The sequence below is a fragment of the Bos indicus genome, chromosome 17, assembly GCF_029378745.1.
Source record: "Bos indicus isolate NIAB-ARS_2022 breed Sahiwal x Tharparkar chromosome 17, NIAB-ARS_B.indTharparkar_mat_pri_1.0, whole genome shotgun sequence".
In the NCBI taxonomy this organism is placed as follows: domain Eukaryota; kingdom Metazoa; phylum Chordata; class Mammalia; order Artiodactyla; family Bovidae; genus Bos; species Bos indicus.
This window is the reverse complement of record NC_091776.1, coordinates 29,821,198-30,054,299: the sequence shown is the minus strand read 5'-3', so window position 1 is coordinate 30,054,299 and position 233,102 is coordinate 29,821,198. Positions and strand designations below refer to the sequence as shown.

Genomic DNA, 233,102 nt, shown 5'->3' with positions numbered 1-233,102 from the left:
CCTGGGGAGCAGCAGCAGGCTTTTCTGACTTCTGAAAATAACTTATGTTTCCTGTGACCAGAGATGGTTCCTTTAAACTTCTTTTGGCACCTTAAAGAGACATTCTTGCTTGGAGTGTGATTCGGGAAGTTCCCCCTTTAAATTTCTTTCTAAGTGCTTTAAATTACCATAAAAGAGAATGAAGTCTTTAATTTTCCAGATCTTTGCAGATAAAATGCCCATCATTTCTTGAATTTGTGATGGATTTCACAAAGGATTTTGAAGTCAATGCAGTGAGAAAATTTTAAATTTTTCAAGCTAGGAATAATGATAAATGAAATTACTTTAGAAAGAATATGTCAGCAGCATACAATATACAAAGAAACTCAGGCTGAAAAACCAGTTGAGTCAAGTGAGCCGCCAAGAAAAGGAAGGTAGCATCAGACATGGTACCAGTAGGACTTGCCAACTAGTTTTATGAGGTCACCAAAAGATTAACAAAATTCCTGCTCTGGAATGCTTCTGGCCAAAATATTTGGCTTTTTACTAGTGACAAGTACTATTAAAAGTGTTACAACACACTTGGGATAATAAATTTAAAAATGCAAACTAAAGTTCAAAAAAGCCAGTAACTCATCTCACATTTTATAGATGTGTTTAAAGACTGCAAGTCCTGCAGAGTACGAGATGATAAAATGGAAGCTTCCTTCCTTTAGTAGAAACCATCAAACAAGTTGTAAAGAGGAATTCAGAATACATTTCTTTATTAATAATAATAGGACGTTTTTTGCCTCTTTCACACATTCCCTCATTAGTGTGGAGTTTTCCAGCAGTTACATACATGTTGGGCACTATTGCAGCAAACGGAATGCAAAAGCAGCTGTGTAAATCAGGCTTTTATTAAGCCAGACATTTAAAAAGCCTTAAAAAAATATAAAACAAGGCTGTTCTCACTACATTTTTTGTTGGCAAAATAATTGTTCTTTAATATAAAAATGTTACTTATGTAGGGGTTTACTGTTATTTTAAATGAGATTTTTTAAATTTTCTGTTACAATTTCTGAAATAATATATAACATAAAAACAGAAGCTTCTTTGCAGCCTTCTACATGAAGAGTGAAAAGGTATCCTAAAATCAGCTTGTGAACCGCTGTTCTAGAACACGTTCCCAACTCTGCACATTAAAATTACCTGGGGAATTCAAATTCAAGCACAGACAGCCGGGCACAAACCCGTGTCTTCCTCCACCCCCTAACAACACCTCTAATTTGTGCATTCGTCTGACTGAACACCACTGCTCTAGATAGAATTACCAAATTAAATAAAATACAGGAGAGAGAAATGTGTTGAATTATGTTATGGGGGTACAGTCAGTAAAACCAGACACTGACACAGTGACTAGACAGAAGACCCCTGCTACATTTAAAGGAGAAGATTTTAAAGCGATTTCTAATAGAAAGTGCAAGGGTTACTCTAGGAACCAAAACTAAACTTGGTTAGTCCTACACGGTTGATTTTGCTGCTCTGTCGTGTTTGGGCTACTAAATCTCTTTTTACAGGCCTGGCTCTCCCGGATCCCTTCCCATATGAGAACTCACAGCCTCCCAGTCCTGTCCGCCGCTGCAAGCGCAGCCAAGCACCTCTACTTGCGTAGACAGTACCGCGCTGAAGAGCCACGTGTTGGGAGTCACGTGACCGGCTCCACTGGCTGGAGGCGGTTGGAGGCACCTGCGCAGCTCCCCGCCCCTGGCGCGACCTTCTCCCAGCGTCCTGAGCGCGGCTTTCCCGCCAGGACTACGCTGAAGCGGTTTTCGGCTTCGTCCTCGCGTGTCTCCGGCTCTTATTTTGAGCTTCTGCTACCCGTTTTTACGTCAGTTGTTCCACCATGCAGCGTGAACCTCCGAAGAGGAAGCAAGAGAAGAAGGTGGAAAAGCGGCTTTTTGACGCCACATCCTTCGGGAAGGACCTGCTGGCAGGCGGGGTGGCGGCGGCTGTGTCCAAGACGACGGTGGCGCCCATCGAGCGTGTGAAGCTGCTGCTGCAGGTCCAGGCGTCGTCCAAGCAGATCAGCCCTGAGGCGCAGTACAAAGGCATCGTGGACTGCCTGGTGCGGATTCCCCGTGAGCAGGGTGCGTATGCTCCAACCTTCCCTCCGCGCAGGGTCAGCTTCTGGGAAGAGGGAGTGGGTGAGCCAGGAGGGGACGCTGCGCGGGCACCAGGGCCGTGTGTGTCGGGAGTTGATTTCTGTGCCTGGGATAATACAATTTCTTAACCAGTCTATGAGGCTCTGCTTTCCCAGGGTCAAGAAGGCCTACACGTGAGCAGTCCTTGGGCAGGAGGGATCACCACCTTCTCTTTCCTCTACATTTCTCCTTCCTAGTAGGCCTTGCACCCCAGTGCGCCTCTACCTGGCTCAAGAGGGAAATGGTTGACCTCCCAGGATTGGGGGAGATGCCATTAGGCACTTGGCTGTATGTTAATAAGTGCTTTAAGGTTCTGAAATATTTGCTGAAATAACATGTTTAAGACAAGTATGCCAAATGGAGAAGGCAATGACACCCCACTCCAGTACTTTTGCCTAGAAAATCCCATGGGCGGAGGAGCCTGGTAGGCTGCAGTCCATGGGGTCGCTAGAGTCGGACACGACTGAGAGACTTCACTTTCACTTTTCACTTTCCTGCATTGGAGAAGGAAATGGCAACCCACTCCAGTGTTCTTGCCTGGAGAATCCCAGGGACGGGAAGCCTGGTTGGCTGCCATCTATGGGGTCGCACAGAGTCGGACATGACTAAAGCGACGCAGCAGCAGCAGCAGCATGCCAAATAGAGAAGCACTGGGGCCTCTCTAGTACGTATTCAGTGAAAAGAGCTTGTTTGTTCTCAGGAACTACTGAAGACTGACTGGGGTTGAAGCTTAACAGGCACTCACGTCTACACATGTTTTAGGAAGATGCCAAAAAACCTCAGTGGTGCGTGCGTGCTTAGTTGTGTCCGACTCTTCGCTACTCCGTGGACTGTAGCCCTGCCCGGTGCCTCTGTCCATGGGATTCTCCAGGCAAGAATACTGGAGTGGGTTGCCATTTCGTTCTAGAGGGGATCTTCCCCACCAGGGATCGAAGGTGTCTCCTGCATTGGCAGGCGGATTCTTTGCCACTGTGCCTCATGGGAACCTCAGTCTAAACAAACTATTTTAATGCAGTATTTTTAGAAATCAAAATTAATGAGAAAAATCTATGGTGAGCAATGTAAAAACTCTAAGTAGAGACAGGATCAGTTTTCTTTTTTTGCATCAGGCTCTGTTTTTATGTAAAATTTTGATATTTTGGTTCATTGTGGAGTTTTTCCCGTTAATATTGAAATGATTTTAAGGAATAATGAAAATGCCTTGTTAATCATTCATTGCCCTCACCTTGCAGACTGGCTTCTAAGTTAGCTAAGTGAATAGAGGATAAATTGATCAGAAACTTTGAGCTGTATAGTGTAGTATTAGTCGCTCACTCCTGTCCAACTTTTTGTGACCCTGTGGACTGTAGCCCGACAGGCTCCTCTATCCATGGGATTCTCCAGGCAAGAATATCATTCCATTCTCCAGGGGATCTTCCTGAACCAGGGTCTCCTGCATTGCAGGCAGATTCTTTACCATCTGAGCCTCCCATATATAGTTGGATTCAATTGAAACATCTATAAGAATTTTAAAAAGGGAAATAGGCCTATTTGTTGTATATTCTGAACAAGATGTGAAGTGGGTTCAACTCAAGTGCAGGCCTTTCTTTCACTCCTAAGTCTAAGATAGGTTACGTTTCCTCTTATAAAAAAAGGATTCCTGGGAATTCCCTGGTGGTTCAGTGGTTAGGACTCCAGGCTTCCACTTCAGGGGGACACAAGTTCGATCTCTGGTGGGGGAACTAAGACCCTGCAAGCAGAGTATTTAGGGTTGAGGATATAGACTCTTAAGGCATAATCTATACTGTGGATATAGTGTGCCCTGTCTGGGAGCTTAATTTAGATCTTTCATAGTTAATGGCTCACATCTTTTCACTTCCATTTATTTTATCAGAGCAAGCTTCCCATTTCTCTTCAGAGAAGTAGGAGCCTCTTTATTATTTACTAATATGCTTTAAATATTTAGTGAGGTAAAGTTAAATATTCTGGAAAGATTGTGCTGACCAATGCTAAATCATTTTATATTTTAAATGTTTTTTGTAATATTTAAACCTAAATATGTTAAATATGAAGCTTCTCTGGTGGCTCAGCAGTAAAGAATCCGCCTGCAGTGCAAGAGACTTGGTTGGGTCCCTGGATCTACAAAATCCCCTGGAGGAGGGCATGGCAACACACTCCAGTATTCTTGCCTGGAAAATCCCATGGACAGAGGAGCCTCTCGGGCTACAGTCCATCAGTTCAGTTCAGTTCAGTCACTCAGTTGTGTCTGACTCTTTGTGACCCCATGAACCACAGCACGCCAGGCTTCTCTGTCCATCACCAACTCCCAGAGCCTACCCAAGCCCATGTGCATTGAGTCGGTGATGCCATCCAACCATCTCATCCTCTATCATCCCCTTCTCTTCCTGCCCTCAATCTTTCCTAGCATCAGGGTCCTATCAAATGAGTCAGCTCTTCACATCAGGTGGCCAGAGTATTGGAGATTCAGCTTCAACATCAGTCCTTTGGGTTGCAAAAATAGGACACCTCTGAAGACTGAGTACATGCACACACACATTCAATATGGCTCTTGTAAATTGAGACCATTCTGAATAGTATTATGGCTCCAGCTTTCTTTAAGCAGAATTTTAAGAAAATGTTTCCTAGTACATACAAAGCCTTGTTATCAATACACATGGTATATCCTATGTTAAAAGATTAGTAATTCACAACAGGGATAATATTGCCATCTAGGGGCATTTGGGGAAACTTGTGAGGAATTTTTTGTTTAGCACAAAGAGGGGAGTAATCCTTAAATGCAGTGATATGAAAGGCAAAATCCAGGACTGCTAAACATCATGCTGCCCCTGTACATGGTCAGTCCTGTACAACAAAGACATATCCTGCAATGGAATAACTCAGATCTCCCACTGGATGTTCTTATGGCACTCAAACCTGTTTTTGATTATTTACTTATCAACGTAAACTGTCCAGGGCATGATTTTAGTACACACTAATTTCAGTAATGCAGCTGTCGTGTAAGTAGAGGAAAGACCGTACTTTGTTTTGCTCAGAATTTTACTGAGAGGTGTTCATCATTGTGGAAACTCATGTTAACAGCTCTGTGTGTCATATTTGATCACCACTTACATCATCTTCATTTTTAAATATTGAATTATGATTGTATAGATATACTAATTATTAAGTCCTTTTTTTAAAATGTCAGTGTGTATCTTAAACACAACAGATTCATTACTATTATGTCTCTGATGTGATCACACCTCACCAATTTACTAATTAAAAATACATATTATAAACTCTTATTTCCTCTTTGTATGTAGCAAAGAAGGCATTATATTGACTTTTCTTGAGCTAGTGAAGAGGTTATTGTCTTTGTATTCTATTTATAGGTAGTAAAGGAAGCATTGTAAAATATTTATTATGTATGGAAAACTGGAACCTGGTGGGGTTCAGAATCACTGTGCTAGATCATTCTGGAACTTTACTAGGCAGTCAGATTCTAAGGCTTTTGTTTTCTGGAATTTACTTTCTGTCTTGTGAAAATCAAGGTACATCGCCATCTCAGCGTTCTGAAGTTTCTCTTGTTTTCCATATTCTAGTTTTACTGATAACTTTTCCTTTCTTTAGGCAATATGAAATGAGGATAAGAGACAGTGAACTCAGAAGGCAAAACTAGGTGCTCTCTCACTATCTTCTTACCTTACGTCTTTCTTTACACCTCAAGGAGACATCTCTTCATTCTTGTTCTGAACATAGCTTTAAATATCTCTTTGGGTGTCTTTGATACTTTTTAGTATCAAAGGGTTTAACCTGACTAATGCTGTTTTTAAAGATTTATTCTTTAGTTGGTTTTATGACTTTCCAACTTTGTATGTATACTTTTATTATTTAGTACTGTTCAAACCTTCATTATACAAATAATGCATGTTTCTTATAGAAAATTACAAAATATAGAGAAACCAAAAGTTTAAAAAAAAACTGCTAATATTACCACAGTTAACATTTTAGTGTCTTGAGAGTGATTCTTTTTCACTGAGTAAGCTATGTATCAGTAAATATATTTTAATTAATATAAACTTCTATTTAGTATATTGTAACATAGGTTTTCAAGGATATTATAAGTCTCAGTTTTTAAGAGCCCAACAGAACTCTTCTCTTTCAGGTATTTCTGGACATGAGTTCATCAGCTGTTTTTAATATGAACTTTTCCAAACATATTTTTCTGAAGGCTAAAGCAGTGAGGTTTTTAAATCTTGAAGATGATATTTGGGGGTATTAAAATATTAGGTTTCAGTTCAGTTCAGTCACTCAGTCATGTCCGACTCCTTGCGACCCCATGAATCGCAGCACACCAGGCCTCCCTGTCCATCACCAACTCCCAGAGTTCACTCAGACTCACATCCATCGAGTCGCTGATGCCATCCAGCCATCTCATCCTCTGTTGTCCCCTTCTCCTCCTGCCCCCAATCCCTCCCAGCATCAGAGTCTTTTCCAGTGAGTCAACTCTTCGCATGAGGTGGCCAAAGTACTGGAGTTTCAGCTTTAGCATCATTCCTTCCAAAGAAATCCCAGGGCTGATCTCCTTCAGAATGGACTGGTTGGATCTCCTTAAGTATATGCTTTATGTAAATAAAATAGGAAAATAAACTTTACTGATATTTATTAAATGACTTGGCTCTGGTACCTATGATTGGCCAAGTGTCAGTTATATATCACAGGACACTAAGGCATCCTGAAAAAAGAGTAAGAGTAACACAGGGGAAAAGGGATGACTGGAGCCCTTGCTCAATTACTGTATAATAAATATAGTTTATGTTGGCTCTGTTAAATGGATTTATAGAGATAAGACTATTTGAATATTTGAAATTGTCAAGACTATTTGAAATATAGATTCACATTATTTTTAAGAATGAACCTCATTCTAAGGGTGCCTTGAGATAATAGCAGATGATAGCATGAAAACATCATAATTAGCAAGATACTTGAAAGTACTGTGTTTTAACTAGTAAAATAAACGCTCAGTTGTGTCCTAATATCTTAAAGTTTGACCTAACCACCCTATCTAAATAGTCCTTCCTCATTCTCCTTCTGCATATTACTGTTTTTTTTTCTGGACACCTAACATTTATTTCTTCATTGTCTGTCTTTGTAATGTAAGTTCCATAAGACCAAGAACTTTATTCCCAGTGCTGTCCCTAGCAGGTCTGCTCTGTGAGTGTGTGTGTTAGTCGCTCAGTCGTATCCGACTCTTTACAACCCCATGGACAGTAGCCTGCTAGGCTACTCTGTACATGGGATTCTTCAGGCAAGAACACTAGAGTGAGTTGCCATTCCTTTCTCCAGGGGATCTTCCCGACCCAGGGATCAAACCTGGGTCTCCTGCATTGCAGGCAGATTCTTTACCATATGAGATACCAGAGAAGCCCCTGCTATGTACTTGGTATCACATAAAAGGTTTTTAAATGAAGAATCCTTTTTTTTTGTATAGTTATTGAGTATAGTTGATTTACAGTATCGTGTGAATGAAGAAGCTTTATCTCATTCTTTCATTTCTCTTTTGGATGTGTTTTACAGATGCACATAACAGGATGGTATAGTGGCAAAGGTACATAATTTGCTTTTTTAAGTATGTACGTATTTGAGAATCATTGATTGCATTTTTTTAACTAATAGGCAGACTGTCTAAGTATGTTGGAGTGTACAAGTCTCAAATATACATACACTTGACCCTTGAGCACCATGGGTTTGAATTGTGTGGATTTTTTTTTTTTTCAGTAGTAAATACTACAGTACTACATGATCCCCGGTTGGTTGACTTCATGGTTGCAGAATCGTGGATGTGGAGAAACTACATATAGGGGAGGCAGACTACAAGTTATACTTGGATTTTTGACTGCGTGGGTCATCAGCGCCCCTAACTCTCACATTGTTTAAAGGTCAACTGTATACCCAAACATGCCTAGCATTTCCATTCTTGACTTGTAAGTTGACCAGTAACTGACCTGGTAACTTTTCCCCATTTTCCCCTAAGTTTTATATTAATTCTTAATTACTTTCTCAGAATTAAGTTCCAAGGAGGTTTTTTTATCATCTTTAAATTTTGAAGAGATTATTTTTACTAAGCAATTAAGTAAAAAAAAAAAAAAGGCAACACACCTTAGATGTTCTGCTGTTAGAGGAGAAATATACCACAATCCCCATGTTTTTCTGTATCAATTTTGTGATTATATATTTGGAAACTGTCCTTTAATCTGCATGACTGCTGCTGCTGCTGCTAAGTCGCTTCAGTTGTGTCTGACTCTGTGCGACCCCATAGACGGCAGCCCACCAGGCTCCCCTGTCCCTGGGGTTCTCCAGGCAAAAACACTGGAGTGGGTTGCCATTTCCTTCTCCAATGCATGAAAGTGAAAAGTGAAAGTGAAGTCACTCAGTCGTGTCCAACTCTTAGCGACCCCATGGACTGCAGCCCACCAGGCTCCTCCATCCATGGGATTTTCCAGGCAAGAGTACTGGAGTGGGGTGCCATTGCCTTCTCCGAGAATCTTAATGAGTAGAAAATGAAATACTACTACATTTCCATCACTCTTGCTTTTCCTTTGTTTTATTCTGATCAAAAAATACTACTGTTTTTATTCAAAGTGGATTTTCCCCTAGAGGCAATAGAGATGTAATAGTTCTAGATCTGTAGTCAGATAGATGTAGAAAGATCTGGAATTAGGAAAGACTGGGAATCCCAGTCTTTTCCTTACCTTGTAACCTTGAACAACTTTAATTTAACTCTCTCAACTTCAATTTCCTCAGTTCTGTACTGGTTATAATAGTATTGTATGTTTGTGAAAGTTGCTCACTCATGTCCAACTCTTTGTGACCCAGTGGATAGTAGCCCACTAGGCTCCTCTGTCCATGGAATTCTCCAGGCCAGAGTATTGGAGGGGGTAGCTGTTCCCTTTTCCAATGGATCTTCCCAACCCAGGCATTGAACCCAGGTCTCCTGCATTGCAGGTGGATTCTTTACCATCTGAGCCACCAGGGAAGCCCAATAATTTTATTACCTACCTCATATGGTAGTTTTGATGGTTAAACAGGATAATCCCTGTAATAAAACAGACCACAAACAGTAAAGGCTGGAGAGAGTGTGGAGAGTAGGGAACCCTCCTTCACTCTTGGTGGGAATGTAAATTGGTACAGTGGCTGTGGAGAATAGTCCAGAGGTTCCTCTAAAAATAGAGCCACCATATGGCCCTGAAATCCCACTCCTGGACATATATCTGGAGAAAAGCATGGTCTGGGACTTCCCTGATGATCAGTGGATGGGAATCTGTCTGCCACTGCAGGGGACATGAGTTTGATCCCTGATTTGGGAAGACTGCACATGCCGCAGAGCAACAAAGCCCATGCACCACAACTACCGAGCCCGCCTGCCGCAACTGCTGAAGCCTAGAGCCAGTGCTCCGCAACGAGAGAACCTACCGCAATGAGAACTGCACTCCGCAATGAGGAGTAGGCCCCACTTGCCACAACTAGAGAAAGTGCATATACAGTAATGAAAACCCAGTGCAACCAAGAAATAAATAAATAAAGCACACACGCACCCCAGTGTTCACTGCAGTACTGTTTACAGCATCCAAGACACGGAAGTAGCCTAAATGTCCATCAACAGAGGAATGGATGCAGATGTGATACAGAAATACAATGGAATATTACTCAGCCATTAAAAAGAAGGAAATAATGCCATTTGCAGGATCAGTGATGCACCTAGAGCTGTCATAATGAATGAAATAAGTCAGTCAGAGGGGGGGAAAACCATATGATATCCCTTATATGCAAAATCTAAAAAGAATTTATACAAATAAGTTTACTGACAAAATAGATACAGATTCACAGACTTAGAGAATGAACCTGTAGTTGCCAGGGGCAGAGAATAGTGGAAAGGCATAGTTAGGGAGTTTGGGATGGACTTGTAAACACTGTTATGTTTAAAATGGATAACCAACAAGGACCTACTGTATAGCACAGGGAACTCAAGTGACAGCCTCGTTAGGAGGGAAATTTGGGGTAGGAATGGATACATAAATGTGTGTAGCTGACTCCCTTTGCTGTCCACCTAAAACTATCACTACATTGTTAATCAACTATACTCCAATATCAAATAAAAAGTTAGAAAAAAAAGAGTGCTATAAAATATTCTACCTTGTGTCTGTTGCATGGTTAGTGCTTAATACATTTTAACTCTAATCATTGTGAATACATTCCTGAATTTACAAATGTTCATTCCTCATCATCATTTGTAAATGAATGTACTTGGGATAAATTTGTTTTACATATAAAGTAGATTTTTGTAATCTTATCTAAAGAACCTACATGGTACATAGTGTACCTAGAGTATAGTTTAATAAAATGCTGAAACCTAGCCTCCCAAAATTATATTTCTATAGAAAATGTATTCAGAATTCCACTTTGAAGTTCCTCCTCTTTGTACTCTTACTAAGGACATTGGCACTCCTAAAAGCCTGGTACATCAGTGAGTTGAAAAAAAGGGAATAAGAGTAAGGTTTTGCAGCATGATAATGTGGAAAAGGGCTAAAGGAAGGGTTTTTAACCTGATACCTGTAGCTTCAGGGAATCCACGAATCAGTAGTAACCATGCAATAGTATTTTGTGTGTGAGAGAAATATTTTTTCAGACATAACTCATTAAAAGCTGCCAGTTTTCCTGTTATTCTTCTAGAGGTTTATTTGTTTCTAGAATTTCATCGAGATGTTGACAGTTGTTTTGTTGAATCCTCTAGGTTGTTTCACGCAAATACAATTTTGCTAAAAGGAATACATTCTGTCAACAATACCAAACCATCTCAGTCATAAATCTGGCACTCTGTCATGGTTCCTGTTAATCTGCAGATGTCTGTCATCAGAATTTTCTCTTTATATTCAATTCGTTGCTGCTGCTAAGTCGCTTCAGTCATGTCCGACTCTGTGCGACCCCATGGACTGCAGCCTACCAGGCTCCTCCGTCCATGGGATTTTCCAGGCAAGAGTATTGGAGTGGGTTGCCATTGCCTTCTCCAATTCAATACGTTAGCCAAAGTTAAAAGCTTTTTACTACTTATTTGTGATACTCTTTTGTGAAATAGATATTAATTCAGTACTGTAATTATAATCGGACTTCCCTGGTGGCTCAGACAGTAGAGAATCTACTTGCAGTGTGGGAGACCCAGATTTGATCCCTGAGTCCAGAAGATCCCTGGGAAAAGGGAATGGTTACCCACCCCAGTATTTTTGCCTAGAGAATTCCATGGACAGAGGAACCTTGCAGGCTACAGTCCGTGGGATTACAAAGTGTCAGAAACGACAGAGAAATGAACACTTTCACACTTTTCATAATCATATTATATAACAGCTCACAATCTGAAACCTGTAATATCTCAATACCATCTAAATCAACCATTTCCAAAATGACTATTAATAAATAAGAGCCATGTATAAAATGGGAATTCCAATACATTTTTTATACACAACGCTTTTTAAGCTCAGTTTATTAGTTTTTTAAAAAACAAGTGATGATTTTTAATTTAAATCCCATTTGACTGCATTGGCCATTCTCCAGCCAACATGTTCTTTTTTTTACTTTTAAGATCGACTCTATCCTCAGCCAGTAATCTGTTATTGTGTTACTGTAACACAGGTGTAGAAAATAAAATCTTATTCTTCAGTATCATTTACAGTCATATTTTACTTTCAGTGTTTCTCTTCCGCAAGTCTGCAGAAAATACAAATGCTTAACTATGTTGTTAAATGTTGTTAACTATGAAGAACTTAGAAATCACTAAAAATACCTCTGAAAATTAGATTCATCAATCTCCCTCAGGAATTCAATGTGGCTGTAACTAGCAAGCAATATTCTTTTATAATTTGCTTACATTTCTCATGTTTTAAGATTTTTATTTTGCTTCCATTAAAGAAAACGTTGACCTTTCTTAGGTACAAAAGATATTTGCATGATTAAGGAAAGTATTGTAGTTAAGGGACTGAATTATTGAGCCAGATTGCTTGAGTTTAAATTCCAGGTGTACAATTTTCCGACCTAAGTGATACTGGGCAAGTTATTTAACTAACTTGTTTATGCCTTAGAAGTTGTTTTTAATGCATTTCTTCATATATAAAATGGAGAGATTAATATTACCTACCTCATGGGTGATTATGAGGATTAAATGAATAAAAAACAGTTCCTAGAAATTAGTATTTTTTTTAATATTGCCTCAAACATTTTTACAATAATCATTTTCCATTTTTTTAAAAAATAGACTTTTATTTACTTACCATACTTTAATCATTTTCAAACTTTTCTAGGATTTGCTTCTCCAGAAACTCAAAGCTTCAGTAGAGCTTTGGAGACAGACATAAAACTTGATTCTAAATCCTGATTATAGTTTTTAAATTTATAAAAGTTTCAGTTTGTGCATGTATGAAATGGGTACTATAAGAGAACATGTATCATAATCTTAGTGTGATGATTAAATTAAATGTACAAGTATAGCCTTTGCCAGTGCCTGGTACACATTGAGTGCTCAGGAAGTTGTGGCTGTTATCATTACATGTTAAATGCCCTAGTAATTTATGCCTGCAACTGAATGCCAGGTAACTGAATCAGCTGTGAGGACTGAAAAGATTATGTCTTGGCCATTAATATACATCTTAATTGTCTCTATACAGCTGCTTTACATTCACCTTGGGATTCACTAATACTCAATTTTACTTCCCACAAAGTATACTTATTTATTTAATAAATAAATATCTTTCTGTGTATTTATCTGATCCAACTTTCAGTTTCTGAGCACTGGGCGCAGTCAACTGAGATTATCTTCATTCAAATTTTTATCTTTAGGAGACTGTTTATGGGTATTCTTTTCTCCAAGCTGGGACTAGAGCTATCTTAAGAGTAGCAGGGTTCAACCATCTGTAAATACAACTATGGGTCCTGGAGGGATCGCCTGTTGTATTCTGGGGCAGCTAAAGGATTATAAAGGCAGCTCTGACTTATCAGGTAACACAGTGACTGAATTATAAAGTTTGGTCATTTAGTCCATGGAGATTTGAATTGGGAAGATTATTAACCTTGAAAGTTTCCTCCTGTCTCTTCGTCAGGCCTCTGGAAACTGCCTTGAATTGTGAATTCCTTTTATTTGGCTAGGTTATAAAATATAAAGGTAAGACTCTTTTATCTCATTCTCAGGAGTATATATACAACACAATTTTGTTCCAACAGACTTGTCACCATAGGAATTGTATTTTATGATTTGAAATGAGACTAAACTTCTCTTATGAGTACTAGTAAGCTCTGTTTTTCTATTAGTGAAGAGACCTATATTCAGCTGGTAATGCTTTCCATAGGTTTTTAGGTAGTCAAGGCTGCTTATTGGAAATTAACAAAATTGAAATGGAGTGCTTGGAGTTAACACAGCCTTTTTTCCTTCAGTTGGAGACACATGTAAATTTCTTTTTTTTCTCATGAGAAAAGATGTAAGTTTTAGGTAGTTCAAACAGCTAAGTTTGTTAAAACTATGCAAATTATTTAATAATAATACAAGTTTATATTTAGTATGCTTTCTTTTGTAGGTTTCCTCAGTTATTGGCGTGGCAATTTGGCAAATGTAATCCGGTATTTTCCAACACAAGCTCTAAACTTTGCTTTCAAAGACAAATACAAACAACTGTTCATGTCTGGAGTTAATAAAGAAAAACAGGTAATTATTTTTTATTACTTTTAATTGAATGAAAGATTCTTTAAATTATATAGTGCTTTACAGTTTTTAACAGTTTCACATATGTGATTCAAATTATCCCATAGTAACCCTTTCCCCCACACCCCTATCTGCACCCCTTCCCTTTTCTCACTGGTAACCACTAGTTTGTTTTGTGTATCTGTGAATCTGCTTCTTATTTGTTTTATTCACTAGTTTGTTGTATTTTATAGATTCCACATAGAAGTGATATCATGAAGTGTATGTCTTTTTCTGACTTACTTCATTTAGCATAATACCATCAGAGTCTGTCCATGTTGCTCAAATAGAAATTTTTCTTGCTTTTTTATAGCTCAGTAGTATTCCATTTTATATATATAACATCTTCTTTATCCATTCATCTGTTGATGGACACTTGGATTGATTACATACCTTTACAACCTTGGCAGTTACAAATAATGCTGCTATGAACATTGGGGTGCCTGTATCTTTTTGAGTTGTGTTTTGTATTTTTTGGACATATACCCAGGAGTGGAATTGCTGGATCATATGGTAGTTCTGTTTTTAGAAAAAGCAGGTAATTATATTTTAATGTCTCTAAAATTTTCTAAGAAGTAGTTGGATTTGTCTTACCTGAGGTATTTTTTTCCAATTAGAGCATGGTTGATTTACAATATTGTGTTAATTTCTGCTGTATAGCAAAGTGAGGCAGTTCATTTCAGTTCAGTTCAGTCGCTCAGTCACGTCCAATTCTTTGTGACCCCATGAATTGCAGCACGCCAGGCCTCCCTGTCTATCACTAACTCCCGGAGTTCACTCAAACTCACATCCATTGAGTCGGTGATGCCATCCAGCCATCTCATCCTCTGTCGTCCCCTTCTCCTCCTGCCCCCAATCCCTCCCAGCATCGGTCTTTTCCAGTGAGTCAACTCTTCGCATGAGGTGGCCAAAGTATTGGAGTTGTATAGCAAAGTGAAGCAGTTAGACATGTATATATACGTTCTTTTTAATATACTTTTCCAGTATGGCTTATCATAGGATATTGACTATAGTTTCCTATGCTATACAGTAGAACCTTGTTTATCCATCATATATATAGTATTTTATTTCTGCTAACCCAACGCCCCCCTCCTTCCCTCCCTCACCCCACCATACCCCTTGGCAACCACAAGTCTGTTCTCTATGTCTGTGAGTCTACTTCTGTTTTGTAGATAGGTCCATTTCTTTTATATTTTAGATTTCACATATAAGTGATACCGTATTTCTTTCTGATTTACTTCACTTACTGTGATAATCTCTGGTTAATCCATGTTGCTGCAAATGGTGTTATTTCATTCTTTTTTTATAGCTGTTATTTTCCATTGTATATGTACAACATCTTCTTTATCCATTAAAAATCTGTGGAGTTTTATTTGGGGAGGAGGTGCTTAAGTAGTGGAAAGAATAATAATTAAAGCATTAATAACTGTTAGCATATTATAATATGTATTAAGTCATAGAAATTACATATGGAAATTTAGAATTATATTAACTTTTACAAGTTTCTATAAACCTCTTAACACAAATTTAATAACTAAGGGATCTTGAGTTGGAACTTGTAATAGTTGGAACTTCTTTTGACTACGGACTTGTATCAGAGTCCCCAAGACTGTCTTCATGTTCAGTGATTCACTAGCCCTCAAAGAACTCAGAAAAGCTATTATACTCCTGGTTTATTACAGCAAAAAGATGTAGGTTAAAAAAGCACATAGGACAAAATCTAAGAGAAACTAGGTGCAAGCTTCTGGGTGTCCTCTCCTAGTAGACTCAGCTGGACAGCACTTAGTTCTCCCAGCAATAAAGTGAGACAACATATATAATATACTGTCAGATAAGGTTGCTCACTTGAGCCGTGGTGGTCAGGTCTTTGTGGGAGGGGAGTCAGTTTCATAGGCATGTATAATAGACTCAGCTACTCAGTCTCCAGCTACAGCTGCCACCTACTCAAAAGGTCAAATTGATATAGTTTAGCCCAAAGCCCCAAGTATACAAAGGGGTGTTCACCATAAATCAATGTTAGTATAAACTATCTGGTATTGCCAAAGCTTCTGGCATATAAAGACAGTCTTACTAGATAGGATATTCCACGGGCTCAGAAAGTTTCCTCAAAGGAACCTTTGAGTTTGGTCAAGGAGGGAGATCTTTTCAGTATGTGCAGGGTTTGGGCAACACAAGCCTGCTGAATTAACCCTTTACTGAACATTTTCCACCCTATCTCCCCCAAAAGATAATTCCTGTAAAACTAAGCCAGATGGAGCAATTAACTCGAGAATTAACTAGAAAATTTATGTTACTAACATCTGGCCCTAACAGTGTAAATAACATGGCTCTAAAAGTTTCAGTTAACTCTGATCTCTGTTAAAACTCTGTAATAAATTTCAAATCAGTAGAGCTTGAGGTAAAAACATTTTTAGTATGCTTCTAAAGAATATGCTAACACTTTCCTGGTGGTCCAGTGGTTAAGACTCCATGCTTCCAATACAGGGGGCACAGGTTCAGTCACTGGTTGGGAAACTAAGATCCCACATGCTGCAAGGTGTGGCCAAAAGATAAGAAAAGAACAATAAAAAAGAAAGAACATGCAGTCTTATTTAGAATGTAAAGATATTCAGTCAAAAGTAATATGTAATATTTAAATATATATTATTTGTTAAATTTGGCTACTAATGACCCTTCTAATTCTGCCCTTAGACATCAAAATTTTCTCCTATCTCTGTTCCTGCCCTAAGAAAAGTGAAAAAAAAAAAAAACCCTGAAAATGAAAATTCAGTATTTTGGGTTTCTTATCTGGTTTTCAAAGAAACATAGAAGATAGAAAAAACAAGTCAGTGTATGTGATTTAAAAGTAGTTGGTCTACCACAGTAAATATCTCTACATGCTTCTTGGGCTGGCTGCACTGGTGACAGTACTAGCTGTTGGCAAGGATTCAGAGAAGCTGAATTTTACACTGCTAGTGGGAATGTAAAATGATCTTGCCGCTTTCAAGAGAATATGACAGTTTCTTACAAACTAAACATATGCTTATCATACAGTCCAACTCTTGGGCATTTATCCCAGAGAAAAAAAACCTCTGTTCACAAAAAAGCAAAGTATACAATGTTCATAGAAGATTGTTTCATAATAGACAAAAATTTGGGAATAACCCAGATGTCCCAGGTGAATGCTTAAACTGTGGTACATCACACCATAGAAGATCACTAAGCAATAAAGAGAAACACGTTTTAATAAAACAAGTATTGTCTGATCCTCTTGGGATCTAGAAAAGGCAAATTCATAGAGACAGAAAGTAGAATAGAGGTTCCCACGGGTAAGAGGGAGGGAGATTCTCTAATAGGTACAGAGTTTATGTTTGGCATAATGAAAAGTTCTAGAAATAGTAATGATGTTTATACAGTGTTGTCCTTAATGCCACTGAATTATACACTTAAAATGCCTAAACAGTAAGTTTTACCATATAGTTTTAAAAAAGAACAAACATGATACAAACAGCAACTTTGAATGCTAACTGAAAAGATACCAATCTCAAAAAATATTTGCTTTCTGATTTCATTTATTTACCATTATTGAAGTAAGAAAATTATAGAGATGGAAAACATAATAGTGGTTATCAGGAGAGAGGGAGGTGGCTATAAAGAGGTCCATAAATGGAGGATCTTTATCATGGAACTGTCCACTGTGATAATTGGTGGTCATATGAATCTGCACATATGGTAAAATGGCATAGAACTAAATACACACACTGATGAGTGTGTAAAACTTGTGAAATCTGAATAAGGTGGATTTCCATCAATGTTAATTTCCTCTACTATAGTTATGCTGGGCTTCGGTGGCTCAGTGGGCAAAGAATCCTCCCGCAATGCAGGAGTCACAGGAGACTTGGGTTTGATCCCTGGGTTGGGAAGATCCCCTGGAAGAGAGCATGGCTACCCACTCCAGTATTCTTGCCTGGAGAGTCCCATGGACAGAGGATGGCAGGTTACATGCAGTCTGTAGGGTCATAAAGAGTCGAACACGACTGAACCACTGAGCATGCACACATGTAATTATGCTAGATATTATCTTTGGGGAAAATTGCTTGAAAAGTTTATAGACTTCATATGTACTAGGATGCATGTTAATCTGCTATTATGTCAGAGTAAAAGGTTTTTAAAAAATAACCATGGTAGGGAGGTGTGTGCCTACTATATACTCTTTCACTGAACTTTTACCTTGCCCTTTGAGGTAGTTATTTTTACCTCAAACGTACAGATAGGAAAACAAGACAGAGCTTAAAGCATTTGCCCTAGTCATTTGTTCATGTCTTTCTAATTCCCAAATTCAGTTCTTTCTACCATACTCTTACTCCTCTTTCAGCTGAGGTGACTAAACTAGATGAGTGTTAGCTGAACCTGGGCATAAAATACGTCTCTGCTGCTCCTAAGCAGCTACCAGCACAGCCCTCATCGGAGACTAGAGCTTCCTGCTCTCTTCCATGCCCACACAAACTGTTAGAAAGAACTTTGGTCCCAGGTATTTGTGCTTGGAGGCAGTTTATCATCTATTTGTCAACAGTTGAAAATGAATAGGATTATTTTCCTCCAAACCCCCTAAACCCTCTTATTCTCCTTTCCTGATTGCTTTCACTCCCTCTCCGTTTATAGTTTGGTGGTGGTGCTCAGTTGTGTCCGACTCTTTGCTACCCCGTGGACTGTAACCTACCAGGCTCCTCTGTCCATGTGATTTTCTAGGCAAGAATACTGGAGTGGGTTGCCATTTCCTTCTTCAGGGGATCTTCCCGACCCAGGGATTGAACCCACGTCTCTTTCATCTCCTACATTGGCAGGCAGATTCTTTACCACTGCACCACCTGGGAAGCCCTCTTTTACAGTATAGTAATATCTGAAATTACAAACTTAAAAAACAACTTCTGGGTCTGTGTTATTTTCAAGCTTAATTGTGGAGGGACAGACTTTATCTGTTATGGAAACACTTGCAGAATTATCATTCAGCATGGAGTCTTCTTGTCTCCTTCCTCCTTCCATCCTCCTTAACCTTTCCTGCCTTCCTTCCCCTAGTAGTTTGGCCATACCATTTATACATTTTGTGCTTGCCTGCATTGCTTTCTCATTGGCCCCACTTTCACTATCAGAGGGGTCCCTGTTTGAATAGTAAATTATGTAAATTATACAATCATTCACCCAGAAAGTTATAGATCTGTTTTCTTTCTCTTATCTAGGAAGAAAGTAGAATGTTAAATTGAACTTAAGATGCACTTTATAAATCTTTGTGCTGCGTAGCCTATTTAATTTGGCCTATTTGCTTGTAAGAAGCAGAGAAATTACTTCAAGAAAAAGACATATTTACTGCAGTGGAATTTGAACCACAGGCAGCTGTAGGGATCAAACTATATACTCTTTATCTTTGTCTCCCAGGTCATTTAGTCTATATCTGTCTGTAATGATCTGGTATTTTGTGTGTATCTATTTGCTCTGCATTTTCTCATTATTGCCCATCTTTTTTACTTCCCTACATTTTATTTCTTTTAAGTTCAGTGTTAATATCATAGTGATTCCTACTAACCTTTCAAGTGGTGGTGGGGTTCTTTACCTGAGATCCATGCAAACTTGAGGAATAACTTAAACTTTTACAATAAAACTGTGTTTATATATGTGAGATTTTTATTGGGAAAGTATCTGTAGCTTTCAACAGTCTCAAAGTAGACTGAAACCTAAAAACATTATTTAATGTTTTTTCCTTTTCTGTCCCTACTACTAACTGGCCTAGAATTTCTAGATTCACATTTCTAAGATTTAAACTGTGGCCTAGCTCCTCTTTTTCTGCCAGGTTACATGTCATCTTACAAACTATGGATTAGCTATCTTCTGGTCTCATTATCTCTATGTGATTATGAAACATGGCTATCTGTACAGTAGAACTTATGAGTTTCACGTTAAAAGGTACTGTGGGAGTCCAAGTACCCTTCATTAAACAAATATTTATTGAATGCATTACTCTTACTCTGGACAAGGCCCCATGACTTGCTTTGTGAAATAAACAAATGAATTAAGAATTAAGGCCTCGAAAAATGTAGACAACCTAAATGTCCATGCAACTGATATGGATGAGGCCTCCACAGATACCTAACATTTTAGTAATAAAAAGATATATTATTAATAAAAAGCTTTATACAGTCTAAAGAGTGGAGTATCTTATGTGGCTTCTTGTGCTAATCTGGGCCACTTTTGCTGGAGGATATTAAAATATCTTGGAATTTCAATATATCAGCATCTAGCCTGTATCTCCTAGACTGCCTGGTAAGAAACAAAGCCTGCGTGGACATGAAGTATTTTGGTTGATAATACATGCTTATTTTAGGTGTTTATTTTATAAAAGCATCTTGTAAATCTGGCTTTTTAACCTTATAAAAATAAAGGATTTTTAAAAATCAGATTCTATAGTTTAATAACTACTTTTTAATTATGTTTCAGTTCTGGAGGTGGTTTTTGGCAAACCTGGCTTCTGGTGGAGCTGCTGGGGCAACATCCTTATGTGTAGTTTACCCACTAGATTTTGCCCGAACCCGATTAGGTGCTGATATTGGAAAAGGTACGGGATTATTAGAAATGCTAACTCTTCCTTCTTTGTGGTTTTGAACACTGTATTATTTATCATAGTTATGCTTTAACAGTAGTGTTGTATTCAACCTAAAAATTTTATTCTCAACCAAATGGTAAAGTCCATAGAGCCTAAAGATTACTACTTTTTTTCTTTTCTTTTAAACTAGGGAAAGGAAGGCCAACACTATAGTAACAAAAAAGTAAGCCACAAAGAGCACTTTAACTTCTGGTTTGTTTCTGTTTTTGTTATTTAGAGAGCCATCCCCTAGATCCCTTCATGCACTTATTTACCTGTCTTGACTGTGGCCCCTTTCTAGGTTACATGTATAACTCTCACCTTAGATTCCCTTTTCCTCTGTCCTTACTTATTTATCACATCTTTCTGTGTTTCTTCACACCCTTGTTTTGGTAGATGTATTTTTTGATAGCTTTCTAAGGAGGGTGGATAGGAGATAAAGTGAGATCTTGGCTATCTGAAAATGTCTGTTTCACTCTTTTAATATTGGGCCATATGTAAAATTCTGGAATTAAAATCATTTTCTTTCACAATTTTGAAAGCATTACTCTGGAGTCTAGTTTCTAATACTGCTCTTAAGAAATCATTTTCTTACTGCTGATCCTTCTGTATATGACTTTTCTTTCTTGTTTTTCTGGCTTCATTCATTATATTTTTCTCATATAAAACTATCTGGTGGCTATGTGGAGGCTGGGTCCTCTGCACAGAAACTGTAGTATGAGTCTTTACGAGATGGTCAGAGAAGTCCTGATACTGAGACTTGGCGAACAACATCTCTTTCTAGAGATCAGGAGTAAGATAACTGTAGGTCTTGGAAATGGCATCAGAAGTGGCCCTGGCAACATTGCCCAAGGTTCCGGGGCAGCCCCTGGCAGAGGTGCAGCAGTCGTCAGTTCCAGCCATCAGCAGCAGCTTCCTGGGCACAGAGGCTAGGACAGTGCCAGTGCTCCTGAGGACTGGGATGAGGCGCACCAGCACGGAGCCACAGCAGCGGCCTGTCACCTTATAAGAGACAGTGTGGGGCTTGCTGTTCTTGTCTCTCCAGGAGCCTCACAGCACAGAGACGATGGAGAGCTTGGCCAGAATGGTGGCCCCATGAATGGCAGTGGCTACCTCCTTAAGCACTTGACACCCAAATTGACATGTCTCTTGCAATCCCCAGTGGTGGCAAGATGTCTTGACCCTGGTCGACTGGCCAGGACAGGTCTGCTTTTGCCTAGGCATAATCTTTAAAACCTTTCTCTTAAGGGATGCCCCAGGAAAAAGCCAATGATCTCAAAAGTCAATGATCTCAGATAGCCTGATGGGCAAAAAGAAGAGATAGATCTCCTTCAGGGACTTGATTTTCATGTCCTTGACCAGGTGGTCCAGCTTGGTGATGCCCTTGGCTTTGCCTCTGCAAGCTCTGCAACCTCAGCCCTGGATACCAGTGCCGCTGCCAAAGCCTCCACAGAAGCCACCAGGCCCTCCCACTCCAGGGCCTCCAGGCCCCCCCTACAGTGCATTCATCATCCATTTGGTGTTTTTTTCTTTTTAATTACCTTATATCCCTGATGATTTGACATTCACAATGATGTATCTTTGTGTGTCTTTTTCAGTAATTGTGAAGGTTGGCCCCATGTGACTCCAGCACAAATTGGAGCCTTACCACAACAGTACTTAATTCCTTTAATTTTAAATTTCTGTGATTATTGGAGACATGTAGTTCTCTTTTCAACAGTATCTCCCTCTGCAAGAAAGGTTTCAACTTTCTCTGCTCACTCTGAGTGAGTTACCACTCTTCCACCTCCTTTCCATCTTGCCAAAATTTGTGAACTTTATTCTTGTCATGTACTCTTTTTTGCTTTAAACCTGTTTTTCCCTTATTATTATTTTAATAGAATTTCTCAAGGAAGCAGAGATTCATTCAACAAGTATTATTTGGTGCCTCCAGTAAAGTAGGTCCTGCTTGAGAAACACCATATTAATCATGGAGCTCATGGTTCATGTACCTTACAGTCTAGTGGAGATTATAGTAATAAAAAAAGGAAAAAATGACTAAAATCTACTGTCACTTAGCAATAAATGCTAGGAAAAAAAATTTAGGAGAAGAGAATGATGTCAATTTTAGATAAATGATCAGAGAAAAGGCCTCAGAAGGGATGACAGTTTGGACAAAGATGAGAAGTTTGATCTATCATGTTTAACTGGCAGTCCAGATTTTCTTGTTAAGAAAATGAAAATAACATGCATCCTGGTTTAATTTCAATTCTATAGTTTTGTTTTCTCTCAAAATTGGAAGAACCTTATTTTGAAACATTGTATTCTATATATAATTCTAAAATGTTATCAAAGATTTCTAGGTCAAGGGAAAATTAAAAACAAAACCCATCAAACACTAGAAATATATGACACCGCATCTAAAATATTAATAATCCTTAAAGTTACTAGTTTTTAGCTTTTCCTTTTTGTTTTATCTGTCCTTTTGCTCTTCAACTGAAGCAAGTTGTAGACGTTTTTAATGCCTAAGTATTTTCTGAATGCTAACTAGTAACTTTATTGAATGGTAATTTTATTGAAATGTTTTAAGCCAGTCAGATTGCTTGAATTAGATTGTTTATATAAGAGATTAATATTTGCAGTTAAAATATCTTGATACTACTTGACATCTTAATTATTAAATGAATGGGAAGGTTTCGATTTGTGCCTTGTTTGTTAGAAAGATTTCTAAGTGTTAGTACCAGGTAATTTAAATCTGTAAAATGTTTAATTAATTTACTTTGATTAAAGTGTTTATCTGATTATAATGTTGCTAATAAATTTTAAATGGCTGTATTTTAGGTCCTGAAGAGCGACAGTTCAAGGGTTTAGGTGACTGTATTATGAAAATAGCAAAATCAGATGGAATTGTTGGTTTATACCAAGGGTTTGGTGTTTCAGTTCAAGGCATCATTGTGTACCGAGCTTCTTATTTTGGAGCTTATGACACAGTTAAGGTAATTTGATACTTTAGTATATGTTAAAAAAATTGTTTCTTTTTGTTGTTCTAATTAGTAATATGTTCAGCAAGTATGTTTACTTTAATTATAGAAATCAAAATGATGACATAAGAGACATTATAGCATTCTGTTTAATCATGACTTTGCCATAACCTAATTAAATTATAACTCCATTATGAACCTGAATTTGGATATAAAGCATAGACATAAAGTGTTTGTGCTGCTTGGACTGGAAGACTCAAATAGAAAACATGCTAATTAGATTTATATCATAATTGAATATTTGGTATATAGGTAGGCATCTTCTAACAGTTATTTTCTAATTTTACATTCATTTTGTTATCACTTTTTTACATGCATATTGTCAGCTTACTATCATCATTGGAAAACAGGCAAGGCATAATAGTTAAATATGATAAATATGCTACTATAGCTCAGTAATCTGTTGGGTATTATTAAATTTTGTATTGTTCTCCAGGTTCTGCTATTTGCCTTTTCATTTCAGATGTTAGTAGTGCTTCCGTAAGGTAGGAAACAGAGATAGTAATAATGGCTGCCATTTTTTGATCTGTTACTTAGTTTCAAGAACCTTGTTAAGGACTTTATATCCAAACACTATGAGAGCTTTTAATATATCCCATTTTAAAAATAAATAATCTAGAAATGGCCAAGTAATTTATGTGGCAAGCACAGATCCCATGTTCTTAATCACTATATCATAATGCTTCTAAAAAGAAGCAATGAAATTAATATCAGTATTATTTACTATTAAGATTAAAACCTGAGGGAAATTTTATGATGGTGTCATATATTATCTCTGCTCTCCCTGTTCAGTACAACTGTAGTTGAATGTCATTTTTATTACAGTCTGGACATATTGCTTTTAGTTCGTAGTGTATTTTTTAGACAGACAGATTAATGGAAATTACAGGATATTATATACGTTTATTTAATCGTAGAAAAATTTATGTTCACTCTCCCTCTGCTTTTCTCTATTATAAGCCGTAGTAGTTGTAAAATTTAGAAATGTGTCTTCACTAGCTTAGAGCTTTAAAGCTTATCAAATGTCATCTGTCAATAGTAATAGGCATTCTTTCATCCTGATTCCAACTCTCTGAGGAAGAACAATGGAAGAACTTTTTTGGTCACTGGCTGCCATCTCCTCTCGTTTTCAGTGCTATTAATAACAAATCTCCTATAATTGCAGATATACTATTCTTTTTCAAATAAACTTTAAAAATATAGCCATGTGTGGGGTTCTCCTTTCTTATTGATCTCCTGCTATTATTTTAATCTTTCCATACTAAATCCAACTTTTTTATTGCATTTTAAATATAATTGAGCCCTCTTTCATATATATATATATATATATGAATTTTCCTTTGACTTAATAATTTAAGGTATTTTGGAAATTTAGATGGTTATTTGATAATTTTTCTTTTCTAGGGCTTATTACCAAAACCAAAGGAGACACCTTTTCTTGTCTCCTTTTTCATTGCTCAAGTTGTGACTACGTGCTCTGGAATACTCTCTTATCCCTTTGACACAGTTAGAAGACGTATGATGATGCAGGTATTTCATATTATTTGTAAGCTTAATTGAGTTTTCTAATCTCTCTGATATTCAAGTGTAATTTAGAGACATTTGACTAAAAGACATAGGCCCTTCATTTTATTACTAAAATTAATACATGATATGTTTTGTTTTGATTCCTGTCATAAGCAGTGAGTCATCATCCAGCAAAGTTTCTTCCATGTCTGCTATCAGAACAGCAATGTCTTTCTCTCCTGCAGTGTATATTACTGTTTGGAGAGTGGAGGGGCATGGCAGGGATTAGATGAGAATGTGTCTGTCTTAACTGAATATTAGATTAAGTAGAATAAGCCCAGTCACAGGCCACTGACATATGTAATCATTTGTTGTAGTATATTTTAGTAAAAGTAAATAATTTTAACTCCAAGGAGGAAAACATATTTATTATGATGTATATCCTAAATGTAAATCCCCAGACCAAAATTTTGATACTGTTGATCTCCATTGCTGATACTTATTATATTCATTCCTTTAGCAAATAAGTGAGTGACTATTCACCAAGCTCTAGTGAAACAAATGGGCTTCCCTGGTAGCTTAGTCAGTAAAGAATCTGCCTGCAGTGCAGGAGACCCAGGTTTGACCCCTTGGTCGGGAACATCACCTAGAGAAGAAAATGGCAAATCCAGTATCCTTGCCTGGAAAATCCCTGGTGGGCTGCAGTCTATGGAGTTGCAAAGAGTTGGGCACGACTGAGTGACTGACACTTTCAGTGACACAAATAAAATAAGGCAGAACCTGCACCCAAACTCATAGCATACTATTGAAAGCATACTATTAATGGTTTAAATAGAAATGTGCATAAGTTCCAGGAATGCAGTAGGAGAGGGGTACTCATGTGCTTAAAAGTGATCAGATATGGCCTCTTAAAGAGCTAAATCTCAGAAAAGAGGCTTTTTCTCAAGATAGTGAGAGAACATTCTCAGCAGAGGGGAAAAAACATTCCTAAAGGTATGGCTTAAAAAGTATTTCAGTATAACCCATATATGATAGCTTTCATAAGGGCAAGTGAAAATAATGAAGCCAGCAAAGCTGTGTTTATTATGTGGCAGAACTGTCCTCAGTATTTTACACTTTAACTCATTTATTCTCAAACTAATACTGTGCAGTGTGGTTACTATCATTGTCCTCATTATCCTCTACAGGATGGTCTTGAAAGAACCCACTGGGCCACATGAAAGGGACCATCAGTCAGTTCAGTCGCTCAGTCATGTCCAACTCTTTGCAACCCCGTGGACTGCAGCACACCAGGCCTTCCTGTCCATCACCAACTTCTGGAGTTTACTCAAACTCATGTCCATTGAGTTGGTGATGCCATCCAACCATCTCATCCTCTGTTGTCCCCTTCTGCCTTCAGTCTTTCTGAGCATCAGGGTCTTTTCCAATTAGTCAGTTTTTTGCATCAGGTGGCCAGAGTATTGGAGTTTCAGCTTCAGCATCAGTCCTTCCAATAAATATTAAGGACTGATTTCTTTTAAGATGGACTAGTTGGATCTCCTTGAAAGGGTAAAGCATATCTAACCTATTTAACCTGTTGCTTCATATGGACTATCCTTAAAGTTGTTTCTTTTATATCTGTTTTCCTCTTGATCTATGTCTGCTACTGCTAAGTCACTTCAGTCGTGTCTGACTCTGTGTGACCCCATAGACGGCAGCCCACTAGGCTCCCCCGTCCCTGGGATTCTCCAGGCAAGAACACTGGAGTGGGTTGCCATTTCTTTCTCCAATGCATGAAAGTGAAAAGTGAAAGTGAAGTTGCTCAGTCGTGTCCGACCCTTCACGACCCCATGGACTGCAGCCTACCAGGCTCCTCCATCCATGGGGTTTTCCAGGCAAGAGTACTGGAGTGGGGTGCCATTGCCTTCTCCGTTATCTATATCTAGCTCTGGTTTAACTGAAAAACTTTTGAAAATAGAAAATTAATTTGTAAATTGAGTTAGGTAGATGTTTTGGTATTAATGTTAAATTGTCTGATTTTGATAACTACTTTGGGCATGTAGGGCAATATACTTATTCTTAGAAAATTCACATTGAAATGTTTAAGGGGCAACTGTAGCTGCAACTTACTGTCAAAATAATTCATAAAAAAATTGTGGGTGTGGATTTTTATGTGTACATTGTTATATATATAAAACATAGTACCACTGCCATAACAAAGTACCAAAAACTGGGTGGCTTAAACAACAGAGATTTATTTTCTAACAGTCTAGCAGGGTTGGTGTCTTCTGAAGGCCTCTCTTCTTGGCTTGTAGATGGCCTTCTCCCTGTCTTCTCATGGTCCTTTTTGTTCCTCTTCTTATGATCATTTTGGGTAAGGGCCCACTCTAATGAGTTCATTTAACTTTAATTATCTTTATAAAAACTCTGTCCAAATATAGTCACAGTCTGAGGTTCTTGGGTTAGGTCTTTAATATATGAATTTTGTGAGGACACAATTCGTGACAGTCGTCTTTAAATTTTGCATTTTGATTTTATAGCCCACAACTTTGTTAAGCCTTATTACAAATACTTATCAGTATGTATACCTTTTGAAGTTATTTTTTTTTACACAGTGATATAATCTGCAAATATACCACGTTTTTTCCCCCTTTCTTATCAATTCTTATGCCTTTTATTCCTTTTCTTGCCTTTCTGTACTGGTTGAGACCTCTGATTCAGTGTTATATTAAAGAAGTAATAACTGGCAACCTTGTTTTGTTCCTTGTCTTACAGGAAGTGCCTTCAGTGTTACAAAGTTTAATAATTAGCTGTGAATTTTTCAGTTATCCTTTATTATGTTACGATTGGTCCTTTCTGTTTTGGATTACAGTAATTTTTAATCATGAATGGTGGTCATTTTTTTTTCTATATTGAGATGGTCATATTATTTTCTCTTTTCATGTATTAATATATGTATTACATTAATCTATTTTCCACAGCTAAACCAACTTTTTATGCCTGGGATCAATCCAGCTTGGTTATGGTGTATTATATTTTGTACCCTTTGCTAGGTTTGATTTGCTGGGATTTGTTCAGGATTTTTGTATCCATTGTTTCTCTGACATAAGCTTGATATTTTTTTCCTTCTTGTATTATCCTAGTCTAACTTTGGTATCAGGCCTATGCAATCGTTATAAAATATGTTGGGGAGTCTCCCCACTTTTTCTCTTCTTTGGAATAGTTTCTGTGAGATTGGAACTAAATGTTCATTGACTAGTAGAACTCACATATAAAGCCATCTGGATATGTGGTTTTCTAATTTATGAGATTTTCAACAACTGATTGAATTTATGTAACAAATTTAGTATTATTCCAGTGTTTTTTCCTATTCTGTTGGTAAATTATACCTTTAAGGAAATTATTTATTCTGAGTTTTCAAAATAATTGTCATAAAAGTTGTTCATAGTATCATGTTGCTCTCTCTTAATCTCTGGGTCATCTGCAGTGATGTTACCTTTGCCACTTCTAATAATTTAAGAGCCTTTTCTTGTTTTTCCTGAAATAGTGTTTCTACACATTGGTCAAAGTATATCAAATAAGTTTTTATTTTTTATTCTTTCTGTTGCATTATTTCCTTTTTTTCTGGTGGTTCAAGTTACCACTCAGGCTACATCTTACAAATTTATTTGAGGCATTTTAGGGTTATAAGTAAGTTTTAAAAATTTTCTAAGATATGTTTTTCTTAACACCCAAATGCAATATATTTCTAGTTTTGTTTTTGTTTTTGTTGCTATTGATTTCTCACTTAATTATAGTGTGGTGAAATGATAAAATCATGTTATGTGATGCCATCTTTTAAAATTTGTTAAGCCTAATATTTGGCCATTTTTCAAGTATTCCTGAAAAAGTATGAGTATTCTCCAGTCAGTGGAGACAGTATTCAATATATGACTGTTAACTCAACAAACATACTTATTCAACACAGTATTAATTTAAATGTATCCTTGGTGCTACATAAAATCTGTCTTATGATAAAAGATACTAAGATAATGGCAAACTGTTTGTCTTTATATAGAGTGGTGAGGCTGAACGGCAATATAAAGGAACTTTAGACTGCTTTATGAAGATATACCAACAGGAAGGAATTGGTGCATTTTTTCGTGGTGCCTTCTCCAACATCCTTCGTGGTACAGGGGGTGCTTTGGTCTTGGTATTGTATGATAAAATTAAAGACCTCCTTAATATTGATATTGGAGGTAGTTCATCAGGCGATTAAATTGAGAAATGGATATGGTTAACTTCTTAGACATACAACTTACATAGCTGCCATTTGTGTACGTTTTGATAGTGTTACTACTGTCAGTAATTTCTTAAAGTGCTAATTCTGCAATAAAGCAAAGGCTTTTTTCAAGAATTTAAATACTAAAAAAGCAGATAAATGCAGTTTCTTTCCTATTTAGATTCAAACTCACTTTAATGAGACATTTTACTTAAGTGGTACGTGTTATTTTTATTAGTTTAAAATCTTTTTCTTACTTTTGTGATAAGGTAAAATGTACAATGCTAAAATCTAAGAAATGAAAGTATCTTCTTTTAAAATTATATTATTTTAACTGTCTCCCTATCTTTTGAAATCATATGATATGACAAATATTTCTTAAAAGCTTATCAGGAGATGTCATCATGATATCTGTGGGCATAAGTAAGCTTTCTTCTACAGTATCTCTACTAAAGCAGCTCAGGTTATTACTATGTATAGTGTTTATGGTATCATAGTTTTTAATAAGCACAGATTCTATATCTGATTATAAAAAATGATAATGACTTTAATGACACTGTAAACCTGTAGTTGGAAAGTGAAAGATATAAAGATGGCATATATGCTAGCTTTTATCTTTAAGATAAATAAAATCTTGTTAAATGTGAATGTATCTTAGAACAAAAATTATCCCCTTGAAAATTAGTTTGTATACTTTGTATTGATGAAAATAAAAAAGTTTAAAACTGGCTATGCCTGAGCCTTATTTTCCTTGATGCTAACATTATTAATAAGCAGAGAGTAACCAAATTTTTATCAGAATTGGGAACTGGCTTAAAGACAGAAAGCAGAGTTTTCAGGGTTTTGTACAGGAGTCTGTTTGGTTTTTCAGAAATGTTATAGAAGATAGTACATTTGAAATCCCCAAGATTTTACAAGTTTTAGTGGGTAAAGGAATATTAAGCTAGTGGGAATAAACTGTAGAAAGATTTTATGAGGCAATGAGTGGGTAAAACCAAAACAGAGTGAGTGAACGTCCTGGTGCACAGGGCAAAGTATATTTCAAGGAAAATAATCCAAAGTATACTTTGTAGTCTATTGGGTGCTATCACTTGAGGAAAAAAGTTAACTCTTTTGAAAACGCTTAACATGATTTCTTGCAGAGGTCAACTTAACACAAAACGTAACACAAAAAGTTAAATAACAAGATACATGTTTTTGTTTCCTTCTATATTATCAGTAATTCTGTTTACTACAAAAAAGGAAGATTTAAGATGGACCAAAGCATTTAAAATTATAAAACAGTAACAGTGTCCCATACAAACATAAACTAAGAAAAGATAAAAGTTTTCAGCTTGTTCAGGGACATGCTTAGAAGCAAAAAGTCTTTAAAATCCTGAATGGCATCCATAGAGAGCAAACAGGAATTTAATTACTAAATCACCAGACCAAAAGTGTATTCTTTGAAGGCTGGAACATGTATATAGTTAGGACAAAAGAAAGTGAAATGTTACCTAGGGGACTGAAACAACATGCTGTGCCTACCAACCACATGACTCTACAATAAAGCTGAAAGGTTGGAAGGCGTTTTATTTAAAAGGAGAAACTAAGATAGGCACCAGACCATAATACATAGGGAGGATTGCCAACTACCTCAAAGCAATGACTAGGAAAAAGGAAAGTCATCTGTGAGAAATCAAAACCCCCAGGCTTGAGTCACAACAAAAAGTTCAGAATATATATGTAAACACTATCTGTGATACAGGAACTCCAACCTGAATAATTAAAACTGTTCTAGGACCAGTGAGACTTCCTCAGGGCTCTGACAGAAACAAATAACAAAACCTCTCTGGGACACTTCTGTGACCCAGGGCACACAAAATATCCCACAGAAAAAACAACCTTATTGCAGGTGAATTTATAGTGAAAACAAATCATACGAGGAAACAAGCACTCTGTGGAAGAGTTGGTAGGTATTATACAATCAGAATTAGCACCCCTAGAACTAAAAATGTGATAAAATACTCTAAAAGGCTCTAGACTTAGAATGTTTAAAATGATGAATAAAGTTTTAAAGGAAGCAAAATAATACAAATAGTGTAGTTAAAAGAAGAATAGGCAAGTCTGAAAGAACATCTAGAAATGAATGAAATGAAAAACATGACAAAAAGCTAAGAGTCATGTTTGAAAGAACATCTAGAAATGGTAGAGTGTTTGAAATTAAAAACATGATGAAAAGACCTAAGAGTCATAGAAGTTAAAGAGTCCCTACACATTCTAATAAATCCAGAAGACACTGAAAAGGGGTGAGAGGCAGTAATCAAAGGACAATGACTGAGACTTCTCCAGAACCTAAAAAGTTCATCCATCCTCAGGTTAATAAAAAAAATTCTGAGTAGATTTTGCCTAATAAAATCCATATTAGATGCATCCTAATGAAACTACAAAATAAAATGAAATAATGAGATAAAACTCGTAACTTGGAAAGGAACAATATTTAGACTCATCAATAATAATGGATGCTAAAAGATAAGGGACAGTTACTGTCAATCAAAAATTCTATTGGCAACCAAGTTATTATTCAAAAGGTAAATCAGAGATACCACAACATTGTAAAGCAATTATCCTCCAATACAAGAAAATTTTTTAAGTTAAAACATTTTTAGACAAAAATGTTCACCATTCAGAGACCTTTACTAAAACAATTACTGAAAGAAAACTGAACCCAGATGGAAAGAGGGATGCAAAAGCAGTGAAGTAAACATATTGGTAAACTTAGACAAACTCTGGCTATAAAAGACTTTTGGGTGGGAGAGGTAACATAACTTGGTAAATTGGGGGATAATCAGTGTTCTTGGGAACCTGCACACATTTTGGTTTCTTCCTCCTTAAAATGTTTCAGGGGCAGATCCCAATGTATACAAAACTATGTGTATTACTATAACTAGGTAGGTGAGTAAGTGAGTGAAGTCGCTCAGTTGTGTCTGACTCTTGGTGACCCCATGGACTGTAGCCCACCAGGCTCCTCCATCCATGGAATTTTCTAGGCAAGAGTACTGGAGTGGGTTGCCATTTCCTTCTCCAAACTAGGTAGGTACGTCTGCTTAATTCTGGAGCGCAGTAATTGCAAGTCAACAGACACATTTCTCTAGTATCAGTATTATCAGTAAAGCTGATAAGGAACCAAGAAAAGGGATTCAAATAATATTGAGAAAGTTGGACATATAGCTGTAGAAGGGATATTTTTTAATGAATAATCAAATTTATGCCAACAAACATGAAAACCTAGATGAAATGGTCACTTTTCAGTAAAAATATAAATATTGATACAAGAAATAGAAAACATAGACTATATCCCCTAAAGAAGCTTAAACCCATGGTCATAAATCTGCTTGTAAACTCCAGGTCAAAATGGTTGTCAGGCTTGTCTTTGCAAAACTTGACCAGAGAAAAGAAAAAGAGGAAACATTCTCAACTTCTTTAATTAAGCCAGTATAATCTTGATATTAGCAAGAAGAATAAAGGAAAATTAAACCTTACAGATATAAGCATTCTAAATAAAATAATCACAAGCTAAATCAAATGTATCTAAAACAGAACCATCATGGATGGCCTAACAGGTTTATCCTAGGAGTGCAGCAATTAGAAATCTATTCGGAAATATGAATTAGAAAATCTGTTCATATTATTCACCACATTAACTGATGAGAAAAAAAAAGATCATTTCAAAATATAGATGATGCATGGCATTTGTTAAATTTTAGTATCCACTTAGGAGAAACCGCTTAGCAAGGAAAAGAGGATAAATTCAGGTTCTGTAATGTCAACACGGATGTATTTAATGTTAAGTACAAAACAAGAATGCTTGCCATTACAGCTTGTATTCTTCATTGTACTACTGATAGGCAACATAAGAGAAAACAAGATTAAAAATGAAAAAGTATTAGTTATTTCCCAGCCCATATGGTTCTATATACAGAAAATCCAGGAATCTCTAGGAATACTAGAAGTTATAAGAATACAGAAGGATTGCTGGATACACTCACTGATCAATATACGTAACTCCACAAAATCCCTACATTGCAGCAACAGCAGCTGGGCATATCTACCATGTATTGGCCTTTTTGGTGCCAGGCACTGTGACTATGTTCACATTATACAATAATAACAACAGTCTTATAGTTACATGTATCTTCTTCATTTTAACAAGTTTTAAACCTAGGGCTTGGTAGTTAAGTAACTTGCCAGAGGTCCTACCACTAGTTAAGTTAGACCAAGCTGGGACCACAACCCAATTCTTGTGACCCACCAAACCTGTCATGCTTTCAGACAGGAGGTGGTCTCATTTCCTCCCAGAAATGATAAAGAATAATAATAGTAATCTCTTGCTCCTGACCCCAGTTGTTTCTTTTTTGCTCTTTTAAGTGTTTTTTAATAGGAAAATTATTCTCACACTCTCAAGTTGTACAGAGAGCAATGGAGAACTAAATGGTCCTAGGAGAATTTCAGGATATTCTAGAATAAATAGATGGTGGCAGGCCTAACAGGACGGGGGCTACAAGGGGAACTGAGAGTGGGTACACGCCAGGGGCCGCCCAGCAGCACTGGGGCCCGGGTTCTATTGCGAGCAGCAGCACCCAATCCCTGCCCTGCTCACGCACTGCCTGCTGGGAGACGCGGCCGTGACACCTGCCGCAGAGAGGACAGAGGATGGCGTCGTCGTCGGGAGTTACCATGTTTCCCGTGTGCTTGTGAGATGGAAGAGAGATGTAATTCTTTAATGAAGACAGATCGGAGCCAAAACATTGCTGAACATTATAGTACATCACAGTTTCCTCAGTACCGCCCTTGAAAATGGATTTCATGTTCCTCATAGCAACAGCAGCAGGAGCTATAGCCACCCTTGCTGCTGCTGCTATTGCAGCACTGATTGTGGTAAAAAGTCTCAGTTCTTTTAAGAAGTGGACAAATAAGGACAATGAGCCTATGAAAAAACCTCGTAAAAAAGTCTTTCTCATGATACCAACAAACGGGAAACAGGAAACACATGAAGAATCAAGCAAGAAGCAACAGGAATCACACAAGGAATTGGGCAAGAAAGAAAAGGAAATCCCGGAAGAATTGAATGACAGGGAACAGAACTATGAAGAACCGAATGACGAGGAATGGGAAACCGACGAAGAACTGAACGACGACCAACAGGACCACAAAGAACCAAATGACAAGGAACAGGAAACCCACAAAGAACTGAACAAGAAGGAAGAAAACACTCAGGAAGAATTGAATGAAAAGGAACAGGGCAGCCAAACTTTGTAAGTGTTAACTATAACTTGGTTAAATTTCAGACACCACTACTTATCCTGATCAAAAGAAGAAAGCCACTTGAACTACTGGAGGCTTCTTCTCTGGGGACCAAAGGGTGGCGGCTATGCACAGGCTTGCCTGGTGTCACAGGACACACACACTTAATATTACTGTCCTGTAAAACTGGTTTTCAGAGGTAAGTAAGGGTTAGTGGAGGAGGCTGCTCCTTTTAGGATAAAGTGAGGGAAGTTATACCAAGGGAGAGTTGCATGCGTGTTGTTTCTTGACATTTTTTTTTTTTTTTGGTGTTTCAAGCCCTTGTTAGGCTGGGGTAAACTGTTCAGTCGGCTTTCACACAACATAGGACCCCTTTCCCTCGGGATCCGCGCGCCCCTGGGGAAGAGGCGAGGCGAGGCCACCGGCGGCCGCACAATGGGCGCCACCTCACAGAGCTGGGCGCGGCGGGCGGGCGGCGGGGCCGCGCGGCGGGACTGCAAGCGCGCTGGCTGGCAGCACATGGGCCCCTCGGGGCGGCGAGGCCGTCGGGTAGGTGCTGGTGTTGCGGGCGGGCCCCTCGGAGGAAAAGACCGAGGCGGCGGCGCCGAGCCAGCAACCGCCAGGCTGCGCGCCCGACGCCGGGCAGGCCCGGGCAGTGCCCTGCGGCTGCAGCACGCCGATGCCCAGTTGCCAAAACAACCCAAAGGGGTTCTTCCAAACACGTGGGCAAACCTCTGGCCGGGCCGGGGCTCGCACCTCGTCCAGCCGCAGTGCGCCCTGAAGCCGCGCGGTGGCGAGCCAACCGGCTCCGCTTCCCCTCCTCCTCTCCTGCCTGATCCTCCCCGCTCCCCCTTCTCCTCCCTCCCACTCCTGCTGGCTTAGCCGCCTCCATTTTCCAGATCTTTCTCGAACCCGCAGCTCCTCGGGCAGCCGTTGCCCGAGCGCTGACGGAAGAGGCCGAAGTCAGGGCCAGGAGCAGCCTCGGGCACGAAGGGGCAGCTCGCGCGCCGCCCCGGCGGCTGAGCGCGCAGGCGCAGACCCCAGTAACTGCCGGTTGGAGGCTGCCGAACCGCAGTGGAGAGAGACCTGGGCGGCGAAGGCTGCGGCGCGGGCGGCTTTCCCTTCCTCCAAGGTTCCCCGACGCGCTGCCCTAGATTTAATGCGCAGCGACTTGGGGTCATCTCTCCTTTGCTTCTCGTAGGAGTCGTAGTTCCAGGAGCAACAGCCCAGAAAAGGACGCGGTCCCCGCACCGAGGGCTTCTGCACCATCACCCCTACCTTTAGGCGGCGGGATGTCTGTGGTCGGCATTGACCTCGGCTTTCTCAACTGCTACATTGCAGTAGCGAGGAGTGGCGGCATCGAAACCATCGCCAATGAGTACAGCGACAGGTGTACGCCGTAAGTGCCCGGTCTGGTGGTAATCCTGGGAAACGTTTCCTCCCGACCCTCGCATTTGTCCCGCCTGCTGGTTTCTTCTGATGCGCCGAACTCTGAGATGACAGGTGCAGCCCATCAATTGCAGTCCGCGGGGTGGCGGGCCCAGGTGGGAGTCGGACTACCTCGCTCCGCAAAGCTTCTTTTCCTTCAAGGACAAGGGACTTAACTCGGATAGTTGGCGCATCTGTGTACCCACGCACCCCCCCCTCACCGCCTCCCCACCCCTCAGCCCCCGCGCGCGCCCACCACCACGCCTCGGTCCCCCGGCGGCCCTGCTTTAGTTTTCAGGAAAAGGATTGGTGCGGGACCACCACGACGTTCTGAACATTAGAAAAAGATCTTTAGTTCCCCCCTCGCCTGGCTTGTTTGGGATTATTGGCCGAGGGCAGGCATCCGCGCTCGCTCAGTAAAAAAATTCTTTATTGTTTCTCCCCTTCCTCCTTTGCCCATCTGTCAACGCCACAGCTTTCTCTCAGAAAAGTAAGAAATGAAAGCTTAGAATGCAAATGTCAGAATATGAGTTGCAGGTTCATCTGGCCCAGAAGGGCTTCTTTTGTTTGTTTTTTAAAAGAAGGGATTTTACCTCAGTGTCCTTGAGAATTGGGGGTAATCGGACGGGTTTCCAGGGGCGTAGGTTAGTGGTGCATTAATAGGGAGAGAATCAGGGATGGGAGTCATTGCCCACGTGTCGGTAATGTTCATCCATTAAAGGAAAGTAGTGGAGTTAGAACCTGTCGAAAGGGTATTTCTACAGAATGAATTGTTGGAGAGTCAGAGGCATCTGTCCTGTATAAACATGATTGTGAAGTGATTCTATTATGAACACTTGATGAAAGAATAGAAGGAGTGGCATTATGTCATGGAAACATGTATCCACATGTTTCATTGTTTCTGTGGCCTGGGAAGTTAGCAAATAATATAATTAAGTAAGACAGGGATATGAAAAACTAGCTTCTTATTGTAGATTCCTGTTACTGGTAATTTTATGAGGTAACTAACTGCCAGTGTCTTATTTTCTATGGTTAAGCAACCAAACATGTTGATTTGACCTTTCTGAATGGTCCAAAATATACTACTTTAAACATAAGACTAATCTTGTCCAAGATCAGTGTTAAGCTAAGCCTTTAAATAATTATATTGCTAATCTTTTATGAATAAATTACGTCAAGGAGGTTTTGACGATAGTTTACTTGGAGCAGTTTGTGCTTTAGTTTCTTTTAAAGAATATTCTAGAAGATTTATACCACCTTTTTCTAGATATATGCATTATATTTCTTTTGCTGAAATTCCTGTATACTTACAGTCTCAAACGTGAGCATAGGTCAGTTAATATTCATAGTACTGTTAGAACTCTTGCTTCTTTTTACATCTTTCTCTGGCTTTATGCACAATGAGACAGTGAAGCGTAAATTGTGAACTACTGATGACTTCATCTCTACAGCGTTTTAAGTCACAGCAGATATGGGCTTCTGCCAGAAAAGGACTAGGAAATTCCACTCTCCTCTTTCATCAGAGTAAAGGTTAATGCGGGCAGTTTTTGGCTTCAGGAACTTAGCCTATAGAGAAAAAATGAGAGGTCGGATGGATGTTCCCCTTACCTTTTTAAAGCCTTATCCTAAAAGATCAGAAACCAGAATTGTAAAACAGATACTGCATTTCTAGGCTCAAAAATCTTATTAGTGGTTCCATGACTCTTTAAATTTAAAGAGCCTGGCCACACTTTCAAAGAGAGTTCTTTAGAAATTAGGCTTGCTCATTTAAGTCTTGTAAAGTCTCTGTTAATCTTCTTAAGCACATTGGCAAATTCTGTGTGGCTGAGGTTATCTTTCTGATTTGTATGTAAGAGAATCACTTCTAATATCTAGATTTAATGAGGCTAAACCAAAGTAGAACGTTCTAAAAGTGGAAGGATTGTATCCCTCGCTTGTATCAGCAACTCTGCCCTTCTTTCTGGAGTTGTATACTGTCGTGTGTTTCAGGAGTATACCTTTTCTTGTTGTTGAACTAGTACTTCATTGTAGTCTGGTGCTCTTACAGTGTGTGTTTACTTTGTGGGGCTTACGTTATTGAGCGAAAACATAGCCCTTCCTGATTCCTAAATGTTTATTCATTAATGCCTATCTTGCAAAAAGCGTAACTACTGGAGGACCTGAAACTTTTCTGATATACCACAGTATTTAATAATACATATAAACTAGCTTTGCAAAAAAAAAAAATTCTTTGTGTGTCCTTTTGCTAACATCAATGTAATATGCCAAAGGCATTGCTAAGATGCAAATACATTTTAAAAAGATCGTGTGGGAAAAAAAGTAGAAAATGTTTGATTTAGTTGGTTTCAGCATCCACACTTTTTCACATTTCATTCTTTAATATACATAATTATGTATGCATGGGAGAATCCTATGTATAAACCAAGGACAATTTAATGAAAAAGATAATTAAGTTTTGGCCTATAGTGGGCTACAGTCCATGGGATTGCAAAGAGTCAGACACAGCTGAAGTGGCTTAGCACATAGCACTCAATTTCAGTGTTTGTATAATTAAACACTGAATTTCCTTATTATCCCTTATTGGTATTCAGGTTGTTTATATTTTCTTTTTATAAGCAGTGCTGCAATAACTATATTTGTAACTAAATTTTTGACCCTTAATTCCTTCAAGTAAGCTTCTAGAATTAGAATTACTGAGTGTGCACATTTTTCAGGCCTTGAATATGTTTATATTCTTCAATTAAGTGTAGATGTAGGGATTGGAATTTCCATCTCAGACTCAGTTATATCAAAGTGGTTAGTTTCACACATGGGAAAAGAAAACTGGAGCCAGAAATCCTCATTCAATATCAGATTAAAGCATGTGGTCAGATAAAACATCAGTTCAGTCACGCAGTTGTGTCTTGACTCTTTGCGACACCATGGACTGCAGCACACCAGGCTTCTCTGTCCATCACCAACTCCTGGAGCTTGCCTCAAACTCATGTCCAGTGAGTCGGTGATGACATCCAACCATCTCATCCTCTGTCGTCCCCTTCTCCTCCTGCCTTCAGTCTTTCCCAGCATCAGGTGGCCAGAGAACTTTAGCATCAGTCCTTCCAATGAATATTCAGGACTGATCTCCTTTAGGATGGACTGGTTGGATCTCCTTGCTGTCCAAAGGACTCTCAGCAGTCTTCTCCAACGCCACAGTTTAAAAGCATCAATTTTCGGTGCTCAGCTTTCTTTATGATCCAACTCTCACAGCTAAAACATGCTCCCTGCATTTTAAATTGATATTTAGTGATGATTTCTATGGGCTTAGCATTGTTCGCACTGGCATATGTATCACATCAATTCTATGAGTTTGATAATACTAGCTATCTTTTTTCCTAAGAAGCCTTAAGCAAAATTAAATATCTTGGCCAAGAAATAGCAGTGAAATGGATTTAGTTTCAGGCTTCTTTGACCCCAGAAACCCAGTGCCCTTACATTATCTGTTGGCATACAGATGGTATCTATATATTGGGCAATGGGCTGTATTGGAACAAATTATCTGTCTGGGCATTTACTGTATAGAGAAGCATCAGTAAAGTCATCTGTTACTGTCTAGTTTCTAAGAAATATTATCTTGTTTTAAAATGTTATTTTAGTATGCTTTTAAGTTATTTTAAGAAGATATAAAAATCTTGTTTCAATTTAGAAATTGATATAAAAGTAGGTACACAAAATGTTAGTGCAAAACTATGGAGGAAAGCGGTGTGGAAAGACTATTAATAGTGGGTATTTCTTGGAAGTAGATTATAGAAGTGTCTCTTAATACATAGTCTGTAATGTTTTGAATTTTTATGAACTTAATTTACAATAAAGAAAATGGATCTTTTAATCAAACTTATTTCAAGACATTTTTGTTAGATGTATATATTCGTTTTACTATTAAAATTCTGCAGGATCCAACTTAGCAGACTAAACAGTTCTCTGGTTTTCTGTCCTTATCAACATACGTATAATCTGAAAATATGGGAAAATATTATTTATACACCACATCTCAGATATGTGAGATGTCCTGTTCAATGCACAAAAGTAGAAATCACTTACCTTGAGATACTGAAAATAAAAAATTTTTCTACATGGAAAACGGGAAACTCCAGACATTAACAGTGACTTGCTGGGTAGGAGGACTTTTTAATAGTAATAGCAGTTCAGGTTAGGAGAAAATTTTTACATTTTTAAAATTATTTATTCTTTGTATCATATGAAATGGTTTTGTTTGTATGTTCTGTGAGATTACATTAATTTAAAGTATTTTAAATACTGAAGAATTACATAAAGTATATCTCCTCTGTCTCTTCCCAGCTACCTCCTAAACTTTAATATGTGTGTTTCTATACATAGTGAGTATATGTATTAAACTGGGATTTTTTTTAGCAAAAGTAGAATTACATTTATATATTCTGCAGTTGGCTTTTTCAAAATATAATGTGAACATCTCAAATTAGCTCATATGACTCTACCTCATTCTTCTTAATGTATGTACAGTATTCCATTTATCTGTACATGTCTATTAGTGTGTGTTACAAAGTATTTTGCTGTTGACAAACAAAAATTCAGTGAAATTTTTTTTAAATGAAATTGTGCCTAAATGAGTGGATGGGCAGACGTCCCACACTTTAACATGGCCAAAGCTAGTACTATGAAATCTTTTAGTATGAATATTATCCACAAAACAAAATGAATCTCTAGTCATTGCCTTGAATTTGTAGCTGAAAAATTCTGAAAAAATTCTAGAAGGCAGGAATGATAGGTACAAATTACATAATATACATTGAGTTTAAGATGTTTAACATGCCTTTTAGTATGTGATTAGTATGAGGTTAGGTTTCCCTGATAGCTCAATTGGTAAAGAATCTGCCTGCAGTGCAGAAGACCCCAATTCAATTCCTGGGCCGGGAAGGTCTGCTGGAGAAAGGGATAGGCTACCCGTACCCACTCCAGTATTCTTGGGCTTCCCTTGTGGCTCAGCTGGTAAAGAATCTGTTTGCAATGTGGGAGACCTAGGTTCAATCCCTGGATTGGGAGGATCCCCTGGAGAAGGGAAAGGATATCCACACCAGTATTCTGGCCTGGAGAATTCCATGGACTCTATAGTCCATGAGATCACAAAGAGTCAGACACAACTGAGCGACTTTCACTTCACTTAGTGTGTGGTCATTATAATACAAATTAATGAGCATAGCTATGTTCTAATTAAATTTTATTTACAAAAATTTGTAGTAAGTGGTAATTTGCAAATCTTTGTTCTAGGCAGTCATAATAAAAATGACAAAATTATTATGCATTGTTATTTGTCTTTGAACTGATGAATTTTGAGTAAGATAATCAGTTTTCAAAATACTGTAATAATTAAACAGTGTGTCTAATTTAAAGTACCTAATCAGCTTTTTAAATAAAAATTAAATCAGCTATGTAAATGTGTGTGTGATTTCTGTAGGGGCTTTCCAAGTGGGACAGTGGTATAGAATCTGCCTGCCAATGCAGGAAATGAGGGTTCAATCCCTGGGTTGGGAACATCCCCTAGAGTAGGAAATGGCAACCCATTCTAGTATTCTTGCTTGGGAAACCCCATGGACAGAGATGTCCAGAAGGCTACAATCAGTGGGGTCACAGTAGGACATAACGTGAGCACACACACACATGCAGCAGATTTCTGTTGATGGTTTTAAGTTAAGAACAAATTTAATTTGGGAGTTATGCTTATTAGAAGCATTTGGAGACTACTAAAGGAATTTTTGTTTTTATATGTTAAAATATTTTATTCATTGTCCATATTGAAAGATTGAAAAGTTTATATTATTACTAAATCATAGGTGTCTAAAAATTGTATATTTCTAAGCATTAGTTGCTCAGTCGTGTTGGACTCTTTGAGACCCCAGGGACTGTAGACCACCAAGCTCCTCTGTCCATGGGATTCTGCAGGCAAGAATATTGGAGTGGGTTCCTGTTTCCTAGTCTAATATTTCTAAGTAGCAAACTAAAAAAGAAATGGTAACAATCATTCCTTTACTTTTTTTTCCAGATAGTTAAGTTTGAGAAATAATAATCACATGTTTTCTTTACTGTCACAGTCTCAAATCCTTAATTTGTTTAGAGGCATTGAAATAGAAAAGAATGTTTTCCTCAGCTTATTTGAACCACTAAGGGATTACTTTGTACAGAACACTATTTGGGAAATGATGCAGTGGTTTTCAGCTGGAGGAGATTTTGTACCCTAGGGTGCATCTGACAATGTCTGAAGATACTTGCAGTTGTCACACTGGGAGAAGGAACAGAAGAGAGCTAATATCTAGCAGGTAGAGGCCAGAGATGCTTCTAAAATCCTACAGTGCACAAAATTGCCCTGGTCCCTCAACAAAAAATCAGCCCCAAATGTCAGTAGTACCAAGATTGAGAAACCCTGCTCTATAGACATCATGGCAGCTATAGTTGAAAGGAGTTCCTCAGCGGTTGACAGTCTGATTCAGAGCCAAATTGGCTGTGTAAGGAACAAACCCCTTATTTAAACCAATTGATTGTCCTCTTATATTATTAATTCAGCTATTGTATTTCTTTGCATCTACTCAGTGATAGCAGAGACTATAAATAGTAATTGTGATCTTATGGAACTGACAAGGGAAAGTGGAAATTTCTAAAAATAGGGCTATTTTAAAAGTGTCAGTGATAAGATCAAGAGGTTTTGATTCCTTAGTGGAGATTTACAAAGAAGCAAACAAATCTAGAGTGTTGACCTCTTAGGTGAGAAGTTTGATGGTCTGTTGGCAGTGTGTGTGTTCTCCAACCTAACCATGCTTGGCTTTATAAGAAAGACAGTTAATTTTAGATTTTAGGGGAAAATACAAATATAGCTTTCTTAAGTAACATCCTGTCTTTTGATTTTTATGCCCCTCGTCTACTAAAAGTTATACAGAACATTTAGAAGTTCTGCTTATTTGTTTAATTTTGTGGCATTCTTTGAGAGTCTAGGACTACTGTTACAATGGCAACATCAGCCTAAATATAATGGATTTAAGCTGCATTGTAAACTCTTTTTTTTTTCCTTTTAGGTATAAAATGGATTTTCTAAATAGTAGTTGAAATAATCTATAAAAAGTATAATTGGATTTTGTGATATATAGTTGGATAAACTGTTGAATATCCTTTTCTAGAAAAACTTTTGTGTCAACCTAATATATAGTATAATATGTCTGTTTGCCTTGGTATTACTGAAAATTAGGTAAAAGTTTTGAAAGAGAATAGGTATTTAAATTATACTTTGATTTTTCTGAAAATCCTTGACAGATACTTATATAATGGCTGTGCTATAGAATCTTTTGGGGAAAAAAAATTTGAGGGAATTTGAAGACCTTTAGTATGTGAGAAGGACCTTTAGCTAGAGAAAGAAATGGCAACCCACTTTATTATTCTTGCTTAGAGAACGCCATGGACAGAGGAGTCTTGTGAGCTACAGTTCGTGGGGTTGCAGGGAGTCAGATATGACTGAAGCAACTTGGCACGCATGCAGTATGTGAGGAGAGTTTTCTTTGTATTGAAACTGGGTATTTCCAAGTTATAACATTAAATTTTTGAACTTTACAAGTTGTCTGCTTTTAACCTGAAGAGAATGTCTGATAATGATAACTGTGGCTTTCTTCATGAGAAGATATAGGCATAAAACATATTTCAGTGAATACAGCACTGAATACAGCAAATACAGTGAATACAGCAATAAATGATAGTTGAATCAATCTTACTTGGATCTAAGAGTTTTAACAGAAGTTTAACTCTTGGAATCAACCTAAGATTTTCTGTGCATTAAAGTAATGATATCCTTGTGCTGAAAAATTAAGTTTTTCAAAGGGTATCCAGATAATGGAGTTGACAGCAAAATGGGTCTCAACTCCCAAAATAAAGCTGGCCAAGAGATGGCAAGTCCGTATTTTCTCTGATGAGTTTAGAATGGAATGCCAACCATCTACATGGATTTCTGTATCAGGCATGCAAAGTCTACTCTGGCAGAGACTATGTTGAATCAAGGAATTATTTGCAAGAAAAATGAAGGTGTCACCTGAACCACTGATTCTTAATATATCCTGTTTACCTATTTTTACCAGATCACAATTAAAAGTAACTTCGATTCCATCGTATATCAGTTCATCACATTTAACATTTAGTTCTAAATAAATACCTCCTTGGATGTATCAAAGGCACTTCAACCTCAACATAGCCAAAATAGAACTTGTGATGGTCCATCCCCAAACAGTCCCTCTTACAGCATTTTCTGTCTTATTGCATGGCACAACTATCTACCCTCCAATGCAAACTGGAAACCTGTATGTTATTCCTGTTACTTACCTCTCCCTATTACCTATTCCAGCACTATTCAGTAAAAATAAATATAATATATGTGAGCCACATACATAATTTAAAATATTCTAATAGTTTCAATAAAAATACAGACAAAATTAATTTTAATATACTTGATTTAACTCAGTATATTCAAAATCTTATTTCAGCATGTAATCAGTGTTTTTAAGTTAATAAGATATTGTTTCATACTTTAAGTACATCTCGATTCAGACTAGCTGCACTGGGGCCCCAGTGGTATAGTCAGTTAGCGCACATTACTTATACAGACTAGCTGCATTTGATGTGCGTAATAGCCGTGTGTTTCTGGTGGCTGCCTGTTGCACTCTGAAGATCTAGTTCATCACCAAGTCCTTTGAGTTTTAGCTCCTAAAATCTCTTACTTCTTTTCCTTTTATCTCAACTGCCACTGTCCTGATAAGAGATTATTGATGACTTCTAGTGCTACTCCCATTCCTATAGTGTAAATGACCTCTGCCAAACACTCCCCTAGTTGAATCTGTCATTGTTTACTTTTCTTTCAAATCTCATCATTTTCTCAGGTAGGCCATCCCTGATCCTCCTCTTTTAGGTCAATTCCTGTTATTGTCGACTCTTCATTGCCATGTGTGCTCATTTGGGTACCGCTAGTTTACTTTGTACATTGGAGTGAGTCTACAGCAATGTAAGTGCCAGGGGAGCCATTATGATGTCTGACTTTTTGCCCCTCATTATTATAGATCTACTTACCCAACAGAGTGCCAGGCATGTAGTAGTTACTCAGCATTCATCTGTTAAATTGACAAACTTAACTGCTTGCCTTTACTGAGAATCCAGTGTCTGCAATGTAATAGTATCTTGTTCAGCCCTTGAAAAGCACTGTTCTGGGATCTTTCCTTTTCAGTTTATATAATACATATACACATATGTATATACATACACACACATATATTTTAAAGCATGGCGTGTTCTTTCTGCTATTCAAAAGCTTTTAATGATCTCTTAAAACCTAATTATATTTCACATTTATAATATATCATTTAAGACACTATATAATCTGGCCCCGATAGATCTACCAAAATGTGCTATGAAACTAGTAAAGTTGCATTCTTCCTAGTCTCCAAATGAGCATTACCCTTCGGAGCCATTTTTCCATTCATTCAGTAAGTACCTTGGTTATGTACCAGACACTGTACAGATAGCAGTGTTATCCAGTAGAACTTCCTATTCTACAGTATATGTTCTATGTGCTTTCTGTTTTTTGCATATCCAATAGCCACATGTAGCTTTGAAACACTCGAAAATTGAGCCCTTGAAATGTGACTGATTTTTAATTTTAGTCAGTTTAAATTTTACTAGCTAGTGGCTACCATACTGGATACTGCAGATCAAGGCAATGAGACATATATTATCTACCCACACAGAGTTTACACCCCAATGTGGATATATAGTCAGTAAAAAAAAAAATTGTATCAAATGGTGATACATTTATGAAAAATGAGGAAACAGAAGATGTGTGTGTTGGGGAGGAGCGAGAATGTTGTTTATGTAAGAGAGAAAAGGTATTTCTATTAAGCTGATACTTGAGCCAGAGACATGAAATGAGAGCTCAAAGCCTGTGTTCCAGAGAGAATAGCATGTACAAAGGCCCTGAGGCAGAAATGTACTTGCCCTGCTGTAGAAATAGCAAGGAGACTTCTGTGCCTAGATTGAAGTTACAGGGTAGAGCAGCTACAAAGCAAACCATGGCTGTTTATTGGCTGTTGGGGAAATAGGACACCATTGCAGGGTTTTTAGCAGAGGACTTTGTCTTTAAAAGATCACTCAGGCTGTTATATTGAGAATAGGTGGTATACCTATGTACTGGTAATGTCCTTTTCCATAAAACCAGATACATATTAAAATGCTTTCTTTTCTTTCAAGTCTTAATTAAGAAATCACATCTTCTACTTGCTTTTCCTAAGCCATATTATCTACAAGTGATTATTCTCTTTTTTTGCTAGTATCATTCATAATTTTATATGTTAATTTTCTTGATAGACTAAATTCTCCAAGCACATTGGATTGTAGCTAGTATAAACACAATGCCTGTAAATATTTGTTGATTGAATGAATTACACCTGAATTACAATCTGTAATTAATATTGAAACCATGGAAACATTTTCTTGAATCACAGCATGAAATGGTTTTTTGATAAAAATGGTACTCTACACTTTTATAAGCAGAATTATTAATACATTTAAATGCAGGAATGAAAACAACATATTTACCTATCAGTTCAGTTCAGTTGCTCAGTCATGTCCAACTCTTTGCGACCCCATGGACTGCAATACTCCAGGCCTCCCTGTCCATCACCAACTCCTGGAGTTTACTCAAACTCATGTCTGTTGAGTCAGTGATGCCACCCAACCATCTCATCCTCTGTCATCTCCTTCTCCTGCCTTCAGTCTTTCCCAGAATCAGGGTCTCTTCAAATGAGTCAGTTTTTCACATCAGGTGGCTAAAATATTGGAGTTTCAGCTTCAGCATCAGTCCTTGCAATGAATATTCAGAACTGATTCCTTTTAGGATGGACTGATTGGATCTCTTTGCAGTCCAAGGGACTCTCAAGAGTCTTCTCCAACATCACAGTTCAAAAGCATCAATTCTTCGGCGCTCAGTTTTCTTTGTAGTCTAACTCTCACATCCATACGTGACCACTGGAAAAACCATAGCTTTGACTAGATGGACCTTTGTTGGCAGCACAATGTCTCTGCTTTTTAATATGCTGTCTGTGTTGCGCATAACTTTTCTTCCAAGGAGCAAGTGTCTTTTAATTTCATGGCTGCAATCACCATCTGCAGTGATTTTGGAGCCCAAGAAAATAAAGTGTCTCACTGTTTCCCCACCTATTTGCCACGAAGTGATGGGACTGGATGCCATGATCTTAGTTTTCTGAATGTTGAGCTTTAAGCCAACTTTTTCACTCTCCTCTTTCACTTTCATCAAGAGGTTTTTTAGTTCCTCTTCACTTTCTGCCATAAGGGTGGTGTCATCTGCGTATCTGAGGTTATTGATATTTCTCCCAGCAGTCTTGATTCCAGCTTGTGCTGCTTCCAGCCCAGGGTTTCTTATGATGTACTCTGCATAGAAGTTAAATAAGCAGGGTGACAATATACAGCCTTGACGAACTCCTTTTCCTATTTGGAACCAGTCTGTTGTTCCATGTCCAGTTCTGACTGTTGCTTCCTGACTTGCATACAGGTTTCTCAAGAGGCAGGTCAGGCAATCTGGTATTCCCATCTCTTTAAGAATTTTCCACACAGTCAAAGGCTTTGCATAGTCAATAAAGCAGAAGTAGATGTTTTTCTGGAACTCTCTTGCTTTTTCGATGATCAACAGATGTTGGCAATTTGATCTCTGGTTCCAGAGATGATTTACCTATAGTCAGTCACTAAATCCTCACACACCTCTCTGAGTAGGTATTATTATCAACACTGTCTTCCTGATGGGAAGCTGAGGCAAATAATGGTTAGGTAATTCCTACAAGGTTACTCAGCTGTTAAGTGGCAGAGCCAGGATTTAGATCCAAGTCATAGACTTACTGAAAATTTTGAAAAATAATTTAGGGACCAGTAAAATAATTTGGGGACCAATATAGTGTTGCCAACTATTAGCACACTTTTGTAAATTCTAACATTCTGACAACTATTCTATTACTTAGGAAAGTTTAAAAATATGTAAAATTCTGATTTCAATAACCTATTTTTTGAATACTACATGATTGTATTCATCCTTAAATTCATTTTTGTATAAAGAGAAGCACAGTAGTAGTACATTAATGTAAAAATACCTTGGGAACACTTTTTTTTTTTCCCTGTTCAGAGCGTGTATATCTTTGGGATCAAGAACACGAGCCATTGGAAATGCAGCTAAGAGCCAGGTGAGTTGTTAATGTAGATGTTTTGACTTATAAGAAGAATTAACTTCATAATGGCGGCTAAGCTCCCAGTTTATATAGTTAAAAGTTAAAAAAGAGAATAAAGAAATTGACAGATCCTAATATTTTTGTATCTTACTAAATATATTTTGCTTTGGATTGTAAAGTATTTCTTGAATTTTATTTTTTTAAAATTCTTAGTTGTGAGGTTAGGTTATGCTGTCAAATGGCGTCAGGTTTTCCTGGTATGGTCACTTTTAATGAGGGATATGCTATTTAGAGGAGAAGGCAGCGGCACCCCACTCCAGTACTCTTGCCTGGAAAATCCCATGGACAGAGGAGCCTGGTAGGCTGCAGTCCATGGGGTCACTAAGAGTCAGACACGACTGAGCGACTTCACTTTCACTCTTCACTTTCATACATTGGAGAAGGAAATGGCAACCCACTCCAGTGTTCTTGCCTAGAGAATCCCAGGGACGGGGGAGCCTGGTGGGCTACCGTCTATGGGGTCGCACAGAGTCGGACACGACTGAAGTGACACAGCAGCAGCAGCATGCTATCTAGAATACATACTTCTACAACAAGTGAATGATATCTTTGTTAAAGAAGGTGGGAAAAATTGGAGAAACTGGTTTCCAGAGTTAATTCTCTGTGGCTGCCACTTTACATGGAATCTGTTTAACTATTCGTATTTCTAGGCTTCTGAAATCCTTTTGCATAAAATATTCACTTTAACATTCCATGCTACAGGTTTATTTTTCTTAGACTTTGTTTATTGCCATGAACCAAATGCCCTTAACAGTTAGTTTTTACCTTTTAATATATACCTGGGTCTTTTCTTTATTACAAAATAACTGTTTAATGGAGCTATTTTTTTTTTCATGACTTTGTAGACATAATTGACTCATTTATCCAGGAATTGTTGTTAAGATTTTTTTAATCAAATTGTCTTACAGTCGGCCTGAGTGTGAATATGGTTTTTTCCTCCATTTTCATACTGCACATAACCAAATGTTTGTGCCCAAATGACCCCTTCACTAAAAGTTACTTCTCATCTTCTGGCTGATTTAAGGTATCATAGGGCTTAGAGTCTCTGAAGGAAGCAAACTATAAGTTATTTTTCCTAAAAAGCTAAAGAGATCAATATAGTAATTCAGCATCCCTGTAGTTTTCATCTTATAATTGAAGGTCACTAAGAGGATAGCAACTGGATCTCAGTGATATTCTGTAGTTTGAACTACATGTTCTAATTAAAGAAAAAACTACTTTGCCAAAATACAAGCTATTTACAAATGAAGACACATTAACTTAGCACCATGCTATATGGAAGGATTTTTAATTTACTAGCCTAGGAGAAGTTTTTAGCAGTGAAAGCAATGTAGTAATACGTGATAAAGTTCACAGAAGATATTTAGTGTAAAAGAAAAACAGGGTGATAAAAGACATAGTGTAAATATTAATAAAAACACAGATGAAAGTGGAAAGAATCAAAGATACTAATTCATTAGCCTGAAAGTCTTGAAGAAAGCCAAATAAATGAGTTGTAGATAGATTTTCATTGTATTTGAGAAGTTTTGTTCTTTTTTTTTCTTTCTTTTTTCTTTTTATTTATTTATTTTTTAATTTTATTTTATTTTTAAACTTTACAATATTGGTTCTGCCATATATCAAAATGAATCTGCCACAGGCATACATGTGTTCCCCATCCTGAACCCTCCTCCCTCCTCCCTCCCCATACCATCCCTCTGGGTCGTCCCAGTGCACCAGCCCCAGGCATCCAGTATTTGTTTTTAACATTCCAAGGGTAGGAGATAGTGGTTTCTATCAATTTGTTCAGTTGCTCTGTTGTGTCTGACTCTTTGTGACCCCATGGACTGCAGCACACCAGGCTTCCCTGTCCTTACGTCTCCTGGAGTTTGCTCAAGCGCATGTCCATTGAGTAGATGCCATCCAACCATCTCATCCTCTGTCGTCCCCTTCTCCTCCTGCCCTCAGTCTTTCCCAGCATCAGCATCTTTTCCAGTGCGTTGGCTCTTCAAATCAGGTGGCTAAAGTATTGGAGCTTCAGCTTTAGCATCAGTCCTTCCAATGAATATTCAGGGTTGATTTCCTTTAGGATTGACTGGTTTGACATCCTTGCTGTCCAAGGGGACTTCTATCAATTAGAAACCAGAAAATTAAATGATAGTGTGTAATTCTGAACTTATACAGATGTGTAGGATAAAGAGACTTGGTGATTCACAAATACTAGCGTAGTTTACTTTGCATTAATTCAGTAATTGATAAAAGTGTTTACTGCCAACAGATAGTCACGAATGTAAGAAATACAATTCACGGTTTCAAAAAACTTCATGGGCGATCTTTTGACGATCCTATTGTGCAAACTGAAAGGATCAGGCTTCCCTATGAGCTGCAGAAGATGCCGAATGGAAGTGCAGGGGTTAAGGTAAGTTTATATTCCCAGAATGCAAGCATTTGTTCAAATTAAAGAAACCAAATGCAGTAATATTGCCTATTTTTAAATACTTTAAAAAAATTTAACTTTTTTCCTTTAGGTGAAATACATGCATACCAAGAAACAGGCAGTTTTTGTAGTGTGCTTTAGTGACTGCACCAAAAAAAATCTGATATAGAATAATAATCTTTTTAATCCAAATACTTTTATTGTCAAGAAAAAGGTATTATTATTTGGAGAACTTTTAGAGGTGAACCATTTTTAAGGGACAAAGGCAGAGGCATATGTGATTTAGAAAAATAAGCCCAAAAGTATGTTAACTGCTATAATGAGTTTGCTCTAATTTAGAAGAATCTTGTGTTAGGAATATTAAAGCAAATTCTTCTTCCAAGTAAGAGATGGATTCTAGGTTTTGACTTCTATATCCTAAGACAGAGAGTTTTAGATTGGTTAACAAAAACTAACAGAATACCCCAAAACAGATAGATTGTATGACTTAGCAGTTCTACTCTTAGGTGTATATACATAAGAGAATTGAACCACTTGTGCACACAAAAATTTGTACACTAATGTTCATAATAACATTATTTATAATAGCCAAGAAGTGGGAACAAACCAAGTGTCCACCAGCTGATGAGTGTATGAACAAGATGTGGTATAGTTATCCAGTGGCAGTATTATCTGGCCATAAAAAGACAGTATCTAGAAAACATGCTAACTGGGGGGAGGAAAACAGATATAAAAGGCCACATATTTTGTGATTTCATTTGTGTGGCTCTCCAGAATCAATGCAAATCAGTAGACACAGAAAATAGACTTATGGTTGTTAGGAATTAAGGGTATCTCTACTTCTTAATTGTTAGGAATGGGTATCTCTACTTCTTCTGCTACTAATGGAGCACTCTTTTTAAGTTGATGAAAATGTACTACAATTAGTGATAATCAGTATACAACTTTGAACATACTAAAACCACTTAATTGCACACTTCAGAAGGATAAACTTTATGCAATAAGATTTATATCTCAGAGCTAAAAATTTTAATAGCTGATTTTCAAATTGATATATATGTTTTAAGGTGCACATATTTCCATGTTTAGAAGAGGGTTCTGACTACAGGATGGATGATGAATTGTAGTAAGGAGACATGAGACTTAACAATAGTTCAGAAAAAGACACGATAAGAGATTAAGGACAAATTGAAAATTAGGAAGTCATATTTTAGGTGAAATTTGTGGATCAAGATGTGCTGACTAGGAAGCTGATGGGTTATGATAGCAATAAATGTGATAAAGAGTAATGTTCACCTGTCCTTTAGATATGATAACTTCCAGTTAATGACTATGTGGAACAGTTTTATTCTAAACTACTTAAGTGTTTTATTCTTTAAAAAGAAAATTAAAAATTACGCTTTGTGAGTAGTTTGATTAAAAACAAAATAATTTTTACAGAAAGTCAAAACCTAATTTTTAAGTGATATAATTTTTATGCAGTTATAGTGAGTGCATGTAAGCTGGTTGAAGAGGCTTTGAAAACATCACTCAACCATGTGTTGAACTAAGTTTCTTCATCCTTTGAAGATCTTTAGCATTCAGTGCCTCAAGCAGTTTATCCATTTATTTACTCTGACGTTTGTTTGAATATGCTTTAATGTTTATTTCATCTAACTTTTATATTCTTCAAAATAACTCTGTATTGTTGTGCCTCCTATAATCAGACTAAGACACATGGTACTTGATTCATTTTTCCTTATTTTGGTATGCTTCATTTCTTCCTATGTTTATCTTTTTTTTATTATTATTTTTTTTTTATTCAATTTTAATTAAAAAAAAATTATACATGTGTTCCCCATCCTGAACCCTCCTCCCTCCTACCTCCCCATACCATCCCTCTGGGTCGTCCCAGTGCACCAGCCCCAAGCATCCAGCATCGTGCATTGAACTCTTCCTATGTTTAAATTTCACATAATTTCATGTAATTCTTGGTTTTAAACTTACCTGTAAATTGATTTGGAAACAAATGGGTATCAAGTTTAGGTCTGTTTCATTGTAAATATTATATAGTTATTCATATTTACACAGTTAAATAAATACCTACATTGTACTGCCTGAGAAGTTCTTTAAAGCTCTTCCAAAGTTTAGTGTTTTAGTATAAAATTATTTGCTTTTGGGGATACAGAGATTAAATACATAGCCTTTTCTTATGTAAATTAGTTGTAGTTATTGTATGGGTTCTAAGTTAACTTTCTATTGCTTATAAATATTGTGGTTGTCATTATGAAAGAGTTTGCTTATTTGAATAAAGCATAGTATTCCTTGGTCAAGCACTGTAAAGTTTCATTTTATGTGCTTAAATTCAAACTAGTCAAACCTGTGTATGAAATTGTTATTTTTTTAAATTTAAAAATTCCATGTATGCATCTCTAATGTTTAATTATCCCCTGAGGCCTTGGTAATTATCCCCTGAGGCCTTGGAGTAATACATATATAGTTTCTTTTTTTAAATAAAATTTTTTTTCCTGTGTTCTCATTTTCTTTTCACAAAACTGTATTACTAAAGTTTTCATTTTAAAGAAAGATAATTTGACCTTTTACCCCTTATTTGTTTACAAGAATAGTAAATGATAAAACTTGCTTTTGTGGGAGACGGGGATCTGGTTGTAATACTATGTAATACTATGGGTAAGGCACTGGAACTTCAGAGATGAGATATGATGATACTAGAGCAATATTTTTGGTATGTAAGTTCATTGAGTTAGGACTCTGCCTTTTTCATTAAATACTAGATGAAATACTAGATGAATAAATGACTCATTAAATATCTCCACTTGGGCTTCAGGTGCGATACCTAGAAGAAGAAAGACCTTTTGCAATTGAGCAGGTTACTGGGATGCTGTTGGCTAAGCTTAAAGAGACTTCAGAAAATGCTTTGAAGAAACCAGTGGCTGACTGTGTGATTTCAGTAAGTTTTACCTCAGTACTGAACACTCTTGAATCATATTTTCCAGTATATTAATGTTATATGGAAATGTTTTTCTTCCCTTATCTAGTAAATAACCTCCAATTTTTTCATTCAGGAATGAGTTTCCCATAAAGTTAATTGTGATAATCAGCTAATCTTTAAAGAAAAAAACTAATGTATGTGATTAATTGGTGATTGCTGTACCTGCCACTTACCCTTAAGAATCTTTCTAGGTGGCGCTTAAACATCCCAGCTTCAGGGAACCTTAACACTTACATCAAAGGTTGAAAATGCCCAGTTGGAAATTTGAGATTGTGTATATTCTGTATCCGGAAGAAAGATCCTTTTTTAAAAATGATAAATTAGATGTATTTAACATGTATACATAAATACATATGCATATGTATACAAGTTTATATACATATGCATACATATATATGCATATGCATATATATACCCGTGAAACATCATCACAGTCAGTATAATAAACATGTTTATCACCCCTCAAAAATCAACTTAAGCTTTTAAGGTAAAAATGGTTTGTATATAAGGTGAAAAACATGGTGCTTTGATATACATGATGAAAATGATCACTGTAGTCAAACAGTACATCTATCTCCTATAGTGACATTTTTTGTGTTTGTGTGGCAAGAGTACCTGAGATCTACTTTCTTAGCAAATTTCAGCATATAATACAGTATTATTAACTGTAACCATGCTATACATTAGATTTCTAAAAGTTATTCTACATAAATAAAATTTTATACACTTTGACCATTGACTTCTGATTTCCCCCACTCCCCTATCCCTGGTAACCACCATTTTATTCTATCCTATGAATTTGACTTCTTCAGATTCCACATATAGGTTAGATCATGCATTATTTTTCAGAAAGAAAAGATCTGTCTTTTAAGGATTCTTAACATTTAATCATTTACCCTGTCTTTTATCTCTTGAGATCCCGCTACATATTGACAACTAGGTTTTAAGTTACATGTTGTCACCTAAATGTGAATGTATTCTTAGTACTGTTAAACTTGGCTACAGAAGTTCAAGCCTCACATCATCAAAAGAATGGAATATTATGACTTTTCAGTGAATTTAGTAATTATGTCAGAAATTAGTATCAGAATATGGCATTGTGAATTTCTTGGCCATTATTAACTTTGTAATTAGTGCACTAAGCCTGTGTGAACTATACAAGGGGAATTTTTTTCTGTTTATGTAGTCATATCTCTCATGGCTAAAAAAGCACCTGGTACATAAGTTCTCAGTGAATATTAAGTGAACCATAGCTTATAATGTAAATTTTTATCAGAAGTATAGTACCAAAATCAGGATATACAGACTTGTCAAAATTCAAGTTCTTTTAGTGTTATCATCTATTAAATGAAATTTCTGAATTCAGAAAGCAGTTAACTTGAAATTGGAAGAGTCCCAAGTCATTTTGTACATGAATGTACTCAGTTTTTTATAAATCTCTAGACCAAAGGAAAGTGCTTCTTACTTTGATAATACTAAGTATATGTAGTCTTAATTATGTTTTAAATTATGAGTTTATTTTTAATAGAAACATAACCTAATGTTTTTTGGTGATTTATAAAGAAACACATGCTCATCGTAAGCCCCTGCACCTGCAATATAGTTTCCTCTCCCTTTGGAATATAACCATTGTAATCATTTGGGAGTGTATTCTTCTAGTAGTACATACACACACAAAAATGAAATCATGCTATACGTACACCCCCTTTTTTTTAATGTAATAAAGATACTATTCCATGACAGTTCAGATTGATCTGATTCTAACATCCACATCAAATTTCTTTATGTGGATATAACATATGTAACCAATCTCATTTTAACAGACTCTTGGGTTGTTAATGTTTCATTATTAAAATATAAACAAATATGTATTTTTATAGAATAGACCAACATGAGATGGATTTAGGTGAACATATTTTTGAAATTCTACAGTATTCCTCTATTTTACTAATTGCTTTAAATTTGTGTTCATACTTTAGGTCAAAACTTTTGATATAGCAGTTGACAACCTTAAAAAAAAAAAAAAAGGGCTTCCCTGGTCACTCAGATAGTAAAGACTCTGCCTGGAATGCGGGAGATCTGGGTTCGATCCCTGTGTTGGGAAGATCCCCTGCAGGCGGGCATGACAACCCACTCCAGTATTCTTGCCTGGAGAATCCCCATGGTCAGAGGAGTCTGGGAGGGAACAGTCCATGGGGTCACACAGAATTGGACACAACTGAGCGACTAAGCACAACCTAAAAAAAAAAAAAAAAACACAGTATTTTTTCTCATTTATTTAATTAGAGCATCATTTATTACTTTACATAAGTTTTGGTGTAATTATTTTCATTTTCAGTTGATGAAATGTTTAAGTAAAATGTATTACAATGAACTAATACTCTTGATTATTGTTTTGCAATACCAGATTCCTAGCTTTTTCACTGATGCTGAGAGAAGATCTGTGATGGCTGCAGCCCAGGTTGCAGGTTTAAATTGTTTAAGGTTAATGAATGAAACTACTGCAGGTGAGCCGTTTGCAATTTGAAAATCACTGTCATTAAAATATTATTATAGTTTTTTCCTAATTAGTACAAGGCATTTATTTTTAATAACTCTGTAATGTCCTGATATCTTATAAGCTTATCATTTTGGAGTACAGCATTTTGGCAGAGATTAAACATGTCTTCCACTGACTCTTGGGTCATTAACATTATAGGGTAGAAAAAATAAAACATTAACCAAATTGTGAAAAGCTATTTTACTTTGAAGCTAACTAAAATGTAGTATCAACATGACTTATTTATTGTTTTCCAAGCGATTGCTTTGCTAATCTCATTCTTTGTTCTTGCATAGTTGCTCTAGCATATGGAATTTATAAACAGGATCTTCCTCCATTAGATGAGAAACCAAGAAATGTAATATTTATTGATATGGGACATTCTGCCTATCAGGTCTCAGTTTGTGCTTTTAACAAAGGAAAACTTAAAGTAAGTAAATGATTTGCTATATTTAATTTAATGGTTAAGAGCATATAAGACTAAATTGAGAACTGTAATGCATGGATTTAAACCCTGGTTCTGCCACTTAAAAACTGTGACTTTGAGCAGGTTATGTAACCTCCCCAAATCTCAGGCTCCTCACCTGAGGATATTATCAGTAAGTATCTCATAGAATTTTTGAGGATTAAATGAATTAAAGTTTATAAGATGCTTGGAATACCATATTGCGGTTATTACGTGTTAGCTATTTTTTATTAGTGTTGAGGTGTTTGTCACCTATCAGGGAGCATAAATTACATATTTATAAATGTACATAGGAAACATTTTCTAAAATGATTCCCATTGTCTTTAGAAACCTTTCTATCCAAGAATCCTAATCAAAATTTTCTATGGTTTTATTTATCTCTCTGTGCTTATCTTTTTATAGCCTTTGGTTTTATATTCATTTCTACATTAATTCTCTTACCCAGACTTACACACACTCTCTGTCCCTATTACACACATGTATAGAATTTGCTCAGAAGATTAAATGCTTTGGGTTACCCAGAACCTTTTAGAGCCTTTTGTGTTGAAGTGTATATTACTATATTAACATCCTTGTAATCATAAAATTAAAGGGAAATTACTCATAGTGAATATAGGAGTCTGTTCACTGATTCTCCATGTTAATCTGTGGGACGACAGCCCCTTCAGACTATGCTCACATCCTACTGTGATGTTTACCACTATTCCACCACCCATCCTTATGCAAAAGGCTGAAACACACCAATGTGGAACTCTACTTTCTGGCAATTACTATTATAACTAGATTTTTACCCTCTGCCACAGGGAGATAGACTAGATGTCTTGGTTCTATGGTTTCAAGAGCTATATCATTGAAGTCTGTGACTTTTCTGCTCCTTTTCTATTAGACTGCTTAGCTGAGGCCAGTTGTTCAACAAGCTTATTAAATTCTTGTCTCTCCTCTTCATTTTTTTTTAATTTTCTTTTTTGGTTCCTTACATGCTCTTTTGTTCCTTCTATATGTTTATAAAAATAGTCTGGCTTTTTAGGGGATTGGGGGCAGTAATTCTTGATTTGTAAATTTGTAAAACATTTTTTTAAAACTTTTTTAAAAGCACTTTTTGTTTTGTATTGGAGTATAGCCAATTAACAATGTTGTGATAGTTTTGGGTGAACACTGAAGGGACTCACCCATACATAAACATTTATCATTTCTCCCTCAAACTCCCCTCCCATCCAGGCTACCACATAACAAACACTGAGCAGAGCTCCATGTTTGATCAATTAAAATATTTTATATTTAATCTTTGGATTGGCTCTCTTGGCTCTTTTGTCTTTGGTTACATACTTAGGACTCTTTCTTTGCTCTCTTAAGCTTGGTTTTTGGCCCATCTGTTCAGTGCTGTTGTAGAACCAAAGAATGTGAGATAATGAACTTTTAGTCATTGCAACTCAACTTTTCAGAATTAAAGGTACTCTCCCACATAGGTATATAGATCTATAAAGGAGATAATTCAGAATGGATAAATACGTTGGCTAAATATAATTAATATAAGTGATTCCAAATTTGGCACACCTGTAATTTTTGAAAAATTCTTTCGTTTTAATTTTAAAAGGTTTTTTCAGGGAGGTTTAATTTTTGAAAGCATGTAATATTTCTGAAAATTCAGTTCTGGTTTTTCAATTAAACAGGTCTTGGCTACTACGTTTGATCCATATTTGGGTGGCAGGAACTTTGATGAGGTTTTAGTAGACTACTTCTGTGAAGAGTTCAAGACAAAATATAAGATAAATGTGAAAGAAAACTCTCGGGCCTTGTTGCGTTTATATCAGGAATGTGAAAAACTAAAGAAGCTAATGAGTGCAAATGCATCAGATCTTCCACTGAACATTGAGTGTTTCATGAATGACCTTGATGTTTCTAGTAAAATGAACAGGTACCATGTATGTTTTCAATTGAAAAGTGTTTCCTCATTTTATGTTTGGATCGTGTCTAATTTTTTTCATTCTGTTATTTCAGAAGATAGGCTCTATTTTTGTACCCCCAAATAATGACTTTTATTTCATTTTCCCACAGGGCTCAGTTTGAACAATTATGTGCTTCCCTCTTAGCCAGAGTTGAACCACCATTAAAAGCAGTAATGGAACAAGCAAGTAAGTGAAAGTTCCTGAACTAACCATCAAAACTGTACCATGGTGTTACTTTAATGGGGTAGAAATTTGTAAAAGCAATAAAAAAGTCATGTTTTTTTTTTTTTTTTTTTTTAAGGTTAGTATTTCTTATTTTAGAGAAGGAGTTTATAACTCATTCTTTATTCATAAGACAAGGGCCACTAGACATCAGAGTTTATGAGAACTCATCCTGGCCCATACTGTTTACATCATAAAACTAATGCTAGTTATATTTGAAGGTATTTTTATAAGTAAGTTTTTAAAGATTGATCAGAAGTAGAAGTGAGAACATGACTGCTTTTTGTTAAGGTTTTTCATGACCAATTAAAAACTAGTTCCTATGGGGATTTGTGAGGTAGAAGTTAGAAAAAATGAAGGACTCTGAACAGTTTCTTTAAAGTCCATGAAGTGTTTGTCTGTTTTATCGTCACTTCATCATCTGGACCAAGTACAGTGCCTGATATGTAGATAATAAATATCTATTAAATTTTGCTTTTTTCCAAATTTATTTTTATTTTCTTTTTGTTCTACCTTGTTTTGAGTAAATTAAAAAAATTCATTTTTTTAAAAAAGTACTTTCCAGAGTCTACTATTCACATTTTTTATAAAGACTGTCTTAATTTTTGAAACATTTTCTTTTCCAGACTTACAACGTGAAGACATAAGTAGTATAGAAATTGTAGGGGGAGCAACACGAATTCCTGCTGTGAAAGAGCAAATCACTAAATTCTTTCTTAAAGACATAAGTACCACATTAAATGCTGATGAAGCTGTTGCAAGAGGATGTGCATTACAGGTATGATTATTAGTCTTTATTTTGCCAGAAATACGGTGATAGGCCTCAAAGAACTTTTTAATTTATTATGTGGTCCAGCCACTCAACAATTAGCTAAAGTGGTGTTGGAGAAAACTCTTGAGAGATCCTTGGACTGCAAGGAAATCTAACCAGTCCATTCTAAACGAGATCAGTCCTGGGTGTTCATTGGAAAGACTGATGCTAAAGCTGAAACTCCAATACTTTGGCCACCTCCTGTAAAGAGTTGACTCATTGGAAAAGACTCTGATGCTGGGAGGGATTGGGGGCAGGAGGAGAAGGGGATGACAGAGGATGAGATGGCTGGATGGCATCACTGACTCGATGGACATGAGTTTGAGTGAACTCCGGGAGTTGGTGATGGACAAGGAGGCCTGGTGCGCTGCGATTCGTGAGGTCGCAAAGAGTCAGACACGACTGAGCGACTGAACTGAACTGAAATTAAAATTATTCCTGATAAATAAAGGTTATGTCTATCCAATTTGTTTTTAAGCTGTCATAGGACTCTATGCCATTAACTACACTGAAGACATTTATTTTATGAATTCTTGTGTTTATTCCTATTTAAAATTACTTTTTTGAGATTAAAAAATATTTTACATAAATTTTTGTAAAGTCACAGAAAGAGTGCGCTGACACTTTAAAATTTTACTAGTTATTACCAAAAACCCAGAAATTTTTTAAATGGAACAGTTTTATTATAACAACTTTGTTAAGCAGTCATGGTAACATGGGGTATGTTTGGCATTTTTCTATTTAAATATGGTATCCATCTTATTTTCAGTGTGCAATTCTCTCACCAGCATTTAAAGTGCGTGAATTTTCCATAACAGACATTGTTCCTTATTCAATCACATTAAGATGGAAGACCTCTTTTGAAGATGGAACTGGGTAAGTTACTTTTAAAGCCTTGGTTAGAGCTTATCAAAATAAGAAATTGAACCTACTTTTCTTTTTTTTGAACCTACTTTTCTAAATTAGAGGAATTTATACTCACTGGAAAAGACTCTGATGCTGGGAGGGATTGGGGGCAGGAGGAAAAGGGGACGACAGAGGATGAGATGGCTGGATGGCATCACTGATTCGATGGACCTGAGTCTGAGTGAACTCCAGGAGTTGGTGATGGACAGGAGGCCTGGCGTGCTGTGATTCATGGGGTCGCAAAGTGTCGGACATGACTGAGTGACTGAACTGAACTGAACTGAACTGATACTCCTTAAACTTGTCAAACACTTTATTATTTTAGAAACAAGGAGAATATAAAAACATGATATATCTGTAAACCATGAATGGCATATTTTTAGTTAATATGTTAATATAAAAGTAAAACATTCTCAGTTTCAAATATAAATCACAGTATAGAAATATAAAAACTTAAAAAAACCTCTATTTGCTATACTCCAACTCTCTTAGCCCATTTTATTGAGATAACTAATTATTTTAACAGCTGAGTATATATTCTCCTGGAGGAGGAAATGGTAACTCACTCTAGTATCCTTGCTTGGAAAATTCCATGGATAGAGGAGCCTGGCAGGCTGCAGTCCATACGGTCACAAAGAGTTGGACATGACTGAGCACACACACATGTATCTATCAAGTCATTTTCTTTCAATATCCAAACAAAAACATGTACTTTTAAAATATTTACATGATCATGTGTATATATCCATAAAAATTGCTTTTTCAAATATATATCACCTTTCCATATCAACAGACAGTAACTTTTCAGACAATTGTAGGTGCCATAATTTAACCAGTATATTGTAAAGTTATGTTTTTCCTGTTGTAAGCAAGTGCTATTAGGACTATCTTTGTACATATCTCCTTGTTTGGTTGTGTTTGATATATTTAAGGTAACTATGTAGGACTGAAATTGAGCCAGAGGGTTATGAACATTATTTTAACTAATATTGCCAAATTATTCACTAAAAAGAATATACCAAGCTATATTCCTAATAACATTGTATGAGATAATTATTTTAGCTCATTTTCTCCTGTATATTTAAATGTAACATTCTAATAGTAAAGACAATTAGCACTTTGTTATTTTCATTTCTGACTGTAATAAGCTAGTCTTTCTGTGCTTTGACATTAGCATTTCCTTTTCCATGAAGTGCCCAGCATTTAAATTGTTTACTTTCCTTCCAAAATAGAAATCTGTATTTGATACTATATTTGACTTTTTAGAAGTACAGTTTGTATAATAAAGTAAACCTGTATTTAGGTTTTGAAGTTGCTTTTAAGATTTTGTTCTGTGTTCTACACATTCCCTAGAACTTGAAATTTTTGTGCAAAATTTAAAAAATATGGATTATCAACCTAATTGGAAGGTTTTGCAGGACATATGTTAATGTCAACTTTGAGGCAAGAAATATTATTTATTAAAGTTAATTTCAGTTAAGTGTAGTATAAGTGATCCAAAAAAATTTATAAGAAAATACATTGCAAGTTTAAATATATTCTAGTGACTACAATAAGAAAGTAGAAGGTATTGGTAGGATAGAGGTAAAGGTCCATAAAAGTGACATTTTCAAACCATACATAATTAATAGGATGATGGTATGCTGCTGCTGCTGCTAAGTCGCTTCAGTCATGTCCGACTCTGTGCGACCACATAGACGGCAGCCCACCAGGCTCCCCCATCCCTGGGATTCTCCAGGCCAGAACACTGGAGTGGGTTGCCGTTTCCTTTTCCAATGCAGGAAAGTGAAAAGTGAAAGTGAAGTTGCTCAGTCGTGCCCGACTTGTAGCGACCCCATGGACTGCAGCCCACCAGGCTCCTCTGTCCATGGGATTTTCCAGGCAAGAGTACTGGAATGGGGTGCCATTGCCTTCTCCGAATGGTGGTATACATAATAATAAAGAGTGATTTTCTGGGTCACTATAAACAGTAGTTATAAGTCATTTCTGTTACACTGTTTAAAAAATAGGAATTGCTTTTGTAGCTTTTAAAGCTTCCTGTAAGAGAAAATACTATAAAGGGCATTGTTACATCAACTGAAAAACTTGGAATTTGGTTTATAGATTAAAGTTTTAAAAGTTTATAAAGTAGATAGCTGTACTGTGGTTATATTAGAGAATGTCCCTGTTAGGAAGAATACCTTTAAAAATTTTTGGGTAAAGAGCCATCATGTATGTAACACCCACAGCTTGTTCAGAAAAAAAAAGTACACATACAACTGTGTGTGTGTGTACTCAAAATGATGAAATACATGGGTTAAAACAGTAACAAATTTAGGTAAAAGATATACAGGTGTTCCTTATCCTTGTTTTATTTTTGTACCTTTCTATGAGTTTGAAATTATTTCCAATTAAAAGTATTTTTAAGGGAGCTAGAATAAAAAGGGTTACATATGATAAGTGTTTTAGAAACTAATCGACAGAATTTGGTCCTCAGATGTGAACAACAACAACAAAAATCCCTATAAATTGGCCTTAAAATATACCTCCTCTCAGGTAATTTTTCCCATTTTAGTAAGAGAGAATTATCTGTTACTATGACAGACATTCTAAAACTTTGAGCCATAAACTTGTCAAAATTCATTGTATGTTTATTTGTAGCAAAACCAATAATTCTTTTTCTTAACATTTGTGCAGAGGTATTTAAAATTGCTGCTTATGAATTAAAAATGAGATGGATTCTGTGATTAGGTTCATAGAAAGCTCTCTGTTTAACTGTTTCCCCGCTCCATTTTAGGGAATGCGAAGTATTCTGTAAGAACCATCCTGCCCCATTCTCAAAAGTCATTACTTTCCACAAGAAAGAACCATTTGAACTAGAAGCATTTTATACTAATTTACGTGAAGTGCCTTATCCGGATCCAAGAATTGGTAAGAAAACTCCCAGTTTTTTTTTTTTTTTCCATAAAATTTAGCCTCTTAACAGTATTTGAATCAAGGAAGCAAATTAACTTTTCAGCTAACCCAACACTGGATTTTTAAACAAAGATAGTCGTACTTTTTTCTAAACATGCACTTTTTGGTGCTTAGAGTTTTATTTCTGGATAACAACAGGTTTGAATATTTTTAATTCATTTTTAACATCTATATTTAAAATGTTCTGTAATTGGCTTGAGAGGTTGGATGATGGTTATTTTTTAATGAAAAAGCTAATCAGTAAACTTGAATATGTAGTCAATGCTGTCAGACTGACTACATATTGTGACTTTAAACTCATGTTCAACACACTGGCAACAACTAGAATGAGTATTACTGGTTCGACCCACGGGCAACAGATAGAATGAGTATTACTGGATTAATACGAAAGTGAAACTAGGAGACTAATATCCATTTCAGCTGAGTTATCTTTTTAGAAGATACCAAAAAAAGTATGATTTGTATCATTTAAAAGAAAATAAAATTTTAAAATTTTCTATATGTGCTACTTTTATTGATTAAAATGAGGACAGTATTAATATTTCAAGTACATTATTTAAAACAGTAGAAGTAACTATTGAAAATGGTATTAGTTTTCTAGGGCTTCTATAACAAAGCACCACAAACTAGATATTTCAACAATAGAAATGTACTGTCTCACAGTTCTGGAGGCTGGAACATTCAAAATTAAGGTGGTGGTGGGATCGATTCCTTCTGAGGGCTGTGAGGGAAGGATCCATTCCAGGCATTTGTCTTTGGCTCATAGATGGCCATCATCATGCTCATGTGTCCTTCTCCTCTTGTGTGTATCCATCTCCAAATAAGGACACCAGGTCATTGAATTAGAGCCCACCAATAACTTCACTTTAACTTGATTACTTTGTAAAGACCCTGTCTCAAAATAAGGTCATTTCCTGAGGTTACTGGAGAGTAGGCCTTCAACATATGCATTGGGGCTAGAGGGAAGGTCACAATTCAACCTTTAAAAATCTGCCTAATATTCTCTCTTTACCATGGAAACATTATATATTTGAGATTTTTTTCTAAAAAATAAAATATCAGATTTCTTTTTTTCTTACTGAGATCTCCCCAGAGCAGGTATCAAACCCATGTTGTCTGCATTGGCAGGTAGATTCTTTAGCACTGAGCTACCAAAGAAGCCCTAAAACACCAGATTTCTTAAACTGAAAAAATTAGTGTAAACTAGGTAGTAGTGACTGTATAGCTTAGCAATTTTGCTATAGGTAAGTTCCAGGAAAAGGAAATTTAAATTGCTTTGTGAATTACCAAGATGATGATTTGCACAGTTTATAACAAACAGGTAATATGTATTTGGTTTTAAAGTTCAAAAATTTAATTTTGCTATTTTGGTCTTCGTATGGCAATATTGTAAAACCTAAAAGTGATATTGCCTTCAGTCAAGATTGTGCTTGATTAAGATCCTTAACTCTCGTTCCTGTCACTGATGACTTGGGGCAGGTTGTTTAACCTTTTGAGTCTTTTTTTTTTTTTATTTTTAGTTGAAGGACAATTGGTTTACAACCTTTTGAGTTTTTATTTGTACCAGGTTTATTATATTAAAAAAAGGTGATTGGGGGAAATGCATGCCCCACAATAATTAATCAGAATATGATCATAATTTTAAGATTTTTTTTGCCAACATTTGAAAATGATCGTAAAATTACTGAATGAATGAATTGAATGAGTTAATCTGAGGCTATGTTCTGATCAAAGTTTTTTTTTCCTTAAGGGAACTTTACTATTCAGAATGTTTTCCCACAATCTGATGGTGATAGTTCCAAAGTTAAGGTTAAAGTTCGTATTAATATCCATGGAATCTTCAGTGTGGCTAGTGCATCTGTAATTGAGAAGCAAAATATAGAAGGAGATCACAGTGATGTTCCTATGGAGACAGAAACTTCTTTTAAGAATGAAAGCAAAGATGATGTGGTATGTGGAAATACTATTTTTAAAAGGCTCCTCTAATAATATATACAGTGTCTTAATTATAACTCTTGTGTGTGTGTGTTCAGTAGCTCATTAGTGTCTGAACAGAAAAACGTGCTGTACATTCAGTAACATTACAATAGATTCTTGATAGTTTCTTTATGAAAGAGTTAATGTGACTCTAATGTTGTGTTGGCTTAGTATCAGTGAAAGAATCTTAAGAGAAAGTGATTGTATTCCATTACATAAAGTTTTCTTCTTTTTATATATAGTATTTGTAAGTTACTTTAAAGACTTTGGTTAGATTTTTTTCAAACCATAATTGGATGTCTGCCCTCGATTTTTCATCTATTTGTGCATGTTAAGAGTGGATTTTAACATTTTAAATTTCAAGACAGTTTCTCCCATTTTTAAAAGTTGTCTTTTTGTCTGTTTTTACTAAAAATTACTGTAAAATCTTTTCTTTCAGAATGATCAGAATTCTACCACTACTTCATTTAAGAAGTGTGGCATTTTCTTTCATTTTTCTTCACATGTATTATTTTCCTGTTACATCCTTCCTTCCTTGAATTAAGGAGAAGGAAATACTGTCCCAATATGTTGGTAAGGATAGTCAATTTTCATGAATAAACATAAGAATAATAGGTTGAAAAGTTAATTTTCTTAATTATGGTTTACAACAACTGTGGTAGACGTGTAAATTTAATCCATTAAGATTTAGTTTTACCAAAATTTAAAGCATTCTGTATTCTTTTTGGAGTAAGTTCTTTTACAGCTGTTTAACTTCTTCACCTCTTTTTCTAAAAAGTCTCTGTGTAATGTTTTAGACCTTGAGTTTTCTCTGTGTAATGTTAGTGAATCCTGGGCACTAAAAACAAGGAGATTGTGGCACCCATTTTCCACCTCTCGCATTTCTTATATGCTGCTTCTATTTGTATGTGGGCTTGAAATCCAGTTCGCCAGCCCTTTAGGATGACTTCTGAATGTGTACTTAAAAAACTCACTTGTGTATAAAATGCATGAATTTATAGCATCTGCTTTGGGCACTCAGAGATTGATTTGCTTACAAGAGTGTTTTTGGCTTACTAGAGAATATTTCCAGGTACTTGGTGTTCCATATAAAGTATTTCTTCCAGTTGAGTGAGATGTTCCTGAGCGTATCTTCTGTAATTTATATAATCAAGGGACAAAAAAAAGGTTACTGACATTATGGGTCATATAGTTAGCATTGTTGGAGAGCACATTCACATATATCATCTCCTTTTAAATCTCTACCTTAGCCGATATAACCCATGTTGAATAAATTGTAGTTTATTTCCTTATTCTTGTTTTCTGTGTAGAAAACATCCTATGTACTGTCTTGCTTAGTGGTTCTCTCTAGGACTTTTTTCTTTAATTCTATATCCAGAAGTTTAAAAGCTTAAGGTTTGAATACTATCATTAAGCAGTCTCTCCCTTCCCCCTCCAAAAATTCGAGTAGAGTGAGTAAATTCGAAGTAGACCCTGGAAGCTAATTATTTAAGCTTTAGAGGAGAACATGAGAAGACAGTAAGATCGTTTTTACTGTTCCTCGTTGCTGACATTGCTGGCAGATGAAACCTAGGTATGTATAAGTGAGCAGCAGTGGTTGTTTTTGTTTTTTTTCTTTGCATGCAAGTTAGTTTATGAGAGATTATGTTATGGGCCTCATTTTTTTCATTAAAAATTAAGATATCTTCAATTTTCCTAAAAAACTGTAGCATAGATTGCCAGCTTTTCTTCAGAACAGTAAAAAGATGTCTCAGAAAGTGAACACTTTTCTTCTAGGTATTTATAACTATGTGGACATATTAGGGGAGAAGGCAATGGCACCCCGCTCTGGTACTCTTGCCTGGAAAATCCCATTGATGGAGGACCCTGGTAGGCTGCAGTCCATGGGGTCACTAAGAGTCGGACACGGCTGAACGATTTCACTTTAACTTTTCACTTTCATGCATTGGAGAAGGAAATGGCAACCCACTCCAGTGTTCTTGCCTGGAGAATCCCAGGGACGGGGGAGCCTGGTGGGCTGCTGTCTGTGGGGTCGCACAGAGTTGGACACGACTGAAGCGACTTAGCAGCAGCAGTAGCAGGACATATTAGGAAGGTATCACAACTTAGGCTTCATTACACAGTGAAGGATCAAAGAGACTATCATACCGTAATTTAACTGATCCTCAACTGTTCACCATTTAGGTTATCTTTTTATCTATTTTTTAATTCAAAATGTCTGATTAACTTATATGTACCAGGTACTGTCCTAGGCACTGAAGATATATTGGGAAGCAGGATAAAGAAGGTCTGTCCCTTACATTCTAATGGAAAAGCACAGGCAAGAAGCAACAGGATATCATATAAATATAAAGGAAATTAATAGTAGGAGATGTAATTAAGTAATGAGGACAGCCACCTGTGAGGAGGAAAGAGGAAAGCTAGCTCGAGAAAAGGCAGAGTAAGGAGCAAGGTGCAGGTAGGCGTCCAGACAAAGGGAATAACAAGTACAAAGGCCCTGAGGGAAGGATACCTTTTTTGTTACAAAGGTAGCTGATAATAAGATATAGAAAAGGGGAGAGTAACAAGAAAAAGAGATTGAGAAAGTAGATCACAGGACAGATTAGATAATAATTCTGGATTTTAAGTGCTTTTTATTTATTTGTCAAATAACTAAAAGTACCTAAATTTTGTGTTTAGATACAGCAGTGAATAGAAAAACAGTCTCAACCCTCATGAAGCTTAAAATCAGAGAAGCCAAGTCTAGAGGCACTTTTATTAACTTTCCCACTAGGCATAATATTCCTATGAATCTTCTTAAAAGTATTTTAAAAGATTACCAAATTACTCTCAGATCAACTGTTAAGATGTACAAGCTTCTCCTTATTAATATACCTGAAATTGGGATGGATCGTGCAAATGACATTATACATTCACTGTTGCCTGTGGCAATAATCATGAAAAGTTCTCATCATCTGTACATGTATGAACTTGATTATTACTCCTCATGGCATGAGTTGGCAGTTGCGACCCCTTGACATTAAATTGTATAAGGACCATTCAAGAAAGGAATATTAGTCTTGGTTGTTGTCTGAAAATAATTTACTGATTCCTTCTGGTAAAATACAGAAAAAAAAATAATAAAATTTGTAGAATAGGTATCAGTGGCTTATAAGAAAACTTAGAGATGATACTGGAGCAATTTTTAAATAAATAGCTGGGCTACTAATGTTCTTGATAGCACAAAGGACAAATATGTATAGAACAATTCAGACATCATTAACTGAATTATGTGATTTAGATGAGTTGGGTTATACATGTGAGAAAGTTTTAGAAATACCTTAACCAAATTAATTGATTTATTTTTTTCTTTAGAGATAGGAATATATATGTATTAAATTTAAAATGCCAAGTGATAAAGTATTTCAGCCTTAACTAGAAACATTGTTTTCTTAGTATTACATGAAATAGTTAATAATGTATCTGTTGTCTCTATCTGCATTACCCCAACCCGGCACTGTAACACTTTTTTCACCTCTTCTCCATCATAAGGTTGGGAAAATTACAGAGTTGGAAGGAGGTAGGGCAGGGAGCAGTGGGGATGGAATTTCAGTTCTTGACTTAACAAAGAACACTGCTCTAAGTTTTCGTCTAACATGTTTTTCTCTTTGGGCACAAATAAGCATTAGCCAAGATAACCTTATGGACATTATATGTAATAATGTTTAACTCCATGTATATCTGAACACCTAAATTATCCCAATTCTTGAGTGCCAAACTTTCTTCCTTTTAGGAGGATAGTGGGGGTAAGATTAAGGAAGACCAGAAAAACCTAATACTTGTGATTTTTTTGCCAAGTTGGGAATCCATTTTGGCAGTCTTATGGCTTGGAAATTTGTCTTTCAGGTTTAAAAAAAAAAGTAAAAGTTTACATTTGATAATTCAGAGACATCTACTTTGACAGTTTTTATGTATTTGAGTATTTTCCTAGATTTTAAAAATACAATTTAATTTATGTGTAATACATAAATTTTGTATCTTTTTCAGTTTATTTTCCCACATTAAGTTCTTTATGAACATTTTTTGTGTCAAGTTTAACGTTCTTTTTTTTGGTCAATCTTGGTTTGTGAATTTGACTTAAGAACAATTTTCCATGTATTTGCAGTTATTTGGTCACGGGTGAAAAATAAGATTTATTCACATAGCATCAAATAGATCTTTTCATTTTACTTACTGTCAACCTGAGTATTTATATTAATAGTTACTCCCATTTCAGAAACAGTGAGCTTCTGCTTTATTATCTTCACACATGTGAAAACAGGCTTGAACTCTTAAGATATGCTGTTCATTACCAAAAACAGAAAAAAGAAAGAGACTAGAGATATTGTCAGTTACTTATTTTCTTTGCAGGATAAAATGCAGGTTGACCAAGAAGAAGGAGGTCATCAAAAATGTCATGCTGAACACACTCCAGAGGAAGAAATTGACCATACAGGAACCAAAACAAAGGTTTGTTCCACTATTACTGTGCTTAATTGCTCGGTCTTGTGTGACTCTGCAACCCCATGGATAGTAGCTTGCCAGGCTCCTCTCTGTCCATGGGATTTTCTAGGCAAGAATACGGGAGTGGGTTGCCAATTCCTTCTCAGGGGATCTTCCCGACCCAGGGGTTGAACCCGGGTCTCCTGCTTGCAAGCAGATTCTTTACCATCTGAACCACTAGGGAAAGCAGTATACTATTATTGTGGCTGTGTCTTTTTATGTCTTTTCATTAACTTTTTTTTCTCATTAAAAATCATACAACCTCAGAAAATAGAAACTAAAATAGGACAAATGAAGAAAACTTAAATTAGCAATAATGCAGCACCTCAAAACTAACCACTCTGTGGTGCATGCTGCATATCATAAAGCATTCTTAGTGCAAAAATTATATATTTGGAAGTAAAGTTTTAAAGGATAAATAGCTATTAAGAGTCATTATTTTACTGAGAAAATGAGTGCTGATAAAAGAGAAGGGAGAAATACCATGCACCAACCACCCAGATGGCTGGCTACAGCTCTATACTACCATCTTCGACAGATTTTTCTAACCCAAACATAATTTAATTTGGGATGGTTTGTATAGATTTTTTTTCCAAAGGCTGTAAAGACTTGATTTTAAATCTTAGTTTCTCAAGCAATATAAAACCTGAAACCTATTTTTCTAAATTTTTTATTTTATTCAGTGTTTCGTCTTTATTCAACAGCTCTATTTAGACATAATTTACATATCATGCAGTTCTGCCATTTAAGAGTGCAATTCAAAGGTTTTTAATGTACTCAATTATGTAATCATTATCACAATTTTACAACATTTTCATCACTCCAAAAAGAAACCCCACCCATTAGCAGTAACTCTTTATTTCCCCCCAAACCCTCCCCCTGCCAGCCCTAGTCAGCCACTAATATTTTTGAATTATACACTTGCCTGTTCTAGACAGCAGTACAGTATGTGATCCTTTAATGACTGGCTTCTTTTTGCTAAGCATATTTTCAAGGTTTATCCAGGTTGTAGGATATATCAGTACTTCATTCCCTTTTATGGTTGAGTAATACTGTATCATACAGATGTATACCACATTTATTCATTCATCAACTGATGGACACTTGGATTTTTCCTACCTCTTGACTTTTATGAATAATGCTGTTTTGAACAACCATATACAGGTTTTATGTGGATATATATTTTCATTTATCTTGTGCTCATACCCAGGATTGAAATTGCTGGGTCATATGATATCTCTGTGTTTACAATTTGAGGAACTGCCTATTTTCCAAAATGGCTGTCATATTTTTCTATCTTGTCAACCATGTATAAGGATTCCAATTTCTCTGTATTTTCACCATCTCTTATTTTCCTCTTTTATTTTTTCATTATAAGTCATCCTAGTGGGTAGGAAATGGTATTTCATTGTGGTTTCAGTTTGTTTCCCAGCCCAGGATTTTTTTTATGTAGAAAGATTTGGTGTATACAAGAATGTAAAATACTATCAGTATTAAAATAATATTTTTAAGGTATGGTAGATAATAGTTTTGATTTTACTTTGTTTCATCAGAAATCAGCCTCTTAAATCTATTTTTAAGCTAGAGAAACTTATACTTCTCTTACATTTCTTTTGCAGTCTGGTCTCTCAGAGAAACAAGAGCGACTGAACCAGAACATTAAAAAAGGGAAAGTCAAGAGTATTGATCTGCCTATCCAGAGTAGCCTGTGTAGGCAGCTGGGCCAAGATCTCCTCAACAGCTACATTGAAAATGAGGTATATAAACCTGAATTGATGTTGAAATCGGTGGTGGTGTATTCTGAAATTTTTGTAGAATAATCATCCCTCAAATTTAGGGAACTAGTCTATAACTCATAAGAAATTATTAAATAGATTATTGAATTGCTTTATTTTGGACAAAATGCTGAGCTGTATTAGTGTCATGTACAGTTGTAGCTTTCACCTTAGTTATATGAAAAACATGGCTTGTCTCCACTACAGAGAAAGGCCTTTCCAGCACTAATAATTCTTACCCCTTTTATTGTATCTTAACAGTAGCACACTCAGCAGACATTGTATAGGGAAGTATTACCAGCTCCCCTCTTCAAATGTGTGGTCCTTAAAGATTAAGGTTCAATTCAGAATGTCTTCTTACTTCCATTTGATACTTTTTTAGAAACTGTTGTCATTCTTCAAATTTTCTTTACATGTTTATATGTTTCATTTTATACTCTCTTGAGGAAAAGAGTTTGGTTTCTTTACCAATAGTTGTGTAAAAAGTTGTTTTTTTGTTTTAATTTACATTTAGGTGGTAGTTGTTAGTTTCTACAGGCTTGACCAGCAGTTTTCTTTGGAAGTGCTGCATATTCTCCAGCTGCTGCACATTATTCTAGGAATTTCCTCAAGAGATTTTGACTTTACAGTGTTCTTTTTCTAATACCCACCTATGTCACCTATTCATGAATTGTTAAAAGCTACATTTTATGTGAAGCAAGCATTTCTAGAGATCCCAAATAATTCTGAATTTGTATTATTTGAGACTAGCTTTGCCAAAGAAATGAATTGTGTGGAAGTGCGGCTATGATAAATTTTGTGTGTAAGATTTTTTCTCAAATTTTTGAAATGCCTCATTTTATTTTTAAAATAATTTTATTGGAGTGTAGTTTACAATGTTGTGCTAATTGTCTTATTATTTCAAATTTACAAATATCAGTGCATTGTATTATGTTTAAAATATTATGTTTTTGTTAAAGTACAAATATTTATTACAGATTCTCTCTTGGCTTTTGATTTAATAATTTTTGCTAACATCTTTAAATACTTTGATATCCTCTTTAATCTTCAAACCTATAAAATCAAAGTACTGTTAGAGATCTGCATTTAAAAGATGAGGAAACTGGCAGAAGTAGACTCAATCTCCCAAGTTCAGCAAGTAACCTTTGTTTTGGAGCCCAGTAGTCTGTCTCAAAGCTCAGGATTACAGCCACTATCCTGTATCACTTACCAGAGCCAACGTTTATTCAGTACCAGTTATGTGTCAGGCACTGTCCTGAATACTTTATGTGAATATGTCAATCTTATTAGTAGCCATACAAGATGTATAGATGTATGCTCTCTAGGATAAGAAAACTGAGGCTTAGGTTAGGCAATTTTGCTGCAATTTCAAAGCTAATAAATGGGAAACCTAGGATTTGAACACTAACATACATTAGTCTATTAAAAAAAAAAGTTTTTAATTGACACTGTCTTTTCCAAAACTTTTTCATCACCCCAAACAGAAACTCTAACCACTAATAACTCAACCATTCCTCCCTTCCCCAACCCCCAAGAAACTAATCTACTTTCTATCTCTTTGAATTTGTATAACTCATATAAATGTAATCATACAATATTTATTCTTTGTGTCTGTATTATTTCACTGAGCGTAATGTTTTCAAGGTTCATCAAGTTTGTAACATGTGTCAGAACTTTCTTTTTATAGTAGAATAACATTCCATTTTGCATATATACATTTTATTTGTCCATTCATATGTTAAAGGACAAATGAGTTGTTTCCACCTTTTGGTTATTGTAAATAATGCTGCAGTGAACATTGGGTGACAAATAACTGAGTTCCTGCTTTCAGTTCTTTAATTACATGTCTAGGAGTGAAACTTCTGGGTCACGTTCTAATTCTTGGTTTAGCTTCTTTAGGAGCCACCAAAGTTTTCCCTAACAGGAACATTATTGTACATTCTCAACAGCAATGTACAAGGGTTTCAAATTCTACAAATAGTCACCAATACTTATTTTCCATTTCTTGATTATACTCATCCTAAGGCAATGGCACCCCACTCCAGTACTCTCGCCTGGAAAATCCCATGGACGGAGGAGCCTGGTAGGCTGCAGTCCATGGGGTCGCTAAGAGTCGGACACGACTGAGTGACTTCACTTGCACTCTTCACTTTCATGCGTTGGAGAAGTAAATGGCAACCCACTCCAGTGTTCTTGCCTGGAGAATCCCAGGGATGGGGGAGCCTGGTGGGCTGCTGTCTATGGGGTCGCGCAGAGTCAGATACGACTGAAGCGACTTAGCAGCAGCAACAGCAGCAGTAGGTGTGAAGTGATATTTCATTATGGTTTTGGTTTTTATTTCCCTAGTGTTTTCATGGCAACTAATGTAAAACTTTTTGAATAGGGGAAGATGATAATGCAGGATAAGTTAGAGAAAGAAAGAAATGATGCGAAGAATGCTGTTGAAGAATATGTATATGATTTTAGAGACAAGCTTGGCACTATCTATGAAAAATTCATCACTCAAGAAGTAAGTTTAAGTTTTGTAGTTTTTTATTAGACTTATTTAAAATGTTTGCTTGAGCATGCTAATATAAATATATAAATAAATGTTGCAAATATGTTTTTGTTGTCACTCTTTGAAGCACATTTAGGAATGGTTCTTAGTTATTTTTCCAAATTTCAAGAGTCTAGTGAAAACATGTTTATAAATAAGAAACCAGAAAAAAAGTAATTTTTTATATTTGAAAAACATTTTGTCCTTGCTTGATGACTTTTATTCCTAAGGAGAGTATTTTCAATCAGTATCTCTTAACTATATAACTAGGACTTGAATAAACTATCTGCAATATTGGAGGACACAGAAAATTGGCTTTATGAAGAAGGAGAGGACCAACCTAAACAAGTATATATGGATAAGCTTCAAGAATTAAAGGTAAACTTTTTAAAAGTCCATATTAGTGTTGAACAGGACATTAAATTGTCCTAAAAATTATGGTGTAAGAACACAGTATATGTGTTTAATTAATACATAAGAAATTTCTAAGGCAGATATGTGTAACAGGAAATGCTCTCTCTTCATTTAGGAGGTGAGGATTGCTACATGATAATTCAAATTCAATAATGCATAATCATTATTGTCTATTATGATACTCAGATATGAAAATTTAGCAGATGTTCAGTTCACTCGCTCAGTTGTGTTCCACTCTCTGCAACCCCATGGACTGCAGCACATGAGGCTTCCCTGTCCATCACCAACTCCCGGAGCTTGCTCAAACTCATATCTATCGAGTCAGTGATGCCATCCAACCATCTCATCCTCTGTCATCCCCTTCTCCTCCTGCCTTCAATCTTTCCCAGCATCAGGGTCTTTTCAAATGAGTCAGTTCTTCGCATCAGGTGGCGAAAGTATTGGAGTTTCTGTTTCAACATCAGTCCTTCTGATGAATATTCAGGATATTGATTGGTTTGATCTCCTTGCAGACCAAGGGACTCTCAAGAGTCTTCTCCAACACCACAGTTCAAAAGCATCAATTCTTCGGTGCTCAGCTTTTTTTATGGTCCAACTCTCACGTCTATACATGACTAATGGAAAAACCAAAGCTTTTGACTAGACAGACCACTGTTGGCAAAATAATGTCTCAGCTTTTTAATATACTGTCTAGGTTTGTCATGGCTTTTCTTCCAAGGAACAAGCGTCTTCTAATTTCATGGCTGCAGTTGCCCTCTGCAGTGATTTTGGAGCCCCCAAAAGTAAAGTCTCTCACTGTTTTTGTTGTTTTCCCCATTATTTGCCATGAAGTGATGGGACTGGATGCTGTGGTTTGGTTTTTGGAAGGCTGAGTTTTAAGTCAACTTTTTCACTCTCCTCTTTCATCAAGAGGCTCTTTAGTTCTTCTTTACTTTCTGCCAAAAGGGTGGTGCCATCTGCATATCTGAGGTTATTGATATTCTCCCGGCAATCTTGATTCCAGTTTGTGCTTTATCTAGCCTGGCATTTGGGAAGATATACTCTGCATATATGTTAAATACTCTGCATATAGATAAAATAAGCAGGGTGATATATACAGCCTTGATGCACTCCTTTCCCAATTTGGAACCCAGTCTGTTGTTCCATGTCCAGTTCTACTATTGCTTCTTGACCTGCATACAGATTTTTCAGGAGGCAGGTTAGGTGGTCTGGTATTCCCATCTCTTTCAGAATTTTCCACAGTTTGTTGTAATCACACAGTCAAAGGCTTTGGCATAGTCAATAAAGCAGAAATAGATGTTTTTCTGGAACTCTCTTGCTTTTTTGATGATCCAGCGGAGGTTGGCAATTTGATCTCTGGTTCTTCTGGCTTTTCTAAAACCAGCTTGAACATCTGGAAGTTCATGGTTCATGTATTGCTGAAGCCTGGCTTGGAGAAATTTGAGCATTACTTTGCTAGCGTGTGAGATGAGTGCATTGCCTTTCTTTGGGATTAGAATGAAAACTGACCTTTTCCAGTCCTGTGGCCACTGCTAAGTTTTCCAAATTTGCTGGCATGTTGACTGCAGCACCTTAACAGCATAATCTTTCAGGATTTGAAATAGCTCAACTGGAATTTCATCACCTCCACTAGCTTTGTTCCTAGTGATGCTTGCTAAGGCCCACTTGACTTCACATTCCAGGATGTCTGGTTCTAGATGAGTGATCAAACCATCGTGGTTATCTGGGTCATGAAGATCTTTTTTGTATAGTTCTTTTTTGGCCACCTCATGCGAAGAGTTGACTCATTGGAAAAGACTCTGATGCTGGGAGGGATTGGGGGCAGGAGGAGAAGGGGACGACAGAGGATGAGATGGCTGGAGTCTCAGTGAACTCCGGGAGTTGGTGATGGACAGGGAGGCCTGGCATGCTGCGATTCATGGGGTCGCAAAGAGTCGGACACGATTGAGCGACTGATCTGATGATCTGTGTATTCTTGCCACCTCTTCTTAATATCTTCTGCTTCTGTTAGGTCCATACCATTTCTGTCCCTTATTTAACCCATCTTTGCATGAAATGTTCCCTTGGTATCTCTAATTTTCTTGAAGAGATCTCTAGACTTTCCTATTCTATTGTTTTCCTCTATTTCTTTGCATTGATCACTGAGGAAGGCTTTCCTATCTCTCCTTGCTGTTCTTTGGAACTCTGCATTCAAATGGGTATATCTTTCTTTTTCTCATTTGCTTTTCACTTTTCTTCTTTTCTTAGCTATTTGTAAGGCCTCCTCAGACAGCCATTTTGCCTTTTTGCATTTCTTTTCCATGGGGATGTTCTTGATCCCTGTCTCCTGTACAATGTCATAAGCCTCTGTCCATAGTTCTTCAGGCACTCTATCTATCAGATCTAATCCCTTGAATCTATTTGTCACTTCCCACTGTATAATCGTTAAGGGATTTGATTTAGGTCATACCTGAATGGTCTAGTGGTTTTCCCTACTTCCTTCAATATAAATCTGAATTTTGAAATAAGGAGTTCATGATCTGAGCCACAGTCAGCTCCCGGTCTTGTTTTTACTGACTGTATAGAGCTTCTCCATCTTTGGCTGCAAAGAATACAATCTGATTTTGGTATTGACCATCTGGTGATGTCCATGTGTAGAGTCTTCTCTTGTGTTGTTGGAAGGAGGGTATTTGCTATAACCAGTGCGTTCTCTTGGCAAAACTCTGTTAGCCTTTGCCCTGCTTCATTTTGTACTCTAAGGCCAAATTTGCCTGTTACTCCAGGTATCTCTTGACTTCCTACTTTTGCATTCCAGTCCCCTATAATGAAGAGGACATCTTTTGGGGTGTTAGTTTTTGAAGGTCTTGTAGGTCTTCAGAGAACCATTCAACTTCAGCTTCTTCAGCATTACTGGTTGGGGCACAGACTTGGATTACTGTGATATTGAATGATTTGCCTTGGAAATGAACAGAGATTGTTCTGTTGTTTTTCAAATTGCACTCAAGAACTGCATTTTGGACTCTCTTGTTGACTATGAGGGCTACTCCATTTCTTCTAAGGGATTCTTGCCCGCAGTAGATATAATGGTCATCTGAGTTAAATTCACCCATTCCAGTCTTCTAGTTCACTGGTTCCTAAAATGTTGATGTTCACTCTTCCCATCTCCTGTTTGACCACTTCCAATTAGCACATGACCAGAGTGTTAATATTACTCTTATATAAGCCATGATTTCTGAGATGTTGTTAAGAAGTGACTTGTCAACCTGACCCCTAACCCCTTATCCATTAGAGGAGTCGCTCGTGCTTTGCTTCTCTCCCCCTCGACTGCTCTGATTTTGAGGAGTTAACACACTGCCCTTTTGTATGTTCACACTCCTGGGGACACCAGGCCAAAAGAACTTCAAAAATAGTACCCCTGGTCTTCAGTGTCCTTTTAAAAAATAAATAAGGAGGTGTGTCCATCAGGTCCCCTTTTTCTAGGTCAGTGGTCAGACTTAAGAAAAAAACACTATTACTCTTTTCCTCCTGCTTGCCACCAAACCCTCAGCCCCCAACCTGGAAGAACAAAAAACAAAAAGCTTCAAAAGTGTAGAAGTTTAGATTGGAAGGATGACAGGAAATTTTAGTCTTTCCATCTTAGTGAGGATCATAGCTTTAATGTGCACATAAATAACCTGGGGCCTTTACTGAAATGCAAAAAATTCAGTATACCCAAGTTGGGTCTGTGATTCTGAATTTTTTATAAGCTTCCGAGAGATTCTGATGCTGCTGGTCCCTGAACCATTCTTTGAGTAGTGAGTAAATACACATATGCTAAGTGATGACATTAATAAAGACTTCTAGAGTATGGGGAAAGGCAGCCCTTTAGTGATGGGGAGGTTGAAGTGCAAAAGAATTTATGTAACTTGAAAGCAAAAGAAAATAAATGCACCAAATCTTCTCTATCCATTTATCTCTCGATGGAATCTAGGTTGTTTCCATGTCCTGGGTATTGTAATTTGTGCTGCAATGCATATTGGGGTACATGTAAAAAAATTGTTTAAAGGTTAGTATCTTGGCAATAAATTACTTCCAAAGGGAATATTTAAAAAGCAACTTGAAAGCCTACGCTTATGAAAGCAAAACTAAGCTTTACCATATTTTAGCCTCTTGGTGTTTTTTACCCCTCATCTCCTTTAAAGGAATTATATATATAAATTGGGCTGGAGGAACAAGCCAGACAGCTGAGGCCAAGAGAAATAACTGAAAAGCCCAGAAGCTCCAAGAATGTATTATTTTGTTTCCAATATATACGTAACCATAGAAGTGAATGTTATAGAAGTTTTCACAGGCTTTACTATTTTTATAAGATGGCTTTTATAACTTACTCCCCTTTCAAAAACATTTACAATTGAAAGTACAATGAAAATAGACTAAATGCAGTATGGTATCCTGGAAAAGAAAAGGATGAAATCCAAATAATCTGGAGTTCAGTCAGTATTTAACAGTCATACACCAGTGTTGATTTCTTGGTTTTGACAAATGTTCCATAATGCTGTAAGATGCTAACATTAGAAAAAAGCAATAAAAGGTGCTTGGTTTACCATTGTTTGCTTTGTAACTTTTCTGAAAACCTAAAATTACTCTAAAATAAGCTGATTTTATTTATGTATGTAATGAATTCGGAAGAAAATATTTATCTTTTTTTCTAATGTACTCCCCTCCTCACAGTTACAGAGGCTGTTATAAAATTTAGACACTCTCTACTTCTATGCACCTGGGGTGAGGGGCCAAAGGGCTTTCTTGTTTTTAAGCACTATACTTAAAATACACATACTAATCTAATGAATAAATATGACATAAATAATAGTCAATAGGTATTAAATACCAGGAAATCCCAATAACCTGGTTGCATGTACAGAGTTATACGCATTATAAATATTTGAAATCAAGTTTCAAATACATTATTTCTGGATGCAGTATAGTTCTTATGGTTTTCTTAGTAGTTTTAAACTTTTAACACCCAACTTTAAAGAAATTAACATTCTTTGGATTTGAGAGGAATCGAAAGGTAATCTTAATGAATGAGAGGAGCACATACGATAGAGACATCCCTGTGTAGGACTGAATAAGCACATAACCACTGGAACTCATTTCCATGTAGGAAAATAAGAGGGGACAGATTTTGATCTGACCACCTTTCTTTCCTATTCATCTTCCTGTATTTGTTGTCATTCAGTTGCTAAATTGTGCCTGACACTTTTTGACCTCATGAATTGCAGCACACCAGGCTCCTCTAGGGTGCTGCAATAGAATGGGAAAGACTAGAGATCTCTTCAAGAAAATTAGAGATACCAAGGGAACATTTCATGCAAAGATGGGCTCGATAAAGGACAGAAATGGAATGGACCTAACAGAAGCAGAAGATATTAAGAAGAGGTGGCAAGAATACACAGAAGAACTGTACAAAAAGGTATTCACGACCCAGATAACCACGATAGTTTGATCACTCACCTAGAGCCAGACATCCTGGAATGTGAAATCAAGTGGGCCTTAGCAAGCATCACTAGTAACAAAGCTAGTGGAGGTGATGGAATTCCAGTTGAGCTATTTCGATGCTGTGAAAGTGGTACACTCAATAAGCCAGCAAATTTGGAAAAGTTAGCAGTGGCCACAGGACTGGAAAAGGTCAGTTTTCATTCCAATCCCTAAGAAAGGCAGTGCCAAAGAATGCTCAAACTACCGCACAATTACACTCATATCACATGCTAGCAAAGTAATGCTCAAAATTCTCCAAGCCAGGCTTCAATAATATATAAACCGTGAACTTCCAGATGTTAAAGCTGGTTTTAGAAAAGGCAGAGGAGGAGAAGGAAATGGCAACCCACTCCACTATTCTTGCCTAGAGAATCCCATGGACAGAGGAGCCTGGCAGGCTACAGTCCATAGGGTCACAAGAGTCAGACACGACTTAGCGACTAAACCACCAGTAATGTCTGAACTGGCAAATCAAGAAATGTATATATTAGTATGCCAGTTAAAGTTACAGTGGTAGCCTGTCAGAGGAAGTTAAAATAGAAAGGACTTGAGGAGGGTAGGGGAGCTTTACTTTCTTTTAACTTGCAATTGTGTGTGTTACTTCTAACGATAAAGCCAGTGTGACTACAAAATAAAGAAAACAAAAAACTGCAAAAAAAAAAAGGGCAGAGGAACCAGAGATCAAATTGCCAATATCCACTGGATCATCGAAAAAGCAAGAGAGTTCCAGAAAAACATCTATTTATTGACTACACCAAAGCCTTTGACTTTGTGGATCACAATAGACTATGGAAAATTCTGAAAGAGATGGGAATACCAGATCGCCTGACCTGCCTCTTGAGAAATCTGTATGCAGGTCAGGAAGCAACAGTTAGAACTGGACATGGAACAACAGACTGGTTCCAAATAGGAAAAGGAGTACGTCAAGGCTGTATATTGTCATCCTGCTTATTTAACTTATATGCAGGGTACATCATGAGAAACGCTGGGCTGGATAAAGCACAAGCTGGAATCAAGATTGCTGGGAGAAATATCAATACCCTCAGATATGCAGATGACACCACCCTTATGGCAGAAAGCAAAGAAGAACTAACCTCCTGATGAAAGTGAAAGAGGAGAGTGAAAATGTTGGCTTAAAGCTCAGCATTCAGAAAACAAAGATCATGGCATCAGGTCCCATCATTTCACAGCAAATAGATGGAGAAACAGTGACAGACTCTATTTCTCAGGGCTCCAAAATCATTGCAAATGGTGACTGCAGTCATGAAATTAAAAGACGCTTACTCCTTGGAAGGAAAGTTATGGCCAACCTAGACAGCATATTGAAAAGCAGAGACATGACTTTGTCAACAAAGGTCCGTCTAGTCAAGGCTATGGTTTTTCCAGTAGTCATGTATGGATGTGAGAGTTGGACTGTAAAGAAAGGTGAGTGCCAAAGAATTAATGCTTTTGAACTGTGGTGTTGGAGAAGACTCTTGAGAGTCCCTTGGACTGCAAGGATATCCATCCAGTCCATCCTAAACGAAATCAGTCCTGAATGTTCATTGGAAGGACTGATGTTGAAGCTGAAACTCCAGTACTTTAGCCACCTGATGCGAAATGCTGACTCATTTGAAAAGACCCTGATGCTGGGAAAGATTGAAGGCAGGAGGAGAAAGGGACAACAGAGAATGAGATGGTTGGATGGCATAACTGAGTCAATGAGGTGAGTTTGAGTAAAGTCTAGTTGGTAATGGACAGGGAGGCCTGGCGTGCTGCAGTCCATGGGGTCACAAAGAGCCAGACACAACTGAGCTGAACTGAGGCTACTCTGTCCTCTGCTATCTCCCAGAGTTTGCTCAAATTCACATCTATTGCCAGGTTCCTATGCAATATTGTTCTTTACATAATTGGACTTGACTTTCACCACCAGGCACATCCACAACTGAGCACTGTTTCCTCTTTGGCCCAGCAACTTCATTCTTTCTGGAGCTATGAATAAAGTTGCCCTCTGCTTTTCCCCAGTAGCATATTGGATACCTTCCAACCTGGGGCGAGGGGGGACTTATCTGCCAGTGTCATACCTTTTTGCCTTTTCATACTGTTCATGGGATTCTCAAGGCAAGGACAGTGGAGTGGGTTGCCATTTCCTCCTCCAGCGGACCACAATAAAAGTTGTTTTCTGTTAATAACGTTTTCTTTTTAAAAAACTTCACAGAAATATGGCCAGCCTATTCAAGTAAGGTACATGGAACATGAAGAAAGACCAAAAGCTTTAAACGACTTGGGAAAAAAGATCCAACTTGTCATGAAAGTGATAGAAGCATACAGAAACAAGGTATTAAAACTCAAAGTAAATTGGTGGTAATGGTAATGTGTGTGGTATGCAGAGGATGGGGTAAATCTTAAAAGTTCTCAACTGCAGAGCGGTTGTTGCTACCAAAGTGCAGTTGTGTGGTTTTAATCTTTTAGAATTCCCTGAATTAGTCCAGTGAACAAATTCATTGTTTTCTTCTTAGGGATTTCATTATTGATACAGTGAAAAAGAGGTTTTGTTGAGCCTTTTTTTACTGGCATCTTTGAAACCGGACTCTGCCAGCATTCCTTTTGTCCCTTGGTGCCTCTTTTGGTTGCTCTTGGTCTTCCAGTCTTTTGCTTATCTGTAACTCCCATGTCCTTTATTCTTTTATATTTGTGCCCAGATCTGTCTTATTACTCTTAGCCTTTCCACTGTTTTTTAGCCTCAAATATTTAGTTATATAAAAGTTAGCTGCATTTGGATGTAACAGTAAGATTTGACAAAATTAAACTGATTTTTTTTTCCCTCTAAAGGAGAGGGTAGCAAACTTTTCCTTTATTTTTTTTTAAATTTTATTTTTAAACTTTACATAATTGTATTAGTTTTGCCAAATATCAAAATGAATCCATCACAGGTATACATGTGCTCCCCATCCTGAACCCTCCTCCCTCCTCCCTCCCCATACCATCCCTCTGGGTCGTCCCAGTGCACTAGCCCCAAGCATCCAGTATCGTGCATTGAACCTGGACTGGCATCTCGTTTCATACATGACATTTCACATGTTTCAATGCCATTCTCCCAAATCTTCCCACCCTCTCCCTCTCCCACAGAGTCCATAAGACTGTTCCATACATCAGTGTCTCTTTTGCTGTCTCGTACACAGGGTTATTGTTATCATCTTTCTAAATTCCATATATATGCGTTAGTATACTGTATTGGTGTTTTTCCTTCTGGCTTACTTCACTCTGTATAATAGGCTCCAGTTTCATCCACCTCATTAGAACTGATTCAAATGTTTTCTTTTTAATGGCTGAGTAATACTCCATTGTGTATATGTACCACTGCTTTCTTATCCATTCATCTGCTGATGGACATCTAGGTTGCTTCCATGTCCTGGCTATTATAAACAGTGCTGCGATGAACATTGGGGTACACATGTCTCTTTCCCTTCTGGTTTCCTCAGTGTGTATGCCCAGCAGTGGGATTGCTGGATCATAAGGCAGTTCTATTTTCAGTTTTTTAAGGAATCTCCACACTGTCCTCCATAGTGGCTGTACTAGTTTGCATTCCCACCAACAGTGTAAGAGGGTTCCCTTTTCTCCACACCCTCTCCAACATTTATTATTTGTAGACTTTCGGATCGCAGCCATTCTGTTTTATTATTTGTAGACTTTTGGATCGCAGCCATTCTGCGAGAGGGTAGCAAACTTTTCCTTTAAATGAACAAATAACATTTTAGGTTCTGCAGGCCTACTATATACACTCAACTTGGCTGTTGTAGTGCAAGAGCAAATACACAAGTTTGTAAACGAATGGGCGTGGTAGTATTCCAGAATAACTTTATTAAACTCAGCAGGTTTAATTTTCCCTTCAGGACAGGTTTTCTGTGTGTGTGCTCAGTCATGTGACCCTTTGTGACCCTGTGGACTGTGACCCACCAGGCTCCTCTGTCCATGGGATTTCCCCAGCAAGAATACTGGAGCAGGTTGCCATTTCCTCCTCCAGGGCATCTTCCTGACCCAGGGATCGAACCCCAGTCTCCTGCATCTTCTACACTGCAGGCAGATTCTTTACCACTGAGCCACCAGGGAGCCCCCAAGTTTGCCGATTAAAATTTTAAATATTCACCGTAATTCCCCCAGATTTTATCACTGATGTTAAAACTCCATCAGTGGGCTGGAGAGACCAGCACCAAAGGTTTAGGGGAGGGCATTATCATAGTTTACATTTATCAAGCACTTACTAAATTTTGAGCACTTTGCATGGATTACCTCAGTTCTGACAAGAATGTTATTTTATAGGAAAATAGCAGTGCTTAAGCAACTTGTGAAGTAGTGATGTAGTCAGGATAAAATCTAAGCAGTCTAAAATCAACATACAAACCCTTAACAGCTACACTGTTTTTCACTACACAGTGTGGGAAAGGTGGTTACTTATTTTAGAAATAAAAGATTTGTACATTTTTTAAGATAGAGTGCAATCCAACCAACCTAAAGGAATAATCCAGGTACCAATCAATTGTGAATGTGCCTGCCAACGTCAGTGTCCATACAGGTACAAATAGAATGTAAGGATAATGGAAAAGAAGGAACAAGCAGACAAATAGAAACACCAAGAATATTTCAAATCTGGTATTGGAGGGTCTGTTTATTATTATTACAACCTAGTGTTTGCCATGCTGTCAAAAGCTTCCTGAAGATGCTGTAAACTGTTATTCAGAGCAAGGCAAGACTTCACTTATGCTCAAGAATTTTGAGTTTATTATGTTCCATACTCTCTTCAAGGTGCTGGAACTACAGCATCAAACAAAACATTGAACTTATTCTAATATGTTTGTGGGAAAAGATCGACAGTAATGGGTTAGTGAAGTCAGATGGTGCTAAGAGCTGTGGGAAAAGTAAGGGACTGCCAGAGGTGGAGACTTGTCAGAAAGGCAGACTAATAAGATGACATCATTTGAGGGGAGAATTAAAGGAGCTGAGGGAGGGTTCAAGATGTATGATAATTATAAGAAAAATGTTCTAAAAGTAGGGGTGGGGACAGGAAGCAATTGCAAAATCTCAAGGAAAGGAAGTGCTGGAGTAACAGCAAGGAACCCAAGGGGACTCAAAACAGTAGGGGTGGGGTTATTAGTTCCCAGATCATGCAGGGCCCAGGGCCCATTATAAAAGCTTGGTTTTTACCCTGAGATAGGAGTCCATTGGAGGCTTCTGAACATAGGAGCAGCATGATTTAAGTCTAAAGAAGCAGAAAGACTAGTTAAATCATTAGAATAGCACAGGCAAGAAGTGACGGAACCCTAAGCCTGGACAGTGGAAGGGGAAGAAGTGGCTGGAATTCTGCATATACTTTGAAGGCAGGGCTGATAATTTTTATGTAGATAAAACAGAAAGAGGAGTCAAAATAACTTTAAGGATTTTCGGCCTGAAAGGATAAAGTTGTTAATTACTAAGATGAGCAAAACCTGGAAGAGTAGATAGGGAGGTAATAGTGAATTTGAAACACAGGTAAGTTGTTTCAAACTTTTCAAATAAGAATTCAAGTTGGAAGTTGGATAGAGTTGGGAGTTCAGGGAAAATGTTCAGGCTAGAGATTTTTTAAAAGTATGTAGACAGATGGATGGGGAGGAGATCCTCCTTCCGTATGTTGCACCATCACTTCTTTCTGTTTTGAGACCACCAGTCTAAACCATGACTTCTTAGATTGTCTTCTACATGTGACAGCTGCAGGTGTCTTTTTCAATTTTATTTTTCATTTCTCCTTATCAACAACTTAATCAGAGTCTGCTGTATAGAGTCAGAATTTTCTGTCTAGCTTGCTTGTGCCTACTTACCTTATTTCATTTTACTCCTTGACTGATTTAATTCCATGCAGCTTCTTTCTGAAAACTACTTTTCAGTTTTAATATTCTTCACAAGTCATTCCTTTCCAAACCTGACTTCTTCAGAAGGCCTTTCCTCTTAAAAAGGCATACTGATTTTTCTCTCAGTTTCTTCAGTTCTATGTAATTTGTAAATGGCTTCTTCATGTGAGTATGTGTGAGATACACAATAAGAGTCTAAATCGTTTACTCAGAAATTATTAATAAGTTGGTGCTTATTGAAAAACCTCTCATTAAGTTTTTTTTTTTTCCCTAATAGGATGAAAGATACGATCATTTGGATCCTGCTGAAATTGAAAAGGTTGAAAAACATATCAATGAAGCCATGAGTTGGCTGAACAGTAAGATGAATGCACAGAACAAACTAAGTCTCACTCAAGATCCTGTGGTGAAAGTTTCAGAAATAGTTGCAAAGTCAAAGGTAAGAAACTATAAACTTCTGTTTTATAATGGATTCAGTCACTAAAATTTTTTAATGGGAGCCATACTCTGAGAAGTAATCAACTTACAGAAAAACAGAAATAGGAATTTGAGGCTAATCTTTAATTTGGGGGGGGGGGTAAAAAGATTCTAGGTGGATCATGTTTCTTGATTTAATTAGTCTTACACACAAAACAGCTTTTAGATTTTAAGTGTAAAATAAAGCAATAAAATAAAACAATGCAACAACTAAAGATTATGTCTGATTTTTCTAGGCTAGATAAAACTTTTGAATCTCCATTCTAAAACCACGGTATATGCTTGTTTTTGACATAGTTTGAAATGTATAAAATTTCATGGTAAAATCTTACTTCGGAGATAAACTTTCCATGTTAAAACGTGTTACTACTGAAAATGTCAAAAGTTACAGAAAACATCATGAAAAACATGGGGATAAACTTTATAATAAAGATCAGCATCTAAGTAGAAAAATAAGACATTGGAAAAACAGCTGACAAAGAAATACATGTCTAAAAAACATGAAAAGATACTCATCTTTGTTACTAATCTAAGAAATGCAAATTTCTTTTCTCTGATTTGGTTATTTGTTTACATTTACAATCTTTGCCATAATTGCCAAGGGTGTGAAGAAATGGACACCTTTCCCTGAGCAGTTTGGTTATATTTGTTACTGCTTTTTTCTGGGAAATCATTTCAAATGTATAGAAATTTAAAATGAGTTTACCTTTAATGCAGAAATAACAATTCTAGGAATTCACTTTGACTATTGCATAAGTATATAAACCCCTGCTTATGATACCAAAAACCTGGCAGCAACCTAAATACCTATCAGTAAGAAATTAGATAAACTGATGCATATACATTATAATAGTTAACCATAGTATTTAATAAAGATAAATATTATTTTGCAGATTTAATTTTGGCTGCTTTGGGTGTTTGTTGCTGTGCATGGGCTTTTCTCTGGTTGGGGTGAGCAGGGGCAACTCTCCTTATGGTGTGTGGGCTTCTCGTTGCAGAGCACAGGCTTCAGTAGCTGTAGTGTATGGGCTTAGTTAGTGGCTTGTGGGCTCTAGAGCACAGGCTCAATAGTCGTGGTACACAAGCTTAGATGCTTTGCAGCTGTGAGATCCTCCCAGACCAGGGATTGAACCTGATGTGTCCCCTGCACTGGCAAATGGATTCTTAGCTATTAGACCATCAGGGAAGCCCAGTACATATATTGAGATAAAAGATTTATGCATGATGCATGAAAAAGGATTACAGAATCTAAATTAAAGTTATCTCACTATAAATTAGCATGTTCATTAAGATTTGTATGTTTGGATATATGTGTGCATGGACATATATCTAGAAGGATGTTCACCAAAAGGCTAATAATCTAGAGATGGTAGCTTAGTGGGTAAAGAATCTGCCTGCAGTGCAGGAGACCAGGGTTCAATTGCTAGGTTGGGAAAATCCCCTGGAGAAGGAAAAGTTAAACCATTCCATTGCCTAGAAATCCCATGGACAGAGGAGCCTAGCAGGCTACAGTCCATGTGGTAGCAAGAGTCAGATACAGCTTAGCAACTACACCACTACCACCAGAGGAGATGGAATATCAGGTGATTTTTTAAAGTCTGGTTCAGTATGCTCATAGGTATTTGATTTATTTTAAAAACAGGTTTGGGTTTTTTTTTTATTGGAGTATATTTGATTGACAGCATTATAAGTGTATATGCAGTGATTCAATATTTTTACAGATTTTACTTCATTTAAAGTTATTCTAAAATATTGGCTATATTCTGTTATACAGTGTATCCTTGTAGCTTATTTCTTTTATACATATTTGTTTGTATCTCTTAATCCTGTATCCTTATCTTGTCCCTCACTTCCCTCTCCCCACTGGTAACCTCTAGTTTATTCTCTGTCTTTTTTTCTGTTGCTGTTATATTCATTTATTTTTTAGATTACACATGTAAGTAATAAGATATAGTATTTGTCTCTCTGTAAGCATAATACCCTCCAGTAACATCAATGTTGCTGCAGACAGCAAGTTTTCATTCTTCATTCTTTTTATTCCATTGTATACATATGCTACATCTTTGTCTGTTCATCTGTTTATGGACACGTAGGTTGCTTCCACATGTTAGCTATTGTAAATAATGCTGCTAGGAACACTGGTGTGCATGTGTGTTTTCAAATTAGTTTTTCATTTATTTCTGGATACTGAGGAGTAGAGTTGCTGGATCGATCATATAGTAATTCAACTTTTAGCTTTTTTAGGAACCTCCATACTGTTTTCTATAATGGCTATACCAATTTACATTTCCACTAGAAATGTACATAGAGTTCCCTTTTCTCCATATCCTTACCAAAATGTTATTTGTGTTCTTTTTGAACACAGTCATTCTGACAGGTATGAGACATATCATTGTGATTTTGATTTGCATTTTTCTGATGAATAGTGATGTTGAGCAACTTCTGTGCCAAACTGGGGTTTTTTTTTAATAATAAAGCAGTAAGAGTTATTTTCCTTTTTGAGAAAGTTTTACAGAGAATCTATTATAACTTACTCCTAACCAGGTGAGAGGCAGAGTGTGACAAGAACAGTTTGCCAACTAAAACATTCCCCCAGGATGTTACCTCCTATTTTCCCACCCCACCCAATTTCTGTGACACTGGTCTTGAAAGAATATAAAGTGTTTCAGTAGCATTACTGAAATGGTCTTTTATTTCTGTAAAAACCAAGGATATAATATCTGAAATAATTATTAAGTTGAATTTATTTCCATGGCTTATTTTTCCTTCGACAGAAAAAGCTACTGTTTTCCAAAGTGAAGTTAGTGTATACTACCAAGACAGGGATCAGGACCATCCCCAAGGAAAAGAAATGCAAAAAATCAAAATGCCTGTCTGGGGAGGCCTTACAAATAGCTGTAAAAAGAAGAGAAGCAAAAAGCAAAGGAGAAAAGAAAGATATAAGCATCTGAATGCAGAGTTCCAAAGAATAACAAAGAGAGATAAGAAAGCCTTCTTCAGCGATAAATGCAAAGAAATAGAGGAAAACCACAGAATGGGAAAGACTAGAGATCTCTTTAAGAAAATTAGAGATACCAAGGGGACATTTCATGCACAGATGGGCTCGATAAAGGACGGAAATGGTATGGACCTAACAGAAGCAGAAGATATTCAGAAGAGATGGCAAGAATACACAGAAGAACTGTAAAAAAAAGATGTTCATGACCCAGATAATCACAATGGTGTGATCACTGACCTAGAGCCAGGCATCCTGGAATGTGAAGTCCAGTGGGCCTTAGAAAGCATCACTAGGGCTCTTTCGTCTAGGCTGCCGACATGCCATCCAGACTAAGGAAGACCCAGAAACTTAGGGGCCACGTAAGCCATGGCCACGGCCGCATCGGCAAACACCGGAAACACCCGGGAGGCCAAGGTAATGCTGGTGGCATGCATCATCACAGGATCAACTTCGACAAGTATCACCCAGGATACTTTGGGAAAGTTGGTATGAGGCATTACCACTTAAGAGGAACCAGAGTTTCTGCCTGACTGTCAATCTTGATAAATTGTGGACCATGGTTAGTGAGCAGTCACGAGTAAATGCTGCCAAGAACAAGACAGGAGCTGCTCCTGTCATTGATGTGGTGCGATCAGGTTACTACAAATATCTGGGGAAAGGAAAGCTCCCAAAGCAGCCTGTCATTGTGAAGGCCAAATTCTTCAGCAGAAGAGCTGAGGAGAAGATTAAGGGTGTAGGTGGGGCCTGTGTCCTGGTGGCTTGAAGCCACATGCTGGGAAATTCATTAAATGTTAAGTGCTTTTCTCTTAAAAAAACAAAAAAGAAAGCATCACTAGGAACAAAGCTAGTGGAGGTAATGTAATTCCAGTTGAGCTATTTCAAATCCTAAAAGATGATGCTGTGAAAGTGCTGCACTCAGTAAGCCAGCAAATTTGGAAAACTCAGCAGTGGCCACAGGACTGGAAAAGGTCAGTTTTCATTCTAATCCCAAAGAAAGGCAATGCCAAAGAATGCTCAAACTACCACACAATTGCACTCATCTCACACGCTAGTAAAGTAATGCTCAAAATTCTCCAAGCCAGGCTTCAGCAATACGTGAACCGTGAACTTCCTGATGTTCAAGCTTGTTTTAGAAAAGGCAGAGGAACCAGAGATCAAATTGCCAACATCCGCTGGATCATGGAAGAAGCAAGAGAGTTCCAGAAAAACATCTATTTCTGCTTTATTGACTATGCTAAAGCCTTTGACTGTGTGGATCACAATAAACTGTGGAAAATTTTGAAAGATATGGGAATACCAGACCACCTGACCTGCCTCTTGAGCAATCTGTATGCAGGTCAGGAAGCAACAGTTAGAACTGGACATGGAACAACAGACTGGTTCCAAATAGGAAAAGGAGTACGTCAAGGCTGTATATTGTCACCCTGCTTATTTAACTTATATGCAGAGTACATCATGAGAAACGCTGGGCTGAGAGCAGCACAAGCTGGAATCAAGATTGCCGGGAGAAATATCAATAACCTCATATATGCAGATGACACCACCCTTATGGCAGAAAGTGAAGAGGAACTCAAAAGCCTCTTGATCAAAGTGAAAGAGGAGAGTGAAAAAGCTGGCTTAAAGCTCAACATTCAGAAAACGAAGATCATGGCATCTGGTCCCATCACTTCATGGGAAATAGATAGAGAAACAGTGGAAAGTGTCAGACTTTATTTTTTTGGGCTCCAAAATCACTGCAGATGGTGACTGCAGCCATGAAATTAAAAGACACTTACTCCTTGGAAGGAAAGTTATGACCAACCTAGATAGCATATTGAAAAGCAGAGACATTACTTTGCCAACAAAGGTCCGTCTACTCGAGGCTATGGTTTTTCCTGTGGTCATGTACGGATGTGAGAGTTGGACTGTAAAGAAAGGTGAGCCCCAAAGAATTGATGCTTTTGAACTGTGGTGTTGGAGAAGACTCTTGAGAGTCCCTTGGACTGCAAGGAGATCCAACCAGTCCATTCTGAAGATCAGCCCTGGGATTCCTTTGGAAGGAATGATGCTAAAGCTGAAACTCCAGTATTTTGGCCACCTCATGCGAGGAGTTGACTCATTGGAAAAAGACTCTGATGCTGGGAGGGTTTGGGGGCAGAAGGATGAGAGGACGACTGAGGATGAGATGTCTGGATGGCATCACTGACTCGATGGACGTGAGTCTGAGTGAACTCTGGGAGTTGGTGATGGATAGCAAGGCCTGGAGTGCTGCGATTCATGGGGTCGCAAAGAGTCAGACACGACTGAGCAACTGAACTGAACTGAAAATAGTTTTCAAGTAATTTTGAGAAATTTTAACTTATGAAATAGGTGCTATGTGACATACTTCTCATAACAGAGCTTTAGGCCTAATTTAAAGGAATGAATTAAAAATTATTCCTAGGAATTCCCTGGCATTCCAGTGGTTAGAACTTTGTGCTCTCACTGCCAAGGACCCCAAGTTCAGTCCCTGGTCAGGGGGTTCTGAATGCCGTGTGTCATGGCCAAAATAAATAAATATATAAAGATTATCCCTACCAAAATAAATTATGAGGAAGAAATTTAGTAACAATAAATACAGAATGTATTATTATATCAAAGACAGAATAGTATCTTAAACCACTGACATACACTAGCCAAGAAGGTAAATAATTCATTAAGGTATTTTAAGAATTAGTTGGTTATCTAGCTGAGCTAACAGCTATTCAACAATGTGGAATTATGTGGAAATTTAGAAATTATATGTGAACTTCAGAAAGTTAGTGGTAACTTGTTAAATTATGTTAATATAATTAATTTTCTTCATGTCTTTAGGAACTCGATAATTTCTGTAACCCCATCATTTATAAGCCCAAACCGAAAGTAGAGGTTGCTGAAGACAAGGCAAAAGATAATAGTGAACACAACGGACCAATGGATGGACAGAGTGGGGCTGAAACTAAACCAGATTCAACAAAAGACAACTCACAGCATACTAAGTCTTCTGGAGAGATGGAAGTGGACTAAGTCTTAACTTTACCTTCACGTAATTCCAATAGTGCAAGTAACCACAGAGTCCATTCTTCTTTTACATCTGGTACACACAACAGATGTTTAGTTGCTCTTAACCACCTTCTGTCATTTGTTTTTTGGAGTAGTTTTGAAAAGTGTTTTATACTGAGTGCACTTACATTCATTTCCATTGCTGCTTATGTGAAGCTTTAGCTGAATATAGATTAACAAGTCAGTTTAAGCTTTCCTAATCTATTTTAGGTCAAACATGCAAGACTGATAAGTAGTTGGCAACAATCTACCTTACTTAAAGCTTCTACTTGGATAAACCTCAGCTCCTTTATTCAGGAAAGGATACTATATTGCACTATTGTTGCAGAAGCATAGATTTAATTGCATCATTATTTTTAAAAACATTGAAACTGATGTGGTTTAAAGCCACCAAGGCACTGACCTTTTTGTAGTTATTGTACTATTATAATTTAAACATTACAAATAGGTTCCTTGACAAACTAGTCCGTATCAGTGGTGTGCCATGAGAACTCCAAAACTTTATTATCACATAAATGAACTAAAACACACACTGAAGGGGAAAATGCACAATTTTATGTTAAGGTGACACCAGCAGTTTGCTTCTTTTCATTAGTCATGTGGATTGATGTTTCTCAGAGTAATTCAGTGTCTTTTGCACTTGAAACGTCTGATCTACTTGTCCTGAAGACCAGCTGCTGCTAAAGTAATGCTCGCCTAAAAACGATGAAGCATTTTTGATGAAAATACCTTCATGTTAAGGGGGAAATGCTGTTGACTTACTCAGACGTGCAACTGTGATGTTGATAGCCTTTGTTTTTAGTTTTAAATAGTTTTTGTTTTCTTAGTTCATTTTGTTAATGTTAACACAGGGTAGGGAGAAATGGCACAATGTGTACTGCATTATATACATTTATCAGTGATTTACTGTTAACATAAACACTATAAGCCGTAATACTTGAAAAGAAACACTTATACCACATAAGTCTTAGGAAATAATGCTTGTAATAAACTGTTACATATCAACAGGCAAATATAGAATGTTACATAGTGTAATATGATATGATGTGATTAAATTATAGTTCTTGCTGTTACATAACCTGTTCAGACCTTGGCTCCAGTTTTGGTGCTTCATATATTTATATGGGACGAGGGACTATGAAACTAAGATACTTTAAGTAGTCCAAGCTTCATCACCAGACTTGTTCACTGTTCAGTTCTGTCCAAAAGCTTGAAAATTTTCAGTATGGGAGGCAGACTGTTCAACCTACAAAGAAAAGAAACAGAGAATGCACGGGCACTTGCATTCTTAATGCCAATCATCTAGATTGACCTATGTTAAAATTTTGAGAAGCTCTGTTTTTCACAAAACTACATCTTTATATTAAAAATTAATATTGACTTTCCTTTAGTAAAAATTGAGAGTTCAGTATCTTTAGGGATAGTCACTACTCACAACTAGTTCTCTAAGAGAGATTTTGTTTCTACAATGTAGTATGCACTGAAAGGAGAGTACAGACCAGTGCATTTTGCAGGGATTTTTATTCATCCTTTCAGAGGAAGGAGATGTCCCTTTTTTGCATTAAAAAAATCATATAGACCCAATATATTTTTTGTCTTCAAACTAATGAAATAATCATATCCATTAGCAATGATGAAACATTTGTTAACCATGTATTGTTACTTTTCATTTCTATGTTGGTATATATAGGTTCACTTCAGTAACAGCATCAGAGTTATGAAAGGGAATAAGGTACATGTAAGGAGTTTTTTGCTTTCTCTTAAGAAAATCTCCACCCACTTTGTTAGGAGCTGTACCTCTAATTCCGAGTATGTAAAAACAACCCTTTCTGCATCTCAACTGTCTAGTACACCCTGACATTTTCAGTTCCTTACTAGCTTATATAGTTCTCTGTTTTAATCAGTATTATATTCCAGTTCCTGTAGTTATGTACCACTTTATTTATAAGTTAAATATATCCAAAAATAATGTGTATACTTTTCTTACCCATTTATTCAACTTAAATGATTTTCAAAAGCCCTTAACCTTATAATTAGTTGTTTTGAGTACATTAATAAAAGAGAAAATGTTCTACTTAATCTAGTTTTGGGTAGATGGTATGGGCTCAGTTTAATTTTAATCTGTATGAAGTATGCAATGCTAGACAAAAAATTAAAGATTTTTTTTAAAAAACATATAGCATACATGTTTCAGTGCCATTCTCCAAGAAAGAAAAAAAAAAAAACAACATATAGCAAAATAGGATATTTTCCTGTAGTAATATGCAAATAAGAACTAAATATGTAGGAAATATCTAGGATAATTAATACACTTCAACTCTATGGAAAAATATAAGTTATGTGGTTTCAGAAATCAACTCCTAATAACCAATCATAGTGATTTTAAAAACAAAGATTGTTAAATAATATAATGAAAGTTTGCAGTGTTTTAATTCCTTAGCTATGTACAGAATACTTAAGTTTTAAAATAACTACAAACAGCACACCAAAGAATTAGGCTATTGGAGTAACAGATCATCTCAATTTTAAAAAGGTAAAAATTAAGAAATACAGATTTCTTAGACTTTGGGGGGGTCAGTTTTTGGTATATTTATGATTATATTTCCTAGCTAGAAGTCTTTAAAGTGAATTTGGGAAATCAATTATCAATATTATAAAGTGACTGTGAAAATATTTTATCCAAATTAGTACATCTTCAACTGTTTTGAAAAATTATGTTTAAGATCAACTAACCCAAAATAGATTTAACAACCATCCCTCTATTTGCATAAATTTGAACTGTAATACCAAGCCTATAAACATTACCCTTAGGATTTCGTTTTATTTTTAACAGCAGATACTGGGAGTCCACAACAATTGAAGCCTTGTTATTAATTTTACATATCATAGATTTACAAGTGATAGAAAAACCTAACTTCATCTTTCTCAACTTTTAGAGATTTACAAAAAAAAATTCAATTCTAAAAGAAATGTTATTTTGTGATTAGACTTCCAAGTTTTAAGTGTAATTTGTTTTGTGGTATTTGATTCTATAAAACTTAATGAGACGTATAATCTAATTGTATTGATTTATCAGTATTTAAAAATCTGATGACATTGATTAAAGTCAGCCACTGATGACTTTTCCAATGACACAGGTGTAGGGAATGCTTATAAAGTTTGATTCTAATATTTTATTATCCTCTTAACTATAGTATGTTTTACAACTATCATTTATCAAACTAAATATTTAATCTTAGTTTCAGAAGATCCAGACTTTTTGATCAAAAGACAAAAAAAGCTTTAAAATTACCTTTTGTTTTGTCAATCTTTAGTATAATCTTAAAATAATCTCCAGGAAGCACATAATCTTTTCTTTTGATAAAAAAAGAAGATTTAATGCAGATCAAAACCAACCAAGTCTTTAGCCAAAACAAACAAAAGCTTTATCTTATTTTCACATCTCTTAATATAAAGTAAACTAAAATTAACATTCTTCCATATACTCGTGTTTCCAAAAACAAATAACTCTGGGTTTATAGCATAACCAGATGTCTAAGGTTTTTTTCCCCTTGCTAAATTCAAGGGTAACTGTTTCATACCATAACAGGGCACCTGAAATGTCTGGAATATTAATAACTGCTTAGAAGGGGAAAAAAAACCCACTAAATATCTATGCCAGTGGTCAGTGATCAGCAGGTGATAATGGCTCTTTCACCTTCCAGATCTCTAGGATCTGGTCACCGTCCAGACCTCTAGCATATTGTTAGAGTAAGCATTAAAAGGGAAAAGCACATATTAAAAATACATTATTAAATAACTTGGAGCTTTCAAGTCAAAGAAAGAAAACTAATAATTGAATCATGAACATTTGATTTAGTCTGTCATGCAGGTCAAAATGCATATCGACAAAAACATTAATGGCATGATCTTTGGGATCTCTGATTTACTATCATGTCCTAGGTCACATGATGAGTATTAGGGAAGTGTATTGATTACTCATCCTATAAAGAGATTCATGAACTTCAAAATGTTTTACATACTTTAGTTGTCTTATATACATTATATACTATAAGACAACTAAAGTAAGTAGATATTACCTTAGTCCTTCCTGTTGTTTTATTTATCCTCTCATTTAATTACATAATCATTTTATTTCCATTATATTTTGCTTTATTTTGGATTATTCAAGTCTTTTATTTCATGTATTTTAAAAAATAGTTTTCCTATCACTTTGCTTGATAACTGATTTTATTAGCTGTCTTTTTACTTTAAAACCAAATCTTACTGTTAAAATTTTTTTGACTCTGAAATTCATACTTAAAAAGCCATGTTGTAAGTTTCCATATGTAATACCTCTAAAATTTGATATTGGCTTAATAGGTTTTTCATATTCTGACCTTGAATACTTTTAAGTAGTTCTGGACCAAAAGAAGTCAATTTTGTGAGTACTGTGTATTATAAGTAACCAGCATCCTTCATTTTTAATCCAAGTATCAATGTAACAAAAGGGTCAGAAATTGAAAATAGTTGTTAAAAGATAAGATACCTTCCATTTTTTGCTGCTTTCTGATTACATACATGTGTTGTGCATCTTCCTTGGGTTTTTTTAGAATTTCTTAATTTTTTGCCTCCATGAACTTGAGTTTTAACATGCTCTTGAAATCATATGGACCCACACAGAATGTAGATGTAAAAATGTAATTAGAAATGGAGATCTAAGTAAAGGAAGCTTTAAAGCGTTGTTTCTTTCCCCTGAAATACTTTTATGGCTTAGTGTCTTGAAAGGAGACTCACAGTAAAAGTAAAAAAAAAAAAAAAATTGTATTTGGCTGGATGAAGCCACTGTTGTTTAATACAGAAGCAATTTTTTAATGAAGCTACTGAATTGTTTAGTACTAATATGGTATCCACATTATTTTTCTTTTCTCCAACCATTATTAAAATAATTTATATACATAGTGACTCCGACTCCAGTCATTAGTATAAAATACCTTCTGGTAGTTCAGTTCCTACTATCCGACAATTGTTTTTTTAAAGAAAACTACTACATTTGATTTCTCAATTTCCCCGTTTGTTGTTGGCACAGTGACCAGTGCAATGCCGAACATCAACAAACTGGGTTTTGCATATACCAGACCTTTAGCTTCAGTGAGCAAACACGAGAATGGTTTATGATGATAAGTTGGTAACATTCTTATATGTAACCCCTGCTGCTGCTGCTAAGTCACACCAATCGTGTCCGACTCTGTGCGACCCCAGAGATGGCAGCCCACCAGGCTCCCCTGTCCCTGGGATTCTCCAGGCAAGAACACTGGAGTGGGTTGCCATTTCCTTCTCCAATGCAGCAAAGTGAAAAGTGAAAGTGAAGTCGCTCAGTCCTGTCCGACCCTCAGCGACCCCATAGACTGCAGCCTTCCAGGCTCCTCCGTCCACGGGATTTTCCAGGCAAGAGTACTGGAGTGGGGTGCCATTGCCTTCTCCGATGTAACTCCTATATAGGTGGTATACAATTTTTGTTTACAAAGCATAGCCAATAAAATGTTTACATATGCAGAATCAGAGTATATAAAACGTTTTCTATGTATGTAAAATGGCATCATCATATTAGTGAACAAATAACTGACAAAATGCATTTATCAGTTGCTATTTGTTCACTAACAGTAAGTGCATCGGAGAAGGCAATGGCACCCCACTCCAGTACTCTTGCCTGGAAAATCCCATGGATGGAGGAGCCTGGTAGGCTCCAGTCCATGGGGTCGCTGAGGGTCAGACATGACTGAGCGACTTCACTTTTCACTTTCATGCATTGGAGGAGGAAATGGCAACCCACTCCAGTGTTCTTGCCTGGAGAATCCCAGGGACGGGGGAGCCTGGTGGGCTGCCGTCTCTGGGGTCGCACGGAGTCGGACACGACTGCAGCGACTTAGCAGCAGCAGCAGTAAGTGCACACTGTCAAGACATAGTGTAAACTTACTTGTGAATTTTGCACAGCAGAGGCTTAATGTTCACGTTATCTTCAGTGACTTGATGGTGGTTTGGGGACAGGTTTTCAGAGCCATTTATATACATTTGCTTGGCAATGAGGGTTGAGTAAATAGGCAAACTTTTTAAACCTTCCAATGATGTTTATTCTGAAAACTACAATAGTAGTTTTCGAATACTGGAAGTGTTGTCACAGAATAACTTTGTATTGGAAAAGAAAATCTAGAAATAAATGAACTAGAAAACTTTTATAAAGATTTTCAGTACACAGAGAGGAGCTCCCTGCTCGAGTTTCTCTTAACCTTTTTTTGAGAATTGCTATTCCAGATGAACATGTATCAAATGGCATGCTGGGGTTTCTGGGTCTACATTACAGCATTTGATGCTTAATCTTCTAGTGCTTGAACCAACTTGTGTACAAAGGATAATAAATCCTTAATCCACAGAAAATATGTATACCTCCACAAACTTTAAACTTTCCAATATAAGTACAAATAAATACTTTCAAAGTTTAGAAGGCTGAACAACTGGCAGTTTATAGCTGTTCATCTTATCCTGATTTTCAGGAGAACTGGAGAGGATATTGCTTTTTTAACCCACAGTCCCTAGTGATGAACAAAGAGTTGATAACCTTCCAGAGGTGAAGAAGGAATGTCTGTTGACTGTAATTCCTAATATTTTATCCTCAATCCCTCACTCCTAAAGAAATAAAGATAGATTCAAGTTGGTTCATGCATCCTGCAAATGCCAAAAGGCAATTCGAAGCCAGTTGTATCAAGCAGCATTTGATCTCCTGTTTAATCTCCCTGAAAAGGATTTGTGTACTGGTTTTAGACATAAAAAGATTCAGGTTAAATTAAGAGTAAATAAAAGGGGCTTCCCTGGTGGCTAAGTTGTGAAGACTCTGCTTGCCAATGCAGGAGACACAGGTTAGATCCCTGGTCCAGGAAGATCCCACATGCTGCAGAGCAACTAAGCCTGTGCACAACTATGCAGCCTGTGCTCCAGGACCCAGGAGCTGCACCCACTGCGCCTGCGTGCCCCCAGAGCCCGTGCTCCGCAGCGAGAAAAGTCACTGCAGCGAGAAGCTTGTACACCGCAACCAGAGGGTAGCCCCCACCCAGAGAAAAACCCATGCAGCAACGGAGACCCAGCATGGCCAAAAATAAAGAGAAAATAAGAGAGTAAATAAAAGAATTTGTAGTAAACAAAACTAACCCTGTCGTAAGCAAAGAGAACAAAGAGAAATTACATATCAGTAACTGTGGGAATGCAAGTACCATAAACTTAAAGAACTACATGTAGTATTTACAAGGATGTTTCTTAAACATAATGATGGAATGTGCTTAGTCACTCAGTCGTGTCTGACTCTTTGCCACCCCATGGATCCTTCTGTCCATGGAATTTTCCAGGCAAGAATACTGGAGAGGGTAGCCATTCCATTCTCCAGGGGATTTTCCTGACCCAGGGATCAAACCCAGATCTTCTGTATTGCAGGCAGATTCTTTACCATCTGAGCCACCGGGGAAACCCCAATACTACCTTATGACCCAGCAATCCCACAATTGGGCATATACTTTGAGAAAACCATAATTCAGAAGAGACATGTTCCCCAGTGTTAATTATTACAGCACTGTTTACAGGTGTAATAGCACACACATTTAGGTTGATGGAATCAACCTAAATGTCCATTGACAGATGAATGGATAAAGATGTGGTACATATATGCAGTGGAATATTATCCAGCCACAAAAAAGGAACAAAATCGTGCCATTAGCAGAGACATGGCTGGACCTTACAGAGTGAAGTTAAGTCGGAGAAAAACACTGTATATTATCGCAAGAAACACAGTACTGATGAACTTATCTGCAGGGCAGGAATAGACACAGAACAGACTTGGCAAACACAGACGGGAAGGAGAGGGTGGGACGGATTTAGAGCTGCTCTGACGTATATACACTACGATAGGTGAAATAGCTAGCTAGTGGGAAGCTGCTGTAGACAGCACAGGACGCTCAGCTCAGTGCCCTGTGAATGACCTAGTGGGGTGGGATGGACAGTGAGGTGGGAAGGAGGCTCAAGGAGGGGAAATGTGTAAACATAAACTAACATAAACAGAATTGCTGTAAAGCAATTATATTTCCATTTTTTTAAAAATATAAAAGAAACCTAAAAAATCCCAAACACCCACAATGTGGTACTACTTCATCATACTTCTCAGAAGAGCTTGTCATCAGGTTCTGCTGTGTGTCTCAGGGAACTCAAAACAGGGGCTCTGTATCAACACAGAGGGGAGTGTTGGGGAGGGAGATGGGAAGGAGGTTCAAGAGGGAGGGAATATGTGTATACCTATGGCTGATTCATGTTGAGGTTTGATAGAAAAAATTCTTAAAGCAATTATCCAATTATTTTTTAAAAGTGTTGGTGAGGATGTAGAGAAAAATGACTCTTGTGCATTGTTAGGAATACAAATTGATGCAACTACCATGGAAAACAGTATGGAGTTTCCTTTAAAAAGTTAGAAAATGCACTACCAATTCCGTTTCAGGGTTTTTATCCAAATAAAAAAAAAACACTAAATCAAAAATATACATGCACCCCTCTCAGTGTTAAACCTGAAGCTCCAATTCTCTGGCCACCTAATGCGAAGAGCCGACTCACTGGAAAAGACCCTGATGCTGGGAGAGGTTGAAGGCAGGAGGAGAAGGGGATGACAGAGGATGAGATGGTTGGATGGCATCACGGACTCAATGGACATGAGTTTGAGCAAACTCCGGGAGATGGTGAAGGACAGGAAGTCTGGCGTGCTGCAGTCCATGGGGTCGCAGAAAGAGCTGGACACTAATGAGCAACTGAACAACAACATCGTTCACTGCAGTACGGTTTAAAAATAGTCAAGATATGGAAACCTAAATGTCCACTGATGGATAATTAAAGAAGATGTATTTTGCATATATAATATGATCCAGCCATAAAAAAAGAAAAAAAAAATCTTACACAAATTTGTAACATGTGGACTCAGAGGGCATTATGCTAAGTAAAGCAAGTCAGTAAGAGAAAGAAAACCACCACATTCTATGTAGAATCTAATTTATTTATATATATATATATAGTTTAAGTAAAAATTTTTAAAAGAAAAAAGAATAGGTATGGAGGGGACAGTGGGTCCCTCCAGGGAAGGGAACTCTGGAAAGTGCCTGAAAGGAAGGAGTCCTGCACTTTGGACCATGGAAGGTAGCTCAGTGCCCCCATTCCTGGGGTCATCAGTTTTGTGTTGCAAACAGCTAGCTAAGCCCCAAGAATATCCAAAAGCCTCACTCAGAATCCTCTAGGGAAAAACAAGTGGGTGAGGGTAACCAAAAAATAAAGGCCTTAGGCTTCCAGTAGCCAATGTCACAAGTTCTTATATGAAAATACCAGGCTTTTGGTATGTCCATAGTATGTAAAATTGTAAGTTTAATTCATATGTGGCTATCTTGAGTAATAATTTTGATAAACTGGGAGTTAAAAATATAAGTTGCAGTACATATAATCCCATTTCTTTAACAGGAAATGTATATATATAACACACACACCATATTTGTACACAAGTAGGAAGGTAGGGAAGGGACACTTTCAAAGTTACCACTGATTACCTACAAGGGGATAACAAGTATTTTCAAAATATTACATTCAAATTCAAGTGAGATTTGGGAAAGCAACCTGGTGCTGGAGAAGTCTGAAAACCCTGCAGACAAGGAAGGTGTACTTCTTTCTATATCTTGAGTTAAAAAGGGAGTCTGTCTTTAAGTGGCTAGGCAAGGTCCCCAGGTTAGGAATCTTCCTATAAAAGGAGACATCAACCAGTCAACCACACCAAGTCATGTATTTTTAAGCTGAAAAAGTGGTTGACATTCGGTGGTTTCCCAAATGTGATCTGTGAAGAATTAAGGAGTCAGGGATGGCTTTTGGGGAAGGACAGTTACAAACCTGACGGTAACTTCCGGGTACTCACTACCACTGCTTTGCTTTGGGGGATTTTCATTAAACTTTTAGTATTCAGCAGCAGCAAAAACAAAAGAAGTTGAAAATTTCTAATACCACTGAAATAGACTTTGGAGTTAAAAACTTTACTTAATCTCCCTTAGTCTTAGTTTCTTCATCTGTGTAAAGCAGATAAACCCCTACCTGCTAGGACTGTTGTGATGAAAAGATGAAATAATGCAGTTAAGCACTTAGCACGTAATAGTGTTAGTTGCTCAGTTATAACCTACTCTTTGCAACCCCAAGGACTGTAGCCCACCAGGCTCCTCTATTCATGGGATTTCCCAGGCAAGAATGGGAAATAGATTGCCATTTCCTTTTCCAGGGTGTTTTCCCGACCCAGGAATCTAACCCAGATCTCCTACATTACAGGCAGATTCTTTACTGGCTGAGCCAGCGAGGAAGCCCTGGCACTTAATGATCGCTTGAAAGGAAAAAGTGTCACGTAACTTAGAGCAAATAATGAGCTTGGAAGGCTTTACACTATACCACTGTCTTCAACTTTCCCTGTCACCTTCAGGTAATGTCACCAAAATGAGTACCTATTCACCCTGGGGCCTACCCTTCCGTTTGAAAAAGTCATCTCATTTTGCAAGGTCAAGAACCTAAATTTTTACTAGCCTGGAAGAGAAAGAAGCGTGATAGACACCTTTATAACTTATGTTTAGTAAGCATCACACTGAAGACCACTACTGCATCCTAGACGAGGAAAGGAATGTGAGGCCTTTACTAACTAGGCTGATCCAGGTGCTCTCTCGATCAAAATGGGATAATACACAGAAAGGCAGTCTGACACAGTGGTTCAGAATCTAAACCCTAAAGCTAGACTCCCTGGATTCAATCTTGCCTTGGCCACTTATTAATTATGTGACCTGGATAAAGTTACTTGACCTCTCTATGCCTTACTACAGGAAGGGAGTACAGCCCCACCCATCACCAGAAAGTTGGATTAAGGATTTACTGAGCATAGCCTTGCCCACCAGAGCAAGACTCAATTTTCCCCACAGCCACCCTCTCCCATCAGGAAGCTTCCACAAGCCTCTTAACCTCATCCATCAGAGGGCAGAGAGAATGAAAACCACAATCACAGAAAACTAACCAAAATGATCATATGTATCATGGACTTGTGAAACTCAATGAAACTATGAGCCATGCCATGTAGGGCCACCCAAGACAGAGGGGTCATGGTGGAGAGTTCTGACAAAATGTGGTCCACTGGAGAAGGCACCAGCAAACCACTTCAGTTTTCTTGCCTTGAGAACGTCATCAACAGTAAGAAAAGGCAAAAAGATATGAGACTGAAAGATGAACCCCCAGGTTGGTAGGTGTTCAACATCCTACTGGAGAAGAGCAGAGAAAGAGTTTCAGAAAGAATGAACAGGCTGAGCCGAACTGGAAATGATACCCAGTTGTGCATATGTCTGGTGGTGAAAGTGAAGTCCGATGCTGAAAGAACAATACTGCACAGGAGCCTGGAACGTTAGGTCGATGAATCACAGTCAATTGGAAGTGGTCAAAAAGGAGATGGCAAGAGAGAACATTAACATTCCTTTCGGAATGGGCAAATTTAATTTAGACGACCATCATATATGTTACTGTGGGCGAGAATCTGTTAGAAGAAATGGAGTAGCCCTCATAGTCAACAAAAGAGTTCGAAATGCAGTACATGGGTGCAGTCTCAAAAACAACACAATCATCTGTTTGTTTCCAAGGCAAACCATTCAGTATCACAGTAATCCAAGTCTATGCCCCAACCACTGATGCCAAAGAAGATGAAGTTGAACAGTTCTATGAAAATCTACAAGACCTCCTAGAACTAACACCAAAAAAAATGCCCTTTTCATCACAGGGGACTGGAATGCAAGAAGTCAAGACATACTGGAGTAACAGGCAAGTCTGGCCTTGGAGTACAAAATGAAGCAGGGCAAAGACTAACAGTTTTGCCAAGAGAACACACTGGTCATAGCAAACACCCAATTTCAACAACACAAGAGACAACTATACACATGAAAATCACCAGATGGTCAATAATAAAATCAGACTGATTATATTCCTTGTACCCCAAGATGGAGAAGCTCAATACAGTCAGCAAAAACAAGACCAGGAGCTGACTGTGGCTCAGATCATCAGCTCTGTATTGCAAAATTCAGGAACAAATTGAAAAAAGTAGGGAAAACCACTAGGCCATTCAGGTATGACCTAAATCAAATCCCTTATGATTATACAGTGCAAGTGACAAATAGATTCAAGGAACTACATCTGATAGACTGCTTGAAGAATGATGGACAGAAGTTTGTAACATTCTACAGGAGGTGGCGACCAAAGCCATCCCCAAGAAAAAGAAATGCAAAAAGGCAAAATGGCTGTCTGAGGAGGCCTTACAAGAAAGGCTAAAGGCAGGAGAAAAGGAAAGATATACCCATTTGAATGCAGAGTTCCCAAGAATAGCAAGGAGAGATAAGAAAGCCTTCTCAAGTGAACAGTGCAAAGAAACAGAGGAAAACAATAGAATGGGAAAGACTAGAGAGCACTTCAAGAAGATTAGAGATACCAAAGGAACATCTGAGGCAAAGATGGGCTCAATAAAGGACAGAGATGGCATGGACCTAACAGAAACAGAAGAGATGATTAAGAAGAGGGGGCAAGAACACACAGAAGAACTATACAAAAAAAGATCTTAATGACAGGATAACCACACGGTGTGATCACTCACCTACAGACATCTGGAGTGTGAAGTTAAGTGGACCTTACAAAGCATTACTATGAACCAAGTTAGCGGAGGTGATGGAATGATAACTGAGCTATTTCAAATCCTAAAAGATGATGCTGTTAAAGTGCTGCACTCAATATGCCAGAAAATTTGGGGAAATGAGCGGCAGCCACTGGACTGGAAAAGGTCAGTCCCAGGGAAGGGCAATGACGAAATATGTGCAAGCTACCGCACAACTGTCCTAACTTGACGTGCTAGCAAGGTAATGCTCAAGATCTTTCACGCTAGGCTTCAACAACACAATAACTGAGAAATTCCAGGGTTACAAGCTGGATTTTACAAAGGCAAAGGCAGCAGAGATCAAAATACCAACATCCATTGGATCACAAGAAAAAGCAAGGGAATTCCAGAAAAAAACATCTGCTTCATTGACTACGCTAATGCATTTGACTGTGGGGATCACAACAAACTGTGGAAAATTCTTAAAGAAATGGGAATATCAGGCCACCTTACCTGCCTCCTGAGAAATCTGTATGAGGGTTAAGAAGCAACAGAACCAGACATGGAACGATGGACTGGTGCAAAATTGAGAAAGGAGTATGTCAAGGCTGTATACTGTCACCCTGCTTATTTAATTTATATGCAGAGTACATCATGTGAAATGTCGGGCTGGATAAAGCACAAGCTGGAATCAAGACTGCCGAGAGAAATATCAATAACTTCAGATATGCAGAAGATACCACACTTATGGCAGAAAGCAAAGAGGAACTAAAAGGCCTCTTGATGAGGGTAAAAGAGGAGAGTGAAAAAGTTGGCTTAAAACTCAACATTCAAAAAACGAATATCATGGCATCCGGTCCCATCACTTCATGGCAAATAGCTGGGGAAACAACGGAAACAGTGACAGACTTTATTTTTGGGCCCCAAAATCATTGCAGACAGTGACTGCAGCCATGAAATTAAGACACTTGCTCCTCAAGAGAAAAGCTATGACAAACCTAGACAGTGAAGTAAAAAGCAGAGACATTACTTTGCTGACAAAGGTCCCTCTAGTCAAAGCTATAGTTTTTCCAGTAGTCATGTATGGATGTGACAGCTGGACTATAAGGAAGGCTGAAAGCTGAAGAATTGATGCTTTTGAACTGTGGCATTGGAGAAGACTTCTATGAGTCCCTTGGACTGCAAGGAGATCAAACCAGTTAATCCTAAAGAAATCAACCCTGAATATTCATTGGAAGGACTGATGCTGAAGCTCCAGTAACTCTGGCCACCTGATGCAAAGAAATGACTCTTTGGAAAAGACCCTGATGCTGGGAAAGATTGAAGGCAGAGGGGAAGGGATGACAGAGGATGAGATGTTTGGAGGCATCACCAACTTAATGGACATGAATTTGAGCAAACTCCAAGAGATGGTGAAGGACAGGAAAGCCTCGCTGCAGTCCATGGGGTCGCAAAGGGTCAGACACTTCTGAGCGACTGAACAAAGCACTTAGAATATAATAGGAGCTAGATAAGGGTGCTATGTAAGAGTTAGCACATATGCTACATACTCCACACACCTAAGCATATATGTAACTAATGAATGACAGCATTTTTTCCCAGTGAAACTGTCTGAGCTCTCTGTATCCTTGTCAACAAAGACACTCCTTCTAGTTGTTAACTGATTAACTCACCAAATGAAAAGTTTTCTTATATCATAAAGTCAACTGGAATATTTTAATATAAGCAGTAGAGTAAGTTAGTTTACTCATGTTAGTTTTCTACAGCAAACACTGCACAAGAATCAAACGGATCCCGAGCAGAGGCGAATAACGTCACGTAAGGGAGATGTGGCACTCAGGCCTCGTGGCCTGTGGCGTGCGCATGTGCGTGCAAGTGAAGTCACTTCAGTTGTATCTGACTCTTTGTGACCCCATGGACCGGAGCCCACCAGGCTTCTCTGTCCATGAGATTTTCCAGGCAAGAATACTGGAGGGGGTTGCCATTTCTTCCTCCAGGGGGTCTTCCTGACCCAGGGATCAAACCCATGTCTCCTACATTGGTGGCAGATTCTTTACCACTGGAGCCACCAGGGAAGCGCCTTGTGGCCTGTTGTGTGGACACAAATGATTCCAGCTGCCAAGACTGCCTATTCACATCCTTAAACAAGCAGCCACGAAAACTCATTTTGCCAGTCCTCATTCATCATTTGCTATAAAATAAGAGTAGCTACTAAGTCACAGACCACAAATAAAAAGGTTAGTTTCCTAAAATACATCACAGTCCTGATTGAAAAACCATGCACCCTTCATACCCATCATGAACAGACATACATATGTGAGCCACTTGAGGACATTTATTTCAACTGTGAGCATTTATCCTGAGAATCCAACCCTTGTGAAGTTATAGAGAGAGAGAGAAAGAGAGGGAATATTTAGGATGAACATAAATATTTAAAAACATGTGCATATATTCACTGCCACTTACCACATCACTTGGCTAGACACCCCAAATTGTACGTAATTATTTTATGTTGTTAGGTTAATCATGTTCTCATTATGGCTTGCAATTATAATTATCTTTTATTTTTTGGCTATTGACTGTGAAAACCGATAAAACATCTTTTACTATTGGAATTATGTAACTATTACTCACTTAATACCACTGTTACATGATAGGTCCACAGAAAAATAATATAATTCTACATCACCAAAACTGTATTTAATAGAAGAATCTGTAATCACTTTTTAAACTCCAGATTCTTATCAGAATAATCTTGGAATTTTTTTGAAAAATACAAATGCCCAGGTATTGCTTTTTTTCCTCCAAAGCTTCAGATATATTTGTAATGAGAAGCAGTGTTTAAAAACAACTGGACTATAAGATACTTTATCTAGTTTGTTTCACTATTTCTATTTCATATTCAGTGCTCCCATTCATTTATGTTTTCCAATTTCTATTTTTTTGATGTTTTCTAGAGTCTTTATCAAACATAACAGAAAAACTTTTGTATACATATGTATAAATAGTATATATAATATATATATGTATTTTTTAGAAAACTTATGAACTTTTGCCTAAAAAATTTATGACATTTTGATTCCACTTGTTTGACTTAGTATGAATAGAATGCTTGATTTCTAATTAAAAAGAAAACGGATATGCAGCAAGCAACAAAGGTCTACCATATAGCACAGGGAGTTATAGTCAATATCTTGTAATAATCTATAATGGAAAATAATTTCAAAAATAATATATATGTATAATTGAATCACCTTGTGTGCACCTTAAACTTTGTAAGTCAACTATACTTCAATAATACATGTTAAGATTTAAAAGAAAAGAATCCATCTGCCAATGAGAAGGCCATGCACCGCAACGAGAGAGCAGCCCCGCTCACCGCAACCAGAGAACGCACATGTGCAGCAGTGAAGATCCAGCACAGCTAAAACAACCAATGCAAGAAGAAAACGCAAAAAGAAAACAGTGTGCGTTTCGCACCAGCATCAGCATATCAACAGTGTTCTTCTATGGGCTAGAAGTCAGTGAGTCCCGCACAAGGACATTTCCCCTTTTGGAACCACTGGTGTAGTTGAACCAGCCCTTGTGGCTCTTAGGATTGCAAGATGCCTTCAGCAGTAAACATCATGAAACTCTGAGAAAAACAAAACCAGCAAGGTTTATTATTCACAGGTCCTGAAGGATACATAGTACACCTGGACACACAGAGGTCACTGGTAGAGAACCTTCTCTATTATTTTTGTAACTTTTATGTAAATTTGAAATTATTCAAAATAAGTTTGGAAAAAAAATGCCTTGCAAAAAATGTTAAAAGAAGTTATTTAGAAGATCTGGTGCCTGGTGAGAAACTGCTCCGTGGTTCAGAGCCCGCTGTCCTGTCACTCCGTCTACACACGGTGGAAGGGCACGGAGCACTCTAGGTTCTCTCACAAGGGAACCAGTCCCATTCGGAAGGTCTCCCCCTTCACTGCATAATCCTCACACCTCCAAATACCATAAGGTTTCAACATATGAACTTGGAGGGACACAAACATTCAGTCTACAGCAAAATGATGTAGTGGTACTTGAAAGTGTACTTAGATTAGTGTCAATGCATACTGCAAACTCTGGGAAAACCACTAAAAAATGATTTTTAAAAAAAAGTATAATGATATGCTAAAAAAAGAGAGAAAATGGAATCAAATAAAATGGCTAATTAAAAGGCAGAAAAAGAGTGGAAGAAAAATGGATGAACACAGAACAAAGACAACAAACAGAAAGCAGTAACAAATACGGTAAATATTAATCCAAATATATCAATAATTACTTTGCAGCCCATGCATCAATCAAAGGGAAGTGGCTGTCAGAATGAAAACTCAACTATCTAAACTTACTACAAGAAACCCCACTTAAAATATGAAGACTCAGATCAAAAGTAAGTGGATTGAGAAAAATATAACATGCTAACACTAGTCAAAAGAAAGCAGCAGAGGTTATATTAATCTCCAACAAAGCAGACTCTAAGGGAAGTTATAGGATAAAGGGGAAAATAACACATTACATAAGATAAAGGGGTGAATACTCTGAGAAAAAGTAACAATTTATAACGTGTATAAAATATAACAATAGAGCATAAACTGTGTGAGACACAAACTGATACAACAGCAAGGAGAAATAGATTAATCCACTATCACAGTTGGAGACATCAAACACCATTCTCTTAGAAATGAACACAGACAGCAGGAAGAAATCGGTTAAGCAGAGAGCCGAACTTAACTGTAATAAAAAAGAAAAAACTGTTTCTGCAAACAAAAGTCCAGGACCAGATGGCTTCACTGGGGAATTCTACCAAACATACAAAGAGGAACTTATACCAGTCTTTCTCAAACTCTTCCAAAAGAAAGAAAAGGAGGGAAGACTCCCAAAGTCACTCTACGAAACCACCATCACCCTAATACCAACACCAGACAAAGTGAAGTGTTACTGACTGTTTGTGACCCCATGGACTGCAGCCCACCAGGATCTCTGTTCAAGGGATTTCCCAGGCAAGAATACTGGAGTGGGTAGCCATGTCCTTTTCCAGGGGATCTACCCAACCCAGGGATCAAAATCGAGTCCTCCACATTGCAGGCAGATACTTTATCGTATGAGCCATCAGGGAAGTCAACACCAGGCAAAGGCACTACCACAAACGAAAATTACAGGCCAGTATCTTTGATGAATATAGATGCAAAAATTCACAACACAATATTAGCAAGCTGAATCCAACAACACATACACATAAAAAAGATTACACACCATGACCAAGTAAGATTCATCCCAGAGTCACAAAGTGGTTCAATACATTGCAAATCCATCGGTGCGATATACCACATCAAAAGAAGAGACAAAAACCACAGTCATCTCAACAGATGCAGAAAAAGCATTTAACAAAATTCAACATCCAGTCATGATAAAAAATTCCTACCAGAGTGGGTACAGTGGGAACATATCTCAACATAATAAAAACCATTTATGACAAACCTACAGCCAGCATAACACTCAATGGTGAAAAACTGAAATCCTTCCTGCTAAATTCTGGAGCAAGACAAGGATACCCACTCCCATCAGTTCTATTTAACATAGTCCTTGCCACAGCAATTAAAAAAAGAAAAAGAAATGAAAGGTATCCAAACTGGAAGTGAAGAGGTAAGATTATCATTATATGTAAATGGTTGATACTAAAATACAGAAAACCCTAAAGACTACACAAAAACTATTAGAACCCATAAATGAATTTAGCAAGGTAGCAGGATACAAGATTAAAATACAGAAATCAGTTGCATTGCTTTACACAAACAATGAAATAACATAAAGGAAAAGCAAAAAAAAAGCCCTTTTAAAATGGCATCAAAAAAATACTTTGAAATAAACCTGATCAAGGAGGTAAAAGACCCATATGCTGAGAACAATATAAAACACTGAAGAAGGAAACTGAAGATGATTTAAGGAAATGGAAAGACACCCCATGCTTTTGATTTGGAAGAATTAATAATGTTACAACCGTTGGGCTACCCAAAGCAATCTACAGATTTAAAGTGATCCTATCAAAATACCCATTATATTTTTCACAGAACTAGAATAAATAATCCTCAAGTTTATATATGGAACCATAAAGGACCCAGAATTGACAAATCAATCTTGAGGAAAAAGAATAAAGCAAGAGGCATAACCATCCCAGACTTCAGACAATACTACAATGAGCTACTGTCATCAAACAGAAGGGTATCAGCACAAAAAAGACCATGAATCAGTGGAACAAAATAGAGAGTCCATAAATAAACACTACAGTCAATTAATCTACAACAAAGTAGGCAAGAATATACAATGGAGAGAAAACAGTCTCTTTAGCAAGTGGTGCTGGGAAAGCTGGGCAACCTCATATAAATCAAGGAAATCAGAACACTCCCTCACATCATATGCAAAATAAACTCAAAATGGTTTCAAGACTTCAAATATAAGACACAACACCATAAAAATCCTATAGGAGGACACAGCAAAACATTCTCTGATATAAATCATACCAATGTTTTCTAGATCAGTCTACCAAAGCAATAGAAATAAAAGCAAAACTAAACAAATGGGATCTAATCAAACTTATAAGCTCTTGCACAGCAAAGGAAACCATAAACAAAACAAACTACAAAATGGGAGAAAAATATGTGAAAATGATGCAATAAGGGCTTACTATCCAAAATACGTAAACAGCTCATTCAACTCAATAACAAAACAATGCAATAAAAATAGGCAGAAGACCTACATAGACATTTCTCCAAAGAAGACATACAGATGGCCAAAAGGCACATGATAAAAACGTTCAACATCACTAATTATAAGAAATGCAAACCAAAACAACAATGAGGTTCCACTTAAGGTCAGTCAGAATGACCATCAGTAAAAAGTCTACAAATAACAAATGCTGGCGAGGTTGTGGAGAAAAGAGAGCCTTCCTACACTGCTGATGGGAGTGTAAATTGGTGCAGCCACTATGGAGGTTCCTCAAAAAGCCAAAAGTAGAGTTGCTATATGACTAGCAACCCACTTAGGGGCACGTATTTGGACAAAACTCTAATTTGAACAGATACATGCACCCCAGTATTCATAGCAGCGCTTATTTACAATAGGCAAGACAAGAGAACAACCTAAATATCCATCAACAGATGAATGGATAAAAAAAGATATGGTATACACATGTGATGGAAAATTACTCAGCCATAAAAAAAGAATGAAATAATACCATTTGCAACAACATAGATGAACCTAGAGATTATCATACCAAGTGAAATAAGTCAGAAAAAGAAAGACAAATACCATATGATATTGCTTATATGTGGAATCTAAAATATGACACAAATGTACTTACCTACGAAACACAAACTCACAGACATGAGAACAGACTTTTGTTTGTGAAGAGGGACAGTGAGGGTGGAAATGATGGATTGGGCCTTTAGGACTAGCAGATGCAAACTACTATATATAGAATGGATAAACAACTAGGTCCTATGGTATAGCACAGGAAACTGTATTAAATATCCCGTAATAAACCACAGTGGAAAAGAAAAAACAAAATAAACATATAGATAGATATATACACACATTCATAAAATTCATCTAAGCTTCTCTCTTAGGAAACTAGGGGGGGGGGAAAGAGCAAATTAAATCAAAAGTAATAGATATATACACACATTCATAAAATTCATCTAAGCTTCTCTCTTAGGAAACTGGGGGGCGGGGGGGAAGAGCCAATTAAATCAAAAGTAAGCAGAAGAAAAGAAACAATAATAGAGAAATCAATGAAATTTAAAAACAGGAAATCAATAGAGAAAAATCAACAAAACCAAAACCTAGTTCTTTGAAAAGATCAATAAAATTCCTAAGACTGTACTCAGGCTAACTAAGAAAAAAAGGTTACAGGTTACCAATACCAGAAATGATAGAGAGGTAGGTTATCACTATAGATCTCATGGACATGAACAGGATAATAAAAAAATACTTTGAACAATTCTATGCCCACAAATTTGATAACCTAGATGAAATGGACCAATTCCTTTTCAGGACCAATTCCTGAGATTTACTGCAGGTATACAAAGCTGGTTCAATACTCAAAAATTAATGTAATCCACCACATCAGCAGGCTAAAAGAGAAAAATTACATGACGATATCAACAGATGCAGAGAAAGTTTTTGACAAAATCTAATATCCACTGATGATGAAAACTCTCACTAGCAGTACAGGAAATCTTCCATTAACTCAATAAAGACCATCTATTAAAAAAAACCGACAGCTAACATCATACTTAATGGTGAGAAACTAGAAGCCTTTCTGTTGGTATCAGAAACAAGGCAAGTATGTCTCCTCTCATCATGACTTTTCAACATCATGCTGGAAGTACTAACAATACTATAAAACAAGACAATGAAATAAAAGGTGTACAAGTTTGGAAAGAAGACATAAAACTGTCTTTGTTTGCAAATGATACTATCACCTATTTAGGAAACCAAGCAAATCAACAACAAAGCTTCCTGAGACCAGTAAGTGATTATAGCAAGGTTGCAGGATGCATGGTTAATATACAACGTCAACTGCTTTCCTATATGCCAGCAATGAACAAGTGCAATTTGAAATGAAAAATACGTGATTTACAGCAGCAACCCCCAAAATGAAATACTTAGGTATAAATCTAACAAATATGTACAAGATTCATATGACGAATACAACAAATCTCTCATGAAAGAAATCAAAGAAGAACTAGATAAATGGAGAGATATTCCATGATGACAGACAGGAAGACTCAATATTGTCAAGATGCCAGTTTTTTCCTAACTTTGATCTACAGATTCAATGCAATCCCAATCAAAATCCCAGCAAGTTATTTTATGGCTATCAATAAGCTGATTCTAAACCAGAGAGACAAAAGATCCAGAATAGCCAATAGAATACTGAAGGAGAACAAAGTTGGAGGAGTGGTACTGCTCGACAGTTAAGGGTTACTAATCTACAGCGATCTAGAAACTGTGTGGTATTCATGAACAGACAAGTAGATCAATGACAAAAAAGAGAGAGCCCAGAAACAGACCCAAAGAAATACAGCCAATAATCACTGACAAAGGATAACAAAGGCAACAGGATGAAGCAAAAGACAGTCATCTCAACAAATGGTGATAAAACAACTGGGGTGGGGGGTGTGTGTCCCCCTGCGCGCTCAGTCATGTCTCTGTGATGTCCACTGCAAAGACTAACTCAAAATGGATTATAAACCTAAGAGTAAAGCTATAAAACTCCTAGAAGATAACACAGGAAAAAAGATTATCTTGGGAATGACAATGACTTTTTAAATACGACACCACGCCACAATCCATGAAAAAAATAATCGATAAGCTGGACTTCTTTAAGAAATGAAAAACTTTTGCTTTTCAAAAAACATCATCAGGTTTCCCTAGTGGCTCAGTGGTAAAGAATCTGCCTAGCAATGCAGGAGACATGGGTTTGATTCCTGGTCCAGGAAGATCCCACATGACACGGCCCATGTGCCACAATTATTGAGCCTTTTCTCCATAGAGCCCAGCAGCCACAACTATGGAGCCCATGTGCCGCACCCACTGAAGCCTGCGCGCCCTAGAGCCCTTTTTCAGCCACAAGAGAAGGCACCGAAGCAAGAAACCTGAGCACTGAAACTAGAGTAGCCCCACTCACAGCAACCAGGGATAAACCCGCACAGCAACGAAGACCCAGCACAGCCAAATTAAGCAAATAAAATTATTTTTTTTTAAAGAAAGACAGCATCAAGAACGATAAGATAAGCCACAGACTGGGAAGACGCTGCAAACCCAACATTGCTAAACAACTGTTATCCAAAATACAAAGAACTCTTGGGACTTCCCTGGTAACACAGTGGATGAGAATCTGCCCGTTGTTACAGGGGACGTGGGTTCAATCCCTGGTCCAGGAAGATCCCACATGCTGTGGGGCGACTAAGCCCACACACAACTATCGAGCCCAAGCTCCAGAGCCCGAGAGCTGCAGCTACTGAAGCCCATGAGCTGAGAGTCTGTGCTCCGCAACAAGAGAAGCCACTGCAAGGAAAGCCTTGAGGACCGCTACCAAGAGTAGCTCCCACTTGGCACAACCAGAGAAAGCATGCACACAGCAACGAAGACCCAGGGCAGCCAGGTAAATTAATTAAGGAATGTTTAAAAATACAAAGAACTCTTAAAACTCAACAACAAGAAAACAAACAACTCAATTAAAAAAAATAAGTCCGAGTTCAACTGATACCTCACCAAAGAGATACATACAGACAGCAAATAACCATATGAAAAGATGCCCTACAATATACAGCATCAGGGAAATGCAAATGAAAACAAGATACAACTACACAGCTATTACAACGTCCACAATCCAGAACAATGATAATAGGTCAAATGCTAGTGAGGATGTGGAACAACAGGAACCTTCCTAATTCATTGTTGCTGGGAATGAAAAATGGTACAACCACATTGGAAGACAGTCTGGAAGTTTCTTAGAAAATTAAAACATACTCTTACCATATGCTCCAGAAATTGCTTTCCTTGGTATTTACTGAAAGGAGTTGAAAATGTGTAGCTAGAAAATTCTGCAAGAGGACATTTATAGCAGTTTCACACATAACTGCCAAAACTGGGAAGCAACTAAAATGTCCTTCAACAGGTAACTGGATAAATAAACTGTAATATACCCAGACAATGTAACATTATTATTGTTTAGTCACTAAGTCACGTTTGACTCTTTTTGTGACCCACGGACTGTAACCCACCAGGCTCCTCTGCCCATGGGATTTTCATGGTAGAATACTGGAGTGGGTTGCCATTTCCTTCTCCATGGAATCTTTCAGACCCAGGAATTGAACCACGTCTCCTGTATTACAGGGGGATTCTTTTCCGCTGAGCCATGCGGGAAGCCCCAGTGGAACATTATTTAGCACTGAAACAAGTGAGCTAACACATGATGAAAAGGTATGGAGGAAACTTAAATGCATATTTCCTAAGTTAAAAGCTAGTCTTTTAATGGCTACATTCCATATGATTCCAACTATTCAACATTTTGGAAAATTCAAAACTATGGAGAGAGTAAAAAGATTTGTGGGGCTTCCCAGGCACTGCTGCTGCTGCTGCTGCCAAGTCACTTCAGTCGTGTCCGACTCTGTTCGACCCCATAGATGGCAGCCCACCAGGCTCCCCTGTCCCTGGGATTCTCCAGGCAAGAACACTGGAGTGGGTTGCCATTTCCTTCTCCAATGCAGGAAAGTGAAAAGTGAAAGTGAAGTCGCTCAGTTGTGTCCGACTCTTAGAGACCCCATGGACTGTAGCCTACCAGGCTCCTCTGCCCATGGGATTTTCCAAGCAAGAGCACTGGAATGGGTTGCCATTGCCTTCTCCTCCCAGGCGCTAGAGGTAAAGAACTCACCTGCCAATGCAGGAGACGTTAAGAGACATGGATTCGATCCCTGGGTTGGGAAGACCCTCTGGAGGAGGGGACGGTAACCCACTCCAGTATTATTGCCTGGAGAATGCCATGGTCAGAGGAGCTTGGCCAGCTGCAGTCCAGTGGAACCCAGAGAGTCTGACATGACTGAAGGGACTTAGCAGGTAGCACTGGGGGTGGGAGAGAGGTGAACAAGAGGAGTACAGAGGATTTTTAGGGCAGTGAAAATACTATAATGATGGATATATGTCATTACACATTTTTTCAAACCCATAGAATGTATACAACATCAAAAGAGAATTCTAAGGTGAAGGGTGGATTTTGCATGATTATGCATGCACGCTAAGTCACTTTCAGTCATGTCAGAGTCTTTGCCACACCATGGACTGTAGCCCACCAGGCTCCTCTGTCCAAGGGATTCTCCAAGCAAGAATATTGGAGTGGGTTTCCATTTCCTTCTTGGGGCTCCCTTGGTGGCTCAGACCGTAAAGCAGCTTTTTGCTAGTCAGGAGAAACAGTCTTCACCATGCGGATTCTAGTGTTTTTCTAGATATGAGGAGGTATAAGAATTGGGCTCATAAAATCGGCTCCTGAAAATATCTATTTGAAGACCTGTTCTGCCAGCTTTTTACAGAGCACAGAGTGCCTCACTTCCACCCTCCACCCTAACTCCTTTCACGAGTGTTGAAAATCAGCAGCTGCAGCAGCACATGATTTAAAATACTTGTAGAGGTAGCAGGAGACTAGCAGAAACATTATGCAAAAAATATGTGCTTGACCGCACTGTACTCCCCTTCACCAAAATCACATATATATACTAAGCTTCCCCTCCTGCCTCTGTAGCAATTTTCTCAGAGCTATCTGAAATGCTGTCTCCCCGCCTATTAACCTCATTTTGCCTCAAGTAAAACTTTACTCGTAACTCATACCTTTTGCATTTAAGTCAACATACATTATCACACGTGTGTAAGATCTCTCAAACATGAGTTATTACACAAATAGCATTGTAATTAACAGAAATTTACCAAAACAAATAAAGGAGTCCATGTTCTTAAAAGTACCGCGTCCACTCATTTCAGTTATGAAACACCGGAGTAAGCATTGAGCTATAAAGGACTGCTTAAGTTAATGAGTTTTAAGAGTCGGAAAAGACTGAACAACAAGCTGTTCCGTCAACTTTAAGTATTTGGAATTTAAAAATTGTTTTAAATTCTTTACGGAATTGGAAGCAGGACCTTTTCCCACCTTGAAGTAAGTAAATGTCCATATTCCAAGTTACTCTTTCTATCCTTCTGGAGCTGGTCTCCCAAAAGCCGAACTGCCAACACTTCCGGCCAAGACTGCAGGACTCCGAAACACTTCCGGTCCTCGTGCGGGGGCGGGAGGGCTAAGGCGCCTACCACGCATGCGCGGCCCGGCTCAACCTCTTCGGAGCGACCCGCCTCTTTACGTCACCTCCAACCTCTAAGGACAGCCACCGGCGGGAGTTTTTCAAAATGGGAGCGCGGAGGCGCCGCCCAGGCGTCAGAAGGTGCCCGGTAGACCTTTCTGTGGCTGTGCTGTCGTCGCAAAGAGCGGCGCCCTAGAGAGCCGAGCCTGATGGGCGCCAAGACCTGCTGGCTGCTTGGAGTGCTGCCTCGAAGGAACTGCGTGAAGGGAGCTGATCCGGGGAGCACGGGCCGCGGCCTGGAAATATGGCGACCTGCATCGGAGAAAAGATCGAGGTGAAAAGACTCGGCAGTCCCCAGTAGGGCGGGCGGGAGTCGGAGTGCCGGGTCTCGAGACTCTGGCAGGAAGGGGGATAAGACGAAACTAACTGCTGCTGGGCGGGCTCCGAAGTGCCTGGGGAGGGTCCCAACCACCCGGGCCCGGCTGTTTGGGGGCGGAGCGGCCCGCCCCTCGGAGATGCGGCGGCGGTGGGACAGGTGAGTCCCTTGCGGCCCCGCCCTTCTGTCCGTAGATACGGCGCCCCCTGGTCAGTGATCCCGCCGGAGCTGCCGCGCTAGAGCTGGGCTAGGGTGTCTCCCCCTTCTCCAAGGGGATGGCGGTTACCTCCGGCGGGACCTGCGGCGGGATTCCGTTCCAGCCCTTAGCTCTCAGGGGTTGGCTGGAGGTGGGAGGAGGGAAGAGGTTGCTGAGGCTAAGGAACCAGATCATTAGGGTGCTGTATCTAGAAACCAGCCTGGAAGCTCACAGACACACAAGCCGTCAACATGCTGTCTACCCCAGACACCAGCTGTATTGAGGTGTAATACCTGCTTGAATTTTAAATGCAAATTCTCCTTTCGATCCTTTTTATCCTCTTTCCAGTTCCTTCCTATTTCTCTTCCTTTCTACTTCTGGGAGTCATCACACATATTCTTTAATTTTAACTTTTAAGGATTTTAGAGTTGGAAATCTGCTTGGTAAAGGATCATTTGCTGGTGTTTATAGAGCTGAGTCCATTCACACTGGTTTGGAAGTTGCAATCAAAATGGTAAGAATATATTAATCAGTTTCTCACTTCTACTTTGCAAATAACTAGAGAGGTTTGCTACTTGAGATGTTAGAAACTCCTTACCTGCCAGCCTTTCCTTTATGGTGTAAAAAACCCATTGCTTAAGCAAAAGACGGTAATTCCAACAGGTGAATTTAAGGATATCTTAAATAAATGCCTTATCTTTACTAATGTTCATTAGATCTAGTATCTGTTCTAATTATGCATACTTGGAGTAATTGGTAGAAATCAAAGAACAAATAATAATTTGTTTATAAGAAGAAGAATACCCTTGTGCATAATTCTGTTTTGCACTGTAACAAGCTAAAATACTATTCTTGATTGTTAGGAGTTAGTCTAACTGGAGTAATATAAGCAGATTAATAAACACCTAAACCAGTAGAAAAAGGGAAGGGAAGTTTTCTTTTAAAACTTTGCTAAATTTGTGTTGTTGTTGTTATCATAGATACTATAGTTGAGCTATAAATTCTTTAAGTTGATAGAGTATATTGGAATGTATTGGAGAAACTTATTGAATGTTCATTCTGCCAAGCACTCTGCTGGGTGCATGGGGAAAACAGACAACAGAATAAATTGATCTAAAAAGTAGAAAAAAGGACTAAATAATATTTCAAAGTATATTTTCTTTTTTCAAAGTTAACATGACAGATTCACATTTGAAAGTTTATCGTGAATGTTTGAAACTCTCATGTTATTTTAGATAGATAAGAAAGCCATGTACAAAGCTGGAATGGTACAGAGAGTCCAAAATGAGGTGAAAATACATTGCCAATTGAAACATCCTTCTATCTTGGAGGTAAGATACACATTTTATAAAAGTGGCCAAGGACATTGAATTTTTCTCTATTATAATTTATTACACCCTTTTACATTTCAGCTGTATAACTATTTTGAAGATAACAATTATGTGTACCTAGTATTAGAAATGTGCCATAACGGAGAAATGAACAGGTATTTAAAAAACAGAAGAAAACCATTCTCAGAAAATGAAGGTAAGCCATACTTCTTTTTTTTCCTTTAAAAAAAATTTTTGGTAGATATGAGTTTTACTTTTTGTAGTTTTGACGAATGTACTATTTTGTAATATTTAATAAAACTGTTTCAATTATTACTTTAGGCTACAAAAGGAGACTGTTCCCCCCCACCAAACTTTAAACAGCTGTTAATTCATGTGAATAATTTAGATGTTATAGAAATAAATAGGAGAAATTTACTATCCTTTATTTTAAATCATTGGTCACGGTTTAATGTGTATCCTTTGACATCTAGAAAATTATAAAGTAGTTTCTGAACCCATTTGCTGTAGAAAATGTCAAACATTTAAACTGAGAGAGTAATATGAGCCCCTATGAACTTACCAATCATCTTTCAGAACTATCAACTCATGGTCAAATAGTTTCATCTTACTCTTCTTATTCCCCCAGTGCCCCAGAGTGTTTTGAAGCAAATCATAGACATCTTTTTATCTCTAAATGAGACAGACTTAAAAAAAACAAAAAGTAAGCACAAAGTCACTATCACACCTAATAATTCTTTACTATCAAACACATTGTCAGTTTCAGCTTCCACAGTTTCTTAGAAGTAACATTTTTATATTTCAGATCAGGATCAAGTAAGGTCCATGTATCATCATACAAATGATTGTTTTCTATCTGTCTATTTATTTATTTAGGCTGTGCTGCGTCTTAGTTGCAGCTCCCAGAATCTTCATTGAGGCTTGCAGACTCAGTTGTGGCATGCATGCAGGATCTAGTTGCCCAAGCAGGGATTGAACCCCGGGCCCCCTGATTTGGGAGTTTGGAGTCTTACCCACTGGACCACCAAGGAAGTTCCAGAAATGATGGTTTTCAAATTATCTTACCCTGCTAACTGAGATTGCAGGCTAGATTGAAATCTAAGAAAGATGGTTGTTGACAGGCTTTTTTGTCCATTTGATTCTATATTTAACCCATTTAGAAAACAATTTGGTCACACATATTAAGAGTCATGGAAACGTTTATATCCTTAGACTGAAAGTAAGTACATTATACAAATTGAAAAATTCATATACATATTGATGATGAATACTGTATATTTTCATAATACTGTAGGGTCTTCTTATATAGTAGGGTCTTCTTATATAAGACATAACTTACAAAAAGTAGGAAGGAAATGAATTACCAATTTAATTAAAACCAAGAATGTATATCACAAAAGATACTGTCAACAAATTTCCTGGTAGCTCAGACGGTAAAGCATCTGCCTACAATGCAGGAGACCCGGGTTCGATCCCTGGGTCGGAAAGATCCCCTGGAGAAGGAAATGGCAACCCACTCCAGTATTCTTGCCTGGGAAATCCCATGGACCAAGGAGCCTGGTAGGCTACAGTCCATGGGGTAGCAAAGAGTTGGACACGACTGAGCAACTTCAACAAATTTCAAAGTTAAAGATAGGAAGAAAATATTTATAAAATAAATGGCTGGCCAATTAACATTTAAAATATAAGGCATGCCTGGACTTCCCTGGTGGTACAGTGGTTAAGAGTCCCCCTGCCAATGCAGGGGACATAGGTTCAATCCCTGACCCAGGAGATTCTACACGCCACAGAGAGACTAAGCTCTTGCTGTAGAACCAGCCATCGAAACCTGAGCCATGTGCCATAACTACGAGCCTATGCTCTGCACACACAGTGAGAAGCCCATGCACCATGCAGTGAAGAGTAGCCCCTGCTCGCTGCAACTAGAGAAAGCCCGCACACAGCAGCAAAGACCCAGCGCAATCAAAAAAGAAAAATAAGGCATGCCTAAAAAGAAAAAGACAAATGAATAGGAAAATGGATGAGGGATATAAGGACACTGTTCACAGAAGAGAAAGTATAGCTGGCCAATTCCCAGGTGGTGAAGTGGTAAAGAATCCACTTGCTAATCCAGGAGATGTAGCTGATGCGGGTTCAATCCCTGGGTCAGGAAGATCTCCTGGAGAAGGAAATGGCAACCAAATCCCATGGACAGAGAGCCTGATGGGCTACAGTTCATGAGGTCGCAAAGAGTCAGACACGACTGAGTATGCGTGCAGAACATAGGGACATCAAAGGAACTTTAGGTTGCTTTCCTCTTTTTTAAAATTTGAGCATGTTTATGAATTTTTTGTTTAATTATAAATATTTTCTCTTAATTTCTATGGACTTCTGGTTACCCTAGTTAACCCTAGTCATTCTCAATTCTTAATAAAAGTAAGTATCCCTTAACTGTATTAGAAAACTCATCAGTTGTAAAAGACAAAGATTACAAGGAGTGCCTCGATGTCTTAAAGGGAAATATTAAAGAATATTATAAAATTATCAGAGTGGTATTTTGGTTGGTGAAACTAAGCCACAAACCAGTTCATTAATTGTAATATTAGCTTATGTGCTTGGGTTTCGTAATGTATTCTAAATACTGAATCTTCAGATTTTATAAGTTGTAACTTTTATTTTTTGCATTCTAACAGCTCGACACTTCATGCACCAAATCATCACAGGAATGTTATATCTCCATTCGCATGGTATATTACACCGGGACCTCACACTTTCTAACCTCTTACTTACACGTAATATGAACATCAAGATTGCTGATTTTGGGCTGGCAGCTCAGTTGAAAATGCCACATGAAAAGCACTATACATTATGTGGAACTCCTAATTACATTTCTCCAGAAATTGCAACTCGAAGTGCACATGGACTTGAATCTGATATTTGGTCCTTGGGCTGTATGTTTTATACGTTACTTATTGGGAGACCGCCTTTTGACACTGACACAGTCAAGAACACATTAAATAAAGTAGTATTGGCAGATTATGAAATGCCAACTTTTTTGTCAAGAGAAGCCAAGGACCTTATTCACCAGTTACTTCGTAGAAATCCAGCAGATCGTTTAAGTCTGTCTTCAGTATTAGATCATCCTTTTATGTCCCGAAATTCTTCAAAAAAAAGCAAGGATTTAGGAACTGTAGAAGACTCGATTGATAGTGGACATGCCACAATTTCTACAGCAATTACAGCTTCTTCCAGTACCAGTATAAGTGGTAGTTTATTTGACAGAAGACGACTTTTGATTGAACAGCCACTCCCAAATAAAATGACTATATTTCCAAAGAATAAAAATCCAAGTGATTTTTCTTCTTCAGGAGATGGAAGCAGCTTTTATACTTCATGGGGCAATCAAGAACAAGAAACCAGTAATAGTGGAAGGGGAAGAGTAATCCAAGAGGCAGAAGAAAGACCACATTCTCGATACCTTCGTAGAGCCCATTCGTCTGATAGATCTGAGACTTCTCATGGTCAGTCTAGAGTGAAAACATACACAATGGAACGATGTTACTCAGCAGAAATGCTTTCAAAATCCAAACGATCAGGAGTGGAGGAAAATGAAAGATACTCACCCACAAACAACGATGCTAATATTTTTCACTTCTTTAAGGAAAAAACATCCAATAGTTCTGGATCTTTTGAAGGACCTGATAACAATCAAGCACTGTAAGAATAATTCTATCAAAAGCATTGTACTTTTAGATAAGCATTGTATTATCACAAACATGAAGCTGCTTGTAACTTAGGTTGGGGGTACCTTTTTTCTAATCCTATCAGATATTCCTGGGGCACTTCTTAACTATGATTTCTATTTTTTAATAGGGAGAAAGTCAGAATGATAATTTTGAATTGTAGTTAAGAATTAAAATGAGTATATGTGCTCATGGATGTATCTGTAGTATGTGTTTAATACTTTGGAATTTTTAGTGTCATGTTTAATTTTATATGAAGCAGGTCTCAAGTGCAGTATATCATATTTTAAACATGTGTGATCCCTAAAGTACTCTTAACAGTAACCATACATAAACACACACACACAGAGTAGCTGAGCTTAAGTGACGAGTAATCATACTGTTACCTGCTTCTCATGTGAAGACTAGGTTTTTAGTGACTAGTGTTTGGGTTTTTTTTTTCCCTCTAATTTTTATTCTTAAATTACAAGAGGATAGTAGCCATATAGAAATAGTGTCACAGTGCTTTGGGCATTTTGGCATGGGAATTTAGCTTTGTAGAGACAATTTAGTTATGTAAATATTGAGTTCTACTATTAATCTAAGTTTTTAGGTGTTCGTATTAAAAGAAATCTCTTTTTAAAGTATTTTTATCTTACAAAGTTATTATCAGATAATTTTTTATTAGTTTATGGAAAAATTTTTTTTCTTTCTTTAGCTCCAATCATCTTTGTCCAGGAAAAACTCCCTTTCCATTTCCTGAACAGACACCTCAGACTGAAATGGTGCAACAATGGTTTGGGAATCTGCAAATAAATGGTCAGTTTTTAATGGACTATTTAATAAAATATTAATAATTTGGCCACTTAGCAAGCATTGCAGTTTTCTCTTTGGATTTTCTTAAGGAAATAATGGCATTTTGAATAAACCTAGTTATAATAATAGTAAAAACAATACATTTTGAGTATTTATCAACCACTGTCTTTAATGCTTAACATATATTATTAACTTTTTAAATTCTCACAAAAACTATAGGAGGAAGACACTATTATTATCCTGTCTTACAAATGAGGAAGTTAGAGTGCACAAAGCTTAATTTGCCAAGCCACACTGTCCATAAATAGAAGAGACATGAGTCTAACACACGCTCTGGCTCAGAGACTTCAGTCTCTAAACCCCTCTGCTCTCACAGTCGCTCTGTAATTAGTACCTGTATCAGTGCCTATAAAATAACCAAAAGATGGTTGATTTTATTTTTAACTATAAGGGGGTATGGATATCATAGTATACCAGTGGGACCTCGCATACACTACACAGCTACTAAAACCTAAACACTGTTAAACAGCTGTCATTAAGTCATTATTTCATTTATAGACCCAGAGTTTGAAAGTTAAACATTTCTCCTTCATGAACATGCTAGATTCACAGAAGTGGGTTGGAAAATAATTATGGGCAAAAGTGAGAATAAAAAAGAAACATATGGAAGAAACATATGGAGAGGAGAGGATAATTTTTTACTAAGTATCATATTACTTCAGACAAAGTACATAATATATGGGTGTAATTTAAGTAGAGTTGTTTTGTCACCACAAATCTATTTTTTTGTATGTGTATTATTTTCAAGAGCCCAAAAGATAATTAATCTTCTCGTATGTACTTGTTAAAGCTGATAATTCAACCTTATGTGTTTTAAACTATAAAACTGCCCTGTGCTTAAATCTTGTACTTAACCTTCTACTGTGTTTATAGATACTTCTTGTGTGGTAACATGGACATGTCTGGGGTAACCTTGTTTATAATACTCTAGTAGTGCTGCTGCAATTTTAAAGTATATTACTTGATATAAGATATTTCCTATTATAATGGTGGTGAGGCGGGGAAGCATGTAAAAGTCACTTAAGGGGAAAACCGAGATACAGATTTTTAGATTTAGCATTAGAAAAATTGCCTTATGAAGTTTTATATACTCTAATCATTTTAAGGGCTTTTAAAAAAATAATGTCTGTCTCCATGTGAACTCTAGAACTGTTGATATATAAAATTTAAATAGGTAAAGTTCAACAAGAGCTTTTTTAGAAATGTAGCTACAAATAACATTTGTAATATTAAGTATTAATCATATTAAAGCTATTTAGTATATTTCAGTGTGTTTTAGCTTTAGTTGCATATTTTGTAAGTAAAAATGAAATAGTCCTTAGCTTACATGTTATGTAGAATGATTATTTGGGAACTCCTCTCAAATCTGTATTTATTGCAGCATTGGCAGTTGCTTGTTTAGCATTAGTAGGTGACCCATTTAGTAGGTGACTAGTTTTTGCTTTGATTGAAAAATTAATTTCATATTGGTATCTTTTCTTTCTTAGTCTTAGATTTAAAGGTATTCCTTTGCAGGCTAGCTTAAAATATCCTTTTAAAGTCACTATCTTTTTTTAAAGTCACTATTATGCCATATCTTTTTTTCTCTTTTTGTGGCCGCACTGCATGGCTTGTGGGATCTTAGTTCCCGGACCAGGGATTGAGCCTGGGCCCTTGGCTGTGAAAGCTCCAATTCCTAATGGCTGGACTGCCAGGAAGTCCCTTATGCCATATCTTAAACTGAAAAATTATGTTGTTTTTTTTTTAAACTAGATTTCTTTTGTTCTTCATAAAAAATTATGCTGTTGTAACCAGTATGACATTGTTTTGTGTAGACTTGACTTTAATTATTCACTAAGTTGCTTTATTTTATGTATACTGTAGCTCATTTAAGAGAAGCTACTGAGCACCACAGTATTAGCCCAAACAGATTTCCAGGGCCATCCAGATTTGCAGGACACATCAGGAAATGCCTAGACTGATACAAGAGCCAAAAGAAGCCGCAATGCTTCTGACAATGCATGTTCTGTAAAACATTTGAATACCGTGAAATATATGACTGCATATCACACTAAACCTGAAATAATTCAACAAGAATCTGTTTTTGGCTTAGATCCTTCTTGTGAACAAAGCAAGACTAGGGGTGTGGAGCCACCGTTGGTCTATCAGAAGCGTACATTACGAAGCATTACATCTCCTTTGACTGCTTATAGGTTAAAACCAATCCGACAGAAAACCAAAAAGGCCGTGGTATGTCTGTTATTTTTCTAAATCACTGTATGATTTCCTTGAGTATATGGTTTCTGGTATCAAGCATGGTATCTTTTCGGTTCCCTATAATGTCCCTGCATTTTTTATATGTACTTGATAAACTCACGTAAGAGAAAAGAGATTGCATGTTTATGGAAAAATAGCTATTGTTTTCTTCTGGATACTTTAAGAATGGTGAACTGATATGAACTTTAAATTGTTGATAATGAAAAACATTTAGAAGTAATATTGGCCAAATGCTGTGTTAAATATTATTCACAATCCTAATCACTAAATTAATATTAGTATTTTATCTTTTGTTTTCATTTCTGTATTTAATCCAGTCTCAAAAAGATAAACTAGAAAATATAACTTTTTAACATCTCGAACTATTGATGTTTTAACAGGAATATGAAAAATAAGTAGAGGATTTTTTTTTTTAATGTTGTGTGTATTGGGAATAGTGATATTTACTTTTTAATTCCCTATTCATCCTGTTTGTCCCTTGTTTTCCATTTCACCCAGTCTTGCCTTTAATTGGAGGGCTATTCTTTCCAAAGCCCTTAAATTCTCCACCCTGCCTTCTGCTTCCTTTCTGCTCACTGGTTATTTCACGCCTCATTATACCATCTCACCTTTACTCCTTATGTTTCACAGTTGTGCTCACATACACCTGTGATCTAGACTATTGCAGTGAAGCAGCTATTTTATGTTAATTTTTGGTTTTGCCATGGTTAAGTACTTTGCTTTTCACTAATATATATGTCAGAATGTTCTGATAAATAATTGTTACTGATTTTAGTTTTTGTTTTTTTTTTTAGGTGAGCATACTTGATTCAGAGGAGGTATGTGTGGAGCTTCTGAAGGATTATGCATCTCAAGAATATGTGAAAGAAGTTCTTCAGATATCTAGTGATGGGAGTATGGTAATGTAGATTCACTTTTATTATCTTGCAGCTTCATCACCTAAGTATTTACCATTCCATTCATTCTATTACAAAACAATTTTTTAAATTACTTTTCCTGATATGATAGTATATATAGAATTCAAAAACTAAAATAGCATACTAAAATAGTGTGGTTTAAAAATAATTATAACTAGTAACAAAATCTAAACTTTAGGCTTAAGTTTAAACAGTGAAAAAATTACTTTTAGAGTATTTAGCGTTTTCAATAAAAATAAAATTTAATCTTCATGTGAGCTCTTTTTATAATTTTAGTGACAAAATATAGTTCTTTAACTTAATGGCATATAATTAGAATTCTTAAAATTTTTTGACAGATCACTATTTATTATCCAAATGATGGAAGAGGTTTTCTTCTTGCTGATAGACCACCCTCACCTACTGATAACATCAGTAGGTACAGTTTTGATAATTTACCAGGTATGTAAATTTACCAGGGAATAAATTTAGATAATGGATTTATATAAATCCATAGACATAAACTCTATACAGGTGGATATCATAAATTGTAGGTATTTTGCCTTCATTTGGGCTGCAAGTTATGTTGTTAGAACTTTGTATCTGGTGAGATGTGCTGTACCTTACTAATTCAGTGTTCAGGCATGTTCTGTTAAAATGGAATTTTACTTTATTTAAGGAAAAACTAACTCTGAAATATTAGTCATGTGTCCACAAATATACTTTGTACACTTGTTTAGTTACAATTTGTCTAGAATAGTGTTAAAAATTCAACGTGAAGTATCTGGTTTTTTACTTTTGAAATCTTTCTGTGCTACATAATGATGCCTTGTAATTGTGGTTAATCAAATTTGACTCCCAGTTCAGTTTCTGGATATTATGAATTAGAAAATTAAGTACTGAGCAGTAAGACTTCCCTAAGGTGACTTAAAAGAAAATGAGAGAACCTATCTAACCTAACCTTATTAGAATTAAAGCAGGTAGGCAAGACTATTAAATATTATAAATGACCACTGCTGCTTCTGCTGCTTAGTCACTTCAGTCATGTCCAACTCTGTGTGACCCCATGGACTACAGCCCGGTAGGCTTCTCTGTCCATGGGGATTCTCCAGGCAAGAGCCACTGGAGTGGGTTGCCATGCCCTCCTCCAGGGGATCTTCCTGATCCAGAAAATGAACCCAGGTCCTCCACATTGCAGGCAGATTCTTTACCATCTGAGCCACCAGCTGCTGCTGCTAAGTCGCTTTAGTCGTGTCTGACTCTGTGCGACCCCATAGATGGCAGCCCACAGGCTCCCCCGTCCCTGGGATTCTCCAGGCAAGAACACTGGAGTGGGTTGCCATTTCCTTCTCCAGTGCATAAAAGTGAAAAGTGAAAGTGAAGTCACTCAGTCGTGTCCGACTCTTAGCGACCCCATGGACTGCAGCCTACCAGGCTCCTCCGTCCATGGGATTTTCCAAGCAAGAGTACTGGAGTGGGGTGCCATAGCCTTCTCCGTGAGCCACCAGGGAAACCCATAAATGACCACGGTTATAGGGAACTACAAAAATTTAGCATGCTGTACTTTACTAATATAAAAAGTGCTACATTTCTTTTTCTCAAAGTCATTTGGTTCTGATATCTTAGATAGAACTCTTTTCATTTATTAAAACTTCCCTAGAGTCATTATCTTACTTTTAATAAGGAGTCAGTGATTCAAAGAGAGATTTTTTTTTTAATAGTCATGATACTAATCCATCAGATTTTGTTACATACATCTTGGGAATTTTATTATACTGTCTTTAGTTTTCATTAAAATACTAGACTTCCATCTCTAAAATATTTTATTTTTAATAGGATTATTAACCATGGGTAATGGAATTATTAACTTTTGACTTAAATTTTTGAGAAAGAGTAGAAATAAATATTAAGACCATTACTGAATTTATGTCAACATTTTCATTCCCTAAGATTAGGTAACTTCTTTCTTTTGTCTGCCTAGAAAAGTACTGGCGAAAATATCAATATGCTTCCAGATTTGTACAGCTTGTAAGATCTAAATCTCCTAAAATTACTTATTTTACAAGATATGCTAAATGTGTTTTGATGGAGAATTCCCCTGGTGCTGATTTTGAGGTTTGGTTTTATGATGGTAAGTGCCATTTAGAAATGGTTGTTTTTTTCCCCTTTAGCTTGTAACTTTGTAATTGTGGGTTTGTTTTTTTAATTCAGCACAGTTTGGTTCTTTTTTTGCCCACACCATGTGCTTGTGGGATCTCAGTTCCCAGACCAGGGACTAAAACCCAGGCCACAGGAAGGAAAGCTCAAAATCCTAACCACTAGAGAACCAGGGAATTCCCTAGCACAGCGTGTGTGCGTGCGTGTGTGTTTAACAACATTGATTGATATGCTACTTCTTATTAGAACTTAAATGGACATATACCAAATGTTTAGAATAATAAATATTGCAAAAGGATAAGGTTGAACCAGAGAATCTTATTTTCTAAATCTATAAAGATGTTTCCTTTTTAATCTGTAAAGTTTCCTCCTTTATGTGTCCTAAGGGACACAGAATATATACTCACACAGTACACATAATTATAGCTGTCCTTCACTTACGTATTTGTATGAGTAGTGGTTTTTGAAAAATATAAAAGTATCAAACTTAAGCCAGATGTATGCAGAAAAGAAAAATGGCATATATTTATTGGAATACTACTTTGAGAGCCTCATTTTATTAATGGCCAGTGAGTAAATGTAAATGATACCTTGATCTAGGAGCTATTGTATACTGGAGTATGATAATGAATGTAATATCATATATATTCACATATATATTTATATACATATAATGAATATTTATAGAAATGATAAAACATTTTCTGCTTAATTTTTAAGGAGCAAAGATACACAAAACAGAAGATTTAATTCAGGTGATCGAAAAGACTGGCAGATCTTACACCTTAAAAGGTGAAAGTGAAGTTAATAGCTTAAAAGAGGAGGTAAAAATGTATATGAACCATGCTAATGAGGTATGTACCGACTTTTAGTAGGTGTTTTCTTAACCAGTTAATAACATTACAAATGACATAGGTGAAGTAATGACAGAAAGCACTCTTTTGAAACAGGGCCACCGTATTTGTTTAGCACTGGAATCCATAATTTCAGAAGAGGAAAAGAAAAGTGGAAGTGCTCCCTTTTTCCCCATAATCGTAGGAAGGTAAATGTTTGAAATGTATTAAATATGACTAAAATGTGTAAATTTTTTAAGTTTAGTGTTTACATTATGAGCATTCTTCTGTTTTCTGTAAATTGAAAGCTTTAAGGGAATGTATTTGACATGTCTTTCTCCTTCAGAAGACCTAGTAGTACTAGTTCACCTAAGGCCTTAACACCTCCTCCTCCTGTGGATCCAAACTACCCAATGAGAGAGACACCATCTCTGAATAGAATGATCATAAATAGTGCTGCTTCTCCAAAACAGGCACCAGTACTTAATCCTCCTGTAAGTAAATATATGTCACTTCTGTACTTTTAAACTTTGATGATTGCCTAATGTCCTTGATATAAAATTAAAACCACCTGTGGTCTTACCATCACCTAGCTACTTTTCCAGCCTCATCCTGAACTACTTTACCCCAGCACTGTCTGTGCTTAATTATGTCAAACTCTCAGGGCCTTTTCACATGTTGTTCACTTGACCTGCTTTTCTTTTCCTGAACCCTTTAATGGCTTGCTTTCTCCTCCTCCAGCTCTCAGTTTAAGCATTACCTCAGCAAGGCCTAACCTGACTCCTCAGGGAAAACACCAAATGTACTAACGTATATATAGTTTTATTTTTGCTAGTAAAATATCATTAACTTCCTTAATATCCATGATAGGGTCATGGTTAAATAAACTTATATTTTTACCAAATGAACTATCATGCCAATGATGATGATATAGCAATATAGTAAAATACAAGATTAAAGAAATAGATCTGTGTGTGTGTGTGTGTTCACAAACATTTAATTGTAGCTATGAAAAATTATATCTTTGGGGAAATGAATAAAAGAAGTCTACCAAAATGAAAATGCTTTTTCCTGTCCTGTGCATTTATTTTCTATAACGTGATAATATTTTTTTACCTTTTTTTTTTTTTTATAAATTAAGATAATGAAAATCTGGTCATTATCTACTTTTGCTAAGGTTCATTTACTGGAATGCTTAGAAATGATATCTTCCTTTCTTTTACTGTTTGTAGGTGGTTACAAATGAAGGACTTGGCCTTACGGGTGCAGCTTCTGAAACAAACAGCTCTCCTAGAAGTCTTAAAGATTGTCTCCCTAAATCAGCACAACTTTTGAAGTCTGTTTTTGTGAAAAATGTTGGTTGGGCTACACAGGTGAGAAGCTTTTAAGCAAGTGAATTTTAATTTTCTAAGTATGTAGTAATTTGGTTTCCACAGTGATTGGCAGTGACCAAAAAATATAAATTAAAGATTTCTCTTTGCAAGAAAGTTTTTACACCTTTTTTGCATTGGGTGTGTCATTAATAATTTTCAAAATTTTTTATTTGTATACACTTGGAAAACTCTAGATAACTAGTTGATACCAAGTAGAGGTCATAATAATGGCTAAACATTAGGACTTGAGAACGTCCAGGCATTTTAAGTTTTAGAAAGTATTTGTAATCTATATTAGAGTAACTTTGATTTGGCTGAAAAGATTTTTTGAATTTTAAAGTTGGGTCTACACTGAATTGCAAACTTAAAGAATTTTATGTAGGTGTAAACCTATATGTGTATGTTATCTGAAAACTTGAATTTTGGAGACTTTTGAGTATAGCACATGGAATTTTCACTTACCAGTGAAGTAAAATACAGCTTAGTCCTTTATGGAGGTAGGAAATGAAGGGAACGCAGCATTTGTGAGTACCTCCTATGTAGTACCATGTTTTTCACATACATTGTCACATTATTTCCCAAAATAAAACCTAGTAAAGTTGATGCCATCTCCTTTCAGATAGTAAAATTATGGCTTATGATGGATAGGTTGACTTGCACATTGCTACTAGTTAGTTGACAGAATCTGGATGTAAACCCCAGTGTTGGATTCCTGTACAGTTTGGAGTGGCAGGCACTTGTAAGTATTAGTGACTAAAGGAACAAGTTTCAAAAGCACAGATGTAACGTTCTCAGGCAGAACAAAAATTCTTGTGGCCTAAGAACAAAGAATGGATGAAAATTGTAATCTAATGAAGTGTTGATTGGTAATTTTCTAAATCTGTTCTTAGCTAGAAATACTATGGGAAAGGAAAAACACTTGTTCAGACGTCCTGGTAGAAATTAATGGAAAACAGGATTTATGTAGAATAAATTTAATTTCTGATGTCCTATCTATTAAAGGAATCACCTGAAAAAAATACGGGTATTCTCAAATGTTGCTGCCATCACAGCCCCAAATTTGTAGTTACCTAAAGGGTTGTTTTTTTGTTGTTATTTTTTAACTATGTGAAAAACCTGTTAAACACAAGTGCCTTTTAAAAATGTATGCTCTGCTATATAGTAATTTTGTATGCTTACTATTTTTCTAGTTAACTAGTGGAGCTGTGTGGGTTCAGTTTAATGATGGGTCCCAGTTGGTCGTGCAGGCAGGAGTGTCTTCTATTAGTTATACATCACCAGATGGTCAAACAACTAGGTAAGTTTTAAAATACTGGTTGAGATTCAGCCCTTTGCTATAATTTTTTTTCTCTATATGTTGAAATAAATGACATAAGTTACTCTTTTCATGTTGACAAAGTTCATCTTATTATTTAAACTGTTACATATTCAAAGCAGCTTATGGTCTTTTGAAATACATATTTTATGATTATCTACAGGAATGCAAGGTAGCTGGTATGTATTATCCACACCAGTTGGTTAGATTGCTTTAGCCTTACTGTTCCTTTAGTCTAACTAAGTTGACCCTTTTCAGAAGTAATGGACTTCTGAGTTCTAAGTAATGTATTAATAATTTATATAAAAGAACACAGAAACAAAGAATCTTTATCTTAATAGATAACCAGACTATTTTTCCCAAATGAAAGGCTGTACCCCCTGATCTAATGTAAAGGGATTAATGATTAAAAGAATTTTTTGAATGTATATATTCATTCTGAATGAGGGTATATGCCAGGCTAATACAATACGTATGCTAACAAAGAAAAATCTGTCAACAACAACAAAAGCAGTGGTTTGGTTTCCACATTTCAAACCATAACTTCCTAAAAAGAGGGAGGGTGCCAATGATGCCAATACAAACATGCTACTTTATGAAAAGTGCTTATTGTGGAGGAAATACTTGGGATACACATAGTTTGTGGGTGTCTACCAACTGCTTTTGTGTGTATATATGCAGTACCATCATTTAAAGAACTCACAGGTTGAGGGGTCTTGTTAAAACAACATCTTCCAAATGTTCTAGAAAGTGGAAAGATACAGGTATAAAATGTTCAAGATAAAAGTTCAGATTTTTACTTGATATGGTAGTTTGGAAAATCTTGATATTTAATGGAAATGTTATTATAATGTGTTTAGTTTGTATTTTCTTTAGGGTCTTCAACTTAATGAGGAATCTAGATTTTCAGCTTGTATAAAATCTGTTCAAGTTTTTTGATCTATTTTATTATTTAAATACATTTAGAAATTGATCTATTTTAAAAGGATACAAATGAGTATGATTTAGTGTCTTAATAATTTTGTATAATCTTTCTGCACTGCCTTTTGCCATTGAAAAATTACTGTGCCTTTTGGTATTCATACAAACCAAGTGATTAAGTTATGATTTTATCTTTTTCTTTTCTGCTTCACTTAGGTATGGAGAAAATGAAAAATTACCAGAATACATCAAACAGAAATTACAGTGTCTTTCTTCCATCCTTTTGATGTTTTCTAATCCAACTCCTAGTTTTCATTGATTAAAGCTCCTTTTAGATATATGTTTAATAAATAACTTTTTTGTTGGCTTTCAAGTGATATTTTTATTTTAAAAAACTTCTTCAGAAAGCCTTTCTGTAAACGAGAATTTTAATCTGTACCATAAAGGATGTCTGTCTTCCAATGAGAGAACAAAGCAGAATGGAACTTCAGTCACAAAATGTAGTGGTCATAGACTAAAATAGAACACCTAACTTTGCTCTTAGAACATATACCCTTGAAATTACTGTGTTTATATGTTTGTATTGAACAGTCTTTTGAAGCCAAAATCTAGATGGTGTGTGGTATATTTGTGCTTTTTTATTGTTATCCCTACTTTAGACATGTTAAGAATCATGGACAAAACATGCTGGAGTTTCTGAATTTTAAACATGTAAATAATGTATATGTTATAAGTAACATATGTAAACATGTATATTTGTTTTATATTTATTTTTGTAGCACTAGTTTGTGATGAAACATTTCTGCAAATGCATTTTTATTAAAAAAATAAATAGTGGTAAGTTACTTTATTGATTTATTTACTTAATTTAAAATAACTTAGTAAACTTATTGCCTATTTAAGAGGAGGCAAATGAATTTTAAAAATTAACTTTTTAAATGGTAAGTACATTGTTTCTCTACCTTTATCTGAAAATACCTATATATTAATGATAAACATTTTAACAATGAAGAATTCAACAGTGCAGTTAACATGAGGAATGGTGGCTCGGACAGTAGAGAATCCACCTGCAATCTGCGGGACCTGGGTTCGATCCCTAGGTTGGGAAGATCCCCTGGAGAAGGGCATGGCAACCCACTGTAGTATTCTTCCCTGGAGAATCCCCATGGACAGAGGAGTCTGGCAGGCTACTGTCCATGGAGTCACAAAGAGATATGACTGAGCGACATAAGGAAAAAGAATATTCAATGGTGAGACAGCCATTCTTAATGAAATACTCAAGGTAAAGTAGGAATAAAATGAAACTACTTAAATATAATAAACTGTTACACAGTGTTTTTTTTCCTGCTGATTTTTATAATCAGAGAATATTGGAGCCATTCCATTGAATACCTGTTGTCACAGTTATTCAACACTGATTTGGAGGTTGCAGTCTAAAGCAATGAGAAGATAATAGTTTGTGGCATAAATTGCACAGTTAATAAGAAAGACAACCCAATTTAAAAAAAAAGGACAAAAGATATGAACAGATAATTCACAAAGGAGAAAATCCATAAATGAGTCAGAACATACCACATCTGAAGTTGGAGAAATATAAGACTAAAAAATAATTTCCTTTTATCAAAGAGATTGGTTAAAAAAAAAAAGTCCTAGTGCTACCATGAGGAGGGCGTTCTCAGGTGTTGTTGATTAGAGTATAAATGAAAAAGCAATCTGACAATATTAGAATTAACATATTTTAATACACTGGCAATCCAACTTTAGGGAAGAAAATTATATAAACCATTCTCTTAGGGAGAAAAATATGATTAAATGTAAGAATTTCCTCTTAAAAATAGAAATAAAGGAGTTCTTAGCTTAATTTTGAAGCTAAAGACTCAAATATATTTTGCTTTGACTGAATTTAAGTATTTTTTTAAATTATCTCTTTCAGTCTTAACGTGTCTTTATGTTTCAGGCCATTTCTCCTATATATACTATATAGCTAAATTTTTTCAATCCAATGTAATATGCTCTGTAGTCTACTTTGTTTACATTTATTATCATTTCTGATTTCACTGTCATTACAGTTCTGTTGTATTTATTTTCCAACTTTTTAAAAAATTTTATTTTCCAGCTTATTCTGTGTTTTCTACTTGTTTGCTTTTCTTTTCCTTTACTCCCTTCTTTCAGGTTGAATTTCCTTTTCGTATGCATATTATCTCTAGTATTTTAATTTTCCTCCATCTTTAATTTCCATTATAAAATTATCTGTGGCATCTTATTACTCTTGTGTTCCTTCTAATTTGTTCATGTCTGAAATTATTTTTTTAAGTTTCTTATTTCCTGAGCTCTGCCAGCAATATTTTCATACCTTATTATCTTATTTTCCTAGTTCATTGGGAAATATTCCCATTTCTCAGTTTTTCAAAATACAGTTTTGTCATTTTTTTTTTGCCTTTCGTTCAGAGTTTCTTTCAGCTCATTTTATAATACATTCTGTTTTTATCTGTTTATGGGCATATCTATCTGGCATGCTGCTGTTATCTATCAGAACATTTGGTCAACTGCACACTTTCCCTGTTTCTTCTCAGTAATTCCAGTAAATGGCATCTGCATCACTAGTTTTTCATTTCAAATCCTGGCACTCATTCTTAACACCTTATTTTACCTTTAATCTAGTCACAAATTAATCCTGCTAACTCTACCTCTAAACTGCATTCAACATGCTTTTAATTCCCAGTTCCACTGTCAGTTCCGTAACTGAAGTCACCAGCATCACACATCTTTACTATGACAATAGCTTCCTTCACATCTTCAAACATCTACTCTGGCCTCCTGTATCAGCCAGGGGTTTTAGTTACAAACTAAAACACAATCTAACCTAAGGAGAAAGTATTTATTAGAGGATATTAGCTCAGACCCTCTAGGAGGGACAGAGATTCAGGCTCTGCAGCTAGGAACAACGGCTGTTATCACAATGCATGAGCTGTCCCAGAAGAGACCCTGCCACCCATGCTCAGCACAGACCCCACACCCACCCTGATGAAGCTAGGGGACTAGGTTCTGGGAACCCTGACACTACTTGCTCCAAAACTGAGCCACTGACCTCACTCCCTCCAGTGAGGTAATTTCTCCAATTACCTCAACAATACCATTTTACATTTGACTTAAGATCCAAAATGAGATCTACATAATGCTCTATAGCCGGCGTGCCACAACTACTGAAGCCTGTGCACCTAGAGCCTGTGCTCCACGAGAGAAACCACTGCAGTGAGAAGACCGCACCACAGTGAAGGGGAACTCCCGCTCACAACTAGTGAAAGCCTGTTCACAGCAGTGGACACCAAGGGCAGCCTAAATAATTTTTAAAATCCACAGTGAAATATATCCTCTTGTTAAAAATGGCTATCATCAAAAAGATAAATAGAAAAACTAAGTGTGTACAGAAAGGGAACATTCATGTACTGCTGATGGGAATGTAAATTGGTATAGCCTCTGCAAGAGTGTGGAAATTCCTCAAAAAATTAAGAACTACCATGTGATCCAACAATTCCACCAGGTATATATCCAAAGAAGATGAAGGCAGGATATCAGGAGACATGTGCCTTCTCATGTTACTACAGCATTATTTACAACAGCAATGAGATGATAGACAACCTAGGTGTCCATCAGCAGACGAATGGATAAGGAACCAGTGAGCCAGTAAAGTTGCTCAGTTGTGCCCAACTCTGTGATCCCATGGACTGTAGCCTACTAGTCTCATCCATTCATGGAATTTTCCAGGCAAGAATATTGGAGTGGGTTGCCATTTCCTTTTCCAGGGGATCTTCCCGACACAGGGATGGAACCCAGGTCTCCCACATTACAGGCAGATGCCTTACCATCTGAGCCACCAGGGAGGTTTTCAGTTAAGTGTGTGTGTGTGTGTGTGAATATTACTCAGCCGTAAGAAAGGAGATTCTGCCATTTGTGACAACATGGATGGAACCTGAGGGCATTATGCTAAGTGAATAATGATAGAGAGGAACAAATACTGTATGACACCATTTGTATGTGGAATCTAAAAGAGCCAGACTATTAGAGGCAGAGTGGAATGATAACTGCCAGGGGCAAGGGAGTGAAGGGAATGGGGAGATGTTGGTCTAAGAGTACAAACTTCCTGGTGATTATAGTTAGTAACACTACTGTATACTTAAAAATTGCTAAGAGTTGATTTTAAGGTTCTCACCATAAAAAAAGAAACTAATTATGTGATATGATGGAGGTGATAGCTAATGCTATTGTAATCATTTTGCATTATTCAAGGATCAAATCAACATGTTGTATACCTTAAACTTAAACGTTATATGTCCATTATATCTCAATAAAGCCAGAAAAAACAAAAAGACACAGGAAAAAGATAACCCTCTACATACCAAGATGGCTTCCCAGGTAGCTCAGTGGTAAAGAATCCACTTGCCAATGCAGGAGACACAGGACATGTGGTTCCAATCCCTCAGTCAGGAAGATCCCCCTGGAGGAGGAAATGGCAACCCACTCCAGTATTGCCTGGGAAATTCCATGGACAGAGGAGCCTGGCAAGCTACAATGATGGGGGTCGCAAAGAGTCAGACATGACAGAGTATGCACGCACTACTTACCAAGGAGAAAAGCCTCAGAAGAAACCAACCCTGCTAGCACTTTGATCTTAGACTTCTAGACCAGAACTGTGAGAAATAAATTTGTTATTCAAGCCACCCCACCACTACCACCAAAGAAAGGACAGCAAACAATATAAAGTGCAGATTATAATGTTTACTCTCGGTTTTGAAAATTTTTATAACAGTAGGAAACACTTGGGAAAGTATTTAGAAACATTTTTGCGTTTTGGGGTAATACAGATCATCCATCTATATAGCTCTGTACTAGTCCCGTTTAGCAGCATTCAGATTCGTGTGAGGTAGTGATGTGTACATAGTGTAATTTAGCCAACTTCTAGTAAACTCGGTAAACTGTTAAAGGCATTTTACCTAGATAGTCATTAAATAACTATATTGGGGCTACCATAGCCTATCCAAATTTTAAATCCTGTGGTTCTGAGTAGCTATGCAGACAAGATTGAAAACTGCTGGGTCTTCCCTACCACTACTGAGACAAGAGAAAAAGTAAATAAAATAATAGTTTTTCTCTAGAACTTAAGGGAGTTGGAAAATGCCAATAATTTTAACATTTTGGTGTTCAGTATATGTATATAATAACACATTATCTGGCTTATGTTTCTAAAGTTGAATTAATTATTAGGCCTTGAAAGAAAAAAGTAGTCATCCCTACTACAGGTAGTGAAATCCATTTTGATCTATTGATGATCTTTCTTTATTGCTCAAATATGAGCATTATTCATACACATTTATTAACTTAGGGGTTACTTAGTAAGAACCAAAACTAAAGTAAGATGCAAAGTATAGTATTAAAAATCATGACTTATAGAAGCTAAGGCAGGATGACAGGCATGGTAAGTGGAAATTTTAAGTCATGATTTTATTTTATAAGGAAAACTTGATAATAACAGAAAATATATTTTTTAGTAAATAAAAAGGAGCTGTCTTTCAATAAAAATCCCCCTATTTAGGTAAATAATTTCTGTGATTTCATTCTATCACAGGTAATTCATACAGAACTCTCCCTATGATTTCACTGCATAGATCTTCTCATTATTTTAATGACACTTCTGCAGTTTGACTTAAGGATATAACTTCACATTTATAGAGCACCATCTATTCATTCATGACTTCATGCCATCCCCCAAAAAAGGTCTTATGGAAACTGTTTCTTTTTTTGAGATAAGGAAAACTATAATCTAGAATTTTCATATTACCTTGCTAGTCACAATTACACATAGAATTCCCTATTTTATTCAATATACGTTCTTGTTTTGCAACATACACTATTACCTACAACCTGACTTTAGGAAACTGACTCGTAGCAGTTGTCAAGAAGAGTCTTAAAAAAGAGAAAGTTCCACACAAGTGTACTTTCCACACAGTCTTAGCTAGGTTACTCTTGAATCCTTCCATGCCTTACAGAAAAAGCAATGAGTCTTCTGTAAACCACACCCAGGAGTGTGACGGTGAGCACCACCATCCCACACACTAGGCTGAAAGCCCACCGTGGACCCCAGGCAGTGTACACTTGGCTGATGAACACAGGTCCAAGAATCCGTGCTGCACTTCCAGACGCTGTTAACCAGCCCATGTACACACCCTGTGGAGGGAGAAGCACACTCGTAATCAGGTGTAGTCATTTTCTCTATCTGTTGTTTTTAAATTAATTACAAAGTGCCTCTCTATAAATACCACAAATAATGAATGATAAACTTATTTGATATACTATTTAGGAAAAATAAAAGTGTATAAAAGAACAAACACTGTCTACTGAAATGATTTATAAACTTACCTTTTAAGGCTAACATTTGTTTTGTACTTGCTATTTTCCAGACACTACATTAGGTGCTTTACATATATTATTTCCAATGTTCACAAATTTCTATGATTGGTATTATCCCAAATTAGCAAGCAAGGAAGCTAAAGCTCAGAAAATTCAAGTAACTTATCCAAGAGATTCGAAGCCCTATTTGGCTGACTCCACTGTATTAATTTCCATGTCACCACAATGTCACTGCTCCAACTACAATGTCCAAAATGCAGCATTACTTTTAATATCCCCCCAATTGTAAATAACCTGTCAAATGTGGATTAAGTAAATAATTTATGGCACATTTAATAAATGGAATGCTACACAGTTGCTTAAAAGGCCATCCATATACAGAATAAGATCTTATAATGAGAATAACATCTATTCGCATTGACATAGAAAGTCATGGTATATTAAAGGGAAAAAAATCCAAAATGTAGAAAAAACTTTATATACTTGAGATATAATTCATATTTTTTTAAAAGGCATGAGGGTGGATATACTTGAAAAGGCATAACAAAAGTCATGAAGGGTACAAATGAAGTACACTATGAAGTGGTTAACTATAGTATGATGGGCTAAGGGGATCCTTCCTTTTCTGCTATATACATTTCAAATTATTTGACTTTTCCTGCAACTATCATGTATTGTTTTTGTAACTAATATGCATTTATTCCTGATTTTGAAAATGTGAAAATATAACTTTATAGATTAAAAAATCCAGAAATTACTAAAATGTTTATGATTTTAGTTTAAAAACAGTGATAATGAACTTTTTTTAATCTTTGCTTTATTTAAAGAAAAACACTAATTTCTACCTTGAAAATGCAAAACCATCAGTTTAATTTTTATAAAAAGGAAGATACTGTTTTTCATTTTGTTGCCATTTAAATAACTGCTTCCCAGGTGGTGCTTGTGGTAAAAAACCTGCCTGCCAATGCAGGAGACATAAGAGATGCAGGTTTGGTCCCTGGACCAGAAAGATCCCCTGGAGGAGGACTTGGCAACCCACTCCAGTATTCTTGCCTGGAGAATCCTATGGACAGAGGAGACTGACGGGCTACAGTCTACACAATCGCAGTCAGACTTACTGAAGCGACTTAAGCACGCATGAAGGAAAGTCAGAAGTAAAATCTGAAATAACCTAAATGTACAATAACAGGAAAATGACTGAGTAAATGATGATACATACATAAGATGGAATATGTCTCCATTAAAAAATAATTCCTTAATATAAAATGTTATGGGAGAATATTTGCAGCATAATTTAAAAAAACAGTTTAAAAAATAGTATCAAAGATATAGTCCTATTTTTGTGTTAGGCCCACACACCCATGCACACACACACGGATAAAGACTCTAAGTGGAAGTATATTTCACCAAACTGTAGTACTTGTCTCTTTGATACTTTTCTCCATTTTGCTTCTATACTTTTTCTAAGTTTTAAATAATGAATATGGAAATTCTTATAAGAACAAATTTAAAATAACAAAACTGCTGCATACTTTTCCAACTACTGTGTTTTCATCTCTTAATAACTGTCCCTAGGACCACATGAAATTAAGTCTAGATCCAAATTTGGCTATCAATTTTGGTTGGCTAACTGTTGCCTAGTTTAACAATGAGTTTCTGAAAAGTATGCTTCAGATAATTTTTTCTATGAAAATAACTTAGAGCTCATAATCTGAGTTCAAAACATCCTTAGTTCTAACTTAAAGTACTTTCTGTTAAATTTCAGTTTACAATCTTGTAAGTACTTTATGAAAGTGGTGGGGTTTTAAATTTAAAATGCTGAGTATGATAAAAATCCCCTAAATCAGCTTATGTAAAAATGGAGAATGGATGGAAAAAAAAAATGTGAGTGCTTGCAAGTATACATATACCCCACATAACTGCAACGTCAGAATAACGGACTCACCTGAGGGTTTGGTCCCAGAATTTTCGAATATAATGTATAGGACATAACATTGCAGGATGGATAGCCTATTCCAATTAGCACAGCTGATATGAGGAACTGGGCCAGATGGATCATGGGGGTATACAGGCACCACGCTTGTTCAACTGGGCAACCAGTTGGTTCTTCACTGTGATCTTCTCTTGGAGACTTCCAAAGAGTAATAATTATTTCTCCAAATGTGGTATTAGGGATTGAGTTATTATGTAAATCTATGAAAACAAAATTAGTACAGTGTGTTACTTGTTAATTTTAGATGAATAACAGGGGCTAACATTATAGAATTATGAATGGCTATACCTTCCCACTGTATTTTGGGAAACTGATTTCCCCAAGGTAACAAGACAAAGAAGCCAACCCATATAATGATGAGTCCTCCCAGTAGAAGAGCACGCTCACCAATCCTGTTAAAGAACAGAAACTCTGTAATTTAAACATGAAACAGTATATTATAACATATAGTTCTATTACCTTTATAATTTTTAAAACTATAAACAAATAATATCTTGATACTTAAAGTGATATATTAATTAAAACAAATACAAACTATAATTTCCCACTAAGAGGAACTAGGACTCCTCTGAACACTGGCTGATTTCAAGTCTGGGACAAGAAGCATTAAGATGAGCCTTGACATCTTACCATACCAGAAACAATAGAAATTATCAGTGACTACTGGTCATAAAAGAATTCCCTGGCTGTCCAGTGGATAGAGCTCTGCCTTTCTACCACAGGGGCACAGGTTTGAACCCTGGCTGGGGAACTACGATCCCATATGCTGTGCAGTGCAGCCAAAAATAAGTGCTCAGAGTCAGTTTGAGGAAGCTGGCCAAAAACACGACGTGAATACCAAAGAGAATAGTAGTGACAATGACTTGAAACACATAAAAATGTTATAATCTATAAATACATACTATATTAAAATAAAATATTCTTGGTAACTTAAGAGGATGTTACAGAATCCACTAGTTATTTTAAAAATCAGTTAATAAAAGGAAAGAATCTCTATCTCTCTTCTAAAAGCTATACTAAGAGATTTAAGAAACACAAGGGCCTGAGTCAAGTGAGTAAGCTATAAAATAATGTAAGACAAAACAAATTTTAAAAAAAATTAAGAGTGTAGAAAATCTGAATACACACTGGATATTTGATGATATTTAGAAATCACTGTTAATTTTTTTAGATGTGATAATGTTGTCATCTTCAACTTTTAGAGATACATACTGAAATATTTATGGAAGACATGAAATGATGTCTAATATTAGCTTCAAAATCATCCAGGTGTAGAGGATAGGGAGTGGTATAGATGAATCAAGATTATCCAAGGTTATAACTGTTGAAGCTGGATAATAGATGTTAGACATTCAGGACATGATTCTCTCTACACCTTTGCATATGTTAGAAATTTTCCATAATAAAATGTGAAATACACAAACAAGATCAAAGGTTCCTAAAACAAAAGAAACCCAACACTTCCCATCACCTTCAGAATGCCTACAAGGTTTCATATCTTTCCAACCTGATCTCCTCTCATTTGCCATTTCTCTCATTCTGCTCTAGCAAAAATGGCCTTCCTGCTTGTTCCTTAATCATATGAAGGTCAGTCTTCTGAGGCAAGAGTTCCAGGCCCCTGAAATGGCTATTCTGATTTCACTGAAGTCTCAACCCAGATATAACTTCAAACTGAGCTGCTTTCCTTGAGAAGCCAATCAAAACACTACCCATGCCACTTTTCATTCTCTTCTTGTGCTCTATTCTTTATACTACTTATGACCTGATTCCATACTTGTGTTTACTGGCTTTCCATAGAATACAAGCTCTTGGAAGGTATGAAATTGGATAACCTGTAAGAATATCAGCAGGACACTCTATCTTTGTAGCAAGATGTAATACATCTACTATTACTTTAACTGAATATGAATCGATGTCTATGTCCATATCTGTATATTGGCCTTTTTCAGTTCAGTCACTCAGTCGTGTCCAACTCTTTGCGAACCCATGGACTGCAGCACGCCAGGCCTCCCTGTCCATCACCAACTCCCGGAGTTTACTCAGACTTATGTGCACTGAGTCAGTGATGCCATCCAACCATCTCATTCTCTGTTGTCCCTTTCTCCTCCTGCCTTCAATCTTTCCCAGCATCAGGGTCTTTTCAAATGAGTCAGCATTTCGCATCAGGTGGCTAAAGTACTGGAGTTTCAGCTTCAGCATCAGTCCTTCCAATGAACACTCAGGACTGAGCTCCTTTAGGATGGACTGGTTGGATCTCCTTGCAGTCCAAGCGACTCTCAAGAGTCTTCTCCAACACCACAGTTTAAAAGTATCAATTCTTTGGCTCTCAGCTTTCTTTATAGGCCAACTCTCACATCCACACATGACTACTGGAAAAACCATAGCCTTGACTAGACGGACTTTTGTTGGCAAAGTAATATCTCTGCTTTTTAATATGCTGTCATAACTTTTCTTCCAAGGAGTCAGCATCTTTTAATTTCATGGCTGCAGTCACCATTCTATCAGATCTAGTCCCTTAAATCTATTTCTCACTTCCACTGTATAATTTGGCCTCTTTCTTGGCTCTATAAAGACACGAATCTTCGTAGTATTCCCCATAGCACCCAACCCTATGCACTGACTCAGTATTTGTCAAATGATCTTAGAACTTTATTAAAGTTACATTGTTAAAGTATTCAGGAATAATTAAATTGTTAAAGCTGAATTCATCAACTAACATGCCACCACAGACTATATGAATGAACTAAATTTTATACAAGAATTTCCTTACAGTTTACTTTTGCAAAATGCTTCTTTAAAAAAAGTGTTCTATGATCCACAGAGAACAGACTTATGGACATAGTGGGGGAAGGAGAGGGTGGAATGGCGAATTGAGAGAGTGGCAGGGAAACATATACATTACTATATGTAAAACAGATAGCTAATGGGCAGTTGCTTTATAACACAGGGAGTTCAACCTGGTGCTCTGTGACAACCTAGAGAGGTGGGATGGGGTGGGAGGTGAGAGGGAGGTTCAAGAGGGAGGAGACATACGTAAACCTGTGCCTATTATTTTCTGTTGATATATGGCAGAAACCAACACAACACTGTGACACAATTATCCTTCAATTAAAAATAAATTTTAAAAATAAAAAAACTAAAAAAGTGTTCTATGATCAAAGTTGCAATTAACTTTGAGAAATGCTACATTCTCTATTTGTCATGATGATATAGTATATATACTGAAGATTTAGAAGTTTTAGAGTAAAGGAGTTTGATTATTTTAACCAGAATTTTCCAGACTTAACTATTAATCTTTCTTGTTGTATAACATATATTACCACATAGAAGAACAATATTTTATGAAATACACTTACAGAGATACTTTAAATAAAATATACAAAAGATACATTAGAAGACAATTATTCACTTTGTAAGATATTCTTGCTTTACCAGAAAATCTTCTACATGGTATAGAAATATGCTCCTTTAATAAATTTTAAATGTTTGCAAACGTTCAAGGACTAAAACTCATACAATAATAAGAAAAAAGATTCACATTATTTTACTAATACATTCACTTACATCATTAGCTCTGTTTCATGCCTTATTTAAAAAAAAAACAGGTGTGAAATAAAAACAAAGACACATAACTTACTTTTTGGAAAGTAATTTTATCCCCATGAAAATAATAACTGCCTCAACTCCAAGAGCAGCAAGTATTATTCCATCATATAATACAGCTTGTTCTCTGGTCCAGGCATACATATCCATTGTTAATGGAGTCACAATGCTAATAGAAACAAAAAATAAATAATTCTCATTTTATTTAAACCTTAGTCATTGTTAAAGTTGAAATAGTAAGCTTCATTAGATACCAACACATTTAAGAATTTGTATCCCTTTTATCAATGACATCAGATCTACATAAACAAAAATAGAAACACATTTTAAGGACATTTTATTGTAACATAATATCACAGTAACACAGGCTACTAAGTTTGGCTGTTTGCATTTTTATTTTTTAATAGTTATTATAATTATATAAGTAACATACCACACTGCAAAAAGTTTGAAAAACAGGAAAAGAAAACAAACCATAATTCCTACCATTCTAATATAAGAAGTCATGGTTGCATTTTGGTTTAAATTGGTCTCTTTTCAATGAAATAATATTACTATGATTAAGTTATGAGAAACTTATGGATTGCTTTTTCTCTTCCTCAATTTCTTTTATAACTTTGAATGCACATATTTTTCTCCCTATATCTAAGGCTACTCTTTCTTTATATGACTATCTGTCTCCTTCCTTGACAATCTTCTTTTCTGACTTTCTATCTCCTTCTGTTAATTGCTACAAAAAGAATTTAAAAATATTTAAAATAGTCATTCTTTAAAAAAAAAAAAAGTCACTTTTTTTTTTCAAAAAAAGAAAGTTTATTTGAGAACAAGAGTGAAAGCTTCTGCAGACATCTGACAAGGTAGACGTGTCTTGATAATAGCAGCCATCCATATTTCAGCCTACCAAAATTACCACAAATGGGACATATTTTTTCTAACAAAGATATGGATGTACATAAAGGGCTATGGCTAAACAGAGTCAAAGGAAAGTTGAGGCCCCATAGCTTATCCCTTAGACTGATAGGTGATGTAGGACTTAAATCAAACAATCCAATCTCCTAATGCAGTGGCTCTCAACTTGGCTTCTTATCAGAATGCCAGGGACTTTGGAAAGAATATCTCCACTATTAGACTATACCCAAGTAAGAGTCTGTGTGGGGTGGGTAGGACCCAGGCATTGGTGTTTATTTAAGCATCCCAGGTGATTCCAATATGCAGCCAAGGTGAGTGGCCACTGCTCCAGAGGGAAGTAATGACCATCAGCAGGTTCCTCAGCCCATCCACTCCATTAGGAAGGGGCATCTGTTGGTGTCGTGGCCTCTCGGTGAACCTTTATTTACTCTGCTCTAGAACTCCAGGCGTTACCTGTTTTGGGCAGATTTAGAGCATTTCCATTTGCCTTAGTGATTTTTACAGCAATATTTAACCAGGCAAATAACATCAAAGAGAGAAAAGTTGGAAAAAGAGAAATTTCCATAAGGCATGATATGAATAAATAAGTGGAAAAAAAATCTCAGAAAAAAATCACTTTTTTTGGCCACATGGTATGTGGGATTTTAGTTCCCTGACCAGGGTTTGAACCAGCATCCTCTGCATTGGAAGCATTGCATCTTAATCACTGGACCACCAGTCAAGTGCCAGAACATCACCATTTTTTTAACATCATTTTTTATTTTAAAATCAGATGAGCTGCTTTAGAAAACAGTTCAGTGGTTTTTCAATAAGCTAAACACAAAATTATCATATTATCTAGCCTTTCCACTTCTGGGTATATACCCAAAAGAACTGAAAGCAGGGACTCAGATACTTATATACTAATGTTCATAGTAGCATTATCTACAATAGGCAAAAGGTGGAAATGACCCAAATTTCCACTGACAGATGAATGGATAAACAAAACTGGTATATACATACAATGGAATAATTCAGTTATTAAAAGCATAAAATTCTGGCACATGCTACAACATGGAAGGACCTTGAAAACAACATGCCAAGTGAAACATGCAAGACACAAAACGATAAAGATTGCATGATTTCACTTATATGAAGTATCTGGAATAGGCAAATTCATAGAGAAACAAAGTAGAATAGAGGCAACCAGGGGCTGGGTGAGAAGGAATGGGGACTTACTGATTAATGGGTGTAGTCATGCTTCTGTCTGGGATGATAAAAAGGTTCCAGGGATGGGTGGTGGTGATGGTTGCACAACACTGTGAATGTATTTAATGTCACTGAATTGTATAATTAAAGATAATTAAAACAGGGACACGCCTGGTAGTAAAGAATTCACCTGCCAATGCAGGGTTTGGGTTTGACTGCCCTGGTTCAGAAAGATTCCACATGCTGTGTGGCAACTAAGCCTGGGCGCCATAGCTACTGAAGGGCCGGCACCTTAGAGCCTGTGCTCCACAACAAGACAAGTCACCACAATGAGAAGCCTACGAACCAGAACCAGGGAGTGGCTCTTGCTCACTGTGACTAGAGACAGCCCGCACAGGGACAAAGACCCATTGCAGCCAAAACAAAAAGTAAAGTGGTATACCTTAATCAACAAGTACATTATTATATACAAATTTGATCTCAATTAAAAAAAAAAAAGAAAATATGGCAGAAAAGTTCTAAGAATCATAGCAGACTAAAAGTTTAATACATGTCCAGTAACACGTGGCTTCCCTGGTAGCTCGGTGGTAAAGAATCTGCCTGCCAGTGCAGGAGATGCAAGTTCAATCCCTGGGTTGGGAAAATCCCCCAGAGAAGGAAATGGCAACCCATTTCAATATTCATACCTGGGAAATCCCATGGACAGAGGAGCCTGGAGGGCTACAGTACATAGGGATGCAAGAGAGTTGAACATAACCAAGCGACCAAACAACCACCACCACCATTAACATGGCTCAACATGGATTAATGGGAAATAAATATACAAGAGAATAAATTAAATTCTTAAAATTGAAAAAAAAAGTTTTACTGATACTTTCAAACTGTGGTACTGGAGAAGACTCTTGAGAGTCCCTTGGACAGCAAGTAGATCAAACCAGTCAATCCTAAAGGAAATCAACCCGGAATACGCATTGGAAGGACTGATGTTGAAGCTGAAGCTCTAATACTTTGGCCACCTGATGCAAAAAGCCGACTCACTGGAAAAGACCCTGATGCTGGGAAAGATTGAGGGCAGGAGAAGAGAGAAACAGTATGAAATGGTTGGATGGCATCACTGACTCAATGGACATGAGTCTGAGCAAACTCCGAGAGATAGTGAAGGACAGGGAAGCCTGGCGTGCCATAGTCCATGGAGCCACAGAGAGATGACTGAGTGACTGAACAACAATATTCACCATAATAAAATAAATGCCCACAAAAGGAGATGAGGTAAAACTTTCATATATCTCAATAATTTTTTAAAAATTAAGTAGATCTGGCATAAAATATACCAGCATAAAAATGTTACAATATATTGGTAAGTGAATACACCAAGCCGTCAAATGATACTATCACATATTCTATGTTGGCTTAATGGACACACACATACACACAAACCTCAATACTAACAGTTGTATAGAAAAAATTGTTAGGAAAATAAAACACACACTGATGTATTAGCAGTGGCTACCTCCAGGGAAAGTAGTGGATATGGAAATACAGTTGCAGTGTTTGGAATATTTTTAACAAGAATATATTATTTTAATAATATAATGGAAAAGTATTTTAAAAATAAAGCCATATGATAACTTTTATAGGTCAATAAAGCCTACACAAGGCAGATATACTAGTTTTTTTCAGGATTAGGGCTGAAATAGAGTTAAAATTTCTAGACTGAATCCAATATACATAAGTTGGGAACTACATAGCTTAAAGTAAATTAATACACAGTTTTATAACTATATTTATCATAAAACTCAAAAGGAAAGGAAGAATAGTGAAACAGACTCATGATAAGGCAGTAAGTTTATCAACAGAGAATTAACTACATTCAAGTTAAAAGGCAAATAATTTATACTTGCCTTTTTACATCATAAGAAAAATATGCCTCACACAAGGTTTTTGAGAATATCTATAAGCCTGATTAATATTGCATAAAGAAATACAGATTATTTATACAATCTGATTTAGATGAAAACAGAAAAAAACTTACGTTTCAAAAAGGGCAAAGATAAACAGAATCACAAAAAACAGAATATTGGTGGCCACAACAGCAACTTGATCAATATTTTCTTGGGGGACTTGAACTTCATCTGTACTTGCTACAGTAAACAAAAGAAAAATTATATTATTTACATATTTAATTTTCTCATGACACTAAAATAATGTAAAAATTATACGTAGAAAATTCAATGACTAAACATTTAAAATGGTTTTTAGGCTTCAAAATAGTTTAAAAGTAACAGAATTTACATGATAGAAATAATTTTTAAATGGCATTGAAAATTAAAGTGAATTTTCTTTCCAAGACATACATTTCAATTCTGTTATCTATAGGAAATACTCAGATTTTCTATTTGGCATCTCTCAAAAAGAGAACTGTATGTCCATAGAATTCTATAAAATCATCTCATGCAAAGTACATTTCAGTTGCAATTTTTTTTCTACCTTACTGAAATTTTAAATTTACAAGGATTTCATGAAGACCTCGAATAGTTTACTAAATCAGTTCTCAGTTCTATGATTCACTTCAATGGATACATATTCTAAATTTCAGTGAATTAGTATTACTAAATATTGTTGCATTTTTTACCAGAATTTTTGAAAGTCCTCATATTACCATTTATATTTTTTGCAAAGAACTACCAAGATTTGATGGCAGTTTCATAAATTAGGAAGGCAAATGAGTTCAGATATTCACTGATCTTGAACTATGAAGTTAAGCAACAAACTCAATATAAGCTGTATCTGATGTAATTGAGAAATATGAAGTTACATACATGTATTTATATACATTCATCATGTTTTTTAAATAATTTACCTACTTACTCAGAGTAAACGAGGTAGATAATACAAGAATATATTTACTTATGCTATCTTTAAGTGTATGCACAGCAGAAGTAGGAGCAGGGGGTAACTTTCCTAAGACGTAGCAAATTTCTATATTTTTTTTCATAGTAGTGCCTGCCTTTATATCTCAAGATTCCTGAGAATGAGTTTCTTTTCCAATATCAGTCTGTTATACTTGTGGGCAATTAGGCATCTTGAACACTCAACACAGGGTTATAACCTCCCTTTTACACAAAGAAAACCAGTCATCTTTGCCCAGTTCCTTTTCTGGGGTAGATTCTGGTCCCTGTGGGCCTTAAATTATTTGGATAGACCTCCCTGATTCTCAATTACCACCTAAGCCAGTCTTTAATCCTTTGTATCAAATACCAACATTGCCCCAAATTAGTCTATAGTTTATAAATGGGTGGTTAGTTTTCCACAGCCTCCAACCAGCGCTAGCTTTAGTGGGGAGACTCAGAAATGATGCATCCTAAACTGCGGGAATTAACTAGGTATCATAAGAATTTTAAGAAAACACTACATTAACGTATTGATTGAAAAACTGTGTAACTGGAAATCAAACCTGATCCCATGATAACACCTTTAATAAGAGGAACAAACCTGATATATTTCATCTAAACATTTACTGAAATTTAAAAATCATCTGTTTTATAAAAATTATTTTGAAGGTCCTAGAAATCTTATGAAACATAATAGATTACTCCTTTTAAAACTCTCATTTGTGTTTCAGAGCAGTGCTGTCCAACAGAACCCTGACATGATGGAAATGTCCTTTCTCTGTGCTGTCCAATACAGTCGGCCACTAGTCACATATACCCATCAACTGAGCACTTGAGATGTGCTAGTGTGGGATTTCCCTGGCAGGCCAGTGGTCAGGACTCAGTGCTTTCATGGTTGTGGCCTGGGTTCAACCCCTGGTTTACTATCCTGCAAGCCACAGAGAACTGCAAGCAAATACACACAAACAAAACAAAACAAAATTCCGAAATGTAGCTAGTGAGATGGTGAAAATAAGGAATTTCTTTAAGATTACTCTTCATTATTTTGGCCTCACTGTGCAGCTTGAGGAATCTTAGTTCCCTGACAAGAAGGACCCTGGCAGTGACAGTGTCAAGTCCCAACCACCGGAATGCCAGGGAATTTCCAGGAATTTCTTAAATGTAACTAAGTTTAAGCAGTCAAATTTGACCAGTGACTACCACGCTGGACAGTGTAGCTGTAGGTCTTTGCTACTCAAAGTGTGGTTCAAAGATCAGCAGCATCAGCTCACATGGTAGCTTATTATGAATGTAGATTCTCCCTACTTAGACCTCACCCTAGGCCTACTGAAACAGTCTGCGTTTTCACACGGTTCCCAGGTGCTTTCTAAGCATATTAAAGTCAATAAAGCAAGCATCTATATATGGTTATCTCCTTCAACTTGTGAAAGATTTTGCTTCTCATGTATCTTCCCTTTCTCGGCCCCCAACTACATCCTCTTTAACTTGCTCCTTCTCTTTATCTGATAGGTCCCTTAAGTTAGCATCCAATTTTACACCTGTTCCCAAAAGTAGCTTATTCCCACTGTTGGTACTCCTTCACCATGCATTCTTTCTTTTGAAAAATTCCAAACATACTCTTATCCATCTATGCCCTACATTCAACAATACTTTGCCACACTTGATCTATCCCTTCCTTTCCTCCTTTCTCTTTCTCTTTTTTGCTACAGTGTTTTTCATTGGATGTCTCCCAAATTTCTATCTCTAGGTTTGGTTTCTACCATCAAAATTACAAATGCCTCTGGAATTTTTTAGTTGTTCCTAGAGTAGCATTGTATTTGGCTTGATCTAAACTGAAATCGTTTTGTCTTTTCAGCCAATATCCCTTCTTAAATTCTTTTTCTCTCATTCTTTCAACTATCTGCAATCAAACCCTAGCAGACATCTTCAACAACCTCGTCCATTGTTTAGCATTACCTATCCAGCCTGTCAAGAATCTTGATTTTCTTTTTAATTTGAGAGCTCATATCTATCATTTCTCCATTCTCAGTTACTGCTGTAGTTCAGGTCTTCACGTACCTGGATTAGCCTCACTTGGAATGTGACTAACATCATACTTTCCTTTGTTCAAAATTTGCTATAGCTTCTCATCACTCTGCTTTCCACCGAACTACTTTTAACTTTACCTTCCAGTAGTTTTGCTGTGAAAATTAAATAAAATGCCTATCAAAGAACTCAGCAAAATAATACTGTTTTTTCCAAAGCTTTATAAACTCCTTGAGGGCAAGGACTAAATTGCATTCTTTTTCACGAAGGGACAATCCCCAAAGAGGGTATAACTAGAAGTACTTAAATAATGGTTTATTTAGTAAACTATACATACTTACCAGACTGGGAACCTATTTATGGGCCAGAGAAAGAGCTATAGGATGAAAATGTGCATTTGTGGAGTATACCGAAAGAATAAAAATGCAAAAGAGAAACCATACTTATACTGATGATTAAGTGAACAAAGAAATACTTGAATCAGAAAGATACATTTGATAGCAAAACTACCGAATTCATTTCAAAGATCTCAAGGATTTTAGGATATTGCTCTTGGAAAACAAGATGAAGTAATTTTTAGCAATGGTTTTACCCTGCCAGCTGTGCACACCAAATCACTGATACAGGTATGCCTTTGTAAAAATAATAAATTAGGTAAATTTCAACTCTGGAGACCTTCCCCAATTACCCATTGTGTTGTCCTCAGAAATAAGATTCAAGTAAATATCAAACAGATAGAATCATTAGAAATACTCTGTAATATTATAGTAATTTAATCAAACAGGTTAATAGTACCTTCTTCAAAATTAATATTTTTACACTGTCGTCCTGAGTCATCCACACGATGTTCTCTTAAAAGAAAAACATAAATATTGTATCCATGAAAGGCTTAGTATAATAGATGAATGGTTTAAATTTATTATTAGCTTTCTATTTTTTCACATTCTGATAGTTTCTTTTACTGCCTTCTGAGTAATGAAATTATTATGATATAACCAATAAAATTAAAATGATATGTTACAACTATTACTGTATTACTTTATCATATAAAATGGAAAAAATAATTAATCTAAGAGCACACATGAGCTACCTTAATCAGTATTTGAAGTTTTCCAATGGTTTTCAACATGAGTTATAAACATCTGTGGACTCTTGGATAAAACACTCCAAAGTAATATATAGTAACAAAACTTCTGTAGTTTTATAAAATTTCTTCTGATATATAAAAGATAAGAAATACATATTATGAGGAATTTTTGTATCTAAGGTTGATACTAATCATTAATCTACTTAAAATGTTGCTTTCATGCTATTACCTTACTTAGAAACCTATAATTAGTAAATCAAGACCAAACTTTGAATCTTCAAAGAATTTATAATCTGTTCTTACTCATCATCCACTATTTCAGTTAAGAGTACCACATGCATTTGCTTATTAAAAAATATAAGTACAAGAGACATCAAAAACCAAATAAAGACATCACAGAAATAATTCTTCAATAGTGATAATGCTTATTTATTTTCACAATCTACAAGAGTAGTTTTATCATTTCTATCTAATTACCTTAATATAGTAAGGATCAGAATAATATTTAAAATTCCCAGGAAGGCGCCCAGTAAAACTGGTGCTGTGTACATGTTTATCTGCAGCTTAATGACATCCCACGTCACGCCCTTTTCTCCAATGAGTGCAAAACAAGTCTGAAAAACTTATTAAAACAAAATATGTATATGTGAATTATTACATGGGAGGTACAGGATAAAACAAATATGAAAAACATTTACCACAAAATTAGAAATACTGTATGGAATCTCAACACGGATTTCAAGAAGCAAGAAAATTGGTTCTTGGGGGGGAGAGACAAAAAATTTACTTTTTCTGTATAAAACACAGATATAACAGTACAAAAAATATATGTGATACAGATGTGTGATATTATAATTTCATTGGATGGAATAATTAGGAGAAAAAAGTCTAAAAAGCCTCCTTTGGGAGACAGTGATGTAAAAAATGGGTGAGAAGCACTGATGTACAGACATTCACAAAGGATTACTCCTCACATAACATGTATCTTCTTTTTTAAAAAGAAGATCTCTGTGATGGACAGGGAAGCCTGGAGTGGTGCAGTCCAAGGGGTTGCAAAGAGTAGGGCATCCCTGAGCTACTGAACTGACTGAGAATATTTAAGTTATACAATTTATTCCATAAAAAATTATTAAACTTTAACCAATCTCCTTATAAGAAAATGCCACATTTTAACTTAATATTATTAAATATTACCGTGGATAAAGTATTTAAACTATATATTTAATATCATTTTCGACTTGGATCTGTGGCAAAAATTGGATTGGAAAAGTATCTAATCTCCCGATTTAGATTCTGCATCTGGTTCTGCCATTACTTTACACATAGCCTTAGAATGAAAATTAAGTAAAATATTGCACCTAAAGCACTTGGAACAATATCTAGCACATAGTAAGCAGTCAATGGGCTTCCCTGATGGCTCAGTAGTAAAGAATCTGTCTGCTAATGTCTAAAGAGTCGGACATGACTGAGCAACTGAACTGAACTAAACTGAATGTCCAAAAGAATCGGACATAACTTAGCAACTAAACAGCAACAACCACAAGCAGTGAATAAATGTTTGTACTTAGTGGTGTGGTTATTACTGGAAAAGTCGTCTCATCTTTTTAGGCTTACAGCTGCTCATCTTTAATACAAAATTTTTTACTGAATAATCTTTAAAATGCTTTTTAGATGGTCAAAATATTTACTGAGAGCCTGAGCCTATATACCAGGTACTATGCTAGACACTGAGGGGAAATGGCAAATTTAAAAAGACCCAGACTACGCCCTCTTGTATTTTATAATATGTTTTAAAATAAGATCTCTTCTTATATTTTATTCCAGAACACCAAACTGAAATATTAGATTTTGGTGAATGATGAATTAGATTCTCTATTGTTAAAGAGAAGAAATGATGGAAACCAGAGCGGCCTGGGGTGATGATGAAGTAAACTGAGTTACATTCAAATTTATGCCATTTATAACTGCAATATTAAAAGCATGGGCAAATTATATGTCTTTTCAATGTTGTTATAGGCATAAAAATTAATTTCTCTACTCATTTAGCAGAAAATTAACTGGTCTTACAGAAATATTAAATCTTATTAACATACTTTTATATTCAGCTAAAGTATGAATGCTTGGAAAGAACAGACTAGTAAATTTTCTTTAAAGGTAAGGACAAAAGGCAAAAGGGTAAAGAACTTGCTATAACTTTCCTCAAATCCTTCAGTTAAAAGAACTCTGTTTCTCATAAACAGGGGAAAAAAAAAAAAAGGAAACTCTTGCTGAGATACCAAGCTAAATGATAACCTGACAAAACATACACTTTGGATTCAAAGAGTTAGGACTGAATTTCACACCTCCCATTTATCCAGAGTGACCCTGGATAATTTACTTATATTCTCTATGCCTTGGTGTTCTAATCTGTACAATGGGGACTAATAACACTTAATCTAGTGGAACATGAGTTAACACATATAAAGAGCTTAGCCTCACAGCTGGATTAAAAAATATCATTTCCCTTCCTTTTCCATCTGCTATGGGGTTTTATGGGCTTCCCTGGCAGCTCAGATGGTCAAGAATCTGCCTACAACCTGGGTTTGATCCCTGGCTCGGGAAGATCCCCTAGAGAAGGGAATGGCTATCCACTCCAGCATTCTTGCCTGGAGAATCCCATGGAGAGAGGACCCTGGTGGGCTACAGTCCATGGGGTTGCAAAGAGTCGGACACAACTGAGAGACTAACACACACACACACACAGGGGTTTTATTCTTGGATTTCACCTAACATTTGAACTTCAAAAGTTTACCCAATTCAAATCTAAGTAATGACAACTGAAGAACACCTACCTGGACCTAGAATAAAGCCTAATGCTTGACATGCACTTGTGTTTGCCATGGAACTTGTTCTTTCCTGAAGAGAGGTAGCACCAGCAATATATGACCTAATAACAGCTACATTTCCTAAGAAAAGACACAACAATCCAAAAGAAAGTAAAGTAAAAAAAAAGAAAATATTTTATAGTTTATAAAATTCAATTTAATTTGGCTCTATACGGAAGAAATATTAATCTGCAGCATAGTCACTGCTTCTTCTTTATGATTATACAAAGCATTTAGAGTCAATAAATCCATCAGTTAATAGAAACCATTACTTTTACTAATATGAAAAAACGGTTAAAGATTTGAATGAATTAAAAAAAAAAACAGCATTACAGGAAACTTAAAATTTTTTTCATCATTAAATACTGAGAAAGAATTGAGTGAGTGGAGTACTACTAATTGCTACACACTCGGCATACTTATACTATGACATAAGAAACAGAAAAAGAAATCCTAACAATTTAACTCAAAAAAACTTGTTGAGCACTTATGTTGAAGAGACACTGCTAGGGGCTACAGAGTATTTTTAAGAGTGGTCATTTGTCTCTAGTTACACCAAGTTTACTATCTAGTTGGTGATAAAGGATGAAAACAGTACAAAAAGGTACATAAGCAAATGCCAGAGACATGTTAAAGGGAAAGATCTGTTAAGGTGTAGGGTAGCCTAAGAAAGCTTCACGGAAGATGCAGAACTTGAACTGAATCTTGAAGGATGAAGAACCATGGAACAGAAAAGAGAAAATATAAGTAACGGCAACATCATTAGAAAAGGCAAAATGATAGCAAAGATATTTGCAATGAGACATCTGTATGATGAATGAGGTATAGGAGACTGAAAAGAGGTGACCCTAGATGAGAAAAGGCCATGAATGTGAGGATGAATGTAAGTTCAAAACAATCAAAAATATATATGCATACATATTACCTGCCCCAAATCCTACCAATCCACGAGCAGCCAACATGTAGTATTTATTATGAGAAGCTGGAACGTGGACATACGCATAGAGGCAGTTGGCTGCCACCGAAATAAAAATGGAAACAATAAGAGGTTCTTTTCTTGGTCTGTAATTAGACCACAAACCAAATATAGGTGAAGCTACCATCTGGCCAAGGCTATATGAAGCAATAACCCAGCCCAAAAAACTTGCATCAGCAGTCTGATCAATCTGTAGAAAAAAGAAATATGCTTTAAGAATTGTTAACCAAGAAAAGTAAAGTTAAAAAGCTGCATACATTTTTTCTGACCATTTAACATTTCTTATTAAAACAAATAAAATCAATAATTCTAACGCATAAGTCTTATAACACTACTACTTATAATAAGGAATTCAAGCTTCTGACATTAACTATATTAACAATTCAGTACACAAGGAAAAGTGCTTAAGAAGCTTCATTTTTTAGAATAACTATAAAAATTCTACATCATAAAAAAACTTGTTAAAAAAATATTCACATTATATACCTAACAATAGCATCATAAAATTTATATGCCATTCTTTAATTCTTATAAATACAATTATTTACCCTTATGCAACTCAATAAGCTACAGTTTATTAGCTTTTTTATTATTATTTGTTGGGACTAACTGCACACAATAATCAAATTCCAAATAAAATTTATCTCATTAAACCTACTACTAATTCTTCCTTTCAGCATCGACAATCCAGAGTTCTACCAAAGAGGATTTATATATCATGAATGTTGAGGGAAGAACTAAATGATTAAAACTCAGAAAATACTTTCAGAAAACAGAGAATTCTAGCTTACAAAGGGACTATGGAATAAATCAGAAGATTGTTTTTATATACAGTAGATTATATAATAATTTAGAAAAGTAAGAACCATTATGTATTGGGACATAAGGTTAAACCTATGCAGGTTAAATGGTAGAATAATTTAACAAGAAAAACCATGGGCTTTTTTTTCCAAAGGTATTTTTAAATAGCTGAAAATGACTATATTTAGGTATATTTTTTGTTTGTACAGATGAGAAATAAGAGTGAATAAGTATAACAACTTCATGTCCTACATGTAACAATTTAAAAAGCAATGAAAACTAAACTTTAATATTAGATGTCCAGTAATTTGAAAGCAAAGGATAAAAGTGTCTTCTCGGGAGATTAATTGATCATAGTCAAGTGTCCATTGCATGGACAGAAGTGAACTGATTCTTGAAGGTGCCTGTAACACTTGGAACAGTATCTGCTATTTTAGTTGGATACTATTTACAATGACTGGGAAACTGCAATCTGTTAGAATTCTGCTAGAATTGTAACAGGAAAGTAAAATGGTTTGGAAGATACAGGTTCTATACTACAACAGAAAGTTCAATTTAGTAACTGAACTGTTAGCTGTGCTCCTGTGTGCTTCTCCCTCATTGTAATAACAGCATCCTGTTTCCGGCCCTCTGGCCACCTCTAATGATCCCCCTCATATTGTTTTCAGGATAAAACCTAAACTCTTTCTTAAGAAAAACTAGCTCACTAGCTGGCCACTGTCTCTCCTCTCCAACCTCATCTCTCTGCATGCTTCCTCCCCAGCTACTAACTTCCAGCCACACAGAACTTTTTAAAGTTTCCAAACTGAGTCAAGCTCTTTGCTTCCAGGCTTTTGCACAGGTTTCTCTACTGCACCTTCCATCAGGAATGCCTTTCTAACCTCCTACTTCCTGGCCCTGATCATTCCTTCAGGTGGTCAATTTCTGGAGGGCCTTCCCAATTCAATTCTGATATAACTGATTTTGGAAAATCTTCCAGGATCTCTTTGGTCTAGATTAGCAACATCTCCTAACCCCCATGTCTGTCTGTCTGTGTATGTCTATCACCCCTCCTGCTCACTCCTTCTCTCTCTCTCTCTGCCTGCCTCTCTCCCCATCTCTAGTTCTCTCTGCCCTGTGCATGAGCACACAAAGGCATGCACGCACACACACTTTTTATCTGTAAACTTGTTTGATTTTGCACACTTCAGCGAAAGTCAGATCTGTTAGCTTCTCTTTAAAACAAAAGACAAAGCATATATTGAATTTCAAAATATTCTTCTCTAAACATGTTAATAATAATGACAAAGTTCTAGAAATCTTAAAGCTTTGCCATGGGAGCTGAGATGTGTTCCAAGCCTTCTCAACTATTTGCTGGGCTGCGCTGTGTGTGCTTAGTTGTGTCGGACTCTTTGCGACCCCATTGACTGTAGCACACCGGGCTCCTCTGTCCATGGAATTGTCCAGAAGAATACTGGAGTGGGTTACTATTTCCTACAGGGGATCTTCCCGACTCAGGGAGCAAACCTGCACCTCTTATGTCTCCTGCATTCGCGGGTGGATTCTTTACCACTATGCCACCTAGAAGCCCCCTCAATTATTTACTTATAGATTATTGCTTATTCATCCAATTACAGCTATTAAGGCCTTCACTGTGACAAAACCTGTGTGAGGCAATACGAATACAAATTGAGTAAACAGTTCCCTGCCACCAAGCAGATTCCAAATCAAGTTCTACTCATCTGATTTAGAAAAATCCTGCATTTTTGACCGAGGGGAAAAAACCAGCATGCTTAACTCTTTTTCTGTCAAATAAGGATAACTTCACAGAGCTGTTATGAGAATTATTCAAGGCAATACATGTAGAGTACTTAGAGCCATATCTGCACATAGTATGCACTAAATGAATGTCACCTATGCAATAAAAACATTAATATTTCTTAGCATTTTATTTTTACTGATGTCAGCTTTATTATTATATTTTATTGTAATTCATGCATGGGTACCCCCACTATGTTCCTGGACCTATAGATAACCCATTATCCCAATTCAAAATCTAGGTTTAAGAATATGATTCTTCCTGGAAATTAAGCACAACTCTGGGCAACACTGGAGAAGGCAATAGCACCCCCACTCCAGTACTCTTGCCTGGAAAATCCCATGGACAGAGGAGCTTGGTAGGCTGCAGTCCATGGGGTCGCTGAGTCGGACACGACTGAGTGTCTTCACTTTCACTTTTCACTCTCATGCATTGGAGAAGGAAATGGCAACCCACTCCAGTGTTCTTGCCTGGAGAATCCCAGGGACGGGGGAGCCTGGTGGGCTGCCGTCTATGGGGTCGCACAGAGTCGGACACGACTGAAGCGACTTAGCAGCAGCAGTAGCAGCTGGGCAATACAGCCTAAGGAACCACCCAGCTGATAGCGGTCTATCAACCATGGCCAGAAGCACAAGCCAGAGATTCACAGTAGTAGCAAATTTCTTTCAGACAGATAATTTACTGTTTGGGTTTTCTGGGTTTTTTTCTGGCAGGGGGGAGAGGGGTGGCCCAGCTTTTTAGCTTTCTCAGAGATGACTTTTAAGCTAAGCAATATGTGGTAACATATTATCATAAGAGAGATAGTAACCTCAAATTAATAATGAAAATTTTGATAAACAATAAGAAATTGCTATATAGCACAGGGAACTATATTCAATAGTTTGTAATAATCTATAATTAAAAAATATATATGTAGATATGTATGTCTGTGTGTGTAACTGAATTACTTTACTGAACATCTGAAACACTATAAATCAACTACACTTCAATAAATAAAATTAGAAAGAGAAAGAATGAAAAATTTTAAGGCAGTAGGTAACATAGTACTGTAGAGTCAGATTTTGGTTTCAGATAGGCTTGATTCTGCCATTTTCTAGCTGTGATCTTGGGCAAGCTACATAACTTCTCTGAGTTTGTTTATCTGTTAAACAGGAGTGATAATAACCACCTCACAGAGTTGTTAAGAAAATCAAAAGATAATTTACATGTTTGTGCCTGGCACACAGTAAGTTATTAATAATTATAATTATTATAATAATATTAATACTATTATGAAATAACTTGACAAAATTATTTCACAAGATTTTGGGTGAAAATGTTATATTTGTATTGCTAAAGAACTAGTGATATGTTCATGTGACCTCAATAATTTTTCTTTTGAAGAGATTTCAAGTATTTGCTGAAAGCAGTGAATTTCAAAATTCAATGTATTATGCTGAGTAGACCTAATTGTGCAAATACCTTTTTTTTTTGAAAATTTTGAGGTTAGACACAGAGACCACTGAAATCAAGAGTTTTGATATATGGAAATATATATTTTAGCACAGAAGATGTTGCTTCAGAATTGTGACATATACTACTCTAATAACTCTGTTGGTATGGAAAGAGTTTTTAAGTTCATGAGTAATGATTTCATGTAAAATAAAGCTTTAATTAGCTTAAATTAATTTTCAAAATGACAATGACACTGGGGCACTAAATCACTAAAAAGTAAAATTAATATTTTCTTCCTATATTTCTTTTAAAGATAGCATAAGAAGTAGAATTTTAAGTTAATAAAATCTAAAATGAATATAAGATGTCAATAAATTCCTTATATGTGTTTTTGCATGCTCAGTCACATCCGACTCTTTTCGACCCCATGTACTGTAGCCCGCCAGACTCCTTCCTGTCTATGGGATTTTCCCAGCAAGAATACTGGAGTAGGTTGCCATTTCCTCCTCTAGGGGATCTTCTCAACCCAGGGATCAAACCCATGTCTCCTGCATTGCAGGTGCATTCTTTACCACTGAATAAGTATAATTTTTAAACCTTAAACATTCATCACATTATGTTTAGTATTTTTGTTGAAGCCATCCGGCCATTCTAACAACCTAGTAGAGAAGTTTGGTACATTCTCTGTAACACACAGTTACAACACTCAATGGTAAGTGTTAATGATAAAGGGATATCGAAGTACAAGGGAAAACCTTCTAATCCAAAGTGAGGTGAGGGACAGTAAGAAAAGGCTTTTCAGAAGGGACATTGGAGCAAAGGCCTGAAAATAGTGGAGAAGAAGGGAGGAGGGGAATGGCAGAAGAAAGGAGAGATGCAGGAGAAAAAATCATTCCAAAAAAAAAAAAAGGAGGAAAATGTGCAAAGATCTGAAGCATCTTAGGCTCATCTAAGTACATGTATCTAATAAATTTTGCAAGTGAGCATGCAAAAAAACCAGGCATAAAAAATTTATTGACATCTTATATTTCATTTTGGATTTTTTAGTACAGTATAATTTTTAAACTCTAAACAGTCATCAAATATATCTAGTATTTTTGCTGAAGCCCTCCAGCCACTCTAACAACCCACCAGGGAAGTTAGGTAAACTCTCTGTAACACACAGTTACAACACTCAATGATAAGTGTTAACGGGAAAGGGACATAGAAGCACATAGGAAAACGCTCTAACCCAAAGCGAGGTGAGGGACAGTAGTTTTTATGATTATTAACTTAAAATGTTATTTTCTTATGCTATTTTTAAAGGAAATATAGAAGGAAAATACTAATTTTACTTTTAGTGATTTAGTACCACATTTTCATTGCCATTTTGAAAATTAACTATAACTGATTAAAACATTATTTTCCATGAAATCAATACTCATGAAACTAAAACTTATTATAGATATAATGTGGGCGAAGGCTCAGGATTTGGGCTGAAACACACATACACATTGCTGGAGAAAACCAAAATACAAGGAGCAAGTAGATAAAGAACAATACACAAAATAATTTAAGAATAAAGAGTTAGGGTAATGGCATGGAAGCTAAAAGAAGGTTTCAAGAAGCAGAGAAAGGACAACAATGTCAAGCACTACCCAAATGTCACCTCAAGTAAGGACTGAAAAGTATCTAGTATTTATTTGGTGAGTAAGTCTTTGAAGAACTCATCAAGAGCAGTTTCAGGGTAGCAGAGGAGTTAATCACATTGTAGCAAGTTAAGGAGTGAACAGGAATTAGGAATTAAAGAATTCCTTCAGAAACCTTGACTGAAATATTATTATAGATTCATTATGCTTCCAACTTAAATACTGATTTTTTTAAATAAATTCATTACTGGAATTTTAAGATAAAACTGACAGTTACATGTCAAATATATTATTGTAACAGGCAGACTTGACAGGACTTGATGATCAATTGATGTCAGGGTACCCACCAAATTTTCATCTTCTTTTCACTCTCTCCTTCCCATCTAGGACTCGCGTTAGGCATTACTGACAGTAACCACAGCATCAAAATATGTATATTGTCAATTCATTCCACAATGTCACCTGACAACCCAAATTAATTCTATCGGAAAGTATGAAATGTGTACATTTTAGGAATTCAGACTATGTCTAACCTAGTTTCCTTTTTATCAGGGAAGGGGTATGAAGAGGATGGGAAAATGGCTAATAAGGACGTGACCATATATCTAAGGGCTTCCCAGGTGGCTCAGGGGTAAAGAATCTGCCTGCAATTCAGGAGATGCAGGTGACAGGATTCAATCCCTGGGTCAGAAAGATCTCCCAGAGGAGGGCATGGCAACCCACTCCAGTATTATTGCCTGGAGAATCCCAAGGACAGAGGAGCCTGGTTGGCTATAGTTCATGGGGTTGCAAAAAGAGTTGGACATGACTGAAGTGACTGAACACTAGCACACACATACCATATATCTGTGTTTGCCTAGGACTGCTGGATATAATCCTATATTCTGCTATAATACTCTTCTCACTTCAAAAGTGTTCTGGTTTGCACAATAAAGCATATGGTCACCTTACTTATAACCCTCTTTAGAGGAATTATGCTCATGTTATTCTAGTAAAGATTAAATCAGAATACTACAGAAACCCCCTAGATAACTACATAACAGTTACTACTACAGCTACTTAAGAGAAGAATGAAGTGTACAAACCTTTTGGAGATATGGCCATATTGACATTATCACAATAGAAAATCCTGTGAAGAGGCGAATTCTGTTATTTATATTTACAATTTCATCACTACAGATACAATTTTTTGAACATGAATTTTAAAACATCATTCTGAATTTACAAATTTATTACCACAAATGTTTAATTTATCAAGCAATGGGATTTTATTTATCAGAAGAAAAATAAATACTTAAGACTTGAAAATATATATATAATTATAGTCCCTCACTATAATTATCATAATAAAAGCAGAGGACCTATATTTCTCCTTATTCACATGTCTTTATTGTAGCTGAAAATTACTGAAAGCTTTGTTAAGCGTTTACAGCAAAAATAAATGGAGGAAAGGCCACTCTGTTATAGAGGAATGCTAAATTTGTAATATTTTATTTGAGAGAAATAATTGACTGCAGGGAGGACTAAGAAGGAAAATGACCTTTACAGGGGACAGTGGCTAAAAAGAACCAGGATTCCTCAAGATGGGCATACCGTAACAGAAAATTGTCTCTGCTAGCTTTTATTGCTTGATAACTGCGATGATTATCATTGGACTTCCCAGATGGTGCTACTGGTAAAGAACCTGCCTGTCAATGCAGGAGACATAAGAGACCCGGGTTTGATCCCTGTGTCAGGAAGATCCCCTGGAGGAGGGCATGGAAACCCACTCCAGTATTCTTGCCTGGAGAAGTCCATGGACAGAGGAGCCTGAAGGGCTACAATCCATGGGGTGGCAAAGAGTCGGACATGACTGAAAAGACTTAACACACACACAACTGTAATGATTAACTCCAATACTATTTGTCAATTTTAAATATTAGGCATATCCAATCAAAATCATATCAAAGCTATTTTTTAAAAAGTTGTATTAAGATAGAATTCACATAGAATTCACCCATTTAAAGTGTATGATTCAATGAATTTTAGTATTCCAAATATATGCAACCATCACTGTAGTCAATTTTGGAATACCACAGTCATTTCAAAAAGAAACCCTGGACCCTTAGTTATCCTCTGTTACCCTCCATCCTCTCCCCTACAGCCATAAGCAACCCAGAAATCTACTTTCTGTCTCTATAGGTTTTCCTTTCCTGGATTTTCATATGAACAGAATCATACAGTATGTGTTTTTCTTGTCTGGCTTCTTTCTTTGATAATACTTTCAAGGTTCATCAATGTTGTAGCAGTGTCAATACTTCGTTCCTTTTTTAAAAGCCTGGTTTATTTTTTATTATTAATTGGAGGATAATTTCTTTACAATATTGCACTGGTTTCTGCCATATATCACTATGAATCAGCCATAGATATACATACGTCTCGTTCCTTGTGAACCTCCCTCCCACCTCCCATCTCATTCCCACCCCTCTAGGTTGTCACAGAGCACCAGATTTGAGAAAAGTCTGACTTAAAAAATAATTTAATTAGCAGTTTCATTTTAGTGTATTTTGAATTAACACAATGACTTCGATGAAAACAGGGTTGAAAGAGTCAACAAATATTTGAAAACAAGACTACTATTGCACAATCAAGAAACTTGTAAACAGGTAAAATGTTTAACCAATTAAACCAATTAAAATCTGAAGTTAAATTTTTTTTTGCTGTTCAATTTGAAATTATTACTTATGTTTTAGATAATTGAGTACTAAAAAATTAGAAGTGTTTTAAATGAAAAACAATTGTTGCAGAGCTTGCTACCTAAACAACATTCATTTGCACCCCTACTTCCTGATAGAATCCTGGTTGTATTCAAGTATTTATCCTCGTTCACAAAGTCACATACTTTGGAGGACACTGTGTCCACCCCAAATTTCAGAGGGTCAATCCTTAGGTCCCAACATTCTAGCTGATGATGGGTTTAGAAGTTAACAGGTAACCCTGTTCTGATCATTGCGAAACGAGGGGAGGTCTACTTTGGGACCTCCAGGAAAGAACTCCTCATCTCTTTGGAGGTTTAAAAAATAAGCCCCTTTCAGTCAGTAAAAATTTCTGTGAAAGGACTGACACCTGGAAGTGCTGCTGCATCCTTGCCATAGCCTAAGGATGAAGGCCATACACAGAAGAGAGCGAAACCAAAATACTTATTGAGAAGCAGAGCCAGGGAGGGTCACCTGGAGTTGTTCCCCTGTGGACATCTTATAAGAAAACATCACTGTTCAAGACAATTTTTTGTTTGTTTGCTTTTCTTAAGGATTTTATTGACAGAAAAAATAAAGAAAAAATTACCAATATAAATTAAAGTGATCAGTTTTGATGTCCTACATTTACTGGTCATCATTGTCAGGTTGTTAACATACTTGTTCAAACCGATTTGAATCAACATTTTTTTTCCTGATATTTGTAGAGATCATAATAATATACAATCCAATAAAATATTAAAAATATCCTTTATTTTGTACTTTTCTTTAGTTTTAGCTTTATATAAAATCTGTTTTTATTCAATGCTGAATCATAAGGAAGATTGGCAAGTGACAGAAAACAAGAGAACGACCCAGGATTAATAGAAAGAATATGGAAAAAAATTTAGTCAAATGACCACTAAATCCATCTCAGGAAGAAAGCAGTTGCAAAATTAGTGCCTATTGACTTAGAGGATCCAAGCTTGGAAAAAAAAAAATTAATCCCCTAAAACATTCCTTTAAAAACTATCACAGTATTAAGAAATACTATATATATAGTATTTGAGAAAAAATATGTATATTCCTTAGCATTCGAACACAATTACAGTTCTTAATTTTTTTTCCTGATAAAGATTAACTTTTTAGTAAATATATTTTCAAAAATAATGTTAATAGGTTAAAATGCATCAAGCTTTATAAATTAAGATTTTTGCACTTCACTCAGGCTTCCATTGTGGCTCAGCCAGCAAAGAATCCACCTGCAATGTAGAAGACCTGGGTTCGTTCCCTGGATTGGGAAGATCCCCTGGAGAAGAGAAAGGCTACCCACTCCAGTATTCTGGTCTGGAGAATTCCATGGACTGTATAGTGCATGGGGTCGCAGAGCTGGACATGACTGAGCACTTTACTATTTGTACGTATCAATATAAAAGTTAAATGAGGTTCACAGGCAACAAAAGAAAAAAATAGATTTGCTGAACTACACCAAAATTTAAAACTTTTGTGAACAAAGGGCACAATCATCAGAGTGAAAGAAAAAAAAGTCCTGGAATGGTAGAAAATATTTGCAAATATATTCAGAATATACAAAGAACTCTGCTGCTGCTGCTGCTGCTAAGTTGCTTCAGTCATGTCCGATTCTGTGCGGCCCCATAGATGGCAGCCCACCAGGCTCCGCTCAAAAACAAAACAACAAAAACATTATTTTTTTTTTAAATGGGGAAAGGACTTAAACGACATTTCTTCAAAGATCATATATAGATGGCCAATACGCACGTGAAAAGATGCCCAGTGTAAATAATCATCAAGGAAATGCAAATCAAAATCACAATGAGCTACCATCTCATGCCCATTAGAATGACTTGTTGCTATTTAGTTGTTAAGTTGTGCAGATTCTTTTGCAACTGCATGGACTGTAGCCCAGCAGGCTCCTCTATCCACTGGATTTCCCAGGCAAGAATACTGGAGTGGGTTGCCGTTTCCTTTCCCAGGGGATCCTCCCTATCCAAAGATTGAACCTGAGTCTCCTACATTGGCAGGTGGGTTCTTTACCATTGAGCCACCTGGGAAGCCCCATTAGAATGACTACTATTAAATAAACATAAGAGTTGGTGAAGATGCAGAAAAATTTGGACCATGACTGTCAATGGTAATGTAAAATGCAGCAGCAGCTATGGGAAAAAGTATAGCAGTTCCTCAAAAAATTAAAAATAGAATTATCATATGATATAGCAATTTCACTTCTTATATACCCAAAAAAACTGAAAACAGGATGTTAATGAGATATTTGCACACTCATGTTCACAGCAGCTATTTCTAAGAAACAAGACATTGAATTAGCTCAAATGTTCATCAACAAATAAATGGATAAACAAGATGTGGTGTACACTGAAGGGGATCAAAACATGTTATTTCAAAATATGCTGCTTTGGCATATTGATTATTTTGAGCTGAAGGTAACTAACAGGAGACACAGTAGGGTTCTCTGCCCTCCCTATTTCTGCCCAAAAATAGGGCATAAATTTCCCCTGAGAAATGTACTCTTCCAGTACCAGGAAGAAGAAAACATTCTTATCACTGGAGATGAAGCACAGGTGCTGAGATAAGCCTGTTACAAACAAACCTTACAAAACCACCTGCATCCTCCATTAGCGTCGCCCATGTATTTCCAAGTCACTTTCCCACAGTTACCATCCCCAGAAGCCCAACCCCTTTCCTTTGCCTAGTCAGTTCTCCACAATCACAGCCCTTTATTAAAATAGTAAGTATATAACATCATGAATGTTTCTTTGGGGTTTTCACTTCTTTTCTATGAAGCCCCCTGTGAAACATAAAAAATATTAACATCAACTAAATTTTTATGATCTTCTCCTGTTGACCTGCCTTTTGTCAGTTTAATTCACAGGCCCCAGCTGTAAATACTAAGAAAATAGAGGAAAAATTATCCCTCTCTACAATTTACACAACAGACTATTAGCCTTAAAAAAGAAGGAAATACTGGCACATGCTATAACACGAATGAAACTTAAGGACGTAATACTAAATGAAATAAATCAAGTCACAAAATAAAAAATACTGTATGATTCCATTATGTGAATATCTAGAGTAGTCAAATTCATAGAAACAGAAAGCAAAATGATGATTAACAGGGGTTGATGAGGAAGGGGAAATGAGTCATTGTTTAATTGGTATAGAGTTTCCGTTTTTACAAGACACAAATGTTACTACCATTTGTGGAGACTGGTTACTACCATCTAGATACATTTAACATTCTGAACTTAGAAATGGTTAAGATGGTGCATTTGATGTTATATGGATTTTACCACAATAAAAATTTTTTTTTAATTAAATGACATTCAAATATGTCAAATATGTCAAATTTTACCTAAATTTTTTAAATTACTTATAATTTAATACTTACCTACACTGCTAAGAAACATAGTAAGATACAGAATCCTAATAGATCTCCATCGGCTCTTATAATGCTCCTCAGTTTCTATAATATCCCATTCTCTAAGTGTAAAGAAGAAAAAAAGTAGTATCAAGTTAGCTCATTATATGCAAATCTTTCTGTGGCACAATTTTATTTTCTCTCTCCTAAAGTCATTAAAATTATATGACAGAGGTCTAATTTACCAATAATGGTTTCTACTGTATTAATTCATCTATAAATAAGTATTATATCTTTTAATTTCCATGGATTGTATTTATGCATCATTGTGCATAGAAACTAGGGAGACATGAGGTAGCTGAACAGGCAAAATATTTTGTGAACCAATTATTTTGCTATTGTTGGCATGCTACAAAACTTATAAACAAAAGTATTGAAATTTGCTAAACTGACAAAATGAATAAAGTATATAAAAATAAATAAAATAAACTAGTTACTTCAATCTCCTACAGGTAGGACAAATAACTAGTAACTATTAAAAGATAATAACAGGGGTTTCCTGGTGGCTCAGTGGTAAAGAATTCAGCTGCCAATGTAGGAGATATGGTTTCATTCCCTGGTTCCAGAAGATCCCACATTCTGTGGCTCAACTAAGCCCATGCTCCCTCCAGAGCTCGGGAGCGACAACTCTTGAGCCCAGGTGCCCCAACTACAGAAGCCTGCACACTCTACAGCCGGTAGAAGAGAAGTCACTAAAATGAGAAGCCGGTGCAGGGCAATTAGAGAGTAGATCTCACTCGCTGCAACTAGAGAAAAGCTCAAGCAGCAACAATGACCTAGTACAGCCAAAAACAAATTTTTAATTAAAAAAAAAAAAGATAATAACTGTCACCATGATGACATGCTCTACTTGATGACATCAAATTAACTTTGCTGTAGGAAACTACTTTGGCTGGATACTTGAAGCAAAATTAATATAAGTGACACCAAGAAGGTTTGATGTGACTTAAGACATTCCTAGCCCTGAGACTTCCTGAAACACTTGCCTTTGCTCCAACATGAGTTACCAGACAAGTTCTGTTAGTGGACCGAAGCGAGACCAAGCCCCTCCAGGCTGGGCTAAGTTTTCATATAAGCCTGTGACCTGGATTAAGGGTACGTATATTAGTCATATAGACTACCTTTGTCAGGTGATACATTAGTGTGTGTACTCCTTACATTTTCACATATACATACAAAAAAGAGCAAATTTACCTTAATATGAGCATTATGTTTTCAAAGAATTAAGACAAACATAACAGAAAACGACTTTTTACATTCCATATATCAGCAAAATATACACCATTCAATCCTCACACGGAATTCTGGCTTATATTTAAAGTACTGGGTTACTACTATAATTTTAATGAACTCATTTTTATTTTCTGAAGAACAAAAATCTAATTGATAACCATAAAGAAAAGTATCACTAAAATAAGCCTAAACATTTTCAAATAATCAATTTTATCAGATCCTATCTAAGTCATAGAAACAACCAAGAGAAGAAAACTATTTGATTCTGAAAAAAATGTAATAAAATTTTTTGAGTAACTTTGACTTGGAAAGTCAGTCAAAAGTCTTTCTCTTTCAATGACAGCTATCAAATATTAAAAGGAGGATAGAAAATCACTATTACTCTCCATATAACAATGGATAAAAGCAAAGAGCATCAGCGAATCCAAAAATAACTGGTTGGAAAGTCACATGGCCTCCAAGTATCACTTGTCAGGTGACTTATTAGTCAGAAAATGGAAAATGAGCCTTTATAATTGAGAGATATACCAGTAACCCTCTTAACCAAGTAGTCAAGCTTGGCATTCCCAACAGTGGGATAGCCTGGCATCCACTGCACCCTGACATACTGGGATGTTCTCAACATAAGCCATGGGATGTTCTTGCCAGAAATGTTTGACCAGAATCTACTCAGAAATAGTCCACAAATCCAGAATGTGAGATGTTCCAAAGAAAACAGAAAACTAACCTAGACTTGCCAGAGGACTCAACGTTGGGAAGAACAGAAACAGAAAGTCAGGGGACAGTTTTAGGATGGTAGAGTCTAAAAAGACCTAAAGGATCAAAGTTTGAACATTACTTAGATATGATTTAAAAAATAATAGCTATAAAGTATATTTTTGGAACAAGTGGAAAAATATAAGTACAGTGTATATATTTTGAATTAATAGTGTATTTTAGCTATGGTAACAGTGATAAACTGTCATGTAAAAGAATGAATATGTTTTGGGGAGATGTAGGCTGAAGAATACAATATTTAGGATAAAGTGACATAATGTTTGCAACCTACTTTGAGTTTGGCAAGAGGTGTGTGTGTGTGTGTGTGTAGAAAGAGAGATTTGAACAGTGTGGAAAAGGCTAACAGTGACAGGGTAATTTGATGTTTATTATACTGTATTGTCCATTTTTCTGAATTTAAAATGTTTCAAAACAAATATTTTACTTTTCATTCTTTTCAATTCAAAAAATAAAACTTTGGTGAAGAAATGGATCTTTTTTCCTTGTTGGAAATAGTAGGAATATAGGAGAATATAACTGTCCTTCAATCAAGTTATCATTTTTACTACATTTTCTTAACCTTGATGATTCAACCAACCCTGTCACATGACTGACAGTAACTTCCCAAAGGCTTCGTTCTTGTATCATTAATGGAAAAGAAAATATTCTGCACTGCCAAGGTGACTTAACATTTTGGTTCCTTTCTATTATCATTGCTGTATTCTGGTATTAGTTCTCCACTTGAGACTCTCCTTCAAGTAAAATTGCAGTGCTAAGGGTTTTACCATGTCTAATATTTTCATTTCAAACTATACCTCAAACAGCAGCATGCTTATCAAAGTTGTGACTTAAACAATGAGGAATATACAACGTATTGGAGTAAATGGATAACCAAACTTAGCTAGATAAAATTCAACAGGAATAAGTAAAAGGTACCATATTTAGGCTCAATAGATCAAGATCTAACAGAAGGATTCTTGGGTAAGCAGCCATACTTTACTTGCCAAAAAAAAGACTGGATTTCCTGAGGGAAAAAATAAAATCGTACCTTTACCAGAGAGCATCTGTTAACTCCTGAAGAGCAAAAAAGAACCCATACTGACAGAGGATAAAAGAAAGGAGTCTGTGGTCACTGGTAGAATAGTGTAATGATGTAAAGTTAGAGAAATTAAAAGACAGAAATAAACTGAGAGTGTTTCATAAAGGATCTTCTATACAACCATGAGTGCTAGTAATATCTGTTTTACAGAGATTAGGCTGAAGTTGCAAAGAAAAATTTTAAGCACCTGTAAGACTTTAGGATATTCAACTACTGTCTATATAAGCCAATCTGTCCTACCACCTGTTTCTGTGTGGTCTGTGACCTAAGAATAGTTTTTACAGATGAATACTTGTGATTAATTCCATGACAGAAAACATTAACTTTGAACTCCAATTAAACAAAATGCCACCCTCACAAGAATTCTATTCGTCTTGCTATTAGACCTGTATTATAAAAAATTGTACTTTTACTGTTAAATTTTAAATTTCATTACTGCAAAAATTTTATGGAAGCTTACTTTCTTACTTGTATACATTATACAAGTAATGTATAAGTATGTATAAGTATTATATACATACCTAGATGTATTATATACATCTAGGTATGTATATAATAACTTTGATTTTGCCTCCTGGCCTGCAAAGCCTAAAATATTTACCATACAGGCCTTTACAAGAAAAGTTTACCAACCCCTGTGCTCTTAAACTCTATGGATAGGGTCAGTGGGGATCACTAAGGACTCACCACATCAGTAAATCAGAATCAGCCTTCTTAGTGATGAACGGGTGGTGGTGAAATAGATTCATGTTTTTGCAATTTATTCAAAGAGAACAGGGCTTACTAATCAGTGTTACATCTGTTCCTTTTACTAGGGAAACTATGTTTTTAAAGACAGTAAACTTACTGAATTATTTTCAAAATACTCCCTTTTTATTCATAAAAATGCTAAATCTAAATTCAGATGGATAGAACATCTGAGTTTAAATGGAACCTAATGAGCATCAGACTGGTTGAAAATAGGGAAAAGAGTACGTCAAGGCTGTATATTGTCACCCTACTTATTTAACTTACATGCAGAATACATCTTGTGAAATGCCGGGCTGGATGAAACACAAGCTGGAATCAAGATTGCCAGGAGAAATATCAATAACCTCAGATATGAGGATGACACCACCCTTATGGCAGAAAGTGAAGAGGAACTAAAGAGTCTCTTGATGAAGGTTAAAGAAGAGAGTGAAAAAGCTGGCTTACAATTCAACATTCAAAACACGAAGATCATGGCATAGAGTCCCACCACTTCATGGCAAACAGATGGGGTGACAATGGAAACAATGACAGAGACTTTTATTTTCTTGGGCTCCCAAATCACTGCAGATGGTGACTGCAGCCATGAAATTAAAAGACACTTGCTTCTTGGAAGAAAAGCTATGACCAACCTAGACACTTCATTTAAAAAAGAGAGACATTACTTTGCCAAAAAGGTCCATCTAGTCAAAGCTAACGTCTTACCAATAGTCATGTACAGATGTGAGAGTTGTACCATAAAAGCTGAGCACCAAAGAATTGATGCTTTCAAACTGTGGTGCTGGAGAAGACTCTTCAGAATCCCTTGGACTGCAAGTAGATCAAACCAATCAATCCTGAAGAAAACCAATCCTGAACATTCATTGAAAGGACTGATGCTGAAGCTGAAACTCCAATACTTTGGCCACGTGAAGTGAAGAGCCAACTCATTGGAAAAGACATTGATGCTAGGAAAGACTGAAGGCAAGAGGAGAAAGGGACAACAGAGGATGAGATGGTTGGATGGCATCACTGACTTAACAGACATGAGTTTGAATAAGCGTCGGGAGATGGTGAAGGACAGGAAAGCCTCGAACACTGCAGTCCACTGTGTCGCAAAGAGACAGACATGACTGAGCGATGCAACAACCATAACAACATTATCATTTACTTGGACAAAATCGAAGCTAAGAATTAAGTGGAAAAAAAATTCCCTTCCTAAAGTAGATTTATTTGGTGGCTCAGACGGTAAGGAATCTGCCTGCAAGGCAGGAGACCCAGGTTTGATCCGTGGGTCAGGAAGATTCCCCTGGAGAAGGGAATGGCTACCCAATCCAGTATTCTTGCCTGGAGAATTCCATGGACAGAGGAGTCTGACTGGCTACAGTCCATGTGGTCACAAAGAGTCGGACACGACTGAGCAACTAACCCTTATTTGGACAAAGTGACAGAATGTACCCTAAGACTACATCTAACCATAATTCAAGGATCCTTGAATCTACGTGGAAAACTCCCAAGGACTAGGAAGAAGCAAAACAATGCTAAGAAATTTAAAAGTCCCATAGTCCATGCACTCAAGTTCATACACTTGACTAGTAGGAGAGATCTTTAGCTTTCAATCAGAGCTTCTGTGTTCTAACTACCCACAATTCTATTAAACTTACATATATGATTTTCAAAGCCACAGCAAATTAGAAATCCCGAAGTAAAGCTGGGGGAAGAGAGGTTTGCTGACACCAACAAAAGCAGAGGTTGCCAACAGGTAACAAAAATATGAGGAGAAATAGTTTGCTAGAAACAGAATAGGCAGGGGGAAAAAAAAAACCGACGTGAAAAGTATGGCACTGTAGAACAAATCAGTATAGAAGTGCAGAGTCACAAATGCTTCATTAAGCCCAGAGGACGTCACTCTATTACACTATACTTTCGAAGTAATATTCATTTTAATAATCTCAAAAAAAAACTAAATAAAATTACATTTCATATATTCTGTTTAGTGGATGGGGGATTCGACGAACACATTTTCCACAGGCTTTCAAAAGAAGTGATTTTTAAAAAAGGTTTGGTACTTAAGGGGGACAAAAGAGCTAAAATTAACATGTTTGTAGACAGCTGAAGCTTACCTGTGAACTTATTGGTTAACTTACTGTGATAATGATGTATGTATAACATAAAATGATACTTAACTTCGTATTCCTAAATGTGAAAATACGTATTTGATTGCGTAGTAAGAAACAAACAATTCTGAATCACAGTCCATAAACTAGGGTCAAAATACACCTCATCACCTAAATGCTTAAAAATTAGTTATTACTTATACATTTGGCATAGGACAAAAATGAGTTCATCTTAGGTTTACTTGCAAAAAAGTATCATTATCAGGCAATCAGTCAAGTGACTATTAAGGCCAAGTACCGATTAAAACAGCGTGAAACGTATACAGTGGTCGGTTATGTAACAGGCCAACTGGTTGCTGCATCACCAACGGAGTGAAAGCACAAGAAGCAGTTTGCATTTCTCTAACACCTTCACCAGAACCCGCCGGCTCAAAGGTGCTCCGCGACTCGATGCCCTTTCTAGACAGTGGCAGCGCATCCTGCAATCTCGCGCGACTTGCCGCCGGCTGCAGCCGCTCTGGCACCCCTTATTTTGCCCACTAAGCCTGACGCAGGGAAAGGCGCCAGTTCCAACTGCGCAGGAGAGTGAGGGGAGCCTTCCCCCAACATCCGCTCACCTGCTTCCGGGTGTCCTGTCCCCTAAGAGCGGCTCCTGCTCAGAATCGACCCCTAAATTCGCCATAGTTACAACTCCCACAAGGCTTGGGGCCAACTCTCGCGACACCTCCTGCTCCCTCCCTTTCAGGACGTCCTGAAGCTGTCAAAACAGGCCGGCAAGTGCGCGGGCACGCAAGGCGACCAGAAAGGGCGGAGCGCCCCCGGGTCAGAGGCGGGGTCACGCAGGCGGCGGGGCGGTGCCGAGCGGATGATGGGGGTTAAGGGCGGAGCTTTAAGTCCTCATCCTCCTCTCGAGTCCGAGCCTCTCCGCCTCCAGGGAGGGTTGGGGGCGTGTCCAAACAGCCACTCTGCCCAGAGTTCATCCTCCTCCCTGCACGGCTCTGTCGTCTACCTTTCGCTTCTCAGTTTCTGGGGAGACTGTTGTCACTGCGTTTGGGGCTCAGAAGGACGGCGAGTCCCAGGAGCCTAGGGAGCCGTGGCGCTGGGAGTCTCGGCCAGCTGGACAGCAGGCGTCCGCCAAGCGGCCACTGAGTGAGTAGCTGTTCCAGGCCGCGCTTCCCAAGCCTCTTGCAGCGCTTGCCTACGTGCCAGGAGGCAAGTACCGAGAGCGCAAGGCTTGGCGGGAGACTCGGGGGGTCCCAGCCGGAGTGAGGTGGGCTGGCGGGCTGTCCCTCCGCTTGTGGAAGGTGGAAGTGTCTACGCGCCGTGGTTTTCTTTGCTCGGCTAACTTCAAAGGCACCTTATCCGTACTGCCTTATTAGGACCTGGAATGGAGATGAGGTCCAGCTGCTCCTCAGATTCGAACCCTTTGCAGCCTGCGTGGACTGGGGGCTTCAGCCTTGCAAGAGGTCACTCAGCAGAGTCTGCTGCTGTAACCTGGGGGTTAGAAAAGACACAGCACCAGTTTGACAATGACCAGCTCTTTTCATCACAAGGAATATGACAATTTTAAGAAGTATGTTATGGGTTGTTTTTGTTTGTTTCAGTAGATCATGGTGCTGTTTCTTTCCTGGCGCTTACATGTTAACATCTTACCCCTACAAGCAGGCCAGTAAGCTAATTGGTAGCAGCAGTCATGTGTGTCACAATTACCTTGTTATTAGCACTAGATACATTCTTATGTGATTTCATCTGATCACAACAGTCCTATGAGATAGGTAAAGCAGACACATTTCTACTTTACAGAGAACTAAGGCCTAGAGAAGTTAATAACTTACCCAGAATCACTCACTGAAAGTGGCAGAGTTGGGACCCAGATTCAATTCTTTTGATCAATATTTATGAGCACTTATCCTGTGCCAGGCCCTGTACTAGTTAATGTGTTGTATGGTAATATACCATCACTTCTGATCTTTGTCTTGTTTGTGACCTTGTGTGTATCCTGTTAGACACATTCCACTGGTAAACAACTAAACTTGAAATGTGTTTATTAGTTCAGGATTATCTTCTGAATCCAGACCTGACACTGTGTACTGGATTCAGTCTTGCAGATTTGTTTGTAACAATTTACAAAAACATATCAGATTTCTATGACTGGTTCCAAGAAAGTACATGGGTAAAATTAGTATTTTTTGTCATGATGTTGCTTTAATATATCTTTGACTTCTTTTTTAATCTCTGGAGTCTAGCACAGTGTATGGCATATATACATACATATATATATTTGACAAAGGAATTTTTAGCCAATATTGCACCTAGCAGAATGGTTACTAAATAATATATGTTGAATGAATACTTACTGAATTGCTTCATTTCATCCCTTCAACGATCCTCGAAAGTGGAATTGTCTCGAGCATACAAGGAAATTGAAAATATGGAGATTAAGTAATATGTGTAAGTAATTAGCAATAGAACTAGAATCTCATAAACACAGGACTCTTGACTATAAAGCCTGTGCTTTTCAGCACCAGTCTTCCTATGAAAAAAATGTAAAGAAGAATCTTTTCCCATATTTCTCAAAATATTTCAAAATAGATTATCAATTTTTATATAAATGAAATAATTTGCTATTATGTATTAGGCCAGCTGTTATTCCCCTTTTATAGTTTAAGGTGGCTTACTCAAGGTCACACTGCTAGTGGAGGAACCCAGGTCTTCTGACACGGCTGTTTTCCATTGTTGCCTCCAAGTGATGACTTTAGATGGCAGAAGTACATGGAATGAAACAACTGATGAAATGTAAATAAGCTCTGTGAATTGTACCAATTAAAAAAAAAGAAAAAGAACAAATCATTTCTTAGGAAACATACACACTCAAAGTAAACATTTTTTAAAAATGTTTAAAAACCTAAATATTTCTTTTAAAGCCCGTGGAAAAGTAGAACTAAATTTGAAATTTGATTATTTGCTGAATGTTTCACATAAGCATATGAGACAGTCTGCCTGTTGGATTTCCATAGGTGACTGCTTAGAATAGAATACATAGCAGATAGACAGCTAGACTAGATACCCCTCCAAACAAATAAATAAAGTTGTTTTTTTACTCTTCTCCAGTCGGAGGAGCCTGTTGGGCTGCCGTCTGTGGGGTCGCACAGAGTCGGACACGACTGACGTGACTTAGCAGCAGCAGCAGCAGCAGTGTAAGGTTAAAAGGAATTAAATTTGTCAAGGTAGGGTAGTAAATTTTAATAGAGGATATCAGGTGTATCTTAACTCCAGTATAAACTGCTACTTAAATTTGTGTTGAAAATAAGTTATTTAAAAATGTAAAAATTAAGTCTAGATTTTTGTGGATTAAAGTTCTTATACATGGTGTTATAATTTCATGTATGCCTTTGAGATATGTGTGTATCACATATCTCCATTATCAACCATTTGAGGATAAATGTCCAGAAACAATTAGGGTTGCATTTAAATGCTTATGTACAGAGTGATAAGAGATGAAAGTACTAGATGGCATAATAGATGTTGAGTGTGATTTAGCAATGGAGCACATTTCTAGGAAAGACTTTTCATTCCTTGGCACTGTGCTAGAACTTCTATTTTTGTTTCACTTTGTTTTTCTTTTTTGCGTTGGCTATGTAAAAGTATAGATGACAATTGTGTCAGTCTGGCTTGATACACACTTTGAAAGTGGGTCCGGTTTCTGCAGAAGCTCACTAATGTCAGTCGAGGGCTTTAAAAAGTATCTGATGTGGCTCCAGATGGTACCTTCTCATGGTAAATGGGAGTTATCTTTACCCTGGGTTTGGATTAAAATCTGTTTATGGTGGCACTGGATAGCAGTTAGCCCTGCTTGGAAAAACCTACAAGTTTAGAGCATCCCAGAAAACTTGGTCTTTTATATTGTTCTTAGTGATGAAATGGGGTTTAAGATCTTGAAGAAGGAAATGGCAAATCACTCTATTTTTGCCAGAGAACCTTGCTGGCAGGCTACAGCCCACAGGGTCGCAAAGAGTCCGACACCACTTAACAACTGAGCTTTTAGTGTAACCCCAGAGTCCCAGAGGGCTTCTGGGAAGAACCCGCCTGCCTAATGCAGGCGATATAAGAGACTAGGGTTCGATCCCTGGGTCAAGAAGATCCTTTGGAGGAGGAAATGGCAACCCACTCCAATATTCTTGCCTGGAGAATTCCATGGACAGAGGAATCTGGCAGGCTACAGTCCATGGGATTGCAAAAGAGTTGGACACTTTGAACTTAGCTACTAAACGGCAACAACAATAAATATAGTACTTTACAAAATATTTGAAGAGTTCACTTTTCTCAGGTTCATTTCCATTCTTTGGGGGTCTCCCTGGTGGCTCAGATGGTAAAGAATCTGCCTGCAATGACAGAGACCCGAGTTAAATCTCTGAGTAGGGAAGATCCCCTGGAGAAGGGAGTGTCTACCCACTCCAGTGTTCTTACCTGAAGTGGATAAAGGAATCTGGCAGCCTATAGTCCATGGGGTCGCAAAGAGTTGGACACCACTGAGTGACTAACACTTTCACTTTCACTTTTTCCTGTTCTTTGGCAACTTTCTACCTTTTCTTTTTTTTTTTTGGCCATGCTGTGTGGCATGCATTATCCTGATTCCCTGACCAGGGGTGGAACCCATGTCCCCTGCATTGGAATCACGGAATCTTAACCACTGGACCATCAGGGAAGTCCCTGCAACTTTCTACTTTTGTGTGTTTGTTTTAGCTTGTTTATCTGTTACCAACTCAGAAGAATATGATGTAGAAAAACGGGTTGTCTCACATACTTTTGTTACTGTAAAACACAAGTGTTGGGATTTTGTTCTTTTTTACACTAACTTGGAATTTGCATATTGCTGTTGATGGTATGGATGTAACAGGAAGATAATGGACCATCCTCCCCCATTTTTTTCCTGCCACTGTAAAGAAAGTAAGTAGTCTAAAATACTTGCAGAAAATTATGAAGTCCTGTGTTGTAATGACATGCCATTGTTCTCCTACAGTGTGATAAATGTACAGAAAAATGTATCAATACTATTTTTTTAACAATTCCAGAAAGATGAAAGAATAAAATAATTAAAATTATCATTTATCACTCAGTATTGTCTTTTCTTTATGCTAGAGTTGCATATCTTAATATATAGAGTTGGTCTCTTAAGCAACCCCATGGACTGTACAATCCATGGAATTCTCCAGGCCAGAATAGTGGAGTGGGTAGCCTTTCCCTTCCCCAAGGGATCTTCCCAACCCAGGGATTGAACCCAGTTCTTTGCATTGCAGGTGAATTCTTTACCAGCTTAGCTACAAGGGAAGCCCTTATTTGAAATATGGAACACTAACTCAGAATTTTGCTATTTGGTTAAAGAATAAACTGTTCCATTTGCTTGACCAGCTTTTTTTTTTTTTTCTTTACAGGGTAAATGTCAATATGTGTAGTCTTTGATCCCAATTCCTGGGGTGGAGCTCCTAAAACTCTTGAAATTCCCTGAATGATAGGAGTGTCTTTATGCTAATGAGGTGACTCAAGGTGGGGCCCTAGATAGAGTCAGGATAATTTCTGCCTGGACACCAGAAAGACCAACTATTTGATTAGAGGGCTGACTTCGGGCCAGCCTGACCTCCAAGGGAAGTAAGGAGCCAGAGATGCACTGAATCACATTGCTAAGGATCCAATCAATCATGAAGACCCCGATGATGACTCTACAGACACTGAGGCATGGCAGAGCTTCTTGGTTAATGAACCTGTGTTGGAGAATGATGCACACTGACTCTGGAATAAAAGAAAATGGAAACTTCACACTCCCTCTTATGACTTGCCTCAATTGTCTCTTCATGGGGCTGTTGCTAAGTTGTATCCCTTATTAAGAAGCTAGAAGAAGAATAGTATAGTGGTTTAAGTAGTTCTTTTGAGTTGTTCCGGCAAATTATTAACCCAAGTGGTCACAGGAACTCCCTGTAGCCAAGTCAGTTAAAAATGTGGTTGGCATTGGAAGCAATGGCATCTGGAGGACTGAACCTTTAACTGGTGGGAACTGCACTAACTCCTGTGGTGTTAATCTGTGGGTGATTAATATCAGAGTTGAGCTGAGTATACCCAGCTGGGGTAGACCAAATAGTTGGTCTTTCTGGTGTCCAGGCAGAAATTATCCTGACTCTATCTAGGGCCTCACCTTGAGTCACCTCATTAGCATAAAGACACTCCTATCATTCAGGGAATTCTAAAAGTTTTAGGAGCTCCACCCCAGGAACTGGGATCAAAGACTACACATATTGACATTTACCCTGTAAAGAAAAAAAAAAAAAAGCTGATCAAGCAATTTAAACATAAACTTTATATACTTACTTGATTTTAATAATTGCACTAAATTAGAAAATATATATGATGAGGACAACATTTTAGAAGCCAGTTTACCTTTTATAATTTGTTTAGTGAGTAAAAAACAAAATGTTATTAAAAAAAAATACTAAGATGCAATGGTCTTTATTTTGCTTTGAGGGATTTTGTTTGTTTCTCTGGGCAGGTGTTCTTGAGTGAATGGAAATATATAAATGTGATTTAGAAAAACTTTCAAGAGCTTACTTGCTTATAGACAGATGTTTATTCAGATCTATGCAATTTGTGTGTTTTCCTGTTGGTGGTACAGTGAGAAGATGGTGATTGTCACCTCTGGCATTGAGAGCCATAAGGGTGTCAGCCCAGTCATTTTACTCAAAGCCTGAGATGTACAATTGGTCCTGTTTACTTCTTTGGGTAGTCCCCTCCCTTTGAGTGGGCAGGACTGTATAAGACTTTATCTTGTCAGCACACTCACTCTCACTGTCCTGTTGGCCTTAAAGAAGTAGACTTTTGTGAACTTGCTATGAAGAGAGCCATGTGGTAGGGAGCTGTGAGTAGTCCGTAGCAGCTGAGGCTGGCCTCTAGCTGAGCAAAATAATGAAGCTGAAATGAATTTTGTTAACAACCTGAGTGAACTTAAAACCGGTTCTTCTCCATTCAAATGAGAATGAGAATGCAGCTTCCAAATGAGAATGCAGCTCAGCCAACAACCTTCATAAGAGTTACATGATACCCTGATGCAGAAACCCAAGTAGCCTGTGTTCTTGGAACTAATCCTCAAGACAGGGGAAGTGAGAAGACAGAGGGTGGGGGCAGAGGGAGGGGAGGGACCAACTTGATTCAGAAGATTTGTTTCTCAGATTCTTTTATTTAAAGGTCTTAGTGAAGTCTTCAAATATTTAAATTACACAGTAGTGTTTTTTAAAGAGAATAGTAAGAGCCTTGAGTTCTGTTCTAGGGTCAATAGAATTACTTACAAATGAATTATTTCTGCTTACTGAGAAAGTTGTTAAGAGGGAAATTGTCAGTTTACTTCCTCTGAAAAATTTTGAAGAGAAACTATCAAATCAAATCAACTCCAACTTCTAAAATGGTTTCATATTTTTATGGTAAAATACACATTACATAAAATTCACCTACATAGCCATTTTAATTGTATGCTTCAGTGGTATTAGGTGCAACTGTCACCACCATCCATCTGTAGAATTCTCAGTGTGCAAAACTGAAACTGTACACCCATCACCCTCCTCCATTTCCCCTTCCCCTCAGCCCTTGATAACCACCACTCTGCTTTCCATGTATGAATCTGGCTGCTCTAGGTATCTCATAAATGTAGCATCATATAGTGTAACATTTGTTAGAATTTTACTCCTTTTTTAAGGCTGAATAATACGTCATTGTGTGTATATTTCCGGCTTCCCTGGTAGCTCAGCTGACACAGAATTTGCCTGCAAGGCAGGACACCCCCATTCGATTCCTGGGTCAGGAAGATCCCCTAGAGAAGGGATAGGCTACCCACTCCAGTATTTTTGGGCTTCCCTGCTGGCTGCATGATAAGGAATCTGCCTGCAATGTGGGAAACCTGAGTTCAATCCTTGGGTTGGGAAGATCCCCTGGAGGAGGGCATGGCAACCCTCTCCAGTATTCTTGACTGGAGAATCCCCGTGGAGAGAGGAGCCTGGCGAGCTACAGTCCATGGGGTCGCAAAGAGGTGGACACAACTAAGCAAGTAAGCACAGCACATGTATATATACATACAATGTATACACGACATTTTGCCTTGCTTCCACTTTTTACAGCTACCAAATTCTAAATTTTAAGACAGAATATGGCTAATTGAAATTATTTTAGATAGAATACAAATTTTAGGTCTACCTTCTGACATAATGCCTGGCAGCTCAGTAAAGAATCTGCCTGCAATGTGGGAGACCTGGGTTTGATCCCAGAGTCAGGAATATCCCTTGGAGTAGGGAATAGCTACCCACTCCAGTATACTTGCCTGGAGAATTCCATGGACAGAGGAGCCTGACAGGCTACAGTCCATGGGGTTGCTACAGTCCATACAACTGAGCAACTAACACTTTCAATTTTCTGACATAATGAATTCTCTTAAAATCAATATCTGTATTTTATTTATGCAATTTTAGTTTATCTTTGCATTTTTGACAGTGTTGTGATATTCATGACATACCTATGATTTATTTGATTTTCTAGCTCAAGAGTAAGCAAATTATGGCCTATGGGCAAACCTGCCAGTTTTTGTATGGTCTACAAGCTAAGAATAATTTTTACAGATGTGTTAGTACTCAGTTTGATGATAGGGGTACCAACTATGAACCCCCATTAAGCAAAATCCCAAGTGACCTCTGATAAGAAAAAGGAATTTAACATTAAAAAAATTGAATTTTATATTTACTGCAGTGTTTTAGGGAGTTCTTTTGGATATGGTGCAATGGGTTGGTTTGATTATATAAACATTGAAGAAAACATGTGGAATGCATAAAAAACTAATTTTTAAAATTAGTGGAATGGTGAAAGCTTTTTGCTATGAATCTGATAGGTAAAGACTTCAAATCCAATCTCTATAGAAAATTATTATGAATCTTTAAAGTCAACAATCAGTCTCCACTAGATAAATGTTAATAATAGCATGACGTATTTCCTGCTCATTTGAGATCCTATTCTTTGGACCCTCAGTGTTATTTCAGCAAGTCACACTTTTTCACATCTTCCCTTTAGTGTTTGCATATCTTCTATCTGCCTGACTAATCTCCCTGAAGACTCAGTTAAAACATTGATTTTTATTTATAACCTTTCCTTCTTTTTTCTAACTGCTTTTAACTATAAGCATCTATATAAAATATAGGTTGTTCATTTTATGAAAATAAATCAGTTATACTTAGGATTTCTACTTTTATACTTCAGTTTATTTAAAAAGTTACAGAAACAGCAACAACAAATTGAGTGAACTCCTAACTACTTGGGAAAGTCTCCAAGCTTTGCCTTTCTACACCATCTCTGCAGCCTCTGCGAATGTTCAAATGACGTTGCCTTTCATCACAGCTCTTTGCTAGTACATCACATCTGGTTATTCATACTTCATAGGACGATTCTTATCGTATGCAGACTTTGACTTCACTAGGTGACAGCAAAAGATTTTTCAGCAAACTATGTATTAATGTCAGAATACCACGTAGTTGTAAAACATGTAAAACATGTTCTACTTGTAAAACATGTAGAAATGGGTAATTGAGGAAAGCTTGAAAATAGTATATAATTTCGTTCAGTTCAGTTCAGTCGCTCAGTTGTGTCCGACTCTTTGCCACCCAGTGAATCGCAGCACGCCCAGGCCTCCCTGTCCGTCACCAACTCCCGGATCCACCCAAACTCATGTCCATCGAGTCAGTGATGCCATCAAGCCATCTCATCCTCTGTCGTCCCCTTCTCCTCCTGCCCCCAATCCCTGCCAGCATCAGGGTCTTTTCCAATGAGTCAACTCTTCTCATAAGGTAGCTAAAGTATTGGACTTTCAGCTTCACCATCAGTCCTTCCAATCAACACCCAGGACTGATCTCTTTAGGATGGACTGGTTGGATCTCCTTGCAGTCCAAGGGACTCTCAAGAGTCTTCTCCAACACCACAGTTTAAAAGCATCAATTCTTCGGCTCTCAGCTTTCTTCACAGTCCAACTCTCACATCCATCCGTGACCACTAGACAGACCTTTGTTGGCAAAGTAATGTCTCTGCTTTTGAATATGCTATCTAGGTTGGTCATAACTTTCCTTCCAAGGAGTAAGCGTCTTTTAATTTCATGGCTACAGTCACCATTTGTAGTGATTTTGGAGCCTCAAAAAATAAAGTCTGACACTGTTTCCACTGTTTCCCCATCTATTTCCCATGAAGTGATGGGGCCAGATGCCATGATCTTCGTTTTCTGAATGTTGAGCTTTAAGCCAGCTTTTTCACTCTCCTCTTTCACTTTGATCAAGAGGCTTTTGAGTTCCTCTTCACTTTCTGCCATAAGGGTGGTGTCATCTGCATATCTGAGGTTATTGATATTTCTCCTGGCAATCTTGATTCCAGCTTGTGCTTCTTCCAGCCCAGCATTTCTCATGATATACTCTGCATATAAGTTAAATAAGCAGGGTAACAGTACACAGCCTTGACAGACTCCTTTTCCTACTTGGAACCAGTCTGTTGTTCCATGTCCAGTTCTAAAAATCTTTCAGTCAGAAAATGTTATTTAAAAAAAAAAAAGAGAGAGAAAATGTTATTTAAGAGGTTGGTGCATTAAGGTAAGGAAATTCTTAAGTTTTTTTGTCCCACAAGATTCAGCTGAAACTAAAGTTGTTAAGTTTAAGTAATAACACACAAAGGCTTTAGCCACTGCCACAAAAACTAGTAACAGGAGTTCCCCTCTCTGATTAACAATGCAAACCAGTTGAGTAGAAAATTATTAACAGATAATGTCAACATTATTGACATTTCTCCCTTGTTAACATTAAATTTTGACTGTATTTAAAATATTGACTATACTTTTGTAAAGTAGTAAAAGAAAGCCGAAAATGTATTTTATCATCATCTGTAGGTATTCTAGGAAGCTGATGTCATTCAGTTCTGGATTAACTTTTAAAGTGACTATTGAAAATTCTTAGAATGTTTTAGGAAATGTTTAAAAAAATCTTTTTCAGAGGAAGTGGCAAATAAATGAGTACATAAGGATTCTTCAAATTGATTTTTGCTTTCATCCTCTTTAAATGGAATTGATTTTCCTCCTATAAACTATCATAAATTATAGAAGTCCTATATGATTAGTATTTGATAGATTTGCTCCTTCAGTACATTGATATACTAACATGGCCACAATAATATGATAATATCTTAATACAATAATGGTGATAGAAGTTTTGAATGGAATTCTAGTGAAATTTCTTCACAATAATAAACGTTTTTGCTGGTCCAGTCATAAAAATAATAAAGTGCTAGTGCAGTTGATGGTGGATTAGATTGTACACTTAATGCAAAGAAGAGCACTAAAATGAACTTGTTTGTTACAAATCAAAGAGTAAAAATATAAGATGTAAATGGTGGTTCCCCCAACATTCAGAGTAATAATAGGTAAGTACTTATGAAACCTCACTGATTGAACTTTTAGTTTCCATTATCCATTTTTCTAAGTAGAATAAACCCTGAACCTGAATCAGGTTTTGCCTGCAAATCAAAACTGCACCATTCTATTTGAAAAGACTGAGGCAGATATTTTTTTAAAAGCTTCAGAACTATTTGGGAAAGACAGATAAGTGGTACAGAAGAGGTCACACTGATTAATTATGACTTTTCATGCACTGTAGTACAGAAGAGTAGTTAGATCTTTAGTCATGCGTTAGTCAGGTCTGTCTCCCACTTGTTGCGTGACCTTAATCACCTATCCTCTCCTTGTCTTGGGGTACTATATCTTTCTTCATAAAAATGTTGGAAGGTTTAAACAAGAACTTGTGTGTGTGTGTGTGTGTGTGTGTGTGTAGTTTTTAAATGGTGACTGGCAGATAAAACAGTATTACATATTAGCCACTCCTATTGTTATCAACAGATATTGAGTATTTGCTGTCAGTCACTGTGCTGAGAATGGGAAGGTGCTGCCTTAGAGAATTCAGTTTACTGATGCTCAGAGCTCTACTTCATCTTCTCTACTTTTGTCCTAGTTCTTTTTTCCTGTATCTTGTATCTTATTCCCAAGAGAATAAATTCAAGGTTCTAGTTTAATCTCATTATTTCATTGTCCCCCAGTCTTATTGGTATATAATGTTATATTTAAGTATACAACACAATGAGTTGATATATGTATATATTGTGATGCATTTACCACAAGTTTAGATAACATCCATCAGTCTGTAACCAGAGTTACAATTTTTTTTTTCCTATAAGATAAGTCACAGGGATGTAATGTACAGCATAGTAACTATTGTTAACAATACTGTGTTGTATATTGGAAAGTTGCTAAGAGTAGATCAATCTTTACTTTGTACCTAATATGTAAAGAGAGAGTTAGAAAATTGACCTGCTGAGTAAAATAAAATATTTCAAGGTCGTTTAAATGTTTGTTTTGTAGATGTTTGTTTGCTACTGATGGGTGTGAGCAAGTTAGATGTTCTATACCGGAGACTACTCCTTACAAAACTTTTTATCAGAGGATGGGGAAGGCCAGAGGATCTCAAAAGGTAAGCAGTTTCTCTGCATGCTTGCTCCAAGTTCGTTGTTTTAGTAAACATTTAAAATTTCATTTCAGTTTTTAAAAAAGCCTTTTTCTATAAATATAAAGTGATTGGTAAGTTAAGCATTAACTATTAAATAAAAAAAGAAATTATTTTGTCTCTTGTCTAATTATTGCTGTTAAGTTTTAACTCACATAATCATAAATTGAACTATTTTTAAAGTAATTCAGACTTAAAGAGCTCTCAGACATAGATTTTTAACTTTGGTAATTATTGCTTACTTTTCATACTGTTCATGGGGTTCTCAAGGCAAGAATACTGAAGTGGTTTGCCATTCCCTTCTCCACTGGACCACATTCTGTCAGATCTCTCCACCATGACCCGCCCGTCTTGGGTTGCCCCACGGGCATGGCATAGTTTCATTGAGTTAGACAAGGCTGTGGTCCTAGTGTGATTAGACTGACTAGTTTTCTGTGAGTATGGTTTCAGTGTGTTTGCCCTCTGATGCCCTCTTGCAACACCTACCGTCTTACTTGGGTTTCTCTTACCTTGGGTGTCGGGTATCACTTCATGGCTGTTCCAGCAAAGGGCAGCCATTGCTCCTTACCTTGGACGAGGGGTATCTCCTCACTGCCGCCCTTCCTGACCTTCAACGTAGGATAGCTCCTCTAGGCCCTCCTGCGCCCGCAAAGATATTAGAAGACTTCACCAAATCGCAACTGGTTTAGTTTTCCTGTGCACCCCGTCACCCTGTTTATTTAACTTATATGCAGAGTCCATCATGAGAAACGCTGGACTGGAAGAAACACAAGCTGGAACCAAGATTGCCAGGAGAAATATCAATAACCTCAGATATGCAGATGACACCACCCTTATGGCAGAAAGTGAAGAGGAACTCAAAAGCCTCTTGATGAAAGTGAAAGAGGAGAGTGAAAAAGTTGGCTTAAAGCTCAACATTCAGAAAACGAAGATCATGGCATCCGGTCCCATCACTTCATGGGAAATAGATGGGGAAACAGTGGAAACAGTGTCAGACTTTATTTTTCTGGGCTCCAAAATCACTACAGATGGTGACTGCAGCCATGAAATTAAAAGACGCTTACTCCTTGGAAGGAAAGTTATGACCAACCTAGATAGCATATTCAAAAGCAGAGACATTACTTTGCCAATAAAGGTTCGTCTAGTCAAGGCTATGGTTTTTCCTGTGGTCATGTATGGATGTGAGAGTTGGACTGTGAAGACGGCTGAGCGCTGAAGAATTGATGCTTTTGAACTGTGGTGTTGGAGAAGACTCTTGAGAGTCCCTTGGACTGCAAGGAGATCCAACCAATCCATTCTGAAGGAGATCAGCCCTGGGATTTCTTTGGAAGGAATGATGCTAAAGCTGAAACTCCAGTACTTTGGCCACCTCATGCGAAGAGTTGACTCATTGGAAAAGACTCTGATGCTGGGAGGGACTGGGGGCAGGAGGAGAAGGGGACGACAGAGGATGAAATGGCTGGATGGCATCACTGACTCGATGGACGTGAGTCTGAGTGAACTCCGGGAGTTGGTGATGGACAGGGAGGCCTGGCGTGCCGCGATTCATGGGGTCACAAAGAGTCGGACACGACTGAGCGACTGATCTGATCTGATCTGAATTATTGCTTAGAGTTTTCAAGGACTGAACTTTCTTGAATAACTTGAATTTGTGATGACTATAAAACTGTGATATACTATATAGCTCATGGAAACATTTGGATTTCTGAAAATTCAGAATTTGCAACTTTAATTTTGAGGCTTGCATATGTTAATTACTTTCAGAACAATGATATTTCTCATGTTTTTTCTGAAACAAAATTTCAGTCTTGAAAAAAACCAAAGCCTAGTTTTTTGTTTAATTATTAAAATTAAATTTTAATACAGTTTGTAAACTGGACTTGCTAATTTTTAGTTACTTTTCAACAGTCTCAATATAATGGGAATAATGAATTTTTCCCTTTTCCTCCCTTCCCATAATAGACTCTTTGAATTCAGAAAGATTATTGGAAATCGAGAAAGATGTCAGAATCTGGTTTCAAGTGATTATCCAGTGTACATCGATAAGGTATTCAAATGAAAGAAATGCAATTATAGAAATTCAGGTTTTATATAACTGTGGCAAGAGTGGGCTGAATGTTGGAGTATAATAACAGTGAATTCTAAAACAATGAGTACAGTATAGATTTTTTTCATTTAATATTTTTTTAAATGTTATTATTGTATATATTCTAACTGAATGCTTACAATAACTATCTGCATGTTTATATATAGGAGCATATTTTTAACACTTAGATAAATACAAGAAAATATTTAGGGCTGGATCTTTTTGAACCTCATCTTTTATCTTTAGGCTCAAGAAAGTTAAAGTAAATTATTCAACATTTCAGAAGAATTACAAATAATACAGGGAAGTACTCTAGTTAGAGAATCAGCACATGAGAAGTTGTTAGCCAAACAATTGTTATATAACATCAGGGAATTCTTATGGGATACAGTTAATTGCTGAGAGAAGGGTAGAAAGAAAATGCTATAAAATTAGAGAATATGAGAACATGTTTTTGAAATAGTTTTGTTTTTAAGCAGCCATGTTTTTTTGTAAAATATTTCTAGGTTTATGTAATTGGATATTTACTGTTGTTGGGGAGGAGCTGCAAATGGTTAAACTTCATATCCTTCACTGCCATCAACCAAAATAACTCCACTTTCATCTCTTTTGTATATTGGATAAAAGACTTTCACTGCTAAACACAGAATCTTGTAAATTGGAAATCCCTCCTCTATACCATATAGCAGTTCCTTATATCTTCTGGATTTAGAACATTTCTCCCTCAAACGTGGCTAAATATTTCCATTTTCTCTATTTTCTTCTACTAAAGACTCATGCTGCTGCTACTGCTAAGTCGCTTCAGTCGTATCCGACTCTGTGCGACCCCAGAGACGGCAGCCCACCAGGTTCCCCTGTCCCTGGGATTCTCCAGGCAAGAACACTGGAGTGGGTTGCCATTTCCTTCTCCAATGAGAAGAAAGACTCATAGGCTTAAACAAATTTAAAACATACCACATAAAGATCAGAACTCTAACTCCGGGCACTTTTTACCCCCTATTTCCATTTTCCTCCCTAGGAGGAATTACTGTTAGGATTTTAGAATGCTTTCTTGGAGATATCCTTCTTCTCCCCCAACCTTATCTCACTCTCACTCTCAGTGTTCAAACATTGAGAAATAATTCAAATACAGAAAAATCACCCTTTTAAAATGTACAATTCAGTGTAGTTTTTTATTATATTCCAAAATGTGCAGCTATCCCTGTCTAATTCCAGAACAGATAAATAGAACTTTTAAATAGAAAAACATCTATGATAGACTGAGATATCTTCATCCTTGTGTATACAACTTGGTTTTGCTTTTTCTTAGATTGAAGAGCAATCAGATTGTAAGATCCTAGATGGACACTTTGTTTCCCCCATGGCCCATTATGTGCCTGATATCATGCCAGTTGAATCTGTTATTGCTAGGTAAGAATTTTTATTTAGAAAGTTACGGTAGTAGGTTGTTTATGTTGATGTATGCAATTAATATCAATGTCATTATTTCAAATTACTTTTTAATTACAATAATTATTCAGTATTTTTCCATTAAAATATGGAGGGAGAGTAAAAGTTTAAAGTTTAGTATACATTTGAACTTAAACTGTTACCAGCATAATCTTCAATATATCAAGAAGCAGTACAGTGCTGGGAATACTAAAAGAAGCAGTCATTGTGCTTAGTCACTTAGTCGTGTCCAACTCTTTTCAAACCCATGGAGGAGCCCACCAGGGGATGTCCTCCTCCAGGGCATCTTCCTAACCCAGGGATCAAACCCAGATCTCCCATATTGAAGGCAGACTCTTTACCAACTGAGCCACCAGGGAAGCCCAAAATGAAGCAGAACTGTTAACATTGGTAGTTTTGACTATGCGATAGAAAATTAAGAGTTAGTTTGCATGAGCATAGAATAGAAATAATCATTAAACCATCCTAAATTTACTTGTCTGTATTCTATTTAACAATTTATTTACAGTAGGTAGGACTTCCCTGATGACTCAGCAGTTAAAGAATCTGCCTGCAGTACAAGAGACACAAGAGGCTCGGGTTTGATCCCTAGGTCAGGAAGATCACCTGGAGAAGGAAATGGCAACCCACTCCAGTATTCTTGCCTGAAGATTCCTGTGGACAGAGGACACAGTCCAAAGGGTCGCATAGAGTCAGACATGACTGAGTGACTAAGCACATACAAGTAGTGGTGTTTTCCCTTGCCCAGGCAAAGTAAGCTCAGAATTCAGGTTTATATTGCCCAAGACTGCAACCATCTGAGGTCAAACCTTGAGCTGACAGAATGCAGAATTCTACTATGATAATTATTCCAGAATGTCAACTGCTAAGAAAACTGAAGAGAAAAATAAATCAGTTTGGGAAGATAAAATTCTGAAAATGGATAGTGGTAGGGGTTGCTCAACAATGTAAATGTACTTAATGTCACTGAACTGTACAATTAAAAATGGTAAATTTTATCTGTATATATCTTACTACAATGGCTAAAGTCATATAGGAAAAAACATTATAGAGGAGACCAAATACTATAATAAGAAGACGACAAATAGATATTTGCTGCAGGGGCGTGGTTTGCTTTTACCGTCAAACATAAAAGTTTTAATAAATCCTGTCATACACTCCAAATTGAAAAAAAGATAACCATGAACTATTTTGTTGATACATCAACAGCTTGTACAGCCAAGCATTATTCCTGCAAGGAGAAAAAGTAGACCTGTCTAAAGAATTGCTTTTCTAGGACTTAATTATATTTGTTGATGTCTTTACAAAATGAGAAAATTTCATTTTGCATATATAAAGTTGTGGTATTGAATAAGGTGAAAATGACTATGCTAAATTCTGTGCTTATAATTAAATATTTTAACACTGTAATACAAAGCAAATTTACAATATCTTTCTTGCCATTGGGCAAACAGTAGTTTAATCAGTCACTTACAATATAAATGTCAAAATTCTAAATGATTTTTTCTCCCCAAAAATTTAATTATGGAACTTTAAAGAATTCAAAGTATGTATTTAAAACCTTTTAGTTTCACTGATGTGCCGTCTTATTTTAAATAGGTTCCAATTTATTGTGCCTAAAGAGTGGAACAGCAAATACAGACCTGTATGCATTCATCTTGCTGGAACAGGAGATCATGTAAGACTTTATTATGACACCCACCTACTCTCCTTAATAGATGTGTTTATTATATTTTAAAATTTGATTTATTTATTTTATATTTGAATATAGTTTATTTACAATGTTGTCTTAGTTTCAGGTGTACAGCAAAGTCATTCAGTTATACATGTACATATATCCATTCTTTTTCAGATTCTTTTCCCTTATAGGTTATTACAAAATATTTAGTAGAGTTCCCTGTGCTACTTGTCCTTAATTTTCTATTTTTATATGTAGTTGTATATGTTAATCTCAAACTTCTAATTTACTTACTGTATTCTTAAGTAAGTCATCTTTCCTTTCCTTAGCATTACTGGAGACGACGAACACTAATGGCTCGTCCTATGATTAAAGAAGCCCGAATGGCCTCTTTGCTGTTAGAAAACCCTTATTATATCCTTTTATAATACCTTGAAATCTTTTATTTATTTATTTATAGATTTAGTTATCAAAAGGCATGATAGATACTATCCAGCTTTTCTACAGCAGTGAAATTTGTCAGTTCAGAAAATGCTTAAGAAGTAAGAAGCAAGAATGAAAAGAAGTGAAAAATTGTTTCATATCTTTTTTTTTGTTTGTTTCATACCTTTTTAAAAGGCAATTTATAGATTTTATTTCTATTGTATAATAAAGATAAACTGCCCTTCTGGTTCCTTTGAGTTTTATATGGGAAGTAAGTGTTTGACTTACAAAGGAAGCTCATATTTTATTTTATTTTTTTTTTTTTTTGGAAGCTCATATTTTAAATGCATTTACATTTAAATATCAGTTGAGGTTTAGAAATAGTTCTTAACTTAAATTTCAAGATGACATCAGACTATTCCCAGAAGAAGGAAGGAAACTGATGCACAGATATAAAGAAATGTTCAGCATTGGTGGTAATAACAGAAATGTAAAGTTAAAGCAGCAATTACAAAAAATTTTTAAAAATAAAACACGGTAGCCATGAGGCTGTTGTGAAATGGGCACTTTCATTACTGATGACTGTTCAACCTTTTGAAAGCATTTTTACCATATGCATTGTGAGCCTTTAAAAATCTCACATCCCTTGACAGAGTCATATTAATTCTGGGACGTTTACTCTAAAGATAAAACCACTGGAAATAAATTAAATGTCTAATAGTAGAAAAATGGTTAATTAAATTGTGGTTTATAATATTGGAATGTTGTATGATTGGTTATTTTATGTTTGTTACTTTTTGCCATTTACTACCTGTATAACCTTGAACCTTTTAGTGCCTCAACTTTTCCTTCATAAATGGGAATAATCTCTTAGGTTATTTAAAGTCTTAAATGATTATTCCTTTCTAGAACAGTGCCTGGCAAATAACAGTCATTCAGTAGATTTTAGCAAGTTATTATTAAAAGTTTACAATAATGAATGAAAAGTATTTTTAATGCAAAAATAATGTATAAAACTATGATATGACATAGGTATAAAAAAACCTAGAACAGTAAGTTCATTTAAAAAACTGTGCAAAAAAAAAAACTGTGCAGAAGTGAAAATGTTGGAAAGAAGTATACCAAAATATTATTATGGTTTTCTGTAGATAAAATAGTTTTTCTTCAAACATGCTTTTCTGTATTTTCAAGATTTTCTATAAAAATGTATACATGAAGAAAGAAACCAATAAACTTCATTTTTAAATTAAGTTGACAATTACACAACCTTGTTGAATATACTAAAAACATTGAGTTGTACACTTTAATGAGTGAATTGTCTGGTTGTGACTATATTTCAATTAAGCTTTTTTTAAAAAGAAAAAGAATTAAGTTGAAAAACTTGAGAACTTATAAACAGCCTATATGAGATAACTGGAAAATAGTTAATTTCAGCATTAAATTGTCTTCAAATTTAACTGTTTTGCTTAAGTTCATGTGTTTTGAGACACAGTACATTTAATTATTGTCAAACTTTCTCTTTGACCCACATTCTTAAATGGCTGCAGGAAACCCAAGGACCAAATGTAAGTATGTGTTACCTTCATTTTCCATTCTTTATACTAAATTTTCAGCAATTCTGAAATTTTTGATAGGCTAAACATTTTTAAGTTTAATATCCAAGTGTTATTGGGGAAGATTTTCTGTTATAAAACTCAAAATTTAACGCATATTATCTTAAATTGTTGTTTTAAGCTTTTTGCAATGTCTAATAAAAAGATAAATAAGAAATTTTAATAGGCTGACTAAAGATATATTGTATTTGTAAAACTGTAACCAAAGAAATTAAAAGACTTTCCCTTTTTAAGGTACATTTAGTTTGTGAAATGAAACACTACTCTTTTTATTCTTGCAATGTGTAGTATAGGTAATCTGAAGATAAGCTTTTTTTATTTTCTTGTCTTTTAAAATGATAAACTTTTAAATCAGTTTTCTTGTGTTTCCATAATTTATTAATATATTGTGTTTGATTTTGGTTCATTCAATAGATATTTGACCCTAACCACTGGTAAGATAGCAACAAAACGACAAGGTTCTTACCTTCATAGAGTTTATATTCTAGTATGGGAGCTAGATAAAAATAAAAGATAATTTTAGGTGCTTATCAATGCCATGAAGAAAATGAAGCAGATAAATGGGAGAAAGAATTATAGGGGGTGAGTGCATGGTTGAAGCAGTATTAGATATGAGGACATGATATAATGAAAAGGAACTTCCGGGAGACAGTGAAGGACAGGGAAGCCTGGCATGCTGCAGTGCATGAGGTCACAAAGAGTCCGACATGACATAAACAACAATCGTGCTTTGAATTTTACTGTATGTGCATTGGGAAACCTCTGGAGAATTTCAAGCAAAGGAGTGATCTGATCTATGTTTTTAAAGGCCTATCTGGCTTACTGGGGCAAGAGTAGCAATAAAGTAGCTTCACATAGGAGACTATTACAATTCAGTTCAGTTCAGTCGCTCAGTCGTATCCGACTCTTTGTGACCCCATGAACCGCAGCACACCAGGCCTCCCTGTCCATCACCAACTCCCAGAGTCCACCCAAATCCATGTCCATTGAGTCGGTGATGCCATCCAACCTTGTCATCCTTTGCCGTCCCCTTCTCCTCCTGCCTTCAATCTTTCCCAGCATCAGGGTCTTTTCCAGTGAGACAGCTCTTTGCATCAGGTGGCCAAAGTACTGGAGTTTCAGCTTCAACATCAGTCCTTCCAATGAACACCCAGGACTGATCTCCTTTAGAATGGACTGGTTGGATCTCCTTGCAGTCCAAGGAACTCTCAAGAGTCTTCTCCAACACCACAGTTCAAAAGCATCAATTCTTCTGTGCTTAGCTTTCTTTATAGTCCAACTTTCACATCCATACATGACCACTGGGATAACCATAGCCTTGATTAGACGGACCTTTGTTGGCAAAGTAATCTCTCTTCTTTTTAATATGCTGTCTAGGTTGGTCATAACTTTCCTTCCAAGGAGTAAGCGTCTTTTAATTTCATGGCTGTAATCACCATCTGCAGTGATTTTGAAGCCCAGAAAAATAAAGTCTGACAGTTTCCACTGTTTCCCCATCTATTTCCCATGAAGTGATGGGACCAGATGCCATGATCTTCGTTTTCTGAATGTTGAGCTTAAGCCAACTTTTTCACTCTCCACTTTCACTTTCATCAAGAGGCTTTTGAGTTCCTCTTCACTTTCTGCCATAAGGGTGGCGTCATCTGCATATCTGAGGTTATTGATATTTCTCCCGGCAATCTTGATTCCAGCTTGTGCTTCTTCCAGCCCAGCGTTTCTCATGATGTACTCTGCATATAAGTTAATTTCAATAATGCAGGGGAAAATTTGACTAAAGTCAAGTGGTAGCAGAGGAAATGAAGTACTAATGTACTTTAGATAAAATTTACAAGTTGAAATAAGACGACTTGTTAAAAAATTGGATATTGTAGGTAAGAGATCAAAAGTTCTTCCTTGGACATGTTAAACTTGTAATGACTGTTAGACCTTCAAGTGAAGAAGTAGGAAGATGGAAAGTGCTGGGGAGAGAGAAGTCACGTGTTCAAAGTGGTCGTAACAGGCTTCCCAGGTGTCTCAGTGGTAAAGAATCCTCCTACCAAGCAGGAGACGGTTCGATCCCTGGGCTGGGACAATCCCCTGGAGATGGAAATGGCAATCAACTCCAGTGTTCTTGCTTGAGAAGTCCTATGGAAGAAGAGCCTGGCAGACTACAGTACATGGGGTCACAAAGAGATGGACACAATTTAGCGAGTAAACCACCACCATAGGTCTTTATAAAGTGGTGAGAACGTGAAGGAGGTACAGACAAAAGCACAGTGCAGTGGAGGCAAACCTATATTCTGTGAAGGGTAGTTTAGAATCTCCTTTCAAAACCTTGTGAAAAGTTAAAATGCAAAACTAAATAGTCCAAGAATTCTTACTCAGGAGCCATGCCATAAATTCAGAACTAGGTGTGTCATATAAGTGGTTAAAAAGTACAAGAGGTTATTGAGTTCTAAGAATCAGCGTAAGTTTAATAGGAAGACTGTGACTTTGGAGTCATAAATATACTTTGGAATCATAACTTACCATTTGCTAATTGTATGGCCTTGGTCTCTCCAAGTATCAGTTAACTCATTTATGAAGTGGGAATACTAAATAATTTCTTCCATGAAGGATTGTTGAGAATTATGTTTATAAGTTATCCTATCAGATATTATATACCCAAGAAATGTAATACTTTATTTTGTTTTTCTTGAACAATTCATCCTAAGTAAGAAATTGCCTATAATTTAAATTATAATAAACAGTTCTCTCTCACTTTCATCTCTCTCTCTTTCTCTCTCTCAAAGCCATCTATGCCTGCTTTCATCAAAAATGGTTAAACCATTTGAGACTCAGTCCATTGTTACAAAGAACCATTGTCCTAGAACCTACATTAGTAACTTCTATGTAAAAGAACCAACTGAACTGAAACTAAGATTTCAAACTTCCATACCAGGCTAAAATAAGTAATCAGGAGAACTATGATCATAAATAGAAAATTGGAACAAGGATAGAAATCCAATGTAGCGATAAATAGGCCTTTTTATGATGATGAATATAATTTATTTTGGCAAAAGATAGCATAGTTTCTATAAAGAGAAAGCTGCTTTGTGGACTTAACTCTAAGAGGATATGGTAGGACAGTGGAGATAAGGTCTTCTGGGAGCCAGAGTTCTGTTTTTCAAAGCTTTGCATTCCTATGGCACTTGGTTCTTTGCACATAATTATTCTACATAGGCACATAATAAGTCTACATATTTATTAATATAAGTCTACATTAATTAAGTCTACATAAATAAGTCTACATTAAAATAAGTCTACATAATTATTCTACATATAATAACCATTGACAAAGTGAATTTTTATACATTCTGGCAATGTTTCCTATAGGAGTATGTCTTTATGTGAATTAAATTTTGAAAAATAGATTATAACTTGGTCACTTTAGTAATAAAGTCATATTTTTTATCATTATATAAGAATGGTTCTGGATTCTAAAAATATGGCATAAAATAATTCTTACAAGTAAATACTTGTATGTACAATCAGTTTCTAAAACAAAGTTTCAGTTGAATTGGTGTGTTTAAATTCATTAAAACATGTATTTTTATAAAAATTATTTTTCTAATAGTCGAGATTTCAGTAATCCAGGAGACTAGTATTAGGTTGAATTCTTTTACATTGCTATTTATTTTCCTTTTGTTATTGTTGCCTTGTTCCTTTTTTAATATTTTAATTTTATTGGAGTATAGTTGATTTACAGCATTGTGTTAGTTTTAGGTGTACCAAAGTGATTCAGTTATACATCTAGTCATTCTTTTTTTGATTCTTCTCTTACATAGGTTATCACAGAATATTGAGTAGTGTTCCCCGTGCTATACAGTATGTCTTTGTTGGTTATCTATCTTATATATTGTACTGTGGGCATGTTTATTCCAAACTCCTGATTTATCCCTTCCCTTCACATTTCCCCTTTGGCAGCCATACGTTTATTTTCAGTATCTGTAAGTCTGTTTCTGCTTTGTAAATAAGTTCGTTTGTATCCTTTTAAAACTAGATTCCTCATATGAGTGATAGCCTATGATATTTGTCTTTCTTTGTCTGACTTAGTACGGTAATCTTGAGATCCACCCATGTTGCTGCAAATGGCATTATTTCATTCTTTTTTATGGTTGAGTAATAGTCCATTGTATATATGTACCACATCTTTATCATTCTTCTGTCAGTGGGCATTTAGGTTGCTTCCATGTCTTGGAGAAGGAAATGGCAACCCACTCCAGTACTCTTATCTGGAAAATCCCATGGATGGAGAAGCCTGGTAGGCTACTGTCCATGGGGTCTCAAAGAGTCGGACACGACTGAGCGACTTCACTCACTCATGTCTTGGCTATTGTAAATAGTGCTGCAGCAAACACTGGGATGAGTGTATCCTTTTGGATTTTGGTTTTCACCAGATATATACTCAGGAGTGGGATTGATGGATAATACGGTAGTTATTTATTTTTTTATGGAACTTCCATACTGTTCTCCTTAGTGATTATACCAATTTACATTCCAACCAACAGTGTAGGAGGGTTTCCTATTCTCCTTACCCTCTCCAGCATTTACTGTTTGTGGACTTTTTTTTTTTTTGTGGACTTTTTGTTAATGGCCATTCTGACTGGTATGAGGTGTTACTTCATTGTGGTTTTGATTTGCATCTGATAATTAGTGATGTTGAGTATCTTTTCGTGTGCTTTTTGGTCATCTGCCTGTCTTCTTTGGAGAAATGTCTTTTTAGATCTTCTGCCCATTTTTTTGAGTGGGTGTTTTTTTTTTTTTTTTTTTTTTACATAAAGCTGCATGGGCTGTATGTCAGTCGCTTTGTTTACACATATTTTCTCCCAGCCTGTGGGTTGTCTTTTTGTTTTGTTTATGGTTTCCTTTGCTGTGCAAAAGGTTTTGAGTTTAATTAGGCCTCATTTGTTTATTTTCATTACTCTGGGAGATAGATCAAAAATGATATTGCTGGACTTCCTGGCAGTCCATTGGTTAAGACTCTGTGTTTCCAATGCTTGGGGCACAGGTTCAATCCCTGGTCATGGAACTAAGATTCCACATGCTGTGTGGTACAGCCAAAAAAAAAAGATATTGCTGTGATTTATGTCAAAGAGTGTTCTGCCTGTGTTTTCCTCTAAGAGGTTTTTGTGTTTTTTAATCTTATGGCCACACCACGCAGCATGTAGGACCTTATTTTCCTGACCAGGGATCAAACTTGTACCCCCTGCCTTGGAAGTGCAGATTTTCAACAACTAGACTTCCAGGAAAGCCCACTAAGACTTCTTAGTTTCTGGTCTTACATTTAGGTCTTTAATCCATTTTGAGTTTATTTTTGTGTATGGTGTTAGCGAGTTTTTGAATTTCATTCTTTTACATGTATCTGTCCAGTTTTACCAACACCACTTATTGAAGAGACTGTCTTTTCTCCATGGTATATTCTTGCCTCTCTTGTCATAAATTAAATGACCATAGGTGCATGAGTTTATTTCTGGGCTTTCTATCCTATTCCATTGATCTAGATTTCTGTTTTTATGCCATTACCATATTGTCTTGATTACTGTAGCTTTGTAGTACAGTCTGAAATCAGAGAGTCAGACTCCTCCAGACTCCATTTTTCTTTCTCGAGATTGCCTTAGCTTTTCGGGTCTTTTGTGTTTCCATACAAATTTAAGAGTTTTTTGCTCTGGTTCTATGAAAATTATTATTAGGTTTCAATTAAACCTAAACAAAATTACTATTAGGTTTCAATTCTTTTATATATATATATATATTTTTTAATGTGAGCTTTAAGCTCTATTGTAATTTTTTTTTCCTAAGAAGGGACAACTGTAAATTTGTTTTTCCTTTTATTGATGTGGTAATTTAACTAAAAATTGACAATATAGAAATATTATTTTCCCATACATATTTTAATACTTTTAAGTTCTGTCAAATAAATAATATGTTCTCCTCTGGATTTCGAAATAGCTCAGTAGTTGAAATTCAATGAAGGTTGTATGTTGTAGAGCAGATACAACTTTTTAAATTTTAGGTGATTAATATGTAGAACAATGGTAGCAGCAATTTAATTTTAATCAATTTATACCATTGTTTTATTAATACTTAGCTATCTGGTCCTTTAAAAGAAAAACATGCATTTTGGCTGCCTATTGTAAATTTGTGTGTATAAAAATGTAAAAACATAAATAATTTTCTCTTTTGTTTTGCGAGGCTAGAAGGTCCAGCTTAAAAAACGTGTCCGACCTTTTTGTGATGGGAGGAGCTCTCGTTTTAGAATCTGCAGCTCTCTTGCACTGGCTAGAGAGGGAGGGTTATGGACCTCTAGGAATGACCGGAATATCCATGGGAGGACACGTAAGCATTTTCATTTCAACTTATATTTAATTGTGGTTATGTTTATAAGATCTATGGAATCAAGCATGGTAATGGATTTATGGCTTGTCCTCTGTGGGCATCTAACAGTAGACCCATGCCAGAGAAAACTGCAGCTTCAAACTATTGCCCTGTCTCCTTACCTGTGGGCTATGAGCACTGAAGAGGGTTGTGAAGTGGGTGGAAGGTCTAGAGAATCTAATTATTTACAAATTCACTTTAGGGACTTCCCTGGAGGTCCTGTGGTTAAGACTCCATGCTTCCAGTGCAGGGGTGTGGGTTTGATCCCTGGTCAGGGAACTAATGCTACATGGTATGGCCAAAAGAAAAGAAATCACTTTAGGTATAGAATTAATTTTACTTTTGGTGAAAGCAGAAACCGATTTTTTTTAATATTTCTTCTTATTTATTTTACTTAGCTTCTCCAGGTCTTAATTGCAGCACACAGCATCTTGTAGTTGCAGCATATGGAATCTAGTTCCCTGAACAGGGATCCAACCCAGGCTCCTGCATTGAGAGTGCAGAGTCCCAGTCACTGGACCACCAGGGAAATCCTGCAGGAACAGATTCTAAACTTTTATTCCAATTATTAAATAATGATTTTTTTGTGATTTATGGAGATACTGATTTTACTACTTACTTCACAGCTATATTTCAGGTATTAGATTTAATATTTTATTAAAAGTTGATAATAAAAATTAGCTTTTCAAATCTCAACTATAAATGCCTTAATTTGCTATTAAATTCCTGAAGATAGCTGATTTGCAAAACACTTTTCGATTATCTCTTCCCTCCATCCCCTACCATCAACCTATTTTATCTTTGCTTTCTAGAGTGTACAGTCCCCTCATTGGTTTCTCCATTTAGTCTTTTCTCTCCTCAATCTTTTTCTTAAGAGCTTTTTCCCACACTATAACTAGTGTGGTCTTCCTAAATCTGTTCTCTGCTCTCTCCTGCTTAAAACCTGCCAAAGGTTTTACTATGGAACTGGCACTAGCTGTGCATCCCTCTAGTGCCCCCTCACTCCTTATCACCTAGCCAGGTAGCAGCTTGCCCTTCAGCTTCCAGGTTAGAGCTGGAAGAAGCTCTTCCTGATTCCCAGACCACACTTCATTTTTCAGTAACATGTACTTATTTCTTTGCACTGTGGCTGTTTGTCTAGCAGTCCATTTTCTCTGTAAAGCAGTTGATTCAGTGAGGGCCAGGAACATGACCCTCTGGCTCATTTCTTGGACATAACAATCATTCAGTACGTTTATATCTATATCTATAGATACATATTTTTTATAATTCATTTGAGTTATAAGATTAAGTTTAAAAACTTACTCAAATTCAAAGCAATTACCAAAGGCTGAAACTGATAAAATTAGCTTCAAAAACTCAAATTTGAAACAACTAAAGACACTGAAACTGAAAGGTGGCAAAAGATTTATTTTCCTATCTAGTACTGTTTCCATTTTTATGACCTAAGTCAGAGTGTTGTAACTTATAAGCTGGACTGCTACCTATTAACTGGTTTCCCTACCTCAAATCTCACCCTCTCTAATCAATCTTATAAAATACTTTTTAGCTTCATTGAATCAATTCTTTGACAATAACGGTACTTTGTTCCGGTTTCTTTATTAATTCCCCATTATCTATGGAACAAAGGAACCTCTGATCTGATCCTGATCAAGCTTTCTGGCCCTACCTGTCTCCCTACTCCTCTGGATACATGTGCCCTATTGACCAGCCTAACTGAAGTATATTGGCTGTTTCCCCACCAGACCCTGTATTTCTCACCATCTGCCTTTGATCATACCGTCTTCTTTATATAGAAGACAAGACCCTGTCTATCTTTTCCCCTAAAAGATCGCTATTTCATGAAGCCTTCTGTAATTCCTCTAGCCAAAAGTAACATTTCACTTCTCTAAACATACTGCATCATTTTATATCAGCTATATAATCTGCTTTGTAGTTCACCAAATTCTTGACACCTTTCAGTCAACCTCAAAAGTCTGAGATTTTTAGTTACAATCTTGCTCAGCCTGAGCAGGTCACTTAAGTAATGAGTGTGCTTAGCCTACTGCCCAGGATCTACATCCCAGCATGTTTGCTCTATATTTACCCAGTAGAAGGTAGGTTTCTGTGAAGGGTCTTAAAATTTAAAGATACTTAAAATTTCCTAATATACTTTATTGGTTTTTTAGGAGGCAATTATATGTCATTGTTGAGTTTATGATCTGGGGAATTTGGAGAGGTTGCTAGACATTCTCATGAGTGTTTAAGAGACTTTGTGTTCATGTTTTATTTCACCAACTACTATACAAAAATTTTTTTTAACTGGAAGATAATTACTTTACAATATTGTGATTGCTTCCACCATACATCTAGCATGAATCAGCCATAGGTATATATTTGTCCCCTCTCTCTTAAACCTCCCTCCTACCTCCCTCCCCATCCCAGTCCCAAAGTGCTTCTTAATATTAAATATTTTTCATTTAATGACTGTGAACTTTAAACTGAATCTCTCTGTGTTATCTTACAGATGGCTTCCTTAGCAGTATCCAACTGGCCTAAGCCCATGCCATTGATTCCATGTCTGTCGTGGTCCACAGCATCTGGGGTCTTCACTACGGTAATTTAATTGCAGTTAATATTTATATATTATTATATATATATATATATTTATATATATATTTAAATTATACTATATATAATTATATATATATTTATATATATATTTAAATTATACTATATATAATTATATATATATATTTATATATATATTTAAATTATACTATATATAATTAAACATAATAGTTTTCAGGGTTCCCAAAATCACCCCCAGGTTTGGTGATTCACTGGAAGGAATCACAGGACTCCATATGTAGTCATATTCACAGCTAAAACATATTGCAGCAAAAGGATTCACTATAAAATCAGCCAAGGAAAAAGGCACACAGGGTACAGTCCAGAAGAAACCAAGCATAAGCTTCCAAAGGAGTCTTTCAGAATGTGTTTAATTTCTTCAGCAGTGAGTTATGACAATAGGTGCAAATTGTTGTCCATCAATGAAACTCACCTGAGCCTTGAAGTCCGGGGTTTATATCAGAGGTCAGAGTTCTTAGGTATTCTCAGCCTCACATACTAAAATTCCAGAAGGAAATCCAGTGTTTAGTAGAAACAGCATTGTTTGTATCAGCAGTTTAGGCTTAGAGACCCACATCATTTTGGAAGTTTTATATCAGGGTAAAGAATTATTGTTTACTAGTTAAATAGGTCCAACCTTATAAGTAGGCTTGTCCAGAGATAGGAAATCTCAAGCCTGCTTTGTTAATTTTTTTTCTGCACAGTAAGAATAATCAAACTATTGGACAACATGCTTTACAGATGTGATCTGATCTTAATTTAGTTTGTTATTTCAGGGCGTGCTAAGTAAATCAATTAATTGGAGGGAACTAGAAAAGCAGTATTATACACAGACAGTTTATGAAGAAGAAATTATTCACATGCTTGAATACTGTGGAGTAAGTATTTTTAACTTTTGCATAACATGGGGGGGGGGGTGGATTTTGACCATGGTTAATGATTCAGATTTTTTAAAAGAATTGCAGATTTTTTAAAAATATATATATATTTGTTCTTTCTTTTTTTTTTTTTTGACCATGCTGCATGACTTGTGAGACTTTGGTTCCCTGATCAGGGATTGAACCCAGGCCCTCGGCAGTGAGAGCACAGAGTCCTAACCACAATCATGCAAAGCTAATGTATAGCTTACTACGTTTATTAAATAGCTAATGCATTTGTAATAGGTCAAGAATAGAACTTGACCACCCAGCTCAGCACTTTAGCACCCAAACCAAAAACGTCTTTCATGTGTCCTAATCAAAAGGCCCTCCTCCCTCTACTGTTTAGTTATCATCATCCTGATTTTTATAGTAATTACTTCCTTCTGTCTTTAAGATAATTTTATTGTCCAGATATGCATTCCTAGATACACATCTTTTATTTGATGTGTCTTTTAAGTATCTTTAATCTATAAATTCTTCTTCATTCCTTTCTTTTCATTATAATTTATCTGTTGAAGAACATAGGCTATTTACTTGTAGAGTTTCTCACAGTGGAGATTTTTGTTTGTATTCTCATGTATATTCCTCCATGTTCTTTGTCAAGAGTATAGGGAGCAGGTAATGTCTGGCTGCTCTTTCCTGTGGTGTAAGCAGCCATTGATGCTTAATGCCTATGTCTATTACATTGAGAGTTGCAAAATGCTGATACTCTAATTCTGTCCTTTTTTTTTTTTTTTCATTTATTAATTTAAATACTTTTATTTTAAAAAGTCACTTCCTTTGCTAATTATTTGGTTGTCTCAGAGTTCAATTCATATTGTTGTTATTTAGTCACCAAGTCTCATCTGACTCTTTTGCAACCCCTGCCAGGCTCCTCTGTCCATGAGCTTTCCCAAGCAAGAATACTGGAGTGGGTTGCCATTTCCTTCTCTAAGCGATTTTCCTGACCCTGGGATGGAACCCAAGTCTCCTGCATTGGCACACAGATTCTTTGCCCCTGAGCCTCAGATCATATAGGAAAGGGTTAATTCTTTCCCTTAATTTACCAATTTACCAATTCAGGGATATGCTTCCTGATTACTCTCCTAAAGTAACCATTCTTTTCATAAATTTTAAAGTTTTGCACATTCAGTTTGAAAGTTACTGATAATCTGGGTGAGTTGGGAGTCGGGGAGGCTGGTGGCACCCACTGCACAGGTTTTGCCCCAGTGTTAGCTGAGGCAGCCATGGTACTTTGCAAGGAGTGGCAGGAGCCACCCCTGATTCTCACACACCCCCACCATGTGAGCCCCAGGCGGAGGGAGGGTCAGCTGAGTGTGGCCCCAGGGGCCGGATGCAGGTGGGATGGCTTTGGGGGCTGAGGAGGGGGTTGGTGAGGAAGGGTGAGTGAGTGAAGGGGAAACACCAGTATGAAGGAAAAGTGCAGATGGCTTCAGGTGCCATGCTGGTCTGGTCTGGAGATCAAACCCAGTCTCAGTCCCTTTTGGATGGAAGAATATTCCTTAAAGAAATAATATTTATTCCTCCAAGCATGAGCTTGGAATCTGAAATTGAGGTACATGAGAACATAACAGAATTTAAGCCTTATCTCAGAAGTGTATGGTAGAGCTAAAGAAGACAACCAACCAAGGGTCACCTGAAAATGTGACTGGCTAATAATCCCAGGACAAAATTAGAGACTACTCAAGTTTCCCTCCTGGCCCAGACAGTAAAGAACATGCCTGAAATGTGGGAGACCCAGGTTCGATCCCTGGGTGGGAACAGTCCCTTGGAGAAGGAAGTGGCAACCCACTCCAATATTCTTGCCCAGAGAATTCCATGGACAGAGGACCCTGGTGGGCTACTGTGCATGGGGTTGCAAAGAATCAGACACAATTGAGCAACTAACATTTTCACTTTCACTCAAGCATAAGGCCTCTACAAAGATGTTTGATGTACAGGCCTGGGCTGAGTATGTTGTGGTATAGGCTTGCAAAAGATCCACATGGCTTCCTTACAACAGTTATTTTAGTCCTTACTCCATTGTTTCTGGCAAGTGCTGCACTGGTTTAGAAATTGGCAAGGCTGATTGAGGCCAAGGAAAAATGTCAAGAAAATATTTCAAAAGTTAAAGGACTGAAAAAGGATTGATGGATAGAAAGGGAGTTTGGGGGAGAATGGATACATATACATATATAGTTGAGTCCCTTGACTGTTCACCTTGAAGCTATTACAACATTGTTAATAGGCTATACGGCAACCCACTCCAGTGTTCTTGGCTGGAGAATCCCAGGGACGGGGAAGCCTGGTGGGCTGCTGTCTATGGGGTCGCACAGAGTCGGACACGACTGAAGTGACTTAGCAGCAGCAGTGCAAAATAAAAAATTTAGAAAAACGAAAAAGGAGTGAAGGGATGAACAGGCTCTGTAATCAGAGGAAAATTGTTTGGAAAATTATGCAGCTTTAGGAAGACCCATTAAAGTTTATTTTCAGATCTTATGACAGTATTATTTAGTAAACAAAGTCTGAGAACATGGAAGAATCATGTTCTCACCTGTACTGTATCAACTTTTAGGCTTCATGTAGAAGTTTGTTGACAGTTAATGTAAATTTATATTTATTATGCTATGGATTCTTTTTAACTGACTTAGTCATTTGCCATTTTGCAGCTTCTGTATTAAAATGAATACATCCTGTGGAGAAAAATGGCTTTAGATTATGAACTCTGTTCCAATAATGGCTTAAAATGGGGTCCTGTTCTAGACAAAGGAGATTAAGAATGTCAAAATCAGAATTGTCCTGAGGTGAAATGCATGCTAAGGCTTAAAAGACATATAGTGTATTAATTACATCTTTTATCATTATTACTTATTTCTTGGAAGGGAATCTTTTCTGGCTCCCTCAAAGCAAAATAATATTTATTCAATGAGTACTTACTTGCTGTATTTTTCTCATTTTAGCTTTTGAGATACTTGTAATTACCAGACATTCTGCATTCTTAAAATTTTTCAGGATGGGGAACACATCTACACCCACGGCTGATTCATGTCAATGTATGGCAAAAACCACTACAATATTGTAAAGGCAGTTAGCTCTTTGTCATATAAGTTGCAAATATATTTTTCCCAGGCTGTTGTTCTTTTCTTTGACTGCTTTTAGTATCTGACAAACTTTATTTTTACTTAAATTGTAAGTTCTTAAACTTAGTGTGTATTATACTTTGGGAATTTTAATAATTAATATTTTTTCTTGATAATTTTTAATTTGTCTTAGTTCAGCCTAAGAAAAGAATTTGGTGTGACTAAAGTATTACTGCTAGGAGGCACTCCTAAGAATTTTAGAAGTTCTAAGGTTAAAACAAATCATGGATTTCAAAACTGTGACAATAAAAACATGACACAAGCAAGATTTCCCTGGCTGTCCCGTGGTTAGGACTCTGCACTTGCACTGCTGGGGGCCCAGACTCAATCCTAGTCTGGGAAGCTAAGGTCCTGCGAGCCTAGTGGTGCAGCCAAAACAAACAAAACAAAATGTGTCACAGCCTAAATGATAATCTTTATCATTTAGTAGGAAACATTTAACAATAAAATACAATTTGTCTTAGTCCTCAGTTAAATTTGGATGCCTTTTTTTCTGTTTTTTTTTTTTATTATGGTAAAATATATATCACATAAAATTTACCATTTTAACCATTTTTAAGTGTACAGTTCAGTAGTAGTAAGTACATTTACAATGTTGTATAACCATCACCTCCATCCATCACCACCATTCATCTCCAGAACTTTTTCCTCTTCCAGGAGTTGGTGATGGACAGGGAGGCCTGGCGTGCTGCAATTCATGGGGTCGCAAAGAGTCGGACATGACTGAGCGACTGATCTGATCTGATCTGAAACTGAAACTCTGTACCCATTACACTAAACTCTGTTCATCCCTCTTCCTAGCCCCAGGCAGCCACCATTCTACTTCCTGTCTCTATGAATTTGACAGCTCTAGATTCCTCATAAAACTGGAATCATACAATATGGTCCTTTTGTGTGTGGCTTATTCATTTAGCAGAATGTCTTCAGAGTTCATCTATGGCGTAGCCTGTGTCCGAATTTCATTCCCTTTTAAGATTGAGTAATAATCTATTATATGTATATATTATATTTCATTTGTCCATTTATTCCTTGATGGATATATGTGTTTTCTCTTTGTTTTGACAGGGTTGTTACATAAAACCCTATTTTATATTAAATGACATTTTCTTCTCTTTCATATGTTCAGACAGATTCTTTCAAAATGGGACAAGAGTTCGTGAAACGCTTCCCTAGCAGTGCAGACAAGCTAACTAACCTTAATCTGGTTTCTAGAACTTTAAATTTAGATATGACGGACCAAGTTGTGTCCCAAAAACCTGTTGAGTGCCATAAATCTAGTAAAACATCTATCAGTGCCACATCAGAAGGACTCTTGTTACAAGATACCTCTAAGATGGACTGCTTCAATCACACACTTTCAACCAACAAAAGTAGTTATACAAGTTGCAGTCCTCAGTCATGCCACCTACTCAGTAAAGAACAAAGAAGAAACAATCTTCAGAAAGAATCTTTAATATTTATGAAAGGAGTTATGGACGAATGTACTCACGTAGCAAATTTCTCAGGTATTAATTTTCATATGAAATTGAGAATATATGCTGATGATAGGTAAAATGTGTGAAATATTTTTAAAGTATGCTATAAGATAATTTCATTTATCATTGGCTCCACAATGTGTTTTCTAAGATAAGTGAGTTATTTAAATGTATATTTAAATTTTATCCATGAAAATCCAAGACCATTTTATTCGTTAAAAACATTGGGGTTTGTATCTTCTTTAGAATACTCATCTTACTGTATTAGAGATGAATATTATAATGTTATGGTTTAATATAGTTGATTTTTTTTAAACTTATTTTGTTTATTTATTTTTCACTCTGTTGGGTCTTCATTGCTATGTGGGCTTTTCTCTAGCCACAGGTAGTGGGGGCTACTCTCCTGGTTGCATGGGCTTCTCATTGCGGTGGCTTCTCGTGCTCAGCTCTGAGGTGCTCAGGCTTCAGTCGTTGGGGCTCCTGGGCTCTACCGCACAGGCTCAGTAGTTGTGGCACACAGGCTTAGTTTGCTCCACAGCATGTGGGATCTTCTCGGACCAGGGATAGAACCCATGTCTCCTGCATTGGCAGGTGGATTCTTTACCACTGAGCCACCAGGAAAATCCAGTATAGTTGATTTTTAATTTAATGATCAAAAGTTTTAGTTTGGCAAGTATTTTTTGCATACTTACTGCATTGTATGGCGTATTTTACTTTTCAATATGGTTACCAGTATTTATATATAAAATTCTTAGAGCTTCTTCAAAGTATATATGTTGCATCTTAAAAAATCCTGTGCCTAGTTCCAGTTGACCCAAGCCTCATCATAGTGGTTCAAGCCAAAGAAGATGCCTATATTCCACGAACAGGAGTTCGAAGTCTGCAAGAAATTTGGCCTGGTTGTGAAATCCGATATCTAGAAGGGGGTCATATTAGTGCTTATCTTTTTAAACAAGGACTCTTCAGGTAAGATGATTGGTCTAACTGGTGTCTGGTGTCTGGTGTCTGTTACTTGTTTTGGGGATTTTTTTTTTCTCAATAAATATGAAAAAATTGATATTTGTCTTATAGATTTTAGTCCTCTTATTTCCTTCCTGCTTCTCTCAATTCTCACATTGTGATGCTCTTTCCTATCTTGTCTTATTTTCTTTTCCTTCTAGAGAACTAGGAAATAGCATGTGATAGGCGTGTTTTATTGTGTGGTTTTACCCTCTTCAAATATTAATAACCAGGTATTTTAGAGTGTAGGGAGGAACACTAGGGTTTGTAAAACTTGCTTTGACTCATCATGAATTTTTCACTCCACTCTGATGTTCTGTCAGAATGACCTGAGCATCCCATGGAATAATCTAGCAGTGTGTTCCAGCAGCCAGTAAATATTGAACCTTAAATGAGAAGTGAAATACTGATTTTATTGTTAATAATCTTGTATGACTCCATATTTGTTAGAACTTATCAATAAAAGCTTTCCTGCAGTGCGGGAGACCTGGGTTCAATCCCTAGGTTGGGAAGATCCCCTGGAGAAGGGAAAGGCTACCCGCTTCAGTATTCTGGCCTGGAGAATTCCATGGACTGTATAGTCCATGGGGTCGCAAAGAGTTGGACACGACTGAGCAACTTTCACTCACTCACTTATAAAAACTTTTATGCTATTATTCTAGTTTTTTGATATGCCAGTTTTTTTCTACTTCTGTTCGTTTGATTATAACAGTTATTATTGGAATATTTATCACTAATCAGTTCACATCAAGAGGTTAGACCAGTGCCCTGTGCAGTGTTCCAAAACTGCCAACTGGACAGTCATATCATAGAAGAATTGTGTGTGTGGTATGTTTGACATGTTTTTAGCTCTTTTTTAATCTAAGAAATAATTATCTGTATGTTGTTGCTTATGTAGTTCAGTGTAGAGATGTCACCTTCTTGAGGTACAGATTAATTCTTCAAGTCTGTAATGTCCTCAAGAATGTAACACTTTCTTTTTATATAGTATGATCTTTAAAAAAAAAAAAGATACTCATTTGTAAAGCAGTGAGTTAGTCAGTGAGCAGACTATTTACCCAACACTCAAGTGACCCTCTGGCACAGCAAAACTAAAACAAAAGCAAACAAAAATTGTGCGTAGGGAGGGTTGCTAGGGTTGCCCAAGAAGAGTCTAAAGTTCTGTTACATGTGAATGCAGAGAACCCACATGCTTGCTTTAGTAAATTGTTATCAAATTTATTTTATTACTCTTTTATGTATAAATGTGGGAGTATGGCTGAGAGGCATTAAGAAGAATAGATGTAATCAAAGTCAGCTATAAAAACTCCTCAGTGCTCACTTGAAGGCTTCATTTGAGAAAGAAAGAAATGTTAGCTATCAGTATGTGCCAGGTACTAGAGCGATTTCTTCTGGTGTTACTTTTAATATCCCCTTTTATACAGAAACACAGAGAACAAAAAAGATTAAATAACTTGCTCAGGAGGAATAAATACTAAGCTATTTGACTTATACTCCCCACTAGTCACTTTAAAACCTAACGAAGTTTAGATGACATTGGAATAGCAGAACTTTACAAATTCATCCTTATCACTCATCAGATTTAAAAGTAAAACAAGCCAATCCTTTGTGTGCTCTAAGAATTTGGGTTAAGCTGTTTGGATTGATAGTACAAGTGAGTAAGAGACTATTCAAGTGATTTAAAATGCATATGTATACCTTTACTAACCCTTCTCATACCATGTACAGTAGCCCAGATTGCAACCTTGGGTCTCATTTTATATATTTTTGAGCCACACAAGAATGATACAAAACTTTTTCTTTCCAACAAATTGGAAATCACAGTACATAGCAGGTGCCAGTTTTAAAGTTAATCTTAGTATCTTTTTAAGGATGTAGGGAAATGCTTAGTCAAACAAGTACAATATAGGATTAATATTAATATGATCTCAATTATTATTTATTTATTAAAATTTTTATTTATTTATTTGGCTATGCCAGGTCTTAGTTGTGGCATGTGGAATCTAGTTCCCTGCCCAGGGATCAAACCCTGTCCCACTTCATTGGGAGCGTGGACACTTAACCACCGGATCACCAGGGAAGTTCCTCAGTTATTATTTAAACTGGGTAAAAATACAGACATCGTAATTAAAATTAAAAAAAAGCCTGTAGGAAAAGATTAAACATACATACCTTAGAGTGATGGGATTATGACTTTTTTCTCTTTTTCTGAATTTTATACAATGAAAATGTATTTGACAATAGGAAAAAAAGCCAAAATAAGCCTGACAAATAATATCTTATGAACTTGGGCCAGGTCAATTTGACTATTTCTTTCCAATTAAAATATTAAAATACCTAGTGAAGTTAATGTAGGAAACTAAGGCTTTTGAGTTCATTTGCAATATCATAATCTATGAAACAGATTGAATATGACATTTGAAAAGTTATATAGCCAGTTAATTTTCAACAAGTAGAAAGAATAGAAAGAACCAGTTCCTTTTCATTTTATCGTATTTTAAAATAACATAAATTTCAAGGCACAAAAAAAGTGCTTCTCAGGAAAAGATGGCTTTTATCAACCTTGAGTTTATAAACCATCAGTTTCTGAACCATAAGTTGGAAGCACATTTGAAGTTTTCCAATAGTGGTGAATTACATGGATCCAGACACCCTCACGTACCTGTCCGTTTGGAGACAAGGCCAGGTTGCAAGCCACAGGGTATTTGGAAATAACTTATAGTAAAAGCATTGTCTGTCCCCCTTTTTTGCCAAATACTTGAAGTTTTTCTTTCATGTTTAATTTTAGGCGAGCCATCTATGATGCATTTGAACGCTTCCTCCATAAATACGCCAACTAATGGGATCACTCTGTGCAGCCAGTGGAGCCATCATGTTTCTCACAAAAGGAGCTCCACCCTTTGATGATGTGAAGAACAAGCGCAGACAGCACTATATACTCTACCTGCTGTCAGTTGAGCCTGGAATTTATATTACAAATCAGTCAACTGTTATCTTTAAATACATTTGAATAATTCTAAACCAACATTTGGTGAAATAATGTTGAATATTAGTTTGTGGGAGTCCCATAAAAATCAATTATCTAGTCTCTTGTTATTTATGAAAACTTTACATTTTTATTATGAATAATTTATTGATTTAAAATAAAGGCATTCATAGAAACCCTTTTGGTTTTTAAAGAACTGCTAAATCAAACTTGGTTTGTAATATGTCAGCCTGTGTTGTACATATTCCCTTACATGGTATTTCTATTATTGACTTGATTTGAGAAACATGTTTCTTCTATGGATCCATAGAATTTATAATCCTATTTTCAATACTAATTTTCTGCCATGGATAATTCTGTGTAAAATCAGTGTTAATGTTAACTTTGAATTCTAAGAAATCCTGATTGCTTTGTATTTAAGTGCTTTTAATAATTGAATGTGAGAATGAAGATAAGATGCATAAGACTTTAAAACTTTGCCAAATATTAGGTTAGAAAAAAAAAATGCCAAACATATTTCCCCTACTTGAAAAGTTTCAATTCATGAAAAATGAAAATGGACACAGACCTATTGCATTACTTGATAACAATTTCTTAACATTTTCTTGTATACATACTTAGAGTTTGCTAAACATCTAACTTTAAGCCAATACTTAAACAGCTTTGACTTTTTAATTTCAGAAATTAATGGCCACTTATAAAATTGATTTGTCCCATATACACTTCACTTTATAGAAAAGATATAATAACTAGTAACTTTTTAACCTTTTTAAAAAGAAGTATTATATGGTTACACTTGGTGCTTTCTTTTTATGTTGAACTTCTGAAGCCAAGAGCTAAAATGTTTTTTAAAAGTAGAAGATATTTTGGTAGGAATAAATGTATTTGAGTTGCATTTGTTTGAAGTATGTGTTGTCTGTGGGTTACTTTATTATAAGTAGTCGTACTCTAGTAAGGATATTTGAATTATAAGGTGCTTTTGCAGCCTTTTTAAAGGAGATTTTATTTGTCCTTATAATGCCTCCATCACCTTAAGTTTTAAAAACTATTTTTAAATGATTAACGTGAAGTCACCAATGGCATACAATGTTGTAAATTCTGTAAAACTGCTTTGACATAATGAACAAACATGGTTTGAGCTGTAAAATTTTACTTGTTTAGATTAGAACCTTTATACTGACAGTATGAAATTACTAAAGTTCTCCAACAAAATACTCTTTAAAGATAAACTTGTTGGTTAACTGAAATACAAGTATTTTCTTATGTATTTAGTGAGGTGATTGAATGCTTTCTGAGCAATGGCTTGAGCAAACCCAGTACTTTATTTTTCACATAAATATTTCCTATAAGCAATAATGTACATAATAATGTATGTAACTTTCTATTTGTAAAAGAATAAAATTCATTTAATTTTAATAAACTCTTAGGCATAACTAATTTCTCCTAAATAAATGTGAAAAAAGGTATTTTTAAAAATTTCTTCTCTTAGTCAGATGTTTTAAGAACATATCCACACAACCTAAAGAAATGTTCTCATTTTTAAGATTGGGTACGTAACTTGCTAGAAATTCATTTAGCCCAGAGCTACAAACTGACAGTCAATTCAGGCCAGCTTGGCCCACAATTGTTTTATTCAGTGTGCATAACTCCAAAACTTCTGAATTCAGAAAGTCTTTGTATTGGGTATGCAGTCCCCCGTTTGCCATAGCCCACCAGACTCCAGGCTCTTACATGAGACTACTTCACTACTTTGTGTTTCCCACTTGGCCCTGAAGACATCTGAGCTTGAGACCTCAGTTTAGATCTGTGGTTTAAAAAAATTCCAAGATAAAACTGTACGTACTTTTGAATCATTTTAGCATATGCATTTTTAGATTGTGTCTTATGAATGTAAATTTTAATGTGGTGCTTTCTTTTGTAAAGATCATTGAATTATTAACTCTGTAACTGAAATTTTAAAATCATTTCCAGATATTTTATATTCACAATAAAAGTCTATTTAAAAAATTACTTGTTATGTTCAAGAGGTTTTATTCTAAATACAGAACACCCATGTCACATTTGATTAACATGGCCTAATTTGGGACTTCCCTGGCCGTCCAGTGGTTTAAGACTCTGCACTTCCACTGCAGGAGTCATAGGTCCCATCCCTGCCTTGGGAACTAAGATCCCACAAGCTGTGGGGCACAGCCAAAAAAAAAAAAAAATCTTTAAAGAACATTCACAATGTAAAATTAAAAGGGACAAGAATTGACACACACCCCCATAATTATTTTAGTTAAAAAACAGTATAAAAATAAAACTAGCTTAACTGCTGCTCTAAGGAAATGGCAATCTACTCCAGTATTCTTGCCTGGAGAACCCCCATGTACAGAGGAGCCTGTCAAGCTGCAGTCCATGGGGTCACAAAGAGTTGGACACAACTGAGTGACTAAGCATAGAAGAACTGATCAAAGAGTTAAGTCTGTTTAACGGAATCTGCTCCTAAAAATATTTTAGAAGTGTTATGACTAGATCATGCATTGTCCTGTATGTTAGGTTAAGGATTTTGGTATTCATGCAAAGCTACAGAAAGCCATGAAGGGTTTTCTTCAGGTGGGGATGAAGTGGGGGAGACATGAAGTTGGTGGAGATTAAATATATGATTTCATGTGTTTTAAGAAATTAACTCTGGCTTCAATGAAAAGAACAAGTTGTAGGGGGCCGGCAGTCCTTGCAGAGATAAGCTAGAAGGCTATTAAAGTGGCCCAGGTGAAGAATGATTATAGCTAAGATTATGATAGCAGTGGGTGGATACAGAGAGAGCTGGATGGATTTCAGATGATGGATTGGTGATGAGTTGGAATGAGGTATAAGCAAGTGGTATAAGGTATAAGCCTTTCAAAGAGAACCCTGGAAGAAGACCAGTGTGAGGGAAAGCATCTAGAACCCAGTCTGGCATATACAGATTTTTGATGTCTAAAAAATAGTAGGATATGTAAATCAGAGACTCAGAGCAGAGAACTGGACAGAAGGGGGAAGAAAAAAAGACTTGGAACCACCAGTGTTTATAGGGTGACTGATATTATAGGTATGGTTAAGATTTTGAGGCATCTAGGGAAGAAAAAGGACAACGGTTCTCTTTTTGATCTTAGGAACCCTTTATACATTTAACACGTGAAGGCCCTAGGGAGCTTTCAGTTATGTGGATTACATTTATCAATATTACCACTTTACAAATTGAAACTAAGAAATATTTTAAAATATTGATTAATTTTAAAACAATAAACCAATACATGTTGTATTAGATTTCTAGGGTCACTGTGAAAAATGTAACACAAAATGGCCTTAACCAAAAGAAGGAGAAGGCAATAGCAACCCATTCCAGTACTCTTGCCTAGAAAATCCCATGGACAGAGGAGCCTGGTAGGCTGCAGTCCATGGGGTCGCTAAGAGTCGGACATGACTGAGCACCTTCACTTTCACTTTTCACTTTCCTGCATTGGAGAAGGACATGGCAATCCACTCCAGTATTCTTGCCTGGAGAATCCCAGGGACAGAGGAGCCTAGTGGGCTGCTGTCTATGGGGTTGCACAGAGTCAGACACGACTGAAGCGACTTAGCAGTAGCAGCAGCAGCCACAAACAACAGAAATTTTCTCGCAGTTCTGGAGGTTAGAAGGCCAAACTCAAGGTGTCCATAGGTCCTTGCTCCCTCTGAAGTTTACAGTGAAAGATCTGCTACATGCCCTGCTCCTAGCTCCTGATGGTTGAAGACAATTTGTAGCATTCCTTGGCCTGTAGATGCATGATTCCAATCTTTGCCTCCTTCCTCACATGGCATTCTCATTTCTGTATCCAAATTACTCTCTTCTTATAAGGACATCAGTCATTGGATTAGGACCCACTCTAATCCAGTACGATCTAATTTTAACTAGATTACATCTGCAAAAATCCATTTCCTAAGATCATATTCAAGGTACTGGAGGTTAAGACTTGAACTTATCTTGGGACTTCCTCAGTGACCTAATGGTTAAGAATCTGCCTTGTAATGCAAGAGGACACAGGATTGATCCCTGGTTGGGAAAGTAATACCCCACATGTCACAGAGCAGCTGAGCCTGTGTGTCACAAGTAGACAGTCCATGAAAGTGAAGGTCGCTCAGTTGTGTCTCTTTGGACGCCATGGACTATACATATATATACAGTCCACGAAATTCTCTAGGCCAGAATACTAGAATGGGTACCCTTTCCCTTCTCCAGGGAATCTTTCCAACCCAGGGACTGAACCCAGGTGTCCCACATTGCAGGCACATTCTTTACCAGCTGAGCCACAAAGGAAGCTATGAGAGAGTCCGTGCACCCCAACAAAAGATCTCACATGACATAATGAAGAGCCCACAAGCTGCAACTAAGGCCAGATGCAGTCAAACATTAATAAATACTTTTAAAGACTGGAACACTCACAAATGTTAACAGTTTTAATAAAAAGTAACTTGTTTTCCAATACCCCAAAAAAATATTTTTAGTAGTGTAGCATTATTTTAGTCTTGTGAAACTTAAATATCTAACTTTAGAGAAGACAGCTGGACTGCCATATCCGCTTCTGCATTTGATCTGTTCTGAAAGGTTAAAAGGGTGTGAATAAAATCTGGCTGGAAGAAGGAAAAGTGTTTTCCTTTTTAGATAATTGAGGATATTCCTCCTTGATACTACACCCAAATACCATAAGTGCTAGTTTCTTAAACAATGCAATGTGGTATCTCAAACCATATTAACTTTTCATTCTCTGATTCATTAAAAACCATTGTTTTCTATCCTGGAACAGAAAAAGGACATTAGTGGGAAACTTTCTTAGTTTTGACAAATGAACCATAGTTACGTTAAGATTTTAGGTGTAGATCAATGAAAGTCATTTGGGAAATCTTGCTACTTCCTTTCAGTTCAGTTCAGTTCAGTCGCTTAGTTGTGTCAGGCTCTTTGCGACCCTGTGGACCGCAGCACGCCAGGCCTCCCTGTCCCATCACCAACTCCCAAAGTTTACCCAAACTCATGTCCATTGAGTCAGTGATGCCATCCAACCATGTCATCCTATGTCATCTCCTTCTCCTCCTGCCCTCAATCTTTCCCAGCATCAGGGTCTTTTCAAATGAGTCAGCTCTTCACAGCAGGTGGCCAAAGTATTGGAGTTTCAGCTTCAACATCAGTCCTTCCAATGAACACTCAGGACTGATCTCCTTTAAGATGGACTGGTTGGATCTCCTTGCAATCCAAGGGACTCTGAAGAGTTTTCTCTAACACCACAGTTCAAAAGCATCAATTCTTCGGTGCTCAGCTTTCTCACATCTATACATGACTACTGGAAAAACCATAGCCTTGACTAGACGGACCTTTGTTGGCAAAGTAATGTCTCTGCTTTTGAATATGCTGTCTAGGTTGGTCATAACCTTCCGTCCAAGCAGTAAACATCTTAATTTCATGGCTACAGTCACCATCTGCAGAGATTTTGGAGCCCCAAAAAGTAAAGTCAGCCACTGTTTCCACTGTTTCCCCATCTATTTGCCATGAAGTGATGGGACCGGATGCCATGATCTCAGTTTTGTGAATGTTGAGCTTTAAGCCAACTTTTTCACTCTCCACTTCCACTTTAATCAAGAGGCTTTTTAGTTCCTCTTCACTTTCTGTCATTCTCCCGGCAATCTTGATTCCAGCTTGTGCTTCCTCCAGCCCAGCATTTCTCATGATGTACTCTGCATAGAAGTTAAATAAGGAGAGTGACAATATACAGCCTTGACGAACTCCTTTTCCTATTTGGAACCAGTCTTTTGTTCCATGTCCAGTTCTAACTGTTGCTTCCTGACCTGCATACAGGTTTCGCAAGAGGCAGGTCAGGTGGTCTGGTATTCCCATCTCTTGAAGAATTTTCCACAGTTTATTGTGATCCACACAGTCAAAGGCTTTGGTATAGCACTTCTATAAATTTCAAGTTGTTTTACACTAAAAAAGTTTCTTTAAAATGGATGCTCATATTAACACATTTATTAATGTTTTGCAATTTTAAAGATATTTTCACTTATCTTGCTATATCGTAACAAATGAGTTCACAATAATGGCTAGAATTACTATGTCCACTTTAGTGTGTTAGTCTCTCAGTCATGTCTGACTCTTTGTGATCTCATGGACTGTAGCCCACCAGGCTCCTCTGTCTATGGGGATTCTCCAGGCAAGAATACAGGAGTGGGTTGCCATTTCCTTCTCCAGGGAATCTTCCTGATTGAGGAGACTCCATGGGCTCCCAAATAGCTTTACACAACTGAGCAACTGAACAACAACAATAAAGTTTCTAATCTTTTCTTTCTATAACCCCCAGAGCTTACATTTATCTTACCCTTATCTCATTATATTTAAGTACTCAACTGTTTGTGCCCCACCCTCTCCAAACCCAGTCTGTAAAACAAGCAGGTCTGATTCATTTTTTATGCTGGAATAGTTCAAGGACTACCAGCTGGTCCATTCCGAGTGTAGTGCTCTTTTCCGTGTACCAGATTATAATTTTAAACCACAGTTGACCCTTGAAACTCAGGGGTTAAGTTAGGAGCTTTGACCCTCTGCAAAGCAAGAAATCCTTCTATAATTTATAGCCAGCCCCACATTAGGTGTACTTGGTTCCAAAGTATTCCCTGCTCAGCATTCCTATATTCTACCAACACTGCTTTGGTCCTGCAGTGCTGTGGTGTTTATTACTTTTTTAAAAGTCCAGGTATTTTGGACGGACCCAAGCAGTTCAACCGCCTGTTGTTCAAGGATCAACTGTACATTAGATTCAGCAGCTGAGGAGAGAGGGAAGCGATAGCCTTGGTGGAAGATCCTATTCTTTGGTGAGAAGTGCCATCTTTTAGGGAGAAGGCAATGGAACCCCACTCCAGTACTCTTGCCTGGAAAATCCCATGGAAGGAGGAGCCTGGAAGGCTGCAGTCCATGGGGTCGCTGAGGGTTGGACACAACTGAGTGACTTCTCTTTCACTTTTCACTTTCATGCATTGGAGAAGGACATGGCAACCCACTCCAGTGTTCTTGCCTGGAGAATCCCAGAGACGGGGAAGCCTGGTGGGCTGCCGTCTATGGGGTCACACAGAGACGGACACGACTGAAGTGACTTAGCAGCAGCAGCAGCCATCTTTTAGGGATACTTTCCCAGGTTCAAGTTAGAAGTGAGACATCTAAGGATCGCTCTAAAGATAAAGGAGCACCAAGGAGTAAAGTGAGAAGCATTGAGACAGGGGTAAAACAATAGACACAGTGCTTCCAAGGGTAGCAGCAGATCTTCATCCTGCTCCACCTCCAGCTGTGACCCCAACACTAGCAGCAGCTCAAGGGCAGGGAAAGTTTCAGCAAGTCAGTCCGTCTAGCACCTCCAGCTCCCAGCAGCTCCTGTGCCACTTAAGTCTCTCTCGACGCACATGTGCCAAAAGGTGGTGTTCCTGCTTCCCATGCAAACCACCTAAAAGAGATGAAAAAGGAAAAAAAGCAGAGACCTTTCCTGAAACCCCACAAAGTGCGTATCAGGAAGCTGATGAAGCATGTGATGAAGGATCTTGTCATGGAGATATTCTCCACCTGTGGGGAAATTTAAATGAATGACACAAAGAAAATGCCTGTATGAAGAAAGCATCTAGATCTATCTGCAGGCCACATAGTAGAGTTTGAAAATCCCTTTGGAGGTACAAAGGCCCTGAAGCACGCGGACAGAGGATACACTGGTGACCAGGGGATCGCCGTCACTGCTGTGCGGGCCCCCTGAGCAGGCTGCCCCCACCTTCTCCACCCCAGGCGGTGGGGATGCCGCCAGGGGCCCCCTGGTGGCTCAGTCTCCGCTTCCCCGGCCACGCCACAGAAGCTGCCCCAGCTCCAATTCCTCTGGGTAAGCAGGGCCACCTAAGTCCTGCTTCGTGTGACTTATACCCCATGCAACTGGTTTTGTCACTTTTCTAGTGAAGGAGGAGAGATCGGAAAGAAACGCTCACAGAGGCAGGCTTCTAAGGCAGCAGTTGAGACTTTTCTGTGAAGCCTGAGTTCTGGCTGCAGGAGTGCTGCTGATTTGGGATTAGACCTCCAGTTTCCTGGCTAGAAAACTCACACCTTTGAAGATCCTGTGACACAGTTGGTTCAGTGGCAAAGCCAGCGGAGACAAACAGAGCTCCAGGTGACAGTGTGGCCCCTGCCTGTGTGTGCATGCTAAGTCGCCTCAGTTGTGTCCGACTCTTTGCAACCCCATGGACTGTAGGCCACCAGGTTTCTCTGTCCATGGGATTCTCCAGGCAAGACTACTGGAGTGGGTTACCACGCCCTCCTCCAGTTGCCATGCCCTCCTCCAGTCTGGGGGCACATTTTTCCTTTCCATAGATGATCTGGGGCCAGACTGGGGGCCTGGTCATACTTTTGCTTGTTACCCTGAGAGATCCTTCAGGAAAAGGAGGGGAGCTTTAGTGCAGCTCCCTTTTCTGTTCAGCCTGGCCCCTGCTGCCCTAGGGTCAAACATCCAAAGAAGAGCCTCCCTCCCTCTGTTACCCCATTAGTTGGTTCTGTTTTTACCTGTATTCATGCAGTTATTTGCACATCTTATAATTCCCTTTCTCTCTCTGAAATTAGTGAACAGGTCGCGAGCCAGCTCTGTAGAGTTCTTATGGACACCTCTGCGGCTGATATACATGGTTGGCCTGCAGGTTACCTTGGCAGCATGTACATTCTTTTGGCTTTTATTGTACAGTCAGTACAATGGGAGAGAGGGACTGGAGGCTGAATTAATTACCAATGGCCAATGATTTAATCAACATGGCTAAGTGATGAAACTTTTGGTGAACACATCAAGGTGCTGTGAAGGGGAGGGTGGGTGTGACATGCTGGGAGAGAGGAGGGAAACTCAGTCCCTCCTCCCCCATACTTTGCCCTGTGCATCTCTTTCATCTGGCTGTTCCAGAGTTGTATCCTTCATGATAAATTAAAAAATGTAAACAAAGTGTTTCCCTGAGTTGTATGAGCCTTTCGAATGAATTATCAAACCTAAAGAGGAGGTTGTGGGAACCTCTGATTAGTAATTGGCTGGGCAAAAGTGTGGGGGGCCTGAGTACTCTGTTTGTTGCTGATGCCTAAAGTGAGGGCAGGGGAGTTTGGGGGAGAATGAATACATGTATGTGTATGGTTGAGTCCCTTTGCTGTCCACCTGAAACTATCACAACATTGTTAATTGACCATGCGCCAATGCAAAATAAAAAGTTTAAAAAAAAAAAGAAAAAAATGATAAAAACTAAAGTGAGGGCAGACTTATGGGACTGGGTGTTTTAACTTCTGAAGTAGTTCATGTCAGAACTGAACTGAACTGTTGGACACCCAGGTGGTGTAGGAGAGTCAGGAAATAGAATTGATGGATGGTGTCAGAAAACACTCCAGATCTACATCAAAATCTGTTCCAAATAGTCATCTGTAAATGCTGTTCCATAACGAAATTTCACATATTTCAACTTTAAAAGCAACTTTTCATGCAGATATGTGCTGCCAAACGATTGATATCCATTTAAGGCAAATGCTTTTAATTAAACATATTCACCATCCTTTGGAAGCCATTTACAGCATTTGATTAGACTCTATTCTCTGGATATCTGCCTTTTAGCAATAGTACAAAGTGGTTAAAGCACCACATATGGTCTCTGTCACAAGTACTCAACTCTACCATTGTAGTGCAAAGGTAGCCATAGGCAGTACATAAATGTATGAGCATGCTGCATCCCAATAAAACTTATTTATACAACTGGAATTTAAATTTCATATAGTTTTTATGTACCACAAAAACTTCCTTTTACTTTTTAATACTAAAAGATATAATAACAAGTTAAGAGGAAAATTAAGATTCAGGCCTTTAGGCTGAAAGATCTGGTTAGAAAAGGTGTTGCAGTCAGAAGGAGCTAGATTTTTATTCTGAAAAGCTGCTCAATTATACAACTGACCTTATGGCTTTGGTTTCCTTGGAGGGGAACCTCAACAAGATGTCTAAGGTCCAACATTTTTAAAGTTTGCATCAAATATATTCTAGACTTTAAAATTTTATGCAATATACAATTATTACATTGATGGAGGTCAAATTCCAAGCTAATAGCTATTGACCCCAGCCATTATCATATTTAAAAGTGAATTTATGGCTTCTCAGCCTTCTGGCTAAGATCAAGTGTAGTATCTGTTCTTATCAGTTTAATATCTGATACATCCTCTATCCGAGAACAATATATTAAATGGATTTTTGAAGCAGAGAGTTGGAATAGGAACTTGCTCTGTTCACGACCTGATACTGCAGTACTTCCAGGAACGGTGCACCCACCTCGGGGACAATTTTTGAAGTACCGAAAGGCAGAAACTGCCCTTTCCTGTCCTGGAGTGGGGTTTTCATTGTAAGCTGTCTGCAAGCTAGCTCAGGAAGTTGATTTTCTCAGGTTTTCCTGCATTACTTGTAAGAGTTCCTGACAGATGCTGAAAGACAAGCAAATAACTGAGTCTGGTGGGGTGGGGGGAGGGGGAGTAAAGTGAATGGAGAAGTGTCGTTTAAAAGTTTGGCTTATTAAGTCTAGAGATCTAATATACAACATGATGACTACAGTTCTTAATGTTGTATCAGGGACTTCCCTGGTGATCTGGTGGCTAAGACTCTGCTCTCAAAGCAGGGGGCCCAGGTTCAATCCCTGGTCAGGGAACCACATCCCATATGCCACAACTTAGAGTCCCCATGCTGCAACTGAAATTCCTGCATGGACAGTCTTCGTGGAGAGTCGCCCGGGTTTTCTGCGCCAACAGTGCTCGAAGGGAACCCGGTAGCTCCTCCCCCGCCTGCTCGTCCCCGCCCCAGCCGGACTCCTCACCACCTGACAGTGCCCTCCAACAGGCCCAAGGTCCCCGCCGCTGCTCCAGTGCCGCACAGTGGCCACCACCACCGCCTCTTCTCAGCCGCCTGCGATGACGACCGCATCCCAGTCGCAGGTGCGCTGGAACTACCACCAGGACTCAGAGGCCACCATCAACCGCCAGATCAACCTGGAGCTCTAATGCCTCCTATGTCTACCTGTCCATGTCATACTATCTTGACCGTGATGATGGGACTTTGAAGAACTTTGCCAAATACTTTCTTCACCAATCTCATGAGGAGAGGGAATATGCTGAGAAACGGATGAAGCTGCACAACCGACGAGGTGGCCAAATCTTCCTTCAGGATATCAAGAAACCAGACCACGATGACTGGGAGAATGGGCTGAATGCAATGGAATGTGCACCATGCTTGGAAAGAAGTGTGAATCAGTCACTACTGGAACTGCACAAACTGGCCACTGAAAAAAATGACCCCCATCTGTGTGATTTTATGGAGACGCATTACCTGAACAAGCAGGTGGAAGCCATCAAAGAATTGGGTGACCACAAAACCAGTCTGCGCAAGATCTAGGCCCCTGGATCTGGCATGGCAGAGTACCTCTTTGACAAGCACACCCTGGGACACGGTGAGAGCTAAGCCTCAAGCTGGCTTCCCGTAGCCACAGGGGTGACTTCCCTAGTCACCAAGGCAGTACATGTATATTTGGGTTATAATCATCTTTTCTATTCACTTTCACTTTCATGCATTGGAGAAGGCAATGGCAACCCACTCCAGAGCTCTTGCCTAGAGAATCCCAGGGACGGGGGAGCCTGGTGGGCTGCCGTCTATGGGGTCGCACAGAGTCAGACACGACTGAAGCGACTTAGCAGCAGTAGTAGCAGCATCTTTTCTATAAGTTGTACCAAAACATCTACTTAAGTTCTTTCTTTAGTACCATTCCTTCAAATAAACTAATTTGGTACCAAAACAAACAAACGAAAAATCCTGCTTGCCACAACTAAGACCTGGCACAGCCAAAAAAATAAATGGATATTAAAAAAAAACAAAAACACTATAAAATACTGGAAATTTGCTAAGAGCATAAATTTTAACTGCTATCATCATAAAAAAATATATGGTAAAACTATGCCAAAGCCTTTGACTGTATGGATCACAATAAACTGTGGAAAATTCTTCAAGAGATGGGAATACCAGACCACCTGACCTGCCTCTTGAGAAACCTGTATGCAGGTCAGGAAGCAACAGTTAGAACTGGACATGGAACAAAAGACTGGTTCCAAACAGGAAAAGGAGTTCGTCAAGGCTGTATATTGTCACCCTGCTTATTTAACTTCTATGCAGAGTACATCATGAGAAATGCTGGGCTGGAAGAAGCACAAGCTGGAATCAAGATTGCCGGGAGAAATATCAATAACCTCAGATATGCAGATGACACCACCCTTATGGCAGAAAGTGAAGAGGAACTAAAAAGCCTCTTGATGAGAGTGAAAGAGGAGAGTGAAAAAGTTGGCTTAAAGCTCAACATTCAGAAAATCAAGATCATGGCATCTGGTCCCATCACTTCATGGGAAATAGATAGGGAAACAGTGGAAACAGTGTCAGACTTTATCTTTTTGGGCTCCAAAGTCACTGCAGATGGTGACTGCAGCCATGAAATTAAAAGACGCTTACTCCTTGGAAGAAAAGTTATGACCAACCTAGATAGCATATTGAAAAGCAGAGACATTACTTTGCCAACAAAGGTCTGTCTAGTCAAGGCTATGGTTTTTCCAGTGGTCATGTATGGATGTGAGAGTTGGACTGTGAAGAAAGCTGAGCGCTTTAGAATTGATGCTTTTGAACTGTGGTGTTGGAGAAGACTCTCGAGAGTCCCTTGGACTGCAAGGAGATCTAACCAGTCCATTCTAAAGGAGATCAGCCCTGGGTGTTCTTTGGAAGGAATGATGCTAAAGCTGTAACTCCAGTACTTTGGCCACCTCATGTGAAGAGTTGACTCATTGGAAAAGACTCTGATGCTGGGAGCAATTGGGGGCAGGAGAAGAAGGGGACAGAAGATGAGATGGCTGGATGGCATCACTGACTCGATGGACGTGAGTCTCAGTGAACTCCGGGAGATGGTGATAGACAGCAATGCCTGGCGTGCTGCGATTCATGGGGTTGCAGAGTCGGACACGATTGAGCGACTGAACTGAACTGAACTGAAAGTGTCATTTTGCTATTCTTATGTATATCAAACCATCATACTGTATACCTTAAATATGTACTATTTTATTTTAAAAAAATATCCAAAGATACAAAAAAAAAAAAAAAAAGGAACAAAAAAGAGGGAAAAAATGTAAAAGCCAGTCAGTGTTCTGTAATAACCCACATGGGAAAAGAATCTAAGAATATGTGTAACTGAATCACTTTCCTGTAGACCTGAAACTAACACAACATTGTAAATCAACTATGAAGTGAAGTGAAATGAAGTGGTTCAGTCGTGTCCAACTCTTTGCAACCCCATGGACTATAGCCTACCAAGCTCCTTGGTCCAAGGGATTTTCCAGGCAAGAATACTGGAGTGGGTTGCCATTTCCTTGTCCAGGGGAACTTCCTGACCCAGGGATCGAACCTGGGTTTCCTGCATTGTAGGCAGATGCTTTACCATCTGAGCCACAACTATACTTCAATATAAAATAAAAATCAAATTAAAATTTTAAAATGTAAAGCTACTCTTACACTGCACCTGTATAAAATAAGTGGTGGACAGGGTTTGATCCAGAGGTTACAGTTAGCCAAGTCCTGATCAAGATAATCCATAAATCCCTTCTGTATAGGCAAATCTTTTTTTTTTTTTTTATATTTATTTATTTTTGGTTTGCACTGAGTCGTCTTTGCTTTGTGCGGGCTTTCTCTAGTTGCAGTGAGAGCTTCTCACTTCGGTGGCTTTTCTTGTTACAGAGCACAGATTCTAAACACATGGGCTTCAGTAGTCACAGCATGCAGGCTCAGTAGTTGTGGACACACAGGCTTAGTTGCTCCACAGCATGTGGAATCTTCCCAGACTAGGAATTGAACCCATGTCCCCTGCATTGGCAGGTGGATTCTTATTCATTGTACTACCACGGAAGTCCTCAATAGGCAAATTTTTGATGAAAAGACAGGTTTGGTCATCATAGACTCAAGAGCAATGGAGAGTAAGAGTTAGGAGGTATCTTCATGCCTATGTACTTTATGGTGGACAGATATGTCTATCACAACTTTGAGATGTTCAAATTTTAAAATACTCTCATTGTAAGAAATACTAGTAGGAATTCCCTGGTTGGTGGTTAGGACTCTGCACTGCCACTGCAGGAGACACAGGTTCTATCCCTCACCTGCCTCATGGCACATCCCTCCCCTGCCCCCCCACACACACAAAACCAAACTAATTCTGCTATGAACATTTGGTTCATGTCTTCTGGTGCGCCAGTTACTGTTGGGTATATACATAGGAGTAAAATGCCTGGGTCAGAGATATGTTCATGTTCAACCACACTACATACTGGCAAACAGATTTCCAAAATGGTTGTGCTAATTTATATTACTACTGTATAAAAGTTCTCATTAATCCCCATCCTCATCAATAATTTTGAAAGTGTCAGACCTTTTTGTAGCCACACTGATGGGTTATAGTGGTTTTAAGCTGTATTTCCCTGACTTCTTTCTTTCTTTTTCTGCCATGCCACAAAGCTCTTGAGATCTTAGTTCCCCAACCAGGGATCAACCAGTGACCCCTGCAGTGGAAACCTGGAGTCCTAACCACTAAATTGCCTGGGAATTCCCATGCTTTCCCCTAATTTCGAATGAGGTTGAACCTGATTTTCATGTTTAGTCCTCACATTTTGATTCCGATTTTACTCTCAGTCAATTCTTAAAAATTTCTCTGACTTAATTACATGCTAAGGATACTAAGAAGATGAGGCAAAGTGTCTATACCCACACTCCTATCTCAACCCATTATTCTAGGGAGAAATTTAGAACTTGATTCTTTTCTTTATCTTACTTTGAACAGCTATTAGATCAGCAAGTCCTATTTCCAAAATGAATCTTAAGTCACTCTACTGCCATATGTACTGCCACAACTTGAATCCAGACCAATGTTTCATTCCTGGACTGCTACAATCACTTATTTTTATCACATTTTGGCTTTTGTCACTGCCCATCTCCCTTTATTTTCCATTTTGCAGCAATTGTTTTCAATGATAGAAACCTTTTTGTGGTTTCCTATTACTCTGAGAATAAAATTCAAGCCCTACCACTTATAGCTTCCCTGGTGGTTCAGATGGAAAAGAATCTGCCTGCAATGCAGGAGACTTAGGTTCAATTCCTGGGTCAGGAAGAGCCCCTGGAAAAGGGAATGGCAATTCATTCTAGTATTCTTGCCTGGAGAATTCCATGGACAGAGGAGCCTGGAAGGCTACAGTCCATGGGGTCACAAAGAGTCAGACCTGACTGAACAACTAACACATTCACTTTCACCACCTCTGCAAGCTGCAGGTTTGCCTTAGGCTATCTCTCCAATCTCTCCAACCCATGCTTTGTTTATTGTGTCCTAGCTACAGTCCTCTTATCAGGCCTCAGTAAAAACACTCCCTCTTCACTCATCTTCTTTCAGTCCTTAACACCAAACTTCTTTCATTTTAACTTTAAATACTTTCATTTTAACTTTAAATACTTGTCCCAGAGCCTGGTTCTTCTCATCCTTTAATTCTCAGTTAAATTTTACCTTATTTGTTTCCTTCATAACATTTATCAATAATCTGTAAGTAATGAGTTTGTTTGCTCTTTGTTAGTTTCCTTTAATAATTATTATAATAGTAATAAAACAGGAGGGAAGGAGGGCAGGGCATAACATTTAAAAGAATGATATAGCCCAAGGACATGACATAAACTGATTAGAACGAAATGGGTTCAAGAAGGCAGATGAGTCATCTTCCACTAAACCTTGAGCTGCAGTATAGGCTCATTGTAACACATAGCAACAAATTAATAGTTCCTGGTGGCTCAGGCTGTAAAGCGTCTGCCTGCAACCCGGGAGACCCGGGTTTGATTCCTGGGTCGGGAAGATCCCCTGGAGAAGGAAATGGCAATCCACTCCAGCACTTTTGCCTGGAAAATCCCATGGATGGAGGATTTACTTCTTTTTATGGGATCGCAAAGAGTCGGACACAACTGAGCGACTTCACTTTCAACACACAGCAAACTAAATGAAACATCCACAGGCACTATGACAGTTCCAAGGTGGACCATAAATGAAACAGGAGGGAAGGGGGCAGGGCTCAACTTTTGAAAAACTGATGCAGCCTGAGAACACAACATAAACCAATTAAAATTAAATGATGCTGAAGCTAAAGCTCCAATACTTTGGCCACCTAATGCAAGGAAGTAACTCATTGGAAAAGACTCTGGTGCTGGGAAAGATTGAAGGCAGGAGGAGAAGGGGATGACAGAGGATGAGATGGCTGGATGGCATCACCAACTCGATGGACAGGAGTTTGAGTAAGCTCTGGGAGATGGTGAAGGACAGGGGCGCCTGGTGTGTTGCAGTCCATGAGGTTGCAAAGAGTCAGACACAACTGAGTGATTGAACAATAACTGTTAGGAAGTGGCAGAGCTGCTATTTGAACCCAGATGACTGAACAACAACAGTCTAGTTATGGGCTCCCCAGGGGTGCTAGTTGTAAAGAAACCGCCTGCCAATACAGGAGTTGGAGGAGACACAGGTTCAATTTCTGGGTTGAGAAGATCCCCTGGAAGAGGGCATGGCAACCCACTGCAGAATTCTTGCCTGGAGAATCCCATGGACAGAGGAGCCTGGAGGGGTTCACGGGGCCACAAAGAGTCAGACATGACTGAAGCAACTGGGCAGGCAGTGTAGTTTCATTTTAACCAGTGCCACTGTCATTTTTATTTTCTAACTGTAGGTTACAATCTATATGTACCTGTATCAAGAAATTTAGGGCTTCTTGAAAAAAATTAAAATGGAAAAGAATAAATCCTTACTCATTTAGTAAGGATGAGTACTGGTTTTGAAGCTTTTGACTCAATTATATATATAGAGAGAGAGTCACGAGGTGTGAAAGCTACTGTACTATGCATTCTGCCTTTCTGTATAAGTTTCAGAACTAACCAGTGACCAGGTTCACCAGTGTATTCCAAGGGTCTAGCCCAGCCACTGGATCACAGTAAGCACCCAGTGCATATTTATTAATTTACCAATAATAAACTATGATAAATACTAAAGTGAAAGTGAAGTGAAGTGAAGTCACTCAGTCATGTCAGACTCTTAGCGACCCCATGGACTGCAGCCTACCAGGCTCCTCCGTCCATGGGATTTTCCAGTCAAGAGTACTGGAGTGGGGTGCCATTGCCTTCTCCAGTTAAATATTAAGAAGGTGATAAAAACTTTTCCTTAATTTCTCTACAAAGTTTACTTCTTCTTATGTCAACCACTGATTTGAACTTGAATTTGTGCCAGTATTCATAAAGCTATACTAATATTAAATCTAACTGGTTGAAGAATTCAGAAGGGTTATTAATTTGTTGTATACCCTACTATTTGAAAATCTGTTCTTTGAAAACTGAAAGAGAAAAAGATATGCTTCCTTGAGCTTATACTTTTAAAACATTTTTTTAAAGATTAAATATTACTTAACTATTATTTGTGTTATTTCAAGTTATTGTAAAAGCACAAAGAGTAAATAATGTGGCAGGAAAGGCAGACAGTTGTTGAGTGTCAACTCTAGGCATTACTGGCTGAGAGTTTTCAAGAAAGACACTTAAACTTTTGAAAGTTCCTATTTTGTTCAGTTCAGTTCAGTTGCTCAGTCATGTCTGACTCTTTGCGAGTCCATGGACTGCAGCACACCAGGCTTCCCCATACATCACCAACTCCAGAGCTTGCTCAAACTCATGTCCATTGAGTTGCTGATGCCATCCAACTATCTCATCCTCTGTCATCACCTTCTCCTCCTGCCTTCAATCTTTCCCAGCTTCAGGATCTTTTACAATGAGTCAGTTCTTCACATCAGGTGGCCAAGGTATTGGAGCTTCAGCTTCAGCATAATTCCTTCCAATGAATGTTCAGGACTGATTTTCTTTAGGATTGACTAGTTTGATCTCCTTGCAGTCCAAGGGACTCTCAAGAAGTCTTCTCCAACATTATAGTTCAAAAGCATCAATTCTTCAGTGCTCAGCTTTGTTTATAGTCCAACTCTCACATCCATACATGACTACTGGAAAAACCGTAGCTTTGACTACAGGCCTTTGTCAGCAAAGTAATGTCTCTGCTTTTTAATATGCTGTCTAGGTTTGTCATAGTTTTTCTTCCCAGGAGCAAGCATCTCTTAATTTCATGGCTGTAGTCAGCATCTGCAGCCATGATCTGCAGTCAAAATCTGCAGATTTTGGAGCCCAAGAAAATAAAGTCTGTCACTGTTTACAGTGTTTCCCCATCTATTTGCCATGAAGTGATGTGGCTGAATGCCATTATCTTCATTTTTTGAATGTTGAGTTTTAAGCCAGTTTTTTCACTCTCCTCTTTCACTTTCATTAAACTGGTGTATTCAGAACAGATCAGATCAGATCAGTCGCTCAGTCGTGTCCGATTTTTTGCGACCCCATGAATCGCAGCACGCCA

The 233,102-nt window shown here is 37.1% G+C and overlaps 5 protein-coding genes, 1 long non-coding RNA gene, 1 other non-coding gene and 5 pseudogenes across 18 annotated transcripts; 9 read left to right on the top strand and 3 right to left on the bottom strand.

The window, feature by feature from the left end:
- The first annotated feature begins 1,592 nt into the window (after nucleotides 1-1,592).
- Nucleotides 1,593-30,257, top strand: SLC25A31 (solute carrier family 25 member 31). The gene is made up of 6 exons (XM_019977149.2): nucleotides 1,593-2,108; nucleotides 13,754-13,881; nucleotides 20,386-20,503; nucleotides 23,351-23,505; nucleotides 24,955-25,080; nucleotides 29,093-30,257. The coding sequence occupies exons 1-6, from the start codon at nucleotides 1,865-1,867 to the stop codon at nucleotides 29,291-29,293; spliced, it is 972 nt and encodes a 323-aa protein (XP_019832708.2). The 5' UTR covers nucleotides 1,593-1,864; the 3' UTR covers nucleotides 29,294-30,257.
- LOC109570840 (small ribosomal subunit protein uS5 pseudogene) lies at nucleotides 21,012-22,327 on the bottom strand (annotated as a pseudogene).
- Nucleotides 30,258-33,969: 3,712 nt separating the features above from the next.
- HSPA4L (heat shock protein family A (Hsp70) member 4 like) lies at nucleotides 33,970-97,422 on the top strand. Of its 2 annotated transcripts, none has more exons than XM_070769123.1 (20): nucleotides 33,970-34,587; nucleotides 35,778-35,975; nucleotides 48,228-48,285; nucleotides 50,588-50,728; nucleotides 53,574-53,696; nucleotides 56,146-56,245; nucleotides 56,574-56,707; nucleotides 58,415-58,659; nucleotides 58,800-58,876; nucleotides 59,539-59,690; nucleotides 60,493-60,599; nucleotides 63,406-63,539; nucleotides 65,335-65,534; nucleotides 69,951-70,049; nucleotides 71,702-71,839; nucleotides 74,241-74,366; nucleotides 74,664-74,771; nucleotides 82,501-82,620; nucleotides 86,442-86,603; nucleotides 92,472-97,422. In XM_070769123.1, exons 1-20 carry the CDS (start codon nucleotides 34,130-34,132, stop codon nucleotides 92,661-92,663), a joined length of 3,072 nt encoding a protein of 1,023 aa, XP_070625224.1. In that variant the 5' UTR covers nucleotides 33,970-34,129; the 3' UTR covers nucleotides 92,664-97,422. The 2 variants fall into 2 exon arrangements, with proteins under 2 accessions (XP_070625224.1, XP_070625225.1); XM_070769124.1 differs by lacking the exon at nucleotides 33,970-34,587 and adding an exon at nucleotides 35,108-35,125.
- On the top strand, nucleotides 89,916-90,465 carry LOC109571520 (large ribosomal subunit protein uL15-like; annotated as a pseudogene).
- On the bottom strand, nucleotides 93,665-118,104 carry LOC109571425 (uncharacterized). The gene is made up of 2 exons (XR_011561114.1): nucleotides 117,901-118,104; nucleotides 93,665-93,945 (listed from the first exon to the last, which is right to left on the bottom strand). It is a non-coding gene; the product is annotated as an uncharacterized lncRNA (long non-coding RNA).
- A 32-nt stretch (nucleotides 118,105-118,136) lies between these two features.
- Nucleotides 118,137-135,341, top strand: PLK4 (polo like kinase 4). Of its 3 annotated transcripts, none has more exons than XM_019977891.2 (16): nucleotides 118,137-118,599; nucleotides 119,256-119,351; nucleotides 120,073-120,168; nucleotides 120,250-120,364; nucleotides 122,841-123,864; nucleotides 124,588-124,688; nucleotides 126,838-126,974; nucleotides 127,796-127,900; nucleotides 128,257-128,359; nucleotides 129,879-130,028; nucleotides 130,775-130,908; nucleotides 131,005-131,096; nucleotides 131,234-131,381; nucleotides 132,120-132,260; nucleotides 133,451-133,557; nucleotides 134,713-135,341. In XM_019977891.2, exons 1-16 carry the CDS (start codon nucleotides 118,570-118,572, stop codon nucleotides 134,813-134,815), a joined length of 2,682 nt encoding a protein of 893 aa, XP_019833450.2. In that variant the 5' UTR covers nucleotides 118,137-118,569; the 3' UTR covers nucleotides 134,816-135,341. The 3 variants fall into 3 exon arrangements, with proteins under 3 accessions (XP_019833450.2, XP_019833451.2, XP_019833449.2); XM_019977892.2 differs by lacking the exon at nucleotides 118,137-118,599 and adding an exon at nucleotides 118,624-119,121 and having other exon boundaries at nucleotides 131,237-131,381; XM_019977890.2 differs by lacking the exon at nucleotides 118,137-118,599 and adding an exon at nucleotides 118,625-119,121.
- Nucleotides 135,342-139,252: 3,911 nt separating this feature from the next.
- On the bottom strand, nucleotides 139,253-176,990 carry MFSD8 (major facilitator superfamily domain containing 8). 3 transcript variants are annotated; one of them, XM_019977434.2, is made up of 12 exons: nucleotides 176,815-176,990; nucleotides 170,237-170,328; nucleotides 165,184-165,227; nucleotides 158,387-158,627; nucleotides 157,429-157,542; nucleotides 155,075-155,219; nucleotides 154,306-154,361; nucleotides 150,627-150,735; nucleotides 146,532-146,666; nucleotides 143,183-143,286; nucleotides 142,847-143,094; nucleotides 139,253-140,718 (listed from the first exon to the last, which is right to left on the bottom strand). In XM_019977434.2, the coding sequence occupies exons 1-12, from the start codon at nucleotides 176,877-176,879 to the stop codon at nucleotides 140,512-140,514; spliced, it is 1,560 nt and encodes a 519-aa protein (XP_019832993.1). In that variant the 5' UTR covers nucleotides 176,880-176,990; the 3' UTR covers nucleotides 139,253-140,511. The 3 variants fall into 3 exon arrangements, with proteins under 3 accessions (XP_019832993.1, XP_070625227.1, XP_070625228.1); XM_070769126.1 differs by lacking the exon at nucleotides 176,815-176,990 and adding an exon at nucleotides 176,496-176,787; XM_070769127.1 differs by lacking the exon at nucleotides 176,815-176,990 and adding an exon at nucleotides 174,807-174,890.
- Nucleotides 176,991-177,146: 156 nt separating this feature from the next.
- ABHD18 (abhydrolase domain containing 18) lies at nucleotides 177,147-216,566 on the top strand. 7 transcript variants are annotated; one of them, XM_070769129.1, is made up of 13 exons: nucleotides 177,147-177,346; nucleotides 188,661-188,769; nucleotides 190,765-190,849; nucleotides 192,198-192,298; nucleotides 193,937-194,015; nucleotides 194,345-194,431; nucleotides 195,978-196,003; nucleotides 202,270-202,408; nucleotides 204,954-205,043; nucleotides 205,834-205,935; nucleotides 210,223-210,601; nucleotides 211,375-211,537; nucleotides 214,359-216,566. In XM_070769129.1, the coding sequence occupies exons 2-13, from the start codon at nucleotides 188,678-188,680 to the stop codon at nucleotides 214,408-214,410; spliced, it is 1,395 nt and encodes a 464-aa protein (XP_070625230.1). In that variant the 5' UTR covers nucleotides 177,147-177,346; nucleotides 188,661-188,677; the 3' UTR covers nucleotides 214,411-216,566. The 7 variants fall into 7 exon arrangements, with proteins under 7 accessions (XP_070625230.1, XP_070625229.1, XP_070625233.1 ...); XM_070769128.1 differs by having other exon boundaries at nucleotides 177,147-177,409; XM_070769132.1 differs by lacking the exon at nucleotides 192,198-192,298.
- LOC139176859 (small nucleolar RNA SNORA42/SNORA80 family) lies at nucleotides 202,472-202,605 on the top strand. Its single transcript, XR_011561339.1, has one exon. It is a non-coding gene; the product is annotated as a small nucleolar RNA SNORA42/SNORA80 family (small nucleolar RNA).
- On the top strand, nucleotides 205,943-210,211 carry LOC139176701 (small integral membrane protein 15-like; annotated as a pseudogene).
- An 8,156-nt stretch (nucleotides 216,567-224,722) lies between the features above and the next one.
- Nucleotides 224,723-224,903, top strand: LOC139176870 (U2 spliceosomal RNA; annotated as a pseudogene).
- Nucleotides 224,904-225,531: 628 nt separating this feature from the next.
- LOC139176700 (ferritin heavy chain pseudogene) lies at nucleotides 225,532-226,113 on the top strand (annotated as a pseudogene).
- The last annotated feature ends 6,989 nt before the right edge of the window (nucleotides 226,114-233,102 follow it).

Excerpts from the sequence above, each read along its gene's own strand:
- SLC25A31 (XM_019977149.2), top strand. The coding sequence starts at position 1,865 with ATGCAGCGTGAACCTCCGAAGAGGAAGCAAGAGAAGAAGGTGGAAAAG. Across the intron at positions 13,882-20,385 it reads GAGTTAATAAAGAAAAACAG|TTCTGGAGGTGGTTTTTGGC; the intron begins GTAATTATTTTT and ends ATTATGTTTCAG. Across the intron at positions 20,504-23,350 it reads AGGTGCTGATATTGGAAAAG|GTCCTGAAGAGCGACAGTTC; the intron begins GTACGGGATTAT and ends GCTGTATTTTAG.
- PLK4 (XM_019977890.2), top strand. The coding sequence starts at position 119,089 with ATGCTGTCTACCCCAGACACCAGCTGTATTGAG. Across the intron at positions 128,360-129,878 it reads CAGTTTTGATAATTTACCAG|AAAAGTACTGGCGAAAATAT; the intron begins GTATGTAAATTT and ends TTGTCTGCCTAG. Across the intron at positions 130,909-131,004 it reads ATATGAACCATGCTAATGAG|GGCCACCGTATTTGTTTAGC; the intron begins GTATGTACCGAC and ends CTTTTGAAACAG.
- HSPA4L (XM_070769123.1), top strand. The coding sequence starts at position 34,130 with ATGGATTTCATGTTCCTCATAGCAACAGCAGCAGGAGCTATAGCCACC. Across the intron at positions 58,877-59,538 it reads AGCAGTAATGGAACAAGCAA|ACTTACAACGTGAAGACATA; the intron begins GTAAGTGAAAGT and ends TTTCTTTTCCAG. Across the intron at positions 74,367-74,663 it reads AAAAATTCATCACTCAAGAA|GACTTGAATAAACTATCTGC; the intron begins GTAAGTTTAAGT and ends CTATATAACTAG.
- ABHD18 (XM_070769129.1), top strand. The coding sequence starts at position 188,678 with ATGGGTGTGAGCAAGTTAGATGTTCTATACCGGAGACTACTCCTTACA. Across the intron at positions 188,770-190,764 it reads AGGCCAGAGGATCTCAAAAG|ACTCTTTGAATTCAGAAAGA; the intron begins GTAAGCAGTTTC and ends TTCCCATAATAG. Across the intron at positions 196,004-202,269 it reads AGGAAACCCAAGGACCAAAT|AAGGTCCAGCTTAAAAAACG; the intron begins GTAAGTATGTGT and ends TTGCGAGGCTAG.
- MFSD8 (XM_019977434.2), bottom strand. The coding sequence starts at position 176,879 with ATGGCGAATTTAGGGGTCGATTCTGAGCAGGAGCCGCTCTTAGGGGAC. Across the intron at positions 154,362-155,074 it reads CTGATCCTTACTATATTAAG|AGAACATCGTGTGGATGACT; the intron begins GTAATTAGATAG and ends TTTTCTTTTAAG. Across the intron at positions 143,287-146,531 it reads ATAAAATTACTTTCCAAAAA|GATTGGTGAGCGTGCTCTTC; the intron begins GTAAGTTATGTG and ends GTTCTTTAACAG.